The following is a 288358-nucleotide window of genomic DNA, read 5'->3' on the forward strand; positions in this document are numbered from 1 at the left end:
CCTCAAGCTCCCTTACTTCCTGGGAGGCTTGTTTCTGCAGTGGAGGAGAAAAACCTTCAGCTTTCCTTTTGCAGTGAAGCACCTCCCCTCTGGATTATCTCCCAGACTCTCTTGGTATTTGTCCAGTGAGGGCTGATCCCCAGTACTGGGGTGGATAATGGAACAGTCTAATTGTTCGGGCACCTGGTGACTTGGGAATCAATTGTGTTGCTGACAGGTGAAGCTTGGCCTTACAGCCGGCATCAGGGGTCTTGGCCTTCTATTTAAGCAGAGACCGGCAGCTGGTTACAAAAGGGAAGCTTCTGGCTCTTGGATCTGGGCAAGATGGAATCAGTATGGGCCTACTGAGGCAGCCACTCCAGGCTAACTGTAGCAAAGTGCAATCTGGCGTGTTAAGTATCTAATGCATGATTAAAAGTGAGAAAGAAAGACTGGTTGTATTTCAATGGGCACGCTCCACTCAAGAATTAATCACAAAGAGGTCAACCAAGTTAACTGCTTTTCAATGACTTCTTGTGTCACAGTGACCGCTACTGGAGGCAATGTAGATAGAAAGCAGGATTTCACAAGCTCTCCAAACTGAAACTGCTTTCACTGTATTTGGAACAAATGCCAGACTTCTGTATGAACCAGAAGATGCCTTCGGCTTTGCATTAAAGAAAATGCTGGTCTAAAGTGGAAACCCACAGAGACTTCCATCAACTTTCTACTTCGCTAAACACACAAGAACTCTACAAATAGGCCAACTGGAAGAAATCCAAAGATGCTGGAGCTTCAGCAAACATTTACCTTAAGAAGACACTGGCTTGTAGAACTGGAGGAAACGGTGTGCGTTTGTTGTGCTGATTTAATCTCCGCCTCACACCTTTGCTGGACAGTCTTCTCAGCACCTCAGGATTAGTTCTCATTATCCAAGTTTTCCCCTGTGCATGGCCCAAATTTTGGACTTCCTCAGACTTCAGAGTTGTCTCCCTCTTGGAAGAGGAAGAGTTCCAAAAAAGAAATCACTTTTGAAGCAGAAGTCCTCTCTATTGCATCCTGTCTCTTCAAAATCAGTCCCTTGGGACCAAACTGTATGTGAGGCTCATTCAGAGATTGCCTTGCAAGATTGGCTTCGTCCATTCCGAAGGCATTGGGAACAGGAGCGGGGGAATGAGAAGGTTCAAACCTTTTCCCCTTACATTTTTTTTCAGCTAAAAATATCCCATCCATCCATTTTCTCCTGCAAACCAAAAAACAGATGGGGGAAGGGAGGAACTCTATTTGGTCTCCCCAGAAAGAGAAAGAGATAAGAAGCCCACCAGGTTCTCATTTTAGCTTCAGGTTCTGCAACTGCTTCGGGAATAGGCTGCCATATGAAAACTGCCAAGCCATTTGGGACAAGTGAGGTGTGTGCAATAAAAAGGGGAGCCTTCTTGCAAAAGCAGGGTTCCAGATCAATGGAGTGTATAGCAAGACCCTTCCATCCTGACTTTCTAAAAACAAAAAGTGGAAGTCCCTGTACCAAGGTCTTTGAACGAGGGCTCACCTTCTGAGAGACCTCACCGTTGCACTGTTTACTATTGGCTTTGCCCAGGAGGGCATGCTCCCCATTGGCCTTGGGTTACAGTGAGGTGTTTTTCCTTGCCACTAAGTAACACTGCCGAAATGCAGTGGGTGGAGTGAAGAACCTCAAGCCCGCGGGAGAGCCCAACCTGAACTGGGCTGCCTCCTGGAGTTCTTCCAGGAGTTGTGCCTGCAGGGTGCAACCGATGGCCAATCAAAGGTCACATCCTTTGGACAAGATACATGCAACCAGAGTGCATCTGACCTTTGGGCTGCGTGGCCCATTCTCCTAGAATAATGCACATTTTTCAGAAAGGAGCCCATCCCCAAGCAGCATGCCCCTTAAATGGTAACCCTCCTGTTTCCCTTACTATTAAAGACGGGAATGTTTTTCAGCCAGAGGATTACATGAGCTCCAGGCAAATGTGGAGGTGAAGAGCATGCCAGATGTGGGCAGGGCCGAAGCCCAAATTGGGTGGAGCCACCCTCCTGCTGGCATGTAGGTTCCAACATCCCCACGTGTGGAAAAGCAGTGATTCACCCATGATGTGTGAGCTCACTCTATCCCCACGAGAGGAGTTCACTGTCTTTTCATGCTGTGTAGTAACAAAGGGGCTGCGTATGTATTTTATGGGTTAGGACCGGTGATGCTGAAACTCATAGTTCAGCAGAATTTCTGCAGTTATAAGTCCGACTGTCCCTTCATAGTGGTGCACATTTAGAATTGTCTGATAGAAAACTTGGAATAGCAGGCTGTAAGACAGCTATTGTTTGTTTTTAATGTATTTGATTTTATTGACTGTTTTTAATGTATCTGATTTTTATTTATTGATTGTGAGCTGTCCCAAGTTGCCTTGCATAAAGGATGGCATACAAGTTTTAAATAAATAAATACCACAGGGTAGAGCCGTGGTAACTCACGTGGGATCATGAGCACGATTGAACAGCTCATTTGATTTCACAAGGGGATACTTACAAAATTCTTTTGCCAGTCTCTTGGGGGAGTGACAAGCTGAATGTGCCAGGCGCACTTAGCTGACAAGATAATTGTAGCCATGCTCTCTCAATGAGCATTAACGCTGTTGATACTTCAGGATCTCCACTGTTAAAGCAATTCTATTCAGGCACAGCTGCAAGAAACCATGATTTGCAAGGGTGGAGGAGGATACAGAAAACCTCAGCCAATTTTCAAAATGAATTCTGCATAGTGGGAAGCCCCATTCATCCTTCGCAGATTCTCATCAGATGCATACATTATTGGAGCCTCTTGCACAGTCGTTCCCAAACTCTCTGGACCAGGAGAGAGCACTGCTAATCCTCCAAGTTTCTCTCAGACCATCATCTGTTTTCCCTGGTGAACCACTTGCGAATGAGCAGCTGTTCAGCCTTGAAGAGGCTGCTGCTGGACATTCTGTATCCCTTCAGGAACAAAGCCCCATCCTGCAGCTGTTCCGTACATTACTTGGCCTGCCATTACTTGGCCGCTGCCATTTTGAATTCTACATAAGTGAGTAGCAAGAGCAAAATAGGCCACCACAGAGGTGACAATTCAAGGTGGTCATACAGCTACCTTCAGGGGTGTGCCAGTAAATCCTGAAGTTCAGAGACACTTGTCATGGCAACAGAGACACACGTCACAAGACTTGGAAGCTGCTAGCTGAACTTCCAAGGAAAGTACACAAGTGCAGGCATCTGGGTGGATCCAAATCCACCAATCCGTTCTAGCAGTTTTGTCCCCACTGGACCAGGTCTTCTGTAAAGCGCATGGCCGCGAATTCCCATTCCCATTCAGGACCAAGCCACTTCAACATATTTGGCATCACAGTAGGGGACAAATGCATCTGCCCCCACCTCCATCAGCTCCTGAGAGAATTACTGCTACACTTGCATGGAACAAGGGCTTCTGAGGGGGTGGCAGATGCTAGCACAGTGTGGCCAGCTGTCCTGCCTAACAGGGGACTGTCCTCTATTAGAAAGCGTCCTTTATCTAAGGAGGTGCCTAGTCCAAATCTAGTTGGAAGTCAAAGAACTACAAGGAGAGGTGGGGCAGGGGGGAGAATTGAAGTTGCTGGTCAACAACAGTTAGTGCTTACACAGCAGACTTCCCAGGCAAACAATTCTTCTCCAAGAAGTCTGTTCTTTCTAGATCAACTTTAGCTATTATTTCTCTGTTTGCACCTACATGCATACATTGGCACGTGCAAATGTAATGCAAATGAATGCTCTTTTTTGGACGATACATTTCTTCTCCTTCAGGGATGGCTAAGTGGTCACCCTGCTTTAAAGTCCCTCTAATCAAAAGGGGACTGCGCTGCACCCCTGGGAGCCCTCCAGCCACTGCACCACCACCTGCCTTGGTTTAGCACATCACTCGGGGTCCTTCACCGAAACTCCAGTCGCACTTACAGAATAACACCCAACATGCACAAGATGTACTTTGCTATAACCAAGTCTGAAAAGAGCCACGTGATGTAACAAAGCATTCAATTATAAGGTCCAGTGAGTCTCCCCAGGTTGTTCCCAAAAACAGAGTTTCGAATGGGAGGGTGGGGCAGGCAGGGAATTTGAGAATTCATTGTGCTACATACATTGCGATTTATACTCAAAAGTGGCACCCGTCACTTTTGGGAGCCATGGTGTTCATAATTCATTGCGAAGCCCCTTGGGGAGGTTCAAAGTCTGCCAAATAAAGTGCTGTGGGGAGGAGAGACAGAAGAGAAAAAGGAAGGAGCATCACATGGTTAATTCCGACTTTTGAAAATGGCTTATGCCCAATGTTTACTTTGGATGCTCATATGCATGCACATGGATGTCCCCCGTGTCTGCAGTTCTCCTGCCACAATCACACATGCACACATGCATTTGTTCCCCTTTGTTTGCAAGCCTGGGAGGCTTAAGCATCTACACTTTCTTAGGGGAGGGAGGGAGGGTCATCTAGTGCCGATCCACGTCCCTGCAGCCTGTGTTCACTCATAAATCTTTCGCATCCCATTTTCTGCTGTTTCAAGAAGCCATGAAAATCTATATGTAGGCTGCATGCATTTCCCTGGAAAATATGCATTAATTCCTCGCTGAAATATTTAGAGAGTTTTTGAAAAGGGAACTGCATCTGGAAATGCAGTGAAGTCGCCCATCTCAGACCAGGAACTGCCTATGAAGTCTGCTCAGGGCTTTTCTTCGAGTGAACGCACACGCACTTCATGCCCTCATGTTTTCACGAGTCTCCCTGATTGTAGGAAAATGATAATATGACGTAATACAAATCAGCAGGCACTGCAAGTGCAGTGAGGTGAAGGCTAAAAAATAGCTCTTGCAGTGTCAAGAGGAAGAAAGAGAAAGGCTGTTACACACCAAGCAAGCGTGATAACTCTGCAATGACCCATCTGTGCTGAGAGCTCTAAGGAATGGTATCAGGCACATGGCATGGTTTTTCATTCTTATGTTCCTATGCCACCCAATAGTTAAAAATATGCACATGCAAGCAGCTAAGCAAACAACAGAGAGAGAGACAGAGAGAGAGAGACATGCATTCCAAAAATATTTATTCATTCATTCATTCATTCATCCTTTCATTTATTTATAGATTTTATATGCCATCCAATTCTAAAGTCTCTGGACGGCTTACAGAAAACAAAACAACCACACACAACACACTGCATCTGAAAATGCACAATTGACAAGAAAAATGCACAACTGACAAGAAAAATGCAAAACTGGATTAAAATTGTATCTACACTCCCAAATGCCCAAACAACAAAGAAGGTTTTAATGTGGCAGATACCAAAGTTGGCACCAGGCAAGCTGCAACATGGAAAACATTTGGGAATTGGGGGTCACCACTGAGAAGGTCCTCTCCCTTCCAAGCATCCTTCAGAGGAGGCACCTGGAAGAGGCCTTAGACTGTAAATACACAGGTAGGTTCATCACGTGCCCGTGGACATGGTGCTACTTGGAGCTGTGCACCAGTGAATGGCTCAGAGCCCCTCACTTCACCCCAAAGAATGAAAGAGCCATTTCCCTGCATTCCCATTAGCCTGAAGAGCTAATAGAGAAGGAAGAGACTCACTTCGCTATCAAGAACACAAGTTGTTCTTTCAAACAGCGCTGAACCGCACTGTCACTGTAGGGAGGGGAGAGAGAGCTGAAAGCTTTGCAGAAAGCATCTCTTCTCCTTTGCAGCCAACTCCGCAGTCGGCCAACTCAAGTCTTGGAAAGGATGCAAGTCATGTTGCACAACAGCTTTCAGCGCACGATGCCAAGCTGTTTTCCTCAAAACCCAGATCCGCCCCCTGGCTTCTTCACATTCACCGCTGCCAACCAAGCTGGCTCTTGCTGCTGTAAGTGGATCTGCCCAGTGCAGGCGCTCCACCCACAAGCCCAGGGTGCTTCTGCCAGTTCCGAGCCAAGAATGCATGCAAATTACAAGCCACTGCTTGAGCTGAAGATGAAAGCTTGGCCTGTCTCCCAAACAGCCACGTCTGAATGGGAAGCAATGGAGCACAGACAGCACAGCCCAGAACACACTTGCGCACTGCTTTTTGGTGCAAAGCAATGATAAATACAGCCCGATGGGCCATGCCAGTGTTTTGCACTACTAAAAACATCTCCAGGTGCTGCTTTGCCCCCCAAACAATAGAAATCTTCCCTTAAGAACCAGAATGCCACCTTCCTAATTTTTATTAATGGTGAGCCTTAATTAATGGAACACCTTTCCAGGGACAGCCAGGCATGAAGAATAGTTCTGGCCATATTTTAGGTCGGGGAGTGGGGGAAATATAGCAGTCTTTTCTGGAACACTTGAACTGGTTGCCTGGTTGGTTCTGGGTTCTTTTCAGGCTGGCGTTTGGCCTGTCCTGTCCCAGGCATTCCAACCTAAGTGGCATTAAGCACGGAGGTCCTGCATAGCACTCAGTAAAAGGCTTTATCACCCAGCACTGTCCTTTCCTATGATCAAACCCTTCTGCAGTGTCTGTCTGTACCAGCCCAGTTCACAGGCTCTTTGCAATGTTAATCAAAAAAATTCCTGTTGCAGCCAGGTATTGCCTAGTTTATTGTTCCCATGGATTGCAACTGAGGGATGGATTGGTTACGAATTGTCAGCTCTCACATAGATTTTATTTGTTTGTTTGTTCATTTATTTACATATATTTATAGGCCACCTATAATTACCGAGGCCTTCCTAGGCGGCTTACAATGTAAAACATACCAACAGAATAAAAACACATTAAAAACGAATCAAAGCATAGGAAATTAAACATCTCTAAAAACAATTACAAAGGCCACAGCATATGGGCTAAACATTAAAAAAAAATCCTAAAAATAAGATAAGGAAGGTCTGCTTATTTATTTCCTTGCAATAGCTCTCTTTTCAATAATAGCAGCATGGCTGGATTATTTAACTTTCTTTTCTTATAGCAAAATAATGAGTGGAGAAATAATGCCAGGAAGGAAATGATATTCTCCCTTCCCCCTTGCGGGAACATCAACCAACACAGGAAGCCATGGGAGCAGTGATCCCATGTGTCTTGTGCTCAAGCTCTGGCAAGATTCCCACACACGCATGAGAAGCTGCCTGTTTTGGTGGGACCGATTGCTCTGAGTCTGAGGATGATGGGGAGTTGGCTGGCCTAGGCAGGGCCGAGCGCTCGAACTCTGAAACGGAATTGTTGTTGTAACGGACGGGCCTCCACCCGCGCAGCCAGTTTCTCTGTGCCTGCTCAAGACGAGGTGATTTCAAGGACAGTCCACCCACCTGTGGGAATGAAGAGGAACAACAAGAACATCCTGAGAGAGGGGATCTGGAGATGGGGAGTCTCTCGGATGAGGAACTCCTGCCTCCTGAGCAGGTGGACCCAAAGGGCCGTCGTCACTGCCACAGGGAAGTCCAGTTGGGGCTCAGGGTACAGAAAGCAGGTGCACCTGGTTCCACAGCACCCCTCGTTCCCAAGACAGGCCCAGGAGGGTTCATAAGGCTTTGGGTTAAGGGGGGCAGAAAGGGTTCAACATTTTGCTTCGTGTATGCTCAGAGACTTGTGTACTTAGAGACTTCTATATAGAAAAAGACTCTTTCAAAAGGAGAGTCTGTCTTGCCAGGGAGGGAACACCTAGCTCATGACACCATGGGCAATAGACCTCCTGGGGTGTAGGATGTTTCATGTTCCCAGATCCAGGTTCAGAAGCACCTCCTACTCCCAGCAGGAAATCCACTGCCTGCCCTTCCTCCCCGCTCTCTGCAGCCAATGAAAAACACCTGCACTGGGTCCCTCTCTGAAGTCAGGAATGCAACCTTGGAGAGGGAGTAAGGGACAGTCCCATGGGCAGGAAGGAGAGGGGGCTGCAGAGGCCAGGGTATGATGCTTCGTGTGTTTTCTGCCGTCTCCTTCTCTTGTACTCCGAAGTGCCCCAGGTAGACAAGTGAAACCGGCCATGTAGTGAAGGAGCGGGAAGAGCAGGAAAACTACCAGGATCTTGCTCCCATTAATATAAAATCTTTGGTGCAACTGTACCTAAAATGAAGTTCAGGTCACTGCACCTATAAAAGGGAATTATTGAGCTGGAAAACATGGAGAGAAGGCAAATAAAATGTTCCAGGGGCTGAAGCAATTCCCCTGTGAGGAATGGTTGCAACAACTTGGACAGTTTAGCTTAGAAAAGAGACACGTAAGGGAAGATAGGATGGAGGTGTTCAAAATTGTGTATTTTGTGGAGAAAGTGGAGTGGGATGTATTTTTCTCCTGCTCCTCTAATACTAGAACGCAGGGTCATGCCATGAAGCAGATTGGTGGCAGATGCAAGGTGGATACAAGGAAGTCCTTCTTCACCCAGCGCATGAGTAAACTATGGAATTTGCTGGCACGGCTACCAATTTGGATGGCTTTAAAGAAGGACTGGACAGACTCATGGAGGAGGAAGAGGCTACCAGTAGCAACTAGCCTTATTGGCTATGTGCTACCTCCTTGACCAGAGGGGACCTCCCTGCATAGACCAGTTGCTGGGGAGCCTGGGCAGGTGGAGGTCTTGCACCCATCCTGCACCCTGTAGACAGTGGGTTTGTCTCCCATGTGGCCAGTGCTGGACTTCATGAACCACTGGCCTGATCCAGCATGGCTTTTCCTACGTTACATAGAAACAGAGCGCGTTAGAAGAGGCCTCCCGGGCCATCTAGTCTGACCCCTGGCTCCAGCCGGCTCCGCTCACAACATGCCCACCATGTGCATGTGTTCTTAGGAACTGCAGGGAGGTGGAGGCTGCCTCTGCCCTTCCTCCAGGGCTGATGGGATGCCCGTAAGCCTCCAAGTTCAGGAGGTTCACAGACATCCTGACTAGATCACACCCTAAGCAATTCTATCTCTCCTCAATCCCATCAGCTGCAGTTGCCAGGAAACACATGCAAATTGGAGCATATAATTAAACTAACACTTGCACTGTGCTCATGCAGGCTGCATAGAGGCTGTGGCAGCCAGATTTTATCACCTGGCTCCTCCCAGCCTGTACAAGTCAGGCCCAAAACATGGGCAACACAGGATTGCAACAGTTTAAGAATGCCACTTCATCGATTCTCCATCAAGAGCGAACCAAGGCCTCCCTCTTAGCCTAAGTCACGGCTTGCAAGTAGGGGCTGCAGCACCAGGGGAAAGGTCCTCATCGTAAACTGCATAACCCTCTCTTTCAGCACGGAGGGCATGGGTGCAGGAGCTGGGCTCTATTCTTCAAGACCTTTTCAATTCAGTCAACATTCTTTCCCAGCTTCAGCTGGGGCCATTTCACATACCAGCTCTACATTTCTATATATGCGATGTGGAATGAACGCTTCTGCATGCACGCAGAAACGCTGCACTCAAGTTTGGGTTCAGACTTAGACATATCTAAGTCACATCTATGTTGAAACCCACTTAGGTACTTATTTGGTACATTTATCCCATACTTTTCTTCCTCTTGCAAGGAACCCAAGAGGGGGTTGCAAGACCTTCCTCCCCATTCTGTCTTCACAACAGCGACCCTGTGAGGTAGTGACTGGCCCAAAGTCTCCCACTGAGACTGAGCTTCATGGCTGAGTGGGGTCTGGAACCCCGATCTCCTGAGTCCCAAATAAGTCTGGCTCCAACCCACCCTGTACAATTTTCCCCTCGATGAGACACAAGTGGCATGAATCCAGCATACCTGCTCCCAGTGTGCGAACTTTTACAGCTTGCAGTGGGATGAGCGGACTGCAAATAATTGATCCAGGCTTTGTTGTGGCTTTTGATATCAGCATCCACATGTCCCGTGCTATTTACAATGCTTTCTAAAAGTCTTCCACTCAGATATCTGATCCTGATTATTTTCAGCAAGTCAGTAGACATAGCAAAGGAACACTTTTGGCAAGAGCCCTTAGTACATTTACAGATCAGGACATGTAATACCTGAAGCAGTCTCTAGATGGTGATGAAGCCAAATGTTAACAACTTTTGCCACTGTCCAGATGTAGTTCTCGGAACCTGGAGAGAAAGCTATGCCAATCTGAGTCCTTAGCTGAAATGAGACCATCCGTTGCGAGACGAATGATCACAGACAATCCGTTGCTTCACAAACTCGACATGGCCTCTTCCAAGTTTTTTTTTTTTTAAGAGTAACTTGTCAGGATCAAGATTTTCATGTTAAATTGTGGAATAAGATTTGACTATACTCAAAGGGAGGGGATGAGATGCACTTTTTGTACCATTCCTGATCTGCTCACTCTTCAGTCTTCTGTGTCGTAAGAGGGGGCAAAAAAGGGCAACAAAATGATCAGAGCTCTGGAACAGGTCCCCTAGGAGGAACCATGACAACCGGGACGTTCCAGCTTAGAAAAAAGGCGAGGAAGGGAAGACATCATGGATGTGTTTAAATTAATGCTCGATGTGGAGTAAGCAGAGAGGGAGGCATTTTACTCCCACTCTCATAACACTTGAACCCAGGGTCATCCCTTGAAGCTGATGGGGTAGGGGGTGCAGGATTGGGACAGATAAAAGGAGACCCTTCTTCTTACGGTGTATAATTCAACTATGGAATTTGCTGCCGTGGGAGATGGTGATGGCCACCCATCTGGATGGCTTTCAAAATGGGACAGATTCATGGGGGGGGAGGGGGCGGCCATCAGTGGTAACTTTGCTGGCCGTGTGCTACCTCCTTGTCCAGAGGCAGCACGTCTGCATAGACCAGCTGCTTGGGCAGGTCTTGCACCCTCCCTTGCTTGAGGTATCCTGCAGGAAGCTGGTTTGCCACCTGTGTACAGAGTACAGCTCTAGGTGGACCTGGGGTCTGATCCAGCATGGCTTTTCCGATGTCCTTATGCTCACTTGTCCATCGTTTAACATGTGCTTTGTTCATGCCTGGTTTTGTGTCATTGCTTATTTGTTGATCCTGGATAAACTAATTAAATGAAAATGAAGTTGGATTTTGACTATGAACATCTTTTAAAGAATGTGGCAAATCTTCACGGAGGAATTTGTAGAATAATCAGATCCAATTGTCATGATTTAGAGAGGTGTATTGAAATCACTGGTAAGGACAAGTTTCAAGACACATCAGACCTTATTGTCCCCACTCTCCATCCCATCAGCTGTCTAAACATACCACTGTCTTTGAGAAAAGGGAGAAAATCTGGGTTCCTGGGCTATAAAAAGAAAGGGATTGTAAAGTTTTCTCTGTGGATTGTCACTTTTATGTTTATTTTCTTAGCACTGCTCTTAAAGGATGATTCCAATTGTTGACCGTTGACTTCTTCTTGTTAATTCCAAGAAGAAAGTTCTGGCAACAGCTTGTGAAAAGGAACTGAACTCAAAATAGCAGGTGTTAAACAAGATAGAACCAGAATTCTCTTTCAAGGTGGTGGACCAGAATGTTCACTATAAAAAGGACAACTCCTGCAGAGTGAGTAAAGTTTTGTCCAGGTAACAATATATTGACATTGCAGCTGTGAGGAATAATATATCTCTTTGGAAACTAAGGATCCATCAAATCATTCATCAGATGGGAAGACACTGAGTGAACAATCCCCTCGTATCTGGGAATTCAGATATTTGAAGGAAAGTCTCCAAATATCTGGATTCCCAGAAGCTGCAGCCAGCATGGTGAATGTCAGGAATTCTGGGATCTGAAGTCCAAAACATCTTGTGATCTACTTTCTGCCTACCCCTGTTCTAGTCTTTATGAAACTAACATCTTGTGAGTTTTGACATCTGGTTGACCCTCTCTGTTCCTAAACATTTTTTAATAAACAGCCCAGGCCCTGCAACGCCAGCTGGACAAATCTAGACTATAGAACTTGGGATACTGAAGCCCTAGCAAATTGCATCTGCTAGAGGTTTTTGTTCTTGGAACTTCATTGGTAAGACTTTAACATCAGCGCTGGGCCATACAAGCCATCTTCTTCAGATACCTTATTTTCTGCTGGAACATAACTTTTAGGGAGCTAAGTAGGTTAGCTAGAAAAGTGGGGAAGGCAAGAGGTTTAGGAAGCATTTTGCAAGACCTGTTTGGATCTAATTTGTCCATGAATTATTGGGAATAGTGCAGAAAGAACATGCCCATTTCAAAAATAAGATAGATCTTTGCCCAGATCTTTGCTCTACCTTCAGTGTAAATGTAAGGAAGGGAACTGGCAGTGATGCTTGGCATCTATGACGAAGTGACCAGGGCACTGACATGCCTATTCATGTCCTTCTTGTCACCTGCTGGACTTTCTGCCCCTCTTGCTTTTTTTAAAAAATGGTTTTAATTTGGAGGGTGACAGGAAGATAGGAAAAGCCATGCTGGGACAGACCAAGGGTCCAGGTTCATGTGCCCTGTGATGATCCCACCAATAATATCAGCTGCCAGCACTTCATTCAACACACATGAGGGTAAGGATGTACTGATGTCCCAAAGTAGGCTCCAAAAGCCACCCATGGTGTCCAGGATCCCCACAGTTTCACAGGGAGGCACTCTAAGTGATTCTCTGAACGACGGAGTTCATCCGCTGCTTGACTGAGCCTGCTTCTCCCACTGGTCATTGCAGGAGGAAAAGCGTGTCCTTTGCAGGGGCGCTTTTCTCCAGGGTTTGCATTTTCCACCTTTCTATACATTCTGTTGACCAAGCACAAGGCGATGCTGTGGGAGAGCTGCAGCGTAGGGATCTGTGGCGATATGGGGCTCTTTTGTTCTGCTTTAGCATTCAATGGGCCATTATCCTCGCTCTCCAAAAGGCTGTGAAAATGGCTAGAAACATGGGAGAGGCCTAGCAGCTGCAGCAGCAGCAGCAGGAGGAGGAGGACATCATGAAACGGCCTCACAAGTTCCCTGAGTGAGATATCACATGGTCTTGCATAGAGGAGCCCTAATGGATACAATTGCACGAAGACTGAAAAATAGCCAAATGCACATTGGAAGTGGACAAGTTGTGGACCATCTTGGGTCTGGTCCAAAATCCCTCTCATGAGCATCTCATGGAAGCTTGTATTCTACTTCTCCACTCCCTTGGCTCAGACTGATGTATTTTTATTTATTTCATTCCACTTCTTTCCTCAATTATTATTTCCTTTCCCAGTGTACTTCCTTTCTCAAAAATTTGTTCAGTTGGGGTGGGAGCATAGGATGTAGGCACACTAGCAGAGAACTGGAAGCTCGGGTGCCTGGAGCATCCCTACAACACCGTTCCTTGGAACATCAGCCCAGCTGGTCTTAGAGCAGAGCGTTCAGATTTTTTTGAGCCCATTTTCAGAGACGCTCTTGGGAGCTTGCAATGCAATGCCAAAACTACCAGCATTTTCAGAAGCATTATTGTTAGTAATTAAGGGTAAGGAGAAGCATGTCTACCATTAGAAATCAAGCGAAGAAGGGGCAGAGTTGACCTGAGAAAGGGGACCTCAGAAAGCCAAACTGGGACTCAAGTAGGCTGAATTCAATCTCTATCTTTATTTACAATTCCGCACTGACCAATAGCAGAGGCTCTCTGGGAAGCTCATAAATTCATAGCATAAAACACAATAAAGATAGTTTATTGCCAGCTTAAAAGGTTTAAAGCGACAGGATCAAAGCTATATAAATCCCAAATAAAACATAGCAGTGAGGCAGAGATTTAAAATGCATGAAGGGTGTGATCCAACGGAGGTGCCTGCAACCCTCCAAACTCAGAAGATTGTGGGCATCCTACACAGGGTGGGAGCAGTATGGAGGCAACAGTTGCTCTCTGCGGCTTTCCTGCTCTGAAAAGCAGCTAGATGGAAGACTGAGCTGTTTAACTGCCATGCTTCAGGGGGGAAGGAAAAGATGCAGAGGCTCCCCCAAGAGATGTTGCATCTTGGCAGCTCCCTTCCCTTGCGCTCCAGAATGTGCCCTTCACGCCTTCTCCAAGAAGCAGCCGAGATAGCTCTTTCCTCGCCAGCTGGAAAAGGGAGGGCAAGAGATTTTAATACGGATCCCCAGCTCCAAGCTCAGAGTTCTTTTCCAAACTCAGAGCTGGGCTCCAAAAAGTCAAATGGCCCTCTAGACACAGTCTCTAACAGCTTTTGGTTTTTTTAAAATCAGTGTAAATCTGGGACTGAAGGAGGAAAATGTCTGGGAAGGTCAGAAGGTCTTTGGCGGACTCCAAAAGGTCCACAGTGTAGGCACCAGGTGAACCTCTCTGGAGAGCTCATTATTTGTTTCAGGGAGAAGTTGTGCAAACTCACACTGGATCCATGTCAATGGCAAAGTTGCCATAAGCAACACAGTCTACACTTTGCAGATGTAGACCATAAAAAAGCAAATAATGACATATTCTATTATTTTGTCTCCACAGTCCATATTCTTAAGTAAACTGACCTAATTCACACTTCTTGGACAAATACGCCAACAATAACAATACAATAATGCTATGGATTTTGCAGTTTTCTGACTATTACAATGCACCTGTAGACTCCAAAACTGTGCAGAAAAATATATAAGTTAAGGGAACCTATGATATAAATGCAAATGTTCATGCATTTTTCCAATATAAGAAGAGAGCTTCTATGGACAGTACTTATTCCTGCATTATTTCTTAATTTACAAGATCTATTCATGACTCTGAATACAACAAGATGCCTAAGCGGTGAATAATGAAAGGAGAAAATGGGATCAAAATAGGAAATAATTTAAATACAATTCCAACTATACTGTACCATCAGGTCTGGTCAATGAGTGGTTTGCTTTAAATAAAACTGCCTTTGGCAGGTGTTTGAAACAGCACTGGTGGCTGCCTTAGTCAAGAGGCAGGGAGTTCCACAAGGAGGGAGCAGGACACAGAAGGCTCTGCCCCAAGAGGTTCATAGGGACATGGAGAACCACCACCCAGACATATGGCTGAATCCATACAAAACTGACACAGACCAGATCTAGGGTGATTCTTTTTCCCTGGGCGGGATCTAGAGTGAGCAATTGTTCTGCATGATCCATATTTTCTGTACTAACTAATGAAAGTTGTGTGGGCAACAAACTACAGAATCCCATGTAATTTGCCATGATAAGTCTATTGCAAGACCCTTTGGCCTTAGCCTATCTTCATTATGGGCAAGTACCGCATGTCGCATTCAGTGAAAAGCAAACCCCAAACCCAGAAGTAAGCCAGATTTAGTATCATTTTGGGAGACAGGCCCAACTGTAGGAAAAGGGCCACTATGCATCAAAACACGCTTGTCACAGAGGTCACATCCTCCTGTTTCAAGTCCTGGACCTTCTAATTCCTGCAGGCCAGTTTGGTCTGTGTTTAAAAGGCATTCCTGATACTGAGTGCTGAAGCAGCTGCAGACACAGCAATTGTGTGTGTGTGTGGGGGGGGGGGGGTTCTTCTTGTTGAGTTGGCTTGACACACACCGCAGCTGGTGCTTGCTAGACAGCGGTTCTTCGGGGTTACGAGCTTGTTCTGCACATGCCGAATGTGTTCATTTCTCAGGAATCAAATGACCACACCAGAGCTAAACAATATGTGAAGCGTACAGTTTGTTTTGGCCTCCTACTACTCCAGATGCTAAAAGCTGGTGTTTAATAAATCCCCAGCTAAACAAAAAGTGTACATTGCTCTCCAGAGCAAAAGGTTTTCTCCTAGAATGTTTTTTTGAATTTCAGCAAATGCCAACAAAGGATCCTATTTAAACCTCCTAAAAGTGGGCATTTTTAACCACCCGTAGATGAAATGGAATCGGATCTTGCTGTATTGCTTTCTTTCCCATGAAATTAACAGGCATCTGCTTAGCGGCTAACAATCCATCATTTCAATGAAATGAACGGGAAGGTACTCCAAGCTTTCCAGCTTGTAAAGCCACTCAGTAGCCTTGACTAGATCCAAGCCACACAATCTGCAGACAGCAGGTGCAGTGCAGGGAGAAACCTGCTATCCTGAGATGATTCGTCCAAGTGCGTAGTCAAAGCAAGGCATTTGCTACCCAGGGTGCATTCGTGGCCACCACTTCAGATAGCTTTAGAAGGAAATTGGGCAAATTCACAGCTGGGAAGGCTAACCATATCGACTAGTCATGACCATGGTACCTGCAGTGCCAGGCGGGTGTCTGTATTCCCATTGCTGAGGAAGCCCAGTGGGAGGAGAACGCTGCACTCTTGTCCTGCAGTGGGTTTTCCACTGGCTACATGCTGAACAGAAGGCTGGTCTTGAGGGGGTTTAGTCTGAGCCAGGATGACTGAGAAAGCAAGGGATTATGGGTAAAAACCAGCTGCAAGCACAACCACTGTTGTGAGGGAGTGGATTGCAGGTTAATGAGTCAAAGGGCTTGTTGATGTTCAGGGGGTGTTTTAATGGGAGTCGATTAGAAGGAGATAGTTTAGATCAAGGGTGCAAAAAGTCAAGTCTGAAGGGCATGTCCTCTTCTCCCATCTTGTCTGGTGGCCCCCAGACCTCCAGTATATGCCACTGTTGATGAAAAGGCTGGGACAAAAACTAAAACAGCTCCTCTAGGAACAGACTCTATGGTTCTACTTCCCAGAATGTTTCTAGAATGTTACTTGAGTGTCCTAGGAAAAGTGATTGAAGGTTTCTGCCAGCTTCCTTAGGGGTACTCAAGGGACATTCAAGGAGTAAGGTTTCTATAGCAGGAAGCATAGAGACTGCTGTGAAAGTATCTTCTCTCTCTCTCTCTTCCCCCCGCCCTCCTTTTGTCATTCAGGGTGGCTGGGGAGATGAAGGGAAGAGGCTGCAACTCCATAGTGTTGTGACATGGTACAGATGCTACAAAAGGAAACACTTGCAGAGTGAATGAGTGGGAGAGAGTGACAGTGCACATGCTCATAGGCACAAACATGGTCTTCATTGCCCCGTTAGATACCTGATATGACCAGGTGGCCAGAAGGATCGCGCAGTTTCCTGGAACAAAAGACTGTATTCCAGTCCCCGGACTGTGCTCATGGGCTAAGAGCAGCGTGCAAGAAAAACACCGCCAGGAAGTGGTGAAGATGCATGGGGAAGATGCGTGCATGTCTCCTGGAGGATCGGGTATGGGTCTGTGCCTCAGTGTTCTCCTAGGAGAGCTGATGCGGTTTCTTTCCCCTTATGCTCATCTGCATATGGTAACTAAAGCGAGCATCAGCACCCTTCTCCAGTGCTCTCCTCCAAAGAGGATGTCAAGCTCAAGCGGGAGATCCCGGCAAAGATTCGCATCCCATCTTCAATGTGGATTTGGCTCTTGCCTTGCACTTCTCCTTTAGGTTTGGCTGGAACTGAGGAGGTGATTTGGTGGGGATCATAACTGTGGAACTTGCATGCTCCCCATAGAGCTGGGTGGGCCCAGAAAACTCTGCTCGCCTTATGTCCCTTAGTTAACCATGCTATGCATTAGCACATTGTGTGAGAGCTTCCCAGCTACATAAAATCCTGGGGCTTTACACACAGAAGTCATTGCAAACCATGGTGACCTCAAAGGCATCAACACCTCCAACAGCAAGTGTACTTAACAGCACAACGGGGGGTGGGGGGGAACACAAAAACCTCTGTACATTGTTCAGCCAACTCCCTGCAGATGAACATACCCAAGGACATGAAAACCTGTTTTATACCAAGCACAGCTTTCTTTTTGGACTTGAGAACATGAAGCTTGAACAGCTGGGAGAGTACAAGTCCTTTGAAAGTTTACATTAAAAGGAGTGAACTGCAGTAGCAATCACAATGGCACCAATAATTCCTCGACAGTTTAATAATTCGTCAGCATTCCCCGTGAGCATGTTATCTTGTAGTGTGGGTCCTCCGGCACAACAGAGGTACTCAGCTTTGTCCTGCAGAAACATCAGATGCGCTAAGACAGGGGTTGGTAGATGGTCCACCAGATGTTTGACCCATTGCTCTCATCGTCAGCTATGTTGGCTAGAGCTGATAAGCGTTGTAGGGTAAAACATCTGGAGGGCTGCAAGATGCCCACAGCTGTCTGAAGGCATAGAGGATTCAAATGCAACAGCTCCTCCCAGCACCAGAAATGCTGGGGAAGGGAGCCAGAGATCGCTTTCTTCCTCTACAAGGTCCTGAAGAATAGCTTGTGAATAAAATATTTGTGAATAAAATGGAGCCATGGAGTAGCATAAGAGAGTCACATTTAGTTGTGTTTTTTTTTTTATTAAGAATTCACAAATAGAAAAACTGAGATTTTATCTCCTTCCCCAAAAAATGGATGTACGGAAAGCAAAATGGACTGATATGGCCACTGAATGTCCAGCTTTCAGATACTGGAACTGAATTCCTCTGTATTCGATATGGCAGAAGCGAATGAGGGTTGCCAACGATTTTTTTCTTGCAGACACCTTGTCTTTGACAGCTCTATGACTGGCAGATGCACAATGGTGCTATAAGCCTTTGTGCCAATTGCATTTGGCTGGCAGAGGAGGGTTCAGCTCAGTTGGCTTGATAAGTTGAGCCCAAATTCACACATGTCTTCACGTTCAAGATGGACCGTGCTTGAGACATTCACAACCCCAAAAGAAGGAGAAAGCTAAACTTACCAAGAGGCCACCACTTCCATACCAAAAAAGGGCAGAATGGGGCCTTTATTGAAAAGCCAGGAGAAGCAAGAATGTTCCAGACAACACCTTTGAGACTGGAATCAGGAAGAGGGCCAGCTTTCAGCTTCTTCCTTCCCTGAACTTCTCAAGTCCGGCCATTTCCACTTCTCTGCGTCGTCACTGAAGCTGAGTGGACTGAATACCCAACAGGGGCACAACAAATACGTACAAAGCTAGTCTGAGGCATGTGCAGTGGACTTCCCAGCCCCTCCCCTCCCATAGCAACCCCCCAAACCTCCTGAAAATGTGACAGAGATGGTTGAGGGACTATCCTGATGAGCTGGGAAAGGAAGGAATGGGGGCAGGTCCTCCAACATCAGATGGCAGCTACAAGAATACACTTCCACTCAAGCCCATAACGCACATTAACATGTCTTTAATTTGCGCAGATCTGATGTGGGACCACTTTATACGTTGGGCTGCAAAACCTCAGGCCTGCAACCAAAGCCAGCTCTCCTGGGGTTCCTGATAGCCATGCCTTTTCCTCTGGTGCAGCCTGTTTCCTAAGACTGCCAGGAGCTTAGTGGCTTCCTGGTTTTTATTTTTTCTGATCCTCCTGCTCTAAAAGGTCTAAACAGCTCTCCTAAGGCTTATTTACTGGGAACAAGAGATTTCAGCTAAAATGCACCAGTATTTTTGGCCCAAGCTCCTTTTCCTTTGCCTGCCTATCTTCCTGCAATTTTTCCGTCAGCCTCAATGCAGCCCCTGAACCTTTTCCAAAATGGAATCCTACCCCTCTACAGGAAGAGATTGTGCACTCCCACTAAATGGAAACTATTTATGCACAAATATTCGTGTCCTGTTTTCATTTTCAACTATTGCAGATAACATAAAACTTTTCAGCTAACAGGATACATTTAATGCAACCTACCAACTCTCTGTAACAGTAAAATCCTTACACTTCTATTAAGTAGGACAGTATTATAATTTATCATATTGCAGATAAGAAAAAGAGAGAATGGCTTACCTAAGGCCACCGAATGAGTTCATGGCTGATAAAAATTTTGATTCAGGGACTTTTCAACTGTAGTTCATTGCTACAGCACACCATACTAGCTCTGAGTAATAAATTATAATAATTTTTATTTCTGCCAATGATGGACACTTCTTCAATTATACATACCTCAACATTTTCCTGGGGCAGTGATAAAACTTTGGTACTTGCCTTTCTACAAAAATCGATTCCTTTTTTACCAAGCCCACAACAGTTGGCTTGGAAATGTAGCACTGCCATCTGGTGGCCATCGTCTAAATCGCTTATCTGCAATTTCACTATTGGATGGCATATCAATTTACATTTATTCAATTAGCTTACGTTTTGGCAGTATCACCTATCTACTTAATGGCAGCATTCCCAATTACTTCACTGAAGCCCAAGATTTAATTCAAGATGTTGAGACTGCAAGCTGCAGAGTTCCAAGAATGCTAGGCAATTTCCCACAATTAGAAATGTGCTAAATGGATGGAATCTGTTTTGTTTTTTTTTTAAATATCCCTAGGAACAAGGCACCATCCTTTAAACTTTGGCCTCCTCATTTGTCCACATGGCAACAGCTCAAGGCACAGAGCCCTGCTAGATTTATCCAAACGCTTTAGTTCAGCATCTTTAAGTATTTTATTATGTAGGTTATGGCCAAGGTGTAACCCATGGCCGGCTCTGAATAATTATTGGGTGCTTTCCTGGGATAGTGACTAATCTAGGCACCTGAGATGTAAGCTTGGAATTCCTTTTGGGGAACATTCATCTCATCAGAGGCAGATTTCTTACAGAATTGGAAAATATTCACAGCACTCCTAACATTCCAGTTCTCGCCAATAAGAAAGTGTTACTTTTTTGAGTTTTGAGTATCTTAATAGCATACTTCTGACTGTACAGTGTACATTCAGAGACCAGAAATGCACCTTTTTGTTCATGGATGGGTTTTACCCAAGGATATGTCGAGAAATGGCTTGGGGTACTAAAATGTGGGTTTGTCTGTTAAAGGCAGGGCTTTGAGTCTGTTTTTTTCTTTGGTTCTTGCATGGGAGAACTCATGTGGGTGCGGGGAGAGAGAAAATTACCCCATGACAAACAAAATGGGTTCTGGGATGTTCTGTGCAATCTTTCCGTAAGAAACAGCGTGTGCACATATGGGAACTGCTTTTTTGCTGTTACCTCTGAAACATCATATGGTAGCCAAATGGCTGTTTTTCCTCCCTGCTCAAGATTTGGCCTCGGTCTCTGGAGAGAACTGCCTCTCATGCTGGTTTGAATTATTATGGAAATAGCTATGTCAATTTATCCTTCCAGCAGCTTCTCCAAGCTGCCTCCTGGCTTCCTTTTCATTTGGGGTGCAGGAATTTGGGGGAAAACCTCTTTGCTGCTCCTCAGGCAACTGGCTGGCCAGTCACATTGCTTGTGGAAAGCCCCTGAGAGGAGAGATGGAGGCAGCATCCTCCCATTGTCACGGAGAGAGTCCAGGCAGCAGGGGAAACACCGGAGACTGGCAGAAAGCCATAAGGAAGGAAGATCGCTAGGCAAGAACACATGCCACTTGGCACCTCGTAATGTTTTAAGGCAGGAAAACGGAACTGTAACAAGGAATTTGATAGTTATTGTAATGTATTGTATCATTAGGGGCTGTGTTAAACCACTGAGAGAGCTGCGTCTACTGGGTGGCATAAAACTTAAATAACTGGATGAATAAAATGGAAAACCCCTCAGCATGCCAGACGCATTCAGCCTAGGCTCGCTCTCTACTCTAGTCTGCCAGGTTCTGTCACGGGCCCCATTCAGCATGTACGAAACTTCAAAGAGTCGACCTTCAAGAGGAAGCAGCCAGATCCTGAGACCATGTCGCCTGGAGGGGGATTCCTGGAAGACATCCAAAGGCAGAACAGCTCCCCAGCTGGTTTAACTGGACATCACTAGGTACCAAAAATTGCCGGGGCTCATGTCCTCAGGGGCGAAAGAAGTATGCGTTCGCTTATGCTGATGCATATGTGCTTTACGCTCTGTGTCATCAAGGAACCTGCCTCCTAATGACACCCCACATGGCAAAATAGGACGCAAAGACAGGAGAAGGAAGGGCAGCTGGTTTCAGAAAAACTCAGGCAGAAAGAGTGGAGAGAGGGTTGCTCAGGAGTTGGTGAAGCACATATGGGCAAAAAGAGGCTTAATCAAAGGGGCATGGATGCAGCAGAGACTGACCTGTTCAGCTGCAAAGATGTGCCCGACTCTTCGCAACCCCATGGACAACATTCCTCCAGGCCTTTCTGTCCTCCACCAGCCCCCGGAGTCCACCCAAGCCCACACCCACCCCTCTAGTGACCCCATCCAGCCACCTCATTCTCCGCCGTCCCCTTCTTCTTTTGCCATCTATTGTTCCCAGCATTAGGCTCTTATCCAGGGAGTCCTTCCTTCTCGTTAGGTGGCCAAAGTGTTTGAGCTTCAGCTTTAGTACCTGACCTTCTAAAGAGCAGTCAGGGTTGATTTCCTTACAGACTGACTATCAGGGCCCTCATTTCAGCAGTGGCCCATGATCACAAGATGATAGGGTAAGAGGCACACCAGAGATGGGGGCTCCAAATGAAACATGCAGGACTCCAGCCCTAGCGGCCCTCCGTGGTCACTTGTAAGGTAACAGCAAGAGAGCCAGCATGGCGTAGTGGTTAAGAGTGCAGGACTGGGCCTCCGGCAGTCTGGGATCTAGTCCCCACGGAGCTCGTTGGCTGACCTTGGGGCAGTCACAGACTCTCATCCCAACCTACCTCACAAGGCTGTTGCTGTGGGGATACGACGGAGAGCAGGAGGAAGAGAATGGTGTCAGGCATGTTGAGCTCCCACCCTTTTTGGAGGGGGAAAAGGTGGGATAGAAATATAATAAATAACAGTCAAATTGCCACTGCACTCCACATGACCATGTCATCAGCAAAAAGCAGCTGAAAAATGCAGAGGGGAGAAGAATGGAGGTGGGAGTTCAGGCCAGCACTAGTTTAAAGTGCCTTTTCTTCTTCCTCTGAGATTTACTTCCAGTTTATACCCTTGATTAGCCTTGTTAGAAGAATGTCTTCAGAAGCCAAGTGTGGCTGGTGTAATCAAATGCTTCAGGGCATTTCAAACGTACTGCCTTGCAAGGGTGCTCACAGGAGTGTTTCTAGAAGACAAGCCTTTCACTGAGCAAGGGCGAAACTGATTCAATGCCAAGGCTCTGCTCTGGGACACATTCTGCATTCTTCATTGGAAAAATGAAACAAATAGCAGTGCTTTTTAAGAGGCTGATTGAGGAGCAACTCTTTGCCCTGTGCATTATGCCTTGCCTTCCCATGTTCCTGCTATATTACAGCAACCAGGAAACAAAAATTCAGAGCTTGTGTAATTTCACACTGAACACCCCCCCCCCCCCGCTTACACCATCATTCCAGGAATAAAAGTGTGTGCACTTCTGATGTAGTAATGAGAAATGCTTGGAAATCAACACCACCATTTCGTTGTAGACAATGGTAATATATTTTCAACATAAACATAATAAAATGGGCATCTGGAGTTATGTACATGCAGAGACAGTCACATCCAAGTTATAAAGGTGAAAAGCACCAAGGAAGGGAGGAGCAAAGTGGAGTAGCCAGTTCCCTGGGATGCTCATACTGGGCAAGGTGCAGATGTGGACCTGTGAGCTGCTGCCTGCATCTTTCACCTCTCTGGCAGGTCAGTTGCTCCCAAGGTCCACCTAGATGAGGGGAAGGACTTTGCAGCTCCATCGCTTACTGAGCCTTTAAGCTCACCACATACACCAAAGGGGCAGGCCTTTTTTGCATGTGAATACTAAATTCTATTTTGGAGACGTTCCCAACATATTTTAGCATGAAGCTCTGATCACAAGTAACCTACCCTTAAGGGTGGCTTTTCAACGTTTTGGAGTGGGGAAAAAATGCCAAGAAACCACCCAGACATTGCTGGTTGGACTAGGGCCAGGTAAGAATTTTATTTTTGCTTCCAAATCATGTTAATTTGTCCCCCACCCCGCAAAGAGCAGGAGTGCAAGATCACCAAGAATGCCTTGCAATTCTTGAACTGGTCTTTGCACACTCTATGAAGGAGGTGCACATTTTTGGTACACTTTGTAAAAAATGCACTTTTTCCTGTTTGAAATGTGAACTTTTCTGGTTTGGATGAAACCACAAGAAGAGCACCAATGAATGCAAGAAATGTTGTTCAGAGAATCTGCAAAAATCAGTTATTTGTCCTTTCTTAGATGAGGCCACTGGAATAGCCAGAAGGAAGCCTTGTGTGCAACGCATTTAGCCTCTGGGACTGAGCTTCTGCTTGCCTGAAACACACAAATGTGGCATAACAGAGGATTACTGGCATTGTTCATATTGCTCCAAGGCAAGGAGAATGTCTGAAAAAACATTCTGGAGTCAAGTTCTACAGGTTCGCACAAGAAGAGTTTTGGAGAGTAATTACTGGGTGTGACCTCGGCCTGCTCCTCTCCACATCTGTGGCAAGAAGTGTAGTGTGCGTGAGTGTGTACTTGCAATGAGTTGAGCACAAACACAAGTGAACAGAGGCGGCTGTGGACAACAGCTTTACTGACACCCCGATGCTATGGGTCTGGACTCAAGCAATGCGCATATCTGGAAGACAGGAAGAACAGCTCAGCTTCGTTTCTTCAAAGTGGTGGAAGGAGAAAGAGGATTGCACATATTTATGAAAGTAGGATATCGTTGCGTCTAAGATGCTTGGCAGTTTTGGCCAGTGACTCTTTCTACAAGTCCCAAGGTAGAAAACAATGGGAGGGGACATTGAGGTGCATGAATAACAGCACAGGCTTGGTTCCAGATCGCAGTTCCCTTTGAAGTAGCTGAAGGCGTTGTGTTACTAGGCAGCTCAAAGGACTTCAGAAATTCAGATTTCATGCTAGTCTTTCTCTTGGTGTTAAATGGCTCTTCTTCAACCAAGAGGCCCATGCTTCACTTCCTTACTGAGGTGGCGTTCCTTTCACAGCTTATTTCACTCACAAAAGCACACTCCAGCAATACCATCAGAAAGGTCATCAGGGAGATTAATCCCCCCCTTCCCTTGCTTGAAGTCTGAAGGGACTGTTGCCTACCTCTGCTGTAGCTTGATAGCTGAGAACAGAAAGCAAGGCGAGTTAGTGAAATTTACCCGCAACTTCCCAATGGTTAATGATGGCTTTAATAGTTCTTGGACATGCCAAAAGCAAGCTGGCTGCCCAGTTCCTGGCCTAGCAACAGTGGTCCTTTCAGAAAGGTACAGACAGAAAGTAGATCTCAAAATGTTTAGGACTTCAATTCCTGGTATACCTGATCATGGGCCGTGCTGGTAGGGATTCCTAGGAGCTGAAGTCCCAGATGTCTGGAGATACACCTTCTATCCACCATTGTTCATTATCCTTATTCACATGCTCTTGCATGCAGTGCACAGTTAAACTGCGTCTACGAGATGCAGTGACTGATGGCCACCAGTTTGATAGCTTTATAAGGGGATTGGGCAAGTTCATGACTGACAAGGCTGTTTAATGGTTATGAGTCCTGATGATGATTTGCTACCACCGGTATGTGCATGTACACCAGTTGCTGTGGAACATGGGTGGAAGGGCGCTCTGCCACCCATGCTTTTCAGTGGATAAGGGTCCCCATTGACACAGGAGTCCCCCGCATTTTTGGACTCTTTTTTTCAAATCACATTCCAAGCTGCAGGCAGGTTCCACCAGAGGCAAGCACTCTTGTATGCATTTCTCTGCAATATACACACTTTTGTGCCCAGTTTTCTGTACTATATACATTTTATGCATTGTTTGACATCTGGACTCTGGTGGTAAAAATATACAGATGCCGATGCTTTACTGTGTCCCAATTCAGATAACGGTAATGCATTGGAGATGTTCACCCAAAAATGTGAACTTAATTAATTTCCTCCACACCTCTACTGTGAAAAGGCCCAGGTTGCTTTCCCTACTCTAAGGTTATTGGCTAGTCTTTAGCAAGTCAACTTCCTGCACCTCTCAGAATTGTGGGGCTGAGAAAGTGCCAGTGACCATTTAATTTTGGGTGTTTGTCATTTGGTTAGAACCAGACTCCTAAGGAGCCAAAATTGCTATTTGCACTTAGGGGACAGTAAGATGCCTTTCAGCACCCCCGAGGTGGCAGGATTCAGCTATAGCAGCCTCCAACCTGGTGCCCAGTATATGTTTGGAGCTTTAATTCCCACCAGCTTCATCCCAAGCCAACATGGGCTATCATCTGGAAGCAGGGGAGCTGCAGCCCAAAGGATCTGGAGGACTGAGTTCAGGGGAAAAGTTAATTGTCAGAATTTGTGCCTGAACTCAACAAAATGGCAAAAGTGTAGCTGTCTCTCATGCATAGAGATGGGAAACAATTTCATTCCAGTTCAGTTTGGGGGATTAAAATTCCCGGAATTGGTCAAAAAGAACAAGAAACTTTAAAAAAAATAAATGAAAAAGAAGGTGAAATGGACAGATCTGTCCACCCCGAGGTTTCGGCAAGGGGCGGCATAGAAATGTTATAATAAATAATAATAATAATAATAATAATAATAATAATAATAATAATGCCTAGATCTTGAAATTCTGAGCTTAGAATCCCTGTGTATTCAACTCCCTTTATGCTGAATATACTCTTTTTCAGAAGAAACTTCTCAACTTCAATAGTTAGAAGGCAAGCAGACTTATCACAGGCCTCTCCATGCTAGGAAGAGCTGCACCTATAGCATTTGGGTAGTACAGATTGGTGAGAATATCATTTCCATTTGTTTTTGCTAAGCATTTAGTAATGTTTGTGAAACTCTTCAGCATTCAGGAAAGAAAGAACTTGAGGCTTACAAATCTCAGATATGGGAGGAAGTGAATCTACTCCAGGAAAAACTGAAAAACCACAGGGTACACCAAAAGAACCGCATCATAAAAATTCATCAAAAGAACTGCTACAGCAGCTGCTTACTTATTTTGATTTCTGTGTTCTGCATATTAAAAAGGCGACCAGGAATGCCAGGAACATCACAGAGCCAACAATGATGAGCACAGCTTCCACCAGGTGCAGCAGCTTGATCTTACCCGTCACTTTGGCTCGGAAGAATGCTGCTTTTTCATCACTGATCACAGCTGACTGGAGAAAGGAGAGGGGAAGCCAGAGACAGTTATGTCATTGCAAGATGAAGTGCACAAGGCTAGGACCTTGCTAGATTTAATGCTGCAATCTATCTCATTTATAAAAATAATCCTCATGTTAGAGTTCATGTTGGTAACTTAAAGCAGCCTGAATACAAGGCTGGTTCCACCCAGTTCTCTCATGAACAATAGAATGGACTGGCGATTACAACACAAGATGGAGCAAGAGAGGAAAGAAAGGGGGTTGGGTGAAGAGTTAGGAGATAAGCTGTTCCAAGAAGTGAAGACATCTGCTGTTGGAGCACTTGCACAGGACGTGGGGGTTGGATTATGTGGAAAGCACAGGAAATGGTGTCATATCTCTGAATGCCACTCTAGATAAAACACACCCAAAACCTTCCTACATGGAGCAAACTCTGCTGACGAAGCAATCACTTTATTTACAGATCAATAAATACCTGTGCACTGCATTTATTGATTTGTATCCCCCATTTTCTATCAAGAAAAGTAGAATTCCAGGTGGCTTACAATTTTAGATACAGTAGGATTAGAACATTAATAGAGCAATGCACTAAAAGACAATTAAAACAAAGCAATCACTGAATGGAAACAGCACCCTACCCAACAGTCCCCTTGCACCCCAGGGCCCTGCTTGAATAGAAAGTTCTTTGCCCACTGGCAGAAAAACAGCAAACCTGACCTCCTTTGGCAAGGAGCTCCACAACCAGGGAGAAGACCCTGAGAAGGCCTTCCTTCATATCATCACTGAGTGTGCCTCTGAAGGTAGTAGGGTCAAAAGAAGGGAAGGCTCAGTCTGGCTGCAGCATTCTGGGTCAGCTGAAGTTTCTGAGCAGGAGGCCCCATGTGGACCCTAGGGATGCAGTCTAGGCTTGGGTGAATATGACCAGATCAGATGTCTTCAAGGACAGGTGCAGTGGGTACCCTAGTCTCAAGTGTGAAAATGCAATTCTGGCCACCACTCAGACCTGGCCATCCAGTTTCAGGGCTGAATATGGGAATACACCCAAACGGCAAACCTGGATCTTTGGGAAGAGCCTTCATGCACTGGTTGAGTTCACCGATTTGCCATCTGACTACCCAGAAGCACCTCTGCCTCGGCTGGATAAAGTTGCACTTGTGCTGCCCTCACCCAGTCTATGACTGACATCCAGCACTGGTTTAGAACCAGAGCAGTTCCCTTGGATTTGGAGGAGAAGGGACAGCTAAAATTGCTGCACCTCTCTGACTCATTCCATTCGAGGAGCCCAACATGTGTTCCCAAAGGACACAGGCCCAGAATTCTGCCTCCATTCTCCACAGTGGTGCTGTGTGGCTCAGGACAGCTGTGCAGAAGAACGAGGGAAGAGTAGCAGCAGATGTTGCTTAAGAGTAGTCAGCAGAAAGCTGCTCTGCCTTCTGGTAACTTCGGACCTCAGAAAGAGATCACTGATTAATCTCACTTCTCACCCCAGGCTTCCACCATCATCCAGAGAAAACAGGAAGCTAGCAATTCTGAGATAGGCTGCAGTTCAAGAGAGGGATCAGAGAAAAGTGAGCCCCTAAACTGCTTCCTCTACCTGATGCCCAGCAGATGTTTTGGATGGCAACGCCCACCATTTCTGACCATTGGTCATGTCAGCAGTGACTGATGGGGGTTGGCCCAAAACATCTGGAGAAGGTTGCTTCAGAAAGTGCTTTTGGAGCGCTGCCTTTCTCCAGCAAATGTTGTCATGCAAGGGGAGCTTCTGCTGGAGTGTTTTAAGATTGAGCATAGGTGGACTAATAGGTGACACATTTAAAACAAAGTCTAAATATTACAGGACAACAGAGGCTTCTACTAATCTTCTTCCATAGGAAATCAAAGCCAGGTAGGCCCCTATGACCCTGGAAAGTCATTGCTTTAAAAAGTGGTGGAAGAAAGTATGTAATACCTAAGCTATAATTTCACTTTATTAAAAAGCACAGTTGTTCACAGAGGCAAGCCTTTGCGTGTATGCTCACTTTAAAAATTACATTTTGCTATCAAATAATATGCACCTGAAGTTCTTTAACAGTAAGGGAAATGATAGATGAGAGGGGAGAAAACCCACTCACCTCATTTAGCCACAGAATAGGAAAGAGAAAGGGTCTCTGAACTTTTTTTAAAGGCCTGTAATAAAAATATAAAAATGAAATTAGAGTAATGCCATTCTGAAGAGCTGGATTAAGAGTAAGAAAAGCAGCAATGCACAGATGCCCGGAGTCCTGTCTTCAGTGCAAGTTTACTAATCACAATACTATGAGCACTGTTGCGATGCCTGCAGTGCTGCCAACTCAGAGGCTTATGATCATCCTATGCAGAGAGGGAGGTATGGCAGGGGGTACCTTCTTTCTCTGTCCCCCTACCTTGCTTGTACACTCAGACCTGTATTTAGAAGCGAAATGAAGAAAAATGTAGAGGCATCAGGATAGCTCATCCTATCACCTCTCCAGGCCTCTGCTCTCTACCTGGAACATCCCAGGCTTGCTTTCTCAACCAAAAGCGTTTCTGCATCAGCTGGGAAGGAATTAGGAAAGGGAGCTCGGCCTCTGATTCCCAGCTCCAAGGATGGATATGGAAATCTGAAGTTTCCTATGGCCTCTCAGACACTGTCTAGGGGCCACAGGATTGATCCACTGGGTAGCATCCATTGTTAGTTCTGTGTAGAACTGACCTCTCAAAATGAGTGGGACTTCAGTCAATTGTGAGTAACTTAAGTCTCATGCCTTGCAATTGGTCATTTCTACAGAGAATTAATACTGGATGCTACCATGAGTTTAAATGTTTAAATGAATACATATTTATGTAGCTGTTTTCTCCAAATCTGCTAGCAAGTGGCCTATGAGAGAACTCTGTTCTTCATTAGGTCTGCTTAAGTGTAACATGAAAATAAAAAACTGAGGCCTGGAGAGGTTGATCTGCATTAAGACTGACCATCATCAATATGACAGCTGTTAATATGACCAAATGCAGCCAAGAATGTTTGCTGCCTTCTGAGCAAACCTAGATATCCCTTTAAAGCAGCACAGAAGGACTGTACACTCTCAACTTAAAGAGTTTTGGCAAGATCTGGTACAAAATTCCTCATCTATCTATCTATAGCATGAAGTGCCTGATCCTACCTAATCTTTGAAGCTAAGCAGGGTCAGGCCTGGTTAGAATTTGGATGGGAGACTTGAGCATTGAGAAGGGGATTGGACCCAATGGTCTTTCGAACCATATGATTCTATGATCCTTGGGAACTCCCCAGAGAGATTCAGCTATGGGAAGCATAGAAATGTAATTAATAATAATATTATTCCTGAAGATAAATCTCAAAACTTACTTTCAGTGCAACCTTACACATGTCTACTCACAAGTAATTCAACCATACTTACTCTGCCAGGAACCATCAAAACCATGCAACCATTGCTGAATTTCAGCAGCCACAGCAGAATCAAAACGATCCAGGCTCCGCCTCTGACTTTCAGCAGCAAACTGAAATTGTGGCCTGCGATGGCCAAATTTGGCCATTTTTTGCCACTGTTGCTGCTTTGCTACCAAAATGCAGTGAAGCAAAGGTAAGGGCTGCTAGCAAGGGCAACAATGAAGCCCAAGGAGTTCCACGCAGTGCTGCCCACTCTCACTGAAAATTGCTGTCCCAGCCTTCCCCATCGTTGTATCCTCCATCACGCTAGACTACAGCGTCCAAATTCCCCAACCAGTTAATGTCCAGCACACCTAGAGGGCACCAGATTAGGAAAGACTGTTGTATCCTCTCTGTAATGTAAAATCTTGAGGAGAATCAAACTAATACATAAAAAGCTATGATTGTGAAGAATACATCCTGGAATTGATCAGAGTAGAAGCCCACACAGGATTCATAAGCCCAACACAAATCATCTGAACATGCATTTATGTGGCATCTCTCTCCCAGTCAGGAAAAAAGGGGATACCAAATACTTACGTAATCTTGCTGTTTGGCTTCACCAATAAGTTCACCTGCAGCCTTTTGGCAAACTGTAGTGTAAATCCTGTTGTCTTAAAAAACACAGAACAAATAGATTTTAAGGCTACGACGGGGGTTGATTCTAACGATTAATGACATTAGAGAGAGAGAAAATAGTTTATGTAGGTCAGGTTCAAAAGAGAGGCAGTTGTAGAGTACGGTCAGCAAATGAGCCTGTTACATGGTTTATATGGTTTGATTGCAGCTAACTTAGCTAAACACTTTCTTTTGGGACAGTGAATATGAATGAGTCATAGATCAATTCACCCTTGACTGGGCAGGAGAAGCGCAATGAAGAGACTTGGGTGGAACTGCTTGCTTACCACTATAGTAACCAGACTGTAAAGCTACATCCCTGGAAACTTTGCATCGTGCTTTCATATTCTGTGCAGGCCTGGAAGAAACTAGAGCTGGGCAGAAATGTCCGCTTGACATTCTCCATCCTATCTGTGGCCAGAGAAATGGAGGGGAAAGGGACATAAGCATTTCTCTAGAAAGATGGAGTGGGGATCGCTGTTTGTAGTAGAACATTCTTTTCTCTTCTCTCCCCCTACTTAAGGGTTGATTTTATGACAGGAGGCGGCATTGTGGGAGAAAAGTGCCAGTATCCACAAATATGGTGGTTTTCATTTACAATATTTCAGTAAAAATTCTGTGCAGAGGCCTCCTTTTTCAATGGGAGTGCAAAAATGGAAGCTCTCAGAAAACCAGCCGAGAAAACAAGTATTAAAAGGTAAAGGTTTCCCCTTGACATTATGTCCAGTCATGCCTTACTCTAGGGGGCGATGCTCATCTCCGTTTCCTAGCCGAGGGAGCCAGCGCTTGTCCACAGACAGTCTCCGTGGTCATGTGGCCGGTGTGACTAAATACCGAAGTGCACGGAACGCTGTTACCTGCCCACCGAAGTGGTACCTTTTTATCTACTTGCATTTGCATGCTTTCGAACTGCAAGGTTGGCAGGAGCTGGGACGGAGCAACAGGAACTCACCCTATAGTGCAGATTCGAACCAGCGACCTTTTTGATCAACCAGCCCAGCAGCACAGCAGTTTAAACCACTGCGCCACCTGCAGTCCTTAAAACAAGTATTAATCAGTATGTAAATCAAGGGTGCACAACCTGCAGCCCTTGGCCACTCCCTGTGTGGACCCTGAAGCCGGCAGGCCCCAGGACTACTCTGCGGCTTCCAAGATCACCACTTACCTGCTTGTACCAGCAGAGAAGTAGCAATTTCAGTGACAATCACTGGTAGATGGGAGTAACTTTTAGATCCACCTTCCAGCCCATTTGCAATGATCCCTAGTAGTCAGTGGTCAGGGAGGCTTGATGCATGTGGAATGGGAAGCATGTGTGTTTGTCTGACACCAGAAGTAACTCTCCAAGCCTGAACCAATCGCACACTCCTGCTGTCAAGGAAGCACACGCTAACTGTCCTAGCTCTGCTGCCAAAGTGTAATACTCTGGGTGGCATAATGACCCTCTGTTGCAATGACAGGGATGAGCTACAATGTGCCGTGCCTTACCGGTTCCACATCTAAATAAGTCATGTGCTCCTGCAGATTCGGACTCAGCCCTTCAACTCCTGAAGTAACGTCTTCACTCGCATACAAGAAGTGGGGTAGCGTGATATATACTGGCTTTCCTTTGGAGGGAGGGAAAAGAAACAGTCTGTAAGGTCAGACTTGAAATGTCTGCTGTGCCTAGTTAACAGGACCGAGAGGACTGTTTTCTCGCTTTCCCACATAGGCATGTATGCTATCTGTAGACATCATGTGGACACTCACTGCATAAGCTCAGCAGACGTGGCGGTCACCTGAGACAACAAGCGTGCAGCTTCCTGCGAAGGCGGTAGAGCAGGGCTGTGGGCTGAGCACCAAGTTCTCAGGGGCTGCCTTCTAGCAGAGGTGGGGTGAAAGGCAAAGCATCAGAAGGGTTCGAGCAATTCCTGCCAGGAAGGAAGCCTTCAGAGAGGAATTTGGAGTGGGGGACATGTGCAAAAGCCAGGAAACTGCCAAAGCAGTGGTGCTTGGGGAAAGGGGAAGGAGGCACAACCGCCTGGAGAGCCCTGGAGGGCCATACTGGGCTTGGGGCTGATGGGCAGCCTGTTCTCTGGTGCACAGTGTGCAGCTCTGACATGGAATTACAGTGGACAAGCTGGATGGTCAGAAGGGCAAAGGATGCATACAAGAACGACTCCCCTCTCTGACTCCCAGCATCTCTTGGACACTCTGAGTCCTGGTTCCTTTCCTGTCTGCTGCAGGTAATCCCCCATCAGAGAAGAAGAGATGTCCTTCTCCCCTTTTTCCTCCTCTGGCATGCTGTACCCTCTCAAGGGCTACTGAACCCCCAGGAAAAGTTACATTCTCAAGGAAAAAGTTACATTCTCAAGTTACATTCTCCCTTAGCAATCTGACCAAAGGAAAGGATCCAGGGCTTAGCATGATGCTTATGTTTTAAGAGGCAAATTTAGTGAGCTCTGTTTGCTTCCTTCTCCCATTCAAGCCATGGACCTTTCTTCAAAACATTCTTTATTGACCAAAGTGTTTCCCAGAATTTATTTATTTATTTATTTATTTAGTTATTAAAACATTTTTTTGATTCTTTGAACATGCACAGATCAGTTTGTTGAACCCAATCTAGTATTCCCCTCTTTATGAGCATGCCTGGGCCCCATCCCTTCTGGTGGGGCCTTCTGAAAGGGAGTATGCCTCTTTTATGCATGCCAGTCCTCTAATCTGACCACTCTCCTCTGCTGGCAAAGCTTCATGGGATGAAGAGCCATGGTTATCCCACCTGAGTCTGAGAAACACCCCTGCTCCAAGTCCCTTCCTGCCAGCTGTACATCTTGCTTATTCCCAGAGACTGCCTGACCACCTGGCAAGTCTGGCCTTGAGAGAAGCACCTCCGTTTTTCTCATCACAACACCTTGGATTGGCCACCCACAGTCCAACCAACCCTTCCTCTGCTCCTCCTCCTCTTTCTTCAAGTCCAGATCAGCATGCCCTGGGACAACACAACTGTCCTTCTCACTCCCTACAGCTGCCGCCTTGTGCCACGGCAGTTCTGACCTGTCAACATGCACCATGATGCTCTTGCACTGGCAAAAGAACATGCAAAACATGGAGAAGCTGCCTCTCATGCAAGCCTCATTTCAATTTTGCATCTCCTGAGTATGGACTTGCAGCACATAATCTCCCATCATTGCAGAAAGTTCTGCATGTCCTTAGGAGCAATATTCATGTGATTTCAGCACAGTACTAAAGGCCTGTTTTGTTTTTTTGCTACTTGTCTGCTTTAGTTCACCCATTTAGTTCACAACCCTGCTGAGAAAAGCTTCTCAGCACAAAAACTGCTGCTTCTCTGATGCAGAGCAGGAAGAGTATCAAGGGCTAGTTGAAGCAGGAAGAGTATCAAGGGCTAGTTGAAGTTCCTCTGTGCTTTTGCTTAGCAGCCATTTTTAGCTGTCTAGCATCTGGGGGAGGGAAGGAGTCTGGAGCTGCTTCAGGATAGCAGGTGAACTCTGGTCTCCTCTCCATGCCCCTGAAACACCTCCTTTAACTCTCATCTTCAACTCTTGTCTGAGGCTCTTCTCTGTTTTGAGAGCACCTCCCAGAACACTTCCTCTGACATCTCCAAAACTGGGGGACAGTCACACCTCCAAGCCTGGAGGACTGTCTCTGGCCTCCGAGCTGGGAATCTGAATTATTCTGGGAGCCCCTACAGGACGGTCCCCCCCACCGCATTTTTAAAACCAATTCTTTTAAGGCAGTTTTCAACAACGCCACAACAGCAAGCATGTGGAAGTACAATTTAAAGACTCAGACTTTAAAGTGCAATTGAAAGACTTCTAACTTCACATAAATTAGCACTTCCCCAGTGAGGACTTTACCTGACTGGGATGCTTCTACCAAGAAAGGGAGGGAGGGAGGGAGGGAGGGAGGGAGTCCTTTCCCTTGTGGTAAGAAAACCTCACTTCTGAAGAAGGCATGGTTAGGAGAAGGGCTTTGGCCAATTACCTTTGTGTGTGGGCTAACTGGTGTGGGTTGTTGTGCATATTTACAAAGCTTGCGTAGTCTATTTGGACAAACACACACGTTCCAAATGCTGAATGAAGCACTTGGTGTATCAAAGGTTATCCAAATGTGCAGCAAAGATTCGACACTGGGATGCAAGGATGTGATAAAACTTGATGCTTCAAGAGCTCCTACTTGCAATCTGGTACCTGCTTTGCAGGAACTGATGTCCAGTGCCCCAGCTGATGTGCAGTCCCTGGATATCTCTCTCTCTGTGCAGAAGCAAATGTTTTCAGGAACCTCTCTTGGAGATGCAAAAGCAGCTGGAGGTACGATGAAGCGATAGAGTGTGATGTCCTTCACAACTTGCTCACTGTCAAATAGGCCGTAGATTGACCTGGGTAATAATGGGATAAAAGGACCAGATTTAAGGATCTGTCTATACGTTTAAGTGGCAGTCACTTCCCTTCAAGCACAGCGTGGCTTCAACAAGCCTGAAAGTATTACTTGGTGTTTCAACCAGATTATGGTTCATTTTTATACCTCCCTTCAGTAAAGATTCCCATCACAGTTTACAGGATATACAAAGAAATTAATGCAAAGCTAAATGTGTGAAGGCTCATTCTGATATCAGCCCATGAAAAAGGCAGAAATAAACTTAAAAGTAGATAGAAACAATTGGTGCTAGTATTGCACCCAGAAGACTTAGAAGTATAAGAGGTTTTTATAAGGGCTTCAAAAGGACACAGTAGACTTCAGCCAAACCACTTGGAAGAGACTATTTCATAACTGGGGTGCCACCACTAAGAAGCCCCCATACAAACAGAAGTCACTTTCTAGTCTTAGCTTGGGTCTCTGGTTTTCTGTGATTTTCTTCCTGAGACACTGAAGAAATACTGCCCCAGTGAAATTACTGAATATTGGCAGATTCCCATGCAGTTAAAATGTGAAGGCCTACAACGTCCGGCTATGGTGTTGGGGTTCTTCAGGCCTCTGAATTTTTGCCTTGTAGTACTGGGAGGAGAGGTAGTTTTAACTAAGAACCAACACAGCAGTCATGACTGGGGGCAGGGACACACCCTCCGGCTGCTGCCGTTAAATCTGGCGGCACAAAATATCCTGCTCCAATCTCCCACGCTGTGGCTGTTTTAGTGTTGACAGTCTGGGAAGTCTGCCAGGTAAATCAAATAGACAGAAACACATCCTGATGCCCTTTACCTGCAGATATCAGAAGAGAAGAAATACAGCACTTGTTCCTTATTGAGAAAAGGTGGGAATGACGCCCCATCTGCAAACGGAATCAAAGGTGGAAGAAATTAACTCAGTGGTGTATTTATATTTATTTGGGCAGGTAGAGGAGGGAGGGAGGGCAATGGCACTCTGCTTGCATGGCATTTCATGAGTGTGGTGGTAGTATTTGGAGGATAAATGCAGGCTGACTGGAAAGGAAGATGATCCATCCCTGTAGCCCTGAATATAGAGGAAGAGGCCATTGGGTGACTCAGCACAGGCATCCAAGGAAAAACTTTGCACCAGAATGGAAGGGCCACCAGATCCACACCAGGACATAGAAAGATATTGAGATATCAGAAGTTTCATAAGCACAACTAGTTGCCAAGTTCCTAAAATGAACATAATTTTACTCTCAAGTTGGAGTTCTGGCTATTTACTTGCCTAAAATATGCTCAGTGCATACCTTTGCACAACAGCAGGACTAATTATTAACATCTAGAGTTATGGTTCCTTTTCCCATGCCAATTCCAAGTGATTAACTATGCTTATTTATTAATAAGCATGAGATAGTATAGTCTTTCCTGATCAACTAAAAATGTGAATCAGCTGAATTAATCTTTAACAAAGTTCTTGGGCACCTCCTAATGCTTATGGCTTCCTATAGGTAAGCCCCACAGTACATATGCCTTAAGGGGGGACTTGGCTGCCCTTGGGTTCTATGCAGCTTGAATTTGCAGGGGTACTCACTGTTCTACCTCTTGGGATAACCTTGAGTGCAATGGGGAAAGAGCAAATGCCAGACTAGGAAGAAAGATTGAGAAGATTCAAGGCAGACATTTCCATTCTATTCAATGATTCAAGGGCTGGCATAGCTGCTCCAACCCTTGAAGATTCTAGTGTTCAAGGTGTGCAAACTTTCAAGCAAGCCTCTTTGATGCACAGATCAATTCTGCATGCAGAGCATGGCACCGCGGTACTACAAGAACATGATCTTTCCATAAATCTACTGCTCCACCTTCCAACTGCAGAGACCAACAAAGGACTTCATGATGCCCAAGGAATGAAAGGACCTTCATTAGATGATTACATAATGGAAGAGTGGAGCCTTCATATGTATGCTGCATCATATTTATTTATTTAAAACATTTGTATGCTACCCAATTGTGCCACAGCACTTCTGGGCAGCTCACAATTACAAAAAAATAAAAAAATAAAACCCACAATAAATACCATATGTAAGAATATGCTCAGTGGCAACATGGGGGTACATCTGTTTCTACCGAATGGCAATATATATCTTAACCTATTGAAGTAGTATAAAGGTAAGTAAACAGAACACTAATTGTACACTTGTCTTTTTGAAGCTGAGATTAGCTACATAGATACGAGAGCTGGTATCTGTGCACGCTTGCACACTACCTAGTGATCTCCTCAGTATCAGAAAACCAGTAATGGTAGATACTCAAACACCTACCTGTACCATTGACCATATTGCAGTATTGATCCCAGTATGGAACGGTGCTTTAAAACAAAGACAAAGATGATCTAGATCAGCCCAGGCCATACAGTGTTTTCCAGACAAAGGTCTGTCTAGCTCAACATTTCACTTTATCAATAGACAAGTCCAATGTATGCCAAGGACTTTTTTTTCTAGAACAGATACTCCTATGATGTTAATGATGTGGCTGTCCCACCCATTCAGCTCTAGGAGTATGCAAGGCTACTGGGACTGCAGCCAGGCTGAGATTGGGAAAGGCATCAGGCCTTTGTCATGAACCCTTGCCATGTCCAAGATACAACTGCACAGCAATGGCGATGGAACATTTGTTTTTAAAAAGGGAGGAGAAAACTATATTCATTCTGACTCCTTTAATGTCCTCATATCCATATCACATTCCATAGCCATTTGGAATAAGGAAATGCATCTCATCCTTCTCCTTTAATAAAGGTTTCTTCTGAACATACTGTCCTGTAGTTAGATGCCACTTCAGCTACCAGCGATCATGATACATTTAATTTCTGTATCACCCAATAGCCAAAGCTCTTACAACAGCTTACATCACAGACAAACCAATACAACACCATCAACTGATTCCAAAATCAGAGGCACTATGTGTATGGACAGCAGCTGCTGGGGAACTTAGCCAGAACTTGGGCAGCTGCACTCATATTCTATTTGCGAGATCCCGTGTAAACAGAGTGCAGGACTAGATCCAGCATGACTTCTCTTATGTTCGTGTATCTTCACAGAGCACCCTTATATTTAGAAATGCAGGAGGCCTTATTCCAAGGAGAGGAGTGATACCAGGAGTCCTGGACTGGCACTGGGATAGGTTTGGAGGAGCATTGGTGAAGTGTACAAGAGCTCTTTTCTGCATGAACTGAAGTACATTGTGACCAGATTTGATAGGCTGTGAATTCATAAGCTCAAGATTCATCTCATGTCTATCCACCCATCCCCTAAGAACTCATTCCCCTAAGCCATTTGACTTCCTTTGTTCAAGGCTAAGCTGAGAAATAGCAACCTCCCCCACAAGGTCAACCAATCCACGGACTTGTATTTTCAAATAGACGGTACCTTTTGTTTTTGTAACTTTGGATTATTGCTGTCTTTTCAGTGTCCTCCTTCCCAGTGAAGACTCTGTAGGGCCCATCAAAGGTTTCATTGTACTTTTAGGACACACACGGGGGGGGGGGGGAGACAGAGAGAGGACATACGCAATTAGTTTTTAGTTCAGTAATAATGGAGAAACATCCATTTCTTCTTGACACATGATTTTGGAGGTTGGACTCTAAACCAGCATTTAAAGTCACAGCTCTTAAGGGTAGGAAGGTGTGTTTGCATAGACTGAAGGCAGGGCAGCAGATTATCTTCAGGAGACCATCATGTAAAATGGCATGATTCTTAAACCAAGAATTTGCATCTTTTAAGCATAAGATTAAAAGTGGAGATTCGGTTAAAGTCCCACATCAACATGATAGCACAGAGGTAATGAGTACCACAGACTATTCTTTCTCAGGGGATGAAGTCTGTAGAGAGACACAAAAGTCATGTTACTCCAGGGACTTCTGGAGTTGATTTTTTTAAAAAATTGCTAAACTAGGTACATGCATAGCTTATGGCTAAAAATACATTACTTTAAATACATATTTGCAGTGAGAAGTTCTTTCATTTTTAGATATAGGGGCATCGGAATCCCAGCATGAGGGTAGCAGGGAGTTTTAAATATTTGGATCAGGACCTTTGTGCCTAGGGTAAAAAAAAAAAAAAAGGGAAAACACACATAGTATGTGTTTTAAGTAAAGTCCATCCAGTTACTTGTTATAAGCATATGGGGTTTTAGTCTCTAATCCTAGTCTTTCTAAATTCTAATGGCCTTTAAAATAGATGTGTTTTTTCTACTTGGCATGGTTACAAATGATTCGAGTTCTCCATGGGATGCATACATACAGGAAGGAAAACACCGACTGTGGTTGGAACATCTTTCTTAGGGATGCTTGCCAAGAAAGGGTCTTTGTAGCCCCAGAGGATCTCTTTCACTGATCTGGTCTGAAGGAGCTTCGATTTTGATGACACAACGAACATGTTCATCAAGGCTTGCACTAACGGAGTCGGATACAAAGCAGGTGCAGCCTGGAACAGACAGAAATGCACATTGCCCATGACTTAGGAGATGACTGCAGTCAATACAAGTATACAATACTAGAAGAGCAGCTGTAGGTACAGTTTTAGGGAGGCTGGATGTAAGATGAAATCGTTACAAGATCTGGGAGTACTTGGGAAACTAGGATGGTACTGGCAAGGCTACACTGGTCCCAGCATCCTGGTTTCCTATGTACAACAGAGTTAGTTAAATAAAGAGGAAGACACCTTCCCTGCCTGCAAACTGAAACTCTACAGTCAGCAGGAGAGGAACAATAAGGGTTTGAGCTGATGGCACCAGCTACTAGTCACAAATAACAGGTCTTCGAATCCCAGTACTTTGGGGCAGGGATGTCGAAGTACAGTATCACAGCGCTGCTGCAGTGTTCACTGTTCTTGGGTACTTCTCTTTCTAGGGACAGGAAGATTAAGAATGTTTGATGGTGTTGGTGGGGCTTGGAAGGTAAAGCATTGCATGCTTGCTTGGAAACTGTTTGATACAGCTGGAGGCCTGAAATATTCATCATCCATCCTGCCCTATTGCACGGTCTGTAAATTTGGTGTCAGTTGGACAGAAAACAAAGCCTTAAGCTATTTTTCATGCATATTTGCCCAGGCCTAGGGGAAGGCCTTGGAGTTATCCTTCTGAGATCTTGCTAGGAATGTCTCTGTAATGGGCACCATTTTTATAGAAACCCTATCCACATCCACACATGGAAGCAGAAACAGGGGGAAAAAATCAACAAAAGTGAAGATATGTACCAAGTCCCTAAATTCTGATGTTCTTCCTAGATCATCTGGAAAATTGGCACCATGTGAGAAACCCGGAATAGACTTATCTATAACACGCATCCAAAATACATATGCTGTTTTTTAAATAGCCCAACTGGATATTTGAAACTGGATAGCTCTTTTTGTAACTCAGATGTTGAATCATTTGGATGGGCCAGCTACTAAACCACTTTCTGATTGGCTGACTAAACTGCTGACAGTAGAGACTGGGGGGAGGATTACTTTGATCTCTGGATAATTGGACAAAACCATTATCAGTCCCTCTCCCCCATGAATGTGGATTTCACTGAACTCAGATTCTCATGAATCATGAAACTCCCAAACTTTGTTGGGTTCTGGAACTGGATTGAGCTGAAAGAAAGGCTCCTTGGCAAAGGGCTCAGCTCTCTCCAGGTAGCTGAGAAAATACGGTGTTTCAGAGATTCATACTAATTGATGGCAGCCGACCCAGACATGGGAAACCCTTGGAAAGAAGAGCTTCCACCGGCAGGAAAAGATGTTCCCCTCCCCTTCTCTAACTCCCCTTTGGCATTTCATCCTCTGTATTTCTCCTCCCGGTTTTTTGCCAGATCCAGAGCTGCTGTACGGTGTGCATCTTTTTCCTAACAACTGTCTGCAAATATGCAGTGGGCTGTTGTCCTTTCTCAAACCCTCAAAACTGCAAAGGCTGTTCTTATACCACTTACTGCCACAATATTTATTCATCTGAAACTTGGCAGGTTTATCTCCTCAGAAGGGGCAGCTGACCCTGGATATTTCATCCAGTTCTTTCTAGGAACAAATCAGCATCAGCTTTCCGTTTAGGAAAACACAACAAAGGAGTAGAGTACCATTTTGTCTAGATATTGTCAGGCTTCATCCACTCATAAACAAATGCTGGTTGCAAGATTCATCCAATTTTGTTTAACAGCAGCAGCAAAAAAAAAAAAAAAAAAAAGTTACAGGCATTCAATTGAGTTCCAGTGAAAGTCAGTGGGAGGCACAAAGCTTCAGATTTCTGAATTGAGGTTCCTCAGATTTGGGCCCCAAGTGGAATCAGGTGGTTTTCCTAATCAGTCTGAGGCAAATAAGCTATTTGCCATGTCACTGAATCAAACCAAATCTGCTTGGTCACTTTGCGAATAAAACCCTTGAACATAAACTTGGATGACAACATAAACTGCAGGGCTTTGCATGAGGTACAACTTTTTTTTCAAGGCTTCAGTTAACATTTAACCGCTTTAGGTATGATAGGGTTTGCTGTCAGCTTGCTTTCCGATAATCTGGGAAAGAGAAAAGACCAAGGGTCGTCAAAATAGATCATAGCTCAAGTGTAATCTCAGCATTCCCTCTTTGTAATGGAGATAGAATAGATACCTCTAAAGCGAGAGCTCCAGTGACATTATGTATCTTCAGTCTCCAGGATTCGGGCAATGAAACCAGACGTCTCCGAAGGGAAGGCCCTTCAGCTGTTTTGAACTACAACTCCCATTATCCCTGGCTATCCACCATAACAGTTGACAGGATTATATTTCAAAGCAGTTACAGGGTACTGCTTTGGTGCAGGCTGGTTAAGTCAATACAAAGTTGTGTTTGTAGTGAACAATGTGCACAATCGCATGGACAGATTTCCTTTCTGAATACCCAGAGCATGAACTTTAAAATCCCTGATGCAATCTGTCAGGGGAAGAGTCAGGGAAAGGGGGGAGAAACCAAGCACCAAGCCTGGAAGGTGATATCCCTGGGAAAGAGTGGAGACAGGATAGCATGGGCTCACAAGGGCAAGGGCTTGCGGTTGTCCAGGATTTCAGGCATGATGCCCTTCTGAGAACAGGCACATCGCCTCTCTGCACTGGCCCCGTTCATTGCTACTTTAGTTGCTCAGCCAGGTGGGCAAAACTCAGGACAGGACAGCAGTTCAGGCCCTTAGCCCCTGCTGGCCTTGGCTTGGCATTTAAGTGGTGCCCTGGGAGCGCAGGCTGCATCAGGCAGCAGCAGCAGCACCTGGCTCTGTACGCAAAGTAGGTCTGTTTGGAGAGCGGCAAGAGTGCCTGGAGCTGCACACCTGAGCCATCTCGCTCTATGCCCCCGTTCCCTGCCATGCGGGAGTGGTGCAGAACAGCCCTGTTGCCCTCAGATATGTTGGCTACAACTCCCAGCATCCCCAAGCCAGCCACAAAAGAGCACATGAGAGGCTAAATTACAGGCTAATGCCACCATTCCTTTCCTTTCCTTTCCTTTCCTTTCCTTTCCTTTCCTTTCCTTTCCAGTGCACACATAGTTGAAAAACAGAGTGGCTACGAAAAGGAAGAACAGGAATTTGGGGTTAATGCATTTCTGGGCATTCAGGGGCTTCTGTGTGCATTAATTTGATGCACTTGTTGGTAGTGAAGCGGCTGTGATTCATCAACGCATGAAAAATGGTTCTCATTACGGTACTCATTAGATTCAGCCTGTCATCAGGTTGGCAATTGCCAATTCTATACGGGGAAATGCAGAACCAGACACTACTTTTGTGATATTTTAGCATCCAAAACTATTATTATTAACATGGTATGGTCAGATAATTTAAAGAACAAGAGAGAGGGGGAGGGGAGGGGAGGGGAGGGGAGGGGGAGAGAGATTTCACACCTTTGCATAAAGGGAGGCAGAGAAGGCAGGCATCCATATCATCTATGCTGATGCAAACTAGTATTCTATTGCCAGGTTTCCAGAGGACTCGGCAATGTACTTTCCTTAAGACCCACAATCTCGGGAGGACTGGGTGGGCCTGGAGATGCTGCTATACTGGCACTAATTGGCACATTGTTAGTAGCCTTTCGGGAAAGCCAACTACAGGATGGACAAGGGATTTCTCTGTCCCCAAAGGTTAAGGCAAGGAATGCTTGAAGGGGAGAGTGTGACCAGTTTCATGTAAGCTCCGCAGTATTTTTCAAGCACAGGAAGAAAGAAATGACAAGTGTCCTCTGGCCAAACCGATTAACTGCTGGGAACTGAGCCTGGCTGCCATATTACTGATCCGGTGTGTTTTGGAAGATGAGTGCATGAGAGAAAGCAATGTCCCATAACCCTGAAAACATGGTATCGCTGTGATCTTCAGACCCCTCCCTCTTTGTTTCCATCACTGGATTCACTTACCACAACAGCAAGGTTGACAAATGTGAAGTTGTCATCTTCCGTCCCAATAGACATGCTTGGCATAAAGTGGACAATATTTGGCTGCATGTAAGATATTGTGAAGTCAGGATGTTCTGTGATGTTTTCTTTGGCTAAGTATCGCACCCTTTGAAAAGGAAGACATTCCACATCAAAGTTAGCAGGTAAAGTAAAAGCAGGACCATTATAACTGGACAGACAAGCATTAATACAGCAGGCTGAATGAATTTTCTGCATGAACATTGGACTTTTCCTCTCTTCAGGGATACTTTTTGATGTGCTTCTGCTTATCATGACAGTGCCCAAAGCCTGCCATGTTCTCCTTGGCTTCCTCCAAGGACAGTATGAAATCCAAGTACATTCCAAATGCACAAACAGTGGTATCGGTCCATATCAACCAACTCGTTCTAGCAGGTTCATCTCTACTTGCAGCAGGACTTTCCTAAAATGAATTCTCATTCAATACCATTCAGATGTTGGCAGTGCAACCAGGATAGCTCGCAACAACATGGCACTGCTGAGGAAATCCATTCCTTCCCTGCAGATGCTGTGAGGATTGCAGTTAAGCTCAAAGGAAACATGGAAATCTGGGTACAGGGGTAAATTACATGATTCCCATGCTGATCAAATCTTCCAGTGCTACATTGCATGCACAGATAGGGCTTTTCTAGATGTGGTTTTGGATTATTCTCATCCCTGAAGTGTGCAAACAGGAGTATTAATCAAAAGGACTGCATAATACCACCACCAAAAAGTGGGCAACAGCTGCCCAGGACACGGAATAAGCAAGTCAAGTTGCAACAACCCAGGCTCAGGCTAGATATCAGGGAAGTTTCCTCACTGTCAGAGCAATATGACAGTGGAACCAGCTGCTTGGAGAGGCGGTGGGCTCTCCCAGTCTAGAGACATTCAAAGAGAAAGTGGACAGCCATCTGAGTGGAATGGTGTGAATTGGTGTCCTGCAGCAGGGGGCAGGACCCAATGGCCCTGGTGGCCAACTCTGCTTTTATGATTCTGTGCTGTTCTTATTGGCCTTTCTTCTGATGCTATCTTGCAATCATGGAAGAGGCAGCATTGAGAAGAAGCTCAAAGTGTGACTCCACATGGAATATTTTCTAAACTATGAACAACCCAGGTCAAGGCCAGGCCCAGGCCCAGGCCCAGGCCCAGGCCCAGGCCCAGGCCCAGGCTCAGCAGTTTTGACTGAGTTTTCTTTAATTTCAATGGAAGAGTCCTAAACATGGTTAATAGTCCTAGAGAAACCAAGGAAAAGCAAAAGTGTTAAATATGGGCAGGACAAACCTGCCCTGTTTCCCCTACTCTAGAAAGCATTAGAATATACTACATTTCAATTACCAAACAACATTTGTATGCAAAAATCTTACAGTTTAACCGTTACCTGCAGTAAAGGCTTTAAGATGCTGGTATGTTTGGTCTTTCAGAGCTTCCCATTTTGCTTATGTCCTCATCCCTTTTTGCCTTCATCATCCCCACCACTGGAAGGCAGCCCCCAAAACCCCAACAAAATAAAATTTGGCCCTCAGGCTGGACTTTCAGCCATCATGATGCATCCATTTCCTTGCCTTCCACCCTGAAAACAAATGCAAAGGTTCCTGAAGGCAAGGGAGAGATTTTCAGAATGCCTTTCTGCCCAGTTTCCAACAGATAGCACTTGGCAGGACTGTGTAGCTAGCTGATCTATGAAGCAGTATTGGAGCAGTAGATTGGCCTTTATTTTATATATATTTATATTTATATTGATGGATGAGATGAAGGTGGCAGGGTGGGGGGAAGACAAGGAAGAATGGTGAGTCTGTGTATTGTCCAAGCATGTGAAGTGGGTATGGAGCCTCATATTCATGGGTCAAATTCAGCCCTGCATACCTCAGATGGCCCAACCCTTCCCTTGGTCCTGGCTCCAGCTGATCATTTGGTTGTTCCTGGGCATTTGTGCAGCCACCCCTCTCATAGTAAGAGCTTGGAATGTCTTTCCTTAGGAATAAGATACTGATGGAAAGAGCTTTACAGTACAGTGATATTTTAACCCCTCCGATATAGCCCCTTTGCTTTTGACCCCACCCAGCACGGGACAATCATGCTTGGGAAAGTCAAAGGCAGAAGAAAAGGAAGACCAAATACAAAATGGATTAAATCCATAAAGGAAGCCACAACCTTGAACTTAGAGATGGCTAAGCAGTGCTGTCGTCTGAGGACATTTTGGAGGGCTTTCATTCATAGGGTCACTATAAGCCAGAGATGACTTGATGGCATACAGTCGCAGCTGCACTAGAATGTGCCTCCTGAAATGGAGGTTTCCCTTGGATGAAAAGAGTTTCCCAGCCTGTGACATAAAGGTTCAAATCAACCACAAGCAGCCTTCCCAAACCTAGTGCATTCCAGATATTTTGAACCCCACCTCCCATTGAGACTAATGGGTCCAAATCTGGTCCAAATCACCTGGGGAATGCCAGGCTGGGAAGACTACGCTAGAGCACAGTGGACTCATGCCTCAGTATTTGAGTTTGTCTGTCCACCAGCCCACCTACAAATCTACAGAGCAAAGCCAACTCACAAGATCTCACTTACCTGTAGGTGTAAGGACCCTTCTGCTCAAGTACTGGTTGCGATCCATTCTTTATTACAGCATCTGGATTTTGTACATCAAAGAACCAGAACTGCCTGTAGACTGCACTCCCTGGCACAACCCAGTTCTGATACGCAGTTGTACCATCTTCAATTACTACTTCCTGTAAAATAATTGAGTAAATAAAGAGGGGGAATGGTATTTTTGGTGACTTTACAAAATAAACATAGGCATGGGAACTTCGGCATATTTAAATAAGGTCTAGGACAATGTTATTCCCTCATATACAACAACCCCAAGAACAAAGACCTAAGGGTTGCCATGTACTTCAGAATGCTTTCCTCATTTTCTCAGAGTGATCTTAGCCAAAGTATCATTTCCTGAAAAACAGTATTTAGGCAAAGAGCTTCATATTTCAGTGACACTTTAACTAGAAACCATTTTATTCCACAGCAATACCTATTTGTGCAAAGAGACAGTCTCTCAGGAATCCAAACAGCCGGTAAAGTCAACCAAAACCATTCCACATTCCACAAGTAGTCCAGAATGAAATACTGACACCGAGAGTACACTGACCTGGACATACATCTTCAGCATATCCAAGGTAACTTAGCTGCTTGACCTTCTGTCAAGATACATCCTATGCATCCTGTAGAATATGCCCCTGATGTGCAATTGCAGTCAGTTTAATATGAACTAGCTGAGGCAAACTGCTCTTTCAAGTCTGAGCCCTTCATGAAGCACTTTGCAAGTGGATTCTTCTCCTCCCCGCTCCTTTTACAGTTTATATTAGGATCAACTGACTTCAAAAAGATTTCTTCCTGAAGAAATGTGCTACATTTTTCCTCTTTGCTTCTTAAAGTTATCAACACCTGCTTAACAAATGCCACAACACTGTAGCTATAGGAATCACTCACTGCCTACTTCCTTTCCAGACAATCACATGCACACACAGAGATGTAACTCCCCCCCACCCCATATTTCTTTAAATACAGCAAGCTTTAAATGAATTTTAGCAGCCAGCTGGGTCTTTTGATCAAGAAGATGTTTGTCCCAGGATAGAGATGGGCTATCTTTTGAAGCAGCCACATGCTCCTGAGAACTGCGATTGAAGGCGTGTGTTCTGAGAGTGGGCACTGAAGGGAGTGACCTGGTGACCCTCAGCTGCTGTGACGTGGGTCAGTTCATCCTGGATCTGGACTCCCAGCTGAGCAGAGCAGCAGAAGCTGTACCAGCTGGTCAAGGGAGCTTCCACGGAGTGGCCCATTGGGCTGAACAGGGGATTTTACAGGAGGGTAAAGGCGAACTTTGACAGGGGAGGTCAAGAGGAATCCCCTGAATTTTTCCCTTTCTTCCTTTTTGCTTGTATTTTGTAACACATTTATATACCACAAGTCTGCTGTTAACCTTTGGGGAAGTTAGGACAAACCACAGGCCATTCTAAGAGCACAAGTAAGTTAGAATCAAAAAGGGAATGGAGACTATGGAGGAAAAGACTCTCCAGTGCTGGTGACCTGCAAGGTCCATGCAATGTTTGTTCTCTTACTTGAGATCAGCCTGGTCTACACACACAACAAGTGCAAAGTAGTTGCCCCTTGGAAGAAACAGTATGAGTGTCCTGGAGCGATGAGTGTCCACCCTCAAGGGAATATGAGAAGATAAAGAACTCAGAGCAGTGGAAGTGCAGTAGCAAAGCAAAGTGCAGGAGCTAGCAGAGCAAAGGCAAGATGAGACAGAAGGGGAGAATCTTCAGGCAAGAGAATATGAAGTAGAGGAAACTCCCTGGAAAAGGATGACAGGAGCAGAAGACCTGGAAGATGCTCTGTACCAGGGGAAGCGGTGGAACTACGGATGCACTGGCAGTGCTTGAGGGTGGGACTGGAGGGCAGCCTGCAGAGGTAGAACTGCAGGGCACCCCATGCAACGGCAAGCAAGAGGCTGGAGGCCAGGCAGGCAAGGACAGTGATACTAAGGTCTACAACAAAGGAAATGAGCAACGCTTGTGCTGAATGAAAATGTACACATGTTGCAGAGACCCATGGACTTGCCAGGTACGCCGCCTCCCTGGTGGATCTATTAGAGATGTGAATGAAGGAAGAAACTGGAGGTGTGTCTTGATTCTAACAAACAGGGGTAATCTAGGGGACAAGGGAAAAGCGGCCAGGTCATACTTCATGGGTCCTCAAACTACGGGCCACGGGCTAGATCCGGCCCGCCATGCCCATTGATCCGGCCCGTCATAGCTCGCCACGTGTGCACGCACTGGTGAGGCACCGGCTTGCTCGCAAGGAGATCTTTTTGGACTTGCTCAGAGAAAAGGATCTCCTTGCAAACAAGCCGGCGCTGTGCTGGGAGAGCCTTTTCTCCGAGCAACTCCAAAACGATCTCCTTGTGAGCAAGCCAGCCCTGGGGCGCTGGCTTACCTGCAAGGAGATCGTTTTGGACTTGCTCAGAGAAAATTATCTCTACACACACACATACACCTGCCTTTCTGCACGTGCACCCCCCCCCCCCGCCCGCGCCCCCTGCCCGCACTGCCTTGGCGGCCTGCGCCTATCCTTGGCACCTTTCAACTGGCCCATATTCAAAAAGTTTGAGGACCCCTGTCATACTTGAATTCTTGATTCTAAAGGAAGTAAAAGCCAAGGGTAGCCAAACATGTATTTTAGGAAAGCCAATTTTAATAACTTGAGAACAGTGATGAGCAAGGTCCTGTAGTAAGTGACTATAATGTGAAAAGGAGTCCAAAATGGCTGGGAATTAAAAAGATAAAGACATTCTAAAGGCACAATTGTGATCAAGGAAAGAAAGTGAAAGACAGTGGAAGCAGTCAATGCAGGTTCACAAAAAGTTTAGTGAAGACCTGAAAACAAACAAAAATAAATTTTAAAAAAGGACAGGTATAAGGAAGTGGAAAGAAGACCAGATTACAAAGGAAGAGTATAGGCAGGTAAGCACAGAACTGCAGGGATGGTTTCAGGAAAGCTAAAACTAAGAATGAGCTAAGGTCAGTGAGGAATGCTAAAAGCAGCAAAAAAGACTTCTTCAAATGCGTGCATAGCAAAAGGAAAAGGAAAGAAATGGTAGCTCAGCAACTCAATGAGGACAGCAAATGAAAATAGATGACAAAGAACTAAGGAGAAATCTAACTGCTTGATTTCTCCTTTGGCTCAGTCTTTTCCTGAAAAATGCTCTATGTCCTCCTTGGCAAAAGGGCTAGATTGCAGCTTAAGCTTGATAGGCCAAGGAGCACCTCTTTACTTTCAACAAGTTCCACTCTCAGGGATCAATCAGGTGCATTTGCAGTAATAAAGTAAGTGGCAGAGGAACTCTCAGACCCACTGCCTATTACCTCTGAGAACTCATGGAGGACAAGTGAAGTACCAGAAGACCGGAGGAGAGCTAATGTTGTCCCTATCTTCAAAAGAGGAAGGGGAACAAGGACCCTGGAAATGCAGACCAGTCAGTCTGACATCAGTCCCTGGGGAAATTCTATAGCAGATTATTAAGCAGTCAGTCTGCAAACATTTTAGGAATAGTACAGCGATTACTAGAAGCCAACGTGGATTTGTCAAGAACAAGTCCTGCCAGACTAATCTCATCTCATTTTATGATTAGGGAAACTCCCTGGTGGAACTATGGGAATGCTGTGGACGTCGTATATTATGACTTCAGCAAAGTTTTTGACAAAGTAACCCATAATATTTCAATTATAACACTAGCTAAAAAGTGGACTAAATGAAACAACTCTCAGGTGGATTGGCAGACTCAAGGAATGCTTATCAATGGTAACCTCTCAAAACTGGGAAGAACTAATAAGTAGGGTTCAGTCCTGGGGCCAGAATTTTTCAACATTTAGATTAATGACTAACCAATGAGGAACAGTAGGAAATGCTTAGCAGATTTGGAGATGACACAAAATTGGGTGAGTTAGGTAATACCCTGAAAGAAAGTAGCAAAATTCAAAATGTTTTTCATAGGTTGGAGCACTGGGCTGAAACCAACAGAATTAAATTTAACAGGGACAAATGTCAAGTTTTGCCCCTAGGAAACAGAAGGTAAATGCATAGTTGAGATACTGCAAGCAAGAAGGATCTTGAAATTGTTGAAAACCACAGGCTGTATATGAGTCAGCAATTTGTTTTCGTGCAAAAAGGGCAAATGCTATTCTGGGCTGCATTAATAGAAGTGTCACTTTGTAATCACAGGAAGTACTAGTTTCCCTCTACTCAACACTGCTGAGGTCTCATCTTGAATATTGTGTCCAGTTCTGAGTACCATGGTTTAAGGAAGATATAAACGAACTGGAAAAGCTTCAGTGGGGAGCAACAGAAATGATCAGGGAATTGGAAACAAAGCCCTGTGAGTAGAGACTGGAAGAACTGAGCCTTGAGAAAGGAAGACCGAAGGGAAATATAGAAGCACTCTTGAAGTATTTGAAAGGTTGTCACTCAGAAGAAGGCTGGGATCTCTTCTTGACCATGTCAGAGTTCAACACATTGAATAAAGCGTTCAAGTTACAGGAAGCCAGATTCTGGCTGAATCTCAGGAAAAACATCTTAACTGTTACAGCAATGCGACAATGGAATCAGTTCCCTAAGGAGGCCATGGGTTCTCCATTCATAATGCAGCTGGACAGCCATCTCTTATGGGTGCTTTGATTCAGAGTCCTGCAATGAGCAGGGGGCCGCATTTGATGGCCTTATTGGCCCCTTCCAACTCTTCTAGTTTATCAGTCTGCGTTCTATGACTCTTGTCAATTGCAGTCTTTTTTAAATTTTTTCTAGTGTTACATTCACTTTATCCTAAATATTAAGGGTTTTTTAAAAAGTTTTCATGAAAATTCATAAGCGTCATTTCTCCCAATATGTGAATTATTAGCATTATTTTGACCTAACATGCTCAATTCTCCAACTTCTGAGTATGGGTTTTTTGGGGGGGAAATGAAGAATTTCTTTACAGAATCAAGAGCAGCACACATTCTCCACAGTGGCGCCCAGACTATGGAATCTGCTCCCCATAGAGATCTGATGTTATACATTTCTGGTGCCAGGTAAAGACCTTTTTATTCGACCATGATTTTTAATAACCAATGGTTTTAGATGTTTTAGGCTTTTCCCCTTCACAGTTGCACTTTCTATTTTTTCCTTCTTTTTCTTAAGTGTGTGATGTGTTTTATATTGTTTTAATAATTGACATTTTATATTGTACGTTTATATTTTGTAAGCCATCCTGAGTGCTTGGTGATAGGACAGGATATAAATGCCTGTAATAATAAATAAATTCTCAGATAACCAAGCTTCCACTCACATTTTGGTTCAAAAGTAAGGAATTAGGTGTGCTAACATGATAGGTATTGATTGAATAGCCTCCTCACTCGTCCCTAAGCAGATCTGGCTGAAATTTCACAGTAATCTCATTGCATGAAGATATCTGTGCATGGGAGGACAAGGAAGTCTGGCAGAAGTGGATCTTATTGTCCACTTAATCGCCTGCAAAGGCACTGACTAATTATCAGTAGCCTGAAAAAAGCAGGGGAAAGATCAGTGTGTTTTTGTGGGTGGCTTTTTCGTGACCCTGCCAAAAAGTAGAAGAAAGTTTATTTTGATATTGTAGGTCATGTGGGAAGGCCTCATGAGACACAAAGATATTACAAGAAGAGCCTTGGCACAGTTCTGATTGTACAATAGCCAATTCCTTTCCTTCTATTGCTCATTAACAAGATGAAGCAACTCTGAGTGGAAAGTCAGGCTGCTCTGTGCACATTTTGCAGAGGCATCCCGACAAGGAAGAAGAAAGCTCCACAATCAAAACTCCAGCCTTACAGAGTGGCAGACAGACAGGCATGTCAACACTCGCAAAACTAGACTGTACCCAAAATGTGCTTCCAAGAGACCGTGCCAACAGTTGGCCTTTGCCATGTATCAAAGCAAAATGGGAAATCCAAGCAGCCTTCCTTGCACACCACATATGTGGAAGTTCTAGTGGAGACCCAGGTTGGGATCAGCTGTGGTGATTAGGGAAGGTTCAGCCCAAATGAGCACTGCAGGGAGAAGAGATTTCTTCCCATCCTTGCCTCTGTGTGATGCAGGAAGGCAAAGCAGCAGCTACCAAGGACGGCCGCGATACCCGAGGAAACAGCCCTCCCCATGCTCTTTCCATGGATACACTCAGTCCCTGAGCATCCCTAGCTCTGTCACCAGCACCAAACTTCTGCCATATAGCAGTGAGACAGGGAATGGAGAAGGCCGCAAGGTCACTGCAGCTTCTCAGGAAAGGGCTATGCAAGTACTGCAAGTTCAACTGTTTCCAAATGGAAAAGGAACTAGAGTCACAAGGAGGCTATTTTTCCCCACGTGGAAGTCACTTGTCTGTGAGTTACATCTGCATCACAAAAATAGCATCAGTAATCACGGCTGCTGTTCCAAGCACATACCGAGGCTGACATTCCTGTGGTTCTATGAAACACTGCCATTCACTCTCATACACGAGCATTTGAAAGGCAATGCAATCTCCAACAGAGGAAAAACCAGGGATGATCTTTTCTACTGCCCTTGCTAGGCGGAAATGGTACTCCAAGCCAGAGGCCTGATTCACTCAGAAAAATTAGTGGAGCCGGAGGGCTCGTTGATGCCATGCTGCCAGGCAGAAGCAACCCTGCTTTATTTTGCCTCTCTTTAATGTCATGTGAATTGTATGAGAGGGTGCTACTGAGCTGCCTTCAAGAAAAGCCCTACAGGAAGTGTACTGATACAGTCAAGTGGCAAGGGAAAGAATTCATGAAAGAGGTACCCGCAACCTATCAAAAAGGCAAAATGCAAGGTGGTGACCCCCCACCACCTGTACAGAACTTGATCTAGCAGTGCACCCAGCTTCCTGTCACTTTTACACACAGCTCACAAGGCCCTCGCACACAGCTCTCTCTCACTTAAAAAATTCAATTCTACAGTAGGAGGTGGCGGGGGGCAGAAAACCACCTGAACCAAGTCCTCATACCAACATGCACAGTTTTCATTTCATGAAACTGCCTGGCCTTTCAGTACAAAAGCATCTCTTCCAGATGTGTTGTGAGGTAGTAATGTTGCCACATCAACATAGGTCAGTCTTCCCCCACCTAGTCCTCATTACATGCTTGAGACTACAACTCCCATCTGGCCCAGTAAAATGGGCCAGGGGCTGAGAGGATAGGAACAGTAGCCCAAAATGCTTTGAAAGCACCAGGTTGGAAAGCTGGCTTTGGCAAAAGCTACAGATTATAAGCCTTCCTGCTCAGCCCTCCAAGAAAAAAAACTGATCCCAACAGAATTGCTCTTTTCCTTTGGGAGCAAATTGTCTCGCAAGTTTGGGAGGACTTAACAGGCAAATGTGTGCTTTGGGAGACCTTGACAGAAAGGAGCAGGATGAAAGGAAGGTGATGTGGAGGATCATAAGCGGCATCTCTGGCCTCCGCTCAACCAACACTCAACAACAAACACTGCCATTCCACTGCATTTGTGCTCCACCTCAGGACAAAGCCATGTAATGCAGCTCACTAAATACAGCCCGGGCAGATTTTTTCCCCTGTCATTTTCCTGGCTGAGCTCCAAAAGCCTCCTCATTCACGTGCTTGTATAAAGTATGAGTCACCTCCTGAGGAAGCTACTGGCTTCAGCCTGCTTTGTTTGCTTCTTGCTTTTTGCTCAGGGCATGACCTGGTTTTTGTGAGTTGAACTGGTACACGGTAGAGTCAAGCTGGCATTGATGCCATCTTTTCCTGCCCTACAAATGCCTGACTTGAGGAATTGAGGAGGGATTAACCTGCAGTGCAATTCCTTTGGCCTAGCCCCTTCTAAAAGCCCCCATGCTGCGATTTTGTGTGGCAAACAAAGCAAGCAACCACAATCAGGATGTGAAGGGGAGAAGGGAACTAGGAGAGGTCATTGAAGAGACTGTTCTTGGAAGATGATAAAGGCAGCTTGTCATTCAGAGCAATGTCGATCTGGCGACAATTTTCCAGTTGCCCTAGTTCGAAAGTGCAATTTACTGCTTGGAAGCTGAGTTAACAGTCATGTGCTTAGCTGCTCCTGCTTTCAATAATTTGACTCTGCTTGTGAAGATGCTTTTTTCCATTATAAATTTAATATCTTCCATTGTCCTCACTTGCCTCCAGCACCAACACATTGCCAAATCAGATCACTCCACATAGCTGTGCTATAGCTTTCTGTTCTCTGTATGATCTGGTCAGATAGTATTACTAAGGAGAGCAATTCAGAAATGAAAAACCAGCACCAAAACTCAAGCTTTAAAGGACTGTTTGCTCCAGGGAAATACTAGCAGTGATTCCCCCAGATACCCAGTTTGATGTATAGAAATGACTGGAAGAGCAAGCAAGCAGCTTGGGGTGTCAGCAAGGAAGTGATTGGGGGGATTGGTCCAAGATGGGGGACTAGAGGTCATCTTGCCCAGAACCCTCTCAATACCACTAACTAAAGCAGAGTCTGAGCATAAGCTACTGATGGAGACTGGAGAACAGTCATCCCTAATTCCACCCCATAAGGCTATGCCTGCAACAGCATTTCTTGTACCTGGAGTTTGACAAAGGAACTGTATGAGCTACGATCACCAGTTGAGTCTTTTCTCAACTATGAGCACAAGTTGATCATGACATTCCAGGACTGGGTCAAATACAAAGGTTTACCATCCTTGAACTGAATTAAATAGCTCGTGTTGATTACATAATACAAATTCTTGCTACAGAAGACCTTGCAAGTATTTTATTTATTCTAGACAAGGACAAAGTCAGGCCATTGTTTATAAGCCAGAGTTAGAAAGAAAACTGCTCTAAAGCGATGTTTTCTTTCTAAGCAGACCATGCCTATCAGATTTGGGATTGAAGAGCTGGCCCAAGAGAAGTCTGCTTGGTATCTCTCATTAAATCTTGTTTTAATTTTAAATTTAATTTAGATGTACTTTGAAGGCATTGGCTCAGTGGCTAAAAAAGAAAGTATGAGCTAAGTCATCCCTGGTAAGTCCTGCACAAAGTTAGAGAAGGATGAGCTGAGCTGTTCTTGACCAGCTACAGTTTTTTCAGAATGAAGATAGAAAGGCTGTAGATGATAAAAACAGCTTCCCCTCTGCCTTTGCCACAATCATGAAAGTCAGAGAATACTTTGAGCATGGATTCCAGGGCTGTTTCAATTTCAGAGACTAAATCTTGGTGCTTGGGCTCTGGACAGACATGGCAGAACTACTGTTCAAGAAGCATGGCAGAAGTTCACAGAATAAAATGAAGCCCTCTTTTCGAAAAATCAGTTTTTAAAAGAGAATCCACGTTCTGCCCAGCCAAATCACCTTTATGCGCCTTTCCACCCAACATTTTCCTTCACCGTTTCAGAAAGGGAGCTCATTCCAGCACACTTACAACCAACCCCCCAAATCTGGATTGCTCTTATTATTTACTATGACACTTATATGCCACCATTTTTCCTCCTTCAAGGAATTCAGAGTGGTTCACATGGCCTTCCTCTGCATTTTGTCTTCAAAACAACCCTGTGAGGTAAATTTGGCTGACAGCCAGTGACCAGTCCAAAAACACCCCATGATCTTCATGGCCAAGTATGGACTAAATCCCAGATGGACAGTCCAACCACTATACCACCATGGTTGATGAGACCCAGTACTGACTGTTTAATTAAACAAGTTTCAAAACAGTCAATTAATGTTTAATTGCAGATCATTCCCTTGAAATAAAGGAGACATAGGTTGCCGCACTTCCTCTAGCCTTTAACACAGAGATGGAAATTTAATTAACTTGCATTAGTTGGCAAAGGATGCTTTGATTTGAGCCAGTTTCCACTTAGGATGCCTAAACTGCTATATTAAATTTGTTTGAAAACAATCATACAATGTCTCAGAAGACAGAATTACCAGTGTGTGTGAATTACCAGGCCACATGAGGATCTAGATCAGGGCAACAAAAATCCAGAGTAATTAAATTCTCAGAGAAAGAATGAAAGCTGGACACTTCAGTTTATATAAGGTGTGATCAGGGTGTCTTCTGGAGGAAACAAAACAAGGAGTCCTGCCAAGTAGCTTAAATCTCTGTTTCGTTAGAGCAGCAATGAGGTAGCCACGCAGAAACATTATATGATGTAGCCAAAATGAGGTAGAATGGATTGAAATACAGAAATAAGGTCTGATGCAGAAGTGATAGTTGGAGTCTCAGGTTTTGATGAGATCATTCAAGGATGAGGCATAGACAGAAATAGCACAGTGGACCATAAAGAAAAAGGAAGGAAGGAAACTTAATTGAGAAAGTGAAGATGGGGGTGGAAGGCAAGGGAAAACTGAAGTGACAACAAGATATTGGACCATAGCACAATACGTTCTAACCCTAAAACAGTGAATAACTTTTTCTTCTATATTTTTTAATAACTCCTCCCATGCTTGTAGCACCTTTATCCTAAAATAAAGAATAAATACTTTTGGAACCAGATAAAAACCTTTTTATTTACCCATCATTTTAAGCATTAAGGGATTTTAAATGGTTTTTAACATCAACAGTCACTTCTTGTTTTTATTTTGTTGGGGTTATGAATGCTATTTATCATTTTGTTATTTATAGTCTTAATTGTTGTAATTATTACTATTGTAATTATTGTAAGCCACCCTTGGACTTTTTTTCATATAGGATGGGCTAAAAATGTTTCAAATAAATAAATAAATTCTGCTAGTGCTTAACTTGGTATTATATGATAAGAAAGTTTTGTTTATATTCTGTGCTGTGCCCTTGTCCCCACTAAATGTTAAGCTACCTGAGAATTTTGATTACTGAGCAATTTAAAAGTATTGCCAGTAAATAAAAAAAAGGTAATCCCCACCCCCCACCCAAAACCCCCCACCCTGCTCTTCCTCCTACATCCAGCCATGTGAATACGCGACAGTTTCTATAAAATACATCTGGTCTAGGCAGCATGCATCACCCTCCCCTCCATGGCCATGTGTGGCCTTGCAGTCCCCCATCACGGTTGAATTAATCACAGTGACAAAAGAAAAAGAAAAGCCATGAATTTCCTTTAAAGCACAGCATGCAGAAAACATGCACCCCAGTTTGCAAGAAAAATTGTTCTCCAAGGAGCACAATTGTCCGAGGAGCACAATTCTGCTTCTCCAGAAGCAAATTTCAAGTGAACTGCTCATGATTTCTGAGATAAAAGAAATCTATGCAATGCACTGGGGCAGGGTTGGGAGAAAACTCGGTGGGGTTAGCCTTTGCAGACTTCCTGCTCCTGCTTGGCCCAGTCTTGCAAAGCAAGCAACAGAGAGGAAGTTACAGAAGGAAAGCTGCTCAGCCAATAACCTTCCACAGCAGATGTGGCAGGTTGCTGGAGCAGCGGCTTGAGAGGCTCACCAGGAATGGAGCCCTGGATGACCACCACCCAAGTGGTGTCAATCTTCTGCATCAGGTGCAGGACCACAAATGGCTGCTTCATGTGGTGTGGAAAAAGGATGCGGGAAGTTTCTGGTCAGCACCCCATGAATGCTGGGCGTCCTTGCCCAGAGTTTGGACTCTGGGCTCCAGAAAAGTAGACTGGAGTCTAGGGAACAAAGCCCAGGGAATGTGTCAGATTCCCAGTCCCAGTCCAGATTCTCCTCACCCTAACATTCAGGCAAGGGGAAATACTGAGCACGTTAAGTCATTTGACCAGCCTTTGAGAATATGAGCTGCACAGTAGAGTACATACGGAAACACGTCCACAAAATTGGAACTTTCTGGGGAGGGTCTCAGTCAGAGAGCACCTGTTTTGCATGCAGAAGGCATTCGAGTTCAACCCCTGTCATGTACAAGGAGGTCTGGAAATAGCAGCTCTCCAGGATCTCTGGCAGGACTGCCTGTGCTAACAACACTGAGCTCGATGGGTCAGTTGGTGTGTTCCTAATTCTCTAGTGCGCACCCTGCTCACAATTTCAGGCAGGTTGGCAAAGTTCAGCCCGTCTGAAGTGTCGGCTTCAGTTTCCGCTGATTGCCTTTGGTACGGTGGGCATCGGCCCCTTTCATGCAATGTATTTGGAAGATGCATGCCTTGAAGAAGGGAAGCAGAATTGCAAGCCAACCCCACCCATGAGCTGCTTCTCTTTAGTAGACTGCAGCCACTCTCTGCTGATACAATCACGTCCATGAGACTGGAGCCCCTGATTATCATCGTCTCACTTCTTTTGTTTCTGTTCGCTTGTTTGTTTCTCAGAGTTCCTGCTTGCATACACAGGGACTGCACACAGACGTTTTTATGAATTTGACACTTCTGTTGAGTTGGCTAGAGAGCATGGCGCTTGCAACGGAGCTTGCAACTGACCCACTTGCCATGTATGCCTGTATTTTAAGTCTCCCGAGAAGAGTGGCTTTTTCTACTTGCCATGGCTAACTCAAATGCTTTCTGCTCATGGCTATTGGGTTGGCCCAACTCCACCTGCCAGAAACATAGCCTAACACCTCATGCTGCACTGAAACCTCCTCCAGTAGTGGAATAGATCTACAGAAATGATTGCTCTGGCGATGGAATGAATCCTATATCAGCTGGGAACCCACTGTGGCCTTTCAGATATTTGGCCCAGCTACAACTCCCATCTACCCTAGCCAACGGTAAGAGATCACAGGAATTGTAGGCTAAAACTTCTGGAGAGCCACAGGTTTGCTCAACCTGTCCTAAGTAGACAACCTCAAGGATTGCCACACTTTAGCTCTGGAGTTAACATATGGCCCTGACTCTTCAGGACAGCTCTTGAGTCAGCAAAGGTATGTTGCAATGAGCCATAACCATTAATTAAAAGCCTCTATGCTGATATTAAGTGATTGGTTGAAAACCACCAAGCAATTGATGCATAGAGGACCAGGAGATGTGGGGGGTCCCCCCTCCTTTGGAGATGCCTGCTCTGTGATGGTCTCAGTTCCTCTTTGCCCTGCTTTAGGATGCAATCCTAGGCACAGCTGGCTGGGAATTGATAGGAGCAGGTGGCCTTCTTGCTGGCCAAAATGCATAGGATTGCCCCTTTAGTAGTAACAAGAAAATGCCTGCTAAGGTTAAGTCCAAGTCACATTGAAAGCTGCCTGTTTTTTCTATCTCAAGAGCAGCTGAACATGACTTGCTTAGCACTGAGGTGTCAACAGATCAGGCTGTTCCCAGCATCCTCCCCCAGAGGCCATGGGAGGAGACTGTTCTGTGGGTGCTTGATAAGGGAACAAGGGCAATGGGTGCTGAAGCAGCACTGCCTAAGAGATGCGGGCAGCACTGGGAGGAGGAGCATTACAGGCTGCCAAGGACTGGAACAGAGCGCAGGTAGGTGGCAGGGTGAGGAAGAGAGAGCGAGACAGAAGATTCAGCCAAAAGGAAGCCACCCAAGCCTGGAGCAGAGAGAGAGGAGGAGAGAGATCTGTTAAAGGCCTGAGTGGGAGCAAAGGGTCATTCAGCACTGCCTCTTTTAGGTACCTATGGTCAGCTGGCAAAGAAGTTTCCTCCTTCATCCTAGCCTCACTTAAGAAGGTGCAGAAAGGGCAATTAATCGACGCTTGCAAGGCCTTTCACCCTCCAAGAGGAAATGAAGTTGACTTCCCCTACTGCCCACGTGCTGCTGGCCTCACTTTGGATGAGGAAAAAAGTGAGTACATGCATAATAGTCATGCATCTCTTGGCCTTTTTTTTAAATTATTATGAAGACTGTCGCTGTAGCTACAGCGCTGCACTGTAGCTTTGTCCACCATCTATTACAATAAGAATGCTGATTATCAAATGCAAACAGAGGGCTCTCTGGGAGCTGCTGTAGTTTCCAAGTGACAAAGCCCTTGCACAGGCATCCAGCAGCTGACATGCCCGTAACCGCTTGCAGTTCATGAGAACAGCCATGCTGGATCAGACCAAAGTCCTGTCTGGCCCAGCATTCTCTTCTCACAGCAGCCAACCAGAGGCCTACAGGAAATCTCCAAGCACACTGCACATGCAGTAGGGACCTCCTTCTCATCTCTCAGAGACATTCTCTGAATGAAAATCATGGCTAATCGCTATCCATAACCTCAGGACTGGCTTCAAGATTTGGAGGGGGTCGGCACAGACTTGCATCAGCGGCCCATGCTGCAGGGCATATAGCTGACAGACCTCAGCTTCAGACGGCTGTTGGAATGCACCACAGAAGGGCAAGACTGATGGATATCAGCAGCCACGACTTTTCTTGCACAACATGTCCAAGCCTGAGCAAGTCTGTGCATTTTGGAGCGTCTTCCAAGCCATTCAAAGCTGAGAAGGTTCAGTGGCGATAAATTAAAGGCATAGCAGAACGGTGGCAGCCATGCACCCCTGTCTCTGCACATCAGTAGCTGTAGTTCCATCGGAATGGATTTAGATGTTTGAACAGTTTTACACTTTAAGTACTGGAATTTTAGGCTTTTTAAATTTCTGCACTGGAATTTTATACTGCATTTTATTGCATCTCCTTCACTGTACTGTGAGAAATTGTTGTGAACAATTCAGCTGTTTGGCAGTATAGAAATGGAGCAAACAAACGTGGCCAAGGATTGTCAGGATTCATATACGCATGTCAACAAACAATAGGAAAATGAATGTTCCTACAGAAGTGGTCTGTATGTAGATGGTGGTGTGGATAAACTTCAATACGCTCATTACTCCCTTTTCATTCTTTGGTGAATTAAAAGGGCTAGACAAAGTTACAGCTATAAGAATAATTATATCCTAACTTTATTCCTTGAGAATTGAAGCAGTGATTTCTTTTGCATCTTGCTATGCTTTTGAGATTACCTATAATGCCTCAAAAGGTATAAAATATGCCCCATGCACACAGTGGATAAAACGTACGTGTATTTTCCTACATTGATTGATATGTGGTATGCTATTATTATTTAAGTCAGTTGCACAGCCCAATTAAAAGGAGTAAACAAGCATTAAAGAGCTGGATGGAATTCAGTGGATCCCTATGGAGCTAATTTCTTAATTCACCACCAAAGTAACATGAACCAACGGTTAAAATAAGACAATATTAGCCATTCCCACCATCCCATTTATTTGCAAACTTGAAGTTGGGCAGAAGTGAATCTATTCATTTTTCAGCAGTCTGACACATCCCAGAGGAAAATGGCATTGGATGAATTACAGAACTCCCAACATCCTTTCATAGCTTTCTTTCTCTCCTAATCACATTCCTTACATTTCATACAATTTCAGCTTGAAGTGCATAATTTCTTTAAGGAAATACATTGAAACTGAGATTGAATTTAGTTAAGTAATTAGTTAAGTGTTAAAAGCTTTCTTTTTTCTTTCTCCTTTGCAATCCTAAGAAGGTTAAATATACTTTGGGATCACATCATAAATCACGTGGGGCAACCAAGTCAGCTATTCAAGAACCTAGAGGCACGGGATCGATAGGAGTCCGTTACCTTTTTTACTGTCTTCGTAACAAGATAGTTTCCCACGGGTATCAGGACGCCTCCAAGGATGGCCACCACTGCCCCTATCACCGCACCGGTCAGCAAGCCACAGTTCTGGTTGCAGCCCATTCTTCTTCTTTACAGAAGTGCAGGCCAGCGAAGGTTTGCAGCTTCCTCCACCTCCGAGGCCTCTCTAGTGCCTTTTCTGTTCCGGCACAAGCACACAATGCTTCACTGGCAGGAGCCTTTAATGCAGCAGGGACCTAAACGCTTTCCAGAAAGATTGAAGTACAAAGTACAGCATGAGTACAGAAGACGAGTCAACACTCCCATAAAGCATGCATTTTGTTTTCCTATTTTGGTGGTGGTGGTGTGGGGGGGATAATGTGATTAGGCAGACACACAAACATTCTCTGTGCATATGTGCACAGCTGGATTCTGGTCAAGTTGCAGGGAACCGAATGTTTGCATTCCCTTTCACTACTCTTCCATGAAGCCCCAGTCAGGCATGGTGCTTCCAGACTTCACAGGCCAGCTGTTGACTGCTTAGGACCAAGGTGTCTTCTCACTGCAAAGGAGTCCACATATGGGTCAAGAAGCAGCAAACAGGAAATGGACTGGAATATTAACAAATCCGGATTTGAATATCGGAGAGGAGCTCACACTTGCTGATATGCTACTTCATCTGGTCACTCAACACCGTTCACTGTCAAAATTTGCAGATCTCTTGCACTGAAAAGCATAATGCTTAGAAGAAGGAATCAAGGCGTTGTCTGTGAAATATTGGGCTACTGCCACTGATCCACAGAGGTATTTCATTAGCTGAATGAATAGGCTTTTCTGTGCTGGCTCTTCAGGACCCGTCAATTACAAGGGCTAAACCCCCGTAACAGTATAATGACAGGGCATCCCCCGCTCATCAACTTGCTGCACCAAACCCGCCTAACCCCCTATTGCCGAATGTGCATGCGCACACATCACTCGCACACATCCACATGCAACGATCCATGTGGGTCCAGGCAGGAAGACGCCCCTTAACCAGAGGTGCTGACTGCACACCGTAGATGCATGCAGTGTGCATAACTGACTAAATGGAGAACTGCGGCTTTTCACATGGTAGAATGAGCTCCAATACAATTTTGTTCTCAGAAGCACCTATGCACACATTCACTGAAGATTTGTTGTTGCTTTAATTTCTATACCCCTCCCTGTCTAGGCAGTTTACAACACATACAATATAAAAATGCAAGCAGGACTAAAATAATTAAAGCTTATCATACAGTATTTAAAACCAATTTTTCTTGTTGTCAGTCGCGGAGTCGTGTCCAACCCATCGCGACCCCATGGACAACATTCCTCCAGGCCTTCCTGTCCTCCACCCCCCCCCCTGCCCCGGAGACCACTTAAGCTCACACCGACTGCTTCAGTGACTCCAACACACACATAATGTAGCTGTCTGCCAGCAGAGCCTTCTTCCACTGGACACTCTCCAGATGCATTGAACTGCTCCTGGCACCTTGTCTGCTGGGTTGAATTGCTTGCAGCTTCCCCACCCAGCAAAGTCCTGCTCGCTGGAGCTGATGGGTTTGCAGCCCAGTGCTTCTCAGGAACCCCAAGTTGGAGAAGGCTGCCCTACCGTAGGGACCACTATGCTAAGGCGGATATGCTCGCATTAAAAGCAGGGTCAACCCAGAACACTTAGCTGGTAATTTCTCTGGTTGCCCCAGGCAAGGATACATGGAAACTTAGGCAAGGCAGTTTTTTGACCTGAAGTCAGATCCCTCCCATGCACACACCCCTTGTGTGACAGCAACTTCTATGGCAAAATAGAGATGCATTTGCTTTAAGGACCACTCTTTTGTGGCAGAAATTGCAGGCAGGGTCTCCCAGTGTGGATTGGACCCACATCAAGGGAGAAACTAGGAAAGCCCCTCTATACCACCTCGACTGTGGACGAAAATGAGGTGGGGAGAGACAGAGTTATCTTTATCTTTTTCCTCTGTTTAGGTCCTAAGAAACAAGGAAGCAGGCTTCCTTCTGAATTGGGCTGCCAGAGTTTGAGTGCATGGCAGAAGTAGTAGTAGAAGCAGAAGACCATCTCCATCTTGCCAGTGAAGAACTTTGTGCACTCTTCCCAGAGACGGATTGTCCTGATCTTCTCACCAAAGAAACTTTTTCCCCTAGACCGCTATTCAAAACCTTACTTGTCCACGTGAAGAGATCCTTCCAGGTTTATTGGTCTTCTTCCAAGTTTTGAGCCGAATCAAACATACTGAATGCTGTTAGTTACATGCAACACTGCCTGCATTAACACTTCATGTTTTTGCCCACTAACCAGAGGAGGAGGAAAATGGTTAATGCCATAAGCAAAATGAGACTGACCTCTCTCCTTGAGCTGTGTCTTTCCCATCCTTTTTTCTCCTCCCACTTCAGCTGCAAAGGCAAAGGAGGGATCACATGCCCTTTCGCCCTCCCCTCACCTTGAGAGAAGCAGAGCACTGTCCCTTCCTCTCTAAGAGAACCCTCTAACGATGGACCTTCCTTTTGCCCCGGGTTACCCTGCACAAACATACCCACATCTCTTCTTCATGTTCATCTCATTTGGATTCTTTGTGAGTAAATAAACCTTTTTATCTTTTGCCTCTCAGATCCACATGCAAGCAACAATCTGCTGTTCAATGCTTACTTCGGCTGAACCTATATAGAACTAAATATAGAACAGGTTTCCAACAAACGCCGGTAAAAAGAATTCCCCCTTCTTAGGTTTCACTCTAAATAAGCTTGCCAGTGCCCCATTTCTGGAATGCCATCTTGAGAGAACGGGAACCATTTAGCTAAACTGCATTGTTACCGTAGGCAGGAGAGAGTTCCCTTCACTGCCCAGTTCTTGCAACAAGTTGTAGCAATTTATTGAAGTCCCTATTCCCTGCCTTTGTAACTGTAAAAACAGACAGTCTCAACTTTTTCTCAGGTTATGCAATATAAGATTGCTGTTTGTACAAGAGTTCAGTGCAACCCTTCAGATAGCCACAAGGTTATTGATATGCAGCTGAAGGTCAATGGAGACTGTACTTTGGGAGAAGTGATTACATTCACTTGGAGATAAGGGAAACAATTCAGAAATTGACCATGCCCGAGGTTAAAAAATAAAGAACTTCCAAGTGTTTATCTCAGCAGCTCTCAAAAGGGTCTTCTCAGAAGTTTATTTCTGTAGATTTCCATTACCACTTTTTAAAACAATACCAAAGCAGTGGCTTTAATGCTTTGGAAACAATCCCAAAGCAATTTACAAGATGAAATCATGATAAAATACAATCAAACCAATAATTAGAATAAACTAGTAATAAAGCAATTATGTTGCCTTAGAGATACATCAACTGACAAGGCTGTCAGAAAAATGTCCTAGCAAACAGACTTGTTCAACTATTGCAGGAAGCCTTCTGCACCAGAAGCCCAGCTGTCTATAATGGGAAGCGTGTCCATTTCGGTTAAGAGATCTGAATTAGGACACACATATTTACACTAGAGTAAAAGTAAATAAGTGCCACCGTCATGTGATGTGCTTAGCACAAAATATAGCTTTGCCCCAGTAGCCTCTATTTCAGAGGCATCATAGAAATTAGCCATGGAGGGTTCATTTACGAGTGTCCTGTTCATCTACTATACAGTTAAAACTTGTAGAAACCACAACTTCCTTTGCATTTTGAAAATGCATCATCAAGAAACAAAGTAGTAAAATGATTCCTCTCTCCCCAACACCATCACCACTTAGTAAATACACAAACAATGCTGAGTTAAGGCTGTGTCATTGCCACCTCTAAAGTGACATTAGCAGGAAAGCGAGTATTTAGAATGTATTTTTCTAACCCTGCCATTGAAATGGCACCTTGGGAGCAAATTTCAAGGCTGAAGACCTGTTGGCATCTTAGGTTTCTGGAGGCAAATATGAAGTCTCTCAGTTACTAAAATTAATTGTAATGAATAAGATGTCCAAAGGCTGGACCCAAATATCACTGGACAGTAAATTCAATTAATTCTTGGCAAAACACTGAGATGATGCCAGCCACTCTCCCACCACCAGAGTTTATTAATTTTTCATACTTGTTCTCCTTATATCTGAATTCAAAACCTGGAGTATAATGCATAGAGCAACCCTATTGATGCTTCTTCAATAGCCAGATGTTTCCTAACAATGATAACAATATTGATCATATACTCCAACATTTTCAAAAGGTCCTGAACATTGATGGGTACAGAGTTTTTCATAAAGTTAGAAATGTCTTACCTGTAGAGACAAGAAATAGTACTACACTTCTTGAGATGGATTAAAAAGCCATGCTCTCATGTTGTCTCTGGCTGGAACATATGTATTGTGCTAAGCTAGAGCTAATCCTTAAGTCATGGGGTGGGTGACTGGCTGGCTTGATGTATTTCACTTCTCTATTTATTGCCAGAAAATGTTGTAAACTTATATTGCATGGCTATTTATATCACATACAGAGAACTTTCGCCTACCTCCAAAGCTGCTGTTTGAGAAGATTCAAATAAGGTATGGCCAAGGAGAGAGAGGAAATACTCTCAGTTATTCATCAGCCACACCCAAGCCTATTACACACACTGTGCACTTGTTAATCTAGCCCCAGTGCATGCTCCTTTTGAATAACATTCTGTTGATAACATTCATGCCAGGCCATTGTTCTACTATAAACAACTGAATCTCAAGTCTTGCCTGGCCATCCAAATGCCTTCCAAATTTATCTCTAGAATGAACAACGCCAAAAGGGGATAAAGCTATTGTTCTGCAGTGTGCATTTGTGTCACTAGTCAAGATAAACATGGGATTCCCTTATGTAGATAAAGTGGACTTTCTCAGCCATGTCTGTTAGAGCTGTGGCCGAAAGAAAGGTGATCATTAGGGATGCAGGGGTCTGGTTCAGTCGAATCTGTATTTTGCAGATTAGTGGGTTATTTTTGTCCCATACCTTTCTATTATTCTAAACTGGAATTTTGTTCTGTTTGGTTAATTTACAGGAATGCTAACAAGGACTTATAAAAATGGGCCAAACTAGTTACTGTGGATTGGCACTAATGCAGACCTGCTAGTGCAAATTAGTGCATGTGTGCAATTTTGCATTAGTGGCATGAGTTTGAGGACAAATCCCCCTAAAAAAATGGAAAGCCAGTACACAATTCTGTGGTCTGTTGCCCCATCCATAATCAATTCATCTGGTTACCATTAAGGAGGCATGCATGCATGGGGTGGGGGGGACAAGGAGACCCCCCCTTTTTTTGATCTTAGCAGCGACCCATGTTCCATTCACCAGACATAGCACCCCACTCTCTTCTTTTGGCCTTAAGTGCCAGTGGCTCCTGGATGCATAAATTTTGATGACTCTGCCAACATTTCTTAAAGAATTTTCTAGGAATAGCAAAGGTACTCTTTCTGCAGTCCAATAGAAAGGAAGTAATTTGGAGCACTTCACTGATTTGATCTCCCCTCCCCAAAAAGTTTCTACATTGTCCTCATCAAAAAATAAAAATAAAAAGGCAAATGAGTGCCATTTTATTTATTCACTTACTTGGGAAGCAATTTGCTATAAAAGAAGAGATGTCATTCCACTGGCAGAAGACAGAAGAGGAACAGTGTTCTCCTATGATTTCTTTGTCTTCTCAAAAAGCAACCTCACATGCACAAGGCACCTGTCTTTGAATTACTTTCAGATCCAGATTTTATCAAATGCTGGTTGCTTTTATCATTTTTCACTAAAATGCTCCTAAAGCACTTTCCCTCTTCTGTCCTGTTCATTCTTTTCCTTCTTTTGTGTGTGTGATTGCCTGTCTCCTTGCAAAGAAACTTGAATATAAGAAGTCTATCTGACTGTTAGAAAAGTCAGAAAAGAAGCAACTGGTATAAATTAGCAGTGCACAAACTTATGAGAAGACTCTCTGCATCTTATTGAATAAGTTACTGTGTTGTTATTCATGTTTTTGTTTACTATGGGGATAGTATCATGGAGAAAGGGCCACAAAAACAAGGCTAGAAATTAGGAAGGAAACTTTGTGCAGACTGATGAATGTTTGTTTTGGGAGAAAAAACGAGTCCCATAGACCACAGTGTGACTCAGTCCCTAAAAGGGATGTTTACCCATGAAATAGAAGAAAAGAGTACAGATGATAATTGTTTCTAAAGAACTCCCAGAGATAAATGATATTATCTTGCTAGCTAAATACTGTTAGAAATGATGTATGTTTAAAAAGATAACATTCACATTAAATAGTCCCCATTTCTTGCAATCTTTGCTATAGCTTTGTAGGCTTTCCTAATGCATATAGTGAGGAACACAGGTTTATCTCCAAGTATATTCTGATGTAAAAAGGCACCCATCTGCCAACACCTGGACTGAAAATGGTGAGCAACTTACTCTACAAACCAAGTTTACCAAGTCAAATCTTCTCTTGGAGCTCCCAGGGGAGGGATACCTTATTTGAAATATGGCATTTAAAGAGCATTTTTAAATCATCAGTTTCCCAGTCAAGATAGCCCACTAGCATAAGATCACTACCACAAAGGAAAAAAAGAAAAGAAAATGCAAGCCCTGATCCACGAGTACAAGGCCAACCCCAATTACTGACTGAAGATGCCAACAAACCTGGATGGTTGGGTGGAAAAACATCCCTCAGCATCCCTGCCAAAATGAATTGTAGAGTTGCAGAAAAGCTTGCTAAGTTGAATCCTTATTCAGAGAGAAAATAGGTTGCTTTCGCAACCCTATAGCAACCCAGGGCACCACAAAAAGACTGCCCAGTTCTCCAAGAGTCTGTTGATCTTTCATCAGCCACAGGAGGGACAAGCGGGAGAAGCTGAGAGACCGAAAAATGTCTCAGTGACTCAACTGTCTCAGGAGACCGGGAAGAAGTGACAACTCAGGAAGCCAACCCTTTCTCCTACTTTTTCCAAGCAGACCCAGCAGAGGGAGGGAAAGAACAAAACTTGCATACAGTTCTCTTGCTCCACCACAGTAGTTCCACGGGAGGAGGCAAAATATCAAGTATAGTTTGGACAGTCCAAAGAGCCAACTGGAATGGGTGCAGCAATATAGCTAACAATGATACTAACGAACTAATTAACAAACTAACAATGCATTTAATTATGCAGCATTTTACAAAACTCGTTTGCTAGTATGAGCTAACTTCAGTGCTTCATTAATCCCTGCCATCTGATATGGAAATAAACAAAGAGGGACGGGACAGCACTGCCTTCCACGCTGAAACCCACAAACAACTGGGCCAGGTAGAAGACCAAATGGCAGGACATGCAGAAGGCAATTGTGGGATACTGAAAGGCCGACATGGCAAAGGCACTGATGCTTAAGAAACATGCATAGAATTCATAGCACTGGCATATCCATTTTCCTAGTTTGCTCAGAGCTGCTTACCACCCCAGGACAAGGATTTTTCTTGCCCAGCTCCCTTCGTTCCTGCCAACCTATCCCAGGGAGATGCTAACCAGGTGTAACAGTCATGCCTTTTAGCAATGACAATTGGCAACTATGAGGAGGAGGGGCCTTCTCCCACTGGAGACCAATCACTAACTTGCTGGCCTAGCCTTAAAGGCCTTTGGATAATATCTGAAAGGACATCACACAGAATATGGGAAAGACCCATTCTCCACCACGCTAGAGGGAAAGGGTAGAACCTGTAGGTGGGAAGTGCAGATTTCGGCAGCACTTCCTAATTTTAAGAACTGCTGAACAGCAAAGAGATTGCCTCCTGTTGGTAGGTTCTCTGGATGGCTGTGTGTCAGGATGCTGCAGTTGCATCCTGCTTTGGACAGGAGCTTAGGTGGTCTCCCAAATGTTAGGACAAATGGCCACTAACTGGTTTATGGCTTGCTTAATCTTGAAATGGTGATGTGACAATTTCAAGATTAAGCAAGCCATGGGTGCTAGTTGAGTGTTCATTGGAAATGATCATGTAAACAAAATTCAAACAGTGACAAATCCATAAATGAATAGGTGAAAAAGTAGTCATAGTATCACCACTCTGTTTTATAGCTCTGCCACAATTCTGGAAACTAAGGTATTTGTCTTCACTCTCATATGGATGAGTTCCAAAAGCATCAGCCAGTTGAACAAGAGAGGTAATGTGAAAGATGGAAATTTAATAAGGACCCTGTTAGAAACACCGAGAGTGGCAAGGGTGGTAAAGACTTCATCTTTTAACACATTTAAAATTGACACACATTAACATTAGCCTCTCATGTTTTATTCTTGAATTAGTCAGCACACACTGGAGATGAGCATTAGGCTAGGACTGCATTTGTTAGTCATTTCCTTTGGTCAATGTTTAATTAGCCTATTTTTACCTATGTGATATACAGGATATTTCCTTCTCTATTATATTCTGATGAATGAATATTATGAACCATAAAACCGACATAAAAACTGGTTTGGCCATTTTTCCTCCAAAATGATAGAATTGAGGGCTGTTTTAGGAAGCAACAGGAATATATCACATCCTTCAGCAGACACACAATATGACAGAATGCTCACAGCTGCAAAACTCCCCCCTCTCCTTCAGTGTCGAAGAAATTACGGAAATGTCTGTTCTCCAACTCTTGGATGCACCGACTAATTTCACCCCAAACAGGTGTTCTGGAGTCTCTTTCACAGCTAGCTGGCTCCTCCCAGGTGCTCAAGCAACTATAGCTCACGGGTTGCTCTGAAGCACACCCCTTCGCCTTCTCCCAAAAATGACATCACCACACACTCTCACTTTATCACCTGTGCTTTCTTGGCTCCTCCAAGTTCACCCTTTTAGAAGTGTCTCCTGCACATGTCTCTCCCTCTGTCCCTCAACTGGCGCTGCCCTGTGCAGGACCCACCAGTAAGATAGAGCCCAGCCCTCTTCCTTTTTCTGATTCCACACAGGGGATATTGGTGGTGCTTCTCCTCGTTGTGCCCACACTGTCATCACTCAGAGCAGTGACAGAGAAGAGAAGCAACAAGCAGCAAGATCTGTTTAGATCAGATAAGCTGGATGGGGCAATATTAACCACTTACCTGATGAGCAACTGCCAAAGGAAGAAGTTCTTCCAGAGATAAGATCCTGTGGGCAATTAGAAGCCATGACATGATCGAGGAAGTGGGAGGCACGGCAGCATGGAAATTCCTTCAGTGGGGCACCCTATAATCTTCTGTCAGCCTGATGAGCACAAATGCATTTAGGCTCCTCTGCCCGAGTCGTAATCAGCTCAAGACACAACCCACTGGAACAGTTTGAAAAACTTTTTTAAACTTACGATTACTCAAATGGAGCCTTTTAGATCTCACGTCGGACAAACAGAATTGAAGCACAATGAACTGGCTATTCCAGACCCTGAGGCCGGCATGTGGTGTCAGGCATTGGCCATGCCCTGCAATTATGCCCTAATCCCAAACATAGATGACACTCCCACTTGGAAGGCAGTGGTTACAGACCTGCTTCTGGGATGCCAAGGCAGCATCTTGGAGCAGTCTCCAGCCAGGACTGCAAGAGCAACTTTCAAAGTGCTGAGCAATTATTTCTGAGGGACCAACTGTCCTCCCCGCCCCCCCTTCATTGGCACATCTAGCCCTTTTGTCCACTCTTCTGTGCATTGCACACCAGCATTCCCCCCCCCCCTCCACCCAGGTCTGCTCAAACTGCTAACACAACCTGCATCGCCCTTCTGTGCACCAAGCCCCCGCTTCAGCTCTGACTCTGATTTGGTTTTTTGGAAAGTGGCCCCACTTCTCCCCAGGCCAACTCAGTGAGCCCACTTAGTGCTTCCCACGGACTCTTGTGGGTAATTTTTTAAAGGATTGCCACTTTTTTCTCTTTGTTATAATTTCTCCCTTCTGGCAAGTATGACCAATTCTATCTGCCTAATGCTGGAAAAATAGGTGGAAGGGATTTTGTGGCCACCTAGCTGTATATTTTGATTGATGGACTGATATTGTTTATGCAGATTCATATTCCTTTTCCCAGAGTTATCAAAGCAGTGAAGACACAATGACATTGCCATGAAAACAATCAACTACCAGCGCAATTGCACAATGGTGACTCCATGTAGGGCAGTATTAAGACCACGTATTCTGTGTACCACAGACTTTGGCTGGTTGGGTTATACTTCAAAGAAAACCTTGGGGAAGAGATGGGTGTTGGAGGGATTCTCCCAATTCTGGGGGATGAGATATGAATTTGTTTTCTCTCCCTCCCCCAACATATCAAAAAGTCACATGCCACAGAAAGCAGCAACATTTCAAGTGTATAGGAGCAAGGGATAGAAAACTATGATACTTATAGTTTATAGTTTCCCAGGGAAGTGTAGGAGCACTGGCAGCACTGCCATCCCATAGCTCCATCCTTAGCCTCCCACAGCATGCGGATGAGATCTGAAGGCATACCAGTCACAGTCCCTCTGCCACATGCCTCCCTCACCTTGCGTTTTAGAAAAATAAAACCAGAATGTTGCTGTTTGAAGCCTCATTCTGGACTAGGTTTGCTTCTGCTGCCTTTGGAGGGAAGGCTGTTTCACCTTGACACCCAACATCACCAGAATGAACCCACCTGATTTTGTTCAGAGCCTGGATTCCACATTGTCTCTGTACAGAAAGTTTGTATTGGCATTCCTATCATTCCCGTTTCCAGTTGAAATGATTATCTATGCATTTGTATGAGCTGGGAAGAAGATACGACCAATGCATTCAGAACTTACTATGACGAAGAAGTGGGAATTTTGCCTGGTCTACATTTAAGTGAACTGACTCAGTTTGAACTCCCCCCCCCCCCCAAGAAATGCCATCCCATCCCAAATATTTCCAGCTAGATACCATTTACACATGCAACTAAACTCACTCTTGAGAAAGCCAGCCAGCCTGCCTTGGGATACAGTGCACAGTGGAGATTCCTCAGAAGCTAAAGTTCTCCAAAATGTCTTAAATCTCAGATCTTGCCACTGGAGCAAATATTCAATGTTTAAAAACAAATGCAAATACGCTCAGTCTGCTGTTGAACCACTAGTGGGCTTACAACATTAGTAATTAAGGTATGTTTTAAGTTTAATATGCAACACTTCATTTAAGTTCCAGCATATTGGATACAAAAGTAGCCTCTTTTGAAACATTTAATACTGTATTGGAAGGCAAACAACCAAGAGGACTCAGCAGCACCCAACTGACATTTTACTACACTGCAGGTTGCATGCAAAAAAATGTTTTTTATGGTTACTACATTACGTTTATATCCTGCCTACATTATATATTACAACTTATTGCATACCCTGTCCTACATTACATGTATATCCTGCCTTTCTTCCTTTTGCAAGGATCCCAAGATAGCTTATGCACTTCTCTCCATTTTATCTTCAGAACAAGCAGCCTGTGAGGTAGGTTAGGCTGAAAGTCTGTGATTGGCTGAATCACCCAGTGGGTTTCATGAGGACTAGAACCCAGATCTCTTGAGTCCCAGTCCAGCACTCTTAACCAGTCTACCACATTGGCTCTCATCCTGAAACATTATATGGCTCTCACATAGGATCTAAACAAGTAATGCTTACAGTGCTTGAAAATGAAATCATGCAACTACAAGCAATATGTGCAGCACTTAAGGTTTGGTAAACACCACGCCCCAATTAGAGATCCCGAAGCTAAAATTCTATGCTTAGATTGTTGAAATGAAACCAACAGAATGGAAATTGTATAGCCACATGCTAATATCCCATTTCATTGAATCTTCATCAGGAACTGGCAATAAATGACTCCAGTTCTCCCTTTATTACAGCAAAAATATCTGAAACATATCTCATGTAAAGAGCTAGCAACCTAAGTTAGCAAATTCTTTTTGGAAACCTTCATGTGTGCAGTTCTGTTGCTGAATCTCATATGAGGATACGTTGTTCTTAAGATTGGAATATTAAAAGCACTGTAAGAAAATGCCCACGTGATGATTTTGCATCCCATCAGAATATCCCAATATAGCACTTGTGTGCAACCAACACTTGTGGTTGCCTGTATTTCAAACCGTTGCCTTTACATTGTTTCATTTGTACTGGAAGGCCCACATTTGTTTACCTGGATAAGGCCATGCCAACCCCTTTCCCCAGGGGAGGAGTGCTCAAGTTGCACGCCTGCACCAGCACATCCAAACTGCATTGGAGCCCCACCTTTAACTGGGGCTTCAGAATGCAACCGGCAGACAAATGCATGCCACAGCCCACACTGGAGATGGTGCCATCCCAGAGTGATAATTCCATGCCAAAGCTTTTGGCCTTTTATGTTCACCAACTTTCCTACAGCATTCAAAGCTGTTCATTTCTCAGCAAGCATCTGGGCTATCTCAGAGTCCACTGGCCTCGCCATTTCAGCTGTGGAATTTAACGCCTCTTCCACCCTTGAGACAAATCCTATTCTCACAGGCCTAGAGGGATCTTTTAAAGAGGTTGCCTAAAAATAGAGGAATGGTTCCAGAGTCCAAACACTGAGCTTGCCACCCACCCACTTCTTGTTTTTGATGAAAGGAGTTGTAGTCAACAATATCTAGAAGATACCCAAGTTTCCCTCTCTTGAATAAAAGGAAGTTAATATCCTCTACAAATATTCCAGTAAATGTCATGATACAGTTGATATTGTCACGAACCAGCAGAATACCTCATAGGTCAGGATATTGAACAAAAACAAAAGTATTGCAAGTTGGGTTTATTTCAGGAAGGATGAAGAAGTCACATAAAAGTTAAAACTTATTGCCAAGAACAGAAAATCATTTCACATTGCCCATGCAAGCATCTGTCCCTAAAATACTTTTTTCCTACATCCTCCTTTGAGTGGTCCCACCTTCTATATTCAGGGTCATATAAATCAGAAAAGTCCCCAGTTTTTATGCCACAACTTTGGGTTGTTCTTTCCAGAGAGACTTCCCTGCCATTCACCCTTATTTTGATTATTTAACATTACTTTCAGGCTTCTTTTAAGGGCGAGACCCTCCCAGGTGATGTTTCTATGTCTAAACCAACATCATTTTAAAATGTGCTGTTCAGTTGTTACCTCAATGTGATACATTTTTAAAACTAGCTTTTTATTCTTCCTAGTCTGTTATTTTAATCTACTGGTTTTGCAAGCTTCCCAGAAAACACTCATGCTGCTGAAGGCAGGATAAAAATGGCTTGGAAGAAAATCACTTTGATTCCCTTTGAGCAAAACCAAGATGCTAAAAGCTTTTAAGGTGCTGTCTTATACAGCACCCTCTGACTGTGGAATCAGCCTCCCTGAACTCACCAGGGCTTCCTTCTGAGTCGATGCACTGGCTTGCCCTACTAATTTGTTCAGGGCGCAAGCCTATGCATGTTCAGTCAGAGAGGAGTACTGGCACTTCCAGAGCTGCCCAGCTAGGGATGCCGGCAGTTGTCAGACCTTTCTCTGTCTGAACTTTCATTGGATTATATGAAAGTGCTCAAGAGTGGAAGCAATAGGTTAGTGGTTGCTTACACCCAGGGGAGACAGGTGACCCCTGTTTTATTTTGTTTGAGCTTCCATTCTGGCTTTGGGACTTTTATTCTGAGTTTTATAGGACTCCATCAAGTCCTAATCAAGCCAGTAACATTAAACATACCTACCACCATACATTCTATTAAGAACCTTTTGAATGGGGAAGCTGTTTCCAGCACATGCAACCTGAGCATGAGATCCTGCAACCTCACGAAGCAAACAAAAACAAACCTAATTATTCATGCTGAGCTCCCACCACCAAGAACTGCCCCTTTAGACTAGCTCATACTTTGCACCGTGCATCATTTTATGGTCATTTGCTTGATTTAGTGCATGGGCAGAGTGGCAAATTCAAATAGATCATTACTATGCAAGTGATGAACAAAAAGAGAAATCAACTTGGACCACTACCTCACAGGGTGGAGGAGACTTAGAAACATAGAAAGTGAGCGAGCCAGAAGGGGCCTCTGGGGCCATTTGGTCTGACCCCCGGCTTCAGCTGGCTCCATTCATGACATGCCTACCATGTGCATGTCTAGCCTATCTTTGAACACCCTCACCGATGGGGCCTCAACGACCTCTCGTGGAAGCCCATTCCACACCCTCGGGGTCCTAACTGTCAGGAAGTGCTTCCTGGCATTCAAATGGAACCTTGGTTCCCTGAGCTTTGCTCCATTGGAGCGCATCCTGCCCTCCTCTGCAGGGGAGAACAGGTCTCCACCCACCTCTGTGTGACACCCCCTCATGTACTTATATAAGCTGCCTTGGATTTCTTATAGGAAAAAAGTGGGAAATGAATGAATAAGTGACTGACACCCAACCTCCTGTGAATTTAGCAGACACCTGACATGTGACATCATGAAAGAAGCAACTTAACACATTTTGGGCAATTTCTTTAATTTGCAACAAGAAACATACCAAAATGTCTTAACATAGAGGTCACCGAGCCAAAGTTACTTGGCTTTTCTTCTTCAGTTAGCAAATTCCAAGCATATACAAGAGAAGGATTAAGGGGCATTATTCCTATTAAATGTTTTGAGGAACAAAGGGTCAAATTAAGATCAGGCCTATAGAAAACTGCTAAATATTTACCAGGAGACAGAAAAGCAATAAGAGAAAAATCTGGGTGACAGGCCTTAATGTCCCAGCTCTGAGAATCACACACATCTTAAGAAGCAGAGGGATAATTACTAGAAGCTTCTGTTGAGGCCAAGAGGTTGACCACAAATGAATCACCAAAAGAGAGGAAATGCATCCCCAAAACAAACAGCACTTTGAATAAAATTTGCATGTCTTAGTTTATAGAAACAAATTGAGATGACATTATTTATATAGGAATGTGCATTTCATAGTGAAAAGGCTTCTAATTAGGTGCTGCATATTGATGGGCAAGAATTCCTACTGTTCTTCACTTTTTCCCCCAGTATTGGACAGGACCAGCCCTTCCAACAGAGGCCTGTCATCCGTAAAAGAGAACCCATGGCCATTCTTAGAGGACAAGGATTGTAAGCCATTGAACACACACAGAAATGTGATCACTTTCGAAACATGCATTTTACATGCCCCCACCCAAAAAAACCCCCAATCCAAGCCCACAAGTTTTATGAGCTGGATTTTCATGCCTTAGAATGAAAACAAGATCACTTTTTCCTCTGTGGGATGGCCTGCAGGAAGTTCTTATCACTACAGTAACTTTATTCTTGGAGCCTTACTGAAAGCAGGACTAGAGCAAAGGCATTTATGATAGCTATATTTGAACTGATACACAAGTAAGCTAGAGCATGAATGAGCCTGAAATATTTGGTGGGGTGTATGATGTTAAGGGACTTGAATATACAAAACTGAAATGGTTTCCATATCAAGAGTGCAAATGTTAACATCATTGTAGCAAAGACATATTTGTCAGCGTACAGGAAAGAATGAACACGAAACAAATGTATAGTGTTAAAAACTGGTAACATTGTAAAATGATGGTTGATAATTTGTGAAAAACACATAGAATATAAATCCTTGAAAACTAAAATGCATTACTAGGGTTAGAACAGTTAGTTCAAAATTCTATGTCTCTTTATTTGAGCCTAAGTTTCTGCTTCTGAGTTGACATGTAGAAAACTGTATTTCAAGGAATACAGACTAAGCCCAGGCCCTAAAAACTTGGATGGGGGAAATCTTAACAAGATATACCAGAAGAAGCTGGAATGCAAAGACAAAGAACCTGTCAGAAGATGGGCATGGAAATCGTTTAGCCTTTGTTAGAAGCTTAGAAAACAAAATCTAAGGAACTTACTAGAGCTACCTCTCCCTAGTTTTGGTTAAACATTGTGTTGGGACCCAATATGCCGAAGAAGATACACCTAACTTACTATACTTTCACACAATGTCCTAATCTATGAGTGCTTTATTGAACACAGCAAGTGCCCCCAGGCTCCAGATGCAGGACATGCTTGCACACGTGTCCAATGCTCTTTCAGCAGAAAAAATGGAAAAGATTTCCATGCACAAGTTCATAAAGAGCAACAATACTCCATTCCCTGCTCCCCAAAACAGGAAGCCTTTCATACAGAAGCACTAGATCCTCTTTTTTTCCTTCTGAATTTTTGCATTCAGTTTTGGACCATATCTTTGGAAAAGGAACTTGGAAAGTTTACCGCTTTCTGCTCCTCTGAAGAGCAACTTCAAAACTACAGTTTAAACAGAAAGAGAAAAAGAGCATATATATGCATAAATATAAATATGTATGGTCCATCTCCCTTCTCTATCTCTCTGTGTGCATGTGTGCGCATGCGTATCAGGCCTACATTTATATATCACAACAGGATGTACTGCAATTTGTTATCGCTCTGGGAATATGTAGCTCAAAAGCACTGATTTCTGGCTAGGACTACAGCCTTGCCCTTTCCCCACAAAACAGCAGACAGTGAACTGAAGCAACCATGACACAATGTTAAAGATATGTCAATCAGTAGAACCCCAGCTCACTGCAGTTTTCTAAATCTCTCTTTGAAAATCATTCTGACGTGTGTCTGTAAGTTTCATTTTATTCTTTTTACCAAAAAAAAGAAAAAGCACATGTAGTTTGGTGAACATTTCCCCACAAGATAAGTATGAATTGTTCAAATTTCAGAAACATACACACTTTTCTTTCACAAGGAATTGAGTTTGATGGGGAACATGGCAAAGGAAGGGAAACAGAAGAGAAGAGGAAAATCCATTTCTCTTACAACAAAATTCAACGCTAATGGATGGAATTCATTGAAATTGTTAGTTTCACTCTAAACACTGAATCTTCACAGGTTCTCCAAGACAAACTTGCAGTAGCCTCATTCATAGCCTTTTTTATTTTATTTTAAACATTTTTCTAACAGCTTTGAAGGTAGGAATCCTCCCAAGGTTTCCTACCTTCAGCAATAAAATGCAGATAATAAGATTTAGATAATTAACACTCCCCCACCCCGAAAATCAGAAAAAATAATGCACACCAGCATACAGCAGACCCTACAGAGCAATTGCAGCTCTAGCCCAGTCTGTAAAAGATTTTCGGGGAAGGCCAAACAATTTGCCTTACTAAGATTTCTGAAAATATTGCTGCCATGTAATTAATGCTCTGCAAGTCTGTCTATTGCAAAACCTCCATTCTTTCTTTCACTTTGCAGGACTTCTGTGCCTTTAAGCAAAGGAAAAATTGGCAACTCGACAAGGGAGGTCATTTCTTCATGCTAGGAAAGACTACCTGCTGAATGTGCATCTTTCTGATCATTGTTCTTGCCACAAAAGCCCAGCCTTAAAAGAAGGGGTCAATATGGCAAAAAGCCATTGTGATGAGTCTCAATGCTTTTTGCCTCCAGTCAGCCCAATCATTTAAATACTTTTCTCAAAAAATACATCCAAATCATTTTTTTACATTACATTTTTTACAGAAGCTATACATTGATCCAGAAGGTAAAGATCTGATAAGTTATTTACAAATATGAATGCAGTTCTATTCCCTCACACCCAGAGACCTCTGCAAAACATTTGTCAATAAATACATTGGCTTCTTCTTTGTGCTGGAAGGTACACAATACTACAGTTTTACAGCTAAATTCTGCTCTTCTCACACCTGTGGTGGCAAAGCTCTATATTGCTCAGGCTAGTTTTGTACATCAAACAGCAGAACATTCACACCCAGAAGAAACTGGGTCAAGTCAAAGGAGGGACATCTTCAAACAGATATTTAATTGGGCAGGAGGCTACTTTTCAGCAGCACAGTGTGTGCATGAGAGACTGGACCTGATCGATTGCCTGGCATCCAGAGCCAGGCCACCCAGAAGCAGGGTGAGACACCTGCATCAGGCGGCAGAGTGGGAGGGGTGGCTGCTCCTCGCCAAGAGGGCTCACTGCCACCACCTCCGGACAGAGCTCTGGGGAGCCACAGCAGCTGTTCTTGTTGGGAAAACTCAGATACATCCTGGCAGAAAAGCGTTGCCTATGTGCCTTGGTGTTATACAATGCCTGTACCCCTTTCTCAGGAAGCACCCAAAGATTCCAAGCCAGGTTACTGTTTGGCAATTATTGTCACTTTAAGAAGGGGGACCCGATCGCTTCCCAAGAAGCTGCCAGGGCTATTTTGCTGATCAGCAAGAACTGATAAGGCTGCCATGTTAACTGCATTGCAATCATCTTTATTTGCATGCCAAGACTCACCATAATCCCTGTGCCTCAGTGATCGTTATGCTAATATCCTGCAACCAAATGCCATTGCACTGAGCCCCCTCTGCAGACCTCTCACCTTCTTCTGGCTGTGTTCATTTCATTTTGTCATCAACTGCCCCACTGCTGGGCCCATGTGACTCAAAACCTATAAAATACATTGCATATGTTCTAAAAGCTTGTAGCTGGCGGTGTGGACCAGTCCCCTGTAGCAGGCTGTCATAAGTAACTGCAGGGGGCCTGGGTGATCTCTCCAATAAAAAGGCTGGGGTTCAAGGTGATTCAATCTTCCCTGCAGGTCCTGGTAATTCATTCTCACTATTAGTAAAGAGACTGACATTCTCCAGTGGTGGCATTTGCCACAGTGAGAGGGGCCAGTGGGCCTTTCAGCACAGCTGCCTGTCATTTTCCTTCCCTCATCATGTACAGTCAGAAGCAGTGTCTGCGGAGCGCCTGAGAGAGCCTCACACCTCCTCTTACAAATCCCAGGCAGTTTACTTTTGGAAGCAAGTTTTCATGCGTACTCTCCAGACTTAAAGCATGAACCAGAATGCAGTTGTACTCCAAAGTCTGCATACTTCTGAACACTGCACTCAAGCTTATCAGCTAAAAATGTGTACAATAAATATGTACATTTGCACACAGAATGCATACATATTAGGGGTAAGTGTACACTGAATCATTACTATGAGAGGAAATGCATCTATTTAAGAACTGTGCATAAGAATATATATATGGAGAAATGTGTATAGAAAGTGCACATGATAAAAATTACTTTCTCAAACTGAAGCAGAAAATCACAGCCAGAGAAGAACTAAATGAAGGTGATTTTGACAGATCACACCCATTCCTGTTTTCAACTTGTAAGTTTATCACATGTTACTCTCACTGGAAGAGGGAAAGCAAGAACCAACACACAGCGGGGTGAATAAACAAACCACAACTTCCCTAGCCACATTTCCAGTTGGCTTGCAATGCCACAGCAGGGAGGAGTTTTGACCTGCCCATTCTGGCAAAGCCCAGGAAGAAAGTTTGGAGAGTGAAAACTCAGACAGGACGACGACCCCTTCTGGGCTTGAAGGTGAACCCTATTCCATTGACACCAAACCATATCCTGGAAGTTGAGGGAAATAATCAAGAATCTCACCAGTGTTCCCAGCTAAATTCCTCCTTCATGCAGCCCCAAATGCCAGCCCAGAACCTGTTACGTGTGGAGCAAAAAAATCCTCCAAGGACCAAGGCCAAGCGATAAACGAAAGCAGCCTTCTCTCCATGACGGAGTAGGAAAATTCCACCCTCAAGTGCCAGCACATGCCGCTGGCAGAGAAGGGGCAGCTTCTGTGCCCAGCTCAGCCCACTGCAACTAGCAAAGCTGAGAGACTCCCAAGCGCCTTTTCACTCCCTGAGACAGAGCACCGGCTGCTGCCCGACTGATGACTGATATTCCATGTACTTCCATGACTAATATTCTATTTCCACCCGAGGGCACTGCAGTATATTGATTTGGGAAAACACCTGCACATGCCCACACACTAATGCCATGACAGCAGCAGAGGCTGGATGTCAGCTGCTTTGTTCGGGATGGAGCGAAGGGATGCTGCAGCGAGTGCCCTCACAAAGAGCGTGACACCACTATGGGGTTCTCCCATTCCTATAGGACAAAACCACATGGCAGATTCTATTCATGCTCTTGTCGCAGTGTTCCCTGTTCAAAACCTATAGACACCTCTATCATTAAGCAGATACAGAGGTCAACAAATGTTGCATGTACTGCAGTTCTCTTGCCTACATATGTGAGGATGTGGCACCAGGTGCCTCTCATGCCACAGGTAGAAAGTTACAATTGTGAAGTCTTAAGTCCTTGTCCTTCCCTCTCAACAGGATAGTACATGACTGCCACCCTTAGAAATAATGGATGCCATGGGCTGGGACTAAGCAGCTGGGCCAAGACCCAGTGGCTTAGTCCACACTCAGCATGGAGAAACCTTACCCTTCAAAATGGCAAGCAGCCTAGACGGAGGGAGAAACAGCCCTTCGTTACAATGATAGGGCAGTATTTTAAGGCTTTTAGTTTGTTGTTTCCATAAATCTTAATATATTATGGAAACTGAACAGCAGATGCTTAGCAGGCCTCTGAATGGTGTTCGAAAAAATTCTATAGCATCTTCAACTTCATCCAGAAAATAATTTTGAGGGTGAGAGAGAAACTTGTATGGTAGAAATATATTCATTTTGAATTGGGACCAGCAGTGCAAGTCCACTGAAATGGCCACGGCTGCAGTAGCTTTATGCAATAAGCATTAGCAAGTCTCAGACCTTTTTTCCCCCCCAGCTGTAGTGCCTCTAGCTAAGGACTCCTATCAGAGGGCTTTACATGCTACCAGTCCTGGAGAGTGGCTGCACAACTTGTCTCTGCGCATGTACAGACCTCTTGCCTCATGGGTAGACAGTTTACTGGTCCAGCTCTGCTATCAGCATATAGGAAGCTTCTTACATGTTTCCATGCCAGTAAATGCTCCATTTTCTGTACATCAGGCTGCTCTTGAAAGAAGAAAAGTGCCACTAAAGAAACAAAGCAGGCACTCCTTTTTTAATACCACCATAGCACCAGAGCTACTTATCCCTACATATTGAAGGCTACAGAACAAGAAAGAAAATGTGCAGGTCTGTTCTCTCCTGCATCAAGTTTCTTTTCATATTTTTGATGCTATAATTTACCACTTTAAAAATCTGAAACCTGCCTTTCAGCCCAAATAGACCTCCAACATGTCATATAAATATCTAGACAGATAAATAAATGGTAAGGCCTTTACATACCATTCTGTACATGAACCTTGTCAGCATCCACCCTCCGAACTCCTTCATCTCTTATTCAGCAGAATTACATACCTGAATTTCATGCGACCAAGGTGCATGGTATGCTTTGTGTTCTCAGTTCTCCTCATTGCATTTAACAGACACAAGCAGGGAGGCTGGTGGATTCTCCCTACCAACAGACACGGTTGCTCACATGTAAGCATGTAGGAACACTGTAGGCAAGGATATATGCTTTGGCATGTTGCAGATTTCAAACAAATGCTTGGAGAACAGCCCACATGCATGAAAAGGGTGCTTGTGTTTGCCTTATGTTTTAATTAGGCATGGCGGTATATCAACAGGTGCTTGGACTTGAGTTGCTACTGTGCATGGATCACAGTCTTGAACCTGGACCAAGCTGCATGAAAGGGAAGTGTGTTTTTATCCAAAATGAAGGTGACAGTGAAAAATTAAACTTCACTAACATACTTAAGGGTGTAACCTTATATTACCTTAGGTGTAAGTCATACTGACTTAGAGGAACTTCTGAGTAACCATGTACCAAATTGGATGTGTCAGTGTATTGCCTCATTGAGGGGGAAAATGTAGACCTATTTGGGCATGATACAAAATGCTTACCTTAATATGAAATCAGGGAGGAGGGCAGAGATGTTCCTCTCCATATAGGTGTTATGAATGAGGATGGGTGAAAAAGGCACTCTGAAAAACTTGTTTAATCAAGCCGTGCTTCTCTCAGTTGAATGCAGACCCAGACACAATTTGCAGTTTTAAAAGGTTGTGTTGCTAGCTTGTAATGCACCTCATGAAAGAAAATTGGCAAGCATTTGAAGAACAGACTGGGAAAGCTGTGCACATTTCTAAAACACACATTAACAGGCTTTTTTGTCAGTAGGGGCAAGCCAACAAAAGTGTGTACATTTGAGAACTAGGCACAAAGACGAAGTGCAGAGAGACCCACATGGAGCAAGCTTGGGAGTGAAAAAAATGCAAAACACAAGGCCACTGAGCTCCATGCACCTGCTCCTTCTTAAGACCTTGGAAAAGCAGCTGACATGGCTGATTCCACATCAGCTGTGAAGACAAGGGTGGATGCCTGAGCCTGGATCCCCAGATCCAAGGTCCGAATTCTTTTCTGAGTCAGAACCAGGAATCTCAAAATCCCATGACCTCCAAATGCTGTCTAGGAGATGAAGGGTTGCTTTCCTAGTCAACTTCCCCCTGCATACGATTGCAGACTACCTGGAGAATTGTTTTCTTGGAAGTGAGGTAAGATCATATAAACTTGGCAGCTGCCCTCAAAAGCAGAATATTGGACAAGATGGACCTTTGGCCTGATTCAGAAAACCATTGCAACATGTATCAGGAAAAAAGAGCCTTCTCACACTTCAGAAAGAGGGCTAGTTTGCTAGTTTGTGGTATCTGGAATCTCCCCCCCCCCCCCGGAATATTTCTAGAGTTTCATAGTTCATCGGATGGTAACCATGAGAGGGGAATGCATAGCCTAGAAACCCAAGAAGCATGTGAAGGTGAAGATGTCTCCCACTCACGAGCTTTAATCCTGAAATGTATCTCCCTTGAGTTGCTCAAGAATTAGGTTCCTGCCTCTCCTGTTTTCTGGCTATACAATATCTTATATTCACACTATGGCTGAATGCAAGCTGGGACCAGTGAGCAACTGACCCACGTGTGGTTGGATGATTTTGTATCACTTTGCAAGCAGTATGTCAAAGGGACTACTGTGCCAGCCTGGTTTCAGAAGATTTTTAATCTGTTCCTTACACATGGACATTTCCCTTCAGAGCTACCACCCTTCCCCCGCCCCAATTTCCCAGAACAACAGCTGGGGCAGCGCATTCAGAGAAGGTCTTGGGCAGCCAGTGATTCAGCATTCATGAAATGTTGTAACTGAGGGACCCAAACAAAATTGCCTTGCCTTCGCACTATGACAAGTTACCCCACGATTTTTTCAGTTTTTCTTGCCATGAAAATCCAATGGGGGTGGAGGGGGAGAGACACAAGAACAGTTCAACAATTCCCCATTGTGGGGTGTCCCCTCAACAAGGATAGCATAAAAAGCCTTTTAAAAACAGTGGGGCTAAGGTGTCCCCACTGCTGCTATCGAGAATACACACACCACATAACTGTTAGAAAATTTCTCCAACACCTGGAGAATTTTATCAGGCCATTCCCACCAAACTTTTCCTCACAGAAATAAATGAAGAAACACCAGCCTTCACTTAAACTCACTTCAGATATTAGTACTGAGTACCATTAGCATAAATATGGGTATAACTTCCTTCAAGTACCATGGCCACTTCAGTTAAATAGGAGTGTGTTTTGTTGTGTGGTGTAGTAGTTAAGAATGTGGGTCTGAGACTCAGCCATGGAGTTCTCTGGATGCCTTTGAGCCAGTCACAGGCTCTCAGCCCAACCTACCTCACAGGGTTGTTGCTTTGAGGATAAGATTGAAAAGAGAAGATAAATTGTGTAAGCTGCACTAAGTTCCTTGGAAAAAAGGATGATATTAACACAATGAAGACTTTGTATTCTTTTTGGCACCAGCTTTTATTTACCCACTAAAAGCTGATTAGGTTTTAAAATTTCATTACTGGCTGCTATACTTCATTTTTAGCCTGCTTTTATTGTAAGACCATGCCAAGACAGTAGTTGTCAAACAGTATACAAAACCAATAAATAAATATTAAGTTGATCAAATAATAAATCTTAATATATACCTACCTTTCTGGTATTAGCTCTCTCTAGGATATAGCTTAGAAACTCTTTCAGATACCAGGACCTATATGTGTGCATTCTTCTTAATATAGCTTTTCCAGGATAGAGTTTCAGCAGTTAGCTATCAAGCACTTAACTTCCTCCATCTGGGTAAAAGGCTAATTGAGCTTGCTAAATGGCTCCCATGCATTCACTAGGAATATACACAAAGATCTAATTCTGCTGGGACTTAGCCAAACTTTATTGTTACAGATAACAATGTTAACCCTTCATGACTCTTTAACAAATGGCACAGTATAGAAGTGTTACGATAAATAAATAGCAACTTTCTGCCATGCAAGTTTCAGTTTGGTAGGCAGGCAAAAAAAGGACAGGGCTCCCATACATTTAATTGTTACAGAGAAAAAGGAATTTCAGCAGGTACACTTGCCCTGCAAGCGACACCTTTGCAAAGACATCTTCTCTGTACAAGTATCCAAAATGCTGAATCCCCTACCTTTAGCATCTGGTTACAGCACCTTATGAAGGTTGCCTGTTTTTAAAGGCAAGTCTGCTTCTGCAGGTGATGATGCATGGTGACATAAAGTCGCTTCCACAGGTATTCTGGCCCAGAAAGTCTTCAGCCACCGCACCCCAAGTCAGTTAAGCAACTACCTGCCACCCCCGGAGAAATGTTGAGATACTTGCTCTGCTGAAAGTGGCCAATGCTACCCATGCTAGTTTTACAGGAGAGTAATTATCCTGCGCAAGTGGCTGAGCACATGTGCGGAGGGCAGAGAATAGTCAGCCTAGCACAGCATTTACATTTTATTGGTTTGTTTTTGCAGCCCAAAAGAAGCTGCTGCCCAGTAATTACAGGGCTACCAGATTCATATTTTTGGAGTGAACTGGAAGAAGAATTTTACCAGATGAGTGGTTATGCATATAAAGAGGTATATAGGAAACTCTACTGAATACAGTAGGAATTGCTTTTGAGAAAATATACATTCAGTTATGCTGGAAGACTCAAATTGACGCTTGTTTGCCTCTGTCATGATTTTCTAGGTAGCTTCAACCTCACCTCCCCCTATTTGCAATATAGGGATAGCACTGACCTACCTTATAGGGTTATTTGAGTCCTACAAAATGATATAAATGCACCATTTTCACTTCAGAACTAATATTTTATTAGTTATTTAAAACATTATAATATATACATGTAACTATTATTTTAAATCTTAGCTTACACATACTAAACTAAACTGGCCCTACTATTTCTGTTGACAATCCTGCAAGTAGGACCCAGCCCATTTGACAATCTTGCTCACTGGCACATCCTTATACAGACAGCTGAGACAATAATTTGTGTGTTTACAACTACAGAAAAACAAAGTTGGCATATCAAAGGAAATAAGAGAGATGGAGGAGAAGGAAATGTATTCTACTTGTGGTTGGAAAACATGCACAGCTTAACTTTGGCATCATGATTTCCATAAGTTGTGTTAGTTTGCAGGCAGCAGGCTGTGTGGCTTGCAAAGAATTGGAACACTGAAATTTGAACACTGAAATCCCCAGAGGAGGAGGTTTGGGGGTTCATTCTGCTGCTCCAATGGGGCCGGTTCTTTTTTTTATGCTGTCAGACTAGGAAACCATTTCTCAGCTGACAGAATTTGACAGCTACCACCAGCGAGATGATAAGCACAGCTGGGAACAGCCCAAGGTGTGTTGATGGAGAGAAGTGATGGCAAAATTGGAGCTCTTGCTCCATCCCATGTAGGTAAACCAACCCAAAGGAGAAATGATGGACATTGTCCTCCACTGCACCAGAAGGCGTCTAGGGAGGCTCTGAGACACACAGCACCTGGAGTGCTGTCCCATGCCGTGGGGCTGATTTCAGTGGGAGTGCTGGCGTTTTGCCTCCCTGGAGAGCTTTCCCACACACCGATAAGAAAGAATGGTGAGAAAAACAGAAGCTTCAGGGGACCTTTGGAGAGGGAAGGCAAGAGCCATCCTTGGGGGAAGGGCATTCCTTTCAGACCCACTTCCCGATTCTGCTCCCAGAGCTTCTTTTTCCCATGCCCAAGAAACTGATGGAGCCACGAGTTCCTATGGGAGCAGGAGAAAGAAGTTCTGTGGCTAGGCTGGCCAGTGGGGTGGAAAGCACTGGCCTCTCAGGTCTTGTGATCTGGCGGGGAGGGATAGGCTTGCCTTTGCCCTTCCCCGTTGGCACTGGGGTTTTGAGAGCCAACCAGGAGGTAGTTTACTCAGAGCAGGCTATGCTTGTCTGCCTGATTCTGCTTGGAAAAATGGGGCAATGGCTGGAAAAACGGAGCAAGGCTGTTTGTCTTCATAAGCAGAGCCTTACTGTTTCCTGAGCTTATCCTGAATTCCAGCTTCCAGTCCTCAGTCTCAAAGCCACTCTGAGCTTTTCCTCTTAGTCTTGCGGTCATCTGTGGTGTGGCTGGACAACTGGAAGAAAATATTTCCTAGAGGTGGTTTCAGAACAGGATGTTTCCTTCTCAGTTGGCTCTTTTCCTTGAACATTTTCTGGCAAATCACTTTGATATAACCTGTTGGTTACTAGGAGTAGCTTCTCAATATGCAGTGAGGAGCTACTCGTCTCTTCAAATGCAGTATCCATCATAGCCTGAGACAATAGAGATATCCACATCTGAAGCCGCATTTAGAGCCTTAGCTTAATTTCTGCTGCACAAAAGCGACTCCTAGAAATCTGCATCCAATACCAGAAAACAATAGCAGCAGCAATAATTAACAGCGAGATAACTATGCCCACTTAACTTTCAGCCTCACACGCATTACCGAATTGTATTCCTTATAATAAATCGGTAGGGCAAGTCAGCATCATTACAGTCCATATAGCAGAGGAGAAGGCTGAGAATGAGAGAGGGGGATTTGCCTAGGCCAGCTGTTGTGTTAAGGGAGAAGATAAAATCTGAGCCGTGGACTGTGCGATCAGCAGTTCAGTTTCCTTGATGCTGCTTTCCATAAGAGTGGTCATTGGTGCCTCTTTCTAGAACAACGGCCCTGGCAGGAGCCACCTGAGTCAAAGGAATATCTAGTAGACCCCACTGGAGGGTACAGATCACTTCTGCTGCAGAGAAGTGCATCTCTGATTATAACTGCAGATAGAGAGAATGTGTGCAAACACAGAAGAAGACACAGGAGCAATAGGAAGCCCTGTCTTGTCTTGTCTTGTCTTGTCTTGTCTTGTCTTGTCTTGTCTTGTTTTTAAATATTGCTTTATTCAAGCCTTGTCTTTCCTCTAATGTTTTCAATCAACCATTGGACAGCACAGAATTTTGAACCTGAATGCAAAAATTGCTATTCTGAGAGCTGCTGTTTTCCACACAAGCACCAATATAATTTGAGAGCCAGTGTGGTGTGGTGGCTAAGGAAGGCCTGGGACTCCGGAGATCTGGATTCTAGTCCCTGCTCGGCCATGGAGCTCACTGGGTGGCTTTGGGCCAGTCACAGACTCTCAGCCCAACCTACCTCACAGGGTTGCTGTTAGGATAAGACTGAGAGGAGGTGGCAAAATACGTAAGTCTCCTTGAGTTCCTGGAAAGGAAAAAAGGTGGAATATAAACATAACAAATTAATAAATAAGCAAATACATCTAGTGTCACAATATGACTTTCAATTTTATCTCCTGCAAGTGATATAATGTGACCTTAAGCACATGGCAGAACTCAGTTCTCTGAGCACAATATTTCTGATGCTACATTATATTTCTGGGGCTGAATGCATGCAACCCAGAATTTCCTCTGATCTGCTTTGGAGTACAGCTCCCATAATCCCTGATCATTGGCCACGTTCTCTGGGGCATATGGGAGTTGACATCTGGAGGCCACCAGGGTACCTACCTCTGCTGTACTAACATCCTTCACCCTGGGTAGACTTTTTTTTTTTTTTTAATCTCAGGGCGGCTGTGTCATCTTCACCATTATTTCCCAGATTCCAGTCTTCCTGGTAGTTAAAATTGTGATTGATCAGCAGGGCAGAGCCAATCTGAAACACTTTGCTGCCTCAGGAAATGACAAATGCACCCCTACACACACACACAAAATACAACACAACACAACTAACTCAAAATGTATCACACAAAAATCCAGCCAAGTTATGTTGGCACACACAGCAGAAAATGCCACAGGTGCCTCTCCCTTATTCCTGGCAGTGAAAATTGGGTAATAACTCATCTCTCTAGTAGTCTGATGCCTTCCATGGCAGACATTACTGTCTGAGATAGCTACTTCCCTCTACTTAAGGGTAGGCCAGCCCCATTTGGCAGGTTCTGCAATTGTGGAATTTCCATTTTGGAACTAAGCTTGGGAGAAAAGTGAACCATTCCCAAGCAGGAATCTGAATTGCTCAGCCCCATTCAGAATGAAGCTGAAGGAAATTCCCCCACTGCAGCTGTGTGGAAGAAACCATAGAAGGCATTGAAATGGGGACTTCTGCAAGTGTATCTGGACTGCAGATCCTCAGGCTGGGCATGAGGATTTGAACTTTTGAAGGATCCACCATGAAACAAAATGCAATGTAGTGGTTAGAGCATTGAAGCAGGACTTGGGAGTTCTGGTTCTAATTCCCACTCAGTCATGAAGCTCATTCAGTGACCTTGGGCCAGTCATTCATTCTCAGCCTACCCTACTTCACAGGATGTTTATAGTGAGGAAAAGAGCAGTGGAGGAGGTTGATGCAAGCCACTTTGGGTTCTTCTTCAGAGGAAACGAGGTGGGAAATAAATGCACTTTAATAATTCAAAAACGTAATGAAATAACCTCTGCAGCTGGAGGGAGTAGCAAGTCAGGGAGAAGGGCAGGCAGCTTCCTCTCTATGGTGTTAGTTTTCTGGGCCAGCCCTACTATAAAGCAGGGTGGACCGGTTACCTTGGGCAGCAGATTCTGGGAGGCAGCAGCAAGTTGGTCAGGAGATAGGTCTGTGCCGAGCTGGTACCCACTAAGACTTTAGGTATGGGGGAGATGACTACCCCATTGGCAGTACTCAACAAATCAACTACCTGTCTGGCCAGTTTTTCAACATAGAAAGGGTGCCATGTAAGTTTCGTTCTTTCTTTCTTTCTTTCTTTCTTTCTTTCTTTCTTTCTTTCTTTCTTTCGTTTGTTCGTTCTTTCTTTCGTTCTTTCCTTCCTTCCTTCCTTCCTTCCTCGTCTTCTTCGTCGCCATCGTCGTCGTCTTCTTCTTGAAGCACAGTGTTTTGCCTTCTCAATTCCTACAGCTGTAGTCCTAAGGTTATAGGATAAGGAGAGGCATCATCACATTTCTTTTTTTAGAATGAGTGGCAATCTACACTTTGCATATCTGCTTTGTATATTATCAGCTGCCTTTTGGGTTAGAAGTGTGTGCTTTAAAGGAAGCAACAACAATGGATAGACAATTACCTCAGATTAATAGCATGTGTTATTGTGGTATGAATAAATCCATTTACAGGGATGCTGAGGAAATAGCCCTGATATTCGCTAGAACAAAGGTTCATTCCCCCCAGGTATGTGTACTAAAGTTCATAGACCCTGAGGAACCCTGTTAGGAAAATCTATGACACAACAAAATGGAATTTGCTTATGTTTTCCTTAGAGCAGTCTCCCTCAACCTCATGCCCTCCAATTATTTGCTAGGGCAGACAAGGAATTATAGACCAACACATACAGAAGGTATTGGGTTGGAGAAGGCTGTCTTTGAACATGAGAACTTCTGCAGTGCCCATTTCCTTGCAAAGAAGCCCTTGTCTGCACAGTGTGGATGATCCCCAGGTAAATATATTTTTTTTTTATTTTTTATATTGCAATTTATATCCTGCCTTTTTCCTACAAAGGGCTCAAGGCAGCTTACGTCATTCTCCTCCTCCATCTTATCTCCACAACAGCAACCCTGTGAGGTAGGTTGGGCTGGGAGTCTGTGACTGGCCCAAAGTCACCCAGTTGGCTCCATGGCTGAGCGGGGACTCGAACCCAGATCCTCTGAGTCCCAGTCCCACGCTCTCACCACTACACCACACTGGCTCTCCTGCCCCTGAAGAGCAATGATAGCTGAATAATGCACCACAGTGCCCTGCACTGAGCTTTCCTTTCTTTGGTTGGGGAACTGGGATTGCACGAAGCAACCATGTTACGGCGCTAGAAAATTGTTCCTGACTTGAACTAGTAATGCTGGCCCCAGCTCTCTGCCCTTTGTACCAATGTGTCTCTTGTTCCTGAGAATTCTGAAGAACCCGTACCTTTTTCTGCTATCCGGGATGGTTTGGATTCCTACCTCTAAGCCAGAGCAATAACCTGGCTGCTCTCCAAGTTTGGGAAATCAACTTTGGGGAGGAGATAAAGGGGTGTGGAGAGACTAGGGTGGCCAGAATATGATGATTCCAGCCTCCTTCCCTCCCCTTCCTATACTCCCCAGCTTGATGATTAAAATAACCATGGAGCAGTAAGGCAGAGTGGAATGGGCAGCAGGTGAACCCTAACCCTTACCTCACAACCCAGGCACCCCCCTGGTTTAGGGGCATAGCACACCCTGACTGGATTGCACCCTCAGTGAGAAGCTGCATCAACCTCACTGGCTTCCACACGTCTGAAATGTGCAAGGGAAGACGATGTTGGCTGTGCAACTAACTCCTCCCCCTCACAGCATCCAAACACGGGGCATGTACCTGTACACAGGAGCCCTTTTCAGATGTTGTAATGAGCATGTTCCCAGACTACTTAGGGCAATGGCACACAATTTCTTCAGCAGTGCGGAGTGAGGTTCGCATTCCCATGAATGCGTGTACATATGTACATGCCAGTGCTCCTGATACGGGCAGCATTTACTGCACTGCTCACACTGGCACAAAAGATAATTTTTATCAAGATCTCTGTGGGAGGGAATGGAGAGCACTGGGTGGGGATTTTTGTGGTTTGGCACCCATGAGAGGATAAAATAAAGATCTTGGGAGGGGTGGGTGTTGCTCACTCTGAGCTTGATATTAGTGCTTAAAATGAGCACACTAAATTGAGCATCAAGGAAAGTGAGCTTGGAACTGGGGTTCTGTGGCCCTAAGAAAGCACTCTTTGGGGCCAAGTTCTGTTCCAGTAACATCTGCTCCCTAGAGAATCATGTGGTCTCAGGTCACATGATCAAATGGGCCACAACACTCCTGCTGCTGCTTCTGAATTCCAAAACATGTTTTCACTACGAATGGTAGTAGCAGCTCTGTTTCCTAGAAGCAAAAGGACCAACATCTGTTCCATGCTAGAAAGCTCAGCTCAGGCTTTCCACTTTACAGCACAGAGCACAAAAACAAGGAGATGTAAACACATATAGTGCTCAAGAAAGGACACAAACTTCCTTGCTTGAATACAACAGCCTAACAGGATACACACAGCCAGAACCCAGGGTCATCCCAGAGGATGTGTGGTAGGAGAGTCAGGACACAATGGGAAGCACGTTTCCATCCAGTGTGTCTTTGTACTCAGAATTCACTTCCACAAGACTAAAAGAGGATTTCCAATTTAGACGGCTTTAAAGAGGACTGGACAAATTCATGGAGAGGAAGGCTATCAATAGTTACTGCTCCTAATGACTATTTGCTACCTATAGTGACTGTTTCTGTTAGTTTGTACACTGGTTGCAGGGGAACATGGGTAAGAAGGTGCTGTTAGCACTTGTGTCCTGCCCTCAGAGTTTCCTAAGGACAGCTACTTGGCCACTGTGTGAGCAGCTGGGTCAGATAGACTCTGGGTCTGATCCTGCAGCGCTCTTCTTAGGTTCCTATGGAGGTTCTCTTATATTGTCCCATCCCTAATGGATGTGTGCATTATCCATACACTGCTCACTTCTACTCTTACCACTCACTCTGAAATGCAAATAATAACAGATGCATAAGACAGTTTGAGGGACACATGGGATTGGATACAGGTAGTCAAAGAAGGTATAGATAAGTTTTCTGGTGGAGAAAGTTACTTTTCAAGAAGATTCCCCCCCTCTGTTTCAGTGAGTGTTTCACTTGAATGAGTTTGAGCAAGTTTGGGTCCATGAAGCCTACAGGACAAAAAAGAAAAAGAAAAAAGCAGAGACACTGAGCACTTTGATGACTTTTCTTTTTCTCTTTGCCAATTTTATAGAAGTAATAGTCCACAGCTGAGAAGACTGCAAAACCAGAGTTTCTGGCTGTGTGGCTTTGGAAGTATTTGCAATGATTGTAGGCAACCCCATGTTGCAGAGTAAACCTATGTAGGTCTACTCAGAAATAAATCTCATAGAGTTTAAAAACACTTACTCCCCAGTAAGTGTCCATGAGATTGCAGCCTTGAGATCTGTTTCTGGCTGGAGCTTAAACACAGTGATATTCTCAAGCTTGTACATTTTTTTCCTGCATTGAAGAAGCTGGCCAACTTGAATTCATGCTTTTAGTCTGGAATGTTTAATGTGGTATGTAACTGACTGAATGTTTTTCTGCAGTAAAGGCATATATTTTTAATGTAGGCTGCAATCTCATGTACTCTTAAGAGACAATTCCCCTGTAATTGTCACTCTTTCCTTCCACCTTTCTTTTGTTCATTCTTGGTAGCATTTGAGCGGAGGGAGGGGGCACCATTCATTTTGGGTTACATAATTGTGGCTGAAGAAACCTACCCTGACCCCAACCGATGTCAACAATTTTCAACCACTTACTAATATCCCCTATCTGAGCAAGGAGATTGAGCAGGTCGTGGCCAGGAATCTTGTGGCTCTCCTGGAGGAAAATGATTTTCTTGATCCATTTCAATCAGGCTTTAGGCCTGGTTTTGGGACAGAAACTGTCTTGGTCGCCCTGTGGGATGATGCCTGCCAGGAGAAAGACAGCGGGAGTGCAACCCCGTTGAATCTCCTGCACCTTTCAGCAGCTTCCAATACCATCCACCATGGTATCCTTCTAAAGAGGTGGCCTGGATTGGGAGGTAGGGGCACCCCCTTGTGGTGGTTCCACTCCTATCTGGCCCACCATCTTCTGATGGTGCTGCTGGAGGATTTTTGCTCTGCACCATGTGCCTTTGTGCCATGGTGTCCCGCAGGGCTTGTCTCCCATGCTTTTTATCGCCTACATGAAACCACTGGGAGAGGTCATCAGGAGGTCCCGGCTGAACTGCCATCAGTATGCTGATGACACTCAGCTCTACCTCTAATTCTCATCTAATCGAGGTGTGGCAGTGACTGTTCTGAACTGGTGTCTGAGCTCGGTAATGGACTGGATGTGGGCCAATAAGCTGAAACTCAGTCTAGATAGGATGGAGTACTGTTGGTGAGGAGTCCACCTGTTCAGCTGGGGAGCTTTCAGCCTGTCCTGGATGGGGTTCTGCTCCCCCTAAAGAACAAGGCTCTCGGCCTTAGAGTGCTCTGGATCCTGAGTTGTCACTTGGTGCTCAGGTGGACTCGGTATCTAGGAGTGCTTCAGCTGATATATCAGCTGCATCCATGCTTGGATGAGCGGCTCCTTGCCATGGATGCCCACGCACTGGTAACTTCCCGTTTGGACTACTGCAATGTGCTGTATGTGGGGCTGCCTTTGAAGACAGTCCAGGCATTGCAACTTGTTCAAAATCAGGCACTGCACCTGCTAACAAGGACTGGCACTCATGAGCACATCATCCCAGTTCCACACAGGCCCAATTCAGGGTGCTCACAATCACATGCAGAGCCCTAAATGGCTTGGGACCAGGCTATCTGAGGGAGTGCCTCTCTGCATAGACACCCTCCTTGCCAACATCTGAGGCCCTTCTCTGTGTTCCTCCCCAGGTTAAGTGGTGGGGGGGGGGGAAGCTGGCAAGTTGGGGAGTGTTCCATCCCTCAAGAGATTCGGCCGGCATTGCCTCTGTGCTCCTTTAGGCACCCCCTAAAGACTTTTTGCTTCACAGATGCTTTGGAGGATGAATCTGTGGACATGGTTTCAAAGGTTTGTTTTGATGGTTTTAGTTGTTGTTGCCATTTTCATCTATGGGTTTCAATTTTATGGATGTGTATTTTCATTTCATTTCATTGGTTGCATTTCTATGCCACCCTCAGCTAATGCTCTCTGGAGAGTTCACAAGAGGGGATAAAAGCAAACAAATACAATACCGAAAGCATCATTAACACATTTAAAATTAGCTAGGATAGCATTAAAATCCATTAAATGCAAGAAAAAAATCCCCATCCGGGAAGAAAGGAAAAAAGGTCCCTGGATGACTAGAGATGTCTATAATTGTTTTCTATTATTGGTTAATTGCTTGACATTCCCCTTCTCAATTATAATCTAATTATCATCTAGTTATTTATATCATTTAATTTACTTTATTAGTTGCTGTTTATTATTATTATCATCATTGATTTTACTGCTTTTATTGTTATTGCTGTTTTATTGTTTTGTTGCTTTTATTGTGGTTCTGACTGTATATAAATTGCCCAGAGAGCCTATGGGTAATCAGACAGCATATAAATCAAATAAATTTAAAAAAGGAAACAAGAGCAGCAGTTGCCTGAGCTTGTATGGGTTTGGTTTTTTTTAATATGGTCATCTTTCATTTCTAAAATATTTATTTAAAACTTGTTTGGTATTTCTATGCTGCTCCTCTGTTAAAAAAAGGGTTCTAAGAGTAGCTTACAAATAACCAGTGAAAGAAGACATTCTAAAAGACATGGCATGCAAGGTAACAGGAATAGGGAGGGATAAGGAAAGAATTAAAGATGCAATTCTGTACCTACTTATACAGAAGTAAGTCCTACAGCTGTGAGCAGCTCCTGGCTACCCATCCTGGCTGAGGAATGTTTAGCATTCTAAGACTTATTTCTGTCCAAATATTCAAAGAGTAATCCTCTGATGAAGAGCCTCCGGTATTAGAAAATAAAGTGGAAGTTGCTCTGAAAGCACCGGGAAGGAACAAAGCACCCAGAGCAGAGAGGATACAAATGGACGCATTCTGAGCTGCAGAGTCTGACTCAGTCCAAATCCTAGCAAAAATGGGCCAGTGCCTATTTGGAAACATATGGAAAACAAAACACTGGCCCACAGACTGGAAACAATCAAGATATGCATTCCAATGCCCAGGAAAGGAGATGCTAAGGAATGTACCAATTCTGCAAGCAAAGTGCTGCTTGAGGTGATGCCACAAAGTTTACCTTGGATTTGTTGAGAAATGCCTGATGTTCAACCTCTAGTCTGAAAGGGAAAAAGCACTGAAGATCTAATTGCAAATATACATTGGCTACTGGAGTGCACAAAAGAATTTCAGAAGATGATCATGTCTACACTTTGCAGGTTACAGCAAAGCTGTATGGATCATGAAAGGGTGCAAAGGGTTCTGAAGGAGACAGGTGTGCCTCAGCACTTGATGGATCTGAAGTATAACCAGCGTTGCAGACAAGAAGACAGAATATGGAGGTGCAGAATGGTTTCTTCCAGGCAAAGGTGTCAGACAGGGGTGTATTTTATCTCCCTGTCTGTTCAATCTGTACGCAGAACATATGATAAGGAAAGCTGGATTATGATCAGAGGAAGGAGTGAAAACTGACAAAACAGACATCTGTATTTGATGGAAGTCACCATTTTACTGGCCAAAAGCATCAATGAATTGGAATGACTCCTGAGGAAAGTGAAAGAAGAAAGTACACAAGCAGAAGTGCTGCTGAACACTACAAAAATAAAATAAAGCATGACTTCACAAGCAATTGAAATTGAGCCAACACATAGCAAAATCTTTCACAATCAAAAATTCAAAGGGGCGTTGCAGCCAGGAAATCTGAAGGAGACGGAGGCTTGGAATGGCGGCAATGAAGGTAGGAGAAAAGGTCACCGAGTATAAAGATGTTTTGCTGGAGACCAAGGCTGTTTATCATGGAATTTCTCTCAGACTTTGGGCTCTTGCCAGATTTCGAATACTTCTCATGAGATTTCAAGTGAGATGCATGGGGAGGAAGAAGACGGGGAAGGAAGGCAGAGCGGCAGAGCAAATGGCTGCCCCAAGCTCTAATGACAGGCCTGGGCTCCAGCCTTACTAGGCCTTCCCTAACATTGTCTCTGCTTTCCTCTGACCTGAGGAGGCAGAATGCAACCATTGGCTTCTTCCACTCCTTCAGGGGACCTTATAACTTAAAAGCAAAAATGTGAAATCCTATAAGGTGCACTTAGGTAAGTGGTAGATGATTGCAGCTGAAATCAAAGATCATCTTGCCAAGAGAGCCAAGGTGTGCCCTGATTCCAGCTGGCCAGCCAAGTCGGTGTCAGACCAGGAGCAGAATGCTGCCCCATGTAGACCCAGGAACATGAGAGAAGAATGAAGCTTCAGAGGGAAGTGCTCCCATGTGTTCATTTGCAGAGACTGGAGCTGACTGGTTAATAACAGGAAACAATTGACTTTCCCTGGGTGTTGAACTTGTTTTGCCAATGCATCACCTGTTGGGAGTGGTTCACACCCACTCTGGTGAGACTATACCCTCTTAAGTAAAAATACGCTGACTGCATAATAAGTTGGCATCTCTGAGTTGCCAAGGTTTCCAGGCTCACTTCCAGTCTTATTCCCCCATCTTTGTTCTTCATCCATGTATAAATCTGATGACTGCATTGACCTCTTCATGCACTGGTCAATGCATGTTGCACCCTGCAAAGGCTTATGCCACAAAACATTTCTTAGCCATTCATATGCCCACAAAACTTGATGTTGGTCTTACTCGAAAAGGCTGACAGTTCAATCCTATGCATGTCTATTCAGAAGGAAGCCCCACAGATTTCAGTATGGCTTACTTCCACAAAAATGGGTGTAGGATTGCAGCTTAAGCCAATTAACCCTTTGGAAGTTTTCTATCAGGCCTATTTTCCTGCAAGGAATCCAAGGCAGCTTCCATAATCCTCCTCTCCATATTTTATCCTTACAACAGCCTTGTAAGGTAGGGGAAGCTAAGAGTTAGTGACTGGCTGAAGATCCCCCAGCCTGCTTCATGGCTAAACAAGGGCTAGAATCCAGATCTTCTTATTTTAAGCCACAGTTTGTGTATCCTCAGGATTTCTTTGCCTGACATATTTTATTTACACCTAAGCTATCTGGAGTCTTGCCTAAGGAGCCTTGGACCTATGTTCAGTGAGGTCAGTGATTCCAGTGTCAGTGGAGCAGTGTATCCACTCTGGATTTTCTCCTGAGCTTTCTCCATAGGCTTCATCTCTGGTCCCAAACTATGTTTAGCACCTTAACTAGCTCCTTCAAAGTTCAGCTCACTCCCCAGGGTGAATATACCGCCCAATTAACATTGCAGTGGAAGCTGGTGACTTCTGGTCTGCTAGAAACTGTTTTATTGGTCTATCATGGTGAACATTCTTAGCAGCTATCCATAAAACATTGACCTTTTTTTAAACCTTGGTAGAACTGCAGTGCATTAAGATTCACTCATTTTCTTCTATATGAATAAGTGTTTGTCCAGGCATTGCTAATCGGTTTTGCTTGTGAGCTCCTGTTCGAGTAGGAACGGAGGTAAGGATGGGCACTACATCTTCTCCTCTGTACTGCTCTACTGCATTTTTAGAATAGATACATGGCTGAAGGTGTGACTAGTTAAGGCAGGGATAAACGAGCTGTGCCGCTCTAGATGTTGTTGGACTAGAACTTCATCATGGCAGACCATTAGCTACGTGCTGTGTCTGGTGGAAGCTGGAGTCCAACATCTACAGCTTGCTCTGAATTAAAGCAGCAGGGAGATGTAATTAACCTGGTTTACCTACAGCATCTCCAGATGAGTTGCATCACCCCAAGTGGAGTTAAGGAAGAGAATTCTGGCTCATTTAAAAGTCTATGACAAAGTGACAAGCTCCTAATTACTGAAGCATCACTGAAGCTGGTGTTCCAAGGTGAACAGGCCTTGGATCTCAGCCTAAACAGTTCCTCTGCTGCTTCTGATGCCGTTCCATTTCCCTCCAAATAAGGCCCCCATCCACACCCCACCACCCGGCCACAGGCTTTGTGCTCTTCTGACTTTGGTGCAGTTCCTGCCTCCCAGTTCTAAAAGGGAAGCTAAAAACTGCTAGAATTGGTCTTATGGTATTGTAGGTCACACATGGCTGGCCAGCATTAACTTCAAGTGGGCTGGTCATAGCCCCAGTGATATCAGTGAAACCTGAGCTAAGTCACATATGCAAGGGTTGAGCAATCACTTGCTGAGGCTTCCAGTCCTGGCCTCTCATGTGAATGTGGGAACCACCTGAATCCTAATGAACCAACCAGCATCCACAGTGGGCATTTCAGACCAATGAGCCTCTGTCTTCCCAACCTGGTCAGTAAAGGGTTTGCCCCTTTTTACTTCTGATCAAACTTATTCTTGAGAATAAAAATCTTTTTTCCTCTCACCTTGTCCTGTTTGATTGAGCTTGTAGTGTGCCAAGACCAGCCCCCTTAACCAACACACTGCCTGCATTTTGGGCTTCTATGTAATTCACACTTGGCCACAGAAAGACATAGAAACCATGTGCATGTCCACCCTATCTGATGGGGCCTAACCACCTCCCATGGAAGCCCATTCCATAAGCTTGGGGTCATAACTGTAGGAAGTACTCCCTGGCATCCAAATTGAACCTTGGTTCCTTGAGGTTGGTTCTGTTGGAGCACGTTCTGCTGTCCTCTGCAGGGGAGAACAGGTCTCTACCCACCTCCATGTGACACCTCCTCACATACCTGTACGTTGCTAACAGATCCCCTTGGACAGATCCCAGCCTCTTCTGGGATCAGATTCCAGCTAACAGATCCCAGCCTCTTCTCCAGGCTGAAAAGATCCCGTTCCCTCAGTCTCGCCTCATATGACATTCCCTGCAATCCAGCTACAATCCTTGTGGCCTTTCGCTGCACTGACTCTAACCTGGCTATATTCTTCCTGTAATGAGGGGCCCAGAACTGAACACAATACTCCAGTTTTGGGAGCACCAGAGCCATATAGAGTGGTAGTAATACCTCTCTCAATCTGGAAGCCACGCTTCTGGCTATGCAGCAGGGTGGCGTTCACCCTCTTGACCACCAGATCACACTGCTGACTCATGTTTAGCCTGTAGTCAACCAGCACCCCGAGGTCCCTTTCACAAGTGCTGCTCTCCAGCCACTTGTCCCCTAACCTGTACTTATGACACCCATTCCTATGCCCCAAGTGCAAGGCCTTGCACTTATCCACACTGAACACCATCTTGTTGTCTCCTGCCCACTTCCTTCTGGATCTGGAGTACCTGCTCCTCAGTTATGGCCACTGGCCCCATTTTAGTATCGTCTGTGAATTTGATCAGCAGACTGGTCACCCCCTCTTCCATGTTGTTGATGAAAAGATTGAACTATATTGTGGGAGTGAAACTGTTTCCAGGAAAAACAGTAGAAATGAAGTAGGTGTTCAAATGACACACAGATAATGGAAGAAACCCACTGCAGTGAGACCAAAATGTGATTGCCACTATTCCATGGAAAACGAAAGCAGAATTAGTTCCAAGAACCTTATAGCTATTGTAAAGCATATGCTGTTCTTATAAAATTGAGTACTTAAGCGTGACATTTCTGGTTGAGGTCAGAAAAATTAGCATAAAGTTCAATGGATGCCTGTTATTTTACTTTAAATTACTTGCCTCATGCCATTAAAGACCAGATGATTATACTCAATTTAATTAATGCTTGATTTGCTGCATGTATCTGCAAGACCCCTTCATTATGAAAATCCTACAACTAACAAAGCCAGTTTTGTTCAGTGTTGCAACTGGATTCATTCATGTTGAGATGTGTTCACTAAATAATTGCTATGCTTCTTCTTAATATACATAATATAAAATGCTTAATATACATAAGCATTTGCCATCTGCTTATACATCCGACACAAACTGTTTTAATCCACTCAGAGAACATTAGTTATTGGGCAGATTAGAAATGTAAGAAATAATACTACATTGCAATAACATTTAGCTGAGGACACCAAGTTCCCTGGCACGAGCCTCTTTGGAAAGATGGGTCAGCATAACTGTAATCTTCTGTAAAAGACTTTTGTGGATGGTTGTTTCCTACTGCAATCATTTCTGTACATTGTCACCGGAGCAGCCCCAAACACTTTGCTGCTGAGTCAGAGAATGAAATTATCTGCCTTTCAGACCCATATGCCACATACAGATGCTAAGAAGCATCCACAAAAATGGAGGGGAGGGGAGAGGTACAGAGTCTCTGTTCCGGGTGCTAAATCTAGCTCTTTGGAGTTCCTCTTATAGCCATTCCCCTTTTACCCTGACCACCCATTGTTTGGTGGTTCCCTTTTTTTGTGTGTAGGTTTTTTCCTGTTCTAGAAGGCTGAAATGTTTCTTCTAAGACTTTGTTTCTGGTTCTAAATGTTTTAAGCTAAAATATGCTGCTACTTCCTGCATTTTGGTCCCATCCTTTGGTCTGCAGTCCCACCCAATCCTGGCCCCAAAGAGCTTCTCTGAAAGCTTAGCCAAAGTAACACTGGATGCACAACACACACAGTTCTGTCCTACAGCTTGAAATGGGTCTCTCAGTGACACTGACCTCAAGAAATGGACACTCTCGTTCCATTCTGGTTCCATCATTTTGCAATTAAAACACATCTTCATGAAGTCCATGCATTTTTCGTTTATGCATTTCCCCTAACGTACATGTTTTTGGGTGAAGCATGTGACTGTAAATGCTTATCGCAAGTACCTGGCACTGCTGAGATACTGTTTTTTAAGTCCTTTCTCCAAGCCTGAGTTTAACTGTGAGGGTGAAATCATATGCATGTTTAGACAGGAAAACAGTCTTCCACTCCCAGGTGCCCCAGCCGGGACAGCTCACTTCCTTCTTGCCCCCTGGTTAATTTGGCTGCTTGGCTTTTATCCTCTGTTTACAGATGGCAAATAGTGCAGGCTTACAACTGGTTAGAATATTTACTACGGTGAGTGCCCTAAAGCACCCTTGGGTGAGAATGGCTTGGTTACTCAATACCAAGTTGTAGGACAAGCTCAAGAGGTTGAGCTGTGGCTACCCAAGTCTTGCCGGCAGAACAGGCTGAAGCAGCCAAGGTTTCCCCCCTGTCCTCATGGTGGGAAAAGGAGGGAAGGAGCTGATCCTCTACTCATTAGATTAGCTACCTACACTAGGGTGGTTAAGCCCATCTGGAAGCTGCTGCCTTTACTTGAAACAGCAGCCTTGATCAGCTGGTAGGGGCCTGCACCATTCGTGTGGCCTGCTCTCTCGCAGCAGGGCCTTTAGTACATTCTTGGGGTGGGCAAATGATGGCCATCAACAGTTCCCATGATCCCTCATGCTGCCTAGGGCTGGCAAGGGTTCTGGGCCTGCCTGTTTGGAAGACCACAAGTTGCTGACTTTGGAGCTAAAGTATGAATCACACTGTGGCCCAGTGCTGGGTTTCCTCTTTTCCTTTGGGAGTGGTCCAGTGGCAGCTTGACTCTGTATTTTCTAAGATCCTAAAATGCCTTGTATTTTGGACAGGAACTGCCTTTGACCTGTTTCTAGGCAGCCAGTAGGGCACAGTGTGATGCTAATGGCTCACAGGGAGATATGGAGAGCTTCTGTTTGTCCCCCTAAGATGGAACATAACACTCAAAGCTGCGAGAGGAAATGTCTTCATCATGATGAGCTTCCCTGCCTCTCCGTCCAAGTATTGAGAGAGGGGCGTGAACAGCATTTACTGGGATCCAGGCCAGGGTCACACGCTTGACCAGGATCAGGACGCAGGAAATCGGGGCAAAGAAAGTGAGTGCAGGCAATTAGACAGGAAGAGGGGACAAACTGGATGTGACGTTTGCCATGCCATTCATCCCCACTTGGCTATTTAGTCTAAAAATAAACCGCTAGCCTGGGAGGGAGCCGTGCTACCTGTCCTTCAGTTTTCCTCCCATTGTGAAAGCGGTGCCGCCATGGGTGGATCTCTGGGCACAAGTCTAGGGCCCCCACAGCCGAGAGAGCTCCCAAATGACACTGGCGGTGCCTGCCTTTCTACTTCTGTGGTGTCCACCCCCCACCCCACCACTTTACAGAACTTTTCCCATGGCAGGCAATTTGACTGCAGAACAAAAGATCCATCTTCAGTTGCTGCTCCTATAATACCTCTGGGGCTCACGTGAGGCACTCTGGGAAAGGAAGATGGTGCATGCAGCTAGGGAGCTTGGCTAGGCAGTGGTACACAGTTTAAAAAGCCGACTTGCTTTCTTTCCTGCCAGAAGAAACAAGGACTGCTGCCACCACCCTTGCTGATGCCCCAGCAAGCCATGGGGGTGAGAGTCGTAGGCTGCTCTCCCACCTTTCAAAGGACACAGTAGCAGAATTTGCACAGCCAGAAACCTGGGGCAGGCATTTTCCAAGGAAGAAAGATCTTATTTTAGGGTGTCTGATAAGACTAAGGATCAGGGATCTGCTGTATCCCCCTCTGTTTCCTTCTTTTAAAAGAACATACTATTTGTTAACAGAAGAAAAGGAGACCCATTTCTTTCTCCTCTATTTCTCTGCTTACAAGATGGCTGAAGAGGGGTGTGTGGGGGTGGGGGTGGTTAAGATTGGGGATAGAGGGTGTTGTGGCCCCCATAGGGAGTCGCCATGTCCAGGCCCATAACTGGAGGCACTGCTGATGGAAAATTACAGGTGCAGGACAAGCACATTTCCCATCTCTCTAGAGCTAGCCCAGGTGTTAGCTCCACAAACATCACACCTAGTTTGGCCTTGAAAGGAATTCAGAAGAGGTATCTGCTTCCGGGCGAGGGAAAGCATAGAAAGAAAGCAGTTCCAGAAGTACAAAATTGTATGTGACACCAATGCTTTTTTCTTGCGAGTATGTAGGAACACAGGAAGCGGCCTCCTTCAGAAGCAGGTCATGGCTCCTGCAAGCCATTTTCCGGACTCAGGCAGCACCTTTCCAAATTTTCAGGCTGGATTTTTTTCTTGCCCTCTTTGAGCATGGCGCGGCTTGAACTTGGGAGCTTCTGCATGCAAGGCACTGAGCTACATCCTGCTTCATTTAATTCCAAGTACACATGCTAAAGATAACTGTACATCTTGTCTCAGCAAGATCAGACTTCCAGCTACTTCTTTTCACTCTCTTTTCCAAAAACTCCTGGGAATTGCACATGAGTCACCAGGTTGGGAAAGATCACTGCAGACATAAAACTAGATAAGAGGGTGGTGAAGCTGAATGGAGAGCCATTTGCCAGCATAGATTTCCCACTTGATGAAGTGCAGGATAGGCCGACTGGAATAAATGGATTTGGTCTTAGATACTGAGGACTAAGCAGGATGATCACGCTCAGCAGTTCCCACCTTTCCAAATATTCCACATTCATATTTGGGGGTCCCTTACTTGGACAGTGGACTAATACAAACTGAAACTAAGGGATATACTTGCTTTTATCCATGAACTGTTGAGGTCTCAGCTAAGGTAAGATCCAAACTAAAGATTTCCTGGTTTTCACTCCTAGCTACTAATGAGTGGTTATGAGTAAGAACAGACCGTTCCAGGTACAAGGGCTGCATGAGCCAGCCCTACCACCAAGCTCTTGGTTGACTTTTGGAACACAGATGTTATGGGGTGGTGGATATGTATGTTTTTGGATATTCTTCCCCTGAGACACAAGGAAGATATGTGGTTTCCTGAAAGGACCATTGCAATGAAATATGTTTCTGTGATGGCGAAATTCAAGGGGAGAAAACCAGAAGTGAAAATAAGTGAACACACAGGAGTTGCAGGAACCCTCCCCCCTGGTACTTAGGACTGCAAATAAGGCCCACTTTATAGTCATTCATTCATTCAATTTATATCCTGCTTTTTTCTTATGAAGAACTCTTATGTGGTGACCATTTGGCTTCATTTTAGAAGAAAAGCATTGTGAAGGGAATACATTGGCAGGAATGTGTAGAAAGTTGCTAGTTCCCCATGGCAATAAGCTGCAATGAGACAACTGTTACCCAAACCTATCCTCTGAGTGAAAAGGGGTCACGGTCACAGCAAGGGGCACTGAGTCAATGACCGTTGTTCCAAGTCCACTTGGATGCTTGTGAAAAGATTGTCACTGGCAGTGGCCCAGATGAGCTTGGCCAAAGCAGGACGGGGATTTTGGTGCTCTTGCCAAGAGGATCAGGGCATTCTGGGATCCACAAAGGGATTGGTTGCCCAGGTTTCAATGGCACAGCAACCACTAGCTAAGGGTTGTCAGAATGACTTGTTGCCTACAAACAAGTCACCCTGTAAAAAGTGGTCTGCATTCACACAACCCAACATGCTATGGCTTGTTAGCCACAATGGGTTGCCATGTTGTGTGAACCCCTTAATTGGCAGAAAAATGCATACATTGAGTAAAATGCATTGAAGATTGCATTTGTTTTGGAAATGTGTGGTTTAGCAGTTAAGAGCATGGGTCTGGGACTCAGGCAACCTGGATTCTGGTCCCTGCTCAGCCATGGAGCCAGCTGGGTGACTTTGGGCCAGTCACGGCCTCTCAGCCCAACCTACCGTGCCAGCCTGTTGTTGTGTGGATTAGAGTGAGAGCAGGAGGAAGAGAATGGTGTAAGCCACTTAGATTTCTTTAAAAAAGAAAAGGAGGGTTATAAATCTAATAAAATTTGAGCCAGCATGTGTATAAGCTCTCTGCTGGCTTGGTACTCCACGGGTCACTGCACCTCAAAATGGGTACTGTGAGGCTGGAAATGGTATAAAAAGGGGCAAGCAAAATGATGAAAGGGCTACAACAGTGCCTCTATGAGGAAACTCCACAGTGTTATAAAAATACTCTCAGTGTGGGGAAAAGAGAGAGGGGCTGGGTTCAGACAGCATGACAAGCCATGGCAGGGTTTTTAACCATTGTTGGCCTGTCATGTTGTCCAAACCCAACCATCATATTTCTCCTGGGTAAGTCTGGTCTTTAGAAACTATTTCAATTGATATGTAAAATAAAAACAAATGCTGTGGATTATATGACCTTCCTGATGGTACGGATTGCTCCGCCATTGGCTAAAACAGGGATGGGCTCCAGAAATGTTGCGCTCCAGAATTTTTGAACTTCAAATCCCAGAAACCTCTGCCAGCATGGTCAGTGGTCAGGAATGCTGGAGGTTGAATTCCAAAACAGCTGGTGCTCTACTGTCTACCCATGAGCTAAAATTCTCTGGGTAAACCAAACATAACTATATACAAACAGAAATCGAGAAACAGGAAAGCCAATGAACTATGCCTCAGCAGAATACTCAAAAACAATCTCTTGGCTCATGTTTTTGAAGTATTCTTGCAAACCAAGATTTTTTTCTTGTAATTTTCTATACCCAAAAACCAGTGTGGGAATTGAACAGTGGGAACTGAAATTTTCCAGAAGAGTACTCCATTGGGAACTGAAATTTTCCAAAGGAGAGCACACCATGATCTTTTATTGAGTATTTCCCTCTTTCTCTCAGTACTTGTAAATAAACTGCTTAACTCAGATCCTGTCTTAAAGATCACACCCATGTCTTCTGAAATACAATGCAACTATAAGGCAAGGAGGACAAATGCCAGCACACCTTCAAAAGAGCATGTTTATTTCCTCAGTTTAAAAATAAGATCTACTACTGGAAAATGTATTTCTGGAGCTATATAGTAGCTAAACATCAAGCCATGGCACCTCAGGAAGCGGGCCTAAAACATGAATAGCTATATTTCACAAGCTGATTTCGAAGAGGCACAGGGAGTTTCAGTCATGAACTTCAGCACAAATTGCCATAAAATTGTAACATGGAAGCATGTTTTTAAAAAACAAAACAGTTGCAAAACCAAGTGCAGAATTCCTGCAAGTGGGGCTGCCTTTGAATGTGGTCCAGAACCTTCAGTTGGTTCAGAGCATGACGGGAAGATCATCATCTGGGACTGTGTGATAGGAGCACAGTTAAAGCTTCCCAGTCATTTCCAGGCACAGTGGAAAGTATGTGCTGAAAACGTGAATGTGGACTGTCACCCTGATAGGGTAGAGATGTTGTGCTAACCCACCATGGTTTGTTATCATAGATGGGTTGTCATGTCATGCAAGCATCGCTTGGATCACCTGGAGTGGGTTGGCGTTGCTCTTGTCACCTGCATCTAGATGATGTGAGCCACCACAGGTGAGGCCAACAAACAGCAATCTGCTAGGCAAGAGTGGCAAAAATCTTGAGTGCCATGGCCAGCAGCCACCAAAGTGCCCAAGCGGCACCCAGGGCTGCAGTTCGAAGTAGCAGTGCAGAATGGCCATCGCTGGCAGTGGCTCAAGGGTAGACCTTTCAGGCTCTCAGCAAGGGTGGCCAAGATCATCCGTTTGCCAAGGGAGCACAACCGTAGGCGACAAAGAGTGGGCATAGTTGATGGCATTTTGAGAGACCTTCTCTAGAGCTGCTGGCAAGCAGGTCCAGGATCTGCTCTTGCTTGCTAGGTAGTGTAGGCCACGTAGGAAGCAGGAGTGGATCGTGGACACTCTTGCTGGTGGGTCAAGAGCAGAGTTTTCCATCTTTGTGGTGCTCACCTATGCTTGTGACACAGAGTGGATCAGGCCCCCTGCCTCCTCTTTGCTCCCAGCCCAGAGAAAACACCCCGGGTAGGAGCCTGGAGGCAGAAGTCCACTTGGTGTCATTGCCCTTTGCTGGCACCACGGGGTGGATCAGGTGTCCCACCTCCTGCTCCAAAGGTGGGATGCCTTCCTAGCTCCCTTGTCCTCTCTGCTGTTCTTCAGAACAGGAGCCAGTTTGCACTACAGGGAACAGTTTTCTTCATCTTCTGTACTCATGATATCCCTCTATAAGTACCTCAAAGGCTCTCACTAAAAGGAAGGTCAAGATCTCTTCTGGCTGATGCCAGAGTGTAGGATACAAACTAATCAAGCCAAGTTGCAACAACCCAGGTTCAGGCTAGATACCAGGAAAAGCATTCTCACTGTCAGAGCAATACAACAGTGGAACCAACTGCCCAGAGAGGTGGTGGGCTCTCCCACACTAGAGACATTCAAAAAGAAACTGGACAGCCATCTGAGTGGGATGGTGTGAATTGGTGTCCTGCAACAGCAGGGGGTTGGGCTCGATGGCCTTCATGGCCCCTTCCAACTTACATTATGTAACATAAACAGGACTCCTGGCCAGAAGCACAATGGAGTCAGCTTCTACCATCTGCTGGGGCAAAATGCATAGGGATGTCTTCTGCAAGAGCAGCCCTCCACATGTTATTCCAACTGGGCTCTGGAAGCCGACCTCATTATGCTTCGAGGCGTGGGCCCTTTGCATGCAGTGGGCACTCCTTGACAGTTGCAGCAAGCTGAAATCAGCTTATCGATATAGAACTATACAGAGGAAGAAGATAACAGACTCCTTCAAAGAGGCATCTTGTAAGGAAGGACTTGCAATATTAGGAAGTGCAGTGAAAGTCGCTCCAAAAGCACTTGGAAGGAAAAAGTACCCAGAGCAGATGGGGTGCCAATAGAACTATTCCGAGCTGTAGAGACTGAATCAGTCCAAATCCTATGCTAATCTATGTGCTAACAAATATGGAAAACAGAACAATGGCCCACAGACTGGAAATGTTCAATATCCATTCCAAGCCCCACTTCAACAAGGGTGTTACACGGCATACCACAGAACCACCTCATTGTGGGGTTCTTCACTACTGGCACCTTATGGACTATGCAGTCCTATCTGGAGCACATTACAGTGCTCAAGGTGTGAGGATACCAGTGATGTCTTAGCTTCCAGAAGCTAAGCAATTCCTGTCCAGGAATACCCAGAACTGTTGCACCTGTGAAGCTTCTGAGAGCATCTTGAGACTGCAGGTTCAGCGGGAGTGCAACCCCATCCAGAACAGACACTCTACCCATTTCCCAGACCCACTCAATCCAACTGCATGGTAGCTTTTAGGACTGATTGGCCAAATATTTATCAATATTGCCAGGGTTTATTGGCTTTATTACATTTTGCTGCTTAATAATTGGATGGATTTCATTACCTAAGTCATCTAGAAAGTGTTTATGCCCTTATGTGACCTATAAATATCTTTAAGAGTTAAATAAGCACTAGTCATTTGCAACCTGAAGAAAGACAAGAAATAACTGGAGGACGATTTCTAAATTGCCACAGGTGAATGGCTATGTATAAATCGGAATTAACAACAACACTGGGTCCTTTCTTAAGTTTAGAGTTAAGCACTTCTTTATCCCCTTTATAACCTTATTCAGCGGCCTGTTGTTTGAATTTGCAAAGGTGACCTTAGTTCAAATGCAATAACATGATCCAAAGAACTGAGTTATGAAATGTTATTGAAAAAAGTGAGTTATCTTGAGAGTTATAAAACCGTGAGAGTTGCTGGGGCCAGGAGGTGGTCACTTTGACCAGTAGTGCTGGAGATGAGATGAGATGAGGTTCCATATGTGAAATTTTACATTGAATCATGAACAAAGGTGCTATTTAGCAGGACTGAAGAAGCCATACTCAGTGAGTGCGGTCATGATTCAACAGGTCTATTGTGCCAGAGGAGCAGCAAAATTGGCAGTGGGGAGAATCTGTCAATGAAAGCCGGGCTAAATGCAGCTGATTACAGCTGATTACTATAAGAGTTGGGCTCAGGGAATTGTCCTTCCATGTGCAGTGCCAATATGAGCAAGCACTTCAACAGGAAAGAAGCCAAACTTCAAATAGATTTATTTCATTTCCATACAGCCGCAGAGGCAAAGCTCTAGATGAATCTTCAAAGAGGTTACTCAGCTGAAGATGTATCATGTCATCGAAGATATTGGACAGGGTAGAAATCTGATTAATAATAATAATATTCCTCTGTTGCAACAGCAACTGTGGGAATGGAGTGCAGGATTGGATGGGTCATTGATCCGATCCATTGTGACTTTTCTTAGGCTCTTACAACCACTAGCAAGTCCGGACACAACAGTTAATATTGCATCACAGTTATATGCATGAACTCTGAGTGGGAAGTTCTTACTTCAAAGTTCACATCAGTCATAAATCCAGATCTTCTGTGATCCTAAGCAAGAGATTTCTATCGCCTGCTCCTCGTCTGTGATATGGTAATAGGAAAACCAAGTGCTCTACATGCTTATCATAAAGATAATACATGGATAGTACTTTGAGCTGTTGGGAAAAGTGCTGCATAATTGCTAGGTGCCATGAACTTACCTCTGAGCAGACACGTAGACAGTTGCACTACATGGCTTATTTCAGTGCTTAATTGTGCAGAAGATGCGTTGCCACTGGCTTTCTGGCAATGCTGTGCACATAGGTCTTTGCAGTCTGGTAGAAATGTGAGGTCCTTATAAAAACAGCTGTAAACTACTACTTTCTGATATGCACAAAGCTTTCGTTGAAGTTCTCCATTTTAAAAACATGAATACAAAAATGTGGATATTTGCGAAGATTACATTTAAAGCACTAATAGGAACGTTGCTTGCAAAAATAATAATTAAAAAGTTTCTCACAGGCAATATTCTGTCCAGGAACAGTTGTACAGAAACTGAGCAATGATCACTAAAACTTGGACAAGCACTGCTTCAAACTTGGCCCCGAAACCATGGGAAATGACTTTGAATCATCATGGGATGTCATTCCACACATTACAAGAAGAACAATCTGGAATAATGAGATGAGCAATACAGATGGAGGGACAGACGTCTGTTCTGTCACATGCCTTATGGTCTGGCAGTCAAGAGTAGCTTCCTGATTGTGGGGCTAGTGGTGAGAGGTAGTCAGATTGTGCTCAGATCAGCTCTTCAAGGGCATTAAGAAAACAAAAGGCATGACTGCAGAAGAATGACAAAACTTTAATGTCTACAATCAAGACATCGAACTAGTGAAACATTGTGCATACCTTGGCTAAGCCAACAATTCAAATGGAAGAAATCAGAAAGGTAACAAAGATAAGAAAGACTGCGATTGGCTAGGGTAGCAGTGAATGAACATGAAAAGTTTATCCAGGGGAAGGACGTTTCACTGGAGTCCAAGGCCAAGATCATGCGTTGTATTCCTGATAACTATGCATGTGAAACCGGACAGGAAGGAAAGCAGACAGGGGGAAAATTGATGCTTTGAAACATGGTGCTGGAGGAGAGCTTTGCAAACACGTTTGACTGGCAGCAAAATGAGCAATCGGTTCCTGCATCAAATCGAACCGGAACATTGCCTTGAAGAAATAAATGACAAAATTCAAGTTGTCGTACTTCAGGCGCCTCATGGGAAGGGCATATCACTGGAGAAGACAATCATGCATTTCTGAAGGCCAGAGAGGAGGAAGAACAAATATGTTATTTATTTATTTATTAAAAGCTTTTGTATGTCATCCTATTATACAAGATCTCAGGAAGGCTTACAATATTTAAAAATTGTAAAACAACAATTTCAATGGTTGTTTAATTAAAATTTAATTAAAAATAATTAAAAAGTAAAACAACAATTTCAATAAATAATAAAACAGAACAAAACAATAAATCACAAAACAAATAGAGCAATTAAACTTAAAAGCTATTAAAATTTAAAATACCATTTAAATAAAAAAGCTTTGGCCTGGCGCTGAAAAGAGTATAAACTTGGCGCCAGGTGTACCTCTCTGGGGAGTGCATTCCAGAGTCTGGGCACCACAGCAGAGAAGGCCCTACTCCAAGTTGATGACCTTTTTACCTCTCTTAGAGAGGGTTCCCAGAGCAGGGCTTCTCACATAGATCTTGAGGGGCATGAGGGCATATAAGGAAGGAGACGGGATGGATTGATTCCATTAAGCCTTGAGTTTAATAGGAACTGAGCAGGGTTATCAAGGGCAGGACGTTGTCAAGGGCAGGGCTTTCATTCATAGGGATACAATATGTTGGAGACAACTTGACGGCATGTAACAACATTTCTTTTTATGGTTTAGCCATGTTCATGTATTTCAGTCTGGATGAGTGACAATGGCAAAGATTAGAATTCTTTCCCTCTCTCTGTCTCTCAAGTTTATTTATTTTGATTTATATTCTGCCTTTTTTCCTCAAAGGGCTCAAGGCAGCTTACATCATCATCATCATCATCATCATCATCATCATTATTATTATTATTATTATTATTATTATTATTATAACATTTCTATGCCGCCCCTTGCCGAAACCTTGGGGCAGCTTACAACACAATAAAGTACATTGAAATACAATAGAACATAATAAATTACCATTAAATACAAAAATACAAAAATACACTGAGTTACAAATATAAAATTAAAATTATCAGTATAAAATAAGTAAATAAAAATATAGGAGGAGAAAAGAGAAGGAAGAAGAAGTTGCCCTGGCCAGATCATCATTCTCCTCCTCCATCTTATCCCCCCAACAACAACCCTGTGAGGTACGTTGGGCTGAGAGTCTGGGACTGGCCCAAAGTCACCCAGTTGGCTCCATGGCCGAGCGGGGACTAGAACCCAGATCGCCTGAGTCCCAGTCCCGTGCTCTTAACCACTACACCACACTGGCTCTCACTTTTACACTTTTTTCTGGTAGGATGGAGATGTCTATCCATAAGATGGAGTGAAAAATTGTAGTCTGAGTATTCACCGCCATGTTTGGAGGCCAAGCTTTGGAGTACATGATGTTTCTCAAACTGGTCATACAGTCAGTAGTACTTTAAAGGTGGCTGCACTGAATTTCAATGCACAACTTTAAGAAATTTTGGAAGCCTTCTACATCAAAAAGGGGTTGGCAAGATACTTTGTGAAATCTGATCATTAACTCTCAAAAAGCCATCCCTCGACCAAGGCTTGATCCACTGAAATAAGAACGTGTTCTGTGACTCTAGAGGAACACCCCTCATTGGAAGGGACGCTCCTTCTTGAGAACCACCATTTAAGGCTGATACACCAGGAGGGGTTCAGAGAGCAGAGCGGGGAGGGGCCAGATATGAGCTATCCTATTCAACCTCTTTCTCTCCTCTTCCATCGCTGGATGAGCAAACTGCCAGTTTAGGGCAAGCAAAGACCACCACCACTCTTCCCATCCTGCACTGAGAAGCTTCCAAGTTCCCAGGCATCCAATCAACAAGGCAGCAAGTGATAGGATAGCACCCTAAAGGCACAATCCTATGGCCTCCTGACATTGTCTGGGCAGGCATAGGATTATTCAAGGCTCTGACTTCAAGGCTGGGATTCCACAGGCCAAACCCCACCACACCCCCCTCTAAGCCTGCATGGAAAGAACCTCTCTGGATGCAGCTGCGCCTTGAGGGGGAGGGTTGAAAGGGGGCATGCGGGGGGGGGGGGTGCAGAGGAGTTTGGAGCAGCAGCTTCTGCTGTATCAAAACAGTGTTCCAGCCTCCTTCCTTCTCCCCCTTGGTGCTTCATCAAGACAGATGCAAACAGAGAAGGGGCTGAGGCCGCACTTCACTCCGTGCACTGGATGTGTGTAAACCTCCCAGTCTGGAGCTCAAATGCATCTGCAGTGGAGGGCTTTGGCTGCAGTGTGGCCGGCTGGAACATACTGAGGGCTGCAGGCTGTTTTTCGGTCTAAACATGCATAGACCTGTGTCCTTTCTGTAGGGTTACTTTCTCTACAGTTATGGGACTTGCATAAGTGTGAAGAAAGATGGAATAATCCCATCCCTGTGAACTAGTAAACCGCTTCCCTTCAAGTTTCAGAGGAGGAAAAACTGATGTAAAAGGGGGAAATCCTTGCCTTCTGGAAATCGTATATCATCACCTTAGATTGAGCTTTTTGTTGGTTTTCAGATTCTCGCATAGCCCGAAGATGTGGTTGCTTTCCTTTCTCTTATATGATTGTTTTCTTTTCCCTTCCTGAAGAGGCAGCCTCATTCACAGTTAAAAACATAAAGAGATGTGTGTGTCTTTTAAGAACATGCTACTTGTTTTAAGAATCAGTATGACCAGCTTGATTTAAGGCACATTGTTACTAACATTTAGACAAAAAAGACCTACAATTTCCATCATGCTCCAGTTAGCATGGCTAAGACATGCCAGGAACTGTAGGCTTTTCTTCTGTCTAAATATATGAAAGATACTTAGATTATTATGGTAAAAAAAATAGCAACTAGGTATTTTACAACAGCAATCTGGGATCTTTCAAAATTGCATCAGTGCATTGCCCCTGGAAACATTTGGCACTTCCTATCAGGCCTTCTCTGCGGGAGATTTTAGCGCCATCTAGTGCATGGCAGTGGGAATAACTCTTCAGGAATTTAAACAGCTTTGTTTTATTTTTTAGAGATGCACTTTAAAAAACGGTATGCTGAAAACTGCCACTGCCAGAACTATTGGAAGGACTATCTCTAATTCTTTTTTTCCTTCTTGCTCTTCATCTTTTTTATTTTGAAGCATGGCCGTTTCATGTGTGTGTGTTTGCTTACCATTTTGCAATGGTATCATCAAAGCAGTGAACACAATAATACTGTGGCAAAAAAACCTATAAATGTCCTGGCAGAGTCATACTGGAGGGAAAGTCAGCAGAGAGAGGTGGGTCTTTAGCAGGTGTCTAAGAGTCAAAACTGGAGCAGCCTGTCTAATGTCAGGAGTGCATGGTGAAGTCTCTGTTGCAAGTCCTCCAGTCTCAAGGTGAACCTCTGAAGTGTGTGGTGTGATTAGAGATCCCCTTCTCAGGATGGCGAAGACCAGGTGCAGGCATATGGCCTGAGGTGGCCCCTCAGATCACCCACTCTTTGTTGTGTGATCAGCAAAACCTTAAAGTGGCCTGGGGAGCATTTTGCTGTCCGGTGCAAATATTTGGGGAGAGGTATAATGTTGTTTTTGAAAGCTGACCTTTTAATAACCTTGAGGCTGCATCGTACACCAGCTGCAGCTTCTGGACCAGCCTCACATAAGGCACTTTACAAAAATCCAGTGGGGCAGGGTGGTGGGTGCAAATGCCTAAGCCATCACAGCCAAGCTGAAGTTGAAGTCGTGGGTTCCTCTTGCCCAGGAAAGTAAACTCAGCCCCTCTCCACAGTCAAGTTACAGATTTCAGCAGAGCTGAACCCAGCTCCTCCCTTCCCTTCCTGAGCTGATGCTTTTCTCAGCTTGTCTCCATACTTCATTCCTGGGAACCAGTCCATTCTATGCAAGTGAGAATTCCTTCCAGAATAGGATGGAGGTGAGATCTCACAGCAGGAGTTTGGTTTCACTTCAGTGCGCTCTGATTCCATCTCTTGATATGCGCTTGCATCATGTGGCTAAGTGTTGAAAGTGATTCGGTTCTAATCTTCTTTTATTTATCAAATTTTCAGAATGTATTGATAGATGTATGCACAGTTTTAAAACAATACACAATCCCAAAATGCTGTATCTTGAATACTAAGTAAGAAATCCAATGTAGTGTTGCAGTTTGAAGATTGTACTGGGACTCAGGAGATCTGGGTTCTAGTCCCTGCTCAGCCATGGGGCTCACTAGGTAACTTCAGGTAGCTCCAGACTTTCAGCCTAACCTCACAGGGTTGTTGTGATGAATTTTGTAAGTCACTGAGGTTTCCATGAAAAGTGTGGAGTAGAAATGTAAGAATGAATGAATGTATGAATCATACATCTAATGTCAGAAGTAGGGTTGAGGTGAGACCTAGAGGAATCCATTCCTGTAACATTCAGAGACCTCCTCCCATGCTCAGCCTGGTCACAGAAAGCAAGCCAAGGAAGTCTGCGAATGCCCATGGAACAAACAATGTGCAATCGGCAATGCTCTGCATCAGTGCGACTCCACGGAAGTTGTTGCTTCTGGTGCAAGAGGGATGCAGCTTGGGCAGTGACCCTGTGGGGCGCCATTCCTGGTGAGCCCTGAGTGAAGAACCTTCTTCTGTGTCAGGGACAGCAGCACAGCCACCTGCTGCATGTGGTGTGGAAAGGGGCCCTGCTTGCACAGGGTGGGGAGCTGTGAACACTGGGTGTTCTCACCAGGCTCTCAGATTCAGGGCTGCAACAGTATGGACCAGAGTCTGGGTGGCTGAGCCCAGGAAATCGGTCAGATTCACAGCCCTAATAAAGGTTCTTCCACATCCCTAGCCAGAATAGAGTTTGCAGACCCATTTATAGAAGAGGTCTATATCCTAACAACCATCCATCTCATTGATGCCTCTGGTCAATTACCAGAAGCTCCATGGAAGTCAGCAGTAGGCTGCTTCAGGAATTCAATCCGAAGGAATTGACAGGAATTCAGGAATTTCTATATGAAGTGACAGATGAATGTCAGAACGTGTTAGGAGACTGTTTGGCATTTACCTACATCTCCAAACAAATGCTGATTTGGACAGATCTGAGAGATGCCCCATTCAAAGTGAGGCTTCTCCAAAGCTGGCTGAATCGGAAACTTCATTAGGAAATCCAGATTTGGGTGGACAGAGAGAGAGAGAGAGACTACCCCCCCAGATAGATATATTTCTCTCCAGTGATTCATACAGGGAAAGCTCGTTTTTGGGAGGGAGTGGATGGAGAGCAGGGGATATCGTTTCATGACTGACACTCTAGCTTCATGACATTCATGTTGAACGGTTTTATCAGGGCTCTCCTAGCCCAGGGTTTGGGTCAAGGATTCTGATGTAATATGTCACAGGGTAGTTCTATATTCTGTGATCTCCAGGAATCAGGAATGTTGAACTAGCTGATGCCCAGTGGATACATGGGAGATGGTATTTGACCCACAAGTCAAATCAAATAACCTCCAGATTGAACAGAAGCAAATTGCTTTGTTTCCCAAATTGCCCAGCTGGACTCCAAACTAAATCTTATAGTCAGTTAAGTACCCATATTATTTTCTGATTTCTGTATTTTCTGAATAGTCCAATGTAGCTCCACTTAGAAATGTAGATTTTGAGAAAAAATGGTGTTTATTTAAATAAATATCTCAAGATGAATATGTGGACTTTTTAAATTGCAGATGAACATGGAGATGGGATGACACTGATTCTTGAGAGAACACATGCAACAATGGCACGGACAAGAAATAGACTCGTCCGTCCTTTAACAACAGCAATAACAAACCTCATGGTAACAGAAAACAAAGCTAATTGCAATGTCACATGTAGGTTTTCTTCAGCATAGCAAGCTGGGTGTTGTAGCTCTTTTTCCTGTTTAAACATACATAGGATTTAATAATAAAATATTCAGATTTTGGGATGAAGCTGGGCATTCAATACTACTGGGTCGAATCCTGCAAAATACTGTCCCCACAGTCTTCTGTCTTTCAGAATCATCCGCTAGTCAAAGTAATGTTAGATTTCCATTTTTTCAGATTGAATAAAGATGTAACACTTGCAAGCCACCATGTGCATCTTAAGTCTGAAATGGCAGCCTTATCAGATTGCATACAGACATCATGCATGTTTTCTTTAAACACAATCTTGAGTAATCTCCAAAGGAAACATAGAAGTCTCTCTCCCCACCTCCCCGACCTTCACCAGATGTTTTGGACTGCAGTTTCTATTAACCCATTGGAGGGCAAAACAGCTGGAAGGCGGCAGATTGGGGAAGGTAGCTTGTGATGAAAATTCTGTAATGAGATCATTGAAATCCTATTCATCAGGATGCCCATGTCCTTGGAGAGGAACATTCGTGCCTGCTGTTGGCTCCCTCCAGGTTGATGCTCAGCCCTCCCTGCTTGTGGTGGGGTGGGGGAATGGCTTGGGTGCTTCCAAGGACAAAGTCTAAGGGGTGGGGCTCATGGCTGTTTTCTCGGATGGTTGCCTGGGAGAGCTGCAGTCTCACCTGGTTACTGGTTACCTAATAATTCTGAAAGGTCAGCAAAGTGGCTAGATATGCTTATTATAGCATGGCATGACGTAGCATGGCCTAACATAACCACGTCTTTTCTGGGCATGGCACTACTTTGCAAAGCCTCCATAGCATGCAGGGATTGGTGGCAAGGGAAACATTTCAGTTCCACTGTGAAGGCACAATGGCTACTCTTGTGGCATCTGCACAGCGGTGTGATACAACCTGGTATGAGCACAGGTTCCCTGCTATTTCTTTCCATGAGGTTCCAGTAGCGTTTTTGTTTGGGAATCACACGTGAGACCGATGAGGTGGTTCCTTTTCACACAAATGCCGTGCTTTTTCCTTCTTTTGTCTCTTTGCTAAGCGGTGCATCATTTGTACAGCAGCATCCATGCCACAGTGGTTTATAGGGCATCATTTACAGTAACCAGGCACACTTTAGTCCCCCGCCCCTGAAAAAAGGGCCTATTCCCAGCATTCCCCAACCAGCATGGCAGGCCAAGGAAAACTGGGAGCTGTAGGAATTCTTTTCTTGCATAGGGTTGAGCCTTTAGGCTCTTTTTCAACTGGGGATGTCTCCAGTTTTGCTGCTCAGTTAAAGGTGTAACTTATTCTTCCAATTTTGATGAATGGGAATCATCAGAAGCACTTAACTTAGGGCAGATTACATATTCTGATTGAAGCAACTGCTTCAGACCACAAGTATTCCTCATTTGATTCACAAAGCCATTTCCTTCTTTGCTCTGCTTCCAGAGCTGATTTCCAAAAGGTGAAAGAGCAAGGTGGCACATTTACATGTCTGACATCATAACAAAGCATCAACAAAATCCCTTCAGCGCTGCCTGCGGGATGCGCAACAGACCAGAAGCCAATGCTGAGTGGGAAAGCAGAAGCTGCAGATCAGAGGTAGACTAGGACATTCTAGGCTTGGTTGTAAGCTGCACTGCCCAATTTAGAGTTGCAACCTCTGTGCAGTTAGACACTGTTTTGCTGAGACAAGACATTAAACATTTGTTCCGCAACATGGGCAGTGGGGTCAGCTCTGAGTCTAAAGAATCAGCCAGGAGGTCCCGGGAACTTGAAAAAAGACTCCAGGAAGATGCAGTGAGAGATGCTAGGACAGTCAAGCTGCTGTTATTGGGTAAATATAAATTTACATTTTTTTTCATTCACAGTAATCCATTCTCATTCATCCACATTAATCCAGATATGGCTTACATTTTTAAAGACAAAAGACATGCACATGTTTGTTTTTTCACTTATGTCCATGCTGCCTATTTTAACTGTGGGATGAATGATGCGTATAATGGGAGAAGTTTTGGAAAACATGGTGATCTTTATTTACAGGTATGTGCTACAAATCACAGCCTGATCAGCACTCTGAAATAGATCTCTGCATAGAATCCAGCATGGGAAATGTCTAGTTTTGCTTGCCAGGTCAGATCCTGTGCACACAGCCTGGATGCAGGGGCACATCCAGATGAGTGTGCTCAGCATCTGACCGTGCATATAGGAGGCATTTTGTGTAACTTCCAGTTGTGCTACAATCATGCGTGCTCACCTGCATTGCAAAGGGCTGAGCACAGGATTGTGTGTGAACCCACACACAGTGGTGTGCAGCCCAGGACTTCATCATTCTGGAGTAAATGGGTGGTAGGATGCAACTACAGGTCACTATAGAAATCAGCTGCAACCAAACGTGTTGCACTGTTTGAATGTGCACACCAGAGTCTGTGCAAGGTGTATTGTAATGTTGGATAAGACCCATTGCACACTGAGATGAATGTGCTGCTCTTTGCTCAATGACAGAATTCGGGGAAGGGGTCTAGGGTCTTCCAAGCAGCAGGGAGGGGATGAAACCCGCGCTGCCCAGATACAATGCAACCTGATGGCAGCCCAGCCTTCTCTGCAGCTCCAAAGCACCCAGCCCCTTCCCTGAGGTCACATAAGTGACCTGGAGAAGCAGCCAGAAGAGTTCTTTTCCCACACCAGTTGTGGGTGGCAGCCCTCTGAGCGTGGAGACCCAGCAGCAACATTAAAGGAGTTCTCCAACCTTGGGGCTAGATTTGTCTATGGCAATGAGATTGTGCTGCCCTTGCTTATCGTACACTCAGAACCTGGGGGAGTTAATTGAGAAAGTTCCTAGGTTTTAAAGCAGGCATTTGTATAATTATACTGAACATTTTTGTCATCTTGTCTGATAATGACCTAATATGATAGTTTTAAAAGTTCTCTCTAGCACTTGCAAAATGTTTTTAAAGGGTACCTTCAACTGATAGTAAAAATCCCCAGATGCTAATCAGAATAATATTATAATATTCCAAAAATTTTGCTGTTTACCAAATCAAACAACACTTAGAGGGTAGAATGAGGTGAAAATACAAATTTCAACTTGCCAAAAGAAATTACTGTGAGTAAAAATATTCAGTGCAATATTTATCTCAAAAGCTGATGAGTACAATCCAGAAATGTCTATGGACATATTTCACCAGGAGCCTATAGCAACTCCATTGAAGGGGATGGGAGTATCATACTCACTCATGTCCATTCACATGAGCTGAAAACTCAGGTAATCAGACTTGAAAGCAGGTAGATGAACAGTTTTAAGGACACTGTATCTAAGAAAACCTGGTTGTGTTTGCTTTCTTCCTTGTCTTTCTCAGTCCCTTTTCCTTTGGTCTTATGTCTTTTATATCTCAAGCCTGAGAGCAGGACTTTTTTATTACTGAGCATTGTAAACCACCCTGAGAGATATTTTTTAGATAAAGAGCAGAAAAAAATGCCAACAAGCACTAAAAGATTCCCTTGAAATTTTGCTTTTAGCAATATTAATGGCTAAATTCATAGCATAGTATAGAAGATATTATAGGCTAGGAATGATCCAAAGGCCAATTAATTCTGCAGAAAGCTCACAAGGATTACCCTGAGCTTCATAAAGAGGGATTAATATCACATCCTCAGATCTTGTTTTGCCACTGTGTTAGGGACCAGATGTCAGCATTGTTCCTTTAGCAATGGACGAGTCAACAAAGCATAAACAAGGATTGGCGCCTGGTGGCCAAGTAGCCCTGGTTGTGTGAAAATAGCACACTGTATTCCTTCCAGTCCCATATACATGAAAGGGGTCTTTTACAGATGTATTTGTTGTTGTTGTTGTTTTTAAAGTCCCTTTTGCAAAATTAAAAGACACCTGGCAGCGAGGAAAGGAAACTTACCTGTGATAAACATTTTGAATCTTTATTGCTCCAGAAAATGCAATAGTCATTTCTGTGGTTCAGCCTGACCTTCTGGAACAAGAGATAAGAAGAAAGCATTCAGCTCCACAGCAGACACATTAACAAATGGAGAAATGAAGTGGAATCCAGTTTGCTTGGCGACAGAGACACAGACAAACCAGAGTGGATAGATTTGTCCATCTCTGTACCAAACTCTGGAATTCCACTCCCCAGGAACCCAACCAGTCTCCATCACTTCCTAGCCTTCTTTGGTAAGAACAGAGCTATGAATTATCTGGAGTTATAGTAGGCAGACTCTTGAGTCTGGGGATGACAACAATATGTCCCCAGACAACTTCCTTGATGCCCCCCAAAACACCCATTCCTCCCAACTGTATTTTCAGACTATTTTCATATTTATGTATGGGCCCATGGGAGACTTTAATTAACTGTTTCTTGCTAACTGTGGATCAACAGTGTTGTCATGACACAATTGTGTGCTCAGACACACAATTTAGGACTGACTAATCTAGCCCTTAGTGCAATCAGCTGTGCCTTTCATATACAGTTGCCTTATTTGCTTGTTATTTTTACCACAGTCCTGCAGCCTTTCCTGTACTTTGCATATGGTCCTCATGGGTTCTTTCTGCTCTATAGGAAAAACATTTTTGCCCAAGACATTTAAGAGTGGCTTTGGTTTATTTAGAAATGCATTTAGGAGATGCTGGAGACTGACTTCGCATTTGCAAGCCACACATGCAAACATGGAACTCATTTATATGGAGTCAGCAGAAGCCCATTTCAACCAGCTTTACCAAATCACTGAATTTGTCACCTAATGCTTTCTCTCTTTCTCAAGCTGTGGATTTAGATAAGGCTTTGCATATGTTTGCTTGTTTGGCATGATGTAATTGCAGAATAAGGGAAACTTGCATGCTATAAACAAATAAAAGTTAAGAAGAAACCACAGCAAGCTGATAATTTGAGTGGAGGAATATGAAAAGAAAGAGATACTCAACCTTTCCCCAAACAGCTAGGGGCACATTTCATGCTAATCAACTGGCAACAAGCCACAGTGGCTTGGTTGTGGTGCGAACAGTCCACAATATGCCCAGCAGACAACCTGTGCAAAGTGGCACTCTAGGAAGAGCAGAATTAGTCCTTCCGTTTCCTGAAAGTTCCTCCCCACTCCAACCCAAAAGAAGCTTCCATTTTTCTCCTTTTCTCACCAGCCATTTTATACTTTATTTTGAATTTATTTTGTTGACACCTAATCACTGTGAGGTGGGCAAGTTGTTCCTTTCTCCAGTGCTCTGCTTCACCCCAGGTTGGCATCACTTGCTGATCTGAGAAAGGCCCATGGGAGGAATCATGTCATGGTTTTCTCCTTTGAAGTGTGGTACCCAAGAAAACACCATGTAGGGTAGTTTTGCCTAGTCTCCTCAAGGCTCTTAAGCCTGACTTTTCTCCACAAGAACTCCAGCATCAATATCCGCCATTCATTCTTATCTAATTCGCACTGGCTGGCCCAGGATGGTGGGTCTCCTCGCTTACCCAACAACCTGGGGGCTGGTCTTTATGGAGCTAATAGTGATACGCAGATGCTACATGGACTGGATTTCAGATTCCCCTTTCACAGATTAGAGTGCATTATCTGTCCCTGGATGGCATTTGCCAGCCATCCTAGGATCTCTGGGACACTTTCCCAGGGCCCTTGGGTGACTTTCTCAGCTACTTTCATAAAAGCTGTAGATACATCTGCTCCTCAACCAAATCATTCTGAATCCTAGCATAATTCAACTATCTTTTTACTGACTATAACGGATACTAAATAGGATGCAAAGATTTTCCTAAAGCAACAGCAACTTGGTAATTATGTTAAAGACACTTTTGTAGGACTGGAACCTAGCAGTGCTAGGTTAACCACTCCATCTTATGCTGATCTACAACTGCTACCACAGTTTATGTGTGAATCTTAATCTACATCTTCAGAGGTATAGATGATTTTAAGAGAGTGGTAAAAGTAAGCTATTGAGGTTTCTGATCCTATAGACCAGCACTTGCAATGTTCCATTATATCACTTTGTAAGAGCAAATACTTAGCATTGTGTTGCATATGATCAAATGTGAGAAATAATATAAAGCAATTATTCTCAATTAATCCACAACTTTATTACCTTCTTCCAAGGCATGGGACCAGAGCCAAAGGGGTACAAACAGCCAGGAACTGGTATACACTTTCAGTGGGTTTCCGTTGGGCAGGAAAGAAACAAAAGTTCCAACAAACATTCATGAAATTTACCTAGCCATTTGAGTAGAAACCATTTTGTGGAAGGTTCATCCTCACAACTTTGCTTTGGCTAAATTTCTTGCTGACTGCTCAGCGTGTTTCCTTGGATGAAAACAGTGGGGCTTTTTCCAGGTTAGACATGTGCAGGATTGTAGCATTAATCTCTGATGACCTATATTTTGAGTTGTACTACACACAGTGGCAAAGTGGTTAACAGCCTGGGACTGGGACTCAGGCGATTCGGGTTCTAGTCCCCGCTCAGCCATGGAGTCAACTGGGTGACTTTGGGCCAGTCACAGACTCTCAGCCCAACCTACCTCACAGGGTTGTTGTTGTGGGGATAAGATGGAGGAGGAGAATGATGTAAGCTGCCTTGTGCCCTTTGTAGGAAAAAGGCAGGATATAAATCGAAAAATAAATAAATAAATAAATAAAATGCATAGATGAACCATAGAATCATAGAGTAGTAGAGTTGGAAGGGGCCATGAAGGCCATCAAGTCCAACCCTGTGACCTGTTGCAGAGCACCACATGGGACTCTTCAGGCTGAAGCTGAATGCATCACCACCAGGGGGCATAGCCAGGGGGTCTGCTGGGCGTGTGTGAGTGGCATCCAAGACGGGCAAAAGAGTGATATTCAGGACTGACCATTGCCTTGCTACTCATTTTGTCCCAGATTCCTGTTTGTGTTTGTGATTGCTGCTTCTCTGTGAAAATGGGAAAACTGTGGAAATCAAACAGTGATCAGATGTGAAATTTGGGCAACTTCTCATAGACTAAAATGGGGCATTTAGCCTGCAGGGGAAATGTTGCACAAAATGGGAAAGTTTTGGAAATCACTCATGAGCACACATCCAGACGTTTGTGAACAACGTTGGTGCGTGCTGGCTTGCAGTCAGGTTTGAGGCTTCAAGTCTGGGCATATTCACAGCTTTTGAGTGCAAAACCAGAATTCTCACAGAGCTGCACCCCAGACGGCATGGCTAATCAATACAATACCATTCTATTTTATACGTTGCGATTCCATTTTCTAATGTATTGTAGTATCCTGTTTGGGTTATGCCCTTCCCACACCTGAGCCCAAGTTGCAATCCTTCTGGTGCCAAGGAAAGACCTTTTAGTGCTTCAATGTCTTTTGAAATGTGTTACGTGCTTAGGTTTTCATATGCAGCTACTTTTTGCTTTGATTCCGTGCTGTAGTAAATTTTTTAAAGAATTATGTATCATTGTGCTGTGTTTTACAGTGTGAGCCATTCAGGAAGATTTGGCTATTGGGTGGTATAGAAATGTAATAAATAACAACAACAACAACAGTCATTTATGGACCTGTTTGTGTGTTTTTCCTGATTTATATTCCCTCAGGTGCTTAAGAAATTCTGATCTTTGTTTATATATATATAGAAATTCAAATTTTGAAAAATGATCCTTTCATATTCTACTAGCAGTTACTTTTCCATTAAATATATGTATTATCAATCAATCAGTCTGATCACTGTTGGTCCAACATAAATGAAATAATTTTTGTGGGACCAACATCCGTGAATAAAATGTAATGTTGAAGTGTCATTATTCAAACATTTTCATTCCGTTTTCCAATCAAAGCCTGCTTTAAAAGGGAAAAAAGCAAATAAAGCCACCTGTGATGAGTATGACCCTTCATCATTTACATTCCTTGTCCTGTTATTACCCCTCTTGGTCTCCCCCTCTCCCCCGCCACACGCAACTTTGATTACATTAACCCTGAGCAGTATATGCATCTGTCACATTTGTGTATTTCCCTTGTCTACAGGAGCTGGAGAATCAGGGAAGAGCACTATTGTGAAACAAATGAAGTACGTGTATCAATATTCATGTCACATTTGGAAGACAAATCTGCTTGTTAAGTGTAATACAAAAGAATGGAAAGGAATCAAATAAATCAACATTCTACTGCCAACATATACATTAAAATAGAAATGACAGTGGTACATATGGCAAGTTTACAGCTAGATATTTTGTCCAACATATTACTGGGTGCTTGGCTTAGGATGCCTGAACTGAAGGGTTGCTCACGGGCAAAGCGCGTGACTTTTGGATTTCATGGACAAAGCAACCTTATGACTTTTGGATTACAAGGCTGGGAAATTGCTCTTATCAAACAGCTGGGAATTTGTGCTTAGATTCCCCCACTCCCCCGTATAAAAGCAACCTGGGAGGAGGGCTTTGGGGGGACTCTGGGGGATGACTAGAGCAGGAAACCTGGTAGCACTTCAGCCTCCTTGTCTTCTATTCAGAAGTGCCATATGCCTTCCCTGCGTAGGGTGCCAGAATCCCAAGTTCTGAGCATCCTCGTAGGATTGCATTCCTAAAGACAGATGGAAAGCAGACAGCCACTCTTCTGTATTCCAAGGATATTTTTCTGTTGCTTAGCTATTCTGGGTTTGCATGATATGCCAGCCCCCCAAGTTATAAACCACAGGTGGGGGTAGGCAGGCTGGTATGTCCAGCAATCCTATCATAGGTCATTTGGGGTGGTTTACAAGCCTCCCCAACATCCCAGGGCTCATGGTAGGGCTTGGCAGGCACCCTGGGGTTTGCCATGTCATCCCAGCGGAGGCGGTAGGGGATCTTCCACAGTAGCCCAAATGGCAATCCAGGCAAATATACCCGACTGCTGCCTCCAAACTGTCTCAGTGGCACGTGTGGGCAGCTGTCGGAGGCAGCTTGTGTGCCAATGCCGGCAGAGTGGGTGTGCACCTGCAGCAGGCTTTGTGCAGAAGCAAGCCTGCTCCGTCGGCATCAGCCATCTTGAGCAATGGCCAGTGCTGGCAGCAGGTGCCCCAGATTCAGCCCACTCTGTGGGCATCAGGCCGCCTGAGGCTTGCCGATGTCAGCAGAAGCCCCTCCGGCTGGCCGATTTGCTGCCTCTGGCAGAACCTGGGCTGGCCACCGCCAATGCTGAGAAAAGGGCTTTGCTTGTGGGCAAGGCCGTTCTGCCACCTCCAGCAGCAGCAGCCTGACCTCATCGCACCTTGCAGGCCTCCTCGCGAGCTGGGCTGAGGGGGCCCCCCCGCTCCTTGTCCCTGCTGCAGGTGCAGTGATGGTGAACAGGGGTGAGAGCAACGCCCTTCCCCTGGGCTTTCAAGGTCTCCTCAGGGGACAGGTTGCGTTTGTCCATGTGCCTTGTCCTTACCCCACTCCCTGTTCCCTGCTGCTACTGACAAGGGAAAAGACCCACCAGAGGTCCAAGGGGGAAGAAGGGGGTAAAGGGACACCCTACCTCCAGTATGACTGATTCTCTCTTGCATGCACTGGGAGTAAGAACCCCAAAAAGCCACATGCCTAGATTGCTGTACAGGGTGGGCTATATATGCAGCCCCCTGATCCCTGCTGTCGTCATTGCTGCTGAAATTACAGTAAAACTACTTGGACGTATGGAGCGCAGAAGGACGCACCCTGTTCCCAACAGAACAAGGTGCCTGACAGCTCACTAACAGAGCTTTGATAGTCTGTTGGGGTAGCAACCTGCTTGGAAACAGGGTGGGCATTTCCTTCATGCCTTGTTTCTTAACTGGCAGAGAGAAGTGGAGAAGCAAGGGAGCTTGTAGGGTGCCTCTTTCTCCAGACTTCTCTCCTGTGGTCTCCCCCCACCCCCATCCCCCTGCAATTAGGGGCAGCAAATCTTTGAGCCCTGCCAGATCTCCCTTTTAAAAAAAAGTCTGCTAAGAATTGTCACCTTTTTGGCTTCTCAGGATCATCCATAAAGATGGCTACACAGATCAGGAATGCAGAGAGTATCGGTCTGTGATCTACAGCAACACGCTGCAATCCATTCTGGCAATTGTCAAGGCCATGTCCACGCTAGGGATTGACTACGGAAACGCACAAAGCAAAGTGAGTATCGTTCCTCCCAAACTCGTACAAATTTATTTTTGTGTTGCTATTGCCGGACGTCTATCCAGATTCTTCATCTAAGAGCCTCAGTGTTTTTGGTTGCTGTTCAGCTCCTGTATGGGCTAGTGGGAAGGACTTCGGTCTTGGCCTCTGCCTGCCAAGGTTCCCTTTTCACAGTGGCACCATGTGTTGATTCATCTCATCATCTACTTCAAAGGGATAACCTAGGCCAACTATTTTCAAACTTTGTTTCCTCTTTTTGGATCATGATAAAAGTGCTGTGGGGTCTTAGTGGGCTGCTTAATAAAATTCTTTTCTTCTCCAAAACAAAATGTATCCATAATTCATGTTTTAATAACTGAGAGTCTTGCCTTTCTAATGTGATGGGCATGCCTGCTTTGTTTTAGCTTTTGGTTTTTTCCCCAGCAAAGTTCTGTGAAGACAGGCACAATGTTTGTTAGCTTTACCTCTGCACTGAAGAATCTCAGGCTCAGAGGCCAAATGTGGTCTTTTGAGAGTCCCAGACCAGCCTTTTGGGGTTCTCCAGAAAGCCATATCCCTTATCTGGCCCTGACCCCCTTTTCCCCAAGCTCAGGTCATTTAACCGGTTTTGTGTAACCTTCCTGCATGTTAAAGGATTGAAATGTCTCTCCTAAAGCTTAGGAGAAAAAGAGCTTCAGACTAAAAGATGGTGTTATTTTGCTTTTGGGTTGGGTCCTGGCCCTTTTACTTTCGGCCCTCCCCACAACTGTAATGCAGCCTTTGAAAGCTTCTCAAAATGGAATTCAATCCTTGAGCTTGGAAAGGTTCTGCTCCCTTACAAAGCCTCTTGTCAGGTTCAGCGTTTGTCTTGATTCTAAATTTGGAAATACCGAGTTGGCCAACCTTTCCTTGGTCCACCTGCAGGCAATCCCATGGATCACAGTTTGAGAACCTCCAACCTAGACAATCCAAGAAGAAAGTCCTTTTCTCTACATTGTATGGATACTATATTACCCCAGCTCACATTGGACTCAAGGATATTTAGAAAGAAACAAAACGACTTGTGTGAAAGATGCCGTAGAGTTTGTTGGTAAAAAGTTGGATTATGAATGCAGGTTGTCAATGTGCAAGCTAAAGAAAAGCTTACAGGCATCCCTTTAGTTATGGGGCATCCTAACATGATGGAGAAGTTGCTTCCAGGGTGTAGCCTTTGTCCTCCTTGCACTAAGCAGAAAGTCAAAGAACAGCGTTCCTTGCCATTAACATTATACAGTTCCTCTCTTGCTCTGTTTCAGAAGCGATCAGTAAACACAGTTTAACCCTCGCATGGCACGCCACGCTGCCTCACCTATTGGCTGATTTAACCATTCTTAACCACTTTGCTGCTTCATACATACACTTTTCCTGCCCTAGCTGTGGGTCTTTCTACTCAGGCCTCGCATCCAGGTCACTACATTTCCCCCAGGTATCCTGCTTGCCCCTCATCCAGGATTCATGGAAGATGCTCAGCTTCTTCTGCCCAGGTTACACTCAGACTTCCCTGCCCAATTCCTCAGAGACCCCAGTATTGCGTGGGGCTCTCCCTTTTCACCAAAGCCTTTAGACCCAACAGCCTCAGGCTAGCTAGGATAATGACTTGAACATTGTTAATTCCCTTGCTGTTACCTTCTTCTTTCTCTGCTGGGATGGATCCCCAAAACACGCATGTTCCTCCCACGGGTCACCAATCATGCTAACAGTAAAAGGAAACCAGCTTACCATATGCGGATGGAAACCAATGGTATATTCAGGTGCTTGCCCATCTTAGAACAGTTCCAGCTGTTCGCTCCAGGCTGAACTAGCTTTTCTAGGCAGAGTTCAGCAGCCTCTCCTGCTGATTCTGATTCTGCCACTGGAAGGTTCCCACTCCATCCCGAGACAAGAATGACAGTGAAGCTGCCACTCATGGGTCCCTGGCCCTTGCCTGTGTTCTGAATTCTGGGATTGTCTCTGGACTCTCAGGAAGAGGGAGAGAGAACTAGGGTTGGGGGTGAAACCTGGTGGAATCTATCCCTCTAGCAATCACAGGCTTCCTCTTATACTCAGTCCAGCATAAGAAAGCAAGTTGAGCTGAGAGGAAGTCTGCAAGCACTCATGGAAGAAAGGTTGCACAACTAGCAGCTTTCCTTCATGTCAAGTACGGCAGTCCAAACAGCTGCTGAAGGTGGTGTGGAGGAGGGACACAGCTGGCTCAGCGGTTGACCCGCACATGAAGAAACCTTCTTCTACATCAGGTACAACAGCACAAAGATGCTGTGTGCGGTGTGAAAGAAGTGTGCTGCTTGTGCAGCACTAGGGGCAGTTCTTGGTGAGTGTTCCATGAAGGCTGGGAGTGTTTGCCAGGAATTCGGACTCAGGGCCATGACAAGGGAGCTGAGTCCAGGGGATCCAATGGATTTTCACACCCAAAGTTCTCTATGTGGAACTCCAGATGCTTCCCATACACCCTTCCTGGGAGACAAGAGGAGAAGGGTGAGGGAAAGTCCAGATACCCCAATTAACTTCAGCAAAAGGGTATATAAACCTTCTCTCAAGGATGAGGCATGACATTCATAGCAGCTGGTAGTCAAGGCCCCTTGCTTCTCACAGCAATTAAGCTTAACACACATCTGGTGCTTTTATAGCTACCCAAAAAGCTTTTGCTGAATGCTGGGAATAGTTCATACCAACTCTGAATCATAATGTCTTCTGGTTACTCATTCCAATACAGCAACTACTGCAAGGGCTGTTACCAGGTGTGGGAATGTATAAAGGTCAGGGTCAAAGGTGGGCATGGTTTGACATGGAGGCCCCACACCCCAGAAGAGAGTGGAAGTGAGCAGTAGCGGTGATGGGAAAGTGGAGAAGGAGCGATAGATGTTTGCGGTGAGAAGGTAGACCATCCAGGGGGCCTTGCCCAAGGGTGCTTCAGACCTGGAGCTGCCACTGAAATGTAGGTGACCAGAGCTCGGCATCCATCTCTGATGGGGGCAACAACTCGAATAAAACACACCCACACACACCCTGTCAAGCACGATCAAGCCTTTTCTTCCATCCACAGCCTTGCTCAACATTGCTGGTTAGACTAGGACCCACCACCATGGTGCTCAGAGCTGCATCTACCCCTCTAGCATTGGCAGACTTCTTCTCACGCTCACCAAGTCTTAGAAAGTGAGCTGAGATGAGAGGGAGTCCACAAACAATCATGGAATGCAGGTTGTGCAACTGTCAACCTTCTTCCACATCTCATACAGTGGCACAAAGACTGCTACATGTGGCGCGGAAGGGAAACGGTGCTTTGCTTCCTGGTGAGCGAGCGCCATGTGAACCTGGGTGTGCTCATCAGGAATTCTGACTCACAGCCTCGACAAAGTAGCCTGGAGGTTGGGGAGCTGAGCCCAGGGAGTCTGATGGATTCCCACCCCCAACACGGATTCCTCCTGCATCCCAAAGGTGGCCCACACTAACATTGCTATGCACAGTCCTCAGTTCCTGCACTTCTATTTCTAAGCATGAGAACAAGAGTGAATAATGTATGCAGGGAAGCCCTGGTACTCGTAATGCGTATGCAGCAACTCTGGCACTTGTGCTGCTAACAGAACTGCTTCAAATATAAATGTGAGAATGCCTTGATCTTCAATAAGCACCCCGGTGAATGTATAGCAACAGAGACAAAAAGGTCAAAAGGTCTTTCATTATCATTCTGAACTGTGTTTTCATAGAACATTAGCATGTTTCATAACACAGACTTGAATATAAGCCTCAGTTTAACCTGAAAGGCTGATAATCTGATAGTGAGCAGAGATAAACTGATTTCCTTATTCCCCACATGGGGAATTTGAAAGACAAGGAAGTTTATCTCAGTTATATGTGGAATTAACTCTAGCATGACATTGAGTAAACTAGTGTCTTTCAGGGAATTACAATGAATCCACTTCTTTTGTTGAAGCCACTGAGGGCCAAATCAAAGGTCATCACACATAGCAAAGCTGTCTGTCAGGACTGCACAAACTAACACTGGAGTAAAACCTGACTGTGCACAGCATCACTAGACATGATACAAAAATGTTCAGTTTGGCCCCACGCAGAGTGCCAGTTCACAGCAGACATACGTAAATATGGCTATGTAGGTCTATGCATCCACGGACTATTGCCAGAAGCTGATAAGGTTGACACAGTGCTGGGAGTGAGCAAGATGGCTGCTTTGGGTGCGCATTCTCAAGGGCTGCTGGGTGGTCTCCAGAAGATAAATCAGAGGAGGAAGAGGAGGAGGAGCAGCAGCAGCAGCAGCAAGAGGAGGGGACCAGGGAATGTGGGCCAATCCAAGAAATTGAGGTGAGAGAAGTGGAGATGCTTATCTCAAGGCCAGACTCCCCAGGCAAGCAGTCTTTGGGAGGAACCAAGATATACATTTGTGAGCCAGCCCCTTCCCTCTTTCCTTCTGGGTTCAAACTCAAGGCAATCCTGTGAAGTGCAGTTCTTTCACTGAAACCCAGTAGACAGTATGAACTCTAAATAGCATTGCACCAAAGTTGAGGGAGAAACCTCTGCCCATGTCAAGAGCTGAATCCAAACTGGAAACTTCTCTGTCCCTCACTTTCAGTGGAGCTTCTGGCTCCACTCTCAGGGTGGCTCTTGCTGTTTGAAGGCAAGATGGAGGAAATGGCTAAGACCCTCCAGCTCATTTCTCCGATCACCACCTTACGGGGTCAAGGACTGGGTCGCCCTCCTGCTCCCTTCCCCTCCTGAAGACCCTTCCACCCCTTCAAAGCAGGCCGATTCTCACACTCTGCCTGGGAAACCTCACTAGGCTACCTTGAAACTTCAAAGCCCCCTCCCCCTCCCACTTTCTTCCTCTTTCTCTTCTTCTTCCTCTTCCTCAGACTCTAACAGTGAATCTATCAGAATAGTCTGCAATGAGCAGGAGAGGCCCCACTCTCTACACCACTAACGGATGAACCTGTTGGGAATCGCTGGGCGAGAGGAGAAGCTGTTTCTTCCCTTGCCCTCCTGTGATCACTGGACCTCAACAAGAAGGGAGGGAAGTTTTGCCTCACCATCCCTGCACACCAGGCCTTCTGTAAATGGGGGGAAATGTGTGTTTGTGTGAATGAGCAAGCATGGGATGTGACCTCCCAGTGAGACACTGGCAATAAAGAGGGTATATCTTTAGTCTAGAGGTGACCCTGTGTCTCACAACAAAATGTTCCTGGTCAAAGAATATCTGTTTACTTCTCTTCTTCCGAGATGCACTTTAATCTCCCTAGTCTAGATGCACATACGTATATACTTCAGCTTAGCACTTTGTTCTGATTTCTCTTTCCTCTGGAGTCACTTTGCCCTCTCAGGTTCTTTCATGGCCGATGCCAGCAGTATCTGTTCAGACTGGTGTCCTCTATCCTGGGGGTTCACCCAAATCTGGAGAGGGGAGAATTCTGGAGCAAAATCCCAGATGGAAGAGAAGGAGAAGGGGTTATGTTTGTTTCGTGGGGTTGGCAGAGATTGTGCCACGAAAGGAAGCAAGTTTCTTCCCTTTAATTTAATGTGTTGATTTTATAGTCTTTAAAGCATGCTGTTCGTTATCATTCTTCCTTCCCAGCATCTTGTCTAGCAACCTCTCCAAGGGGCAGCCTGGGAAGATCAAATGACAGCACCAGAGGCAAGCATTTTGCTGTTGCCACTGCTGCACCAGCTTAGCCACGGTTTCAAAGCCTGTTGGGAAATGAGGCATGAAAGGAAATGTATCCCTGGTGGTGCAGCTCTCTGGTAGATGCAGCAAGACCCTTCCCCACCCTGATGAGGCCCAGCAGAAGGGGGAGCTCTGTGGGTAGGGAAAAGGAGGTGAGACCATGAGGAAAAGTTCTGAAGCAACAGTGAAGAGAGAGGCAGAGAAGTGAGATCCTGAAGGGAGTGAGAAAAGACCAGGAAGGTGTTCAAGAGCAGCTCTGTTTTTAACTCCACAACCAAATATCAGTAACTGAGACCTGGTTCGGCTGCCTTTGAGTCCTTAGATGCACAGCTAGAGTCGGGTCTTAGGAAAGAGCCCTACATTGACAGAGCATTTGACTGCTGAATCTGGTTCTTTCCATTTTGCTGATTAGAAACTTACTTTATGTTGCTCATTTGGTCTTTTGCTCTCTCCTCCCTCTTTCCTTCTTAGATTTAATTAAATTTTAGTTCTTGCCAGTTGTTATTCCATTTTCTTGGTCACTCCCCCCCCCCACTGCCCATCTGTGTACATCCAGACCATAGGAGTCCTCCTCACCCATCCCACCGTTCTGTGGTCCCAAGCTACCCACCACCCTACAGGAGTGCCGATAGGGAATGAGGGGCTACAGAAATATGACACAAGAAGCCCCCCTCACTCTAAAAATAAGCTTCCACTCCTCCCCCATAAAGTCATTTCAGGGACTCAAACTGTGACCCCCGAAGCAGCCAGTTTGATCTGCTACTTGCCAATTGGGTGGCAAATGAAGGCTGGTGATTTTTGCCCATCCCTAGTGTTAAATTCTGTTTGAAAACAGGATTGGAGAAGACAACATGCTTGATGAGCTGATACCATCTAATTCTGACTGTTACTTCCTTATAAATAAATATATACCTGCATGTAAATATCTCTGTCCTTTATCAAATAATTGGGAAAGGCCCATATCAGTAGATGGCCCTGTATTCTATCCCAAAGGTCAATGTCTGAATGTTACGTATCCGCTGAATTGTACTGTACTGAACTGAAATGCAGGGACCTATCTCTTTTCAGGGATTCTTGCTCCAAAGTCAACTTTTTATCACAATAGATTACTAACTCCTTGATCTCATAAAACTGATAAAGACATCCATGCCTGTGGCTGAAGGAGCCACGCCAGCTATGGAGATGCAATGGTGTGATAACATTATTTTCAGTTGTCCGGGAATTTTTCCAAGAAACTCACATATACTTCCATGTAGTCCTTACAGTAATAAAAGCTGCTGTCACTAGTAGAACTGCTGTATTGAAGAGGAGGCGCTGTCTTGGTGTGGAGCCATTAGCACTAATACGCTGTGCACTTTCTAGGTTCAAATGTGTTTCCAAGTTGAGCTTGGCCACAAGACTGAACTGCAATCCTGGGAGTAAGCTTCACTGAGCAGGACTAACTTCAGAATGGATATGCCCTAGATTGTGCTTGCCATCTTTCAGCCTGTTATTAGTCATAATAAACATAATTTACTATGTTCTATTGTATTTCAATGTATTTTATTGTGTTGTAAGCCGCCCCGAGGCTTCGGCAAGGGGCGGCATAGAAATGTTATAATAATAATAATAATAATGATAATGATAATGATAATGATAGTCAAAGACCACCCCAAGCTTTGTGTTAGAAAGCAATTTGGTTTCCTAATATAGGACTGAGAAAAAAATCACATATACACATATTTACAACTCCATTCCCAAATGGCACATTCAGGGTCATTTCATTGATCTGGGAGGGATTTTTCCAAAGATTTGGGGCAGCATTTTCTGCTGGCAGTCAGTAGGGAGAATGGCTCCTGCCCTCCAGCGTAATTTATGCCAGATGGAATAGTGACAGAGCTGCTCCCCATAGACAGCTTCTGCTCCTCTCCTCTGAATGCTTGTGCAAACACACACACACACACACACACACACACACACACACAGCGCCATTAATAGGAATCTGCATGATTCAGAGGGGACTTCTGAAGAACAAATGACAAATGGAAGTGCAGGATGCCAGTTTCCAAGTGCAAATCAAAGTGATGATTATCATCTTTAAAGTCCCAAATGGCCGGGGACCTGGCTAACTGAAAGGCAAAAAGGCCATCTCCTCTCTTGCCCGTCTTCTAACAACAGCTGTCTCTGCGTGCCCAAGTGTGCTGTTGTCTTCAGACCACAAAGAGAGAGCATTCTTGGAGGCTCGTACTGGAAATCGCTGACCTGATGGCTTGGCTCATCATCCTCTTTATCTGTGTTCTGATGGCTAGTGAGGACTTTTTCTTGAAAAAGATGCAGCTCTGCTGTTGCTGCATTGTATCTATCAGCTGTTGGGGTGTGTTTTTAGCATTTTTAGAAATGTTAATATTCATGGTTTTGTGCATAATTGTATAGGATTTATCCATCAACAGCTGATGATTTTTAAATGGCTAGTCTATTAAATGATCAAATCTGAATTGATGTTAGCTGGAAATACTATACTTCACATTGTGTCAGCTAACTGGCAATCCAGAATCTGCCCAGAGTTCGTTAATTATTTGGAAATACTTGTCCCTAGAGATAGAACTCAAATGACTAAGGTAAGCTGATTAATGGGATCGCATGAGACATTAATCTTACATTAATATAATAATGAGACACTAGCTTACTTAAGTGTATGGGGTTGGGTGAATATACTTAAAATGAATATAATACCTCAAATCGTCTACATTTTATGAATTATTCCTCTATTTGTATCCTGTAAGTATTTTCAAAAACTATATGCTTTGTTTTGTGGGCTCCCATTCTACCATGACTATCTTTGAAAAGGATGCAAATTTCAGTTAAAGAGGGTGGATTCGGCTCCTCCAATTTCCCTACCCACCCTCAGGCCTTTGCTGACTTCTACTAAATGTTGGTCATTTCTGCTCAGATTAGTCTTTTCTCCTTGGACAGTTCTGGAATCTTCATGCTTAGATCCTCCGCCTAAAAGGATTGCACTGGGTTTTTGGCATCTCAAAACAGATTGGGTGCCTCCTACAGCTGCAGCAGTTAGAGGGGTGAGCTGCATAATGTCATGTCCATTGCGGTTTGATCTATTTTCACATGCAGAATTAACTCTAAAGGAAAATCCAAACTTAACAACTGGAAAGAAATGAGTGGATGCTCTGGTTTTCATTTTGCATCAGCTTGCAAGTCCCAACAATAATTTCCTGCTATTCTCTGTTTTGCATGCTAAATAGGATTTGCCAGCGATTGCTGACTGGCAGTTCATGCAACTGAAACATGTGGTGGAAGCTAGGTTCAGCCACACCACTTTTACAGTTTCAGAGGCCTTTCTGTCCTTGGAAGTATTGACTGAGGCTGAATAACTAGTCCATGTTTATGAATACCCATTATCAGTAAACAGATAGGATACATAGGGACTTAAGCCAGAATGGAATACCAAAATATCCTGTTTTGCCTAATCAGTAGCATGCTTTGTTGGCATCTATTTCAGAAGGGGTAACAGATCTTATGTTATGCTTAATTCAGCCAAAATTGATGTTCAGGTAAACTGAACACCAAAACATCTTTTCAATAAGGGCTTAATTAAATTGGCCAATGGTTGGAGATGCAATGCAGCTTCTCTTATTCCTACATTTGGCCAATGCCTAGCGGCTACTTCCTTTATGAGGAGGTAATAATTCAGGTATGATTGGTGATAGAAAGCTCTTTAATATTTACAGATGCACATGTTCTTTTTAACTATTTGCCTACCTCTTGGAACGTAATACAAAGCCAATGTAAATGATTTGGTGCACCCTTTTGAGCATATATATATGTGTGCACCTGGAGGAATGTTCTCCATGGGGTTGTGATGGGTCAGGCACGACTTTTTGTCTAAACAAATCTATATGCATGCGCATATATATGTGTGTGTGTGTGTGTGTATACATATATATGCATATATATGCATATATATATATATATTACAATGCACACACACACACACACACACACACACACATATATATGTAATATATGCATTGTAATGGATTTACTTAAATTTCATTAAGAAAATTGCAATATTGTATTTTAATTTAATATTATCCTCCCATTTTGTTTTTTGTTTTGGGGTCTGGTTTTGCTTTTGAATTTCACAATAAAAAGTAAGTTTTTAAAAAGCCGTCACAGAAAGAACAGTGCCGGTTGCATTCTGAGGCTGCAGCACTGACCTTGGAAGCCTTCGCAGGCATCAGAAAGGCAGCATTCCATTGGGTAGGGAAGGGCCAGGCCCCACCAGCCGTCTCCTCCCATCAAAAGTGACTGGGCCAGAAAGGCTTAGAGATCCATCTAGCTGAGGGTGGGGGTGGTTGGAGAAGCAGGGAGAGAGGCAGAATTTCCTTCCTCCTCTTCCCACCCTGCCATCACCAGGGCAGACGTTACTCAAGAGCCTCTGAGAACAGAGCATTCCACCTTGTGCAAACAGCCCTTCATCTGTTCGAGTCTTGTAACCCCCTCTAAGGACTAGCAATGGATCAGGTTGTCAGTGTAAACCACCCGGACAGCTTTGGCTATTTGGTGGTATAAAATGAAATTAATAATACAATAGTAATATGGTAACTAATCTTCTTTATTTAAAACATTCAATGCCAATCCCAAACTGTCCATGGGTTTTGCTTTTTAAAGAAGAAAAGCACAGGTGAGATTCATTTCCCTTCGTTTAGGAAGATGAGCGGCTGCTTTTGGCAACAGCAGATTCCATGGAAGATGGCACCATGTGTCCTGTCCTGGCAGGAGTCATCAAAAAGTTGTGGAAGGATCCAGGGATCCAGGCCTGCTTTGAAAGAGCATCCGAGTACCAGCTCAATGACTCAGCCGCTTAGTAAGTGAATTCTGTAGTCTGCAAGTGTCTGCGTATGTTCAGTGCCAGTTGTCCTTCACACTGAAACACTCACATCTCGGGCCAAGCTACAAATATTGCTAATTGTGTGGTTTGCCCTTGACTGCAGGAGCACATGGGGAGGCTAAAGTGCCTTTCCTTCCTAAATCAGGGTCCCCATTCAAATGCAAGTTCATGAAATATTCAAGGACATGTCACACAATGAATATCACACGTAGTTTGGCCGTTAGAAATCATGTTACTAAATTTGATCCGAACTTCAGGATAGTGTCTTTGTTGATTTGATCCTTACGTTGCAATGCCCTGCCTTGCCGCAGAACACCCCCCTGCCCCTGTCTGACTCACAGGCCCTAATGTGTTGACTTCCAAGGTCTGTGCAGGAGCCTGAGAGATCAGCTGGATGCTCTTAGAATACTCTCACTGGTAGAAACCCAGGGAGCATTCTGTCTCACATCCCATCACCATGTTAGCTCTAAGCATGTTGCAGGTAAATACCTGCATGGATCTTCAGTATAAGGGTGTAGCTTGTATATCGATTCACCGATGCTGATGCCCAACACTATTATTTTAATGTCACCGCAGAACCAAACAAAGAAATAGCCAGCATGTATTCTTTGAAAGACATATGCTGATTTCCTCCTCTAAATGTTCCTTTAGATGCAATAATAGTGCATAGGGATATATTTTATATAATTGACTTTCCCTGTGGCACAGAGGTGGGCAACCTGTAGCCCTCCAGATGTTCTGGTCCCTATGGCACCAATCAGCCCGAGCAGAACACCCAGTGGTGCAGAGTCAAGAGAGCTATGGCCCTCTGGATGTTCTAGCCTACGCGTCTCTACCCCCAGTGCAGTACGCCTTGCCTCAGTGTACTGGTCATCAGGATCCACCTGCTTGCCTGAGTCTTAATTCTGGCTTGTGGTGCTTGTGCATGTAGGTTGTATTGGCCTGCCACTGCCCACCAACTCATGCCACCAGACTGCCAGGCCATGCTCCAGCCTCACTCACCCATGCATAGGTATGTTCCTGGAACATATTGGTGGGTATGCCATTCTTAAGCCATTCTTAATCCCTCTCTTTCTCTGATTTCTGTAGCTATCTCAATGATCTGGACAGGCTAACAGCTCCTGACTATGTTCCAAATGAGCAAGATGTCCTTCGCTCAAGAGTAAAGACAACGGGGATTATTGAGACCCAGTTTTCTTTCAAGGACTTGAACTTCAGGTATTAATGTTTCCTTTCCTTCCACGTTTCATGGGTATGCATATGGTTTCAGATCAGGGCCAAAGCGGTGTGCCTCATGCTGGATCTGGAACCGGAATGGATTTAAAGGCAGTAGAAGATTTTGGTGTGGCAGCCATGACACAACCAGCAACCAGAGCCTCCCCCAAATCAATGGGGAGCCATGCAGTTCTTCTAGTGGTGTTGCTTCAAAAGCTCTTCAGAAGCCATGATAGACTAACTTTCTAGACATGTGCTGTCAGGCTGATGGGGAGAAAAACAATGTCAGGTGCTGCAAAGAGCCCTGCTGAGTTCTGGCTGAATGTCTAGTCGCTCTCAGTTGCTTTAAATAGTATGGGTGTGCTCTGGAGGTTGCTTCCAATCACCATGCTGAGTCGTTTTACAGGCAGATCAGTGATCTCCAAACCATTAGAGGATATAGGTGGTGGGATTTGTGAAGAATATGGCCAAATCTGTGTGATAAGCTGCTCAACACAGACAGCTCACTTGCGGTGGCAACCACAAGTCTGGCCTTACCGTTGGGAGATGGCAGCAGAGATGGAGAGTTCAGGGTTCCACAGAGCCTGCTGCATGCCCTGCAAGCCACCCTGCTGTCCTCTGGAGTGGTGGAAGATGCTGTCCCATCACCAGGGAAGAAGATTCCACTGTAGTGTCTGCACATGGAACTGGAAGGAGGGGAGTCTTCTCTTTCGCATCAGGAAGCAAAATGTCTTTCCTGAGCAGATGCCATGCAGGGCAATCTAAATCCATTTCATAGTAGCGGGGAACAATGCAACAGACTGATCTGAGATCTTTCTAATATAGGTTCAGATCTGACAAATACTGGTAAAACCATTACTGGAATTCTGCAGTCATCTCTTGAGCTTAGGTCCTTTCTTCCCACTTTGCCCCTAGATCTGGCTTGTCTTGTGCTCCTTCCATAACATGGACTTGGAGCGCAATCCAGTGATGATGCCCATAAGTGCCTGAGCTCAGAGGCTAGTGCAGAGCTAAATCCTGTGCCACCCTCTTCTCCTGCCCTGCATTTTCATTAGACAAGCATCTTTGCTTGTCAAGTTGGAGCATTTTGGGGACAAAGAAGGAGGTTGGAAAGGACCTAGGATAGCTCATATCCTGGCTTCTCCAGTATCCTCCTCTTCCTGCCCTTTGAAATGCTGCCCTTTATCCCTCTTTGAGGTGGTTTTCCAAACCTTGGAGAGTAGCTAGTGCAGTTCTTCCTGTACCAGCTGTGAAGGACAGAGGAGAAGGGTCAGAGCCTTGACCTCCAGCTCTGAGGCCAGAATATTGTCTCTCATCTTGGATCTGGATATCCCAGATATCCTGTAGCCCCTCCAACAGTGTCCAGAACCATAGAATTGTCCCTCTATATAATTTATACAAGAAAGGAAAAAAGTATATCCTGTTTTTCCCCTCCAGAAAAAAGTTACTTAAAGCAGTTATCAAAATATAAAAGCAGATGCAAGCACTCGTAATGATCTGTCACTGAAAAGCAACATCAAGGACAAAGGACTCCAAAGAGCCATAACTAATAACAACTCAGTTATACTGAACAAGAACAGAATCAAAGGCTTCAGAAATGCAATCAGTGGCAAAATACACATTTATCATTCATTCCTTCCTTCTGCACAATACCATATCAAAAGGCAGCAACACTTTTCATCCATACTTAAGAGATTAAAATAAACAGTCAAGCACACATTGGAGCAAGCCAGATAAACAGCAAAAAGGTAAACCTCAGCATGGCACACTAAAACCCTCTTTAGCCAAAGGCAGCCCCAGATCTTCATCACTGAGCAGAGAATCTTAAGGACATCAAAAGGAAGACAAGCCATGTGCCTGGAGGATGAGGTTCCACAACCCATGTGCTGCCGCTGAAAAGCCCTTCTCTCGCACACTCTCCACTACTTTTGCCTCAAACAGCAATGGGACGTGCAAGTAGGACACAAAACTTATTCAAAGAACAGGCAGAAACATATGGGAAGAGATGATTCTTCAAGAAGTTTGGTCTGAAGCCATTTGGGGCTTTAAAAGTAATGACCATTACCTTGAATTTCACACAGAAATAAACAGGCAGACAATGCAGCAGATCCAGAACATGCATGTCTGATGCTTAGGTATAGCCTAAAGTGCCTGATCTTGCCTAATCGCAGAAGCTAAGCAGGGTTGGGCCTGGCTGAAATCTGGATGGGTGACTTAAAATGTTGTGCACTCAGCCAAAGAGCTTCAGCTACACGTGACACAGAAATGTAAGGTAATAATAATAAGTTCTGAACAAGCCGGTCCAGATTGCCACAAGCCCTGACTTTTGTGAGGCAAGCTTTACAGACTAAATTGTTTTGCCTGCTCTGTCCTTTGTGCCATAGATCATTTCCAATTCTAATATTTGAAAAGGGGTTCTTGTTGTTAGAGGCCAAGGCAAATCAGACAATATTTGTAAAATGCTTTGCATGCTATTTACTGAATTAGGGAAGCAAATAGCAAACAAATGATATAAGAGCTGTGGATCACTTTGACATATGCTCCAGCTTCCCTGTTTTTCCAGAGACAGTTCTCCATTTCTGGCTTTTGTTCCTAGGATTTGGGTTTTGGCTGGAAACTAGGCAGCTTGGTATGAAAGTTTTGCCTCTTGTCTTCTCTGCAGTATGTTTGGCTTTCTTTTGACATCCACTGACCAAGGCAATTTGAGATAGAAAACATGTCCTCCAGCTCTAGATTATTATTAAACCACTTATTATGTAATGGCATCTGTGAGGTAGCAGTTAGAATGATGGACTGGGATTCAGAAGATCAGGGTTCTAGTCCCCATTGAGCCACAGAGTTTGCTCTGGGCCAGTCACTGACTCTCATCCTCAGCTACCTCACAGGGTTGTCATGAGGATAAAATTGAGAGGTGGGGACCATGGAAGCAGCCTTGGGTTCCTTGCAAGAGGAGTATGTATGTATGTATGTATGTATGTATGTATGTATGTATGTATAATATAAATGTGTTCATCAAAACAAATATAGTAACAATAATAATGCATGTTGAATGCTAGCTGATCTAATCCTGACAGACCCAATGCCACACCCAATAAGCCCCTCCTATTTGTGCTGTGCCATCCAAGAGCATCAGAGAGCTGTGGCAGCCCAGGATTCTCACAAGATCAGCAGCTTTTCCGTGAGTAAAGCAGGGGCACCGCACACAATACATGGGGAGCAGCTGTGAAAAATGGCCATCTAAAAGTTTCGAATGAAACATTTGGGTGGGGGAATAGATGCTGATCATTTCTCTCATTTCCTAGGATGTTTGATGTGGGAGGACAAAGATCAGAGAGGAAGAAATGGATTCACTGCTTCGAAGGAGTCACTTGCATCATATTCTGTGCAGCCCTCAGTGCCTATGACATGGTCTTAGTAGAAGACGAGGAAGTGGTGAGTCAGAAGAGCAGATGAGAGAGGGAGAGAGGTGCCACGGGAGAAAGATTTGCTATGCTTGGAAAAGATTTGAGGTAGCTTTAGATGCTTTGTTAAGAGGATTGTTCATATTCCCTGCCCTAATAAGCTTGGAGAGGTTCATCCAAAAAAGGTCTACCTCCCTAATAGGAAAAGTGCATTACAATCAAAGTGACAGATAGTGGTGGCATATAATAGCCAACTTTTCTGCATTTTCACAGAACAGAATGCACGAAAGCCTCCATCTGTTCAACAGCATCTGCAACCACAAGTACTTTGCTACCACTTCTATTGTGCTGTTTCTAAACAAGAAAGATCTATTCCAAGAAAAGATAGCAAAAGTCCATCTCCGTGTCTGCTTTCCAGACTATGAAGGTCAGTGCTGGCTCAAGTTTTCCCGGGGCCCTGGGCAAGACACCCAACTCCCTTCTAAGCCTGCCTTCTCACCATCACCTCTAAAGGTGCTTCACCTTCCTTCGCATCACCACCGTCACCAGCTGCTCTTGTTCCTCCCCCTCTTTCTCATCTTTGCTCCCTCTTGCTTGCCTGACTGCTCTTCCTCCTCCTCTCCACTACAGTTGTTTTATAAACTCCAGACACCGGCACACACTTCTGTGGCCACACTTAGGAGGGGCGGGGAGAAGATGCTCTATTAAATAACAGATTGCAAAAGGATAGTTTTTGGAAAGCGAAGCAAATACGTCTGCTTACTAGTTGTCTGTGATTTGTCTATGTGAATAAAAAGAGATTTCTGGCTTGTCCTGACAAGAAGTTCAGAGACATTTTGACGTGCTGTGAAGAGTTCATGCATGACACATTGCTTGAGTCAGTCTTTGGATTCTGAATCAGACACTTAATGGAAGGGCACGGTTTTAAAGTCTGGCATGCTCTTTGGACAGTTTCTTTTGTCTTCTTCCAACTAGGTCCAAACACCTTTGAAGATGCAGGGAATTACATCAAGAACCAGTTCTTAGACCTTAATATAAGAAAAGAGGACAAGGAGATATACTCCCACATGACCTGTGCTACAGACACTCAGAATGTTAAGTTTGTGTTTGATGCTGTGACCGACATAATCATCAAGGAGAATCTGAAGGACTGCGGGCTGTTCTAGCTCTTTCTCCTTTCCTGCTCCTTTTTACCATTTCTTCTCTCTTTCTCTCTCTCCCTTACGGTCTCACTTTCCCTTGGATGTTTCCAGTTGAGGCCACAAATGTATGCACACTTCCAGGAACACCCCAGTCAGACTTCCTTCTGACTAAACACAGAGAGAATCAACCTGTAAAAGGAAAGGATGAGATGTGGAAATGATATTCGGAACACCAGGGCTTTGGAGCTAGCTAGCAGGACTGGCACCAGCGATTGGCAGGCCCACAGCCACCACCAGCCCGCAGTGGGGCGCTTCCTTCAGGCTTTCCTGCTGCTGCTGGAAGGAGTACTTTTGAATGGGGGCTGAGCTGGCACCTTGCTCTGACCCACAGTGGCTTCCCATCATTTGCGATTGCTCCAAATGTGCTGCGAAGGAAACATGTCCTAGAAGCAGCCAGACTGGGGTAGGAACCTTTTCTGCACTAGGTCTGGGACTTCCAACACGGTTTCCATGGGCACCAGCAGGTCCATAGACTCCTCCGCAGGCTCCCTGTCTTTCCTGTCTTTCTTTTTATTTCTGAAGTGTTTTAATTGCTAGCTTTTTAAAACTATGATGCTGCCATGCTACCAAACAATGTGCTGCATTCCAGTGGCGCCTTTGCTTTGGTTCAGAAATTAGCTTTGTATTTTGGAGCTCAGATTCCACATCTGCCTTCTACTTAAGTTATTGGCCAAGTTATTTATCTTTTTGTTTGTCTTCTGGGATATTAGTATTTTGTGATTGCTTATATGACTGTGCAACCCCACTTCCTGTGGTAACCATTTTGTGACAGCACCCACAACATGCTCTCAATATTCCAAATGTGTCCCAGGACCTCCACGGCTCTCCATCCAGGGCAACCCCTAATGCTGAGCCCACTAGCTACTGTGTTTGCATTAAATTGCTTGTTAGCACAGCCAAATTTGGCAAACTCAGCAGAAAACAGGCACAGCTTTCTTCTTCTCTTGATGACTTGGTCTTGAATATATCCATGATTTTATTTATTTATTTAAAGTTTTTATATGCCATCCTAATACTAAGAAGTCTCTGGATGGCTTACAAGATCATGCCTTTTGACCCTTGCTGAGAATTTTGGTTTGCTTTTCCCTATAGGGATAGGGATATTGCAATCTTTCTTTTGTCTCAATTCTGTTATCTAAAATACCGTGATTGATATAAACCAACCAGCCCCAAACATTTCTGTTGGCAGATGTGTTCACACTACTGCCTCATGCTCTCTAAAATGCTGACATACCATTTTGATTGTCATGTTTCATTGACATTAATTAGGCTTATGTATTAAGGGAACAATCCTATCAATGTTAAGCACTTATACATCCAATTGATTTCAGTGGGAGCTTTCCTATCAAAATCCACTTGACTTAAATGTTGGCTCCATCATGTCAAAATCTGTTTCTTGCAGATAAAAGAAGTAAATTGTTCCTGACAACATTCTTTTTGGATACTTAAGTGGCATCACAAGCACTCTGATAAAAATGTTTGTGATACTATCAAGGGGATTAATAGAATAACAATAAAGAACATTTTAGGGAATCCTATTGATTGCAACAGACAAAAAGCAAACCACCCAGAAAGCTAGCTGGCAAATCTTCTGATATCTGTATTTATTCATTTGAAATGCAATGCCTTGCATCTTTAAACAGAAAATCAAAGCAGCTTGCATCAATACAAATGTATTCAAATGCCTTTACCATACCAAAAGCTTGTTTGGATAACCAATTTTTCATGTGTTGACAAATGGACAATGGACCTTGGAGTGAGACAGAGAAAATGCTGTTTCATGTTCTTGTAGATCTTACATTAGACTGAAATATGAAGTAGCAGGTCCACAGAGAGAGACGTGATCTCTAAGGTGTGCAGAACCTGGGCTTTGAATTGGGACTTCAAAAAGTTAAAAATAGCCTCTTAAATTGAGTTCAGAAGCTTGTAGGAAATCAGAGCAGTCACTTGAAAGTCAGTGCAGCCATCTCAGCAAAGGATGAATTGCTTCATTCTGCACATTTAGTACTTCCTGCACACCCTTCAAGGACAACTCCAGACAACGTATATTACAGTAGCCTATGCTTGAGTTACAGATGCTTTGACAAAAATAGCTAAGTCTTTGTTCTCTAGAAAAGGTTGATGTTAAGCCATACACAACACTCAACTCTGGCGAACATCCAACTCTCTGGGTGTAAGGCCAAATCCAGATTCACCTGATCCTCTGTAGGGAGGAAAAAATTTCAGGGAGATTTCTCTTTCACAAGCTAAAGATCCTAGATCCTTTCCTCCTTCTGGATTCCCCTTAAAGTGGCTTGTCCCCATTGGTAGTACCAAAAACACTCAGCAGTGCTTTAATAGGGCGGTTGCTCTCTGGGAGCGGCTGAGAGTGAAAAAATGAGCTGGTTGTCAACAGCATCCAGTTCCCACCTCATTCTGAAATTTCAGATTATCATTCCCAGCAGCTTCATATAAAGCAGGGTGGACAACACACCCAGCCACTTGTCAGTGTGGCCATCCCTGGCCACTTTTACATTTTTGTTTATGTTTACGTGCAGAAAGTCACAGTTTGGCATTTTCAGTCTAAATGTGTCCATTCTAAGCTGCCACTCTGCCAAATTTCATCTGGAATCTGAGCTTTCCCTCTTTTTTGCAATTTTGAGAGACTACAACACTTGACAGGTTAGGAGATGACAAAAATTGGCATTTGCATTGCCAGAAGTTGCCACCCCTCATCTACATATAAATAGCAATGCATTGCCCAGGAACAGCATCTTTGGTTCCTGAGGTAGGCTAGGGACCAAACAGAGCTGCCCATCTATATAAAGGACTATTCTGAATGACCTTTGAACATACTGATGTGTCAGTCTATTGATGCATCAACAGGTATGAACTTGTTCAAAAATGATTATTTCATCAAATTCTCGACTACCAGGCTAGTAGATAATAGGAAATCGTACACCCAGCTTGTTCTGTAAATTGAACAGGCAATGCAGTGGTATAGATTTCCAGGATTCTGGCAGCCAAGAAGACTGACTGAAGAGTAAAGCTATTGCAGGTGCTTCAGCATGCACATTAAATCCATCAACACTGGCAGATGGAGGAATTTCAGCAACAGTTCTGCACATCAAATTAGCTAGGGCATATGCTGGGTGTATGCAGCAAGGGGAAGGGGGTCCAGATATTAAGCTGTTTGCTCAGTGTATGATTCAAAATATTAGGCTCACTAATTTCTTCTTACTAAGTTCTCTCTAGTTTCAGTGCAAACACTTTCCCATGGTTGGTTGGATGATGCTTCAGAAAGGGTGGTTTCAAAGGTTCCCAACTAGAACATCATGTTGAAATTGGGCAATACCTTAAGAAATGGTGCTGGCTGCATTTAGTCCATAGCAATCCAGTTTTGGAGCCCATGTTTGCACCCCTGCATTCAGGGATGCAGAATGAGGGCATTGTGCATCTTAGACCTCACCTTTATCCACATCAGTGCTTAGGCACCTATCACTGTCCCGATGTTACTAGATCACAGCATGGCAGGGCATCTATCAGAGTTAGCCAACTGATAACTGAGCTAACCAGAGTGGCCCTGCAAACTTCGGAATTTTGGGTAAATTCATGAGGGAGAAAGGGTTAATAGCACATGTACCTCCGTAAGATGACAATGTTTCTACACCTCCAGGGAGAGGGGAAAGAAAGAGTGGGATGTCTGAACTTTTCCTTCTAATTTTAATCACACTCAATTATAGATAACTAGAAATAATAATACATTTGCTGAACCATTTGCATTTCATTTGAAATGACATCAAAGAAGGCTGCAGAAAAGCTGGGCTTTAGAGAAGAGAAAAACAGAATATGCCCATATTACCACAGATATTACGAAATATCTTTTCTGTATAATGAGTTCAAAGCACTTGATTAAATGACACAAAAATGGAGCAGAGCTAAAATCCCTGCTGTGTTAATAGACGTAACATTCCCAAAGCCTTAAGCCTGGTTTGCACATTCACTTCCATGCGTCGATTTCTCTGCCCTTGATTTCTGTCCATCTAGTAATTGGCACCTGAACTGATCACACTGAAAAACATTACAATTGATCTGATGTGAGTTGATATGAGGATCCTACCTGTGATTGCATTTTCATGCTCACATCATCCACAGCAAGTTGCACATTGGATAAGCATCTTGGAGCCAGCCGTAAAAGAGAGGCACACACATTGGACGATTTGATGCGCATTTGCTCCAAACTTTGTCCCACAGATCTGACACCCAGATGTGTATTTATTTATTTATTTATTTATTTATTTATTTAATATTGAGATTTATAGCCTGCCTTTTTCCTACCAAGGGCTCAAGGCAGCTTACATCTCCTCCTCCATCTTATCCCCACAGCAACAACCCTGTGAGGTTGGTTGGGCTGAGAGTCTGTGACTGGCCCAAAGTCACCCAGTTGGCTCCATGGCTGAGCAGGGACTAGATCCCAGATCACCTGAGTCCCAGTCCCATGCTCTTCACCACTGCACCACACTGGCTCTCTCAGTGTTCTGCTCCACTGGACAGTATGCTCTGATGTTGCCCTCTAGGCCTGGTATTTATAATTGCATGTATCTGTTAGGAACCGATCAGGTCCTGATGTGGTGCTTGGTTTGTACCAGCTCCTCCATCATTTGGAAGAAACCTCCATGTTGCTTGCCTACCGTTGCTTTGGATTGTCACCTTGGACTAACCTTGCATCATTTTTTCACCTCACCAATTAATTCATTGCATCGTATCTTATTTCATTCATCCAACTCATCAACTCACTATCCTCAAGTATTTAGTGCCTGTTCTGTATTTGTGAATTGCTTATGTTGGATTTCAATAAAGGTTGATCTTGAGCCTCACAGCAGTGGACCAGCTGTGAGTTTCACTGTCTGGAAAGACACACAGCCCTAGGTCTGTGGAAGCCAGAACACCAGTTGTATGGGCATGGGTGCTCCACCAGACTCTGAAAAGCCACAATGAGTTGCATCTGTGGCCAAATGTAAGGCAGAAACAACTCTTTAACAAGGTAATAGCATCAGAAAATCACTGGATAGATAGGGAAATAATGTTGACCGGAGATCTTAACATTGGGAGGATCCAAATTTAATCCTTCTTATTGCAGACTTATTGAAATCAAGGAGACTCAGTTATTATTTTATTATACTTATGCCCCCACCTTTTCCTTTTGCAAGAAGCCCAAAGTAGCTTTCCTAGCCCTTCTCCTCTTTTCCATTTTATCCTCACAACAACCCTGTGAAGTAGGCTAGGTGGTGCATTGGCAACTGGCCCAAAGTCACCCTCTGAGCTTCATGGCTGAGGAGAAACTAGAACCTGGTTTTCCCAGATCCCCAGTCTAATACCTTAACCACTACACCATAGGGCAATATTCAGCAAGGAGCAAAAGTTACCTGAAATGAAATGGAATGGGATGCAGCAAAAAACTGGTTTGCAGGTTTCTATGCAGCCTGAATTTAAGCAAGTTTGCCTAGAAGAAAGTCTCAGTGAGTTCAGCATGGCATACCTCAAGTAAGTGTATCAAGAATCACAGCCCCATCAGAAAGCAATGTATACATTAATGAATGTACAAGGCCTAGCCACATGAGGGCATGCTGGCATCATTTACATTGTTTTGCTTACATACAGTTCTCGATTATTTTGGCACCATCAGCAGCTGTTGCAATGCGACGATATGAGTATGTTTTAAAAGATCAGAAATAGTAAACCGTTTAGCAGTGGGCTACAAATGCTTCCAGCTTTTGCTGTTTGCTGAGAATTGTTTACACTCCTAGCAGCACCGTCGTTGTCCTACACAGCTTCTATCATTTGATACAGGGGCATACTCCTGGAAAATGGGCAACCCGATCCATGCAGGCTTACCTGGAGAGAAGCCCTGCTGTGTTCAGTGGGCCCTGCTCTCAAGTAAGTATGCACAGCACTGTAGCCTTGTCCACATGGAAATCGCTGGGATTTCATAACTGCATCAGCCCATCCAATTGCTATTGATGAGCTATGGGCTCAGTCCACTGCAAGTAACCCTGCGGTGCTGCCCCAAACAGGGCTCCTTCCCTGCCTTTGTAACCCTGTTTTGGCATCCCTTCTCTCTTTTTTTAATATCCAAGGTTGGGGGCTCAAAAATGAATGTGGCTCTGGTCTCTCTTTATCTCTGAGAGGGCCTAGCTGGGTGACGTTGTCCTAAACAAGGCTCAGAAATGTGGTGTTGGTGGAGTAGGACTCGTAAAGCCTGCCTTAAGATGAAAGGGAAGTTTTACAGACTGCCACATTCTTCATTGGACCAGATTCTGATCCAGAAAAGAATTCCCAACGTTTTGCCTGACCTGCTGTCCCTGCACAGTGCACACTCGTGAAAGTGCCTTAGCAGAGCACCTTTGCATTTCCCTTAAAAAGGCTGAGAAGCTCCTTCCTTCCCTTGAATTGCTCCCTCGTGCTCCTACCAGCAGACTGTGGGAACTGGTCCTGCTGTTTTCGAAAAAGGAAAGCAGATGAAAGGGAATGGGAATGGGAATGGTTGCAGTGGAAGGGAAAGAAATGTTGTGAACTAGTCCCTTCCCTCTTTCCTTCTGGTTACCAAACTCAGGGTGATGCTTTGAGGTGCAGTTCTTTTACTGAAACTTAACAGATTACAGTATATGTACAGGGCACTGTAGTATGAATTCTGGATGCCTTCTAACCAAAGTTGAGGGAGGGTTAGTGTTAAACCTAACCTAACCCTAGCTCAGTAGCCAAGGCTCTCTGGGCAGTCAGCAAAAGTTGAACACACACACACACACAAGATTACTTTAAAACCACAAAATTGTTAGAGCCGTTGTAAATGAATCAGCATAGAAGCAAGGCATCCGTACAGAAGAAAATGCAATGAAATTGCAGTTTAAACGTTAAACTGGTAAGATTCTGGGAGAATAAAAAGGTCTTCACATGCTGTGAAAAAAGCATTCAGAGTAGGTGCCAGGCACACCTCTTCCACAGCTGGGGTGCCTCAACCAAAAAGGCCCTGGTACCAACCTCACTTCCTTTGGAGGGGGCTCCTGATGAAGGACTTCTCAAGATGACCTCATGGTCTGGGCAGGTACTTAAGTGACAAGGTGATCCTTCAGATTACCTGCCCCCGAGCCATTTAGGACTTTAAACATCAGTACTAGCACTTTGGATTAGGCCCAGACTTGAACCTGCAGCCAGTGTAACTGGAAGAGGACTTGAGTAATGTGTTCTCATGAGCCAGTCCCCATTAACAGTCTTGCTGCCCTGTTTTGATCAACTGAAGTCTCCAGGCCATTTTCAAAGGCAGCCCCACATGCAGCGCATTGCAGTAATTCAAAGAAGAGGTTACCAAAGCAAGGATAGCTGTAGCTGGGCTCTCCCTGCTATTCAAGAATCCTGCTTTAAACTCTAACTGTTCTGAAATTAACAAGCTCCTATTCCCATGTTGCCCATTCTGAAATCACTTCTTTCAAAAATGCAAAGTATAGCACCATTATTGACAATATGATATAAATATAGCTCTGAGATCATATTTTTAACCAACAACTACAACCAGAGTTCACATTTTAACAAGAGAACATCACAGCCCTAAAAGGACTTCAGCTGGACTCTGGGAATTTAAGTAATGATTGTTACAAAACCAAAATATCACCTTATTGGGGATTCAGTCCAGCAACCTGTAAGACAGAAAATGTGCGTTGCCAGGGTGCTTTTAATGCCTGCAACTCCTGGGCCAAGAAGAACACCAAGACTTTAAATCAAACTGCTTGAGGTCTGGAACCTGTGAACCTGTCCAATGGGAATGGGAACAAGAAAGAAAGCAGGAAGGAAGGAAGGAAGGAAGGAAGGAAGGAAGGAAGGAAGGAAGGAAGGAAGCGAGCGAGCAAGCAAGCGAGCAAGCAAAAAGGTCTGTAGATGTGCTACACATCCACTGTGTGTGCACCTAAATTCCATATATAAAAGTCTGAAACACACCTATACCGACATAGACTATCTTTGATTCTGGTGTGCTCTTTTGTGGGGATGTTTCTTGCTTAGAGAGTGCCTGCTTCACATGCTGAAGGTCCCTGTTTTGATCACTGGCATCTCCAGATGGGAGCACCTGAGTACCTGGAGAGCAGCTGCCAGTCAGTGTCAACAATGGAAGGCCAGATGGACTGTGGGTCTGATTCTGTATAAGTGTTTTCAGCCCATTCCTATAAACCTCGAGTATGATAAAACATAAAGTCTTGCAACTTTTTGGAAGCTTTTCTGATACCCCAGCATGAAAATATTTCCTCATTCTTTTTTTTTTCCTCACAAGACCTCAGTGTTTACATCTGGTGCTGTGATTTCGGAGGCTTTTGATGCTCTTCTTTGATGTCATGTTAATGTCCAGCAGAGCACAGTGGCAGCCCAAGGCCTCCATCATGCTGTGGCAAGCAGGAAGCACCTCTTTGTTGTCAATACGCAGCAGAACAAGCTCAGGCTTTTGCAGAGCATCACTGTGAACTCAGCTGAGTGGATTAAATAATAACCCTTTTAACCAGTGCCAGAACAACTGGCTTGCTCCGTGTAATCAAGAGAAAGATCCCTTTCTGTGCCAGTTTCCCCATCTTCCTCCTAAACAGCTTTGGGAATGTAATACATTCGAATCACTGAGAACTAGAATGTGGGATCTGAACTCCAGAGACCCACATCCAGCTCCATCTTAGCCCTGAAACTTACTGTTTGCCCTTGGATCAATCACCATCATTCAGCCCAGTCTATCACCACAACATTGTTGGGTGAACAAAATGGGATTCATTTATTTATGTGTGCGTTAGGTAATTTTTCAGGACTGCTGGGTTTTATTGAAAGTTACTTTAATTGCTTTTTTAAATTATTGCTTTATACAAAAGGTATATCATAGCTTGGTGTTTATTTCCTGTCAGCCACTGTGGGAGGGCTTCTCATCGATATTTAAAAATCAGCATTTAAAGTAACATTTATATCCTGTTCGACCTCATGATCACATAGTAGCTTACAGCAGCTTCATTTTTGAAGTTAATAGTTTGTCTCCAAGAAGCCTGCATTCTAAGAAAACAACATGGCTAGGGTCAGGCAGCGTAATCGAGTGCTGATGCGGGGACAGCAGCTCCAGAATATTTTCAGAACAGGCTCGAAGTTGTCATCATATGAAGCACCACGTGAACTGATGGATCCTTCTTGTTCCAGCAAGTGAATAAAGCAATGATGAGGCATTCAAGCTCAACTAAGGTCGCTGACAGAGTAAAGAAGAAGTTAGAGAACAAGGAAAATCATCAAGCGGAGTTGAATTTTCTTTGATGGGGTTCTCATTTCATGCTAGCATTGTAACTGGTAGCCCTTTTTTGGCAAGTTCATTTGCAGTTCTAATTAAAAGCGAATGGTTGCATTCTAGTTGACGGAAGATCTTTTTGTTAAGTAAGCGTAGCAGGTATCACGGTGCTTACTCCCAGGAAACTACACCTAGGATTGCAGTCATACTGATACTAATCCATGAAGATTATGCTCCATGCTGCTGCTCTTGTGTGCAGGAGTGTGTGTGTGTAATTGCGGGGGGGGGGTGTTGTTTGTGAATGTACACAAAGAAGTGATAAATTCCCCCAATTCTGAACAATCCACTACTGGGGACAAAAGACCAATGTATGTGCTTGCTTGATATACCACTTACTATCTTAAAAATATCTGTGAGTGCTTCAGTGGTCATAAACCAATTTTGCAAACAAAAAATTGTTTAAAAAAACAGAACTATGATGCTCTTACGAAAAAGGCACAGGTTGCCTTGCCCTGAATCAGAGCACAGCCCAGTTGGTCCAGCATCATTAACACTAATGCAGGGGATTTCAAGCAACAGCTTTTTCACCTTCCTGAAGATGCCAATGGTTGAAGCAGGGACCATCTAGGTGCAGGCCTGGTGCTCTCTACCACTGAGCTATGCCCAAGGAACTGCGCTTTTGCTCAGGGCCTCTCTGTTAAAAAGCCTATAGAGTACGTTGGCCAGGGCAGGCAAGGGAGTAAAGCTCCATATCAGATGTGGTGGTCATGCTGCCTCTGCAGACAGATCTTCTGCCCCTGTAGACAGATCTTCTGCTCTAGCTAGAGCTCCATTCTCAGGCCCTGGAATAAGTGGTGTAGTTTTGTAATGTTATACCCTGGATTTAATGGTCTCCTATCTCCATTTTATGCGAGAATGGGTATTCTTTCACCTATTTCAGAATATGATAAGCCATCCTTTCTCTGTTTGGGACCATCCTGCTGATCATCCCAAATTCCTGCCCTGATGACAGGAGCAGGAACAATGGCCAGTGGAGCTGTGGAGAGAAGTGGCATAGATTTGGACAGGCTGGGCAGGAACAGAAGTGAGCTGGTTCCATCCCTGCTGGGGGAGGAGTGGGGGCTTCAGATCCAAGAAAGGTGACAGGGAAGTAGCAAAGGACCGCAATGGACACGCCGCCCACAAAGTGCCATTAAGTACCAAAGCAACCAGAAGCATTTCCCATAGTGATATTTTTAGGCCCCCATAATTATAGCAAGGCAGGTGTCACTTGTGTTTAGCATATTTAGTTTCACCTCCGATTTTTTAGGATTGAAATGGAAGATTCGGTCAAACAGAACTGTGTCAACCCTCTTGCTAGGGCTACCAAAACTGAATACATATGCATGGCCCTTAGCAAAATGTGATGGCATTCAGATTACAGCAGCTTGTGATGGAATGAAATATTGTTTATATGATACGGATCATGTTTCTCCGATGGAAGACTTGCAAGGTTGACTGAAGCTCATGTTTTAGAATGGCATCTCACAAGTTGATTTCTTTTATTCTACTCTCTAAAACCAGTTTTTCAAACTGAATTCAGAATTACTCCCTGAGGCCACCTATGTGATACAGCAATTTCAGTTTTATATTCTCAGGATCAAACTGCACATTATATTCAATAGATAGTAGCCACCCTGTACTTTTTCTTGACTGACAAGAAAGAAAGTGGAGACCTGAGTTGGATTGGGCTACCCCATGCCCAGAGGCAAGGTTTGACCTCGCCCCTTCCCAGCTGCCTCTATTTCAAGATCCATCTATTCTGCATAAGGATCTTCTTTAAGCCTCCATTAGCTGTGTGACCAGGGAGCTATCTGGCTACTGGTGAGTAAAATTACACAGGATTCAGTGTTCAGATGCATCCTCTCCAGATACTGCAGGGACATCTTTTAATTTTCTTTTCTTTTTTCTTCCTTTCTTCCTTTTCCTTAGTTTTATGAAAGTGTTTCTTTATGTTGGCCTATTATGTATTGTTTTAATTATTGTATTATTATATTGCGATTTTAATGAATTGTAAGCCATCCTGAGCCGTTTATTGGAAAGGGCAGGATAAATTTTCCTAGGGCAAAACATGGCTTAGGGAGGCTTAGGGAGGCCAAGTAGTGTGGATATGTCAGTCATTGGCAACTCACAAGTTCAGAAACTGATCTCTCTGCCCAAATCCTGCCAGAATCAATGAGCACAGGAGACAGCCAGGACCTGAGAGCAAACTGGAGGTAAATTCTCCATCTCAGGAAGTCCTTCAATAAAGGATATGCTGCTTCTCTTACTCAAAGGACACAAGCTCAGAGGGTGATCTGGAGATGTTGCACTCCGGACCTGCACTGCAATGGAGGGTACACACCATTGTTGTGAGTGTGTATCTTTTCCCCTCCTGCAAGCGCACATGAAACTGCAGCTGGGGGCATGCCACAGGGCCAGCTAGCTTGTTTTCCATGTTGAGTCACTGTGAGGAAAAATACAAACCATCTGCAACAGATCTTTTGTCCCCAACTCATTCGTCAGTGTAACGTATCATTTGTTGCAGCCACCAAAATTATAGCATGTGCAGTTGGAAACAGCTCGCCCAGAAACATTCATGAGATACAGCTTGGGACTCAAAACATTGTGAAGGGTTGCCTTAAATATAGCCAAGGGTTTCTGTTGTTGTCGCCAACCTATAATAAAGAGCCCATCTTTATGTTCTCAAATTGGAGGGTGGCCTTTGAGATGAGATGAGCTGTTGATTTACTTTATAGTGTTCTATTTAGGTATCTGGACTTACAGAGGGGGGCATCATATAGCCCAATCCTGTGCATGTTTACTCAGAAGTGGATTTTGTTGACTACCATGGAACTTCCACCTAAGTGTTCAACTTGTAGTTAGCTGGTGCAGTCAAGTCTTGCAAAGCCATGCCGTGGAAGATGGGGTGGGGGAGCATTTTGAATCCTCCTGCCCTGCCACATTGGCCCTGGAACCCTCACTAATTCTTGCACCCCAAGGTGCTGCTTCTACTTGGAGGAATTGAGAGGACAGGGAGAAAATCACCTCTCCTCTTCTGCACCATCACTTCCCGGGTATGGAAAGGGGTCCAGTAGGCAGAACCTTTCAGGACAGGAAGAGCTGGAGAAAATAGAAGGATGGATTGCTCCATTCATCCGAAGCTCAGATTTTGATCTGAGGCAGAAATGAATGTTAGGTGTCTTTTTACAAGCCTCTGAAGTTCTTTTCCAAGCCTGGCTCTGGAGAACTTTGCCAGAAACTACCCCTGAGGGCATAGTCTGCAGCTTCCAAGACCATTGTGGCCGAAAGACTGCATGTGAGGATCTGAAAATCACCGGCTTGGCTTTCATCCCAGCCATGAACTCACAAGGAAGCAAAGCACTAAACTGGGATCTTTTTTAGCTTTGGTCACCCGCCTATTTGCATCTGTGGAGAATAATTGTTAAGTGATCTCCAACATGTACTCTTGCTTTGCAAACTGAATTACACAGAGAAGGCTGCCCCCACCTGCAGCTGCCTGGATGTGCTGCAAGGTGGCTGGGAATGATGGGAGTTGCAGTCCAATGCATCTGGAGGGCACCAGATTGGGGAAAGCAGACACAGACGTTCTTGTCTGACTGTTTTTATTCAAGTAGATCTTGCAAGGCTGCCTCTAGCTCCCTGCTTTGGATTTCCCACAGATGCAGGCCAGGAATGTTGCTTTTCCTAATACTAGTACTTCCTTTGCTTGCAATGTCTCATTCTCTCTTTCTTTCTCAGTCTCGTTCTCTCTCTGCCCCCCTTCCCCTCACATACCTTGAACCCTTCACTGGAGAACTGTGGAGCACTTGCTATTTTTAAAACATGCCATTTCATTTCCTTTCCTCATTTATCTCTGAAGCAGCTCTCTGCATGGCAAAGGCAGGCTTTTAAGAGAGTGTTTTGTTTGTTGCTTTGCTGAAAGCAGAGTGAGTCACCCCCAGGCTTCATTGCTCCAGTGGATTTTATTCCTTGAAGGTGCCACTGTTTACTCTGTAGAGACCATTCTAGCTCTTCTAATTTTTTTTATTTTGTAGAGAAAGAGGCTGGCAATACATTGGCCTGTCTGGCAAAGCTACAAGTTGTTTGGGTCAAGATGCTGCCTCCGTTTTCAGCATGTCAACAGTCATCTGCTTATTGCATATTAGGGGGAGAAAGGTCTTTCTGCAGGTTAATCTAGGTCTATGTTAATGCTGCCAACTGACTAGAAAAGTCAATGTTGCCTGCTCTTGTGTCTTTAATTGTAATTTGCTCCATGGAAATCAGGAGGTGACTTTTTCACATCTTGTAGCTAAGCTGCAAGATTTGTAAAAAAAAGAAAGTACACTCAGAACACAATCTGTGCAACTTTAGACAGAAAAGGGCCTACAGATCCCTGCATGCCCCAGCAAGTTGTACCCCCCCCCCTTTTGGGAGGGGGTCTAAACTTGCATTGGATTGCACCTTTAGGGCTTCTCTACATGAGGAATTTCTTCTGCTGTTGGAGTTCCACCCATGGTAGTTTATGGGTTCTTTATATGACTATTGTCCTCCTGGGGTTCTCCCATACATTCTCAGCAGTTCTGCACCCTTCGTCTAGAATAAGAATAATGAGATATTAAAGGGATAGCACACTAGAACATGCTACTAATTGCTGTGTATTTTTGCTATTCCATTATATCACAGCACCACCTAGTGGCTGTGTAATGGAACATACAGAAAGTAATGTGGTGGAAACTCCCTGGAAAAAAATGGGCAAAGCAGCCAATCTTCACCCTTCAATCCGGAAGCAGAAGCCTCGGTAAAGTGGTAGGTTAAAACAGGTCCAGAGCCTGAGACAGACAAGCCATTAACAGTTCATTAGTGGTTAGACTGGGACTCGGGAGATCCAGGTAGTCCCCCTTCAGCCAAGACGCTCACTGGGTGAGTTAGGGCAAGGCACTGATTCTTGGAATCCCCACCCTCCCAGAGTTGTTCTGAGGATAACATCAAGAGGAGGAAAACTCTGTAAGCCACCTTGAGTTGCTTGCAAGAGAAAGAAGAGCAGGATATAAGTGTAATAAAGAAAGAAAGAAAGAAAGAAAGAAAGAAAGAAAGAAAGAAAGAAAGAAAGACAGACGATTTAGGAGCTGCTTTAAAAGTTGGCAGTCCCACATGTATTTCCCAGTCCTGCACTGATGTTTGCATGAGCTGTTTTACAGCGTTCCTCCCCAAGCTCTTGACTGAGATTATGTACACGATTCCCAAGTTCATTCTGAATAGCAAGAGCAAAGAATTTCATGGTGCAATGTCAAGACATGCCACTCTAGTAGAGGTACTCATTTCCTCACAATGGCTACGACAAGGCTTGCATCAGCATGCAAGAAAATCGGCCCCTTTCTGGCTAGCATCAATCGGCCTGCAAGTTTTCATCCAGCTCAGATTTTAACCAAAGCTAAAGACCATCGCGGATCCTTTCAGCCTCGTGCTACCGCCCAATCCACTCACTTAACTTTCCTGGGACTCTGATGAAGGCCTGCCAGGCACCAACTGCCTGGTGTATGAGAAGATGCAAAATCAGTAGTTCAGGAACCAAAAGCATTGGAACATTTTGCAGACTCCCCAGGGAAATGCCAAAGCAGCGTGCCAGAACCAAGGGGCCTGAGAAGTGAGAATGCTCTCTCTTCCACCCTTCATTCCCAGCTCCTGTACATGGTGATGTGAACCACCTGCCAAAGCTCTGGCAGGGAAACAGGTGGCTTCTTACGAAACACACCAAATGCCCACTGAGAAGCCTAGGAGCTAGAGAAACAATAACCAAATGCCACAAATAACGGGATAAAGCTTCCAACACAGTGCACGGACGATCTATCTTTTCCAGAGCTGCAGTTGCCACAGCCTATCACCAAGGCCCAGTGGTGATATATTCTCTTTAGCAGGTCTCACAGGCTGCTGCATTAGAAATAGCAGAACCACTTGCTACAATTTTCGTACAACGGGGCATTTTGCCATAGTGTGGACAACTGTGAGAAGTTCACCCAAGGGCCTTGCTGGGGCTGCTGTCCAGGTGCTGTGCATGAGCAAGTTCAAGGCTTCAGCTCTTCCTTGAGTGGTTCTTTGCCTTCAAACTGGGCTCAGGCCAGATGGATCTTGTAAAAAAGGACCTGTGGCAGACCTAAGTAAAACTGCCAAGCAAGGGGTAGCTCTCGGAGGCCATTGTGAAAAGATAATAAGGCTTGGTCCTCTAATCCTGGAACTAGTTCCTCCCTCCTTCCCAAAGCTGAAGATCATATTGGTTGGTTTAGCAGAAGACCTGTGTGCATGCAGGCTTTCCTTCAGTCCTCCAGGACGTGTTCAGTGAATGGCTGCAGCAAGGATAAAAGAAGGCTATGTATGTAAGCTGCCTCGGCTTCCTTGCAAGAGGAGAAGAAGTGGAGGATATATGTCAAAATAAAACAAACAAACAAGATTTTAAAAGACATAAAGGAAAAGCATATTCTTAGAGAGCAACTTTTAATTGATGTATCATGAAGTCATTGCTAAAATGTAACAGTGGTACATTTTTGTAAGCACCCTTTTTACTCCATTAATTAACACCAAAAATGTGTTCTTGCCCTATTTTGAAAACATCTTTGCTCTGAGGCAATAGCATTTATATGGGCTATTTTTGGGTCGAGTCCATCATGGCTAGATTTCATTTTAAATCTTTCTCCCTCTGCGTTCCATTTAATTAAGGCATCTTATGATTCAGTTTGTTTTGAATTCCATGATAGATCTTTATAAGGACATGCCAGAAGGTCTTCAGACAAAATACACTAATTATAAATGGTTCAACCCAATTACAGAGGATTGTCAGTGTTCTTGCTATGAACAGACAGGGTGCATTAAAGAGGCTTGTAACAGACAAATGTTTGGTTATAGTTCTTAGCCTGAATGAGAACCAATTAGTGGTTTCAAAAAGCAGAAAAAGTCAGAAAAATATTTTCATAGAACATAAGGGAGACACACACACACTTGAATGCTCCAAGAATATTTTGTAAGCTGCCTTGGTTTCTTTGCAAGAGGAAAAAGGGCAGGATATAAATGTAGTAGAAGCAGCAGCAGTAGCAGCAGCACAATTAGAATAAATGAATACTTTAGTAGTGGGTTTACTTGTCTCTTATGCATTTGTGGGCTGAGTAGACATTACTTTTAAAATGTCCAGTGTGTCTGTTTTTACTCTAGAGTAGACCCACAAGGCTCTCTCAGGATCTTATAAGGCTCCAAGCTAAGGTCCCAATTTTAATTGGGCTTCCTGTGCTGACTTTATATATAGATAGATATTGCTTTATTTATATATATATATATATATATATATATATATATATATATATATGTATATGTATATTTGCTGGGTAGAAGTCCTGCCAAGAGGGTAGACAGGAGTAGAGGACATGAAAATGGAATGATATAAAATACAATAAATGAAAGCCATGATATTAGGAGAAGAGCAGAGTAAAATACTATGTTTTCAGGACCTTCTTTAAAGCCTGCAGTGCTGAAGCTTGATAGACTCCTGAGGACAACTTCCAGAGCTATGGGGCCACTGTGGAAAAGGCCACCTTAGGCATGGTCAACTATTTGATTGCTTTCACAGGAGGGTATATGAGAAGGGTCCTGCTTGCTGATGTTAATGTACAGTCAGGTTCATATGGGTGAAGGTTTGATTCTCACTCCCACAAATGCTACTACTGAATTTTGCCTGAAGTAATATTTGGAAATGAATTTATCATTCTTGCACCTACTTTTCATTTTTTGGAGCCCTTCATTCCTTCTTAGCCCTTCCAAGTTTAAGCCCACCCCCCTGCCCCATGATGGAGCTATCCATGTGGCATCACCAGTGATAACTTAAAATATTAAGATCAGGATTTCCAAAGAAGCAAGGTGGGGTTTTTATGAATAAGGAAGGATTTTGTCTGTTGTTTTTATGCACTATGAGTTTTATACAAGCCCACATTACTCTTTTCTTAATCCTCACTGTGATTTATGAGGATGCTCTTTGGCCAGCTGAGCATTTATTTGGTTATGCAGGCTAATTGCTTCTGGGGCAGAGCCCTAGGATGACAGGGAAAGGTCACAGCCCAGAGGCAGAGCAGAATCTTTGTATGCAAAAAAGCTTGAGCTTCACTCCCAGGCCTCCCCAGGTAGGGTGAGGAAGGAACCCTCCCTGATTCCTTGGCATGATGCAGCAAGTCCATGTCTACCACTAGCTAGACTGACTTTCCTCTGGGAGATGCCTTTGAGCACATTTCTTTTTCCACTCTGCAACCAACTGCTCACCCTGCCTTCTAACCTTCCCCTGGGAGCACTCAAATGGCCAACGTGAAAGAGATAGAACTACAATGAGATCCAGGGCTGGAGGAGTTCCGTCATCAGAAACCCTGTTCCTCTGACATACCCATGGATCTGGTTACCAGGATACAGTACGTCCAGTCCCAATTTAAGATGCAAGCTTTTTCAAGCAAATCTTTAGGGCAATTTTATTGTATACCCAGATGCAACATTGTGGATCCACATCATCCACATGGCTTCTTCGTGTACTACCAGGATCAGTTGAGAAGCTTGACCACCTATTGGTATGAATCTGGCTTCAGGAGGAACTCAGAGTGAGCTAAAGCATCTTACCATGTGCTGTCACAACTGCCATGTGACCAGTGATGTGTGAGCCTTGAATGACATGGCAGAGTAGAATAAAGCAGTTGAGGGTGGAAGAAAGACTGGGAGCAGAGTTAGAAAGGCAGTTGTATGAGGGAAAGGACATTAATAGTAAGTCTCACACACAAGCACACACACACACTGAATATATATAAAAAGATTAGATAAAATTTAGTAAGGTTGAAAAGTGAGAGAAAGTCAAGTTTTATCAGCTAAGGCTGAGGTAAAAGATATTTAGATTGTGAGGAGAGCTAGGGAGGAATGAACCCAAGACAACAAAGGCAGCGGTCAAAAATGAACTGGACAAAATGGAGGGAGCCCTGCCTTTGGGGAGGAAGGCAGGGCTCCCGCCAGAACAGCTAGCTGGGGAATTTCTCTCTTTCTACCCGACAACAGGCTCCACACAGGCACAGAGCCCATATGTGTGATGCATAGAGACCACGAAGAAGAAGGGGGCTTGACTGCCCTGTGTTCTCCTACCTGCTGTCACTTGAAAGCAGGCAGACGCCTCTCCAGCTTAAAACATCAGCAAAGCAAATTGGCTGTACAAAGGTACATTTGCATGTTTTATAGAAGGAGCACAATATCTGCTTGGATGCATTTATGTACAGATCATCACTGGAGTGTAATCAATTGGCTGCAGAATTCCAGCCACGTATGTCCCACATCTCTTGCTTTGCTGGAAATAGATTTTCGATCATGTCCACTGTTCCTGGAATGAGATACTTGGTTTTGCAAAGCAAACTCATTGCCTAAAAGAAGATTCAGAGCTGCTCAAAATACTTCCTTTTGGGAAAGAGGATTTTTTCTCATAGAAACATGGTCAAAATGATATCTTAAGGAATTGCTTTTATTTAGCTCTGGGTGCAGAATTTCTTTCAACTCGAAGGCTGAATTTCAGAGAACCTCCTTAAGCTGAATTCCAGTAGGGTACAGACAAAAACTTGGCCGGGGGGGAAGCACCAGAAATATCATTTTAGCTAAATTTTTTGTAAACTGCCCAGAGAGAAGACTATAAGCCTTAGGAGAAGCATTTCTATCTTTAAAATAGGGAAAAATCTTCACAACACCCAGGAAACCACCAAATGATTGGTTGTTGGTTGTAAATGAGATTGTCTACCAGAAGAACCCCAGGTTTGGACCTCAGGAGGACCAGATTGGGCCCCTGCACTTGAGATTCTGTCCTCTTGATTTAGAGTCTACAGAAGCCACCCCTAACTTACTTCAGTCCTATGGTTTTTTACACCATCTATGGATGTTCTTAAACAAAATTACAATGAAGAGATACAACTCCAGCATGCTATCCTTGAGGTACTTCCTTGGATCAAAATGTTTCTGAAATCACTGGAACCTCTGAGAAAATATGCTTGGGATCAGGATGTAATAGACATGAGCTCCAGACTCCGTCAGCTGTTCACCCTACAGCTCACTGAGTGTAGTGGCTCCACACTTTGCAAGACAATTGTGTTTTTCCACAGGTATGATGTTTTCTTTAATAATCACACCAACACCTTGACAATAGGTCTGAATCCTCAAATACCTCTGTGCTACATGTGTCCAGAAGTCACAGTCCAATAGAGGCTCCAGCCAAGGAAGCTTCTATTGACTCAAAGTCAACATGATTCCAGATTAGAATGAGTGTGTAAACCAACTTTCCCCGACTGTGTTCTCTCCAGGTGCTTTAGACATTAGCTCCCAACCCAACCATTATGGCCAGTGATGAGGACAGTTGGGAGCTGCAGTCTGAAACATACAGAGGCCACACAGCTGGTGAAGGCTGATGATAGCAATAGGTCCCTCTGGTTGATGGACTTCACCAATGCATGAAGAAGTAATATAGTAAAGAGGTGTCTGGAAAGCAGAAATCTGGAATGTTTTGTTCATGTAGAAAGCACAGTCATGAAACAACTTTGCTGCTTGAAATGGATCATACATTACAGCAGTGGTGTGAGAACTGTGTTCTCCTAGGTCCATCCTATGCGGATGTCATAGTGCTGAAAGGGTCAACACCATGTGAGGAGGCCTAAACGTGTGTTTTTCCCATTCAGCCATCACTCAGCCAGAATGGGGATGGTGATTGATTATCATGAGGGTTGAATCTGCAGCACTCACAGCCTCACAGCAGCACCGCGGAATGCAACATTGGCTAAGATATGCCCATATTACCCCTGTGATAGTCAAAGGGCATTTCAATCACGCCAAGTTTTAGAATGAAAGAAGTTGAACCAATTGCAAACCCATGGTTAGAACATGCCACTCCTCAATACATCCCTTACATGTAAGACCCTTCATTTATTTTCCTCCTTGTAATGTTTGGAGATCGGGCTAAAAATTGACTGCCCTCACGCAATCTTGAATGCTAACCACTAGAAAAAGAGAGGTGCTGGACTTGCAATTACCAGGCATGTGCACAAAATATTGAACCGATGGGTGGAGCAAAGGGCATGTTGTAGAGGTTAGTGGGTTTTTTCCCATTGTTGATCCTACTTATCCATCCCAATTCCAAAGGATGAAGATGCCAAATATTCCATCTCATCAGAATTTGGAGCAAGCCAAGTTGAATAGATTGAGGTTAATGTCATCTCCAGTCCATAAAGTGGCTGAACTTTATGAACTTTCAAGGTGGTAGGACAAGTTAGACAAGTTACAGTACATCAAGCCCAGTCAAGTGAATCAGCTCAAAATCAGCTCAAGGTAGATCAAGGTAGGACAAGTCAGGTCAAGGTAAGGGACCCTGGTGTAGCCACTTCAGGTGCTGCTGAGCAGCAATCAGAATCCTGCTCCTAGCACACACTGGGCTAGCTGAACTATTAGAAGATGTTGTCTCAACAAACAACTGGAATCCTCTGAAGCCTTATGATGTCTGCCAGGTCCTTTCCTTCAAGTGACTTTCTTGTACCTGGAAGTCCCACCATGGCTAATTCTACAATCTGTTGCTCCTCTGCAGAGGAGGAGAGCAGGAGACACTTCAGTGGAATCATCACCACAGTCTGAGAATGATGGAAAAGCCACATCCTCAGGACAGGTGGATATAGAACGTGTCACTGAGGACCCCTCTCTGAAGATCAATTAACCTCTTCAAGACAAGTCCATGGGCACCATCCCATCCTTTCATGAGCCCGTATGGTTCAAATTATACATCTCACCAGGACAGATTCAAGTGAAGCCAGGAATACATGAGGATTTGAAGGTCTAGTGTGAGGAATTCTGGCACTTCTCCCATCTAAGAAAAGAAGCAAGTATCAAATTCAGACATGAAAATATGCCTGTCCTGGGGGCACTTCTTCCCAGACATTGAGGCATAGAAATGATGATGTCCATAAAGTGAACTCATGAATATAGAATGGAAAATCAAATGTATCATTGCCTCGGGATAGAAATGAAGGTGGTGGCAAGGAATCAAATTACATTAAAATACAAGAACAATTGTTGGTCTAGCCACAGAGAAAGTAGCTGTAAATGGCTTGCAGTACTGACATTTGTTTAGAAAGGAATTCTTTTTTTGTATAGCTGTGTGTTTCTATTACCTTTTCAGTTTTGGAAAGAGAGATTTTTTTTTAAAAAAAGATGGCTGTTGTTTCTTCCTCTTGCTGCATTAAATACACTAGAACATTTGGGTTCAATTACTCAAGAATCACTTGCCAAGACATTTTGCTGCCTGCAGTAAAGCATCAAATGGCCCGTGTCGTGAGATAGAGTACCCAAGGCTGGTCAAACCCCTTTGTCTACATGCATCTCTCTCTGTCCCTAGCAGTAAAATTACCTAAGAACACACCAGTTACTTGTCCAGGAGTGAAGGCCATTGAGCACAGAGGGAATTACTTCTGAGTAGATCTGCACCGGGTGAGCCGTAGGTTGCACTTACATTGGAATAAGACCTATTGAATTGGTGGGATTTACTCCCGAGAAGGCACGCATCAGCCTTCCCATGGCACTTGCAATCAGCTGTCCAAGGCTTCTGCCTCACCCTACCTGATGCAGGTAGGTACGCAGGTGTTCTTTTCCTCCTTGGTTATTTTAGAGCTTCTGTACAGGAAGCATTTAACCTGGCACCTTACCCAGCCTGCTGCTTCAGCTTTCCTTGCAGGAGGAGGAACACCGTTTTACATGAGGTTCCCCGCACCCTGGGAGGTTCTTTGCTCCTTTTTACATGTTTTTGGGTATTGCTTTACTATGGTGTAGAGTGGAGTTTAGACTTTGCAGAAGGCTTCGCAGGGAATCATACATCATCCAGGAAAATATCATGACATCCTTGCTATTTAAAAATATTTGAAATTGGATGGAAAATCTGGGACAGATTTTTGGGGGGAAGAGGAGGATGTTGTGAGCCGCCCCGATGCTTCAGCGAATGGGGCAGCATAGAAATGTTTTAACGAAATAAATAAATAATACTTGCAAACTTCCACGAGTGGGGAATCATGAGCACACCACAAATTCCTTGGCAGAGGACCTCTTGGGCATCCCTGACCCGGCACAGCAGGTTTGAAAGCTTTTCCTCCCCCCACTCCACTCATCCCATGGTCCTTCTGTTTTGTACAGTGCTTTCACCCTTATACAACTGGATGGGAAGCAGCCAGGGGATTTGTCTGCTGTTGTAAAGCAGGGAGGCAGAGAGAGGTTTAACACCCAAACCTGCTTCGTGTTATGCAGTGAATGATGCTAGTCCCTTTACCTGTGATGCATCCTTGAAGGATTTTCAAACAAGTATGCAAAGAAAAAGAAAAACATTTTTCCCAGTTTCACTAAAAAAGAAAGGATACTAACTGCCTTCTTCATACTAGGGCAATTTGGAAGATACATATTTGGAGAGCCAGTGCAGTGTAGTGGTTAAGTACACAGGTCTGAGGCTCAGGAAGTCGGGTTCTAGTCCGTGCTCAGCCATGAAGTCAACTGGGGGACTGGGGCCATTCACAGACTACCAACCTTCCTTACTGGGTTGTAATTGTGTGGCTAAGACTGAGAGGAGGAAGAGAATGATGTAAACCACTCTCAGTTCTTAAAAAAAAAATAAAATAAAAATCATGTATGTGAGTGTGTATGGAGAGAGAGAGTGCATGTATGTGTATATTCCTACCCAATCTGAAGGATGTATAGTGGGCTATAAAAGCAATGTAATGGTGATAATAATATATGACCATGTTGCAAGCCAGCTGCATACACTTTAAAATGAGATTTTGAGAAAGCAATGGGAGGTGCTGGGCCATGTGACTGTATATGTCCCAGTCCAAGAACCCCTATTGTTTTGACAGCATTTTTCCCAAGAAAAGAGGGGGTGTGCTTTTGCACTTTCCCAAGTCTTGGGCAAAGGTGCAAAATGAGCACCACAGTAAGGACTGCCACTGTGAAAAGAGTCGAGTATCTTACCATGTGCTGTGTGTACATTACAGCATCCCCTTTTCATGAGCAAAGATCACTCGCACTTTCGGCTTTCTCTTTAGCTCATGCTTTGACCTTCGCTCAGATAAACCAAAGCAGTGATGATCAAACTTAGTTTAGCTGTTTTTGGGGATAGGGGAAGGGGGCAAACAGCTGCGGTGAACCAAAACCACTTCCCAGTCATGGCAGGGAGAGGGATGGCGCTGCTACAGTATTCCCTGGGCTGCTCATAGAAAGAATAAAGGGCCAGGGGAGGACCAACAACCCGTGGTGTATCCAATCCTTTGTCAAGTGCACATGGACTGTTTGCACAACAACCGACTGGGAATGTGCAAGGGATCCATTGCGTGCAGAAAAGCCATCTGATTCCCTGGTTTTAACTTCCTGGACTCCAGTCCACATGACAGCATCCTGGCATCCAAGTGCCCAGCATTCGCCAGGAATCAAGCCCCATGTGCTGCGCAAGCAACGCCGTTGTTCCACAGCTGCGAGCAGCAGTGAGCAAGGAGGAAGGTTGCCACCAGGAAAGGTGGCAGGCGCACACCTACTCCATGCACCTGTTGTGAGCTAGGCATCCCCTCCCAAATGAGATGGGCACTTCAGCAATCATTGGAAGAGCCTTTATTCCATACAGAAATCAGTGTATTCACAAGCCTCAAAACATGCACACCAGGTGAAATGTTGACCCCTCACTCTGCCCCCCTGCACCCAAAGCTTTGCTTATGAACCCTTCAGGGCCCGTCTCGGAGGGGGATGCGCTATGGAAGCGGGCACGCCAACGTTCTTCCCATTGAGCCCCTGATTGGTCTAGCCAGCAGGTGTGTCGACAGGCCCTTGCGTCCACGTCTCCTGGGATGTCAGTTTCTCCTCCCGAAAACCCCTCTCCAGGCTGTTCTCTGCTGGCTTCTTTCCCACAATTAGGAGTCGGAGGGGGCTCAGTGGTTCTCCTTGAAGTGCTTTGATCCAGAGCTGGCTCGGGCTGGTTCGCTGGGAGGGTTTGGGCCACTGGGGCCTCGCTAGTCTCAACAACTCCAATATCAGAGTGAGAACTCTGAGCCACGGCTGGTTCAGCCATCCACTCCCCCTCCTCCAGGTCTGAGCCGCCATTCCCACCAGAGCCCTCCATCTCTCACGTGCGCCTGGGAATTCCATCTGAGCACACACACATGCCAGCACCCCATTTCTGCGCGTGCCCCCACCGGAAGCAGTGAGTAGGGCAGAAGGGTGGTTGCTGGGTCAGTGTGCCTGCTCGCAGCTGCCCCCTTTTGCATCTTGCAGCCATTCCTGATGGGGAAGGTTGCCTGTGAACAAAAGCATAGGATAGAATCCTGACCAACCAGATGCACTTCACGAATATGGAAATGCCCAGATTTGGAGATCTGACATGCATTTACCCCATCGAGGCACCTTTTAAGGAGTAGCAGAAAGTGTGGTCCTCATCACTGTGCGTACAAATGTGCATCTGTCGTCCATGACTGCAGCCTTTCCTTTTAATAACGCTAATTTAATGCCACTGAAAAGATTCCTGGGAATCCTCTACTAGGCCTGTCTTGTGGCAAAGAGGCAAAGTGTTTCCTCCACTCAAATATTTATCTATGGTGTGTAAACAGCGGGGCAGCGAGAGTTATTCATAGCAGAGCTTCTGAGAGCAATGTTCAATTTAGAATTAAATGACCTATTTCCTAAAGAAACCATACCCTCAGCTAAGATGTTTTATACTTGCAAGCACTTAGGATAGAAATCCCAGACCATATAAATATTTCAGAACTGTGTCAGCCAAAGGTGAAGGCTGCTCTAAAGCGATTTGGTGGAATTAGAGGTACTTTAATCATCCCAGTAAAGTTTATCATTGCCATTTCAAAGTACGGGGCTTTGTTAAATCTCATCAATAGAAAAGGCTCACAATGTCTCACAAAGCAACGTTGATAAGGCTGTATAATATCCACAGGGGTGGTTTTCTTGACCATTTTTGTAATAGCAAAGCAGTGCCTAGAGGTAAAAAAGGAAAAAAAAGACAAGAAGTACTGAAAAGCCTAGATGCTGATGCATATTTATGCTGATACAGTTTGAACAAAATTCTGATACTGGGTTTTTAAAAAAAAAAATTAAAGCAAAGCATTTACTTCGATTATGTTTGCTGTTGAATATTGTAGCTTGTAATGGCAACCAAGGTGATGTTTACCTGGCTCAGAGGACAAACTGGTCCAGCTGGGCTGCACTGCAAATGGAATGGCATTCTGTACCAAAGTTCCCATAACTGCCAGGTGGGATGCACACACTGCCACGGCATCAGAAAGGCTGGGAAAGGCATTTCCCGGGGTCCCTGAGGCTATCATGTGAACATTCATTGCCTGGGAAACAAGAAGTCTCAAGGCTGCTGATGCAGCCTGCAAAGTGCCAAGGGAGAAATGATGGGCCCCCCTGCATGACCTTGCCGCCCCCTCAGGCAAAAATGAGAGGAGAGGATGACGGGCTCAGGGGTCTGCAAGCTGGGGAAGAACAGGGAGCAGGAGGGGAAAGGTGTTTGGCCCCTGCCATGCTCTCACTGTCATCAGGACGACAACAAGGTCCAAATGTTATGAAAAGAACATTATTTTTATAATAAAATACATTATTTAAGTTATTCTTTCATATGGGTGGGAGGAGAAAAGAACTGGTTTGATTTGCCAAGCCCAGATCCAAATTCAGATGACGAGGAGAAGCTCATCCATTACTATTCACAGGGCAGGCATTTTTTGATTTCTTTTAATGGGCAATATATTTGCTGAAGAAAATCTCACTCTTCTCAAGAAGCCATGCATACTGCAAAGGATTCTGGGGCATCACTAGAGAGCTTGCTTAGCTCAAGCCAAAGTAAGAAGTCTTTGGGGGAGCTGGTTTTCCATTACAGCTTAGCTTCTGAAGACTCCAGAATACTCTGGAGCACCGTGATAAAGCCACTGACCTATAAAGCTGAAGTTTGGCCCCTGGTTTGATTTACTGACAGTAATTAGTGATATTCCCTAAGAAGTTTTTGAGAACAGCTCAAGTTATTGATTACATGAACCTGTAGGAGTGAGCTATAGGGAACGCCGACGGACTTTTCACAGTCATGCTTTAATGGATTCAAGCGGATGAAAGTAGTGCAGTTAAAAAGCTTTTGCTTTGGTTAGGATTGTTTCCCTTTCTTTTTAATACAGTGGGTTGCTTTATGTTCTTTGTAACAGGGATTCTTTTTAAATGTAGATGTAGATTCAGTCCATGACTTGTGCTTTATGGTTTTTATGTAAGAAAATATTGAACTTGTATATTTTGCTATTTCTAGGCAGCCCTAAAGGAGATGTTTCTCTGAAATGTAGAGCATGTAATAAATAGGCAGATTTTTTTGTGTGTTCTCTTTAGTTTTTCTTTACAACTCTTTGCATGTAGCTGAGGCTGTAAGAGAGATTGGAACCACTGCAATGAGGGACCATGTTAAAAAAAAAATCACTGGGCTCACTTTGAGGCATCAGATTGCTGGAAATTATGACAGTCTCTGATTTTTCAGTGACCATTCACTGTTTTGTTATACTGAGCTGAGCCCAAATCTGTCCCCTTCCAGAGGTAAGGAGGAGAAGATTTAGTGGGGTGAAACATGTGCAAAAGTCTTTGACAAGTTCAGGGTTTGAGTCTTATCCCCTCAGTTTCCCGTGCCTTCTTTGTACTACTACAGTGACTTTGGTCTTTTAAAATGACTTCACTTTTTCCATTAAGTGACATTTGAAGATTAATATTTTTGCAGGCATTTCATAATACTCCAAGGCTTTTTAGAATCTCTTTAAAATAGTTGCAATAGAAAAACTAAAACTATTCTTATTTCATAGAAAAGAGAGAGATTGTGTATAGAGAGAGAGAAAGAGAGAGAATGAGAAGTACACCCAATTGTAACTTTGCTTATTTGTTTTATTTGAAATTGAGGTCCAGTCTAAACATAATTTTGGAACTTGAGCCAAGTTACAAATTAAGGGCACAAAAGTGCAAATGCAAAGTGTATGGACCACTTTTTTGGGCTGTGGACACCTTGGGCAATTCGAGAAGCTGTGCTCAAGTGTCTTGACTGTCATGTCAAAGTAGCCAAAAGAGCGGCAATAAGGTGGAAGTGGGGGTGGAACATGAATATACCAAACTCCTCCTCTAAACTCGCCATTTTATGCATCCACAGAACCTATTTCCCAACAGTCCTAGCTTCTGGGACGTTTTTAAAAAATGCAGGTGGGGCAGAGCACCCTGATGAGTGCCAAGCAAGGTATCTGGGAGGTCTGAGATACTCAGGTGTACTATGCTGTTTACTGCAGTAACGACTGAGTTTGTGATCTCTTTCGTGTCTCCTTCCCCTCTCACCTCACCTCCTTCGCCTCACTGCTCTTTGCCTTTTGGCTCTGTAGAATCAGCCAGGATTTCTTCTTAGGAAGAAATTTCCTAAAGACACAAACCACTAGGCTTGAACAGAGCTAGTGAGTTGGGGGAATAAATTTCAAAAAGTTTGAGCCATGGAAGCATTTACCCAGAGTTGCTATGTTATGAGGTATGTGCATCTTGTAAGAGCAGTGTGAGGTCGGGGCATTTTCAGGAGAGCATTTCTGGTTAGGAATGGGGTATTTTATATGGCCCTTCCCTGCTTTCCTCCCACAACCAGGGTCCAAGCACAGAAAAAGGTGAATAAGCAGGAGGTGTGACAGAGGTGTATTAAAGTACATATAGTTGGGATACGAAGTAGATTTCCCTCTAGCATTGTGAAAGAGGAAGCAAAGCATCCTACAGTCACAATGCGAAGTCCATCCCATGAAGCTGAGTGGTGGGAGATTCAGGACTGATAAAAACAGGTACCAATTCTGTACTGAAGATATGGAAATAAATGTCAGAAGATGCTGTGATGGCTGCCAATTTGAATGGTTTTTAAGCGAGATAAGTCAGATTCACAGAGAACAAATCAATGAAACCTAGTAGTCATGATGACTATGCATTACCGTCAGCATCAAAGGCAGTGTGCCTCTCAGTACCAGTTGCTGGGAAACAAGAACAAGAGGGTGTTTTGCACTTCTGCCTTGCTTGTGAGCTTCCCACAGGTACCTGGTTGGCAGCTGTGGGAACAGAATGCTGGACTAGCAGGCTTTGGGACTCATTCAGTAGGACTCCTATCTTTTAACTTATCCCGATTTTCATTTACCCATCTGCAAAGCAACAAATACACAGCTTTGACGCATGATGCTTTGCAGAAGAAGCCATCTTCATGGTGGAAAACGTGTAGTCCTCCAGATATTTGGTCTATAACTTCCCTTAGCCCTAGCCCAAGTAACCAGTGATGAAGGATGATGGGAGGATGTAGTCCAAAACAGGTGGATGACCACAAGTTGCTCAGTCCTGCCCCAGGAGCAACATCATAAAATATAAAATTCAGGGTGGGACTTCACTGGAATTCCTGATGCCCCTTGCAAGACCTGGCTTCAAAGTCTCCAGCTATATTTGAAGCTCCTTTCATAGCACAGGTCTAGTTCAAAAAGATTCCTCCTCCCCAGTGCATTGTTTGCTCTAACTTTGGCAGCTTCGGCTGAGGAAATGACACCCTCCTCAATCACTATTTCTCTATATCACCATGAAGAATAAGGGCCAGAGGGAGCCCTGTGACTGATTGCCTAATATTTTTGTGGTGGTGCTTTGATTTTGCTTTGTTTGCTAAAATCCAGCATGTCCTGGGGTCTGCTCCCAAATGCCATATATTCAAAGAGGTGGAAAGAGTTGATTAGGTTTATTTGAGAGAACTCATTTTCTTCCATTTTAACTGATTTAGAGTGAAATTATTGCATTTTTAGATAGGACAATGACCTACAACAGGCTGGGAATGCTTGGAGTTTAGAGGTTTTTTTCTGTCTAAACCATACATAGGATTGGATCGTTAGAGAAGAACTTCCTGTGATGTCTGTATGGGTTAATTTGCTCAGCCATTGTTTCTCATCGGATATACACGAAGAGAAATCTTTACATAAAAATGCCATTCATTGCATACTGGACAAACTCTACTGACCAGACTGATTCTGTTGACATAAGAATGCTAAAATTAACTGCGGATAACAGAAGAACATTTGGGGGATAATAGTTCCTCTGGCCTGTTTTTCAAAAAGCTCCTCGAGTTTCAGGGCAACTGCTGTGAAATTGTTTGGCTACACAGAATATCATATGAAAAAGAAATAAACATGGTGTGTGTCTAAGTATGTCTTGACTTTCCAAAAGGCTATTTTGAGACTTCTTAAGTGACTGCACTCGAGCCAAGAACGAACACAATACAAGATAAGAGCACAAAAATAAGGCATCCAAACCAAGAGCATAATAAAGAATGACGCATGGAATCGGCACCGTGGCAGATGGTTAAAGTGTGTCATGTTTTAAGACAGAATGGCACAGGAGACTGAGACTAGAGTAGAACTTAACACACTTTGAGAGATGATTATTCATTTTTAGTCACTCTAATAACTGAAGTTCTCAGAATGATATGCATAGATACTATTATCATTTTAATTAGGAATATACCATTTGAGTCAGAAAAAACATTCAGAACAACCCTATATATGAGAAATGAACATGTAGGCGTTGTTTTCAAAAAATACCCCTGAAACCTTTTCATTTTGCACCACTGCTCTTCCTTAGCATACTTTTTTTTCTCTTTTTGCTATATGACCTAGCCAATCTGAGTAATCATGTATAGAATTGGACTGTATGGATCAGGAAGTTAGACTAAACCTTGATTTAACCCCAAGCCAGTTTCCCCACTCCCCCAGTGAACCAAATATTAACTTTGACAGCTATTTTGATGCCACTGTAATTTGGGTATATAATTAACACCACCGCTACAAAGACAGGCATGCAGGTCATGGGAGTTCAAGCTGGAGTTCAGCCAGAGTGACCAAATGACCAGGTCTAGCCTGTTTGAATGAGATAAAAATGAATGACAAAGAATGAATGCTGGAATTCTTGCAGAGAAAAGGTCAGGCATAATCTGAAGTGTTTCCCCTTAAAGAGATTAGGGAAAGGCCCTGCAAGATGTATTATTGCTGTCCTGAGTGCACACAGTAAGAGTCTTGGGCTGCTAGCAGCCAGCAAACACAACGAATTCACCTTTTTACCCATAGAAAACAGACATGGGCACGTAGCACACAGCAAGTAAAGAACATCATCAAGAGCAAAGAGGCCTGCTGAGCAATGGTGGGAACATTCTCATCCCCACAGAATCAAGTCCGCAGAGAAAGGGTGCAGGAATCGGGGATGTAGAAAACAGGATGAGCAACTCTGGAGGCAGAGCTGGCAAGCCAGCCTGGAGTGTGGACGTCTTGCACCCCTTCCAGCCCATGCAAAAGGGGTTCTTGTCCAGAGTCTAATGTCCAGGACAATTGACAGACAGGCAAGGGACTTAGACTCTCTCTGTTAGCATATCTCTTTCTATAAGGCTGTTAGGCAGGAGGATCTTTATCTCTTTAGAGAAATAGGGTGAGACTGGGATGCGATAGGGATATTTGCTGCCTAGAAAATATTAGATCAGTGCAGGAGGGAGGGGTTTGCAGGGGCTGCTAGCCTTGCTGGCCACATGCTTCCTCCTTCACCGCACACACCAGTTGCTGAGGAGCTTGGGAAGGAGCAGGTCTTGCACCGTCCTGCTTAAGGGGTCCTGTGGGCAGGGGGTTTGCCACTGGGTGTAGGCATGCTGGACTAGATGGGCCTTTGGTCTGATCCAGCATGGCTTTTCTTACAAGCTAAGAGAGTTAAAAAAAAAAAAAAAAACCCGCTCTGAATAAGCTTCTCTTGGCTTTCTACATGCCGTACATGTGCATGCGTGTGCATGAAGGCAGGGCTAGGGCACATTCTCCTCTGGCAGCAAAAGATCCAAAACCTGTTGAGGGAATCGGCAGGCAGACACCTCCTTAGGGGGCACTGCAGCTCCCTAAGATTACCTGGTGTAATACCATTTCTGATCTGAATCCGCCCCTTCATCCCACCAAAAAACCCCCACTGGTTTAAAGTAAGTATGTCAATAATACAGAGCTCAAGAGAACCTTTAAGAGATAGGAACAGGGGGGACTTTTAGACATCCAACCCTGCAAATGGGCCTGCCATTTCATATTCAGTGTTTAAGCTACAGTCTGTTCTAAAAACCAGAAGGTTCATTCTCTAAAGCACCGAGAATCCACTTGGTCTAGCTGAATATAAGCCAAGTTCCAGACAAGGTTTGGATGTACATTTTGAATTCAGGTTTTAGGGCTTCTGGGGCAAATGTGAGGTCTAGATTTTGTCCACACATGCTGAGGTTAATTTGATTAGAGACCATTTCCTTATGCCTTGAGGAAATTATACCGATGGGAATAAAGCTGGGAGCTCTGTGCCTCCTACTGCTATTTGGCAGGAAAAACTGGAGCAGGGTGGCAACATTCCATGGAGTGTTAGTTAAGTAAACACAAGGCTTGAAATGGCCTCTACTGCCTGCGGTCACACAGACATTTGGCAAGAAGAGTTCCCCCATCAGGGGATTGCTATGATGGGAAGCGTCATATCTGCTGAGCACATCAGCAGTCGGCCGTAAAAAGCCATGGAAACAAGCTTTCATCTCCTGTGTAATGGTCATGGGCATCTTAAGGGAACAGCTGCATCTTTGTGCAAGAGGGATCTGATATATACCTGCAGTCTTGGGTCGTACGTTTACAGACATTATGGTGATGTCTTTTGGAAAGGTGACTTCTGAGTAGGCTCTGTCCTAGTAGGCTCTCTCTATTGTTGTGTCCAAGACCTTTACTCCAAGTTTGAAGTCAAATCTGAAGGCTTCACTTTCAAGTCCAGAGTGAGTCTCGACTCATCGCAAGAAATTTTTCAAGTCAAGTCTCTTCTCCAGTCTCAAAAGCCAACTTTAACAGAAAAAAGGGAGGTAGGGTGTGTGTGTGTGTGGGGGGGAGATTGGAAACCCCCCCATGCCAAAAAGAATTGAAGCCTTGCCTTCCCCCACCATAACCCCCTCCTCCTGGTCCTGCCCCTCCCTCCCTCCCTCCCTCTCACCGCCTCCCTCATGCCAAAAAGAAGAGCTGAAGACTTTCCCTCTTCCTGCCACACTTCCTCTGCTGTGATCAGGCCCACCCTCCAGCCCGTTCCAGATGTCCTCTGCCGAGATCGCCCCAGGATATCCTGAAGCCCTTGGGTGCAGGCAGTGAGCACCAGAGTGACTCGGTTGGAAAAACAGCCAAAATCTTGGGCCGACTCATTCGCTTTTTGCTCCCAAGTCAAGTCACTGATGATGCCGCTTGAGTTGGATTTGGGAGCGAGTTGCTCGGCCCAATTCCCCAGCACTGCACCCATAGCCATTCTCTGGGATTTATGCAATGCTTGGACTTCAGCCAAACCTTGACATTTGTATACTTATTCAACACAGTGGGATACAACAAGGAAGGGAAAGGCACCAGGAAATAGAGGCTCAGCTTCAAGAGAGTGGGAATGTCACACTGTGGTGTCTGTCTAAGCAACTAAGTTATAGCCCAATTATATGGCAGCGCTTCATGCCACTTTCGGCAATATATGACTCAAGGGAGTGGATAACAACGCAAGTGACACATAGGAAGACATTTACAGGAACAGAGCCACATGTGGGGAGGCATCTTCTGGGCTTTGTCAATGTCACCAGCTTCACTGAATGCAGGATAATAGAATTCCCATCCAACAATTGAGAGATAAGGGGTTGGCAGCCTTTGAATCAGGATATTTCCTGCCACTTTGGAATCTCCATTTCACAAGGAGAGATTAGCTTAATTTGACTCCTGTGAGGGGCATCCCGAGATTCTACAAAAGCTGTGAACAGATGGTTTGTCTGGAGCAACAGAAGCAGCTTCCCTTTAATTGCTAGCACAGCATTAGTACTGATCTGTTATTGGGAGTGTGAGATAGGTATGAATTCAATGAGCAGGCAACTTGCTACATCATGAAAGCAGCTCCTAATTGCAACCACTCTCAGTAATCCTATTATCCTATATTTATGGTCTGGTGGGAGTTCTCATGTGGTGATGGAGCAGGTACACCCTCCCCTTTCACTCTGGCTTATTTGGTTTTTTATTTATTTAGATTTTTAAATCTTGCTCATTAAGCCAGGGCTCTCCAAACAGCTATACAAGAAAACCCTAATCAAATAATACAATAATAATAAATTCAAAAGAGTAATAGCAATCAATTTAAAAACCATAACATCAATTATAAGAGCATCTATATGAATAACACAGTACAATCAACATAAATGATAAATGAAAAATCAAAACGATAAATACCAACAATAAACAGCAACCCGAATGTACCACTATCAATATGACAAAAGCCATTATAAAAGCAAATGCTCATCAACAATTAACCAGAGGCTGCAACATATGTAGAATTGGCACCAGCCAGCCGTCCCTGGAGAGCCGATTCCATAAGGGGAAGGCCCTTCCAGTTGTGGCCACTTTCTTGTTCCTTGTAAAGGTGGCTCTTGCAGAAGAACCTCCGCAGAGGTTCTTACGGTCCAGGAGGAGACGTTCCTTTAGATATCAGAACTGGCCCTTCCATTTTTTATGAGTAAGAAACACATTAGGCATCCAAGTGATCAGGCCTCCAGGTTGAAGTGCTGACATGATCTGTGCCCTTTAATCTTAGTGACAGCATCACCCGGGTTGTCCAACAGGTTATCATCCCCCTCCATGTGTGATTTCTGGCTGAAAATGTGTGTTTGTGAGAGACACTAGCCAAGAGGAAACATGGGTAGGTTGGTCTGTCCTTCTTTTGTTTTAAAGCAAAACATAGTATCCAATGCTAGTCCTTCAGAGTCATACCATTAAACCGAAGGGGACAAGGTTAGCCACAAATGACTTAAGTCCCATTCATTTCATTGGGTCGATTCTAAGAAGGAATAACATTGTATCCTCCTCAAAAAGTTTTCACAGCTTCTCCTCCCTCCCCAGGAAATCGTGGCCATACGTACACCCCAAGGCAGTACTTTCAACTTGAATATAAAAAGGGACATATTAGGCAAAAACACATTCTCAGGAGACCCATGGGTCAATTTCAGTTCTACTGGAAAATATTTCTATATACATGGAATCCAACTCAAAGGTGCTCAGAAATAAAGAACTCAGGAATTTCTGCATATTCATCCCCAGTAGCGAGAAGACTCACATCCCTTTTGCTTTAAAATAAAAAGGGATACTGTTGTGAATACACACGGTTGTATAAAATCTTTTCTTTCCTAAGTATTAGAGTTCCTTCCCCCTTGGAAGGCAGTGCTTCCCAATGAAGTCTGCACAATTTTGCCCTATGGTGTGCTACCAGTAGCCTTGCTAGACAATGAGAAGGACCTTCTTCACAGCCTATTTTTTCATCACATCTCCAAACAGATACACATTTGTATAAGGAGTCAAAGTGAGTTCAGCAGGGAAAGAGATCAACACAGACCGAATGGGTGGAAAGAGTAGTTTTCCTTCATTCTTCAGCCCATCTGACAGAAGTTCGAGAGGCTACAGGTGAATCATTCAGCCAAGTCATCTACACTCAGATGTTGCGGTGATTGCCTGGATCCCAGCTATAATCAAAAGCTTGCAAAGCCCAGCAAGCCGCTCACAGTGTTTTGGTGACGTTCAGCAGTGGGAGCCAATGCATGAATATCCTCCAGCAGCAACTGTATCCAGAAAAATGTGAATGGCCTTACAGGATTTCATCTGCCCTCTTTGCTCATTCTGTACAAAAAGGCTGCACTTAGAACTGCAAGCAGCTTGAAAGGTATTCATAAAACTTCATCACTGGTGCTGATGACCCGGACTCTATAGCAACTGCACATACAGTGCATATTGTTGTATGTGCAATAGTTAATTTTGATATGCAGGCACGCATCTTGAAAGTCACCATAGCCACCTGCTGTCATTTTTTTTTTTAAAAGATGCAGGCAGTGTGTTGGTCCCTATCAAAAAGCCATTTCCAGGAGTTTATCTTAACTGGAGCTTGTCTTTTACAACATGAATGGGCTTTAATTTTCCACTGAAGACTAGGTCCCTGCAGCAGAAAGCTAATACAGGGGGGAAAGCATTTCCTCCTTGCCGCTGTGAGATTTGCAACTAAGTACAGAGGGAACAAGGAAATTAGAGGGGGGTGGCAGATGACATCAGCCCTCCTGCTAAGAAAAAAGCCAAAGAAACTTGCTAGCAGTATGATCTTGCAAGCCCAGGTTCCATTACATCCCTGTGTATGTGTGTAAGATTCTTCCATATAATCAGGTGATGACTGTTCCCATCACAGTGCCTCATTCCTGAGGGAGCCTTCAGGCAAGTGGGGTGCATATGGTTCCACCAGCTAGCAAGTGCAAAACTGTTCCTGAGGAAGAGCAGATAGTTCAGATCCCTCCATTATCTGCCCTGGGGAAAGTATTTGGGAATCTGTCACTCAGAAATGCCCCCTGTGCATGCATCAAGTCCCTGCAGTGGGAAACTTCACTAGATATGCCACCCAAAACAAAACACTTCTGGCATGCTCACTGGCCCTGCTGCTACAGCCGCAAGTGCAGCATTAATGGGAAAGAGCTGTGCAGGTAGGTGCTTTCCTATGCTTGGGAACTCTGAGCCAAGTGGGGTTCCTCCTATGCCCAAATTCTACTCCTTGGTGACTGCCACCATGGCTATTCAGCTGAAGCCATTGCCCTAACAAGCAGTGGAGTCACTGGGCTCCCACACAGGATCACCCAAGAAAAGTGAGTGCAAGGTAGGGCGTGTTGGAATTGTAGGATTTTTGCTCTTTAAACATGCATAGGATTGCAGCCTTAACTTGGCATGTGTGGGCTGCAGATACTCTCATGCATCAAGTCCCTGTGGGCAACACACATTTCTACACGTTTCCTTGGAAGCAAGCTTCACAATATTCAGTGAGCTTTACTCTCCAGTAAGTGAGTGTAAGATAACAATGTTGCTTTCCTAGGAATGGTAAGAAAATTTGGTTGAATGCATCCAACCCAGCCAATACATGTCAAATACTAAGCTGAAGTTCTGCAAATACTTCACCATAGTCGGTGCACAGAAACTCCCAAGAGAGATGAAACCTTAAAGCAAACTTCTTTCTTTCTGTTCTTGATCACAGACTTGGGGGTTGATTTTTTATTGTGCCTTGATTCAAAGTTGGGACTCCAGCATCCTGGTACAGCTCCCCCTTAACTAAAGCAGGAATGACTCTGCTTCTCATGCCCATTCTTTTCCATTTTAAAACAAACAAGAACACAGAGAATTGTTTCTTTACGAAATTGTAAGAGAAACTGTAAGGGGAAAATCATCTTTGGCGCTGGGAACGACAGAATCATTTATCTGCAGAGTAAACACAGCCAAGAGCATAATTACATTGTAAGAATCCTGCTGAGTAAAGACTTTTAATTCATAGCTTGACTGTGTGGAGCAATTGTGCATTGATGAAGCCACTTCAGAATCCTGAAATGAAACACATCACAAAACCCCAGGTAGCATATACAGTATGTGTATGTTTGCATGTGTTCAGTTTTAAAATGTTAAGCATGAATTATGTTAAATGCTAAACAAGCAGTGACGTCTTCTCCTGTGGTACCTTCCATGATCTCATCTGGTATTCCAAAGAATGTTCCGTGGTTGCTGGTACTCTGTACCAGCTTTTAAACATGACATAGGCCATCCAGGAAAGAGCACTAGAGACCTGTTCTGAGCAACACTGCCCTATATCTAATAGTTTTCGAAGCATCAGGCTTTAATGCTGCTTCCTTTTAGGGGTTCTTTGACTGAGCTCACAAGCACTGACTAGCAGTTGAGGCTGATGGTTTCCAATGGCAGTGGACAGTGTACCCAAGACATCACCATGGACAGCTCCTGAAAAGTTCAAACTGGAAGCTGGAGTGAATCTGCTACCCCGCAAACATCGAAGGCTTCATCCACTGGCCAGCCTTCCCAGCCTGGTGCCTCTGGCAGTTCGTATCCTTCCTAGCCCACACCAGCTGAAAGTGATGGGAACTGCAGTCCAACTCATCCAGAGGGCACCAGGTTGGGAAAGACCACTTTAGGAGAGCAGTCAGCTCCAGCAAAGGAATAAGCAAACCAGTAGAACAGAGAGGTAAAACTTAATGTACATGATTAGCAAATGGCTCAGAGTATAGAGTCAAGCTAGAATTGGAGGCTTTATGGGCCCCAGTAAAACCATATTAACAATCACTGCTGAGCTAGTGACTGCAGTGTTGGCCATTGGTCAGTTATATACATGTCGCCCACTCATTATTTAGGCAGATGAAATAGAACGGGATAAAAAGGAGGAAAATGAGTTAAAATCAGAATGCTTTTCTGCAATTAATATAACAAGCAAGCCTACCTGAGCAATAAATGCATTTCATTAGTAACGGCAAGATAGCAGGAACAGAGAATGCTTAACATTCTGTACGTGCCGTGACCACAGAACATTTTTGTTGTTTCTGTGGCAACTGTGGCTTCTCCCTCCTGGCGCGGTAGCCTACCTTGAAATTACAAGTCACGTTCCTGCAACAAACTCATACTCCTGCTGCTCATCAGGCTGGTGTGTCAGAATTTTACGTGGCCTTCCTCTGATTATAAGACTCTCTAGAATGTGCTTCTGATTGTTGCTTCTTCCAGGCTGGCTCTAACTTGATTGACAGGGAAGAAAGCGCAAGTGTCAATTTAGCTACCAGAGCGCCCAATGCAAACGGCAGGACCTGCACGTTGTTTGCTATGGCAAGACATGGCAACTGCCCTCCAAAGTGGAACTTACAAAACACCAATGGAATGGGAAGCACACCTGGCCTGGCTCATGGGTGCATGTTCATTGCTTGATGACTGCAGCACTAAATGTGTGAATGGTCTCACAGAGAAACAATGGCAACTAGTACACAGCACATCTTCTCAAAGGTCAGGCTTTGACAGTTCTGCTGCCAGAGCTCTCCAGCACTCAATAATCAATTGTTCAGCACTGGTGTCTCTCTAGACAGAAGGACGGGTGCTGAGCTTTGTTCTAATGCATTTTGCAAAAGGCTCAAGAAATGATAGTGACCTTTTCAGTAAGCTGGGTCTGCCTGGAATTGCATTCTGTCTGTTCCCTGAGGGGTTGTGGCTCTGTTCTTGATCATATTACAGAGCAATACAAAAGGTCAGAATTATAGACCCAGGCATTACTACAGCTTTCAGTGCAGGAAGCGCTACCGATCGTTGCATCCTCATTAAAACAACGATCCTGTGAATGAAGTTGTGGTATGAGAGAAATGCAACTAGGAAATGACCATTTCCCCTTTTTAATGGGAAGCATTGTATGAAATGCTTAACCCAATGCTGCACACGTGCATGTACACACACAACCATTCCACTTGATCTCTCCGTTGCTATGATCTCTCTCAGTAACTTTAATCTAGAATTTCCATGCACCTTCTACCCCCAAGAGGTGCCTCCCATTCACTTCAAAGGTCATAGATTTGTCTGCATAAGAAGCAGAACCTGGATGTATGTGCGCCCAGGAACATAAATGACCCTTCCATCTTTGTATCCCATTCCATTCCATGATATTCTGTAATATTCTATGTTCCTTCCATACAAGTGATATGGGATGCCCTTGCATGTATGGGAATTCATTGCAACACAACATGTAAATGAAGAACAACATTGCATGCACCCTTAATGCAGAAATTACAGGAGGCCAAGCAACAAGAGGAAGGGCTTGAGGGTTACTCTTTGGATGGAAGCCTCAGTTAAGCAATACATTTTTCATCTGCTCTGAGCCACATTTACTTTGACAGCGTATTTATTCACATTAATGCACTTGTGTTGGCTTTGTCCTTTAAAGCCCTTGACAGCCTATGCCATATATACCTCAGAGGTTACCTGTCTCTGTATGATCAACTCACCAATTTAACCCACCTGCCAGTAGAATTACAAGAAAAAGGAATTTCAACTAATGCTAGGAAGAACTTCCTGGTGGTACAGTCAATGAACTAGGGAATAGAGTTCCTTAGAAGGCAGTGGACATTTCTTCATTAGGTGTCTAAGTTCAAGCACTGGTTTTCTGTCATCAGAAGGGCTTTGGACTAGTTGTCCTTTGCCATTTTTCATTCCAACCCTATGATTCCATGTGCTACCCTTAGCCAGTTCCAAATGGAGGAAAAATAGTGTATTTCTATTTGAAACTAAATGCTGCTATCAGCCAGGATCAAGAGAACTGATGCAACATGTTCTATGTCCTTAATGAGTCCCAGGATCCATGTTTCTCAAGCTGCTTTCCCAATACCTTTTAAACCACATGATAAATCCCTTTCAAAACCGAGTATCTTTCGAAAACAATTTGTGATTTGGGACAAAGGTCTGCAGTGGAAAGAAACAAATTTAGCAAGATATATAGAAGTCAGTCTGAAGTAGATGCAGGATTCGGGCTTCTTCAGGAGTGACCAATGTGGGAGCCTTTTGGCCTACAGCCCCCATGATCCTTCACCACTGACAGCTGGCTAGAGCTCTTGAGAGTTATAGGCAGGACATCTGGAGGACTACAGATCCCCTCCTCCCCATTGCTTCATTAGTCATGAACCCCTTTGGTAAGCTTGGCCCAGTCAGTATTTCACATCCTAGCCTACCTCACAAAGTTTTTATGAACACAAAGTGGGATATGTCTATCCCTGCTTTTCTGAAATCTTTAAATGGGCTAGATTCAAGTTTCAGAAGGAGGTCTCTGGATATGATCATTCATCCCAATCTAACTGAAGTTTCATGTCAAACAAGGTGAGGAACATTGCATTCAGTTTTAGAGGGAATATAGAGCAGATAGACTGCATTGTCACTTGCATGCTTAGAAAGATGTCCCAAGTGATGCACAAATGGAAGCATGCTAACAATGCATCGGTCTCCCTACCGGATCAAAACAAGCTTGTTGAAACAGCCATCTGTTCCTTTTGAAGAAGACTCCTATCTTGAATGCTTTCAAGTGTCCAGTACCCTGCTAGGTTGCTGCTGGCAGGGCAGGAGGGGTGACAGGTGATTTGTGTCACTCTGCCCTCCTTTCATGCATTTTGCTGTGAGTGGGCCTCTGAGCCTATCTAATGATGCCATTGGATTTTTCTTATTCTGGCCTCTCCTCTCCTTTCCCTGGCCCACCAATGGAACACCCTCCCCCATGTCTCTTCATTCTAGGCTACATTTTTACCTTGGGAGGCAGCCAACATGTCTTTCTTCCTCCCAAAGACACAGCAGCATCTAAGGCATGGGTCCTCAAACTACGGTCTGCCATGCCCATTTATCCAGCCCGCCATGCCCATTTGGGCCCACCACATGCGTGCCCATGCTCACACCTGCTGCCGCCCACCTCACCCGGCGCATGAGGAGGCAGCGTTTTGCTCGCTCGGAGAAAACGATCTCCAAGCGAGCAAGCTGCTGCCTCGTGTGCTCGCCTCGTGGTGCATGCCCGCCTCCGCCTGCACCTCGCGTCCCCTCGCCACACTCGCCCACCCACCCACCCACGCCTCGCCGCACCTTGCTTTGCCGTGCGCCCTGCCCCGCCTCAGTGTGCATGCCCACATGCGCTGCCTCCTCCCCAGCCTATGCGCATCGCCGGCACCACCATTCTGGCCTGCGCCCAGCACCGGCAGCTTTCAACTGGACCCCTGGTGGAAAAGTTTGAGGACCCCTGATCTAAGGTCTTGGGTTGAGGACTCCATACAATCTTACGTTCCCTGCAATGTTCTCCCAGAGACCATGAGATTGCTCTTTCGGTTTGCTTTCGACACTAAATGCATTAAAAGATTAAAAGCAGAGACCTGCTTGGTGCTTCATCCGATTCTGGTTTTGTGTCTGATTTAACAAGGAAAATAAATAGCTCAGATTCTGTGTCCTCAACCAAATGTTTTACGGTTCTGACATCCCTGCAAATTCCCTGTGAGTGTACCAAAGAAAAAACTTCCTGTTGCATGCCATACTTTTCTTTTTCAGACTGTGTACACACAGTCACACAGGAAAATAAATGTCCTATTTATAGAAACAACCTTGAGTGTCTTTACCAGCAGGCATCTCAGTAAGCAAACAGTGTTCACTTTCACACTCTTTCTCTCTCCCGAATTGATCCAACCGCTCTTCATTATCAAAGAGCATTTCTAAACAATTGCAATTGTCAAATCAAGCACACCTGGATAAAGCTCAGTCCAATCAAGGTAATGTTTCTGAAAGGCTATTTATAAAATGAGGCAGAGATAAAAATAAATTGAGGTCAAGGCTTAATATTTCTGTGGTGACCAAATCACAGTAAATATTCCTAGATCCTGGTTATGAAGAGGTTTTTCAGGTCCCTGAAGATTTGGAGCAGGCCCCTGACCATAGCAAAAGGAAGTCTCAAGTCAAATTCAAGTGACAGACTTTATTCTCCAATTTTGAAGTTGGAGGGACCTGAGCTCAGCGGAGTGTGAAAGCACCTTCTTTGCACATGGAAGCTCTTGGTTGAACCCTTGGCTTCATCAGGTCTAATAGTAAAGACTTCCACCCGAGCTGAGATTTTGGAGAGAATGCCAACACTATAATTATTTTTACGAGTTCTTTGTATTAAAGTTAACTATGGCTTTAATCCTGTGCCCCCTTTGCAACTAATTCCCCCATTGAGATCAGTGTGAATTACTTCAGTATAGACACATGTAGAGCATGGGTGGCGCAGCAGGTTAAACTGTTGAGCTGCTGGAAAGTTCATCGGAAAGTTGGCAGTTTGAATGCACGCGATGGGGTGGGTACCTGCTTCTTTGTCCCAGCTTGCCTAGCTAGCAATTCAAAAGCATACAAATGCGACTGGATAAATAGGCAGCACTTTGGTGAGAAAGGTAATAGCATTCCGTGTGCTTCAGCGTTTAGTCATGCTGGCCACGACCACGGAAGAGTTTTCAGACAACACTGGTTCTCCAGCAAATGCAGATGAGCACCGACCCCAGAGTCAGACACAATTAGCATGCATGTGCGCAATAACCTTTGCCTTTAGACACATGTAGGATTGTACTTTGAATGCATAAACTTTCATCTATAGACTTGAACACTACGAAAACAAACGGTTTCAACTTAAAATATTAAAGTCATGTACGTAGCATAAATATTACAACATTCACTAATTCGAGTAACTGAAAATAAGCCTGGCTTGTGATAGTTGAATGCCCACAAAACTAGACTTCACTAGAACCAATACAACTCAAATTGTGGTTAGTATAGTTGTGGTTTTGGTATCCTCTATAGGCAATATCCTTGAGTGCCCTTTCACTGGATCACTGTTAAATATTTCATTGGTCTACATGAACCATCACCAAATGGCTGCTTTAAGAGCTGGCATTTATGTCTATCATAGTTTTTCTTTTAAAGTGGCTTCAAAGAGTTGCTTTTTCATATTTAACCTGCATCAACTATTCTGCATAACCAATTATGGCAGAGTCATGCAATGGATATACGTCTCACTGTGGCTGAGAAATGTTTTTCCACACAGAACCAATGCTGCATCAAACACATGCAACTAGTGTAAGGTGTGTCTCCCTGGCCGAATTAAACATTAGTCTTTTAAGTGTGTCCAGTGTTCACTTTCCTATTTCAGCACCATTTCCTCCTCTGTGATTGATTCTTCATCCCCTGTGTACAGGGCTTCAAGTCTGGTAAGACACAATGTAAAAAAAAAAAAAAAAAATAGCGCAAGTTTTAAGGCAAGGTAGCTGGGTTGCATCTAACACATTGATTGCTGTTCTTTCTAGCAGTGCTACTTACTTGTGTAAATAACTGAGTTAAGGTTTATGAAAAGTACTTTAAGTCTTAGGTTTTATGCAGGGGACAAGAGGATAGTAAAAAGGAAAATGTTTTAGAACCCATTAAACAATTGCCACAAAGATGTATTTGTATTTCCACATAAGTGTTTGAATTTACTCAAACTTTATTTTTGTTTGCACTTCACTTATGGTTACAGAAGGCATTCCATCAGTTGATTTTAATGAAAAAATATTTCTTTCAGACAAGGCACAATAACTTAAGATTGAAATCTTCTTTTAGTTTAATTTTCTTGCTTAAAAAAACTGCAGTAATGTACAAAATTTAATTTTAAGGATTTGATACAATTACTACCAAATACTTCAGTTTACAGAATAATATGAACCTTATATGCACAACTCTAAGTGTTCCAGAATACACAAACTATTTTCTGGTACTAATACTTTAAATGGAGACAATTTAGACTTGTTCCACCAGTCTGCACTTGTCATTATTTTCCTTAGAAAAGCACATGTACACTGCCCTGAATTTCCTATGAGGAGGATGTAAATGAGATTAATACTGATAATTTCTTAGAATATTGGAACATGGCTAGAGTAGGAAGTTCATGACAATGTAGCAATTTAGACTGAGAAGTACTTGGGACCTTGTTCTGTTTGGAAACATTTTGCCCATATGTAACAGTGAACACTATGTTCCAAGGATTTTTCTTTCCTCTGGAAAAGGCAACTCAAAGACTGGTAATACATGCACTCTAGGAAGTGCTGTATCCTACCAACCTAAAGTAGTATTTGAAAATTTGGTTGTTCATATTTTAGTTGATAGAATGATCGGAAAAACTAAAGTTCTTATTTCATGTTCATACGTAATTTTTAAATCTTTATTGGCACTACCATACAGTAATGCAAAACAGAGCTGCAATTTGAAGTGGTAATCAGTAACCACTGATTTACATACCAGTAGTTGGGTCCCCCCCCCCCCCACAGCAGTTCTTTCTTGGAGAGGCAAGCCACTGCAAAGTAAGTGGTTTGATTCTTCAGGAGCAGGAATAAAAGTATTGATGAGAAACCTTCAACTGAAGCAACACAGGCCAGGATCCAAAGCTCTGTGTGCAATGTTTATTTGTAGCAGCAACATCTTATGCCTGTCTAACATGACTCAGAAGGCCAGGGGATCTCTTGAACAACACCTCCCAAGAAGGAACCTACTATTAAAGGAGAAAATTTACCACTTCCGCATCTACCTGTTCTCCCCATATGAGAGGTGGGGGTGGAAGTGCTTTAGCTGTACACTTTTTGGATTCTAGCCACTACACTGTGGACAAATCCATTCTAAAGGGTGTCCCAAAAACCCTGATTTGCAAATGTATTTTGATTACAAGGGATATTATGTCTGTTGATCTGAGTAAGAATTCTTCATATTTAAAAGGCAGAAATAATGTTTAATGAAACAAAAGTAAAAATGTTTGGGCCAATCCCCTAAGAAAACACAAAAAATTTACAGAGGTAAAACTGCAAGTAGTCTGAAATTCCCAGTCTTCCTTCCCTCACCTCCTTTGTTTCAATTCCAAGACTTTTCCCTTTGCATGTCACACCAGAGATACTTACAAGCTAAAATAACACCTCAAATAAATATTAAATAGCTATAAAGTGGGCCATAATTTAGGTAGACATGCATGAACTGGGCTTTCAGTGTTAGGCTCTTAGTTATGGAAGAAGGATGCACTTTCTCATATATATATCACTTCTACCCACTGAATCACAGCCATAGCTTTCTTCCACTTTCTAACTCTTAATAAGTTGGCATAGAATAAAATATGTAAGACTGGTTTGTTTACTGTAATTTTGAACATTCAAAATGGATTCTCTTACCATTTTAGTAACACAAAACAGAAACTGGAAAGAATGCTGGGGCTTTTTCTATTTAATCCTGAGCAAGTGTTAAGAATTCTTTATGTAATAAAAAGCTTACTATATGAGAATTCTATAAATAAAATCTAAGAAAAAAATTAAGGCAACATGCATAATATTGAAACATTTTAAAGAAGCCATTTGAATAATGAAAAATTAAAAAGGCAAATATTTTTCCTATAGGAAAAAGCAGCCTTTAAAACATGGAAACTCTACAGGATGCATCAAGTTATTAAAATACTTTGTTCAATGCTTATAGAAACAAAACAGATACAGTCACAACTAAACACACAATCAAGTTGTTTTGATTGTTGCTCAACATTACTTAAATCTATACAAAAAACATAAATAAAATTGTTTAAAGAAGCAATTACTGAACTGGTCTGGTCATTGGTTTGCATCCTTTACTATGTAAACCAGGAGATCTGAATTTTTTAAACTGATCCTTCAACCTAACCAAATACCAGAAAAGTCAGTATACACAATAAACATATTCATGGTCTTAAAAAAAACAAACACTATGACTCATTTGATTAATGGAAAAAAGATGAATTACAGTTTGATATAAATGTTTAGAATAGACCACAGTCTTTCAGGTTATTTTTTATGATAACATCGGTTACAGCATCAAAAACAAACTGCACATTCTTCGTATCGGTGGCACAAGTGAAATGAGTATAAATTTCTTTTGTGTCTTTTCTCTTGTTCAGATCTTCAAACTGACACTGAATATATGCGGCTGCCTCTTCATATGTATTGGAACCTTTAAAAACATAAGATACACACATTTAAAGCTCTAGAAAATACATATCTTGCTAATTTCTTCCAACCTATTCAAGGTTTTAAGAATTGTTTAAGCTGCCCTCAGTTAGAATCTACATTTTAAATAATGCTGTCTTGTTAATGGTGTTGTTAATGGCTGCACTTTTACTCTTTTGTAATAGGTAGCTAACTGATAAATCAGAGTCATGCGTTCTTATGAATTTGTTCATAAGTTTTCCATGATGTTCTGAAGCTAGAATATACTCACACGAAGCAGGTGATTTCTGTATTAGATGGGCCCCTCATCTACTGCACCATTTTCAGCTTTATAGGAGTTATTTACTCTGTCCCCAAGATAGGATGGACTCTGTCCCCAAGATGGGTTTACCACCATGGTGCACCATGGATACCTCCAATGAAGCTCAAAATAAAGGCTGCAATGGATAAGGAGCCCCAGTGATGCAGGAGTTACCAGCTTCTCCTGAACATGAGCCTAGGCGAGTGGAGGAAAAAGAGATTTACTCTTTCCAGTGTATGGATAATTTATACTATCAATTTTATTGTTATTGAATATACAATCTCAACCAATTCTAATTCATACCATACTAAAAAATTCAGAGAAGAAAACCTCTTAGTAAGTTGCAGCAAAACACAACAAAGGAATCCATGCCACTTGAATGATTGCCAATCACATCATGACACAAGCTTTTATAGACTAGATTCCACTTCAGATGCATGAAGACCTATTCTCAGGAGCCAGGTGTCTGTGTGAATTCTGAACTGGGATGATGGTTTCTTGTCTCACTATGGGCATTAATTCAGCTAATTCATGCTAAAATCACTGTCATTACCAAATCCAGTTGTGAATGACTGAGTATTTTGCACACAATACACTTCCATTTCCATTTAATTCTTAGATTTTATTTGCCGTACACTTTTTTGGTGTAGTAGAGAGTAGGAAGATACATCTAGTCAGAGGACCAGACTGTGACCAAGGCAGACGATCCTAGGGCACAGGCCCCACGGATGGCATCACGGGTGAACTCTGGCCAAAGCATGGGCTGAAGCCCTTCCCATTGGTGTAATGGTTCGGGGAGGAAGCTTCACTTGTGCCTTGTTTTCCCGGACAGAGAAGACAATGCAGTAGCAAAGGCCAGATGGCTTCCCCCTGCAGTCAAGTCTGCCTGGGCAAAGTACCCACTACAGGGCTGATGTTTTGTTGTACAGTGCCTTGACCATCCCATCAACCCAGCTGAAAGATCACCTCTACCTGGCTCCTTTCTCTGTTGTCACCACCAACAGTAATTTTAGCAGTCCGTAGAAAAGATGAGGTGAGAAGCAGAGCCATTCTACCAGCTTTACTGAATGACTACTTGCTTTTCTTCTTCTACCTCCTAAACCCTTTCTCTTTTTGTGTCATGCCTTTTTAGAGTGTAACCTTACTTGGTTTTATTTATTACATGTAAGCCATTCTAGAACCTTTTTGCTGACCCAATCAAAATAAGCTAATAAATTAAACAAATCAAGAATATAAAAGATACCAGATTTGGCTCATTAGAAGTAAATAGTAATCCTAAAGCTTTCTATACACTGAGTTCAGGCGTGCCCAGAAATCAAATTACAACCATACATAGATTATACAGAATGTAAATAATCTCATTTACTCTGATAGCAAAGCAATGCCTATTATTAAAATAACACAATGGTTTATTTAAAGGGTTTGTACAAACTGTGAGTTGAGCAATGCATACCACTGAGATTGTATTTACATATATTTTACAATACCATATGAATTTTACCAGATATCTATTACTATTTACAACATTTTTTTCTGCCATTACACTCAGAGGTTTCAAATTAAGACATTCTCCCTCCACCCCCACCCCACTTTTGTTTCATAACAAGATAAATACCTGGATATTCAGGGTAACAAATAGTAAGAGGACTCCTTTTGATTTTTTCTTCAAAGAGATCTTTCTTATTTAAGAAGAGAATAATAGAAGTGTCTGTAAACCACTTATTGTTGCAGATGCTGTCAAATAATTTCATGCTTTCATGCATCCTATTCTGCATTTGAAAGAAACAGATGATATATCAGTTTGGCCTTCTCTCTTTTCCTTTCTCTAGCAATACCAAAGAACCTAAAAACCCAAATGACTTTTTATACCAGGATCACTAGGACATTTCTTCAGTTATTTAGCTTCTAAAAACCAAAGGGTCAAATGATAAAGAGAATTTACTTTTGCTCAACAGATCTCGTTTCAGACAATGAGCTCTAGCCATCCAAAATTAAGTACTTTGAAATGCCATTTATATGGAAATTTGAAAGTGTTTAACTTTCAATGGGTGGAGTCCCATAATCTTTATTTTATTATACTCATTATTTAAAAAATCATCATTGGAAAGTTGCTTGTTTTGTCACTAATTAGCTTTCAGTAGGAATCAATCTAGGAAAGCTATTTCCAAATTTTGGAAACACTTTTCCAAATATACAAAATCAGTAAGCTAACTTTTGACTAGGTTTGGCAATGATCTCAGAAATGTGGAAACAGAACATTTCATCAGCTCTCAGATAGTTTACTGTAATGTTTTACATTGTCCGGAACAGGATAGCAAGGTTAACAAGGACTGGCTAGCATGCTATTAGGCCAATACTTTCCTATCTGTGCTGGCTATGTCTGGGCCTGATTCAAAGTGCTGGTATTAAAATTCAAAACCCTAAACAGCTTGCAGACAAATTCAGCTGAAGAAGCATCTGGCCGCATATATATCTATCGCACCTCTACCACTGTCTTTCACCAGGAGCTCCTGCCAAAGAAAATGTTGTGAGTAGCTACTAAGAAGAGGTCTTTTTTCTGCTGTGGCACTCTGGCTGTGGAATGAGCTACCCAGAGACCCTAAATGGCACCTATGATGTTCTCTTTCTGGTGCTAGGTTGAGACCTTCTTATTTCTCCCGGACTCTTAGTCTTTCAGTTTCTGTTGCTTCTGTTCCTTTAGTGTATTTTTATCATTCCACAGCTGCTAGACCCTACATTGGGTTTTACTACTGCTACTGTGCACTCTAATTTTAAACTTTCAAGTACATTTTGTGTTATATTTTATAGTTTTAATAATTATGAACACCCAGAGAGCTTTGAGTATTGGAAGGTATAGGAAGAAATAAAACCAATTAATATAATAGCTTCAAGCAAATACAGGAGACCTTGGTGAGGTAAGAACTAATACAGTATGTATGCCTCCTGAAGCATTACAGTAGCTTTGGAATATCTATACAACATAGGAGAACCCCATGAGGTGGCCCCTGCTCATGCTACCATCATACACACACAGGGAATTGATCAATGGTGTCACTGTCATTCTATGAAATATTGGGAATTAAAGGAAAATTAAAGGAATTTTCTATATGTTATAGGGAATACTGGGAATTTTCTGCCTAAATATGCATAGGATTGCACCTTTAATCGCATAATGGTCTAGATAATAACAAAAGGTGACTGATGCTGGATCAGATCAAGGGTCTATCTGTATTCTGTATTCATAGAGTAGCCAACCAGTTGTGACTAGGAGGCCTACCAGACTTGAGTGCACTAGCACCCTCTTGCATGTGTTTTCCTGAAAGTGGCACAGAAAAGCTTATAGTATATAGCCACCATGATTAATTGTCATTGATAGCTCTATTCTCCATCAATTTTTCTAAATGCATTTGAAAGTCATCCAGTTTGGTAGCCATCATTGCATCTTGTAGTAGCAAATTCCACAGTTTAGTGATACAACATCTGAAAAAGTACTTCTTTTAATCTGTCCCAAATCTCCCACTATTAAATTCATTGAATGACTCCAGGTTCCAGTGACTGGTAGGAAGTGGGAAAAAACATGATTCATTCAACTTCTCCTTACCATCATTTAGTATTCCTTTAACTTGTGTGTCACCCATTGAGAAGGTCAGTAATATACTACTAGTTCAATAAAAACCATGTTTCTGCTATTGTGAATAAGCTTCAGCCTCTATGCTCAAATCTCCCACCACAAAATCTAGTTGGCACTAATGTCCTAATTAGGCAAACTATGGTTTCTGTAAATCAGTAAAATGCAACACTGATTATCCAAACTCTAGTTGTTGGGCTGTGAACAGGTAATATCCTCCTCCTCTTTCAACATGCTAGACTTGAGAAGCTATTTACTAGCCTGATTCTAATCATGACAGAACTAGGGAAAAAAAGTTTAACCATTACTTGCAATCTTGCTTTGTAGGCAATCTAATGATTTTCTGTTTTGGATGTCACTGGAAACTAATTTAGCAAACAAAGAAATGTCCTCTGAAACCATTTACAGAAGAGAAGGGAAGGGAAGAAAGAAATAGTTCATGTCTACAAAATTAGTTTATATCTGAACCAGACTATAGTGTGTCTCCAGAGAATTTACAGATCTAATTCGAGTCATGACTACCAATTCTGGTTTGCACAGACTACATTTTTCAGTAATCATAGCTTGCTAGATTTGGATGACATGGCAAACTACAGTTTGTAGGAAATGAAAAAGGGCATCAGAACATGTAAAGGCAGGAAAAACGTCAAAGCAAGAATTTGGAAACCAAATGTTCGTTCATAACAGACAAACAACGTGTTTGTAGTTATAAGTATCCAGTTTGTCCTTCAGCATCATACTTAACAAAACCCTGTGATTACATTTAAAAGGGATTGATACTTTGAGTTGGATGCAAGTTAGCTAAAAGCAAGAAATAAAGCATTAGCACACATGTTCCCTGAAAAGCAAATACGGGCACAACTCAAAAGCTTATCCACTTCAGAGTAGGACAAGCAGCCAAGTTAGTCTTTGTCTTAATCCTCTGAATTTTCACTAGACAGTCTTTTTGTCTATCAAGCTGGAGTTGTTGCAGGATACCCTGTATCTTGCTCAGTCTAGTCTTCTCCTCTCCCTAAGCCCAAAATGCTCCCTTTAGAATCTTTCTGCGGTTTCCCTGCTCTTGAGACCAGCTGGTGCAGTTACTTCCATGCCAGCTGTGTTGGGGCAGGGGAAGATGGGATGGAACTCCAATTCATCACTCTGAGATCAGAGTGCTGTCTCTGAGACTGAAGCTGGACAGTACTAAGGGGTACTAGGATTGTTCTCCCATAAATAAACTTCATTTTCTGTAAATTCATCCTATGATTTAATTACATAAATTCATCATGAAACTGCATAACTATTTTAGACAAATCAATTTTTAATTATTACTCACAATCTGTTCATCATTTGGCAAGTCTACTGATGCTAATTATGTATTGGATACTGCCCCAATTTTTGAGACAGTGTTGCAGAAGAGAAAGAAGAATGGAAATTATCAGGCAGAAGAAAAAACAAGATCCTTACCTTACTATCTGAATCTTTCCTTTACTGTATTCTTAAGAGTTTTAGTAACTCTGAAGAGTTTAACAAAGATAAAAGTATGAAGTCATGGACACAATTCCAAGTCTGTTTATGCAGGAAGACATAATTTTCAATGTATCTTTTATTCCATTATTATGATTATGAAATACTTTAACTTATCCAAATGGTATTAGATAAGTTAAAGTATTTTAACTAGGATGTAATTACCTTTCAAGCTTCAAATCATATAAAAGTACAATGAAACAATTAGGAAACAGTGGATTAGGGGCTACGTTATTTAAAAGCTCAGGTCTCTGCTACTACCTGATGTTATTTGTTTTCAAAGTAAATTTACTTGCCATTTCCTCATCTTCAGCAAGAACCAAGTCATAATCACTAAGTGCCACACAAAAGATTATGGCTGTAACACCCTCAAAGCAGTGAATCCATTTTTTCCGTTCTGATCTTTGGCCCCCAACATCAAACATCCTGCAAAGCAAAACAAAAATTAGTGACTGCTTTTAACAGATGATTTTTTCAAATCTTCAAAAATACCTTCTCTAATTAGGTAATGTATATTTGAACATAAAGAGTATAAAGTTCTGGAAAATGTAATGTGTTTTCCAAATACAGTGTGCTATATGAAAGCAAAATTAGGACAGATTAAACACATTAAATAACAAGAGTCAGTATAGTCATAGACATAGGAAATCTAGAGTCTGATCCCCAGTCAGTCATGATGCTCACTGATTGCCTTTGGCTAGTCAATTACTTTCAGCCTAACCTACCTCACAAGATTGCTATGAGGGTAACATGGAGAAGGAACATGCAAGTCACCTTGGGTCCTTTGGACATAAAAATCAGGATATAAATATAACAATAAATAAAGTGCAGATTTTCCATAACTTTGCATGAACATGGGAACAATCCTGCTACATTACGCATCCTTTCCTATTGGAAAAACACAATATAGCTATGCTTGTAATAGTATCTGGAACTCAGTCTTTTAATCTTAAATAATAGTTGCATGTGTTCTTTCTTTTAACATCAGTAAAGTGAAAGGATGAGGATTTGAGTAGCTACCCCTAGATCTGGGTAGGCCCAATTGAATGGATCTAGCCAATTTTCTAGATCCATTCAATTGGGCCTCACGTCTGATTTAGAACAGAAACTGACTCACTTGCCCTGTTGGATGTCCTTTGCTAGGGAAGAGATGTGGGAATGAGGCTGTATTGATTCTCATGGACCTTTCAAATGACTGCAATACCAACAACCATGGTATCCTTCTGGATAGGCTCTTGGGTTAGGAGTTGGAGGCACTGTATTGCATTAGCTCTGCTCCTCCTTGGATAGCTGATTCCAGAAGGTGGTGCTGGGGGATTATTGCTCTGTGCCTTAGAAATTTTCCACAGGGCTCAGCTTACTCTCTTATGCTATTTAGCCTCTACATCAAACCACTTGGGAGGTTGTCCAGAGGTGTGAGGTGAAATGTCATCAAAATGCAGATGATAGCCAGTTCTGTCTTTCCTTTTCATCAAATCCAGCTGAGTCAATGGCTGCTCTGAATCATTAACTGTGCCCAGTACTAGAATGAATCTGGGCCAATATTTTATTTTATTTATTTACTTATTTAACACTTTTACATACTTCCGCTACTGAGGTCTCGGGATGGTCTTATAATAAAACAAATAGCATCCAAATTGATTTTCTATACAATAAAACCCCACATTAAAATCAGACTCAAACCTTAAAATAATGTGAAAATAAAAAGGAATAAAGTGTCAGCACCAGGAAAACCTCTCTGGGGAGTGTATTCCATAACCAGGGTGCCACTGCAGAGAAGGCCCTTCTCTAGGTAGCCACCCTCCTAATCTCCTTCAAGGAGGGCTCCTGAATAAATTGAGGCACAAGTCAAACAAGATGGAAATACTGCTAGAGAATGGTTCACCTGCTCAGATGAGGGATATTCAATCAATTATATCAGCTTAAACTGATATACTATGTCCTCATCTAGACAGGGATAGTCTAACTGCACTTATTTAATAACCTCTCAGTTGAATTACTGGAATGTGTTATACATGGGTCTGCCTTTGAAAATGGTTTGGAAAATTCAGTTAGGCCAAAACAGGGCAGCAAGCTAACTAACAGGAACTAACCAGCGTGATCATATTAGGGCCAATACTTGGCCATATGAACTGCCAATGACTCTATGACCAGGTCTACTTCAAAGTGCTGCCATTAATATTCAAAGGCTTGAACTGCTCAAGTCCAGGTCATTGTGAAGGATCATCTCCTCCCATAAATACCTGCACAAACCCTAACACCATCCTCAATGGTTATTTTGTGGCTAGCTCCTGACAAAGGAAGTCAGGTTTGCAGCTACTAAGAAGTGGACCTTTTCTGTTGTAGCACCCTGACTACAGAATGAACTTGCCAGGGCACCTCTCCAGACATGTATGAAGGAGTTTTTCTAGAGCCAAGTAAAAACCTTATTTTCACAGGAATTTCCCCAAGAATTTTGGTTTCAGTCTGTTTTAAATCCTATATTTTACTTTAATTATTTTAATTTTTACTTCCATTCTATACTCTAGTTTTAACTATTTAAATGTCTATGCTGTATTTTATGTTTTTAAATTGTTGTGAACCACCCAGAAAGCATCTGGTATTGGGTGGTACAAAAATGCAACAAACAGATGAATAAAAACCTTCCACACCCATTTCTAATTATTCCCCACCCACATCTCATGCTGTTCCAAGGAATCTAGACCTTCAAGAACAGCTTGGGGTGGTAGTGTTAGGAAACTCCAGTAAGAAGTAATAGTAAAGCTCTAATAGGCAAGCAAAGTTCTGCTTTGAACCCCTTTGGATTCAAGCCACAGAGTCTTGCAACAGTCAGGGATGCTATGTGTATGTGCAGTTTTTTAGACTGCATTTTTTACAACTCCAAATGCACCTTTTAAATGGCAAATAAACCAAGCAGAAATTAGTTTTATATATTTTCAATAGCCTATAAAATATACAGCAAAATTTTTTAAAATGGTTCTTAGAATCTTTTTCACTGCTTAGGAGAATTGAAACACTAAATTAACTTATTTCTGTGGATTACTTTCCTTTTTCTTTTAACCGTCGTCTAATACTTACACAAGCTAAAATGATTTTTAATAATAACTTATTAACCATTTTATTTCAAATTCTAAGGTTTTTCAACTTACTTTTAATGCCATACAGAAGTGGGATAGCAGTACCTAATATTAGCCATTACTACCAAGTACTGGTATCAATTAAGATTCAGTGTTCATCTAGCTTAAATAACAGAGGTAAACACTGGGAAATTTTCCAGTATATTTGAACTGCATAATTATGGAAATGTATTATTTGACTTCTACAATCAGAAAATGAAAATATGTTTCAATTTACACTGAGTGTGGTATTAAAAATAAATGTTCCAAATAAAGATCCTAGAAAGCAATGGAAACTAATTTGCTCAGAAGGACCAAATTACTCAACAGATGTTGCAGCTAAGAAAATGTTTTACAGCCCTATGCTCCATTTAAAATGTATAATCGATATACTAATTCCTACTACTTGTTGAATATTCAAACATCAAGCTATTTGGTAGGGATGTAGAAGTACAATGTTACCTCGGCTCATGAATGCCTTGGTTCACAACCAAATTGGGTCGCGAACAAAAATTTCATGAAAATTTTGACATGGGTCGTGAAGTCCACATTGGGTGGCGACCAAGATCTCAACCATCTCCCCACCCCCGCGAGTAGGGAGATGGCCATGATCGCAGTTGTGTTCGTGCAGGGAAGACGTGCATGATCACGGGCGTGCTCCTGCAGGAAAGATGGGGTGCAATCTTGGACATCTCCCCCCTCCCCAACCAGCATGATCGTGGCCATCTCCCCACTCGGGGAGTGGCCCCCTCCCCACCTGTGATCGCACCCATCTCTCCCTCCTCCAGCATACCCCACTTGCACCCGTCTTTCCCCCAGTGTGCCCACAATCGTGCCTGTCTCCCCCATCCCATGCGCCGGGATGACGGGCGCGTGCAGGGATGACAGGCGCAATCTCATGCTGGGAGGGGGGTGGGGAGATGGCCGCGCTTGTGCTCGGGGTGGCCACGATCTTTGTTGTTCTGCCACTTTGTTTCACAATTTTCTGATTTAAAAAAAAATGGTTACAGAACGAATTAACCTTATTTACACTGAACCTTATGGGGAAATTTAACTTGGCTCATGACCAATTTGGGTCACGACCAGAGTCCTGGAACGATGAAGTTCGTGAGCTAAAGTATCACTATATTCAAATTACTGGGGGAATATTGTAAGTATGTAAAAGATTATGGGATATGACATTCAAATGGATTATGTAGTGCAGAAAGGGAGATCATATCCGTTTCTTCATTCCAGCAGTTGTATCAGGAATCCCAGATGCAACCTGAAACCATCACATCCCTTGGAAGAGTTTAGTTTGAATGTCTGCAACAGCTTCACACATTTCATCTTAAGACTCTGACCACTCAAACTGGATGACTTCTCCTGTATCCTTTGTAACATCTTACCTGGCGAAGAAATCTGGGAAGCTTCCACCTTGTTCTGCCTATTTAGCTGGTCTAATAAAGGGCTTGAATTAAAAATAGTATATAAAGTTACAGATGAGCAAATGTTGGAAGCATTTGCCCACAATGGATTTGTAAAGAATTACGACAAAGGATAAAGATGCAAAAATTACTGGTAAGAGATTATAGGATAAGCTAAATCTAATAAAACACCCCAAAATGGTGGTATTCTTTTACACACCATGTGATAGGAAGAATTATGAAAATGTGATGAAAGTAATGAACGTAGTTTAAATTGGGACTAAAAGATTATACATTTAACTTTCCTGGGGGCACTTTTTGTCTGTTTGCCTGTTTAAGGTAAAAAGGTAGATGTTTCCCCATGACATTAACTCCAGTCATGTCCAACTTTAGGAGGCACTGCTCATCTCCATTTCTTAGCAAAGGAAGCATTTGTCCGCAGTTTCTGTGGTCATGTGACCAGCATAACTAAATGTTGAAGCTCACGGAAAGCTGTTACCTTCCCACTGAGGTGGTACCTGTTTATCTACTGCATTTACGTGCTTTCAAACTGCTAAGCTGGCAGGAACTGTAAGGCCAAAAGTCACTAAAACTCAGCTGAGATGTACTCTTAGACTGCAAGAATTTCCCTCATGCTTTCAGTAGCATCCAGTGATGACACAAGGGAATTATCAATGGGATATATTACTGTAAATTTGGGAAAGTGTCAAGTATCTCATCACTTATTTTTTTTCCAGAGTGTTGTTTTCTACTCAATAAACAAGTAATTGTTTCGAAGACTTCAAACATACTGTGTACAAAGTCTTATTTTTCCCTACAAATGCTATGTATTTCATCCCATATTAGAGTCCCGATTCTGTAGTCATTGATAGAAAAAGTCCCATGTTTGGTAGTAAACTATATCTTCTTTTTTCTTAAGAGATAAACACAGTCTATCCAATTCCGCACAGTCCAGTATCTTGTTCAAGATCAAATCTTCAGCCGGTAGCTCTTCATATCTCCAACATTGCGCATAAGCAATCCTTGCCTCTGTTATTACATGCAAAGTCAAATATATACTCTCTTTATCAAGATCATTGGGGAGAATTAGTATCTTATCACTTATTAATGTATCTCAGGTTAGACTGTATCCCTTGCCAGTGGAGACAAGGAAAAGCTCTGCACTTGAAATCTCTTCATGTTACATTTATTAATCTTACACTGAAAGCTATTAACAAATTTATAATAAATATGCACACAAAAAGGATTTCAGATTTCATGTGGTTACTCACTTAAAATGGAGATCTTTGAAAGTAAAATGCGTTTCTACTATTCCTGTAGTTTTCACTCTAGTCCTGAGGACATCCTGCTGTGTTGGGATATAACTAGCATGGGCTATCCTGTCCAAGTCATTCAAGTAGCTGGAAACATAAAATATTACACAAAATTTTAAAAAGCAGGTGGAGTATTATACCTTTAGTTTACGTAATTTTGAAAATAAATAGCAACTTCACTAAAAGACAAAATTATGCCACAGTAATATAATTTTAAGGTAGAAAAGAAAAAAAATGCAGGCCATTTCAAACAGTTATGTGCCATATCATCTGGTCCCTTCAGGTAATAGCAAGTTGTTCATTAATTCATAGGGGGTTTTTTTGGGATAAAATACTTCTGAAGATCTTATATAAGTTCTTTGTAATTTTATTATACGTAAATATTTTAATAAATATGTATTTCCTCCCTCTTTTTCGCTTCCATTATAATTTAATAGCAAAATATTGATACTATTTATCTCAATCATATGTAATGTTTAGAATGTGGTGAACTCAGAATTCAACTTTGATTTATAGAATTATTTTATTTATTTATTTAGCAGACTTATATGCCGCCCCCTTCACCTAAGCCTCGGGACGGCTTACAAATAAATAAATATCAGTAATACAATAAAATACAGTTGGAGACATCCTGGCTAAAGTTATTAAAATCAATAAATAAAATCAACAATTAAAATGATGTTTAAATAAAAAGGTCTTGACCTGGTGCCGAAAAGCAAATAACGACGGCGCTAGGCAGACCTCTCTGGAGAGCAGAATTATATATACAATGCTTGTTCAGATTTTGGGAAAATATGGATGGAAGTATTCAGCAGCAATACCACTTACTATTTAACATACCTCCAATAAAAGATAAAAAGGAAGAGAACATACTAAAGGGGTTTCTAGTAGCAGATGAATTTTCATCAGCACTCTGTTGATTAATTCAGTTATTATTAGTCTGTTTCAACAGAAAAGATTCACAGATGAAGGATGTATTTCAGTAATTGTTTTGTTACATCTTTCCAATCTTTTCTATTCCATTAATCTATTTTTAATATCTTTAAGTGAAACAAAATATTTTGCTTCATAGTGTGGGAGAAACTTCTTCCTCTTATCTTTGATTTCAACCTAAAAGAGTCAGCAAGATTTCAGACTACTTAGAACTATAAATGATTTTCCTTATGTACATTTATCATAGAGAAAGAAAATTTTTTTGTGAAACTGTAAGAAAGTTGATGCCCCCTTCCAAATTAGAAGTTTTGTTATAAATATTGATAGTGCACAATATTTCAAGGATGTGGATGCTCTACGGATAATATTTAATCCTTTAGTGTTTAAAGGACCCAAAACTCTGGGTACAAGAATTCCTTCTAAGAACACATTGCATCTCATAGGTTGTTTCTTTCCTTCCTGAGAGCTCACTCCAGAATTTCTGCGTTTCAGAACTGGCTTCTTATAGCCCACTCTGAATGGGAGTTTTCCTTTCAGGATAAGGGCAGCTGCAGGTAGAGGGACAGTAAACAATGTATTACAGAAATAAAGTATTAGACCACTCTTCTCCATACACTGTGATTCTGAAAAAAATCATATACAAGATATAGCTGCTAAAGATTCATTTAGTGTTGGACACAATTTTGCCTTTGGAAACAATCAACTGAGCAAGTCTTGTCATCTGCTTTGATCTGTGAAGGTTTTGCAAAGGGTATGTCAACAAACGAGGAGGTTAATCTGATACATTTATCTGACTGGTAAGTATTATTCAACACAAATTCAGCAAATAGGTCTGCCACCTTTCAAAAATAAAAATGGCTTCACAGAAGGCAGATTCTAACTGCTAAAGATATGTACTGTAATTCAAGGTCATAAAAGTTTTTTTTCTTAAATCCCAACATTATTGACTCCCCACAAGCCTTTTTAACACATAAAAACTAGATTAGAACTAAACAGAGTTGTATATTTCACCCTATAAGCCCCTTTCTCACAAATGGAAAGAATAACTAAGCATCTAAGGACACAAACAATAAATAATTTTGACTATATTTCATAAATCATTGGGTCTCCAGGACTATTGATGAGTAGTACTTTTACTTCCCTACTGTGGTAAAAGTGACTTCAAAACTGTCCGTATATATACACTATAGTTTAAAAAACTACATGTAGGGGCGGGGCATGGAATACCACAGAATAGTTATCATTAAAATTGGGGACTACAGGAAGTCTTGATACTCACCTGCTTTTCTCTGGGTAAATTTGATCCCACTATCTGGGTTATACCATTTTATGAAGCAAATTTATCTCACTGAAGCTATGGGAGCTTCAGAATTTTGCTGTCTTAACATATATACCTAAATAGTGTGTGCATGCATACAGAAAGATTTATATCCCTTTACCCTCCAACCTCAAAAAGCAGCTGGTGTGGTTCTTTCTGAACTAAGAGGGACATGGAGGGAGAGCTGAGTGAGGAACTGCAGCCCCAAGATTTGAGTTCCATTTGTGATCTTGGATCTGAAAATCTGAAGAATCCTGTGGACACTGCCCCCGCCCCAGATATTGTCTTGTGGGTCACAGGATCATTCTGCCCATTTTAACTAGAAAAATCAAATTGACAGACATTTTAATGTGTTGGAAAAAAGAACAGTTGCTCTTGGCATGCATTCTGAGGGCATGCTGATCAGAGGTGGTAGAGGGGCAGGGGGAGTCCTTGGAACATGGGCAATTCCAGATGTTGAAATGAGAGAAACGGAGGCACTTATCCCAAGGCCAGACTCCCCTGGTTATTAGGCAGTCTCTGAGAATAACCAAGATGCACAGCTATTGGGCTTGGAAGAGGGGAGGTTCTCAGAGACCGACAAGGCGGATATTGCTCTTGACCCCATGAGGCAACGCTGGCAGAGGAGGGCAGCCCAATTAGAGGATCAAGGTGCAGAGAGGAGGCATGCTCATTCCCAAAGGTCCCTCCCAAAAGGATAGGGTCCAGACATTCTCATAAGGAGAGTTCCAAGAAGTAAATACTAGATTGGGTTCATCAAACCGCTCTGTGCATGCGCAGAGATTCATTCTGGATGCTTCTGAAAATTGCTGCTGAAAAATGCTGAAAAATTCACATTGTGTTTCTGAAAAAGAAACTTTTTCAAGAAAGGTATGTGGCTTTGAATTTGTGAAGGGAGGAAACCGAACTTCTGAAAGCATGTGCCCATTGCAATGTTTCTTTCAACAATCCTCTAATAAATGAATTCAAGTGTTTCTTCTTTTGCATTTTGCAGTTGCTGTAAGATGGATTTGACAAGTGTACTTTCAAAAATCTCTAGTGGCAGATGCATAATTCTTGTTTTATGCTTACTATGCTGCTGAGTCATTAAGCTGATACTCTCTAGATCTATTGAAACAAGCTTGAACACCACTGTCTTTCCATAATCTCTTGATAACTCCTGCAAGTTCTGCTGTCATGAAGCCCTCCTCTGCTGCTCCAGCTAGAACAAAGAGTTGACGAGCATCATCCTGTTAAAAAGGAAAAGAAACAGTTGCTGAATAAGAGGCATCCATAGAGATGATAGGTAGACACTAAAGTGGCCATCTATGAATTTTGTAGTTATGCTCCAATAAATGGCTCAAGTATCCAAATGTACCCCAAAAGGCTGGAGACCCCTGCTGCATAGGAATAGTTAAGTCAGTAGAACTGTTCCTCAAGAGATGCCCATGCATATGTGGACAGTATATGTATTTAGCACAGATTTTTGAAGATTGTTTTTTTGCTTAGTCATTACCCTGTTCCAATAATATCCCTTTGCTTTAGGCTAGGTATAAGCAAAGAAACCATTTTGGAAACCATAAGCAGAAAAACCATTGGATTCCCTGGTTTTGGCTTTGGATTCTGGTCCACTTTACAGCACCTCAGAGTCTGAGTGTCCTGCAAGTGTGCCCAGCATTAAGGTGCACTCTCCAGGAATCAAGCACTATGAGATGCACAAACAGTGCTATTCTTCTGTGCCCATCACTGCCACTGGCAACAGTGAATGGGGAAGAAAGCTGGTTGCCAAGAATGGCAGCCAGTATGCCTGCTTGCTGCATCCCTTTTCTGTTGTTGCCACCCCACCTACAACAGTGAGCAGGGAAGAAGTTTGGTCACCAGGATGGGAGCTGGCATGGCCATTCACAGTTCCTGTCTCTTACGCCCCACAGCCACTCCTGAGAAGCAAAGTTGCTAGCTGTACAACAGGGCATCCACAAGCATTCAGATTTCCTTTTGGCTTGGTTCACCTTGTAGGACCAAGCCAAGCATGAGAGGAAGTTGGCAGGTTCTGGGGGGAGACGCATTCCAAAATGGTTCATTCCAACAGATCTTTAGGCCAGGAGTGAGCAACATGAAGTCTGGATAACACATGTGGTCCCCATACCCAGTCAGTGCAACCTTGCCAATTCCTAAAATTCAAGGAGACACTCCTCAAATAGTACTTGAAAATGGAAGATTCTTTTTTTCAAAACTCAAAACAATGCCTGCTGATGTAGTATTAGCACCAAAAGAGTTAAAATTAATAAATGATCATATTTGCAATCCATAGCAGCCACAGATGACATTTAGTTTTTTTAAAAAATCTCCCATTTTCAGCACCCATGGGGAAACACAAGGGGCATGGGGTAAAAACGGCCCTCATAGTTATCCAAAGTTACCCACTCCTACCTATTCTGAGCCAAACGGGAGACTAGAAGTGACCCTTTGCCTCTCATCTCCCACTTATCACTATGACAGGTTTTAGTGTATTGTTTTTAATGTGTTTTAAATTTGTGTTAGCTTTGTACTGTTTACCTCTCTAGAACATGCTTAGGCATGAAACAATATACAAACAGTATATAAATAAACAAATCCACACAAAATTTGCAAGGATTATAAACTCTCTAAGTGATTGCCTAAGAGCAATGGAGAGCTTGTTTCCTTCTTCTGCAGTTATTTTTTGATCAATTGTTAACTTCTCCTTGCACTGACAGAAACAAAGCTGCATGCCTTTCAAGATTCATATACTTTTCATTTCAAGATCTCAGAAAGAAAATAATGTATAAATGGGGCACTGGCATGTTTATATAAGAACAACTTATCAATTCATATGAAAGACATAGTACAAGCTTTTTGGCATTCAATATTTATAGTGTTTTATGAGACTTAATTTTTTTATTGTTTTTGAAACACTGCACAACCATTTCTGGGCTATCTTTTAAAGCCGGGCTTATAGCAGTAGGGCAGACAAGTTTCCTGTAGTATTTAAATTTTCCCTATCTTGAACTGAACTGCAGGTCTTATATTCATTTATTTAACTTTTTCATCCATTCCAGGATTTCAGATAGGGAAACTATCCAAAAGTCCTATTTTGCAAAGTACTTCCTTACTGCCCAACCAGAAATTGGGTGGAAAGTTGAGGACATTGTATCTGTAATAACAAAGGTTCTAAGTCTGAAGTCTTGCAAGTGGACTTCAGAACAACATTTCAGACTAAAGTAAGGAATTATATCAATACTTACAGCCCTGATGGAATCCCCAAAATCTATCTTCAACCTCCCCATTGCTCTAATGATAGCAATAATAGACTGAATTGTATTACTGTAGACAACAGCTTTGTACTGTTTACATTCTTCTTCTGAATAACCAGCTTCATGGATAATCCTAGATGAGGAGGAGGAAAAAAACAGATTTTCATTTCATTGAGCTTCTCACTAACGTCAACTTTATGTTAGGATACTTAAAACGTACTTACTTCATTTGTTTAACAATTGTGCTTTTTCCTGATTCACCAGCTCCTAAGAAAAATACAAATATAAAAAAATACTTGAAACATGCTGCTTATTCCTTTGTGTGTGTGTGTATGAATATGAACTGCTTCTGAACTGCACTTCTACTGACAGTCAGGGGTTCTGCAAACAAAAGTAAAGGAAATCCACATTCTTAAAAAAACTGTGTCCACCACTACTGATCTTCCCTTGCAATACATACCACAGGGCAGACAAGGGCATACTTCGGGGATGTTTGACTCGCTTTATTTTTTGTTTTTATTAGACCCCTAGATTACCAACAGGAGATGGGTATAAAATGGTGGTTCAGGAAACAAAACCAATTACATATCATGCACCATAGCATGAATCATATGCCATGACCTGCATACCCAAACACAATTTAGATCTATAAAACTTCCTTCCGCAAACCAATTTTCTATTTTTCTTTGCTAGTGATCTTCAACATCTCATAGATCCTAGGAGCCATGGACAGGGTCCCTATGTTAGGATTAATCTTTTATTTTGCACAATCTTGGGCTTCATCTGAACCTACTGAAACCTCCTATCTGGCTGTTTTGGTGACTGGACCCCAGTAACGGCACAGGCATGATTGTGGTGGCCTCACTTCCCCCAGCATGTCCTGTATCACTCCAGCTAACATGTGCAAAGGCACTCAGGATGACAGTGCACTCCAAAACTCTGGAGATTTCACTCAGTGGTTTCATAAAGGTGTTAAATAACATGGGGGACAAGATATTAGAGGATATGAGGGGCAGAGAAATATCCTCCAAGTACCAGTAGGAGTGGTCCTTGGTCACGTGAGTACCCAGAAGAACTTAACAATTTTAGGCTAATGGCAAACATCCACTTCCTGGGCAAAGTTCTTGAGCAGGTGGTGGCCAACGAGCTTCAGGCAGACTGATTATCTGGATCCATTTCAGTCAGGGTTCAGGACTGTTTTGGCATGGAAGCTACTTTGGTCATCCTGTTTGGTCATCTCTCTCTACCTATGCTGGTAGAGAAAGACTGGGAGTGTGACCTTGTTGGTTCGCCTGGACCTTTCAGCATCTTTTGATACCGTTGACCATGATATCCTTCTGAACTGACTGTCTTGAGTGAGTGTGAGTGGCACTGCATTGCAGTGGTTCCTCTCCTACTTGGTAGACCAGGGATTTGACAGGACCACCAGCCATATCAGCTGGAAAATCCCCTAGAGCCCTCTGGAAACCATATGAATCCACCAACACCTGGGGGTTGACCACCTTAACGGATCTTCCATCCCTACAGAAGGGGAAAGTCATTGTTAGTGTAAATCTCACCAAGCAGTGATCTGACCACGACAAGGGAAACAATTCAAAGTCTTCCACCTTCCAATCACTATCTCCCTGCCCAGCCAAAAAAGACCAAATACAGAGTTGTGCCATACTACATGTATTGGGCCAATAACATGTTGGTACAGCCCCATGGTTGCAATGGAGTTCATAAAATCGGGTGGTGGCAGGACAACTCCAAGCACTCTTGGATGAAACTGATTATCTGGACCCATTTCAGTCCGGCTTCAGACCCGGGTACGGTACTGAATCTGCCTTGGTCGCCCTGTACGATGACCTGTGCAGGGAGAAGGACAGAGGGAGTGCATCCCTGTTGGTTCTTCTGGACCTCTCAGCGGCTTTCAATACCATCGACCATGGTATCCTTCTGGATAGGCTAGTGGGATTGGGGGTCGGAGGCACTGCTTTGCTGTGGTTCTGCTCCTATCTCAATGACCGTTTTCAGAAGGTGGTGTTGGGGGACTATGGCTCTGCGCCATGGCAGCTATGGAGTACCACAGGGGTCCATTTTGTCCCCTTTGCTGTTTAACTTCTACATGAAACTGCTGGGAGAGGTCGTCAGGAGGTGTGGGCTGCGGAATCATCAGTACGCTGATGATACCCAGCTCTACCTCTCATTTTCCACCAATCCAGGTGAGGCAGCAGCTGTGCTGAACCGGTGCCTGGCCGAGGTAATGGGCTGGATGAGGGCCAATAAACTGAAGCTCAATCCAGACAAGATGGAGGTCCTGTTGGTTGTTGGATCGGGCTTCGGTGAGGGTGAATTGAACCTAGTTCTGAATGGGGTTGCACTCCCTTTTAGGGACAAGGTCCGCAGCTTGGGAGTGCTCCTCGACCCAGAGCTTTCACTGGAAGCTCAGGTGACAGCGGTGGCGAGCAGCGCTTTCTTTCAGCTTCGGCTGATCCATCAGCTGCGCCCCTACCTGGAGAACGACTGCCTGGCGACGGTGACACACGCACTGGTGACTTCCCGCCTTGACTTCTGTAACGCGCTTTATGTGGGGCTTCCCTTGAAGACGGTCCGGATACTTCAATTGGTTCAAAACAGAGCTGCCAGGTTGCTGACGGGGACGGAGCGTTATGCTCACATGACTCCAGTCCTCCGACAGCTTCACTGGCTTCCTATTGAAGTCCGGGCCCAATTCAAGGTGTTCGTTATGACCTATAAAGCCCTAAACGGCTTGGGACCTGGTTACCTGAAGGAGCGCTTACGTCCATATATGCCCGACCGCCCCTTGAGATCTGCGGGAGAGGCCCATCTCCGGGAACCCTCCGTGAAAGAAATTAGGAGGGTAGGTACTCGGAGGAGGGCTTTCTCTGTGGTGGCGCCCAATCTATGGAATGTGCTCCCCAGAGAGGTCCGCCTGGCATCATCGTTATTTGTTTTTCGGAGCCAGGTGAAGACCTTTTTATTTAAACGTCATTTTAATTGTTAACAATATTGACTTATTTATCTGGCCAGGGTGACTTCTTTTCTTTTCTTTTATAACTTTTATAACTTCTTTTATATTGTTTATATTTTTTATTTATTTTATATTATTAATTTTAATTTTATATTGTTATTTTATATTGTATTGTATTGTATTGTGTTGCAAGCTGCCCCGAGGCTTCGGCAAGGGGTGGCATAGAAATGTTATAATAATAATAATAATAATTATAATAATAATAATAATAATAATATCCTGAGCTGACAGTACACCCTCAGCATGGATGCTGACATCCCCCAGAACCAGCAGCCTGAGGGACCTCAACATCACAGCTGAGATAACCTCTGTCAGCCCGAGCAGAGAGACTGTTGGGTTGTGGTGTTGACAGTACACCAACAGAACCCCTAATCTGTCCTGCTGGCCCAATAATTTTTCTCTTTTAGTATTAACTTCAATGTCATCCAACAATCAAACTGCCTCTCTAGCCAGTTTCCTGCCTCCAATATATTTAAATAATTCTGGATTATTGGACTTGATGTTGTTAGCAATACAATCGTCAAAATATTATTTTACATCTCTTACTGGCTAGGTTCATACAACATGATAACCCAATCTGTCTGTCTGTCTGTTTTTACCACTATTGGTTTGTCTTGCTGTTTGAACCAGCTCTGGTATTTCATCATGATTACTCTGGTCTTTAGAAACCATGAGCAGAAATAACAGTTTGTTCTATGGCTTCTCCATACCATCATGGTTTGTCCTATTGTCTGAACCCAGGATCATGGTTTCCATTGTCCTAATATGCAACTACCACAGAATCCCATGGGAAAAGCAGCAATTGCAGAAGCTGCTCCAGCTATCCAACCTAATGAAGAGGCAGTAGACATGGGCAAGAAGCAATACACCTTAGGATTGAATTTCAGTGACAGTGGCTGATGGGATACATTCCAACAGTGGGAGGCCTGATCAGGGAGGACGCAAACTACAATTATGCGGAAACCACTTGATTATCTATTGGTTAGCTCATGGTAAAAAAACAAAACAAAACAAAAGCAAAAACCAAAAACCATGAACCATGAACCATGTGTAATTGAAGTTGCCCTTATACTTCCTCTTTCTAAAATCGGGTCTCCTTGATTTTATTTTTCATCTCAAGTTTGTCCAGACCATTTTGGTCTGGGGAAACAATAACATGTTCTTAGTAGGAAATTAATATTAGAGCCCACATCTTATTTTTTTAACACCACAGAAAACCCTTTTTATTCTCCTAGGCATTGGTTTTGTCAGTGTAGGTTGTACATGTCTTCAAACCTGTGTACACAGGTATTCAACTTGCTCATGCTTGCTAACCAAGAGAAGGGGATATATGCATGCATGCAAGCCTCGTCCTCATTACATTCCTATCTAGTTTTTCCTCATTTTTCCTGCACCAAGCAGCAACTCTGGATGCATCTTTACCATTAAGCAGGAACATAAACACAATTTGGAACCCCATTAAAGCACAGTTCCTAATTGCAAGGAGGCTTCTACAAATGAGCCAAAGAAAAGGATCACTTCAGACCTTTCCCCTCAACAAAGGAAGGTTAATGATAAAGCAGACAGGAGTAAGGTACACTGCTGGCAGGGCTTCCATGTGCATTCATTCATTTATTAGATTGTTATCCCATCCAATTAGGCTCCCAATTTCTGGTCCTCACATAAGCAGACTGACCAGCTTCGTAGGGATATTGCTCTCTCTCTCTCTCGTCCGCGCGCTCTCTCTCTCTCCCTCTCCCTATATATATTATTTACACACACACCTGTAGTTATAAATGAATGCACTGCTAAGCTGCCCTGGGAAAATCTTTAACGGATGGGAGATACATCCCTAAATAAATAAATGTCCTTTATCTTGTGCAAGATAAGTTCTTGCATTCTCTGGGAAAAATAACAAATACCTATCGCACAGTATAGCCTTTTTCCAACATTGCACAGCCAGATTTATTTATTATATTTATATCTATTTATTATACTTATATCCTGCCTTTTCCCCTTTCCTTTCAAGGAATTCAAGTCTGCTTATATAATTTTCCTCCTCTCAATCTTACTCTCCCAAAAACAACCCTCTGAGGTAGGTTGGGCTGAATGTCTGTGACTGGCCAAGTAGTCCCATGGCTGAGCTGGGACTAGAACACAAATGACCTGAGTCCCATTCCCACACTCTTAACCATTACATCACGCTGGCAACCAGATGCATCTGGATTGTGACAAGCTGGTTACAAAGGTGGAGGATGTCCCCAGTATAGAGTTTGCAATATTTGTATTTTCTTGTCTTCCAGGGAAAAGAACCTGAGGCTAAAAGATTGCAAAGTAATAGAAGTTTACAGTTGTGGATTAGAATCTTTATTATCAAATAGCCACACGTTCATCTAACTTCTTCTGTCAACCCTCTCTTTAAAGAAAAATTCAGGAAACTGAACTTGTACTGCCAATGTCAGTAGCAAAAGACACAGCTCCCCTTTACACCAAAATACCAACATATCCTCAATTAAATTGAGACTGTTTGTGGATTCTAATTATAAGCTACTTTAGGAACAAAATTATTTAAATAAATCTCAATTAGCTTTCTACCAAGATGCCCCAAGAGGCGGCTGATACAATCACATTTCAGGAAACAAAGATATTCTTGGAATGCTGTGTCACACATGCTGTCTTCTCAACTCTTGTAGATTTTCTTCCCAAATATACAACATAAGTGTTCAGCAAATTGCAACAATTAAACCACTTCCTTATCACATCTGTCTCCAGCAATTAATATATACCTTCAAGGAAGCACTTGAAAAACTCAGTTTCACAGTGGCTTGTCAACATTTACAAGTGATGTTAAGTAAAAATCTTCATATCCAATTGGCCAAGCATGCAATTGTGTACATGGACACACAGATAGGATGTGTTTTTAAAAGGAAAAAGAAGCAGAAAGGGGAGGGGGCTTTCTAGGGGTCTATGTCAGTTATCAGGCATTGGAAAGAATTGTTCATGTTGATATTAAAATGCAAATATAAATTTTTTAGTTCAGAAATGCATTATATATTAAGGTCATTTTAGGAACTACTAGTGTACAACTAAATCAAATGTTTTAAATTATTTTTACTTTTTGTTTCCCTATAGTATCAGTAAATACACTTTCTTAGTTTAACTTCTTTTTAAGACTAATATTAAAATGCAGGTCGACTGAAACTGCACATGCCTAGGTTCTCTGCACATAAATGATCTTAGTAACAATGAGTGTGGGGAGATCGGGGGGGGGGAGCATTTGAAAAAAGATGTGGGGAAGAGTGTCAGAAACCAGGCTATGTATATTCTTGAGCCATATTTTCAAGAGTACCTTTCACATGTGAGTACAGAAACAATCTATAAAACGCTGGTTGGAGCAAGTGAACTATACAGCTTAGAAGAATTATTTTTCATCTGAGTACATGACATGGAGCATAAAATGGACTAGCTAAATATCCCATGGTAAGTACTTTGCCTCTGAATATTGAGGTACTATCGTGCATGTAGAAAACTTCCTGAAATATTAAATATTAAGTAGAATATTTCTACTTCCAAAGTAAAAATAAAATAAAATACTTTTTTCTTCCACACAGTGTAATGAAAGCACTATCAGTAAGATTAAAAGACTTAACCTGTTTTTCAAAACTTATTTTTAAATTACATGTTCCTCCAACTCACAGTAAATGATCAGCAATTCTGCATGTAGTTCAAAAATCATATGGTATAATAATATAACTTAATATTCTGATTTTGAATCATCTACTCACAGATCTATTCTGATGCTGTTTTACATACACACACACACAAATGGACAGCCAGAACCAAAAAAAAAAAAAAAAGCTGAAGTTGCAACTGTCATTCATATATTATGCTCAGGACTGAAAGAAGGCCAATTATCAAGTCATCATTTAAACACAACTAGTTATGCTGGGTTCTTTTTACTACTGTTGATCTGTTGTATTGTCCAAACCCAGGCACAGTATTTCACTACATAACTTTGGTCTTTAGAAACCATGATAAGAAACAATGGCTTTTTCTATGGAACAATGATTTGTTCCATACCAGCAACCATCATAGCTTGTTATATTGTCAGAAGCCAGGATCATGGTTTCCACGGTCCTGGTATGCAATTACCACAGAGTCCCCTGAAAGAAACAGCAACTGCAGAAGCTGCTCCAGCCATCCAGACTGTGTGTGGGGACCAAAGAGGAAGAGGCAGGCATCAGTGGCAGGAAGTGATGCACTTTGGGGTTGCATTTTAGGTGCAGTGGCTGATGGCATACAGGGGAGTGTGAGCCTAATTACGAGAACAGTGGGAGGACTGAGTGAGGAAGATGGAAACCATGATTAAGTAGAGTACCATGAAATATAGCTTGCCATGGTTTTGCAAACATAGTCATTCCATTCTACTCTTTAAACTGTTGTTAAGCAGTTTTCAAACCAGATGTTAATCATGATTCCAAGTTTCTGGTATAAGGACAATCATTGGGTTAATTAACCCATAGTTTGTTTCCTTACCCAGAGTTAACCCATAGTTTGAGAGCCACACAATTGACCAAACTGTGCAATTTTTCTCCCCCTTCACCCCTGGATCTAATGCACCTTTGTAGCACATTTGCACTAGCATAGAGAGGTGCTAGGATTCTTTAGTTTGTTTATTTTAATCGCACTTGCCCACATTTTCCATAGCTTGAAACAACCCACAAAGAACCCACCTTTCTGGGTTCACATGAAATGAAAAACTATGGTTTAAACAAACAAGGGTGCACAACTTAACAAGAAATGGGCGCTTTTTGTGGATTGTTTTAACCATGCATAATTCCAGGTTCACATGCAACAACAACCCACTTATTCAACAAACCATACTGGCTTAAACCATGACTAGCATTAACAGCAAAATTAACCTAAACCATGTTTTGAAACAGGTTTCTCATACCAGCTTAGCTACAGCATATACTAAATAAAGACATGTTTGAAACATGAGCTATCTAAAATGAAATCTTAGCAACAAAAGATTGCCATTGTGCCAACAGCAACAAAAGTAATTTTAGGAGCAAGGACAAACTTACAACAAAACAAGTAAGCAAGTTGGTATAGGTGGTTTCCTTGTTTCTTAGAGGAAGGCCATCCAAACATACTCTATAATATATTTAAATTTATTTGTTTTGACAGCAAATAAAAGAATCTATTTTAAATAGACCAAAATGCTCCCTTTCATTGTTTTTCAATACACTCTTATTGTGATTTCATAAAGAAACATTGTCTTCTTATACATCTTTTTATGATCTTCTGGTACTTATCTCGTGACTTTTTACTGCCTCAACTTACCCTCAGAACAAACAACTGACTGTAGATTCTGATACAGACCAAGTTATTTTGTCTTATGTTCCATCACTAATGCATAACAAACACCCTAACACTCCTACATACTTTCTTAGTGGGAGCCTACAATTATCAAAGATCACATGAGTATTTTCCAACTCCTTTCCAAGACGTTTGGCATTTTAATAACCCACACATTTCCACAGAATGCAGTTGTTGTTTTCTTTATGTGTATCATCAATAAAGCTTTGTGAACAGGCTTCAGACGTGATCCTTCTTTAGTCACTGAATTGGTTCTGTGAGCATATACTGTCCAGTTGGCCCTTATTTAAAGCAAGATACACATTAGTCAAATTGTTTACTTCATTGAAAACAGTATGATTTAATTGTACTTGTCCTCCTGTTCAATACAATATGAACTACTCATACTGTTACCTGGAAACCAACTTACATTTTAAGACAAGACAGTCTGCTTTTGCGAAGGCTGAAGACAAACATATGGGCCTATTTAACAGAAAAGGAGAATGGAACCCCAGAGACCACATCCATACTACAATTCAGAAATATACGTATATATGAGATATCAGTTCTTTCAAGTGGTACTTAGTACCACTCATACCAGGATTCTGTGATTGCATATTTTAGATTAAAACAGGAAGACCCAATATTTCCACACTGCAAAAGCAGTGCTATTTCTTGGGCAGGGGAGCGGTGTCTTCTTTTATATATAGTTTCATATTTTGATTTTGCTATCTAGATCACAATATATTCATAAATCTGAATGCATATCACAGTTATTATAAAACTGTGATAAGCAAAAAATTAGGAATACAGGAAGCAGTTTTATACTGAGTCAAACCTTTGGTCCATCTAGCTAAGTATTTTCAATACTGACCTGATGCAGATGATCAGGCAATCCATTGTTAGTCATGGACCATTTTTGAGCATGCTGGTACCCTCCTATTCCCTATTTTCAAACAATGCAGAAACACATGGCTGTTGTTGGGTTAGAATTCTAACCCTAAACAATCAAGAATGCTAGGTTTTTATGTCACAATAATGGGATGTTCCCGGGATGTTTTGTAAAACAGAGGTAATGAACACACGAGATGATGGTGTCATTTGCTGTTGCACGGGTTTAAGTATGAGTTAAAACAACCCACAGTAAGCCATTCTAAGGAAAGTGAGTCATGACCTACGTACTAGCTTCCAAAGTCTTAGGCAGGTTTCTTCAGCAGCCCTTCTTGATGCCCAGAGATTGAACCTGGAATGAACCCTACTTCTAGACTGCTGTAGTAGCTTAGCAAGTGTTTCCCCAACTTCTTAAATAAAGTTCTATCCTTCATCTGTAATAACTTAGATATAGATTTCTACTTGAATATATTCATCATTCCACTGTATAAATCACAAGGACAGTAGCTAATGGGCTCCATGTCAAGCCACCAGCCAGTATCCCAACTACTATTTTTGTGCATGGCTCTGGTTGGTGAATCTTGGTGTTCTAGTAAAAATAAAAATACCTCAAACTTGAAATATGCCCATTCCATTGTTCATTACTGGAATGAAGAAAAACTGCATATTCTTCAAAGGGGTTTTTTTCCATATTGCTTTTTAAACTTTAGACCACAATTCAAGTACAACAAATGTGCCATCAAATGTGGTTGCTTGTAACCCTCTTCAGAGGATTATGGGCATACAATGGAGTGGGTGAGAAGCCCAAAGGCAAGGATTGCCTTCATGCATCCCTCCTCCCCCAAAATGCTTAAACAGCTGTTTTCACCTATTTATGCATGTTACACCTGCTTGAAAGGATGATGGGCTGAGGCAACTCCAGGACTTCTTGTATCCTAGTAGAGCCCTACTCTTCCCATCCCTCTTCTCCAGAATACCCTTCCTCCCATGTTGGTTCCAAAGTCAAATTTGTGACTTTGTGACTCAGCATGGGGAAAAAATGTGCTGCGAGGTGGGGGTCCCATTTAAATTCAGAGTCCCAACTCCAACTTCAGAGTGCTTCTGCAAGGCTGGAGCTGGGATTTTGAATTTTTCTATGGTTATCTGAGCAGAATCTAGCAGCCACAAGATTGAACCCTTGGTACTAGCTCTTAGTACTGCATCGTTGATTCATTTAGCATATACATCTAAAACAGATTTTATTTTTATGGGCAAAATGTTCTTAAGTATGTGAAAAAAGATCCTATTCTATTTTTAAAGTCTTATAAATTTATGTATGAGATGTGGTATATATCTCTGTTATCTTAATAACCTAAATTTCTATGAAAGATGTACATCACATTTCACAGACATTTATAATTGAATTTCCCAGAAATTTGTTTACTACAGTACAAAGAAAAATAGTAACAAAACTTTAATCTATGAGAAAATGTTTATAGCCTGTCCAATAACCAAGGTGTGGATGAGGTGAAGTTAAATTTAGAAAACATACAATTTATCACATTCCTGTTTTTTAGAAGTTTTTTCAAGTGATTCTGAAAGATCAATAAGAAGGGGGAGTTCTGTGGTGCAAATTATTAATTATAGAAGCTGTTTATTACAGTAATGATGCATACTACAGTCTTCAGGTGATATCCCAACTATGAATAAAAGTGAAAAAAGGGTCGATGGCCTTTTCCAGTTTAAAAAAAGAAAAGAAACTAAATGCTCAATACTGGATTAGTGCCAAATAATAACTTGACTAACATCTCAGAGATAAATAGAATATGCATAACTGACCTGGCCTGCCCACTTCCTAGCAATATTTTTCTTTTTCCTCCATGCTTTGTATTCAGTTCAAGAGCACCAAAGAATTAAGTTTCAACCTGCAAGTCTTTCTATCAGCATCTCACATACATTTAAGGATCACTTCTTGCAACCAAATCCCTTAGTGATTAGCAGCGCCTAACATTTTCAGTTAGGAATTGCTGCAAAAATGGGTATCAGAGCACTGCATTCTGTCTTAGACAAATGTAAGAATCAACCAAACTTCTGGCACTTGTTGAAAAACAATTTAAACAAACAAAACAAAAACCTCCACACTGAAGGCAATTACCAGAACAACATCAACTATATAAACCTTCAATGGATTGGACAACGTGGCCTCAAAGCTTCACTCCACGCTCTAAAATTCTATTATTCTACTCAGTTCCTCAGAATCTAGTGAGAGTCACTTCCAGGTAAGGTGCACATGCATGCATACAAAGAGGAGTGACACTAATAAGTAATGAGACTTACTTTGCCATAAAGATGAAGATCCAGCTGTAACCCTCTGCACACTTGAGGGACAGTGTCATGGCTCAGTGTTCAAGTACATGCCTTGGATGCAGCAGGTGCTAGGTTCATTTCCTGGCATCTTCAGGTAAGTTTGGGAAAAACAGCCCATTTGAACCCTGAAAAGCTGCTGCCAAACAGTGCAAAAAGACTGAGCTATGTGGGCCAATAATCTGACTCAGTATTAGGTAGATTCTTATGCACCAAGGGGTAAGCTTCACTGAATCAGCAGGCTTTTGAGTAAACATATATTCAATCAAGCTAAATGGGCATTCAATCATGAGAATGTTCTTATATGGGTAACACTTCAGCGCAAGATGAAATATTTGATTGTAATACAGACAATAAACCACCTTATTTATCACACATGATTGATTTTTTTTTCCCTACAATATAGGACACGATATAGTATAAGAAAACACTCGTGCAAGAAGGGTCCCTGAAATGCAGCAACAGGTATCTATGCAAAGTGATGCATAGATACTAATGACCACATTGTGAGGCATAAGCTTTCATAAATTACAACTTAATACATTAAATATATGAAGTGGAACTGAGAAATGTGGATAGCTATGATAAAGGTGGGTATGAAATGGTATCTTTTGCCACATCAGATTGTAGTAAATGCTTGTTAGTTTTCCAAATGTGGCAAATTTGCAAATTTCCCTTTTTACCCTAGCAAAATTCTGTAAGTCATACACAGACAAGCTTTACCGGTATGTGTTTCAAATGTAAATGTTGCAGTCCTGGAAGATATTTCATTCCAGCATCATTCATTCAAATATTCTAAGAAACTTACAGCCCAAGCTTATACATGTTCTTGTAAATTCCTCAAAATAAGTCTGGTCACAATTCATTGCAACCTTATCAGTGCTTCCATTATGCGGCTGTGTAGTTGTGCTTCTGCCATAAACAGAGTGCACATGACCATTCAAGGACCGGCAGACAATGGGATCCAAATGATATACTGCAGTAAGGGCTACAATATGATGTTTAGAATATAGCTTGTTTCACTTGGAAAACACCTTTCTGACCCTACACGGAAGATCACATCGATTAACAATATCTTAAAGCCACTTTTTAAACAACACATTTAGAGCAATCAAAAGTTAGATTCCTTCGCTTTTTAATGTAAGCTTGTGACTGGAATAAATACCTTTATAAAATAATAACAATGGTGCATAAGTAAAAGGGTGGAAGCTGTCAGTATAAGGGTGTGCTCCTATAGACTTAGAGTTATTTATTTATTTTATGGAGTTAAAAACCCTTTGAGTTCTGCAGAGGAGGGAAGCACACACGCAAGGAAAACTCTTGATGACCAGTTCATATACACCCTTCATTACCAAAGCTTATGGTTTGGGTGCCACTGACAAGGCAATGGAGAAGCAAATGGGGCGCGGGGAGAGGCAGAGAGAAGAGAGATAATCTAAAGTCATCAACACTGGCCAGTATCTGCTTACCCAAGAGCAGCAATTTCACTTCCCTAGCCGCTTTCTCTCCATCCTCCTTCAGGTTCCTGTCGATCATTTTACTCCGCTCCACCGCCGCCTTGTCCTCGGCGCTTAGGGTGCAGCCCATCTTGGGGTGCTTGGGGTGAAGAAGCAGAAACTTCAAAATTAAAGAGGGGAAGAAGAAAGAAATCCTCCTTTGTTTTTCCGGAATATTTCGTATCTTACCAAAATAACTGTTAGTGGTGAGGAAAGAATGATCCACTTGCCCCCTCCAGAACAAGCGGCTTTTAAAAGTGTCCAATTATCAGTAGTCCAAAGCCTGAGCAAGTCAGCAGGTACAGATGCAGCAAGGTAGCTAAAGCCGCCCCCACAGATGCATTACAATAGGTATCGGGGGAGGGGGGACGAGAACCCACCGCTAGCCCCTAACCGCCCGCTCAGGCCCTCCTCGTTTCTTCGACTGTCCTGAACTTTCCGCTGAGTGGGGCTGTGCCTCAGTTTCCTCCCAGCAGAGGAGATGCTGTTGCCGTTTGCTTACAACCAAACGAGCTCCACAGGCGGCGGCGGCGGCGCCTCTGCCCCCTCGCACAGCAACAGCCGCCACCGCAGCAGCAACGGCGGCGCCTCTCTCGCGGGGGCGCGCGCGCGAGACACCAGCGGACCCCTCCTCTCCCGGACGGACTGGGGAGTCTCGCTCGGCGGCGCGCGCACCCGCGCGCTTCTATCTATCCTGTGCGGAGGTGCTCGCTCTGAGCTTCAAGAAAGGGGAGCGGGAAGAAGGAGCGGGGGGGGGGGCAGAGAGAAGGACAAAGGAGCGCATGTGCGAAGAGGCGACGGGATGAGGGTGTGGAAATAGTTAATGTAATACGGGCGATAGTGGGCAAGAGGAGGAGGAAAGCGGACGAAAATACTGAAGGGCGGTGACCATTACTTCACTTCCACTCCATCCTGATTCCCCCGCCTCTCTCTCTCTCGCTTGCGGCGCCCGCGTGACCGCAGCACGCGCATTATTTAAATCCATAAATAAATAAACAGGGGAGGGGACCGTTAACGGTTCTACGGTGTCCGATGCAACCAATTTAAGCGGCGGCCCTGGGGGGGGGGCGAAGGTGTGGCAAGGTGGATAAAAGGGAAGAAAGGAAAGCAGCAATGGGGTGCTAGAGTATGTCGGTTGTGTCGCACCCGAACAGGACCGGCATCGTTTGGTCCGAAGTGTCCCTGTGGACAGCCAGGACCATTCAGAGGGAGAACAACGGGGGAGTGAGGAAGCCAAGCAGGCGGTGGCGTTGCTGACGAAACTCTCGAAAATCTTCCCCAGTGGAAGCGGGGCCCAGGACGGGGCATGGCAACGGCCGCCCTGTATTGTAGCCTGCACTGACCGGAGCAGACAGTGGAGAATTTCCTGCCTAGTGTCCGCGGGGTCCCCTGCAAGTGAAGGTGCAAATGTCTCCTCTGTCAAAGGCTTCCACTGTTGATTAGAATTTCAGGTTGCCGGTCTTGTGACCTCTTGCTGGGAGGACGCTTCCTGCACTCAACTGGATTAACTTTCAGGGTGGATATACCTAGGATCGCGCTGCCAGCCTCCTCAGTATTTGCAGCTTCTTTGCGGCTGCACCTGCACCTCATCGGGACTTACTTCTGTATAGGCGTGTGAATGCGTTGTGATGGTACATGTTTATGCATTGTCAGACAGAAAAAGGCCCTATAGCTCCCAGCACGGGACCTTTTCCGCGCTGAACATGCACTGGATCGTACCCCATTTATGCAGCACAGTGCTATGCACTTTTATGCTAAAGTAAGTTCTACTGTGTCCTTCAATGGGTATTACTCCCAAATAGGGAATTGCTTCAAAGTAAGGTGTGAAAATAGATCCCACTGAAGCCTGTATGTTGTCAGGTTTATATGCCACTTTCCTGTGGTGGATCAAAGCAGTGCACAGAAATGATAAAAACATGAAGCATGACAAAATAAAGAGCACCATCCAGTGCAGCTGCCCTACTTGGGAGGACTGCAAGCACCCAGTGGAGGATGGAAGTGATGAGGAGGTGAGGATTGCCTTAGTACTCCTGCCCTCCAAGACACAAATGGTCAATCTCAGCCAAGTGTTTTAAGCCCGTTCAAAAAGAAATCTACAGCCAATGCCAGGATTTCCCATGCGATGGCAGCTTTCCCTCCCCACCTCCAATTCTAACCTCATTTCAAGAAGTGTTCTTGAGGTAAACTCCCAGAGCATGCAGCATTGTCAGAAGGAATGCAAAAGATCAGCAAAAGACATAATACATGATGCAGTCCCTAAACTAGCCTGATCCCAAGTTGTAGTGTAGTTCTGTGTAGCCTGTGTAGTTCTTGTAAGAGATATAACTTGGCAAAAAGAGGTCTGTTAGAAGTCTTGCAACAGCATTCTGTACTAGTAAATGCCTCTTAACTGAAGAACAGGTCTACATAAAACATATAAAATAATCCCATCTTTCAGGCTACCAAATTCCTGAACGTCTGTGGTCAAGCCATTCATCAATTAAAATGAATCCTCACTGAAATCAACAGACATCTATTTAGTCACAATCCAGTACAGACATGTGTTGTAACTTTTGGGCCACAAGAGGACCAGCTTTATAATTGAGAAAAAAAATTCTCTCTTGCCTGAGATTCTCCTTTGAAAAATTTGATTTATTTTGATAGCAACTTGCCATACCACACATACATGGGGAATATTTTATATCAACTTTAAATAAGAACAATTCTTCCCTCCCTCTTTTTTTGTATTCCCAAGTCTCCTGCTCATACAAACAGCTCTTAAAATAGTAGGTCAACCAATATGGAATGCACTTGAAAGTTCAGGGTTCAATCATCAATTTTTCTTGGAAAAAGTTGCTTCATACACTGAACACATGAGAGAAAACAGAATGTATTATTTGCAAAGAAAATTGCAGACAACATTAGTATTTGGCTGACCTGTGTGTTCTTTTACTTATCTCTTGTATTTCTTCCAATATAGCCAGCAGCCATCATCTTCTAATTGGGTAAGTCCCAAAGTTGCAAGTGGCAATTTGTGGTGGGGAAAGACTGAAAATGGAGGCTTATACCTTCCTTTTTTTTTCCTCCCAGGATAAGCCTGATTGAAACACAATGTCATCCACAGGCAAGACACTTATTTATTTAATTATTTAATTATTATATTTATATGCTACTAAGTAGGCCAAAGGGCTTTCTAGGTGGCATACAACAATCAAAAGACCAAAATACAATTTTACATTTACAAAATACTAAAATTGATATAATCACCAAAACGCATTTATTAAAATATACATAAAAATAGTAATTTAACAAAGATAATTGCAAATCATGTTCTGGTGAAAGACCAACTATTAATAATCTATTAAACCACTTGAAGTTAATAAAATCATCTTAAAAGTTAATTATTAAAATAGGTGAAGAAGAGGAATGTTTTTGTCTGGTGCTGAAATGAAAGTGGAGACACTTTAGAGCCGCAAGCAGGGTGGATGGCAGCCACTAAGAAGGCCCTTCTTTTATTAGCCATTCCTCTCACTTTGAGGGATAGATCTTTCAGAAGAGCCTCTTGCCCAGATGTTAATAGGTGGATAGGTATATACAGGAAGCCAATCATAGTTTGTCATGTAAAACGTTGGTATGGCTGCCAGCCACCTCATATGTAATTGCTGAGTGCATTCCCTCATATAGATTGGCTGCTGGAATGCCAGGACATTTTTTTTTCAGGCCAGAGACCATTTCTGCAATGCATACTAATAAAAGAGAGTTGTCAATGGAATGGGACTTAAAGTAGTACTAGAATGGTTATCTTCAGTCTCAAATCTTCAGTTCATCTTAATGAAAAAAACAAAAAACTGTATTTAATATTATTAACTTTATTTGGCTTTAGAAGGAGACAGAGTAGTTTGTTAAATAAGAGGCGTTTAGGGTCTAGCTGCTTTATTTGGTCTGTCTTAGACATAATACTCACTGCAGTTACTGTAGATGGGTTTGTTAGTCAAATAGGCAGGAGGAAGCAAATCGCCTTCCCCAAGTGCAAGAATTCCAGGGCTGGAGGATAAATAGGGGTGGGGAAGGGAAGCCTGTACTTAAACAAAGAATACAGAAACTTTATCTAGTATGGTAAACTGGCCATTCCTCTTTCACTTCCTTATCCAGTTTTGTGGATAGGTAGAGATGACATTCCACCAGTAACTTGTGCTTTTTTTGGCACCACAGTTTTCCTGACTCATGTATGCTCAGCTCTGAGAGAAACAGGAAACATTGTGGCTTGGGATTGTTCTCAAATTGCAAAGCCTTGAGTCTGACCTATGTGAAGAAATCTCAAATGGTCTGTGGGCTTCTTTCCTAACTCTGTATATAGGATATGACCTAGGTGAACAGTGGAAGAGAATACACAGAAACAAGGAACATACTGCTGATTTTTTGCAAAAAGAGTTAACAAAGTGGAAAATGAACGAACTCGAAAGAAATGGGGTCATTCTTTACATAAACACTACTCCCTATAGGATTTATGTATTTATTTAGACCATTTCTATGCCTAAAGGGGATGCTTTTCCCCTTGGATTCTCACAAGCATGATAATTCTAAATGGGATCTGAGCAATTGACTAGTTGAGTTGTGGCATAACCTCACAAGAAGGAGCTGCTGGTTTCATCCTTTCCCACATACTTAGCCCTCTGGCAGCAAAGACACTTAAAAAATCTGCTGATGGCCTCACTAGTCCGCTGTCTCAGTTCTTCAGTAGTATCTGCAATCAATACAGTGATTTCAGCCACATAGTGCCCCAGAGTAGTGTGGTTTCTAGTGGGAAAGAAAGCAAGAAGCTGTATTGGATTTTATAGTTTTATGTTATGTTTTTATGGTACATGTTGCTGTTGCTGTTGCTGCTCTTCTGAGCTGCCCAAAGAGCCTTCAGGCTATAGGGCAGCATATAAATGCAATAAATAAAATGTAATAAATAAAGATGGATCCCTGTCCACATTTTTGTAGTGGCTCTCTGTCCTCTAAATCCATCAGCAGGGCAGGCTGTCAGCAGAGCTCCAGTGAACAGTTCAGTGTGGAAGAAATAAAATAGGATGAATATAGAGCTTAGAAATGCATTGCCAGAGTGACTCTATGGATAGTCATGCAGACCATTCTTGTTTGAAAAAGAGGTGAACTAGGAAGATGCCTATACAAAATATCCCAAAGAAGGTAGTCTTCCAGCAAATGTCTAATATGGGAACCAGACCAGTATAAAGGGAAGAATCTTCTTCATAATAGACTTGGTGAGATAACATCATGTTGACTAGAAGAAGATACATAACTCTTGTAGGTAAGGCCCCTTCAACACGTGGCTCTTCAATATTCTTTCCCATCACATCTATGAATCACATCTCAGTATCTCCATGTTAGCTGATTCTGAGTGGGGAGCAATGTTCAATTATTTGTTTTAGGTGCCAGTATTGGAAAAGGGTGTGTAGATGAAGACAAGAATTGGTGTATGAATGGTGCACCAAGACTTGTTTTAAAGTGGTGGCTTCAGAGGATGCTCATTGAGGAAGAAGATGGCCCAATGAGAATTTGAATCCACTTCTCTTAGTACTGTTACACATCCAACCCAGGACTCCAGGCCATGCCTGCTTGTGGTCACACATCTGTCACACTGGCAGATTCACTACACAATGAAGCAAAGAAGCACCATACAAAAGGGTCTCGATTTGCCCCTGGCTGTCCTTGGACTCCATCCAAAACATAATGTGCTTTGGAAGGAAGTAGTATCTCAGAATTCTTGCAGCTAACATGTCACATACAAATCTTGCTACTGAGGTCTGTGTTCACACTGTTTCTTGAGCTTGAAAATTCTGCATGGACCTCGCTTCTCTTTTGGCTGCTGCCAGTGTTATGGTGAAATTGGTGGGCCAGACTGAGAACGCAGAAGCGCTAGATTAGGCCCCAGCCAAAGGTTTTGAGCTCCTGCCTTTCAGGAAGGCTGTCCTGTCATTATTTAAAGGTAGCATATACTTAGCTGACCCGCCTTTCCAAAACCTGAAAACCATTCCATACATTTTTTTCTCAATTGAAATTGGAAGCACAAGTCATTGTGACATGGCAAAAGATTTACTCTGAGGGTGTAAGTCAAGTACGTTAACAAGAACAGGAATGAGAAAAGGGAGTTGAGTATCTTCAGTAGAACAAGCAAGAGAGCAAAAATAAAGAAGTAAGTATTTGTTCAAAGTGTCAAACAGAAGGTGACAGTCCAAAGAGACACTGACATACTTGCTAATTTCTTTTGGGGAAGGGTAGGGATTAATGGGGTCTTAGCTCTCATCTTTTTACCTTGTAGTTTCTCCCAGCTTATTGTGACAACTCTGGCTGTTCACTCTGCACCATTTGTCATCCTGTCCTTTATGCTTCCCGTCTACCAACTAAAAAAGGCTACTTGTATCCCAATGGCATCAGCAGTGGTTCAAGCACATGTGTTCAAGCTCATAGTGAGTTCTGGGAATAGGAGTAGGAGATAGCTATTTAGCAGTGGTTTTGCTTCTTTGGATACAAGCTCAGAAATAAAACATAGTCCACGTTCCACAATGTTCTGTAATTTCTTCATTTGACTTAAAATGCAAAATGGCCCCAAAGTTGCTGCTCCCTCGATGAACTCCCAATGAATTTTTATTTTGCAATATGCAACCGCAGAGAGAAAAGGCTGCTGTTCAAGGCTGAGAGACCATGGCACAGTTCTGACTTCTAATCTTTCATCCCTTTGGTGTGAATTGAATACAAAATTATCCAGTCACCCCTGCTACAGGGTCCAAAAGGTAATAGTACTAAAACAAGCTTCTTCACTATAAAGTAGGCTCCAATTGTCAGGAAGCTGAAGATACTGTACAGTCCTGTCCTCCATATAATAGCCATGCAGGCATTCAGTGCTTTCACTGTTCCAGTGAAGGAACAGTGATAGGAAGAATGGAATCCTAAACTAGGCAACTTCTTTATGCATGGAGATTTTCCATGTACATGCTCAGAAGCCTGATTTAAAAGCCTACCTGATCAGACTACTACCTACCAATAATGTAGAAAGGTGGGATTTTGTTTTGTAAGGTTTAATCTTTCAGAATAGTCTCTGCAGATAGATGTTTGCATTACTGTTTGTGTGTACTTCTTTATACAGTGGGTACTACTTTATACAAATCAATGTGTGACAATTTTATCATATATGAGAGATGGAAACACCAAAATTGGCTCAGAAAGCTGCACCTTTCAGCCTGCCGTATGTAAATCTGTTGAAGTATATAATGATTCTGGAATTTAGGAAGTGTCCACATCCATCTTTGCCTCTTGTCTGACCACTGTGAAACACTAGGCCATATTTAGGACAGTTGCAGCCCGTTAATGACCCTTCATCTAAGGTAATGACACAAGCAACCATCCCTCACTGTTTTCCTATGTACTTGCTTTCATCTCTGCAAAATGCTTGAAATTAGCCAAATCACTTAAGGAAAATTGCAATGGAAATTCTTCCATTTCGGAACTCGTGGAATTCCTGGATGGTTTCCCCTCCAAGCAGCTACTGGCCCTGCTTAGCAGCAGCAAACTAATTGCTGTACTTGCCTTCAAACCATGTTACTAGAACTATATGCTATGAAGTCTTTTTTAGATCAGCACATTCTTCCCCTTACAGAAGGAGTTTAGATTAGGTTATTTCTGGTGAGATTGTACAAGTGTTGACATCTTCTGTTTAACAGTTACCCAGATACGGAAAAGTACAGTCCTTAGGGCAATCTATATTGGCAAGCTCCAGTAATTTTAATAGGTTTTGTGTCAGTGCAACATTTTGAGAAATGGGTGATCTATAATTAAATCATGTCAAAAAATATTAAATTTGTGTGGGAAATTCAAATTCTTGGACTAATTTTTTCTGAAAGCTTGTACAAAAGCAAAGGTAATGAAGCCTGAAATACCCATCAGTTACCTCAGGCTATATAATCATCTAGGTGACACAATTTGGTGTTAGTTCATTAATCGCAGAACTGAGTTAGTATCCACTTGTTTCCACATAATAGCTCACTAAGGGAAATTTCTTCATGTAATGGGTTTTGTTCACTGAATTGGTCTAGCAACTTGTTCCCATGATGAAAACAGGAGGACTTCTAGCTGTATCTTCTTAGCAACCACATTTAATGCAAGCCACATAAGGACATGCCCAGTAGTGCAGCTAAGTAATTTTAGACCCTGGACTTAATGATCTGGGGAGGGTGGACTTCAGATGCTCATGGGTATTACTTTTGTTGTGAAGCACACAACTAACACTCCTCTTCCTATTCCTGCCATCATTCCATGCTTTACAATTGCTTCAAAATTCTAATATTTTACAGCGAAAACCAACACCCCCAGCCCATTTGTCAGCCCTAATATTGAAAAAGAGATATTCTGATGATGTGCAGTTTTGTATTTTAAACTCACATAAATCATAAGACCATCATAATGAGAAGGATAAGGCAGTTCATTTCTGTTGTACTGATGCTAAGCAAATTTATTAATATATTTTAAAGTAAAAAGAATAAAATGAATAATTATAAGCATGTAGATGCCCAGCTACCAACACCCTGTTCATTTTTTTTCCAATAATATGAACGAAAGGATGATCCAGCAAACAGCATCCCCAGTGTGTCTCCAGTTACTAACACTGGGCTTGTTTGCCATTTCTTGGTCACCTGTCTCTGTCTGGATGCTCATCTGGGGACTCCTCTGGGCTGTGCGGCCTTGGACTTTGGCCCAAGAGCAAACCCTAATGTACCAGTGAGCATGCTCTGACTGAGAACTTGCCATTATTCCTATTTGGCATGCAGGTGAAAGAGAGCCCCAAAGACCCAGTAATCCAGAAGTGCATGACTGACTACCACCCTGTCTGCCACAGGTCAATCTGTAAACTAGCTGATGGCATGTTACAGGCAAAGAGCATATGCATGACTGAAATAAGATTATTGACCAAACAGTTCTGCTTGATGCAAACAAGCTAGCTGAGCCGCAGAAGGAAATGAAGAACAACCCAACCAATTTGACTTGAGACATTTTTTCCTGATCTGGCAAACTCTGAGCAAAATCCATTCATCCATTCATATTACTCATATCTTTCCTGGCAAAACACCTCCTTTTGTAGTCTTCTTTTTGATGAGAACTTACTATAACTTGAATTATTAGTTTTGCTGTTCTTCAGTGATCAACCCCAGTGTTCAAAAGCTACATTTTGTGGAGCAAAGAAAATAAACACGTTCTAGTGACACTGTGTACACGTGAATGTTAAGGAACCATCCAGCGTACGGATTGTCATTTCACACACTACAGTGCTGAAGCATCTGTTGAACTGCTGGTAGCTCTGGATGGTTATGTTGTACAATGCCAAAAATAAATTGGTGGAAGATACAGAGATGTGGAATGGTATGTAGGCATGGGATTACAGCATCCTTTCCCAACCCAGTGATCTCCAGATAATTTGGACTGCAACTCCCATGAGCCTCAGCCAGTCCAACACATCAGGAGGGTACCAGATTGTGTCAGAGCCTTTATCAGTGTATAAAAGGCACGGGCAGATTTCGGGAAGGCAATTCTGGTGACTGTCTGGAATAGAATGATGTAAAAAGCAATGTAAACATGTTGCCTAGACAACAATGCAGCAATGTGTTTCCTTGGCAGTTACACCAACACAATGGACAATACTCACCCATCTTGAAGGCTTCTGTCCCTAAAGAACTGATTAAAATAGGAGGAGTAGGAAGGCAGCGTCTCACCTTCCAAACTTTCTAGCTTGAACTTGAATCTCATGGCCTTCTCTCTCTCTCATTTTCTTTCTCTTTTGCTCACCCTGTGTGGGTGCATGTTTGTGCAATTTACAAGCTGAGGATAATATTTCATGCATCTGTTGAAGTAGTCTCTAGTCCAAAAAGTTTATGACATTATAAATTTAGCCTTTAAAGTTCCAAAGATTGCATCATTTTATGTTGTGTTTAAAGGTCTATTTGGCATATTCTGTAGAGTCACAAAAACGTTATTTTTATCACTTAGGCAGCCAAAATTATTTGAAAGGCTGTAAGTGGATTTAGTCAGGAGTTCACAGGGCCAACTCTTAACTTTTGTGAACTGTATCATTTGATTTCTCCTTGAGGAACCCAGTTTAATGAGCTAACCATCCTAGGAATCCCAGTTTTCAGGCTGTTGAATATGCCTGGAGTTTCCAGTCTTAAAGCGATGCACCTGAAAGAGCAAATTTTTCATTTGTGCCTTAGTTACTGTGTGATTAGCTTGTCCAATAAAGTGTCAGGGATTTGAGTGGTGGAAAGGCACCAGGTAAAACAAAGAAGCATACACATTTTGTAACTTTCTTATTTAATGTTTAAGCAACACTTTTGAGGATATTAAGCATCATATGGCGCAATTATTAAAGGAGAGACATTTTCCTGTTCCTGAATGGTGTCGCTCTTTAATCCTATGCAGAAGCTCAGCCTTTTACAATGAGGGCTCAAAGTGGGGAAGGGTTTGAGGTAACAACACATAAAACAGGAATAATTTGGAATATAATTCAGGAAGGGCATGTGGTTCAAAAAGCTTCCAGCCAAATTACCGGCACCTTGGCTACAAATTATTTCTGTAAATTATTCTAGTACACTATTATATTAAGTTAATATTGCTTAGTAAAAGAAAATTTGAGAAAATCCTTTGTATGCTTTCTCAAAGCATTTTTGAAAAGTTTCTTTTATTAAGTAAAGTTTAATGGATTTTTACATAATATTTTATTAGTGTTCTTGTTTTGTTGGTTTTAAATACCTGGGCCTCTTCAGCACTGCTGTTTGAACCAAAATAGCTATATAATGTACTCAATCTAACTTGAGTTTCGTTGATGCTGGAAAGCTTCTGATTCCATTGAAAGCCTTCAAGATTTATAGTTTGTAAAGACATTGGTAGAGTCCTATCCGGATTTTTTGTTTTACATGTGTAGAACATCCACTGTCATTATCAAAACCATTTTCTAACTCAGGAGGATTAATTTCTCAGACACGAGTCCCATTGATTTCGGTGTGTCTTTCTTCCTGTAACTTCACTTCAGGTTACAGCCTTTGTTACCATAACTATTATCTAACTGACTCTGGGCATCACGTATAGAGTACAGGATGTAAGAAATAATATATGGAAGATACAGAAGAGATAAAAGATGACAAACTCATTTGAGGAGGAATCCCGCAAGGATGAACCAGCAATATTAGAAAGCTGCTCAGAAGGTACTTGGACAGAACAAAGCACCCAGAGCAGATAGGGTGCCAATAGAGCTTTTCCAATCTGTGGAGACTGAATCAGTCCAAATCCTAACAAGCATATGTGGACAAATAAGGAAAACAAAACAATGGCCTATAGACTGGAAACATTCAATATATGTTCCAGTTCTCAAGAAAGGCGAAAACTCAAAAGAGTTCACCAGCTGTGAAAGCAAAGTGATGGTCAAGGTATTGCAACAAAGAATGTTATTCCATATGAAGCAAGAGTTGCTTAACATTCAACCTGCATTCCAAAAAGGAAAACAAGTTTGTATTGCAAATATAAGTTGGCTAGTGGAGCACATCAAAATAATAATTCTGAAAAAGATACATCAGTCTATGCTCTATAACATGGATCCTCAAACTACAGCCTGTGGGCCGGATCCGGCCCACCATGCCCATTTATCTGGCCCGCCTCAGAGGTTTTGGACTCTCTCAGAGAAATGAATCTCCGCACAAGCAAGCCTCCACCTCGCCGTGCGTGCACCGGCGGTGGCTTGCTCGCGCAGATATTGTTTTGGCCTCACTCGGAGGAAACGATCTCCATGCCTCGCCATGCACCCACCCGGCGACAGCTTGTTTGTGGGAAGATCATTTTCGACTCGCTCAGAGAATATGATCTCTGCGCGAGCAAGCCACCGCCTTGCCGCGCACCCCCCCCCCGCCCCCTAACTGGCCTGCGCTCACCACCAGCACCTTTCAGCTGGCCCTCTGTTGAAAAAGTTTGAGGACCCTTTCTCTATAATCTACACTAAAGTCTTTGACTCCGTGATCATAAGAAGCTATGGATCTTTATGCCTCAGCACTTGATTGTACTGATAAGTAACCTGTATCATAAACAAGAAGCTACTATTACGACAGACTATGAAGTAACAGAATGATTTCCTATAGGCAGTGGTGCCCAACAAGAATATATGTTATTTCCTTATCTGTTCAATATGTACTGGAGCATTAAAAAAGCTGGGTTAAGATCAGAGGACGCAGGAGTGAAAATTGGTGGGAAATGCCTCAGTAATTAAAGATATGTAGATGATACCCTATCACTGGCAAAAGCAGTGACAACAATGCAACAATGAACTAAAAGCAACAACGAACTAAAATTATTCCAGATGAAAGTGAATAAAAAAGTGCAACGACCAGACTGCAGCTGAACATAAAGAAAACAAAAATAATGGCTAAAGAAGAATTATATAACTTTAAGGTCAGGAATGAAGAAATTTAAATTGTAAAAAGGTTTGTATACTTTGGTTCAATCTAAAGGGAAACTGCAGCCAAGAAATTCAAAGAAGACTGAGACTTGGAAGAGTAGCAATGAAAGAGCTAGAAAATATCATCAAGTGTAAGGATCTTTCACTGGAGACCAAGGGCAAGATTATACACTACTGTATTCCCAATCAGTATCATAGATGTGAAACCTGGACAGTCAGGAAAGCTGACAGGAGGAAAATTGATGTGTTCAAAACATAGTGTTCACAGAGAGTTTTGTGAATAGCCTGGACTGACAGATGAACAAGAGGGATATAGATAAAATCAAGACAGAACTTCCCTTGGAAGCAAAACTGATACAGCTGAAGCTGTTGTTCTTTGGGCGTATCATGAGAAAGCAAGACTTACTGGAGAAGACAATCACACTATGGAAAGTCAAAGGCAGAAGATAAGAGGGAGACCAACTATGAGATGGATTGATTTCATAAAAGAAGCTTGAGTTTACAAGAGCTGAGCAGGCCTGCAAAGGACAAGACATTTCTGAGGGCATGATTCATCAGTTAATGAAGATGCCTTTACATTGAAGACGACTTTATGACACATAACAACAACACAGCTGCTAATGAAATCGATTCTTCAGCCACCCTGGGGTGCTTTCCTTGAAATAAACATATAAAATATTTGAAAAATCACAAGCAGTGAGCAGGTTTTTCATGACATGACAAGCAACACTGGGGTTTGTTTTGTTTTGTTTTGTTTTTTACTGCAACATGGTCTTTCATGTCCTCTAAACACTGTGGTCTTTCAGTGTCATACATTTGGTTTTTAGAAACCACAGACAGACACAACAGTCTGTTATTTGGTTTCTTGCAACACGATGGCGTGTTGTGTCATCCAAACTGGAAAACACAACTCATTGTGGTACCAAGGCTAGCACCAGAGAACTGCTTGGCAAGCACAGCCCATTGCTGCTCTTGGTGAGGGGCTAGCCAAGGAGCATCACTGACAGCGGTCATTTTGCCACTGACAGCAGCTTCCTTACTGTGCCCACCTTCTGCCCCAAAGAGCTGCTTTGGGGCAGGAGCAGGTGATTAGCTCCATGCCGGGAGAGGAGCAGTACCCCTCAATTGATTCCTCACCACTCTTCCTCCATCAGTAGGAGGGGCAAGAATCAACTGTGTGGTGACACCCAGTTGGAACCTGTACTTCTTAGTAGATTATCCCTCTGCTGCCCCTCTTGCTTGCAAGCGGAAGGGGTAAAAATCAGTTGTGCAGTCACAGTGAGGAACAGTACTGCTCCCTCCTCCCAACTAGGTTCGAGACACCTCTCTGGAAAGCTGGAACAAAAAATGGACTCTGTGGAGGAATCCCAACCAATTTTTGCTGTAAGGTGAGATGCTCTGGAAGGCACATTTGAATTCTATAGTATAGATCAGTTCTCTGGATTATGGTAAAGATAATTGTCATCAGCCCAAGATTGCTCTGGTTAATGACGTTTAAACACCAAGAGACAAACTAGGACAAATACATTTCAATCTGGTGCCTAAGTCTGACAGCTGCTCTGTTTCTTTATTCAGACAGTCAGGATTTCTTCTCACACAGGGTTATACAAATATCTCTTATTTAACTGTGGTGGCTTCCCAGACTTATTATGTGCCTCCTTTGCATTATATAGCATGTGATATAATTTGATAGCATGGCAGGATCTTGAATGGTTTTTGTTAGAACGGCCAAGAGGCAAAGAAAGAGCTGTTTCCAGAGGTAAGATTAAATAAGGAAAACAAAACATTATTACTGGATTTATAGAACTGAATAATCTGATTAAAAAAATATGTTAAGAGCTTGCAACCAGAATTGCAAAACTCTATATATTAGCCAGATCATATTATATATCAAAATTCAGTTTAACCTTGCTGTCAGATGCTGACAATATTTGCTTATAATCACCGTGCACCATAATGCCATAGATTACAAAATATTGGTAACATTTTCACCAATCATGTAAGCAGCAAGGTACCTGATATGTGTTGATCATGGGATTGAAACAATGACCCTTATCTGAAAGAAATGGAGTCTATGTTTTTTTAAAAAATATTCTTCTTTCCTTTGACCATATTATTCTATAAATCCAGTAAGTTTATTTATCAAAACCACATGGCATGTCTTATGAAACCATTAGTTTATAGGTGGCTCATTGGTAAGAAGCCATTTAGAAGCTGTTGATTTGTAAAAAAAAAAAAAAAAATCCCTGCTCCTGAATGAGAGGAGATATCTAAAACAGATGCAATTACAGCTCCTCAAGTAAGGCACAATCTCTTGCATCTTTGAAGTCCCATTTTAATAGGGCCAATGGAGCACAGTGGTTAGAGTTCTGGACTGAGAATCTAAGAACTCCAGGTTCTAGTCCCTGCTCAGCCATAGGGCTCACTGGATGACTTCAGGTCATTCACAGGCTCTCAGCCTAACCTACCTCACAGGGTTATCTCATGTCAGTTAGAATCCTAGAGACTAAGTTTGACCAGAACCAGTGCCTAGTTGTCTGAAATAGGCCAGAGCTATTTAACCAACCAACCCCAAGTCAACTCTTTAGAAACATTCCACTTAAACAATATATTACACACTGTAAATAGTCCATAAATTATTCTTATGATCCAAATAAATGGAGCCACAGATCCTTGGGGGATTGTGCATTTCAATAGTGTTTGGAAACAGGCTTACAAAGAAGATACATTAGTCATGTTTCTGTGTGCTTGCACAAGTATATGCATTGCATAAGGAAGTGATGCAAATCTCTAATGCCCAAACTCTAACCATTATTATTTTTATTTTTAAAAATGTTTCCATGTTTTTGGGAACGCAGCAATTATCAGCAAAGGGGACCTGTATCAGCAGACTATTACAACCACTATAAATGCTAGAATACTATGTTGGCATAAGAACAAGGATAACTTTTCCTTTATTGGAATATATGCCTACCTAGAGATAGATTTGACTGGAATATAGCTACAATTCAGAATACACACATATATAGTTTGGGAATGCTAGTGAAAGCACTGTTTCAATATGTCTATGAAGACAGGAGAAAGGATGTGATATATCCTCACTACTTTCCCTCTGGTACAGGTGTAAATGAGTTGATGCATGACACAAATATTCATTCTGCTGCTATTCTGCTCCACTGCATATAGGATTTGCTTTGGGCTGCCACTGAAGCTAGTTGTCTTTGCAGATAGGAAGGAAACCAGGCATTCTACAATCATTATGCTATCAATTCAGGGATGATTTAATACCATAGCAAGGTAGGGGTTGAAGATGCTTTAGAAGCCGTTTTAGAATATGCCACAGAACTGCGTGTTTCTGTACCCTCACAGTGAATTAATATCTTGCTTGCTTGCAGTCAGAACATTTATCCAAAGACACATTCAGACAAAATAGTTTTTGTATTTGTATGTAAGAGAGAAACTAGGAAGGTTCCCCTTCTTATCTCTTGCAAACCATTTGTTTTGTAGGAAAAATCATACTGAAAATGAAATGATGGCTGGTGAGGTTGAATCCTCCCCCCTCTGCATCAAAGCCCCCAGGTGAATTCTCAGAAAATCCCAGTGTCACAGGCATGAACTTCCACTAAGGCAGGCAAAGTTGGGCTCCTGCTGATGGCCCACACCAAAGTCCCCCCACCCCGGAAAACACCCTGACTTGCTCCTACTTTTCACCATTACAGCCTCTTTGTTCACTTGCTTCTCGCTCTGGTGGTGAAAAGCGGGGGCAAGAGATCTCCCCTGTACTGCCAAATAAACAAAGTGCTAAGTGCTTCACAACACTGCATAAAAAAGATAATCAGTGCAATAAAATACAGAACAGGTTTTTTCCCCAGTATGGACAATATTTAAAAACAATTTAAGAGCTAAAGCAATCTCAATACAAACCAGACCTGCTACAAACAAATGCCATTAAATGCCTAGGAGAAGAGGACAGTTTTAACCTGGCACTGCAAAGATGACACAATTGGTGTCCAATGGGCCTTGTTGTGGAGGATTCCATAACATGGTGGCCTCTACTGAGACGAGGCTCTTCCTTGTCCCTTTCTGATCCTCCTTTGGAAGTGACACTCAAAGGAAATCCTCAGATGATGTTCAGGTTAATGCAATTTTCCTAAATTTCCTCAGGAGGAAAACAAAATTTTCCTTAGCCATGCTCCTTTCCACTTCTCCTGTGAAGGAAACCACCATCTGCTTTTCATAACCCTATCTGCAGTGACCAATTCATGAAAAACCTGACATGAAATTAGTATAGATGTGCATGGGTGTTGTTAATGACTTTAAAAGATTCAGAACCCAGGTCCATGGGATATAAATCTGCATAATTTTTGCACGCGTTAATTTATATTTATGATTGCTGATTTAAATTTAAAATGATTACTAGAATTTATTTAAATTTCACAGAAGGCAAAGCCAACCGATTAAGTTCTCATCCAAATCACCTCAGGTAAAATTAATTCTTTCATTTGCATCACACTGTAGATCATTCCAGATCAGCAGTTCTTCAATTACAATTAATTTGCAAATTCTCACTCTCCCAACCCCCGTTTCTCTCTCCCACTCCTTTCCTCTAAATCCTTCCTGTTGGAAAAGTGCCCATACTCCATGCAAGTAAGGTAAAATCTTCTGTTAGCAGTACTGCACACTCAGTGCTTTGGGAAATATATCCAGGATCCAGGGAATCAGATTTGGGGTTCTGCCCCATGGGCCCAGTCTGCATATGTAAATCATTATTTGCCTTTGAGAAACCCACGCTCATCAGAGCATGTTTACAGAGGGATGCAAGTCATATTGACAAGGTTTGTTGGATTTATTCTGCCAGGCTTTGTTTTAAGCACAGCTTGTGGTGAAATGGAGGTGGCTGAGACTGATTCGTTGGAGCCATTAAATCTTATTAGTAGGATTGTTTACAGACACAGGGACTGGTGTCTGTCTACAGCAGCTGTTCAGGATTTTGTTTGCTCTGATTTCAGTCTCAAACAGGTTTAATAACGGAGTGTGTTGTCTTTGCAAATGTGTGTAGACTTTTACATAGTAAAATTTGAATACTTTAAAATGTAATATTTCCCTTTGAAAATACTTCTTTTTGGCAGACTCCTAAAACATAAAGCTACTGGAGGGTAAGAATATTCCACCACCCAATTGTAAGAATGTAAGAAGAACCCTGCTGGATCAGGCCATCCAGTTCAACTTTCTGCCCTTTCTGTTCATTACAGTTCTACAGGCAAAGCTTGAGTGCAAAAGCACTTTTCCAACCAAGATCCTAGCAACCTGGTGTACATAAGCATATTGCCTCTGATGCTGAAGGTTGCATACAGCCATCAGGACTAATATTTATTGATAAGCTTCTCCTCCATGTATTTCTTCAGTCCTCTTTTAAAACTTTCCAAATAGGTGGCTATCATTGCATCTTGGCAAAGTAAATTCCTTACTTTAACTATGCACTTGGAGAAGAAGCAATTCTGTTTCTCTGTCCTGAAACTCCAACCACCTTCATGGATGGACCTAGGTTTTAGTGTTACGAAAAACGGAGAAAAATGCCTCCCTATCTATTTTCTTACACCATGCATAATTTTGTATATTTCTGTCATGTTTCCCCTTACTCATCTGTTTCTATGCTAAACAATCCCAGATGTTGTAAGCTTTCTAAAGATAGCTGACCTTTCCATTGAGCTGCCCAGCACAACTCCAAGATCTCTTTCTTGTTCAGTCACTGATAGCTCAGTTTCCATCAGTTTCCATTTAAAATTGTGGATTTTTTTTGCCCCAACATGCATCATTTTCCACTTCATTTGCCATTCTGATGCTCATTCTCCCAGTCTGAAGAGATCCTTTTGGAACACATTCCAATCCCTTTTTGTTTTACCCACTATAAATAATTTGGTGTCATCTGCAAAGTTTGCTGCTTTACTGCTCCTAAATCTAGATCCTTTATGGATAACTTGAAAGTGTTGGTCCCAATACAGATCCCTGTGGGCCCCCCCCCCAGTTTACATCCCTCCATTGGGAAAGTTTAAAATTTATTCCTACTCTCTGTTTTCTGTTCTTTAACCAGTTACTGATTCATAAGAAGACCTCTCTTCCTATTCCACCAGTGCTAAATTTGCTCAGGAGTCTTTGGTGAAGATCTTTGCAGAAGCCTTTGGAAGTCTGAGTAAATAACATCTACTGGATCATCCATGACTATATCTTGAGATCCATGAAGAATGCTAAAACTTTAATGAGACAGAACTTGCTTAGCTTAAGTCGTGTTGATTCTTTTTCAGCATAGCCTGTGCTATCTGCTTAAGTAATTTTACCAATCATGCTTCTAACTTATTTACATAGGGCATTTCCCAGATCTCGCTCTTTCTTCCTGCCCCTCATCCCTTTCCAAAATTTGATTTAGATTGGCTATTCTCCTTTGGTACACAGGCTGATCATAGGAACACATCACCTACTTTTGTTAGGAAATCAGAAATTTCATATTTCAGTTCTATAAGAACTTTAGGATGGATACAACCTGGGACCCCCAGATTTATTAGGTTCACAACCAAATTGAGGACTTTATCTTTTGTCACCACTACCACCTTGGTTCTTCAGACTTCCTTCCTGAAAACATCAGTTGTAGCACAGATCTGTTCGAGATCTTCTGCAATCAAGACAAATGAAAGTAACCACTCAGTTTCTTATTCTTTGTTAGTACTCCTTTAATCCCACTGTTGCCTGGTAGTCCAACTGCTTCCCTAGCTGGTTCCCTGCTTGTGATACATTCCACAATTTCTTTATTGTTGGCCTTGATATTGTCAGCAATATGCTCCTCAAAATGCCTTTTTTTACATCTCTGCTCTCCCCTTTCTTTTCCTCATCTCAGTAAGACTTCTACTTTGAAGGAAGCCTTCTTTTGTCCACTAGCTTCTAACTAGCTCGCTACCACTCCTGCCCCAAACCTCTCAAATTCCTTTTGTGTTGCATATTTAGATTTGAGATGTATGATTACGGAAATATTTTTCCATGCATTAATATTTTTGTTTAAAAAGTGAATGAAAAGGGGCTTATGAGAAAGCATACTTTTTGTTGTCAAACAAATCTACAATAATGATAACTGAAATGATATCCATTTCAGTGTTTTGCTCAGGTTAATATGATCCCTTGCCCCCGCCCCCCCCCGCCCCCACACACAAAAAAGATAAAAAGACCATCTTTAGAATTATCTTTGGATTGCTTACTGTCTTTAAATAGAAGCGAGTCAGATAATTTATTAAGATGAATAGTTCCTTAAGCAAAGCTGACAGGAAATATGAAGCATATAAGCCGAAATTAAATTAACATGCATAATAACCTAACTAGCAGATTATTATATTTCACTACTCATGAACAAACAATAAATCTTGCAGATGCTAAAAGCAGTTACATTGTTTGCAGTGGGAGGGAAACAAATAACTGATAGGTGCATCCAAATTTCTTTTTCTTACACAACACATTTCTTTCCCAGAAGTCAGCTCTGAGTGCAAATGAGATTTTGGCTTGCCAAGACTCCAGAGGCATCTTAAAATATAAAACAAAGAATTCCATATCAGTAACAAAAAATCTATTTGAAGAAAATGAAAGAATTAACCTGTTAAGACAAACCAAACCCAAATGCCACAATACAATAATAATATATGGTTGTTTTGTCACCCAGCAATATTTAATGTTTTATGCAACAGCCAATGTGCCTTGTACTATCTGGAGTGGAAGGTGAAGAAAATATTGAAATGGTGTATATAGATATATAGATGTATGTGAAACATTTCCCAAATGAAGTACTGTAGTGGCATGGGGTGATATGTGAATATTCGAAGTCAAACATCCAGCTTTAATCCATCTTGAAGTCCAGTCTTTGGTGCACAGAAAATGGTGAAGTACAGGAAACTGGGTCCTATAGTCTGCCAGTAAAAAAAGGCTGCTTATAACATCAGAAATGGTTGACAAATGAGATGGAGCATGAGACAATGGGTATATTGCACGTGATTCAGATTATATGTGTGCCATTTTGCATGATGCATTGGCAGATGCATAGCAGGATAGTAAACTAAGGCCTAATTTAGAATGGCATTGAGATTGGAAAGTTTCTGTAAGCAGAATAGGAAGCATATGTGAATAGTAAGTGTGGCATTTTATGTGAATACTTCATGGTATATGATGGCAGGTGGAATGGATTTTTTAGGGAAGGGCTAATCATTTTATCATGTTCCAGTTTTTCCCTTGGAAAAAAAGCTTGTGTTGCATGTCAGCAGGTTCCCTTGTTCTTCTCTGAGAACTTGTAGAGTATTAAATGATATAATAAGCTCCTTTTTCCTCAGAAAATAGAATGGCCACAGGTAATTAGTAACACTGCAAATTTTTATACTTAGTTCGATCATTGGTCAACGCTCATCCATTCATAATGCTCTCCTTTATAGTGCACCTGGATTATGAAGTTCAGAATTGATTGAAAACTTCAGCACAAACATATTAGAACAATACAACCCCCCCTCCTCCCGCTCCACCTAGACTACCCTTACTTAAGTCACTCTCATTAACTGCTTCCCTCATTGTTGCTGCCACGGCCATTGCTGTTCTGGCTCAGAGGAGAAGAGCTCCGAAAGTCCATCTTCAACCAGCAGTTGTCAACAGCAAGTAAACATCATGGCATCTTCATACAGGCAGGCCGTATAAAAGCAACCGGCCAGAAAGGGACCACATAACATGGTGGTACATAAAAGACATGCTGCACTATGCAATTCCAGACTAGGATTCCTTGTTCCTTGATATTGTGCAAGCACTGACATTTGTGCACTGGAACAGACTTTGTATTGAAGAAAAACTTGCCCAAGCCACGTGGATGAATTTGCTCAAGGGAAGGGTAAAAGGTGGGAAGAGTACCCTCCTTCCTGCGCATGCTCACCCTCCTTTCCAAATGACCTTCCCTGCGCTTTTCCCTTACTGGATCTTTCTGGATCTTCCTGAGCTCAGCTGTCTGGGGATGGCAGGAATTCTCAGGCCTGGCTGTAGAAGAGCACGGGTGAGTGGGGAAGAGATAGCATTGGTCATTTGCTCATCCTCTACTACAGGTGGAGCATCAGTCCAAAAGAAAACTGGGAAGCCTGTGATTTCCTTTTAATTGTGATGTTCTGTCCTATGAGGCACCAGATATGGAAGTTTTAAGTCTATGGTTCAATATACTATTCACAAGACTGCAGCAGGTTCCAGACAAACCATTCACAGGTACTGCTATATTTCAAGATAAATTATAATTATTTTAATAAAAGGATACTTTAAAACTCTTTATAACTACAGTAACATGCTAGCAATAGAATCTCGTGTCACTTTAAAGACTGGACCATTTTTAACCAATGTATTTGGCATAAACTTTCCGGGACATTATTTTATCAGATGCTTGAAGCGCTATCCTCCAGTAGATAATTTGATGTACACATTCAGGGGCAATGTAAACCATGTGTTCTGAAGGAACTAAATTGTAAAAAGCAAGTAATAATTATCTTAACGGTTGCCATTCAAGCAGTGTTTGGTGTTAAGAGATAACATTGTGATGGTATTCAGTCCTTAGGAATGGTGTCCATTGACTGCCTTTGGCCACATCAGCGGATCCCAACCTTTTTTCACTTGTGTACCCCTTGGCAGCCCATTTCTATAAGCAAACTGTCTGTAAGTAATATGTTGTATACTGTATTAATAAAGTTCCAATATATGTTGTAATTGGAAATAAATAGCCAAATAATGGGATTAACAGGCAATAGAATAATAAGGTGAACAGACAGTACAAATATACTTACATTCAAAACTCAAGAGAATTCAGGTAAATGCATCTCTTCAAGTAAATTATCACTACAGAACTGCGTTACATTAATTAATACATCACATCTGTTTCTTTAATATATTAATAATTGAAAAAAATTAATTTTTAAAAAATAATATAAAACATACAGCAAATATTTTATATGCAACAAATGTTTGGTGTGCTCCTTGCACTTGTTTTGAGGCACATAGTCTTTGAAATTGGGTTCAACTGATGTAAGATGCTTTCTTAAATGTGTATTAAAACGAAAACATGAATCAGTCTAAAAATGAAGAAAATCTGCTCCACCACTCATAATAATGTTCAATTAATTTCACAGACTTTGACTTGTAGCTTCTCCCCTCATGCTCTTTTCTGCCATTATCCTTTTTTTTTTTTTTTTTTTGGTACTCCTAAAACTCCTGGTCCGTACCCCTAGGGATGCACATATCTAAGGTTGGGATTCACCAAGTTAGATATCTGATTGCATTTAGTGAGTTTCTTTGTGGAGTTGATGGATTTCCACTCCACATGGCTACATTGAAAATTTAGAGACTTCACTTTTGGGTGATACAGAAACGGCCATCGTCATTTTGTCACCCACAACCACCTAATGAAATGTGAGGATAAGCAAGTTGTTCCTCCAGGTAGTAACAATTCCTAGAAGTCAAGCATGCAATTAGTATACACGACTTTCTGTAGACCTCTCCCCACCTTTTAAAGCCTTCAGATGGGATTGTGATTGTCAAATACCTTCTACAGACGGTGTGGTGAAGGAAAGCATTCTATTGCTATAGCAACATGGCATCGCTGTACTGTTAGCCCACATGGTAGGTGTTTGTGGGGCCTTTTGTTTTTGTTTCTTTTAGAAAATTGTCATGGAGATCATTCATTATATTTTCTAAGCAAAGAAAGAAATAATAATGACAGCTACTGTGCTGTAATGGTTAGACTGTTGGACGGGTATTCAGGAGATCTGTTTCTAGTCCCTGTTTGGCCACAAAGTTCAGGGAGTGACTTTGGGCCAGTCACAGACTCTCAGTCTAGCCTACCTCAGTGTGTTGTTGCAGGAAGAAAAGTGGGATATTAACACGATATGCTTCTGATTTATGCTGAAATCTGAAGAATGTGGTGGCTGATCAATGCAACCACTCATCTCAGTTTAGCAAAATGTGCACATAGCTCTGCATTCACAATTTATAATTTCTGCAACCATGTAAGGATCGATGCATGGAAAAGAAATAATCTGATTTCAAATGCCACAATAGCCCCAACCACAGAGGGCTTTCAGCCTTCCATTCATGCGCCTCTTGGGAACTTATCTCTACTAGTAGTCCTAGGAAAAAAGAATGGAACTGAACAGCACCTTGTAAAAACAGTCAAACAGATGAGCCACCCAGAGGTGCTGTGGCACAACTGGGCAGCATACAATGCTTTAAATAAAGAAAGAAATGCAACACATGGGTCTGGGGGAGAAGCAACTGGTTCTGCACCTCCTAAGCTGGCCTGTCATGAGCATTGCTGTAGGGTTCAGCTGCTACTTGCTCAGCTTTGTACGTGGAATGGTAGGGGAGCCATCTTGTCCTTCATATCAAGCAGAAAAGCAATCCAGGCCAGCACTGTCATTGTAGTGTTCATGGACCACATTTGTGCCAGACCTTTCTTCCCCTGAGTTCAGGGATGGCATATGGTGACTTTGAAAACAGTCTCCCATCCAAGCAGTAATCAGATTCAGAACTGTTTACGTTTTAGCAAGTTGGCTGCACTGTGTGCTCTAGCTGGGCCCTCACTACCTCCCTTTGTTGTGCCCAGGCAACAGTGGAACAAATGGACAGAGGACAATTCTTTATTTTGACTGTTCTTTTCAGAGGACAGTCCTCTGTTTAAAGATGTGCTCTTTTGAAGAACTGTCTAGTCTAAGTGTGCATAAAGATTTCCATATTCGAGAGTGGGACTTTGAGGTGGCCCTGTACACAGTCCTCCCTCCCCTCCCCCCTTTCTTAGTTTCTTAATTTGTTTTAAGCATGTTTTCCCCTTTCCTGAATCAAAGAGGCTTCCAGATTTAGCACCTGGACAGCAGATGGCACTATCATTTAGGTCACTTAGTCCTTGCTGCTATATGTATCTTTGAAATATTTGTTATTTATTTATTATATTTATAGCTTACCTTTTTTCCTTCAGGGAACTCATGGTGGGTTACACAATCCTCCTCCTTTCAATTTTATTTTCACAACAACCCTGTGAGGTAGGTTGGAGCTGAAAGTCAGTGATTTACCCAAAGTCACCCTTTGAGCTTTGTGGCCTAGTGGAAATTGGAGACCAGATCTCCCAGTTCATAATCAAAAACTCTCAGCACCACTATTACCACACTGGCTTTCATTATTAGTTCTTACTACTAATAGCTGTAAATTAATGCATGCAGATTTTTATGCCTTTTATGTGTCCCATTTCATCCCCCACTTTTTTTCCAGAGGGGCAATGACATGTGGCATTTGCCCCCTCTGCAGAATCATCACTTGGTGCAACAATGCTGATCAGTTCTTCAGCTGTGCATTTAAATTCCTCATTACCTACTGAGAGGTAGATTTGCATTTCTTAACAGTTTATGACTCACAGTGTGCAGTAGGTAACTGGCTACGTTCCCTGAGGCATGAGCTTGCAACTGACTTTGTCACTGCCCTTTGCACCATTTTGCACCCAGCTGCTCTTGGTGAGCCTTGGGTTCCAGCAAAAAATAAAGTCAAACCCCCTAGGCCAGCATCTGCCCACCCCTATTTTAGAGAACGGTAGAATTCATGAAGCCTATGAGTGTGAGGCTTCTGTGAGGTAATGGTGAATGTTATAGAAAACAATGTTTCCGTAACACTCCAAAACTCACCCGCTGCTGTATCTGGATACTGAACATTATGGTTGCATGTACAGCACATTAAACCAGGTAGCAAAGTATTTCAGTTCTCTTCTGATGTTTGTGATGACTTGGCCCCTGTCACAAAAGATGGGTACCACCTTTCATTCTGGTTGAAATAAACACTTGTGTAATTACTTTTCATTTCATGCAACAAAGTTGCCTCTGAGGAGGGGAAAAAAGCATTGTTGGATTGCAATAGTGCAAGCAAGTTTGAATTAAAATGTAGCCATATGTAAAACTCAGACTGACTGATTATAATCTCAGAGCTCACACTTGGTCAACAAAACAAATATGCTGAGCAAGTCTGAAAGAGAGTTGGAATAAATCTTTAGAGCATACGTCAAATAAGCATGTGTCTGGTTGTCTCTGCCTGCCCCAGAGATGAGGCTATTATCTTACATTCTTTGGTGAAAAATGCATGAGCAACTCATTAATTTCTCCCTTTTAAAAACAAAGAGAAAAGATGAATGATCAAGAGAAAGGTAAAGGCATGCTGGGATGCAGGGACATAGATGCATCAGTCTTTTTCTCATCCATGTCAGTTTCACATTTGTTGAATTATGAGGCTGTTCTATTAATTGTTTCTGCTACAAATTGAGGACCAGCGGCAGAGGCGAGCCCATTGGGAGCCTCAGAAGGGCCCATCCCTGACCATGCCAAATCCTGTGAGGGCAGATGGCAGGTGTGAAATGGAGCTGAGCACCAACTCGGCAAGGACCACTCACCCCATGGAGATCCTGTGAAATGTTTCCCTGGGAGTTGTTGGAAGTGAGAAAGGTAGCTGTTCTGAGCACTTAGAATCATTTGTTGTTACTAGTCGCAAAGTCATGTCCGACCCATCACAACCCCACGGACAGCATTCCTCCAGGCCTTCCTGTCCTCCACCATCCCCTGGAGTCTACTTAAGCTCACGCCGACTGCTTCAGTGACTCCTTCTAGCCACCTCTTCCTCTGCCACCTGCTTCTTCTTTTGCCGTCAATTGTTCCCAGCATTAAGCTCTTCTTCAGTGAGTCCTTCCTTCTCATTAGGTTGCCAAAGTAGTTGAGTTTCATCTTCAGTATCTGACCTTCTAAAGAATCATAGAATAATAGAATTGGAAGGGGCTATGAAGGCCACCAGGTCCAACCCCCTGCTGTTGCAGGGCACCACATCACACCGTCCCACTCACATGGGTGTCCAGTTTCCTTTTGAATGTCTCTAGTGTGGGAAAGCCCACCACCTCTCTAGGCAGCTGGTTCCACTGTTGTATTGCTCTGACAGTGAGGAAGGTTTTCTTGATGTCCAGCCTGAATCTGGGTTGTCGCAACTTGAATGGATTATTCCATGTCCTGCATTCTGTTATCAGCAAGAAGAGATCTTGACCTTCCTCTTTGTGAGAGCCTTTGAGGAACTTATAGAGGAATATCGTGTCCCCCCTCAGACTTCTCTTCTCACAGTTGAATATGCCCAGGACTCTCAGTCTCTCCTCATAGGGGAATGGATAATTTTTGTTGCCCTCCACTGGACCCTTTCTAATTTTCCTGCATCTTTCCTAAATCTTGGTACCCAGAACTGGACACATTATTCCATATGAGGCCTGACTAGTGAGGAGTATAGAGGAACCACTACTTCTCGTGATTTGGAAGTAATACTTCTATTAATACATCCCAAAATAGCATTTGCAGCTGCATTGCCTTGTTGGCTTATGTTTAGCCTATTGTCGACTTGTTCTCAAGGACCACTGGCTGGGCTTGAGAGGATTCAGAATCAGAATGCAAAGTAGAACTGGGGCAGGGGCTGGGAATGTGGGCCTTACAGAGACACTGAGATGAGAGATGCAGGGACACTTATTTCAAGGACAGACTTCCCAGGTGGGGAGGCAGTCTCTGGGAACAACCAAGATGGATGGCTAGCAGAAGTGGACCTGGAACGTGGGAGCTTCTCAGACTCAAGCAAGGGGGATGGCCCTTAATCCCATGATGTGTTGCCCAATTAAAGGATTGACTCATGAAGAAGAATCATGCTTGCTTTCAGAAGTTCCCTCCCAAAGGGATGGGGCCTGGACATGCTCATAAGGAGAATTCCTGGAGGTGAATACTAGATGGGGTTCATCTTACCTCACTGTGCATGCTCAGAGATTCATTCTGAGTGATTCATGCTTTTCGGTCAAGAAAGGACTCTTTGCAAGGAAAAAGGTCTGTGGCTTTTGTATGTGTAAAGGAGGAACCCTGACTTGCGACAGGAGTAGAGTCACTACTCAGCTCCACTTGTGCCCACCTCTGTTCAATAAAAGTATTTCTGCCATGCAGTATCCTAAGATTACCCCAGTGGCAATCCCACACAAGTAAATGCCATGAATTGCATTTTTTTCTAATCAAGATGGAGGTGGGCAGGTACATCAACTCTCAGCTCCACTCACATGCAGAGCTGCTGTCCCCAAGGACACTTTTGAGAAGGGTTGAAGGCAGCAACAAGGGAGCAGAATGAGGTGGCAGTGGCAGTCAGATGGTGGGGGAGAAAGCAGGGTGGCATTAGCACCATAATGCCTGAGGTCCCCCCACCCTGCAAAGTTTGCCACTCACCCTGATCAAACTAAATAGTTTCAAAAAGAAAAGCTATGCAGATTTCCATTATTCCTGCACAAATGTTCGAGCATACAAAATGTGAATGCACAAATCTGTACAAATAATTTTGTGCAAATATTGACATAAAAATGCATTTTCTATGCAACTTGACAACCTTTGGAAAGGCAAGGACTGTATAACAAAATCAGAAGAATGTCTGCTTTCCAGTCTACTTACTCCAGGATATCTAAATCTGATTATTTCATTTAAAAAATGAAAGCTAGGTGAAATTTCCAAGCATCCGTAGTGGGATATGGAGTTCCTTTAAAGATCTTTCACCAAAGATCCTTGGTGATTTCAACGTTAACTTGAAGTGACCTTTGGAGAGCTTTCTCATACCTGTAGTTATTTAGCCTTATGGATACCAATTTCCCACAGTTTCTGCTCACAATTCAGCATCTTGTATCAGCTGTTTATACTGGGGATCCACAAAGTACTGGATCATATTAATATCCATGCTTGTCTTGTTGAGACTTTCTCTGAACAGCTTCATACCATTCTGTTACTGCTAAACATGGCCATCTGCTGTGGTATAAAACAGACTCTGTGACAGCAAGAACTAGAAACATTTGGCAAGCTTAACATCAGATCTTTCTGCATAATGACATAAATTCTGCCTAATAAAGATGAGTTGGGATACTGTCATCCACTTAAGAGTATGAATGTTAATGGATCTTAGATCCTGAATTTCACAAAGGTATTGCCAAGCCAAAATGGCACCAATGAAGGTTACATTCTCACAATATAATTTTCACTCAAGACACTATTGGGGTCATCTAGAAGTGTTTTATTTTTTTATTTTTTGTTAAAACAGCCTTTTAAAATTGTCTTTTTAGTGCAAGCAAAAGCAAAGCAAGCAATAAATAAATAAGCAATAAATTGCATTATGCTTATAAAGAGGTTTCTGTCAAGCTCCTAATGCCATGTTAGCTTCACTAGGCACAATTAAAATTGATTGTTCTAGCTCTTCATCTGTCACTGGCAACCCTTCTCGCACACTCAGCCTCTTGTTTTGCATAATATAAATAAGACATCAATACAATCCATCATTGACCTGCCTTTTGTGGCATTTTGTTTTCTTGCTGGACAGTGCTTCAGCAATTACAGAATTATACCTTACAAAGGATCCAAGGGAGCAGGCGGGTGGGCAGAGGTCCATTCACACTCTTGGCAACACTATCAAAGTATCACTTCCATGGCCTCTTGCAACTCTTTCATTCTCCATTTTGTTTTCCTATTATGTAACAAAAATAAAATCTCTCTCTTTCACTCTCATACATTAACATTCTGAATATAGTTGAGCATTGAGCTTTGTGTCTGAAAGTCTCCCCACTTTAAAAGATGGCTTTTCATGTAAACAGCAGCTTGAACCTATGTGTGTGTACATGAGTAGGCCTGACCCTTGCCACTAAGTCACACCTTTCCCTTTCTGGATCTTACAAATGAACTTCAGTGCAAAATCTGCGTCCCAATTGTCATCATTTTTAGTGATGTATAGTGACCCTGGTGACTCCTTATATTTTAAAGAAGAATTGTATCTAGATCAACCTTTGTGTTGCGCTCTCTTTCTTTCTCTATCTCTGTGGTTGTAGGTGTATTTAACCTATAAACATATGCACATAATATCTGTTTGCGAGTATGCGATATATTACTCACTACATGAAATTTTATCATTTAAAAAAATCTATGGTAACTTTATACAAGATTTTGCTGTCAAGTAGATCCATAACTTTGGACAAATAATATCATTCTAGAAGGAAAGTTATGCAGAATGTTTCCAGGGACATTTCTCTCATTATATCAAAATTCAAATCATTCTTCTGAAATTCTTTGCTGTAAACATCTATAATATTTAAACTAGAAATAGAAATATTTGGGTTAAATACAGGGCTAGAAATATTTGGGTTAAATACAGGAGTATTCTCAAGTATGCTGCAGACTAAGTCAATGGTAGAGAACCTCCAGTTTGTGGGCCAAATATGGACTCCCAAACTTTCCCTTCATGGGTCCTACTGCAGATCTTCTTTACACTTTCCTGATCTGTCCACCACATACAAAGCCAATGGAGGGGACCTTGCAAAAGCTGGAAAGGAGAGGGCACGGATGCAAAGGAATTTTCTTTCCCCTTGCACACCCAGCAATGGTCAAAGTCACACCTTTAACTCAACCTGCATTTGGCTCTGTTCTTGCCCACTACTGAAATGCAGGCACTGATGGGTTCTGACTGAAGTAATGGAGTCCTTGACAAGAAGAAGGTTACCTGTCCCAAATTTAACAGAAGGTGAACTCTGGGACCCCAGTCTTCTTGCCCTTGTCCAGTGCATGGGCCATCCTGGGTTCTTAGAAGGACAGCCAGTGGTGACCAAAGACGCATGATTTAGATACTGCATGTGCATATTATGGTCTTACTTAAATTGTTTTTGCTTCTCTAAGAATCCTCCCTATATTTTGCATTAGCAGGAAACTCCAAATTTGCCCTGAAAGCTCAGTAGCAGCAGTTAGTAGGTATCTTTGGTCTATGGCACAACAGGCTAACATCATAAAAGAGATTAAAAAAAAATTGCAGGATTCTTAACTTCAAAATTATTGTCCAGAACTTAATCTCTGAGATGTTCAGAAATGTTTCTCAATTAGCAAAATCATTTATTCATGCTTAGTTTATATAAGGGTTGCCAGATGTTCCTTTATTTGAAACAGCACTTTTGAAGGAATGTTCCTTTTGTTGCTGTTGTTCTTTTTTCTTTTCAGAACATCTCCGGGGAACAAACTGTATAGAAATAAGGGAACTGGCTGCAATAAAGAAATTCACTTACTAAGCTCCACGCATGGTCAGCAAACAGGCTGCATTGCGCCTAGTAATTACATAATTTATCATCTATGAAAGGCTTAATCTATTTTAACCTTTTCCAAGGAAGTTTAATGCAGAATGATATACAGGTAATAAAATCACTCTAGATGTTTACATTGTAAAAAAATATTTAATTAAAATATGGCTATATTCAAGCTGAGTAGCCCTCTATGTACCCAGTATTTCCACGCATTTGCTTAACCTTCTCCCTGCTCCCAGTTTTTCTGTCTATTCTCTGCTGTACTGCAGCTGACAAATGTTGAACTAGAAAGAGCTGATGCCTAGATAGGTTAGGATCAAAGCCTTCTGCATCAGGAGCTAAGGCCCATTTTTTTCTCTCAGGTGCAGCAACAGCGCAAGAGCAGTGGTTTTGGCAGAACTATCCCGGAGCCCGGCAGTTCATGGTGACTTTGGGCAAAGAGGTCAAGAGTTTTGGCAGTTCTAGAGTCTGGGGTGGCACTTAGGGTGGCCATGTGCCTTCATTGACACATCCTCAGACTACTGTCCTCTGTTTTGATTGTGTCCTCTATTTGAAGGGCTGTTCGGCCCAAGTCAAAATCATCAAAAGATCAAACATCACCCAAGGGAAAAACTAGACCTTTGGCCAACCAGTAGCACCTGGTTGGTAAGTATTAGCAGTGTTGCCACAGGCACTGGGGGAGTGACTATCAGTGATGCTTCCTTCTCTTCCTCTGCATCTTCTTACATTTTGTAATGGGAATGAATGGACCTACAGGCTACACTGCAGTAATGCCAACCTAAGCTGGCTGCTGATGGAGTGGGGATATTTGATTGCTCTGTGTAAGCCTTTTGACCTTGCTGGAAATTTTGCCTTTGTTCCCAGACCTCCTTATTCACCTCTGAATAGGGCATTTGTGAGCCCTTTCACTGAGCATGTTGCTGATGGACATGCAAACACACAAACACACACCGAAGCACAATTTCTGCAGATGCTCAATGGCATAAGAACCCTTGGATATGACACAAAATGAAGGCAATTTACGATCACATGACTTCTGTAGAGATGGTATATTATAGAAGAAAAGGAGGCCTAGATGACTGCTAAATTAACTTCCATTTAATGTTAAATGCAAAGAAATTTCAGAGTTATTACATATTTTCATTGTTCTAACTAAAATGAAGCTTTGCTCATGTACTGTCATTTTAGATCAAGTCTGATCCACTTGCCTAGCCTGTCAGATAGGACTAGGAGTTTTAGATAGGAATAGTTTGAATCATAAATCCATTGAATGGCCTTTGGCAACGCTTGTCTCTCAGACCTTCTGTTTCCTTCTATAAAATGGGAATAATCATCAGTTACTTACACGTCAACACTGGACAATGTCTAAATATATCTGCTGTGTACATTTTTGTAGAATGCCTACTTAAATATTGAAGTGTTGTCAGTAATTTCTTCCAGGTTTGAAGGGTCCCTGGACAAAGTAGTCTCTGTTTGGGTGCCTTTCTGTATTGATGGACCAAGACAGGCTTACCAATAGTTCAGGCTCTAAAGTGCTCTCCACTTTCAAGGTGTTCTCTATGTGAAAGACGTTTTTATCAGAATAAAGATAAAGGTAGCATCAGAAGGAAGGGCTGGACCTTCATTGGCCATCAACAGTGACTAGGTAACTACAGCTGACTGTATACAGGTCACCTCATTATAATCTTCCACAGCAGTGAGATGCCTTATATTTCTAGTTAAATTATCATTCTTATGCCTACATTTTCAACTATACATATAAATTAATAAATGCAAATATTATGCAAATATGTGTCCTTTTTTGGCCATTCAATTATGGCCACTATAATGCCCCAGAGTACTCAGGAAAATTAAGATGGTAGCTAATATGTGGTGCAGAAAAAATGTAAAGTGGGGAAGGCAGGGCATTTATCAGAGGTGGACCCTGCCCTTGGCAGCTGCCCAAGAGTGCCAGATGTGAGCACTGGTCCCCCATTTCTTGATTGTGCTGCTTTGGCTAGCTTTGAACCTTATGTGAATGTCAAACCATCTGTACTTTACTCCAGATCCCACTTCTCTTCTCCCTTATACTCTATTTCTGTTCTCCATTCCTTTGAATGATTTTTAAGACATCAGAAATAAAATATCTGCTTGGCCAAGCACAGTCCGTTAGTCCATTAAAAATGTCATCTTGAATCAAAGCGGTTCAGCATATGAAATGCAGGATTTTATTAGAATATCAAATAGTACACTTATCTTGGTGACAAGAATGGCAGTTTGATTCAAACCTCGCACAGAGCTGTTTTAAATAACAGATAGGAAGAAAAGTACTAGAATCACAGCCCTGACTGTGCATTATTATAATAATGTTATTATTATAAATTATAATAAGTGCATTATTTGTTAGAACCATCATGCTATTTTTAGCTCAAGAGAGCTCAGTTTGGTTGAAAGTGCATATACCTGGCTTCATGTTAAATTATGTCTATTTCCTCACTAATTTGAATGGACTGAGCAATGAGAACTTCTGTGCCGTATCTTAGATGCTAATTCTCCATTTGTCAACTAGCAAAGATTCTTTGGTTTTATTTTACATATACCTCTTAAAATTTTAATCTAGTCCATGAATTATCTTTGACAGGCTAAAGCTAACATTAATGCAGTTGAAAGCCTACTAAGGCAAGCATGTGCTTTAGTACCTCACTGAAAGGTGCTCCATAAAATTTGAACACCTTCTTTGTTAGGTTTCCCCCAAACTTCAAAATGTGAGCAACATTCACATTTCCTACCAATGAAATTAGCTGGAGGTCTGCACAGAAGGGGCAGTCCTAGTTCCAGATGGGTCCCCCTTCTCTCAGAACAATCTCCTGGTGCACAAGAAAATATGGGGAGCAATGGAGGGTTCTGGCAGGACAATTTTTATCAATCAAGTGCCACATTCCTTCAGGGATAACCTGTCAGGGGCAGTAGGCCATTAGTGGGCGGGGAAGAAAACTGATGGATTGACACATAATCGAAAAAGAGCTGGACTATCTCCTTTTGGTCCCTTCCTGCCACCCCTTTCCCCCTCCCTCTCCACCTCCCAGCAAGCTGTCAATAAAAGGGCACATCCCTCTTTCCAGGGGTCTGAACTGAGGGGTTTTGAAATAATGCCACCGGCCACACAGAATTAGGCTGGATTCACGCCTACTATAGGAAAACTTTTTTTTTTAAACAGTCGGCTTTCCCTCAGAGTTCTCCATCTTTTTAATATATGCCTGCTGAGTGTAGGTAGGTGCTTAGGCATTAATAAATGCTATCAGTATGTCCCAGCTGTTCGCCATTATCTGCTCTTAATGCTACTTGACATTTTTCTGTGGGTGACACAGATAATTGCAGTCATTTGAGGTTGTTCTTACCCTTGTCATTGATGGTTTTGTTCAGAACAATCTCTGCTGTAATGGTACAATTTCCTATCAGGGAGCAAACCCCCGTTATCACACCGTCTTCAGCAAGGCTCAGAAGAAACACTTGCCTGTCCACAGTCAGTTTCAAAATGTCTTGCAAACCGAACATGGAACTGGTGGACAAGTCAGAGTTGAAATCCCATTGATTTTCTTGAGAGCAGTGACAGTGCTCCTATGCTCCTAACAGTGCTCCTATAAAGAAACGTGTGGTCAGAGAAGAATACTTGATGTCAGGGGAAAAAAATCCTGGGGGAGAAATAATCAAAGGGAAAGACAGCAGGATGTGATGCACACTTGGGCAAAAAGTCAGCTAAGCAAAAGGGAAAATTAAGGCCCCTTTGCCTCTATTCCTGCAAGTGCCCAAGAACAGCAAGGTGCAGGGGCAGATGGATTCCCAGCAATTCAGGGCTTTTAGTGGCTTTTTTGGGCCCCTTAACACAAGCTCTGGATGAGAGACATTTCTATAGTCCTGTCTTTCCCATGGAAACCAGCAAGGCTGATATTCCCATGTATGGAAGCTTCATATTTCTAAGTTTAGTATTTATATTGAGTCTGTAGTAGCCTAACTTAGTATCATATGGATTCTTTCCAACCAATAACTAAGCAGAGCCTATATCAGGGATGAGAATGTGTCACCCCAGATGTTGCTGGACTACAATTCGCATAATTCCTAGTTGCATAGGGATGATAGGAGTTGTATCTGGAGGGCAACAGGTTCCCCAGTTCACGCAAAGTTGGTCATGGACAAGCACCTTCACAGCCTACTTGCAGGCTTTCCAGAAGTATCTGGCTGGCCAGGATTGGGAACAGAGGGTTAGATCCTGGGGTAAGTCTAATTTAAGCCCCATTGATTTCAGTGAGTCTTCCCTGACTGTAATTAAGTTTGAATCCAGCCCAGATGAGCCAACAGAGCTCTTATCATCTTCTGCGATGATGTATTCTGCATTTAATGACTTAAGATGTAATGGGAAACCTAACCTACATCCCTTATCCAAGACTAGAAATTTGGCTTCACACTCAGCTTCACTGATGCCAATTAGAATTCCCACCTTCTTCATAACCATTACAAATGTCACTGAAGTATGTCATTACTTGGTTTAAAAAACAAATCTGTCCTAATTGGAATGCAGGGCTATATTTTAAATCAAGTGCATAGGCTAACCAGTGTAACTGTTTGCTATGTCAGCTTGTATGCATTAGTTCTTATTGAAATGATTGCTATGAACCTACACAAATTACAAAGCTACCTGCTTTACAATTCATGTGCAAAAGTTCTTTAATTTTAGTTTCTTACTTTCTATAAAAGTGTCATACTGTGCTTGTTGAGCAGACCAGCCTAAAATGCCAACCTCTCTGCCTAGGTAAGTGTGCTCTCTCAATTTGCATCAATTCTCTCAACTGTTTCTTGCTGAGGCTTTATACGATTGTGGCCCTTTTGTAACAGAGAACTGGCTAATGGAAGGGTTAACCCCAGGGAGGCCAAGCAGTCTCAGCCAAGTAGAAATTCAAGGAAAATCAGACACAGAGGATGCAAAAAGCCCTAAATTATTTCCAAGGACAGAGCCATTCGCACCCCTGCAGGGCCAGGCCAGAGCATACCATGTTCACCTGGGTACTGCCAGAAGTTGTCACTCAGTGACTTATCTGATAGAACAAAGCAGGTTGCTGAGACAGACTGGGGTTCCTCTTTGCACAGAGATTTCCCGTTGCTGCCAGAGGCTCTGCCAAGAAATATGGTTCTGTTCTAACTGGAAGAAGCCTATGTTGGGTATTGTATATTGTTTTAGTGGTAGGAACAGCTAGTTTTGTTATTTTCTGTCCGAGGAGGCCAACCGGCCTGTGGGGAAGCTAACCCATGTGATTCCAGTGTAATTGCTGTTCTCCAATTTCCCTGTTCCTTCCTACCTTCATGTAGTGTGCGATGAAGCATTGTAAAACCCTCCACCCCTATACTCTCTAGTGTCTTTTAATAAATTTGGTTTTCCTGAGCTTGTGTTATCAGCTAACCAGCTGAATCCAGTGCCTGACACTGGGATTTTGGGGCTAAGGGAAGCAGGGTAGGAAAGAGAACCCTGCCAGCCACTGGGAAGTGGGGCAGCTGATTGTTACACCTTTGGAAGATCTAAAACCCTCTGTTATTCTCAATGGGGCTTATTTTGCTGGGCATGTAGCAATGAATTGCTAAGGACCCACAGCCATGGAATAACCATGCCCACAAGATGCAAGGACCACCATGAAGAGAACAGAAAGCCCCCCCTCCCCCACAAGGAACCTTGTAACTATTGGGGCAATTCTGAATGGAGCTGCAAGGAGTGTACCCATTTACCACCCTTAACACAAATATGACAGTATAGTTAACAAATGCCAGGGACTACCAGACTCACATTGTCTGTTTGCTTCCTGGTCCCTTTCAAAGATGTGGGGCTTATTTTTAAAGCTCTAAGGATGAAGTCCTAGGATTTTTTAGACAGTTTTCCCCCCCTCCCAAAAAAATTTAACCCTTCCAGTATCCTGTCATGAACTTGGCTGGCTGGGGAAGGCTAGGAGTTATAGAACTTTTTTCCCCATCAAAGCACTGGAAAAGTCTTGTGATCCAAGTATCTGCAGAAGCTAGACTTCCTATAACAAGCTGCCCATTTTTAAAAGATAGATGGGAAGGTGCGTCACCTCGGATACACTTGTGTCAGCAAGGGTGAGACCTTTCTCAGCTGTGGCATGTGAGCATGGAGATATGACTGGAGCCAAACTCGCAGTTGGTTTGGCAACAAGTCTGTATTTGCCGGGCCATTTTAACAGGTTGCTTCTGCCACTTCCATTGTATTTGCCTCCTTCATTGTTTGGATGACATTTGTGAGGAGCAGGAAGTGTTTATCACCTTTTAATTTAACTATGCTTTATTTTAATCATACCTGTACACCACTCTGATATCTGCAAGGATGAAGAGCAGTTTTAAAATGTTTAATTTAAGCAAGTAGATCAATAACAGTATCTTGAGTAGGTGACCCCAGGAAAACGGTATCGTAAGGACCATCTAGTATCATTTAGTGGCCATGGCGTTGTGACAACCCACATCGCAGCTAGCTTGAAAGTGTCATATGATTAGAGATTTCTTGTTCCTTTCACTGATGGTTTCAGTCCTATAAGCATATATTGCAAGATTTAAGAAAAGAAAGAAAAGGGCTCTTTACATCTCAACTTTTGTCATCAATATTCTTTTCTGATTGTTGGAAGATCTAGCGCTGCAACTGCATTATTCATATTGCTTGTTTATGCAACAAATGAGCTCCAGATGGACAAATCCTTATAAGATAAGGCATATTGTTTAGGAGAACGTCCTAAAAATAGTTTCTTCTTGAAAAGGTTGGCCAGTGCTTGAAACTGGAAAACTCTATTTTGCCACCTAGTGGCTTCATGTGTCCTTTACCTGAATTATTCCTGCACGTGCTCCTTTTCCATTTTTAAGACTCTAATAATGCAAGCCCATGCATGTTTAGATAGAAAATAGGCCTGCAGTTCCCAGCATGCCCCAGTCAGCTGGGAGTTGTAACCCATTTTTCTTTCTAAAATTGCATAGGATTTAACCTTAAATATATTTTGACCTCAAAAGAAAGGCAATTCTGTTAGGGAGGAAGAAAAGCAGGTATGGTTTGGCATGCCTCTCACAATCTGTTGAACAACTGGAAAGAACACGTCTGCCAGTTCATTCTTCCAAATTTCTGAGATTATACATCTCTTTCAACCAAAGGTAAGCACAGCATAAGGGGGGAAATCAAAGCATGATCTTTACTCTTTCTTCTTAGAAACCAGTCTTAGTACTGTTGTGCTTTCTATCAGAAGACTTCAAAGACTTGCAACTTTCAGTGAAATTTATTGTGTTTCTTTTCACTAGATCCTCATTCCTCAACTCAGTGGCCTTCTCATGTGTTGGACTACAACTCCCATCATCCCCAGCTGGCTTCAATACATGCAGGAATAGCTGAAAGTGGAGGAAGACTGCAGTGCAGCCTCTGTTGCTGTCTGGGAATGAATGAATGAGGCTTTTTGGATTTTTCTACATGAGTCTTTTAACTTACTACCTTCCCAATGATTCCGCTTCCAAATAATTTGTGGTGTCAGCTCCTTAACATGTGTCCTCTCTGCACCACAGTTCTCTCTTGTTCAATCTGTGCATCTTATTACACAACCACAAGATGGTGTTGTGGCACAGAGGGATTGTGAAAATACACAAGCTTCACATTTTGGTTCATTCCACCATTTCAGATATTACCACTGCACTTTCCCTACTCTAAGAAAAACTGTGGAAATTTTTGGAAATCACAGGAGAGGCCCTGGAAAATGATAGCTTCATGTAATGCACTCACAAGTAGAATGAGTGAGGATCCACAAGCACACCATTCAAGTTCTCTGCAAAGCAGTTCTCTGATTTGTAATGACAACCTGGTTATAATCAAATACACCAAAACTTCCCAGTTCAGACAGACATTCATAACTAACACAACCAACAGTTCCTCTAAAGTGCCAAGCATGGGAAAATACAACCAGGTGTCTTAAAGCCTGCAGCAAGTGATATATCACATGTCCCATTCTCTGCTTTTCTAGTGCCATTCTTATAGGTTCTGTCAGTGACACGGACAGGGAGGAAGTTTATGTTTGGTTTATAGATGTCCCTGCTGTTTCTACTGAGAGTGTGAGGCATTTTTAGGGGAAAGAAAGAAAATACTCCCTTGAAGAAAACTTTGTAATGGTATGGCACAATCCAGTGGAGATACCCCAAAGCCTATGAGGCACCTCATGTAGAGCAAGGTTATAGGAGGATGCAATCTCCCTACTCCTTCTCTTTGGCTTTTTTCACTAGACAGACATTTTTGTCCATGTAGAGCAGGTACATTGCAGGGGTTGGCAAGGAGATGCAGAATGTGCCAGAATCATCATGCTTTGCCCCCTGCAGTCTCTTCCCCTACTCCAGAAACTGCTTCCCCCCTTTACCCTCCCACGACAGTCAGGCTCCTGGCCTGGAGAAGGCAGTGAGCTTGGTTCTTTTTGTGCCAGCAGCAGTGGGGCTGGGAGGAAGTTTCCAGCACAGATTCCAGGCTCTGTGGTCAGAGGACTTTCTCTGGCCCTGGACCTCAGGAGCCAAAGTCTCCTGTGGTCCCTTGGACACCATTGAGGGGCCATGGGATTGTTTCCTAAATTCAAACACCCCAAAGCTAGAAATATAGGAAATAACTGTAACTGAGGCAGCTGATTTTCTGATTGAAATCATCAGCATATTCACATTCATAAATATCTTTCTCAAGTCCAGTCAGAAGGTCAGGGATGGGATAGAAGGACTGATTGCTGCTGTACACTCTAGGTTTTAGAAAGGACAATTTTTTTACACAACAGGGATTGGGAGAATATATAATGCACTGCCTTTATCAAAAGGCAACTTTAGAAATGCTGAGCTTTGGAGAATCTTGGGAAAGAGCGGGTCAGGTTGCAAAAATAGAAAACGTGGCATTCGCTGCAGCAACAATCTGATTGGTCAGTAAAAATGCTGTGCCGTAGCAATATTAGGCTCCGTATCTCCATGGCTTAGAATCCTGATCATGCAATTTTTCCAAGAAATAAAAGAATACGAGCAAATTTATCAGTATTATTCCTACATGCACTGTGGCAGCACTCCTTTCCAAAGAATCCCAGTAAAAATTTAGTTGTCAGGTACTTAGATCCACCCACCATTAGTGACTAGGTCAACTCTCATGTGTGCAGAGAAAACACATGTTAAAATACCTCCTGCATTTATTTCAAGGAGGATCACCCATCAGCACATGAAACAATCAGCAAATGAAATCAATAGAAGTTCACACCTTCACTTATCCCCATTTTATTTCATTGGGTTGTACATATGGGGAAATCTGGTGTGAAACAACGTAGCTCTACATGAGCCTTTTTACTGCTAACAATCAGGAAATGGAGAAGAGTGGATCCTGAACTGTCCCACTTCTCTCTGAAAATGTAGTTCTACCATCAGTCAAAAATTAAGCTCCCAGAGTGCTTCAGTTTGGCAGCAGGAAAGTAAACAACTTGGAAATACAGTGATGACAAGAGGAATGAATTTTATACAGGAGAAAGATGACTAATGAAGACTTTGATGAAAAAATCTTTGACAATCTTTTATTGAATGCTAACAAATAATGCTGCATTTTAGTGTCCTACATGTTTATATGCTATGGGCCAAACTAGATGTGACAGAGCAAACCAGGCTTGGCTATAATCATGCATAAAGTGTGGGTGAAGTGCAACCTCTGAAGCAAAACAATAGGGTCACGTACCTCATTTTTCCCATCTCTCACATATTACCAGGTTTCCACATACCAGTGTTCCCAGTACTGGTGCACTACAGAGTCTTTAGCTGCGACTCCCACAATTAAGTCTCTTAGCTTTGTGCTCGGGGAGAGGCGGGCATGATCGCAGGTGCACGGGGGTGGGGGGGAGTCGATGCTGTACTCACAGCCGCAGCGAGAGAGAGAACCGGCGCTCAGTTGTGATGTGATGCTTGGCAGGCAAAGTGCACGTAATACTTGTACTGCGAGACATCATTCGTTTATCAAGTTAAAATTCAGAAAAACTTTTTGCTCATCTTGCAATACACTTGCAGACCAAGGTACTTGCAATCCAAGGTTTTACTGTGTATGGAAAGAATGAACAACTTCCCTCCTCCTCCTCCTCCTCCTCCTCCTCCTCTTCCTCCTTGTGGTATCTTCTGCAAGATAAGAGTTAGAAATGCAATTCTTTGTGAAGACAGTTTCCTCAAGAGCATTGAGCTAGTAAAACACAGTACTCAAAACCCCCTTTTACTAGCATTATCTGTGTACTGCAATAAATAAAAAATTAGGCAGAGCTACCTTTAAGCATTTTCATTGTCACTAAGAAAACATTTATTTACTGGTTTATTCAAGGAGTCATTTGATCCAGGTGTTTGCTGGTAAGTAATTGCAAGTCTTGTGACAGCTTTAGATGACATTGGAAATCACAGCTGAAAATCTGCCAAGATGATCTAAGCAGAGAAATGGCTTTGTAAAATTACTTATAATGTCTTCTAAATCAGTATGAGTTATACTTTGAGTGATTATAAATAAAACCCATGCAGACTGGGAACACAAGCTCCAGTGTGTTCCAACATGAAGCTTTCATTGCCTCTCATACCACCTACGAAATTACACCACAAGCAATTAATAAGAAAAACAAGGTTCCTATAATTCCAAAATATGTACAGGAATCCAGGTTTAACAAAAAGTGGCATGACAAACCAAAGATCTCTTTTCAAACATCCTGCAGTCTGATAATTCCCTGATAATGTATTTCTGATATGTTTGTGTGAGAATTATTCAGCTACATGGGCAGGTTACACTGTGTGAGTCTATCATATTGCTCACTTCTATTTGTTTTGAGCCATGACTTTTTTGAGAAAACATTGAGTCAGATCAAATGATGCAATAACCCACATTCAAGAGCTGAATGTGTGTTGTTGTTGAACTGTGAGTTGTTCTTGAACCACGAGCTATCACACTGACTGAACCTGCCTGAGATAGCAAGGCATGGACAACTCACAGTTCACAACCCAACAACAAACAATCGTTTCTTTTCATTGATAGTTCCTAGTTAACAAGATGTGGCTGACAAGTTGGGCTGGGTTCATTCAATAATCCAGGACTCATCAACAGCCTTGAGTGATGATTATCATGCTGTCTCAGTACAAATTTTGTGAAAGATCACCCTAAGATGGCCACTCACTCTGAAAATATTGATATGAGCATAGTGGCTTAAGGTTTCATATTGGCTGCCAGATATGAGAACATCCTAGACCAGTGATGGTGAACCTTTTAGAGACCAAGTGCCCAAACTGCAACCCGAAACCCACTTATTTATCACGAAGAGCCAACACTGCAATAAAACCTGAATACAGAGGTTTTAGTTTAGAAAAAACAACTCATGCATTAACATCTTTTGTCTTAAAAGAAAAATACACTAACAGAACTTTCAATGATACAAACAGCTTTTTATTGAAAGATAAAAGTTTGCATTTGGCATGCTTTTGCATGATTAATGTGATCTTTGCTGTTGTATGCATGCTGATAATTTGTCAAACCTTGGCTCAAATATGCCAGGGGAACAGCACAACATTAAAAGAATCTCAGCCTCTTAATTAGAACATCTCTTTGCTAAATCTTAGATATTAAATTTCAATTTTTCTTAAGAAAACTCAAAGCTAAAATCTTGTGTTAATAAAAATGAATGTATTAAAACTCACAGCCAGTCCAAGCAAATATATATATACCCTTGGCAGTGCACTGACCAACCATGCAAAAGCTCGGACCAGTCAGAGCGAATGAGTCACGACTCGTGTCATCGTCACCTGGCGCCGCTACTCCTTTCTGAGCATGTGCATGGCCTCTATGTGCACTGGGGCGACTTGGCTCACGTGCCGACAGAGAGGGCTCTGTGTGCCCGCTGCAGCACACGTGCCATAGGTTCGCCACCACCGTCCTAGACTATGGAATTTACTGAACCAGGGGTAGGGAACTTAAGGCTCAGGGACCTTATCCAGAGCCCCAGTGTTCCTCCGATGGCCACCCCCCTCTTCCTTTGGCCTCATTCCTTTCACTGACCACTGCTAATAGGTTAACTTTGCTTGACTTCCAAATGCCAGAGTCATGCTGGGAAATGTTGAGAGCTGTCTGATATTTTCTGTCTAAATATGCATAGGATTATACCCAGAATGTGCACTGCTACACTTCTAATCACCTTCCTCCCAAAACCGGCATTCCAACAAGCCGCTCCTCAACCCCAGGAGATGCATCTGATGCAGTGCAGAGTGTTGAAGTTTGTAGGCAGGGAGAGTATGTTGCATGCAGGAATACCTACGTTTGCCTCACAGAACAATCCTAAGCAAGTATATTCAAAATTAAGTCATGTAGAATTCAATGGGATTTACTTTGACCTCATCAAGATCACAGCTTAAGAGTATAACACTATACAAGGCTTCTCAGAAGTAAGCACTGTGATTTTCATGACACTGAATCCCAGGTAAGCATATTAAAGATTCCAGTGCAGGACTGCATTATTATTCCTTGAATTGGAAGCTATTTTTATTTGCTATAGTCTGTTATTTATTCAGTTCATTTCTTTATTTAAATTTTTGTTCACCTCACCATTAACATTTGGATGCATAAGGGGCCTTATCATTATGAAGTACAAAATCCTATAGTCATGAAACATTCATATTCTTAACATAGCCTCTGGTAAAATATCAAATACTCTACTCCAGCACCTAAAAGCCTCGTGAACATTACATCGCAGTGTGCAGGGCTATGTTCTGTGTCCTCCCATTCATTCTACTTTTGAAGAACACTTTGAATGGATTCAAAATCCATTTCATAAACTGTACACCTTGAGGCAGAAGATCATTGACAAGATTACATTTCACACATTGCGGTTGGCTGGGGGGAGGCAAATCTGTGATTACTAGTGTGTTAGAAGATTTGCTTAACCGTGCAAGTATAGCCACATGTGTGACGTTCTGCTGACTCCAGATCTGGGAATTAGCATAGCAGGAGCAAGGGCTTGAATAGTTTGCTGCTGTTACAAAACGGGAAGGCGCTCAGTGCATTATTTCATTATAAAAAGAGATACAGAATGGTTTGTATTTTTCTTACCCTATTCTAATCTCACCTTAGTATAGAAGTTGAATTATATTGCACAGTAATGATTCACTGCTAGATCTGTGCTATGATTTCTGGGCTAAAAGTATTGCTGGAGGGTTGAAATGTTTCTGTCCTCTAAACCCCTCAATTATGGAGAATTTTGTTGAGCCTGTCCGGGGTTATTATACCCGCTTTCTGCACCCCTGGCTGAACTAGAGATTGTTCTTTATCCTTTATATAGAGCAGAGGTGGCCGAACGGAGGCTCATGAACCACATGCAACACTTTGAGTTTATTTAGCGGCTCAGCTGAGGGTGACTACTTGCCACTTGCTGCCGCCGGCCACAGATACCCCCCCCCCCAGCTCTCAAACATCTGGCATTTATGACATGTGACTTTTCAGTGGAGCACATCTGGCTACCCCTTATATAGGGTGCATAGGAATCACCCAGCAAGCACACTGATGTTTCAGCTACATTATGACATCATTGCAGGACAATGAATCTGTCAGAGTGTAGCCAGTGTTTGCTGAATTCCTCGGCTGAAGGGTCCTAGCAAATCAGGTACATAGAAAAAACACCAAGGGCAAGGAAGTCCTTTCAGTGTCAATGATCCCCACACAGGTGAAGAGGTTTTGCTCCTCCTTGTGGAGATCATCAATGTTTGCTGGATTGGAAGCCTTTCCACATGGATAACAACATTAATGAAAAGCACACCTCATCAACCCATTCACTCTGTGCTACTTGGGAAGGGCTGTCTAGCTCTGAAATGCCTTGCTTTGTAAGTTTTCCAGGTGCACTTGGCTGCCCATTGCTGGAAGTAGAGTCTTGGCAAGGGGCGGCATAGAAATGTGATGATGATGATGATGATGATGATGATGATGATGATGATGATGATGATGTCATTGTTTTTAGGTGGCCAAAAAGATGTTGTTTAGTATCCTGTTGAAAACCCGAGGCAAATGAAATGTATCCAGGATCTCTGTGGTTTGAACAATTTTTTTTAAATCCTTGGGCAGCAGAACTACTTCAGGAAGAAAATATAATGAGAACTGAGGATATTAGGCAAAATTGCTTCATTCTTGCTGCAGCTTCATTAACTTGTTGTATAATTGGAAGCATTTGATAGTGTAGGACAATATAGTAGGTAAGAAGCACTGAAGGGCTTGTGTTCAGAACACTGTGAGAAAGTTGCCATCTTATTCTGTTTCCAGTGGGATTATGTTGAAAATATTCACTTCCCTTAGAGCAGAAAAGTGTTCCCAACTAGCTAGCAGAAATTTCAAATCTACATTATTTATGCTAATTTATCCAGAAGAAGCCCTCGTGATTTCTATCAGTAACCACAAGCATCGTTTATTCTGTTTGTTGCAATCTCTTTATCCTCACAATTTTTCCTATACTCTTTTTGAATTTGGAAAAATCGCATGACAAGATCTATGGAATCCTTATTTTGCAATGCAAATCTCTGTGCTCTTCTAATGAAACCTCAAACAAAGCACAGATCCATGCTTACACAGCTTAAAAGTATAAAAGGGGGTCAGGATGGTAACAGAAGCTCTGGGATGGAAAGGGAAATACATTGATCTTCTGGGGCTTGCTCTCTCCAGTCCTTAATATTCTTTTTCCAGGTGAGTAGCCAGCAGGACTATTTGATCACTTTGGATGGCTAAAAGCTTGAAGGACAAAGGCCAACTATTTGCTGTGAAGAGGCTCTTTATGGAATTTCTGTCTGTTGTCCTTCAGAGATCCCAGAAACCCTTGTCACTCAGCTCATGACAAACAGAATTTCATTAATCCACAAAGCAGCACCTTTTGGAAATAAGAGTCATGCAAGTTTTTACTTTGCATTAGGCATTGCAAAGAGAATGGAGAAAGCAGACTACTTCAGAACATATTTGCTGGACTCCTATTGAAATCTCAATCTCTGTCTCTCATTGATAACAAAGGAGTGGAATGTATGCCCCAACTGTCATTATTACATTGCAACTTCCATCAGCCTTAGCCAGCATTGTCAATGGTGCAGGATGCTGGACATTGTAGTCCAAAAACATCTGGGGTACCACAAGTGGCCCACACTCATTTCTCCTTGGTTAGTATAATTACAGATAACTTCCGTTGTGCCATATTCACAATTAGAACATTAGCACACATCTTGCTGAGTTGCACAATGGGGATCATCTTCATTATGGGTCAGAATTAGTGACCAAAACTATTTTGTTCATTGTTCTCTTCCTAACACCACTGTACGACTCTTTTGGAGGATATGACCCCTCTTCTTTCTGGAAAGAAAGGTTCAATCGCTTTGCCGTGACATGGAGCTTCAATATCCAGATTGCATTTGTTTTTCAGCATGATCCAAAAATGGAGGCCAATGGAACATTCTACAAGTCCACATGGCAGATAGAAGAGTACCTTTACTTATTTATGTTTGCCATACACTGTTTCCCAAGAAATCTGTGGGAGGACAGTGTTGTAGAATAATGTATGGCATAAAAACAGACTTCCCTTATCATTATGGCTGACAGTCTAAATACACGAGCAGACTTTTTCCAGTAATAGATTTTTTTTAATTTGTTGTGTGCTTATACCAGTGAAGACTCTACTTCTCTGCCATCAGAGGAATCACAGCAGGAAGAGGTAGGCAAGTGTCAGAGAAAGGGGGAAGTTTGAGCAAGATGAGACAGAAGATAAATTGGTGAAACAAAAGAGGGTGAAAGAGAAGGGAGGAACGATGGGTCCCAAGACTCTAAGGACCAAACTAAATGCACCAAGGCAGTCCTATGGCTAAGTCAGAAGACACTGACACTTCCAAGGCCTGGCTGGCAGAACAGAAGTTGCAAGGCACAAGATTTTCATTTCAACTTGTTAAACTTCAGAGCACATCCCATTCACAGCGTGAAAACTCATGTGAGAGCGCTGAGTGGATGGCACAGCCTTGTTTGCGGTCATGTCTGCAAAATGCATCTGTTAGAAAAATGCACACACACACACGTTTTGACACTGTGCTCAGTGGTGCCTGCACATGTGTAGGAGCATACTTTAAAAAAAGGTTACCCAAAAGCACTCTTTTCCTGCTCAGGCAAGACTGTCAAAAATTTGTGTCTAGGAATATGAACGATGTGGGTTGGACTTGGATGCAGAAAAGAACTTCCTCTTCCTCTTTGCCCTTCCCAGTTTCCCTTCCCAGAAGGCAGCAATGGCAAGCAAACATTTAGACCAAGTCCCAAGCTGATCTAAACTTTCCTCTGTGTTGGGGAAAAGCTGGAAGAACTTCAGATACAGTATATTCAGAGCATCCCCACTCTGCTAATGATATGTCCTCAAACTACCTGCTATTTACATTTCCCAATATTGGAGCTCTAATCTGTGGATCCAGGAAGGAGAATCCAAGCTCTGCCTCTGACCCAGATCTATCATTTGCTCCCTGGAATGCAATCTCAGAGATAATAGAATTGTGACCTTAGCAAATGCATTTTGTATGCCTGCAGACTATTAACAACAAACATAGGGGTGGCATCAGGAGGCAAGAGTTCTCTTTTTCTTTCTCTGCTGCATTTCTAAGGGAAATTGCTGCCCTGTGCCTGCTGTTAACCCCAGGATGAAAGCTCCCAGGACTGTCAGTGAGAGCTTTCCTTCCCGTTCCAAGTATGTACACCTGAAGGGAGTGCGATGCTTTGCATCACCACCACAACAGGGTCAAGACACCCTTCTACTTGCACTACAGTCCCAGCGTAAATCACTCCTGAAATACTCCTGCTATTCCTATTTAAATACACACCAAAAAGGTTACTAATGATGCATTTAGCATCCCATCTAGCTTGGCCCAGAGAGAAGGGCTGGTGGGGGTGGGAAGCGGGGAGAAGTGGCTTGCTCGTTCAATAGCATATAGGGTGCGGGTAGAGGGGGCTTGAAATGTATCAGCCAACTGGTAAATTGACAAGCTGGAGGACTCAAGTCACAACATGACACACAAATAACATATTCATTACAGATAATTTAGAGAATATATGGAAATCGATGTCTCCAAAGTGGTTGGTGTTGTAACCCTGGAATGCTGTTTTGTTAGGCGATGAGACTTCTTTTTGCCACTAGATAGCAGTGTGTGCCTTCAAAGCTTCCGAGATACATATATTTATTGTCCGCATTCTGTCCTATCTATTTACTCATGACAACTCTTCTGTGAACAGCTGAAGGAATGAAGCCTAGAGATAAGCGTATGGCTCAGCAAAATAGGCACAAGATGATTGTGGGGTGGGCTGCTTCTTGATGAGATAAGGTCTTGGACCCTGTATCCCCAGGTGGTTTGTGGCCAGTCAAAGCATAAGCTCTGTTTGCCTCTTGACATATGAAATTCTCTCCATTCTTAACAGAAAGGTTGGAGATTCAGCCCAGGGAGGAAGGAACACTTTCATTGCTTTTACATGGCATTCAGGCTGCAGTCCTAGGAACTCCTGAGAGCAAGTCCCATAATGAGGTTTAGTACTGAACTAAAGACATGTATAGGGTTGTGCTGTCAAGCTCTCTGCTCATTGTGGTAAAAAGAACATGTTTTGTCACAAGGATTGCTTTCTTCTGTAGTAGTGCAATCCCAGTGAATAAAAACAGGGTGCTGTGTGGATTGTACCAGTTCTTGGTGCAGACGGGGAAAATAGAGAGCATAGGATTTTGCCCAAAGTCACTCTGAAAAGCATAATCCTGGCCCTTTGGTCTGATCCAGCAAAACTCTTATGCTTTTAGAGCTGGCTGAGAGCAAACAGTAACAGACCAGTAGGTAATAGAACAGCATACCGTATTATATAATCTAAACCCCAGGCCATCTGAAACTAAATGGACACTTGTATTACACCATTCATAGTATTGCTTCCACAAGTGCAGAAATGGTTTAAATTCTATAACTTATTCATTTTAAATTCTGTAACTTATTCACTGTGTTTTCCTGTGGCAATTCATATAACACATATAAAACACAAAATTTTATAAATAAATAAATATAGTATTATTTCATAGTATGAACTTTAACCCTACTCAATGTATATTTCTTTTACAGAGCCTGATACTCACAGGAACCTCTTTCTTTGCTTGTTTTGGTTCTTTAAATGCATTGCTTAAAACTAAAATCTTTCTCATCATACACTACATTTTCAAAAGGCATTACCTTGCAACTTTTTAAAAAGTGTAGGCTCATCTCTGACACTCACATACTGCAATTCTCACTAAGTCAGTGTAATACTGACTGAAAGCTCTGGAGGGCTGCTTGTTTCAACAGTCATTGTGCTGGGGCAAGGCCAAACAGATGGGCAGCCTTCTGGCAGGGGGATTTGAGAAATCTACTCGTACCTGCAAGAAAATGGAAGGCAAACAAGTCCTCACTGAAGTAGCCTCCATACCTCCACACTCTCCCTGATGGTGATAATTACACAGAAGTCCTTCTAGACCAAGGATGGTGAGCATGTGGTCCTTCAGAGGCTGTTGGACTGCAGCTCCCATAGTTCCTTGCCATGGGTAGGGCTGATGGCAGGTGCAGTTCAAGAAATCTACAGGACCACACTCCAATTTAGATGTACCTGCAGATGAGTAAGAGCTGGTTTTTCACAAGCAGATCCCAAGCAGCTTTGAAAGAACGTCATGTGGCTTTTTTCAAAAATAAGAATGCAACCACATTTGCTAGGCTGAGCTTCTTTCTGGGGTGGTGTGCACCGAATCACAAAAGCAGCTGCCTAGGATGCTGAGAGCTGTTTAGCTGTATTTACTTCATCTGCCAAAGTCTTGTGCAGAATGGCAAAAGGATGCTAGTTTTGGCCCTTCTCAATACTTAAGTGTTATTCTTAGGATACATACAGCTTAAAAATTATTTTGAAACCATTCTGAGGGCCCTCTCTAGCCTGGGCAGTGCTATTGAAGGCTGGAGGAATTCTATGGCTGAATATTTCCTTGTGTTAATAAAAGTCTCTGCACTGTCAGGAATGCAGGAGTTCTAGCCTACACTCCTACGCAATATGCTCATTTCCCCTGCTATTTTTAAATAGAGATAATCCCATGCTTTGACATCATTCCTGTTTTAGAATAGAAAGGCTTTCAGAACATGGGGCCATCCCCACAGATGGCATGGTATAATGATCTGCTGCTTTTTCTTGGACTACAGCTCCCAAGCCACTCTGGCTGGGGATCCTGGGAGTTGTAATCTAACACATCTGGAGGGTGCCAGGTTGTGGAAGGCCAGCCTAGGATACCTCCCATATTTCCAGAGAGACACTCTCCAATTCATATTTGCATGCTTCTCACATTACCTTTAATACCCAGAAGTGGGAAAAGTTCACATCCAAGCCTTCTTGCCTGGCAGTTCCCTCTCTAAATCCTAGATAGGTCTGAGTTGTTTGTGATTTATTCAGTGGTAAGGAAAAGGTGTGCTGAACTTTGCTCTGCAATTATAATGATGGGCACACTGCAAAATTAGGAGCCATGGCAAACAACCAACCTCAACCAACCACCATCTGTCACATCTCATAAGAATTCCCCCACTAACAAGGGGATTTAAATAACCCCTGACTAAATAGGAGGCATACTTGCAAAGTCTTAATGCCAGTTCAAGTTGGAACATGGCAGTGTATTGTTTCTCTTACATAGTTTACATCAGTGTCATGGATATTTCTAGATACTCTGCACAGTTGTGCTTCTCCTGTGTTTGAAGAATCATTATTTGGCCATCCTCCACATGACACCTGCGATGGGAATGCCATGCATGGCAACCGAATTACTATAATTCCAATAAAAATAGTCTCATTCCAATAAAATTGTGATTCTAATTACAATTCAAAGAACTCATTCTCCTTCAACCCACCCCTACCAATTACATAAGGTGGGTTCATATGAGGAGAGACCATAGCGAAATTTCACCACTGAGTGCCTGTTGTGTTGGCTAGACCTAGTCCCAGAATTTCCACTGGGCAGGATTAGTTTACTGAACTGATTGAAAGAATCAGCAGTCTGTTCTAAAGTTTCCACACTTCCCTGTGGCTTCTCTGGTCATCCCCATATGATATCTATTGTTAGCAGGAAAACACCATAGCAAAAAGACTGCAATGGTAGACCTGGGACACACAAGACTGAATGCTTCTTGATACATCTTCCCTCCCTGCAAAATAAAACACTGCAGATCAAAAACCACATGTCAGGAAGATGCAAGTTTTCACCACAATGAAAAGATGGTCTAAAGAACAACAAACCTGCATAAGGGTAAAATGAATCCTCCCATAAAAATGAAAATGATCGCATTCAGAATGGTTCATTTTCAAGCAACAGTAGTTCTGTATAATGTTAATCAAGTGAAGTTCTGCAAACTAACATTACTAAAGTGAAGTAGTTTCATATGTAGAAGCGGCAGCAAGACTGGGCCAGTAACCCAACCCTCAATGTCAAATGACTTCATGGGTCTATGTGCCAATGTTCACATTGAGTGTGACCATTGCCACTGGGAGAAGCCTGCAAAGAACTGAGAATCTAAGTCATGCAGACCTCTCCACTGTAAGCATCTGCGTCAATGCATGGACACTGGGTGGGAGTATCCAACATCAGGGTGAAGCAAGGAGACACAATTCACATTCCCTTTCATAGCACAGATCCTGTTCCCAAGCATGAACCAACTAAGCATTTCAAGGTGACAAATTCATTCTAGTGCCTTAAGGCTTCCCACCCACACCTCTGAACTCAACAGGATCTGTTCTTGGATTTCTATCATTCAAGTTATTGTTAATTAATGGCAACATAATTCTAACAACTACCAGTATGCAAACAATGTCTTATGGAAATTAATACTCAAGAGCAGGCAGTTCCAGGAGATTATAAACTAAAACAGATGATGTTTCTGTGAATGTGAATAACACAGAAGAAGGGAAGCAGCTTAGAGACATGGGAGAGCATGACATGGCTGGAGCTAAATTCTGTTTCAAAGTAGAGTATTAATTTGGATTTTGAAAGTAAATGTAAATGTTGAATCATTTCCAAGGTACTTTTCTGCTTAGTTCCCATTTCCTTCCTGCCAAATTCTTAGAAATTTCACCATGTAACATCTTGTTCACTTTGTCAAGCATTGTTCCTCTTCTCCACACCTTGCAGTCTTGCATTTTGTGGCTCAATTAGCTCTTGATCTCCTGTGTACTTTTAAATGAGTAAAAAGCTTTGTCAAGTGCAAAATAAGAGACCACTAACAATGCATCATAATGGAAGGAAGGAAGGAAGCTATTTATTCGGGATAATTGATCTATGTGGTTACATTCTGGGTGGGTAGTGAGAGAAGTGAAACATCCTAGTTTCCTTCATTCATCTTCAGATCTAGCAAAGGCCTCCTGCAAACAAAAGTGTCTTTCCATTCCTTTACTCCAACTGAACTTTTATGCTCACTGAATGGAGAAGGAGGTGGTTTTTCATGGACTCCCTCCTCCTGCAATGGTCTATGTCCCCTGGAAATCTATCCTAGAGGGCTAAGAAGCCCTTCAGGATAGCGGGGAGGTGGCATTAGGGGCTGGAGAGGGGCTTGGCAATTGGAAGAATATTGCCTTTCCTGCTCTCTACCAGCAGGCATGGCCTGAGAAGAACTCTACTCAAGGATGCTAATATTAACTTCAAAGTTGTCATACTGTATAGGATACATATACTATATGGTGAGATGCCAGTGTGGTATATTGGTGAGAAGGTCAGCCTGGGACCTGGGAGGTTCTAGTCCCTGCTCAGCCATGGAATTCATTGAGTGACTTTGGGCCAGTCATGAACTTCCAGCCCAGCCTACTTCACAGAGCCACTGTGATGCTACAATGGGATGGGGAATCATTCAGTGTTGGGATCCTGGGAAGTCAAAAGGCAGATTATAGATGGGTTCATAAACATAATAACAAAATAATGTTCTACCCAACTGAAATACACATAGAGGAATGATGCTGCTGCTTTGTGATCTGGAGCCTGTCAGTTTATATATTTACTATATATTAATATATAGCATTTATAATTAGGAATTTACTTTATTAGCTGATGAGAAACTGTAGTTCTAATACCCTTCCCTGGAACACTTTGACAACCTATTTCCTAGTGACCTCATGAAGCCACTCATTAATTTATTGCTTTTAAATCCATAATCCTAGTATCTTTTCAGAATCTCTCATAAGGTTTAAAATACCCATCTCCCCCTTGCATTGCTCTGCCTAGGGATGAAAGTCAACTTCAGTCATTAATATGGGTTTAAGGACTGACTTTGTACAGGCGTCTTCCTCCAAATGCAAATATCCACTTCAGATGGGCACAGTGGAGGGGAAAAGGGCTCAATTCCTTCTCACATTTGCACTGGTCACTTTCATAATAAGCAGGACCAGCTCCAGGATTCTGAGAGCCCATGAGCAATATCCTCTCCATGGGAGCCCTCCCTCAGTGAGTCAACTGTAAAATGGGAGTGAAACCACTCTGTGGTAACCTATTCAGGTTCTTATCAAAATGCAGATTGCAAGAGTGGTAAAGGATTAAACTCTGATTGACAATGCAGGAATGTTTCACCAGCACTTTAATTAGGAAATCCAAATGAATGTTCCTATCTATATTTCTATATTGCTGAAACAGTGGCTATTAAATGGCAACTATTTTAACAGCATTTATAGTTACAAGCATAATAGTATTAACTAACCATATCTTAGTCACTCTCAGGAATAGATGTTCAGAAAGAAAATGAGGTTAGGAGGGCATTAGATTTAATAACTATAGTTATCCCTCATCCTGATAAATTGTAGTGATAATAGTTTTAATTGTTTCTATTCACCCAAGATTTAGAAAACTAATCCAGTACTTTATATTACTGAATTCATGACAGGGACGATATAATAAGGGGTCCATCATCACCACCATCATCAAGTTCTTAACATCCCGCATGAGTGGCTGGTGAATGCTGACAGTTGTAGGACAAGTATAAGACTGCCCTAAGAATGGCTTTGGATGTGACTTGCATTTCCAGTTTGTATTATGTACCGAAGAAACAAAGTAGCTCTGTGAAAGACAGAATTTGAAAACAAGTAGCATTTAGCACTCATTACTGAAATCTGCATTCACTGAGGAAATGCACACGAACAAGGATACAGAATAATAGGGGGAACAACTGGGCTACAACTAATCCTGACGACATAACACAAGAAAGTGCCTTGGTCACTGAGAAATATCTGTTGTGAAATCTCTGGGGGAATAGCTAACATAAACTCTCAAAAGAAATTGATTACTAACTATCCTGTTCCACTGGGCTTGAGGATGTTGTGGAAGGTCCACCCAAGCAGGCCAGGTCAGTCACAGTCAAGAAGAAGTAGGTGAAGTTGCTTTAGGCAACTGGTGGAGAAACCAGGACCATGGACAGCTCCCAGTGGGCCCTGGAATGTTGTCTCACCAGCAAACCAAAACGATTCACTCCTTCATATTGGTTGGGAAGCCTTGTGCTATAACCGATAGTCTCCTTAATGGAGCCAGTTATGGTTTTTAAAGGGCCTTTGACTAATTTTGTGCCTGCTGGCTTTTATAAGGTTGGGCAAATGGACACACTGCAGGAAGTGGAGCTACATCTTCTTGTAGGGAGGCCTAGGAGAAGTCTCTGAAGAGACTCCCCCTCATCCTCATCTGAGCCTTCCTTGGTGTACTCAGGGCCCCAGGTTTGGGAGCCATGCCAGTGTGCCTCACAAAATGGCACCCTTGCCTTCCCTCTTGTAAGAGGGGTGTGTTGGAGTGGGGGCAGTTGCTATATGAACTGAAGGAAAATTCACTTTGTCAAAATCAAGGACACCGACAGCATGTAAAGTATAGTGTCAGAATGTCAATATGAATTTCCTTTTTTCCATTCCTATCTTTTATTTTTGTTCAGATTTTTCTCTTCAGAAAAGAGGACATGCCTCCAATAATTACAGAGTTGTCTTCTGTGTGTTCACTCAGAACTGAGCTCCATTGTGTTCAATGAAGCTTGTTCCCAGTTAGGTGCACACAGCATTAAAGCCTTAATTATTTTTCCAAGTTTTGCAGACAAAATTCATTTGTCCAGATTAACTTTGGTAATTAATATGCAGCATTCATGTAAATTGGTTACTTGAAGTTAGGCTGAAAAACAATATCTGATTTGTCAGCAAACAGACATGTAAAATGTAACTTGTAATTGCTTAATTTGAAAATTATATGGAGACACATTCCTTAAAAAAGATTGTTCAAATGTGAATAAGAATACATTTAGAATCTCAGTAGCTTCCACTGCTGATCTAGTGACATTATTTCACAAAGCAAATAAATAGTTCCCTTTCCCCCTATTTTTCATCAGTCTTTTTATTGAATTTATCAATAGAATAGAAATGTAAACTGAATGCAAAAAAGAGCAATGAATCAACATGAATTTATAAAGAGATCACATCTAGTTTTAAAACAGATTGATGTGGAATAATTGAGGATTATAATTATATAAAGATGCTTCCAGGCAAACGTGTCTTTCCAAACAGAATCATTAGTTGGCAAAATGAAAGTCTCTTCCAAAACAAGAAGAGATTGCTTGTGTTTAATCTATGAGACAAATGGGTAGCAAAAATATAGAAGGCAAATTTGGGTAACCCTCTAGAGTATGGGTCCCCAACCTTTTAAGACCAATGGTAATTTCAGAAACTGCTGTGGGCAGCTCCACAAAATGACCTCTACAGAAGATGTGCCAAGTTAGAAATATCCCTAATAATAAATAAGTTGCATCACGGCTGGGAGCCTGGCTGGTCAGAAGTGAGCTCGAAAGGAATGGAGGAGAAAAACAGCACAGCTAGATACTATGAGGGGGGTGCCAGAGCACTGCAAGGAGTAGAGAGGAGAGAGGCTGGGTGTGGGAGAAACAGGGAGGCAAAGAGCTGTGTTGATTTGTTTTTAACCTGGATTTATCCAGTTTACAGTTTGTGGATCAAAAACACACACTCAGATGCAATTGGCAGTTGAAGGCCATACATTTGCAAGCGTAAAATGTGATTTGCAAAGCAGAAAAAAATGTCTTCAACAACATGCCATTGCACAGAAGTATGCTTAAATGAATAGGAGACAAATGCATATATTCCAAGAAAAAGGGTGGGTATATTTGGAAAAATATGTGTGAAATTACATATTTCACACAACAAACAAAACAAAACACTCTCAATCTGATCAGGACTCTAGTTGAAATTAATTTCAAGAAGGAACCTTGGTGAACTTGAGTTTTGCCTGCTAATATAGCCCTTACTCAGGTAATGCTTTCCCTAGATTATTCCACTTCAAGGGAACTGGAGCTTTGCTTTCTGGCTAATCCATAAGATTTCTTACACACAGAAAACTTGGATGTCAAGGAGAATGTGAACTAGTGTTCTTCCTGACATGCTCTGGAGAAGGGCAAGGGCAAGGGCAATTCGAATATGCACACACAGCTCAGCACAATTCAGCCTAAGACTGAAACCTTGATTTTGCTGAATGTATCAACTGACTCTAAAATGGTGTCGCTCTCTGGCTGTGAACAGGATTTTATTTATTTATTTATTAAAACATTTTTATGCCGCCCCATTCGCCGAAGCCTCGGGGCGGCTTACAACATAGATAAAACAAGTTAAAATCCATATAAAATAATCTTAATTAAAACTCACATTATAAAATAAGCCGCCCTGGCCAGATAAAATTCAATTGTATTTAGCATTTAAAATGTTGCTTAAATAAAAAGGTCTTAGCCTGGCGCCGAAAAACAAATAACGACGGCGCCAGGCGGACCTCTCTGGGGAGCGCATTCCATAACTTAGGCGCCACCGCTGAGAAAGCCCTTCTCCGAGTAACCACCCTCCTAATTTCTCTCACGGAGGGCTCCCGGAGAAGGGCCTCTCCCGCCGATCTCAGGGGGCGACTGGGCAAATATGGATGTAAGCGCTCCTTCAGGTAACCAGGACCCAAGCCGTTTAGGGCTTTATAGGTCATTACCAACACCTTGAATTGGGCCCGGACTTCAATGGGGAGCCAGTGAAGCTGACGGAGAACTGGCGTCATGTGAACATAACGTCCAGTCCCCGTCAGCAGCCTGGCAGCTCTATTCTGAACCAATTGAAGTATCCGGACCGTCTTCAAGGGTAGCCCCACGTAGAGCGCGTTACAGAAGTCAAGACGGGAAGTCACCAGCGCATGAGTCACTGTTGCAAGGCAGTCGTACTCCAGGTAGGGGCGCAGCTGATGAATCAGCCGAAGCTGGAGGATTTTCCTATTTGGTCTGCTAAAGCTGCTGCTACCATGAGATAGGCTGCGGTGGCAGATCTCAGGTAGCAGGTCTTCAGAATACCTTTAAAGGAAAGGAAATGGTTAATGATTCAATGTATTATAATATTGTTATCATAAGGAAGGACATCATTAAGACTTTCCTCCATAGGCATCAAAACATCTTGTGCCCTCTCTGAGTCCCCTGTCGAGGACTGCTAATGTTTCACCCATCAAGAAAACCGAAGGCATGGAATGCTGAAGTCCATCAAAGCGAGCCATCAGGGTGACATAGTTGTCATCTTGCCTAGGCCAGAGCTGTTTTAAAAGATCTGTACAGTTCAGAAGGTAACCGGAGTTACCCAAATAAATCTCTGAACTGTGACAGTAATTGAAGGCCATTAATTGCTTTACTTTCCATGCACACAGTGATAACATACCAGAAAAGAGGCAACAGTTTTTCCCCCTCTCTAAAAATAGACTTGGGTATGTTAGCTAAGATATTGGAAGTTGAAGGGGAGTGATTTGTGAAGAAGCTTGACCCACTGCTATATTCAGAACAGGTCTGCCTAGGTTAGCATTTCAAATGTTTAGGCAGGAAAACTATATACTGAACTCTACAATCTACTCCCGAAAGGATTTCTGACAGCAGATGCAGGTCTTCTGTTCTTTGTAAAACTAACATTTTTAAAAATACCTCAGGAGAATATTACTATAACAGGGAAAGGGTTAAATCTACCTCCCTGAATCATTTGCTGCAACAGGTTCCCTCAGTCAATCAATAAAAAAGGCCTTCCATCCAATTTGAAAACTCCCATTCTTTGGTTTGCATGCATCATTTTAAAAGATCTCAATGATGCAGCAGATTTGTGAGAAATTAATTGAAATTCAGGCTACACTTTGTGCTGATTCTGCAGACCAGAAAGGAATCACATTTTACTTGGGCATTCTGAAATAAACACAAAGGCAAGACTGGCACATTCTGAAAGTCACTCATCTCGTTTGAAGAACATTAGTGCTTCAGGGAGCCCTGGCTGTCTTTCATACAGGATGCCCATAATTAGTCAAAGCTGAGAATTACCTTATGCAAATTACTTCCCCACACCACCTCTCAATTCCCCAAAGCCCTCCACTCTGTATTTCAGCAGAGTCGCCATGCTCTTCTGTTGTGGAAAAACAAGGAGCAGCTTAAAAGCTGACACAATTATTTCTAGCATGCACTTTCACAGCCTTCTGTGTGAAATGCATGAAGGGCTCAGGTAGAAGGTGTTTCCCCTCTGCTCTCTACCAGGATGGAAAACTAGCTCCAGGCAGGGTCCTGGTGGCTGCTCACCAAGACCTCCATGGACTGAATAACATAAGAACTGGGGCCCAGCCTCATTTGGCCCCCAGGTGAATGTGGACTCCTGGGAAGTCCCCTTGGTACTCCACTGATCACAGGCTGGACAGAGCGAGGATATTCCTCCTCTTTATCTTCTCTGTTGCTTGTAGACCAGGAAGTGGTGCTTGGAGTGAGGAGTGGGCATGGTCTGTGGAGGAAGCCCAAGACTCTGTGGTCCAGAAAGTGAACCTCTGAGAGCTGGATGAGGCCCATGGGCTGGAGTTTCCCCATTCCTGCTCTACAGGGGAAAAAAATAGGAATAACCATTCCACACTGCATGGCCTGGCAATGCAAGCCATTATGGCATGTGATACAGCCAGAGCTAAGAATGTCACAAATCCTTTGTATCCAAGATAGCAGAAGAATATGAACCACAGCAGCCATTTTACTTGTTATGCACACATGTTGAATGCATGAGGGGACGAGGGATTGTACCACCAGCCCTTCTCCACCCTCAAGTTTTGAAAGTCTCCACGCTCAAGTGTGAAAGGGGCTCTCCATGACTCACATACTCTTCATTGCAAGTAAGACTCTTCATGGCCAGAGATCTCTTTTGCATGACCTATGCATGTGTAGCTACTTATATAGGGAGCTCCTTTCACAACCAGACCCAGCAAGCGTCGTTCAACACACACACACATCACATCCACATAGTCAAGGCATGTGTGTACCACATCAGTGGAAAGGGCAGTGAGGTGCAAGCTGTGCCTCGTACCACCATGCACTGAGGTCACAGAGGACATTCCCCATCTGAGCAGAGAGGTCTCCATCTCTTGAAGGAAAAACTGTCTAGGGGCGAACACTGTTTCTTTCCCCAGTGGGAAAACCAAGGCAAGGCAAGGGTGCACAGGTGGGGCCACACTGCATATACAGTAAGAGATCATATTGTGTAAGACTTGCAAGCTGACCCGTGGTGAGCTTGTCCTTGGCATCCCAAAATATCTGTGAAATCAAGAATAAAAGCTATTGGTAAGAAAGTCTAGCTATTACATGTTTGGACTCTCCTTTCTTCATCAATATTTATGGGGGTGGTTTTGTACAGTTTATACTTGTAAAAGGAATGGTTCAGCCACCATGAACCAATGGTTCAAAAGCTCAACCACCGTAAACTGATCGCAAAATAGAGCTGGTCTGAACAGTCAAACCTAGACTATTTCAGCTGGCGCCGAAGTTGCTTTAGGAGCAAAAGTGGGGCAGATTGATCAACCCCTTCCATTGATCTCTGCTGCCTACTTTGCATCCGCGGCAGGGGCAGGGTTCAGCTTCTCTCAGGGAGCTTTGCCTGCTCATTATCCTAATACAGCAAACTATATTGTTCACAAGGGCATTCCAAAGAAAACAGGGTGGAAAATTCAGCATCAAGTGAAGGGGGAATTGTGGGGAAAACAAAATAGTGGCCAGCAAATGGCAGCCCTTGGGATTAGAATAATACAGCCAGGAACAAGTTCCACTCTTCACCAAAAATATCTAAAGATTATCAATGTGACCTCTTCCATTTTTTCACCTATGATGCAGGAACAAAACAGGGAAGAGGCATTTTGGTTCAGCCCTAAATTGATTTATGTAAAATGAATAGAGATTAATATAAGACACAACTACAATTGCACTGTAAATCATCAGGAAGACAGGGATGCCTATAATAATAAAACAGGATGGGCCTGTGTGTCCACCATCCACCTACCCACCCATCCACTCATTCATCAGTGGAATTGCTCTGTGAAATCTAAGCACCTGAACATTGCCATACGTGCCAAGGCGGTACAAAGTGGACACCCTAGGGCGATTTTGTTCTCAAAATGCATCCAATATCTTACACGTGGAAGTAATGAGCATGTCACTGAAGCCTGTGGTACCATGTTCAGCCAGTAGGGGCAGACTTCCCTAAACAGCACAATTCTCATGCTGGCAGTGCAGAGGGGGAACGGAGACTTTCCATTTCAGAAGTCTCCATCCTTTGAGTACATAACCCATGGGATTGCTCTCTTACAGCACAGTGCTATACTCACTTTCCTGGGAGTAAGTCGCATTGAGCACGGTATGACTTATTTCAGAGCAGATATGCATAGGATTGCTTTGCCAAAGATTCCTATTGTTTCTCTAAACTATCATGTTAAAATAAAGCATTATGTGTGAAATGACAGAACTGCCTTTGCCAATAGATAGTCTATGTCTTGATGTCTCCAGAGTGTCATTTGCCTGCTTTTAATCTTCAGTTTCTTTAAGTTTTTTTTTTAAGAAATCAAAAGATATAAGAAACTTCACTCTTGGGATTTCAGTTCATACATTCCTACCGGCAAAGGCAATCCAAGCACTCCTTTTCTCGTGGTGAGTCTGCATGAATGTCATTATCAAATCATTTATTCTCAATGGGGTGACATACAACGACTCCAGTCCTGATCATTTGCTTTACTGGAAAGTCTTCTTGAATTTTTGCTTCCAAATTGCTGCTATCCTCAGGAACAGCTTGAAGTGGACATGTGTATATTATTAATTTTATGTAGGAGTCTTACTGGAGAACTGCCATGAATTACTAAATGAAACAAAATGCAACACACACACACACACCTTCCATACAATCCAGTTACTCTCAAGTCGAGTTGAGCCTACACATTCTTCTCATCTGGGTTAAACTCAAAAGATGATGACTGGTTAGAATTCCTGTGACCCCCATTTCAGATTTAGGATGAAAAGAGGGAAAAGAAGGGGGTCAGGAGTACACATGTGCTACAAGGCTGATGAAAGAAAAACTTGGAAAGGAAACTGTGCTGTATTGTTCCTCTGAATCAGGCAGCATGTGTCCATTTTTGTGCCCCCCTCTCTGCCTCGACCCTGCCACTGAACATGCCGGCATGGCAAATTGAAAACAAGTCATGCTGGGATCATACCTCTACTTCTGAAGCAAAAATACTTTCTCAGGGTCTCCCAGGAGCACGATTCTGCTTCCAGTCAAGGGTGACACTCCCCAAACACTTTGCTTTCAAGTAAAATCACCGCTCTTCTGCCACAGCTGCACCACTGAATTTTGGGGTACATCACTACAGTGCAGCCCCAAGTCCCAGAAGTTGCCCATGTCCACTTGGAAACTCATTCTTCTGTTTACAGTTTCACTTCCTGTTTGACCTGCAGTTTACTAACTGCAGCATGCTGTGCCTGGGGGCACCTGCAAACTTGTTTATGGTTTCTGGTATCCATGCTCTGGTAACCTCTCAGCTGGACTACTGTAATACACTTTATATGGGACTGTCCTTAAAAATGGTCTGGAAGCTTCAATGAGTGCAAAATAGAGCAGCCAGATTGCTAACAAGGACCGGTAGTCCTAAAATATGCCTCCTGCACTTCCTAAACCAGTTTCAATGTTCCTCACGTTGAATGGCTCTGAAGCCATTCTAGAAAGTGCAGGTGGTGAATAGCCACAGAGAGGTCCCTGCTTTGCTCACAGCAGGGAGGGGGCTTGTATTCTGTAGAAAGGGGGCAACAATTCCCCTTGGGGCAAGTGGGAGGCCCTGCAGAGATCGAGAAGCATTCTTTTCCCCTTCTACAATTTTGGTAAGGTTTTGATCTGTCCAAAACCTGCTCATGAATAGCAGGAAGAAGAAGAGGAAAACAGATAAAGAATTTTCACTGGGGCACTCTGCAGATGTTGGTGCAGCAGAAAAGGGACCCCATGATGGAAAAAAAGGATTATTCTATGTAAATCTCATCTCCTAGCACCTTTGCAAGACAGAACCAATGCTTCCTGAACCCTCCGGATGCCCATTGCTCATTAGATCCATGGTAGTAACAGGTTGCCAACTTCTTATACCTGCTGAGGTCTAATCTAGCCTCCTGTTGGACTTGTACGTTGCATCTGTTCAGGGAGTCAGTTTGTCAAGAAAAATTCAACCATGCCACCCTCCTTCTATAATTAAAAATGTACCACATAAAAATTCTGAACAGGCTGTTTGGCTCTCAGGTGGCCCGAGTTCAATAGCACCTATCATGCTCTCAACAGAAACTGCAGCATCCCTTGCTGAGGGGATGACTCAAGGCCCATTTGGCATTTCCCTGCTTGGAACTCCTGCATTCATTTATTAGCTTCCTAGAACTGTTCAAGCAACTAGCACTTTACTAAAAGCTGGTCACATAGGTAGTGACATGGTGGAGGGAGGGGAAACCCCCGCACTGCTGCATCTTTCTCCAAACCTCCTTTCTGAGGTCATACCCTTTGGTGCACTGCTTCTCAGCACTTAAGGTTCACAACTCCGGGACAGATGGCTTCTTTAAAAGAGAGGAGCTATTTTCTTTGAGTGTTACATAAGAACAACCTGTGCTTTCTGCTTTCCTTTTTGGTTGCTTTCTCATATTCCCTGAAGGCTTTCCAGAAAAGAGGCAGTGGGGATCTTTGTGGGAAGAAGTGGGAGAGATGAAACAACATCTAACTTCTAGTAAAATATCCCATCTAACTTTTCATCTGAAATGAACTGAAATGGTGTTTCACTTGGGTAAGTGCAAGGTGTTTTATGGTCTAGGAATTGAACTGCTTATTAATTATTTGTCTGCCCCACACTTGCATGGGCATTTGGGTTCTTTTAAAAGTGTGCAGGACGCCTCTCTAGCTGCTGGTAGCCCTTGGCTCACTTCCCAGTTTATGCTTTTATGATTTATTCTACCAAAAATATACTAAGGTCAGTCTCCATCCCCTCTCCAAGTACAGAGACCTCTTCTAGGAACATTTTGCACCAGAGGCCAGAGTTATTGACAAGCTGTCAAAACAGGGGCGTTTGCCAGGCTCTTCACAGTTGTGGTATTGACTGAAGTGCCCTCACAATCAAGAAATGGACTTAACAATTCCCCAAACCTGAGGTCACAGGGGTCTGTTATGTGAAAGAGCGCAAGTTCTTGGGTACTAAAGCTGAAGTGTGTGTCGGGGATGAGGGGATAAGACACATGCAAGGAAGAAGTCCTCTGAAGCATTTCCTTCCAGTACTCTGAGGTAAAGACAGTCTTGGACAAAGTTTTTTCAAGGTGCAGCCACGTGCAAGTTTAGATAGAAGGAAACTAGCACTCGCAGTGTGCCTCAGCAAGCACAACCAGCTACGGCAGGTTGGCAGCTGTTGGCCTTTCTTCTGTCCAAGGTTTGCAACACTCCCACCATTTTCCCTCGTAAAATAAGTGCTCCTGCTAGTGTCACTGATATCCTGGCTCTTCCCTGGGAATGCCGGGCATTCTACACAGGATGGCAAGCTCCGTAGCCCTGTGAGGTTGATCACACCAAGGAAAAGTGACTCAGCCAAGGCTACACACTGATGCTTCAGAGTTCAGGGAGAATGTGAATTTGTGGATGTTGATCCAGCAAGAATAGACAGAGATGTCTGTTTCCAGTCTATGCCACTGTTGCATGTCTTCTTGATTCCATCGACATTAATCAGCAATTCAAAAAGAAAAAGCACAGAACTCCACATTTAAATTCACATTTCTCACAAAATAGGCATTTCTAACTGTATTGTCTCAAAATATAATTCTGTTTCTTTCTTTGCTTGCTTGCTAGTTAGTTTGTTGGCTATTACATTTATAGCCCATCTTTTATCTTCCAAGGAATCCAAAGCAACTTACATAATCCCCTTTCTTTCCATCTACCCTCACAAGAACCCTGTGAGATTGTTTGGGCTGAGAAGCAGTAACTGGCCAAAGTTACCTGGCGAGCTTCATGGCCAAGTGAGGACTTGAATCTGGATCTCCCAAGTACTGCTAACTGCTGTATTACACCAGCATTTTCTCTCTGAGTGTGCATTTCAGTTACTGGACAGGACAGAAATTTAAAAAATGGGAAAAATGTTAAATTATCTCCCCCAATTTTTCTGTCCATAAATAGCAGAATACTGAGAGTTTATTTGCACAGAACCCCAAATTAAATATTCCTTAAGCCTTCACACATCTAATGAGAGAACACTGCCTATAATCATACAAATTGTGATCGACTATAGGGAGAAAAAAAGTAAATTGCCATGTCAAATGTGTGGGATTAAGGGTTAATGGAAGGCAAAGGGACTCTTTTGCTCTGAGGGGAGCGAGCTTTCTCACACAGAGCTGTATTAAAGTTTAAAGTGCTGTAATGCAAACAGCACTGATGTATTTTTCAGCCGTTAATGCCTTGAGGTATTTAAAAAATATATGTTTACTTACCCAGAACTGCCAGCTTATTTACATTCTACTGTGCAACATGTCTTAGCAAAATAACTAAGAGCATGATCCTGTACTCTGCTCTTTTCCAAGAGAGCAGGGTCCCTCTACTGAATTCTGGGGATCCTTTCCTGCCCAGCAACACACACAACACACATCCACGGCACTGGACACCCCGTGCAGCAGGGTCTCAGGAAGCACACAAAGCTGTTGTGAGATGGGAGGGACGAGGAGGTCGATCTGGACCCAACCCAAGATCCACCTGTCTAGCATATTTGGCCATGGCAGTTCTGAGATGACCACAGAGGTGCCAGGGGAGAAAGTGTCTGGCAGAACCAAATTGGGTGAGAGGTAGGCAGGAAGGCATAGAGGTGGGACAGCCAAGGAGGCTTGTCCTCCTCAACATTCTCCACCCCTCACTTCAAGTCCTTGATGGTTCCTCTCTTGCACCCCTCTTGCTTTCGCAAGGCATGCCAACAGCACATAAGGATACTTCCATGCTGCGATCTAGAACATGGTGCCAACTCTTTTTTATGGGCCATTGCTCCTGCCTTCAAGATCAGCAAAATGTGGTGGTACCAGCAAGAAGTGATGCTTCTCTCCGTGCTGGGAAAAGTAGTACCTACTCATATCAGAATATCAGGCGGCTGTGAAAGGCACAAGAAAAGGCTGGGCCAGGGTTCACAATGCTGCCCTTTCTGCTAGAGGTGATGGCCTGCTTTTGATATATGGAAACAGCATTGTGTTTCATGAATGCACGAGGACTGCATTGGGATTGGGACTTCTCCTTCCATTCTCCCAGGATCTTTTTTTGCTCTATATTTAAAAGAGGAGTGTGCAAATGATTTTTGTTTTTGAAACAGTAACTTCATTCTAAAGAGGCCCAAGATAAAACTAATTACATTAATAACCAGAGAAGGATGGATTTTCTAGTTTCTTATAAATGAGCATTAAATCCTCTTCTCAGACTATAGGATTTCTTGAATATTTTTAACAGTTATCCTCTTCATAAGAGCCATGCATGTCTTTACTGGGACTGTGTCACAGAGCATACACTCTTGAAGATGTCCAGGGACTACCAGTAGATTACTCCTAAAGTAATTGCTTGTAGGACAGAGCAAGCACCTCAGCCAATATCAGCATTAGCTGCGTTAGAACGAGGTGCACAGAAGCGCAAGGGAACTGGGTAGCGCAAGTGAGGATGGGACTGAAGCCAGAGTTGATTTCAAGTCTGGAAATAATGTCTCACTTCCCCAATTATCCGGAGAACAACTCTCCTTCCCCTAATGATAGAGAAGGCAGACAGTCCCTAAGTTCTTCGAGCACTTAAAGCTTAGGAAGGGATTAATGAACTTATTGAATCACGTTGAATTTTTTAAGAGAGCTTCAGGCTCCCTCAGTGAAAAGCTTTTAAAAATTGAAGTACTGCATTAAGTGTTTTGCCTTGCTCTGCATATTGCCCTGTATTAATAGGAAGAGTTTCCAAACAGACATTTCATTAACACAGAAGCAGTTCACTCAGGCTTGTTCTTTGGAAAACCCCAGCAAAGGTGTAGATTGCCCCGACAATTTTGGTTGTAGGAGTGCTTTGTTTAATCATGGTAGGAAGATGCCAGATGCTCTGTTCGACTATCCCCCACTAATTAGGCTGTCTGGAGTATTGGTATTCCTCCCTTGAATGTTTTCAAGAAAACATCTCAGTGCCGGAGAGAAGAAACATCTGCTTTAAGAATGTGAGAAGGAGGCAGTGGAGTAGCAAAGAAAACAGAAGAAAGCAGTTCTTAATGCCCTGGGAGGGCCTGTGTGGAATAGCTGATAAACTACTTAAAATGGGGCAGGGGAAGTAGGCAGAGGGGGAAAAAGTAGAAGAAAAGGGTTCAATACATCCTGAAATGCATTTTTGGAGAAATACATGCCATTTTTCTGGTATTGGACTTACATTCCCCCACTCCTAACTTTGTATCAATCTCATCTTGAACAGGTCTTATGAAACCACTAGGCCTATGGGACACCTGCAAGCAAAATCCCATTTCTCTCGTTCTCAGAAGCAGATTTCTGAAGAAAATTTGGTTGCCTAACTGCCCACCTCAGTTAAAGCTGCAAGGTATTTTTTCCTTATCTATGCTGCACAACCAGAATATTACTTTTACCGTCTTAAGAGTATTGTTACCAAATTTCCACTTCCCTGAGCTGCATTTAGTTCCCTTTTCATGACAGATGACTGGACATGTGGCATGGCTGATAATAATTGCCATATTTACAAATATAAGCAGAGCATAAATGGAGGCCAAAAGGCTTGACCACCCCACACCTGAGGCCTGGAGACAGGTTCCAAATCTTCAGCCAACAGACAGCTTCCTATCTATACATAGCTTTTGATGGACCAAATTCTTTGCATTTTCAGAGCACATAACAGTGGTTGGGAGGGGTAGTGCAGCAAGTGGGGATGAGCCAGTGGAAAATTTCCTCCCAGAGCAAATAGCAGCTTCAGGGACTCTTCTACAGGGCTATCATAGAGTCATAATCACATGAAAGGCAAATGCAGGGCACTGTGGAAGAGAAGGTCCAAAGAAAGGCACTGCCCCCATGGCTTAGAATAACTTCCTCAAACTGATGCCTTCCAGATGTTTGTGATTTCGATTCCTGAGATTCATTCATGCATTTTTATATATTACATTTGTATCAAGGAACACAAGGAAGCTTTCATAATTCTCCTGCTCCTCTTAATCTTCTCCTCACAACACCAGCCCTGTGAGGTAGGTTTGGCTGAGAGTCCATGACTGGCCCAAGGACACCCAGTTGCCTCCTTGGCTGCGTCAGGACTAGAACCCAGATTGCCAGAGTCCCTAGTCCTGTGCTCTTAAGCACTACACCTCACTGACTCCTAGTGATTTCTGATCTTTGGCTGATGGGAGTTAAATTGGAGGGCTCCAATCACACAGTGCTCCTCATCATGAAGTGGGCACATGTGTATAGGGCAGGGGTCTCAAACTCAACTTACCTGGGGGCCGCTGGAAGTAGAGTCTGGGTGAGGCTGGGCCGCACCAAGTATTCCACCACCGCGGGGGTGGTGGGCCGCTCATCCCGCAGCCGGCCTGGGCACCGCTGGCGCTTTGAAGGCCGCAGGGCCCCTCCCCCATGCCCCACCCATCCCAGCAATTGGCCCGCAGGCCGCGAGTTTCAGACCCCAGGTATAGGGCAAGGCTCCCCTCTTTAGATGTTTCTCACCAACAAGCAGCTGGAAGATGGGACCAGCAGGACGTCATAGCATAGGAAAGACAAACTTCTTTCAGCCCAAGGGTCAGGTTCAGTCTGAAAGACGCTCTTGGGAGTTGAATTCCAGTGACAGCAGCAGCCAAGGATTAAAAGAGTGGGACCAAAACTTCAGAAGTACCATCATATTTTAGCTTCAAGCTCTTACTGCCAGTGGAAGATCATTTCAACCTTTCCGAATGGAAAAAGCTGCACAAGCACTATGGTTATGCCAACTGTTTGGTGAAGTAGTGGAGTCAAAAGGAAGGTGCCTGGCCATCTGGGGAACCCCAAAAGCCTGGGCTGGAACCCCAGGAGGGCCAGATTTGGCCCAAGACCATGTACATCCAGTGCCTGCAATTCTCACCTTGACTAGCTGGCATGGGACTAGAGAGCCACAGTTCCTCTGGAGACCAGGACTGAAGTGCACAGTGCCTTCATAAAGGATGGACCATCCTCTAAGAGCCTTCTCTGCCCAATGCTTTTAGTGTTTCCTAGTGGAAGTGGGAAATTCTATTGTAAAAATACAATAGCTTTGCATCATTTGCGCATCTAAGTTTCTGCGGTCCATGGGTGGACTGCCTGGGCCTACAAATCCCATCAGCCCTAGCCAGTGAAGCCGATTGTGAGAGAAGTGGGGGCTGCAGGCCAAAACATCTAGAGGGCCCCAGGTTGCCTTCTGCTGCAATGCCTGTGGTGGTCCATGCTATTCCTCCTGTGGCAACCCTGCTCTTCCTTGAGCTGATTTGAGCAATCATGGCTCAATAACCTGAAATAGGCATGAGATGTGTCCATGCACTCTACCCCTTCCTTCTCCGTTCTCAATATGCCTCAGGTAAATATGAGAGTCTGCAAGTCTTGATTCCCATCTCAACTTTCAGAAAAAAAACAAAAACAAAACAGAAACCTACAGTTAATTAGAGCCTTCCTCGTGGAGCTGGGAAGAGAGTAAAAGAGACAGCAGAGTGCTAATTCCTATCACAGTTTATTAAGCTAACATATGATCATCTCAAGCATCTTCACCTAAGTGAAGATAATGTGAACTTACATGTAAGGTGCAAGTCTAGCTTTGATAGACTAATTACTGTTTTTTGTCATAGACACAAATAAATTTGAAGCAATAATTTTTAACAATTGTTCTCCCCAATCTCTATGACTCCTCCAGCAAAGCACTTTCTGGCAGCTTTTGAATATAAAGACCCACTGCAAGGTACATGAAGAAAATAATAATCTACAAGGTACATGAAGAAAATAATAATA

General features: G+C 43.0%; 3 protein-coding genes across 42 annotated transcripts; 1 reads left to right on the plus strand and 2 right to left on the minus strand.

Annotated features, from left to right (window-relative positions):
- Window positions 1–23023: 23023 nt before the first annotated feature.
- On the minus strand, window positions 23024–61649 carry CD36 (CD36 molecule). 2 transcript variants are annotated; one of them, XM_044423146.1, is made up of 13 exons: window positions 61511–61649; window positions 46095–46255; window positions 43491–43635; window positions 39390–39572; window positions 38517–38608; window positions 37413–37459; window positions 35924–35993; window positions 34915–35102; window positions 32216–32334; window positions 30653–30726; window positions 28782–28836; window positions 26521–26685; window positions 23024–24669 (listed from the first exon to the last, which is right to left on the minus strand). In XM_044423146.1, the coding sequence occupies exons 1-12, from the start codon at window positions 61628–61630 to the stop codon at window positions 26521–26523; spliced, it is 1419 nt and encodes a 472-aa protein (XP_044279081.1). In that variant the 5' UTR covers window positions 61631–61649; the 3' UTR covers window positions 23024–24669. The 2 variants fall into 2 exon arrangements, with proteins under 2 accessions (XP_044279081.1, XP_044279082.1); XM_044423147.1 differs by lacking the exon at window positions 61511–61649 and adding an exon at window positions 46669–46865.
- LOC123019945 (guanine nucleotide-binding protein G(t) subunit alpha-3) lies at window positions 59229–200636 on the plus strand. 38 transcript variants are annotated; one of them, XR_006413994.1, is made up of 10 exons: window positions 59236–59724; window positions 125193–125235; window positions 127135–127276; window positions 137672–137829; window positions 138943–139071; window positions 142371–142500; window positions 142743–142896; window positions 149501–149587; window positions 199229–199359; window positions 200330–200636. XR_006413994.1 is itself a non-coding variant. In XM_044423152.1 (9 exons), exons 1-9 carry the CDS (start codon window positions 59346–59348, stop codon window positions 152764–152766), a joined length of 1299 nt encoding a protein of 432 aa, XP_044279087.1. In that variant the 5' UTR covers window positions 59235–59345; the 3' UTR covers window positions 152767–153064. The 38 variants fall into 38 exon arrangements, 34 of the variants coding, with proteins under 34 accessions (XP_044279086.1, XP_044279104.1, XP_044279108.1 ...); XR_006413997.1 differs by lacking the exons at window positions 199229–199359; window positions 200330–200636 and adding an exon at window positions 151968–151982 and having other exon boundaries at window positions 59233–59724; window positions 142748–142896; XM_044423152.1 differs by lacking the exons at window positions 199229–199359; window positions 200330–200636 and adding an exon at window positions 152690–153064 and having other exon boundaries at window positions 59235–59724.
- Window positions 186901–220036, minus strand: LOC123019948 (guanine nucleotide-binding protein G(i) subunit alpha-1). Of its 2 annotated transcripts, none has more exons than XM_044423186.1 (9): window positions 219698–220036; window positions 219291–219417; window positions 206438–206480; window positions 206205–206346; window positions 204034–204191; window positions 200670–200798; window positions 195173–195302; window positions 191358–191511; window positions 186901–189445 (listed from the first exon to the last, which is right to left on the minus strand). In XM_044423186.1, the coding sequence occupies exons 2-9, from the start codon at window positions 219406–219408 to the stop codon at window positions 189255–189257; spliced, it is 1065 nt and encodes a 354-aa protein (XP_044279121.1). In that variant the 5' UTR covers window positions 219409–219417; window positions 219698–220036; the 3' UTR covers window positions 186901–189254. The 2 variants fall into 2 exon arrangements, with proteins under 2 accessions (XP_044279121.1, XP_044279120.1); XM_044423185.1 differs by having other exon boundaries at window positions 219507–220034.
- Between the last annotated feature and the right edge of the window lie 68322 nt (window positions 220037–288358).

The sequence above is a fragment of the Varanus komodoensis genome, unplaced genomic scaffold (genome assembly GCF_004798865.1).
Source record: "Varanus komodoensis strain SLA01 unplaced genomic scaffold, ASM479886v1 scaffold13_3, whole genome shotgun sequence".
In the NCBI taxonomy this organism is placed as follows: Eukaryota; Metazoa; Chordata; class Lepidosauria; order Squamata; family Varanidae; genus Varanus; species Varanus komodoensis.

What these genes read in the sequence shown, in the direction of transcription:
- LOC123019945 (XM_044423148.1), top strand. Translation starts at nt 59,346, where the DNA reads ATGCGGGCAGCACTGGGAGGAGGAGCATTACAGGCTGCCAAGGACTGG. An exon ending in ACGGAAACGCACAAAGCAAA is followed by an intron (nt 127,277 to 137,671) that starts GTGAGTATCGTT and finishes CCCTTCGTTTAG; the next exon opens with GAAGATGAGCGGCTGCTTTT. An exon ending in TAGTAGAAGACGAGGAAGTG is followed by an intron (nt 142,501 to 142,742) that starts GTGAGTCAGAAG and finishes GCATTTTCACAG; the next exon opens with AACAGAATGCACGAAAGCCT.
- CD36 (XM_044423146.1), bottom strand. Translation starts at nt 61,630, where the DNA reads ATGGGCTGCAACCAGAACTGTGGCTTGCTGACCGGTGCGGTGATAGGG. An exon ending in CAATATGGTCAATGGTACAG is followed by an intron (nt 35,994 to 37,412) that starts GTAGGTGTTTGA and finishes TTCCGTTTGCAG; the next exon opens with ATGGGGCGTCATTCCCACCT. An exon ending in CTTATTTAGATGTGGAACCG is followed by an intron (nt 30,727 to 32,215) that starts GTAAGGCACGGC and finishes GTGTTTTTTAAG; the next exon opens with ACAACAGGATTTACACTACA.
- LOC123019948 (XM_044423186.1), bottom strand. Translation starts at nt 219,408, where the DNA reads ATGGGCTGCACCCTAAGCGCCGAGGACAAGGCGGCGGTGGAGCGGAGT. An exon ending in AGTGAAATTGCTGCTCTTGG is followed by an intron (nt 206,481 to 219,290) that starts GTAAGCAGATAC and finishes TATTTTTCTTAG; the next exon opens with GAGCTGGTGAATCAGGAAAA. An exon ending in ACAATTGTTAAACAAATGAA is followed by an intron (nt 206,347 to 206,437) that starts GTAAGTACGTTT and finishes CTCCTCATCTAG; the next exon opens with GATTATCCATGAAGCTGGTT.